At 39.0% G+C, this 288,358-nt stretch overlaps 4 protein-coding genes and 1 long non-coding RNA gene across 10 annotated transcripts in view; all 5 read right to left on the bottom strand.

The window, feature by feature from the left end:
• Positions 1-11,864: 11,864 nt before the first annotated feature.
• On the bottom strand, positions 11,865-15,262 carry LOC147172047 (fucolectin-like). 5 transcript variants are annotated; one of them, XM_086079085.1, is made up of 6 exons: positions 14,371-15,262; positions 14,230-14,262; positions 13,880-14,166; positions 13,381-13,442; positions 12,722-13,001; positions 11,865-12,234 (listed from the first exon to the last, which is right to left on the bottom strand). In XM_086079085.1, exons 3-6 carry the CDS (start codon positions 13,993-13,995, stop codon positions 12,069-12,071), a joined length of 624 nt encoding a protein of 207 aa, XP_085935211.1. In that variant the 5' UTR covers positions 13,996-14,166; positions 14,230-14,262; positions 14,371-15,262; the 3' UTR covers positions 11,865-12,068. The 5 variants fall into 5 exon arrangements, with proteins under 5 accessions (XP_085935211.1, XP_085935210.1, XP_085935209.1 ...); XM_086079084.1 differs by having other exon boundaries at positions 13,880-14,262; XM_086079083.1 differs by having other exon boundaries at positions 14,230-15,262.
• Positions 15,263-15,408: 146 nt separating this feature from the next.
• Positions 15,409-18,060, bottom strand: LOC147172048 (fucolectin-like). Its single transcript, XM_086079088.1, has 4 exons — positions 17,929-18,060; positions 17,576-17,640; positions 16,887-17,166; positions 15,409-16,281 (listed from the first exon to the last, which is right to left on the bottom strand). Exons 2-4 carry the CDS (start codon positions 17,637-17,639, stop codon positions 16,104-16,106), a joined length of 522 nt encoding a protein of 173 aa, XP_085935214.1. The 5' UTR covers position 17,640; positions 17,929-18,060; the 3' UTR covers positions 15,409-16,103.
• A 42,913-nt stretch (positions 18,061-60,973) lies between these two features.
• On the bottom strand, positions 60,974-173,863 carry LOC147172049 (uncharacterized). Of its 2 annotated transcripts, none has more exons than XR_015095402.1 (5): positions 173,717-173,863; positions 172,155-172,428; positions 129,080-129,151; positions 108,361-108,486; positions 60,974-62,129 (listed from the first exon to the last, which is right to left on the bottom strand). It is a non-coding gene; the product is annotated as an uncharacterized LOC147172049 (long non-coding RNA). The 2 variants fall into 2 exon arrangements; XR_015095401.1 differs by lacking the exon at positions 60,974-62,129 and adding an exon at positions 76,985-77,842 and having other exon boundaries at positions 173,717-173,858.
• Positions 173,864-180,823: 6,960 nt separating this feature from the next.
• sox4b (SRY-box transcription factor 4b) lies at positions 180,824-184,952 on the bottom strand. The gene has a single exon (XM_086078443.1). It carries the CDS (start codon positions 184,511-184,513, stop codon positions 183,275-183,277), a length of 1,239 nt encoding a protein of 412 aa, XP_085934569.1. The 5' UTR covers positions 184,514-184,952; the 3' UTR covers positions 180,824-183,274.
• Positions 184,953-269,831: 84,879 nt separating this feature from the next.
• The window catches only part of cdkal1 (CDK5 regulatory subunit associated protein 1-like 1), a 225,274-nt gene continuing 206,747 nt past the window's right edge, over positions 269,832-288,358 (bottom strand). Inside the window, exons 13-15 of the mRNA XM_086079570.1 lie at positions 285,668-285,751; positions 281,601-281,765; positions 269,832-270,217 (exon numbers count right to left, since the gene is read on the bottom strand). Coding sequence (XP_085935696.1) covers positions 270,059-270,217; positions 281,601-281,765; positions 285,668-285,751 — 408 coding nt within the window. The 3' untranslated portion in view covers positions 269,832-270,058. The remainder of the gene's footprint in view (positions 270,218-281,600; positions 281,766-285,667; positions 285,752-288,358) is intronic.

Raw genomic sequence — 288,358 nt, forward strand, 5'->3', positions numbered from 1 at the left:
ATGTTAATAATACATTAGCCAAATATATAACATATAAAAGTCAAATTTTTCCTGAATATATATCAACATTTTATTTTCTACTGTGGTTGTATTCTAGAATAAAGTTATTATCATTATCATCAGATCAACATCTTATACTGAAAGCCCATCAAGTTTGTGCACCATAAATATTAAACAAATATTCTGACACAGAGACTTACGCATTGAAATGTTGAAAAACTGTCCTAGTCAATTCTTGAGCTTTTATATTATGTCAAATGGTATAAAAAAAAAGCTTAGAAAAGGAAAAGCTTAGTTACAGCTGAACAAATTCTTCCCACATATTCTGTTCTTACATAACATGTCACTTGTGTTTGATAGACACAAATCCCCGTAAAGAATGAATTATCTCTACATAGCTCTAGAGAGTCAAGAAAAGTTTTTCTGTTTTACATAAGCCTACATTTTTGTATTTCACACGGAAAAAAACTTTTGTATGGAAAATGCAGGTCAATGCAGTGCTTACATCCTAGCTTGAATCGTCTTCCAGGCATCATCTAGGAAACTAATATACTGTACTAACACACAAGCAGTGGTCTAGTGGGGATTTGAAGATTTGTTGTTCAACTTGATGTACCTCATGACCTTACTGGTAAATAGCATTTGCCTGTACCACAAGGAAACTCAATAAAACTCCAAACCCAATGATTTGGTCTCGAGAGAAGCGTTGAGACAGAACGAAGGGAGGGAGGCGAGAGGAAGAGAGACAAAAAAAGTGCTCTAAAAACATAGTCCAAGAAATAAATAAGGAAGCAGATGGGGGAGAACAAGATATTGAAATTGAGGGAGACGGAGGCAACGGATAAGCCAGGGAAGAGAGAGATCAAAGACAAATAGTGAAGCAGCTGAGACAAGGAGAGATACATTGAACGGAGGAAAGGGAAAGCCGTTGGTAGCAAAGTAATTCAGTGCTGGAGGGAGAAGTTGTGTTCCGTTTCTGCTCTTGGCCTCACCAGCTGTAATGAGCCTCACATTACATGGAGGCCTCGACCCTGACATGTGCGAAAGGCATTGCTGCTCGGGCTGGCAAAGCAGGAGACGGCACTCATAGAATCAGCTCATCATTAAAATATTTTGCCCTCAGCCAGAATCAGTGAAAAAAGAAATTGGGTACTGTGCTTTTTCAGAAAGAAAAACAATGAATGAATAAGACAAAGAGAATCTATGAACATTTTAAATTAGGAAATTGGCATTTCTTTATTTGAAATTCAAGCATTTTAATAACATGAATTATTAGAAAATTTAAAACTTTTATGAACTTAAAGTACATCATTTATTTAGGTTACAGTATATATATTGTATTTTAGTACAGTTAGATCAAATCAGTGCAATTGTTATATATAACATACTTTAAGAACCATAAGTCCAATCGCAATCAGATCTTCTTACTACAGTCTTTCTACAGCTAATCAGATTGTCTCTATCTTAGATTTGTTCTTCTCAAGATTTTGCGATTTTTGTTTATGTCACAACTTAATGTCATTATTCCATTGTTATATACTGTAGCTATTCAAATTAGGTGAAGTTTGGCAATTTTTTTGTTTTTTATATATATATATATATATATATATATATATATATATATATATATATATATATATATACATATATATTTTTTTGCACCTGTGAATGTCATTTGGCTCTGCTCTTTCACTCCTGCAACAAACCGATAGGGTTAGACCATCAAGCAATACTCCGCTTCCAGTGGGAACTGATTTTCACAAATTCTCACATACACAGCAAGTGTTTTTTTTTTTCTCCAAAATATGAAACAGAGCTAAAACACAAGGGAAATATGGAACACAATTCCAATAAGCACAAAATGCAGTCTTGTTGCTTGCATGCATGTTCAATAATAGAGTACATTGATGTATGATGTTTCTTAAAAATGATGAATGTTTGCCTGTTAAATGAAGAGTGAAAAGCTACATAATGCTTCTCTTTTTCATTGGTATTGTTACCAAAGCCAGTTTTAACCCCACCATTACAATTCCATCCCTCTACAATATAATGTGCCACTTGAGTCACTTGAGTAGTTGTGTTGTATTGATGCTGCTTGCAAATTCCTTTGAAAAGTCTGAAGATATGCTCTTATTTGTTGTTGACTAGACTTCCACCTTATAACTATAGTATAGGTACCTTGAGATTACAAGTAAACGGAGACAGTGGAAAATTGAGACATCACATATTGTTTTGTTATAAAAGAAAGAAAACGCCTGCAAATATTACATACAATTCCACTCTTGTTGAGAACACAGAAGCAGTTTCTGCACTACACCCCAAAATACACTAGTATATATTTAATGAAAGAGGTTAAGTTAATCCTCGCCCCAGGCCATGCCACAAGTTACAAAACCAAAATGAATTGTCTTTCTCATTTATTACAATAAGAATCTGAAAACTGATGTTGCCAGAAGACAAACACACATGCACATCCATTGGAAGACCTGCACAACCTTCTGCACTCAGGCTTGTTAAGACTCTATCTCGTGAGAGAGGGTGAGAGCCCTTTAGCCATACTTGTAGGGCTTATTTCCATTCCAGTACACATCAACACACCAAAAATATTCTCATGCTGCACATGGCACAGACATACACATGGTCACACATTAGGGGAAGTGAATCTTCAATCACCTGTTGATTGCAATGGGACATTGACTTCTTTTTGACCTTGCAAGTACCAGGAAGTAGAGCTTGTCAACCTCTCGGAAATGTGTGCTTGAGATCCAAGTGTGTTTTGGTTTCGGTGTAATATGTTACACTTCATCTCTGTGTGACATTGTGTGTGTGTTTGTCTGATACCATGGCTGTATACTGCATTGAGCGGACACCTGCTGCTGTGGTAACTAGGGCATCAGTGTGCAGAGGAAGGCTTCATAAATATATATTAGAATCAGAGCTGGTATTAAACTTTGAAATATATCGGTGAACGTTCTTGCTAGGTCAGTGTGATTTGGTACAATCTGTCCTATTTCACCTGTTTGCCTTTTTATTTGTTTCATTACACCTGTCTGATATATATATATATATATATATAGTAACTGGATGATGTAAGAAATAATGATCTAAAGAGAGGACTATTTACTGGAATGCAGTTTTGTCAGTACCATATTAATTTTACCAACTAATATCAGAAAGTGACATTGCAACAATACCTCATGCTTAAGACAATATATGGACTTCCAAAAGTTGATATATAGCTTTACCTTAGGGGGAATTCATCTTGCCTGACAGACCTTGGAGCTACAGAAAGACATAACATCCTATCAGACATTACCATTCCCCTGTAATTAGAAATATAATGAAATGGTTGACTGCGCATTACATCAGGGGCACGATATATGGATAGGATTCTAATTGATCCGAGACAGCATTGTGGGGCAATTCATTTTCTATCTCAAGTTGTCTATTAGATTCCTTTGGAGTTATAGATGTGCAATGTTTTATCTGTGCGTGTGTGTGTGTAATTGTGCCTGAGTGATGAGTGAAATATCCAATGTTTTTCATTTATTTTTAAGTGATGCTCTTAGGGCTCTATATTCATAGACAGCGTAGCTGTGGTTGAGCATAAAAACTGGCACATCTTGAGTTTCACTAGTAATGTACATGTGAGTTGTTTTGAATGAATATCCTGTTTAGTTGTTATACTTGAATATCAATTATTTACAGATGCGTCAAAACCCTATGATTTAGAGTAGCCTACCAATATCACAAAACCAAAGTAAAAACAACAACAACAACAACAATAAACTCTGTTGACATACAGCACAATCTTTAACAGTCCAAATGACATAGATGAAACTATCTTTTCACTTTACGGTTTGAGGACAAGTCAAAGTCAAACCAATAGCTCATTCCATGTGTGGGTGCCTCGATTCATTTTCTTTCGACTTCCAATTTAGAGAGGTTAAAAAAAGAAAAAAAGTAAACCCCATGGCAGTAACCTCTGCTGTAGGGCCATGAATAATGGAGACTATTAGTTGCAAGATACTGGAAAGTGTCATTTCTGCCACAGGATGTTTAATTTAGACACAGGATTGAATGAGACAGCATGTGAAAATGTTTTACTAATGTCGAAAAATATATATCTCCTTTTGATTGTGAAATGTGCTGCAGCAGGTCACAAACATTCATTTTGATTGGCTGTTATCACTCTGATTAGCAACATGACAACCTCTGGCAACAAAAGTGAAACTGCCCAGGGTCAGTATTTTGTGTGGCCGCCATTATTTTCCAGCACTTTGCATTTTGACAGATTTTCACTTTTCATGTCACGATTTTAATATATTTTTCAATGGAAAATTCATCCAACATATGGAGCCGTGTACAAAAGACTCTTTATTTAATGTCACTGTGGTGACGTGATCTACTACAGTCAGGGTTATTTAGTGACAAAGCTTTCTACATCAGAAAAGCCAAATAACAAGTGTTTCCATATACAGTACTATATAAATCATACCGTTTCTAGTCCATCAAAACGTTTACAACTTTACATGCCTGGAAGGTTAGCTGTGAAAGACAAAATATTAAGTTCCTAGTAGAAAAAATATCTGCATCCCCTGCCCTTCTCTGTATGCAACAGTTTACGGCAAAAAACAAATCAATCACAATTAATTATGTGCAAAAATTGCTTTAAACTACTCATATGAATCATTAGGTGCAGCCTAAACCTTGTATCCTTTATTTTTCTGCTTCTCCTTGTGGCTCCTTCTCACTTCATCAATAGACACCCATTTGGGGGAAATTCACACTTCATTAATTAATTCATCACCTAAAAGCTGAGTATTGATTTTTTAGTAATGGCTTTACAAATCTGTCATGCACAGAGCAGCAGCACAATTAAAAATAATTCCTATTTGCAATACATCATCTTTAAGAGGGTTAAAAGTCACCAGGTCAACATGGAGGTAAGGTTATAATAGCAACAAACAGGCTGTAATAGTCACCGGTCATTACAGACACCAAAGGACGGCTTTTACGATTGTTTATTTATTTATTTTTTTTACTGCAGTAATATCAACCAAAGTGAGCCCTAATGGATGTTGATGAAGGACAAAAGGGAAAAGTCACAATAAGCAAGTGATGGAATGTTGCAAGGCTACTGATTAAAATGATGTGACACCAAGTTCATGTTGTCCAAACACCTGTATTACGAAAACTAGTTTCTTTCGTCATATTTGTGCAATTGTAATGGTGTTATTTTGGTACTGGAGTGATTCCACTTGTTCAGAGGTAATGGCTCAACAGCGCCCCCTCTTGCATGCGGCGGGTATACCTAGCCAGTTCAACTGTGTCATTGCTGAGCTGAATTGGGAGCGCTGTGCAAGCTGCTTAGCCAATAATGTTAATCAACAAAGTTAGGCACTTACTTCTCTCATTGCTTCCCGTCATAGACGACGCCCACCTTTCGACGAGTGCACAATGACGCAAACCTTCGAATAAATACACGGTCTGAGCACCGACTGAAGCACGTTTACATCCGTCAATCAGGGTGAGTAAAGACGGTCCTTCATTCCGTGAATTTTTGTGAGGCTTCACCAGGGTTGTTATCGTTGTGGAATTTTCATTTTAATTAGTTTTTATTTCGTTTTGAGTTTAGTTTTTTAAATTTAGTTAGTTTTAATTAGTTTTTAGGGTGGTTCTGTTGCTTAGAGTTTCAGTATTAGTAAAAAAAAAAAAAGTGTATTACTTATGCGCAATATTTAATAAACGCAGTGGTAAAATTAAACAAATTTCTTACCTAACATTGCATTTCGGCTGAGTTAAATGAAAAAGCAGGCGAGCCGGGCCATTGGAGCCGAAAGGCAAGCACGCAAAATTGTCGCCTAGCAGCAACGTCATCTGAAGGTGCTTTTCTATTGGCTGCTGCTAGATGACATCACTCCTGTGTAACACACTTTCAAACATCCTTCTTCTGGTTAAAATCGAAATAAATATATTGAAAATCACATTTAAAAACATCCCCGAATGCTCATGCATTAAATTAATTACCAAAGACAAAAACAAAGGACATTTTCGCTATGATTAGATTTAGTTTTAGTTAGTTTTGTAAGCATAAAATTCATTTTCAGTTGGTTTCCGTTTTTTTCTTAAACATTTTAATTTTAATTTTATTTTGTTAATGAAATAGCTTTTTTTTTATTTTAGTTTTATGATAGTTTTCGTTAACTAAGATAACCTTGGGCCTCACGTCATAAAGCATTCGCCAACTATGCGGAAAATGGACCGGCCATTCAGGAAAATCCCGAAATTCATGAGGGCCAGTCCACTCCTGAATATCGTCTGAAATTCTAATTGAGAGTAAAGGAGAATATAATATAAATTGGGAGCATCAAGTAAAATGATGTAAATAAATAATATTTTTGCATTATGTTCATTCTTCCACATGAAAAACCTGGCGTGGTCACACAGTTTTACTCTTTGTATAATTTATCAAGAGGTGATGGTAGATATACAGCTACATAGGCTCACATTGGAAACAATGTCTTGTCCAGTTACTGTTAAGCGGCTCGCGCCGAAAAGGGCTAAGATTAATGATACTGCTGTTTGGTCTATATGAGGTATACATTAAAACCAAACGGCATGCATGTATGTGAGGCAATTAAGAGATGGAGAGCTGGTCAGAGGAAGTATAAATTAAAAGGGATGGTCAGAGGGTAGCCTACATATGATGGAACGGGAAACAGTCCAAACCGTTGAAAAGACCAAGGAAGCAGCAATGCAAGGAGGAGGAATTAGATGAAATACATTAAGAATATCACCATGAAGGGGGGGGGGGGGGTCATTGGACAGCAGAAGAGCTCCCTGAAAGCACTAAATAAATCTGTACATGGAAGCCACAATGCATATATTAGTATCATAGTGACCATTGTCTTGGGTTTACTATAAATTAATGGCCTTTACAAAGAATGGTTCACACAAAAGACAATAAAGTACAAGCATCAGGGGAGGCATTTATCTTGCATAATGGCAAAAAAACATTACAGCTATTGCCATTAAAGAAATACACATGCACACACATAGCCGAGTACAGAATGCAGTTAATTTTAAAATACATTAATAGAAGCCCAAACGAAGTAAAATTGCACAATAGCGTTGTATATTTTTTGCTAACCTTACGTTTACAAAACATTCCAACTCCAAGCACATTAGGATCATGGCGGAAATCAATACACTTTACCATTTCGATGACTTGAGATTGTATCTTCAACCAAAACAGTCCATTTGTGATTGATTAAATGACCCGGAAAAAAATATGAATATAGAATATTCACAGACATTTTAACGACTATTGTAAAATACATATTAAACCCCTTGCTTCACACTTGATCAAAAAGTAAATCCAAAGTCAACAAATTGAGCTTCAATTTTGAAGAAAATGTCCAATCTTAAAAGCTGACTGAATGAGACAACGATCCAAACACACTGACATGTTGCCGTCATTACAGTATGAAATGACCCCCTGGGCTATACTATCACTGCCTGGCATTCCCAATTACTAAACAAAGGCGAGTTGTGATATCACAAATGTGAATTTATAGTGCCTGTTGTTAGAAAGTAATGTGGCATAAAGGTCATGCGGGTGCACTATAAGTATGTATTAGGGAATTGATGAACTGAATTACAGCAAACTGCACATTGAATGTTTGGTGTAGAGTAGGCGGATCTTAACAAGCACACCAGTCGTCATAAAATCTGAATTAGAAAAGATTAGAGAAATTCTAGAATGATATAGCAACAATTGCACAAACTGATCATGTGTACTTTTGGGCAGCAGAGGAAAGAATGCAAAAGTGAACGAATCACAGTAATAACTGAAGATGAACAGCTTCTCTTTTCTCGTGCTTTCCGCTCCTCCAAATATGTATTGATTGCCATGCATATTTATGTCTTCTATTCTCGTTGGTCCGCAATGTTTTCACGGGAGATAGCCCTGCTCCATTGCGCCGAATTAAGTTCACTGAAAATGCAAAGTCTCTCCACCAACTCCTCTGATGAAATAGCAATTTCCCACTTTACGTTGTTGCTTTTATGTCTTGGGTGGGAGGAAGTGGTGGGCGGATTGATCCAAATATCGATACTAGTCAATTTCAATATGCGATCAAATCTAGCGAGATTAGATCAATACAGTAGTTTCATTTTGGTCCCTGCGTGCACTGCTTCAGTTTTGTCAAACCAGGCGGCAACCAGATCACCGAAATTGCCAATTCGGTCTCAGTGCCAAGCAGGCATACTTTGCTCCTCCTCCCCACTCTTGTGTTTCAATGTTGTGTATCACGTGACTTAGAAGTCCTAGGCTATCTTATCTACCAGCACAAACACAAAAGGCATGCATCCACAGGGCGGCAAAACAGTGGCTATATCTTTAGGAAAGCCATAAATGCGGAAAAAGGATGTAAGGAACTGCTCAGTTTTTCTTTTGTTTAGTTGTTTACACCTTATTTATTATATTTTTACCTTTTTTTTTTAATTATTTAGATTTTCAAGAAATTAATTGAAGGGAAACAATATTTTATTTTTTTGTGTTGGATTCCCGGAACACACATTGTACTTGAAAATAATTGGTTTTAAATGTTTGTTGTAGTGTGACAATCTTGAACAACTTTTTGAAGTTTAAAAAAAAAAAATGCAAGAAGTATAATGAAGGACGTTTTTTTTATATTTAATTTTGTACAGTAGTCTCTAAACCAGTGGTGGGCAAACTCGGTCCTCGAGGGCCGGAGTTTCCCTTCTCCAACACAGCTGGTATATGATCAGCAAGCTTTGCATAAGCCTTATAACGATCCTGTTGATTGGAATCAGCTTGTGTTAGAAGAGAGAAACCTCCCAAAAATGCAGGACTCCGGCTCTTGAGGACCGAGTTTGCCCACACCTGCTCCAAGCTGTACCTGAACAAATATTTTGTTTTAATTTGTTTTCTGATGATCTTTGTTTATTTAAGGAAAAAAAAATCCAGACTATTCTGTTGCAATATATATAGGGACATATATATATATATACACACACATAGTATTCCCGGAACTCACATTGTACTTTTGGTTTAAAATGTTTTATAGTATTAGTGGTGGAATGACAATCTTAAACAACTTTTTGAAGTAAAAAAAAAAAAAGTAAAGAAGTGCAATGAAGGATGTTTTTCTTTTTATAATCTAAATGGTACCAGAATTATTTTTTTTTTTTTTCCTGACGATCACTTTGTTTAAGAAAAAAAATCTAGACTATTGTGATGCAAAAGAGAAACAGTTTTGTTGTTGTTTTATTGTTAATAGGGATACAATTAAAGTATTTTCAATTTTTTTTATGGGTGCTAATTCTGTCATGGCAATAAAAAAGTAAACATTACGAAAATGTGATTTAAGGTAGCAAATAATTGTGATTTAGTAATTCAATTATCTAGCTACCTTAATTATTCAATAATTTAGCGAGACTGGCACATCATTTACTTGGTATAGGTAAACTTTGGCTGTTAGCTCACGAGTCGTTAGTCATAGAAGTTGGCTATGAGATAATACAAACAAGAAAAGGCACTGTTGTGCAAATTAAACGTTAAAAACTGTCATAGGACATGTCACAATTTACCACATCAATGTCATGTGTGATACAACAGGACCTATTTGTTGTGACAGCGCTTTTCTAGACACTCACGCTTTACAATGGAATGGATACATTATTCATGCACTCACACGTTCACACTGTGGTGGCGGTAGGGATGGGAATTGATAAGATTTCGATTCTGCTGAACGATTTTTTTTGGGGGGGGAAAAGTTGAATAAACAAAGATTTGCATCCACTTTTTAATGCTTACGTGTATCTATAAACAAGAGACATTACAAACCAAAACGTTTTAAAAGGTCCACATTTGAGGACTCAATGGGGTACCCAGAAAAAAAAAAAGAAGGGAAGGAAAGAAAAAATATTTGAAAATAAACATAATTTTTTTTTTAATCATCTTCTGTAGAAATTTACAAAATACAACCTATATTATTTTGTGATAATGTCCAACTCCAGTAGCATTTCAACACTCAGATGAACTGAGCACTCAAAAACTTCTCCCTGCTTCAGCCATTAAAACAGACGCAGCCAGTTGACTGTTGTATGACTCAGAATGTGTGGAAGTAGCGAGTATTGCTTTTAAGTCATAGTTCGCTCTGTACGTCTTTGCACGTTTTACAACCTTGAATGAACCCTTATTGAAAATATAACACTCGTGGGCAGCTGCGTTTACCTTCGCAAGCCGGTTGTAGACACCGCCGTCGTTTAGTGAGATACGGGCTTTGACTTAAGAAACGGCAAGCTGCCTCTAATATACAGTAGTTACTACAGGTACCTGGAGTGTTGAACTTGATAGGAGAAAATGCTTGTATTGCTGGCGGCGGTTGCTGCTGGGTTGAACCCTCCTGGACCCTGGAGCGCTCACAAACACGTCAGACGGTAATCGCATGCTGTGTGTACAAATGCTTTGGCATAGTGGTATTGTTTCCTCCTTTAGACGAAATATCCAATTTGCAAACATACTTTTGTTCTGTTAGCTTTTCTTGGAAGATGTCAAACTTTCGAGCGTGGCGCACTGTTTGTTGCTCGACCCGCACGGAAATGTTGCGCGCGTGGTGACGTCCTCGTCCCACACGGAACCGATAAAGGGAATCGTTAGCAAAAACGGAAACTCAGACACAATCTGCTTCTTCCTCAGGTCATTGAATCGGTGGAGGCTGGTGTCTGTGGATCTCACTCTGCTTCGTCTGTCCTTCCTTTGGTCTCTTAAAGTCTCCCTGATTTGTTGGAATTTAGATGTTTCTTGGGTTGGTGAAGGACTCTGGTTGGTGGCCCGGTGGGTGGTGTCTGGTCGGTGCTAGATTTCACTTTATTTGGTCCTTCCTCGGGTCTCCTGACGGCGGTGTTCGGTTCAGGTGAACGGTATGGGATTTTTTTTTTTATAGGTTTTTGGTGAACTAACGAATACACACACAAAATAAAAAAATAATTTAAAAAAACGGAAAACGATGACAAGAAATTGAAACACCACCAAACATTCGCACCTTCCAAGCACCAGTATGATTAGCAGTGGAGGCAGTGTGTGTGAAGTGCCTTGCACAACAGCCGATCTTCTGGTTACTGAATGACCGTCTTTACATCCTGCACCACATTTATTGCAGATAGCACAGGTAATCTCAATGAAGTTTATATATATATGTTTCCTTAAACTTGCCTATAGACATTGTAGCCTATATAGTGAGTCTTTTTAAGTCACTGCTAAATAGTCTTCCAAGAAAAACTGAAGCCACACTTGTTCAATGATCCTATGTTGTAATGACTCTTCTGTATCAGTTAAATACAACATATATTTTTTTCAACCTGACATTGAGTACAGCCATAACTTTATTTAATGTCAATAGAAATGTTTGAGTAAAGCGCTCTCATGGGGATGAAGACAAGAACCGAGTCCTCTAAGTGACTCTTCATCTGCCTGCTGTCAGGCTTGACCTTGCACTGATGGCTCGCCATGTGTATACATGTCCTATTTAGTGACTGTCTAAAATGTCTCCATATGCAGATGTTTCAACCGAATACAATCTCCCCATGCTCTAAATTTATTTTGCCTTAGGCCAGACCATTTTTCAATAGGTTAAACAAAACTGCATTTAGAGCATTTTTGTTTTATGCAATTTTGCCTTTTTCCTGTCAGGAGGGTGATTAAATAGAGGTGGAGCATGAACTCTGGTGGAAAAGTTTCCCTTTGTGTCTCATCACCTTACTCTCTAACAACCAAGATATTTTGCATTAACAATAATTTAATGGAAAGATTGGAAGCTAGACAATTTTTTTTAGATACAGCGTGTACTTTATTAACCAATGCAGGGGGACCTCTGACTGAGAGCCCTTAATGAAGAAAATACAGAGAGAAAAAGTCACAAATATGGTGAAGCAATTGGACTAAGTAGCTTCATTATAAATTAATAAGTGTGGAAGATCTTGTTGGTTGACCAATTACCTGCATGGCATAAACTGAAAGTAGTTTACATTCTCTTGACTCATTTGCAATCATAATTAGTGGCCCCTTTCCCTTGTACTTCCACTTCACACAGTGTCAGGTGTTCTTTCCTTTTAGGGATCACAATGTTGATGTAGCGGCCTTTCATTCCATTGCACCCAAATGATTTGGTGTGGCCAGCTGGGATTGATGAGATCACAGTACATCTTAAAATGGAATACAAATAAATTAAAGGTTAGCAGTGCAGAACAAGAGTATACAAACATGGATACTATATAAACCCATGCCCAGTGAAAGTCTAGCACAAATAAGCAACTGGCCATGGGTGGAGTTTTCTTCCTTGTTGTAGTATTTTGCTAGACTAGCGGAGACGGAGGGAATGCAGCAGACTCAAGGCCAATTAAAACTGCTCCCCTCATTAAAGTTAATTTCAGTAGGTCCACAAGAGTCTTGATCAATATCAAAAGCCTCATGTTACTCCACCCAAGCCAAAATGTAGACCTGCTTTTAGTCAATTTTTCAGATGACATGTTTGCAATAGAAAATGCCGGAATGCCTACGGCGGTGTAGCGCGGACTACTACATTTACAAACATGCTAAATTAGACTTGCCCTGGCACAAGTTACTTTTTTTTTCCAGGCACCCATCTACAAAAACAGGGCCCATTAGGAGTACATGCATTAGCACACTTACGTGGGATTTGCATTGCCATTGTCACGGAGGGAGTTTCCAATGCGGATCTCAGCTCCATTAAGCCTCTTATGACAACAATCTCTTCGGTTTGTAATAGTGACAATGTCTATTTCGTATATTTTCTGGAGGTCCAGTCGCCACCATGGTTTCATTTGTTTCTTGGTGTGAGTACAAGATTTTTGTGCCCAATTGCTTGCACGATTTCCATCAATGGCTCTTTGGGGACTGCCATTCCTAAACCTGGAGGACTGGGAGGCTTTTCCCTTCATGGCAAGGTTACCTGCACAGAGAAACTGGTTAATTTCCTTATGGGATGAATCAAATTAATAGTCAGTGATATATCTACATTTGAATATCCTTAAAGCCTTAAGTGCAAGAGTACAATTTGGAATTCAACCAGTGCTTGGAAAAAGCCAACTGTCTTTCAGAAAAAGAAAAGAAAAAAACTCTCAAAATGTCAGCTTTTTAACAGAAGGACTGCAGCAGTCACCCCATTGTTTGTACCAAGTCAGATATTAGTAAAAGTTGGAGAACTAAAAGCCCGGAACAAATAATAGCGAACCAAACAGATATAAGCCCAAGACAGACAAGGGTGATCATCTGTTGCCATCCTAATTGCCAATAGGAAAGCCAAGATCTATACAGAGAGACAAACTTGCCTTTCGAACCGCTTGCCTCTTCGGTCATAGCCAACAAGGTTAGAAGAGCCAAAACGAGCATCCTATGGAAATGAGTCAACAAGTTATGTATGCAAAGCCTGCTTGTCATAGTCGAACAGTTATTAATTGGTTTCATTACTCCCCAATTATGAATAATTAAAATGTGTGTTTACAATTTAATGATAGACTTTCTCTGTGAATCAGTCTTTCCAAGTTGCAATATATTGACATGTCGTGCAGGGTTGAGGACCCAAGTGCAGAGACGCGGGCAAAGCAAGGCAGGTGTGCTCATGAAAATGTATATTGAAAGCAAGTCACTTTGAAATCCCCTAGAAATTAACAAAAGTCCAAAACAGATGGGGGGTAAAAAAGAACAAACACTACACTTACTTGTGGTACATGGCGCCAAGGACACACTAGCAAACACATATGCTTAATCTAGGACTGAACAGAAACAGGGAACTAAATACAAGCAAACTAACGAGTGAACGAGATTCACCTGGATAAGACACAAGTGGCTGAGGGAGCTGATTGGTGGACCCAAGGGACAGAGGCTGGCGAGAACAGGAGGACACTAAACAATAACAAGACAGACATGAACCAGAAGAATAACATTAAACGAAACAAAATGTAAACCTAAACAACATGGACCATGGACCGTCATCCTTCTATTTAAATGAAATAAAGTATATTCATAGATATATCCAATATTATCCACTCACCCCCATCCAAAATCACTCTCCCAGGCTGCCCAGGATCGCTGGTATCCAAAAACTGAAGTATGATCTGGATAGTAATTTCATAGATTTGGATTTCTTGTGTTCAGACATGAAAGAAAATATGTCTTACCTTGCTAATAGTTTTGCCTGTCAACACTCAAGCCTAGAGATATCAATAGGTAGATAAGGAGCCAAACTAAATGTTACTGTTGTGCAGAATATAATAATTTCTGGAGCAAAAAAAAAAAAAGTGTGATTTTGCAGAACTTACCGGCTATTGTGCCTCATCCGAGCATGACAGCTCACAAATCCTTCTGGTGTGTTGTAACAACACACTCAGGTTCTCTCCAATGGCATTAACGGTTAAGACAGTTCCAGTGACAAGCTACAGGGACTAAGATGGACCATTTAGAAAGAAAAAAGAATCCAGAAAGGACCTCTTCAGAAACTAAAATGAATTTGGCATATAAAATGCATGCAATAGGAGAAAAATCCTTTGGATCCAAAAATCTAATTAGGATCTTCTGAAATGTTTTCAAATCATGACTAAAGACATTTTGTCATTACATTACTTTAGAATATATATTTTTTCTTATGAACAATAATAACTGTTTGAATGATAACGATTGTCATGCAGTACTGTACCTTATCCTTACTTGACCTATTTCTGACAACCCCCATCCCCACAGCCCGAGTCTATTTGTTTCCTTCTCCCATCATTCTCCCGCAGCCGCTCAATCGTTGCACTACGTTTACATTTGTCACCTGCTCTCCCTCACCATGCTTTCACCCATTACTCTCTCCCATCTGCCCACCAGGAGGTCAAGTACATCGGCCATTGTCTAAAAACATGTGGAAAGAATTATTTGGCTTTGGTTTTTTTTTTGTGGTAGCTACTCCTTAAATGGTACCTAAAAATATTTTTTGTTTTCATTTGTTTTCCGACGACCACTTTGTACACTTTCTGGCTTTTTCCTGTCAGGTCTTCAGAAGGGTGATTAAATGTTAGGTGGAACATGAAGCACTAATGGCCGGAGGAAAGATTTCCCTTGGTGTCTCATCGCCTCACTCTGTGTATAAAAAATGAGACAAGTGATTGAAAGACACATTGACCAAAATCCATATAACATGCACCAAAAGCAGTATAGGCTGTGAAGCCTCACAAGTAGCCTTTTAAATATGTTTGTGCTATAAAGGTACGGACAGTGCTCAATTCCAATAGAACACTGAAATAATGTATATTTAGCTAATTTTGCATAATAATGAATTACAATAATTTAATGAAAAGATTAGAAGCAAGAACCAGTAAGCAATAAGACTTTTGATTTATTAGTTACGAAGTGCATACTTTATTAACCAATACAGCAGGAAAAAAAATCACATAAAAGTGAAAGTGGGGTAGGAGGACTTTCTTCCACTGACCCCTCTCTGTCAGAGCACCAATGACTGAAAGCCTTTGATTTTGGACTGATAGATAATGTGTCACATTTGATGGAGGAAATACCCAGAGAAAAAGCCAGAAATATGGATGTGCTGCTTTAATACAGTGAAGCAATTGCACTGAGTAGCTTCATTAAAAATGAGTAGGTGAGGAAGATTTTGTAGCTTGATCAATTACCCGGTTGGCACAAATTGAAAGCAGAAAGCATAACGTGGTATATGTTGACCTCCCCTATCCCCATCCCCGAAAGAAGTTTGACATTATACATACTTATATACTTATTTAGTAATTTTAAGCAGAATAAATATGTAGTTGAATATGACAAGTGAACTGAGCAACAAAACATTAGCCAAGATTACCAAATGAACTGCCTCCTGTCTGCGATTGGCTTAGCTATTAGCTTTACTTTATGACTGCAGGTCATTGGTAGTATAGTACTATACTTTAAGTTGTCTTGGTCCACCTAAAGATGACCTAAGGCTTAAAAATAAACAAAAAGATGATTTATGCATGATAAGAAATTTAACTCCAAATAAGGATTTGGCTTTTGGAACGCTCTTGACTTAACTGCATTCATCATCATTGGAATCCTCATCGGCCTCGTCCCCTTGTACTTCCACTTCACACAGTGTCAGGTATTCTTCTCTTCCAGGAATCACAATGTTGACATAGCGGCCTTCCATTCCATTGCACGCAAAGGATTTGGATTGGCCAGCCTGGATTGATGCAATTACAGTACATCTAAAGGAAACAACATAAGAAAAAAAAAGTTAGCAGTGGAGTACTGGAGTATAAAAACATTATAGGTCCTATTTCCGTGTCTGGCGCAAGTTTAGTGGAGTGGAGTTTGCTTCCTTTTGGTAGTATTTTTGCTGGAGCAAATAGAGGGTGTTTGATCTTTATGTGCTGTTGTGGGAGGGAACGCAGCCGACTCCTGGCCAAACAAAACGTCTCCCCTCATTTGATTTAAATTCAGTAGAGAGAGGTCTACAGAGCGGAAGGACTTGCTGTAGTCCATGCAGTAGATCGTAAAGAGGAGACCATAAGCTCTGCCTACGCCTCGATCAAAACCAAAATCACATTGCGCCACCTAAGCCAAAATGTCAACCTTCTCATAGTCTAAAATCTGGTCTACTTTTGGTTGCCAAATTACCAGATGAGATGTGTTTGCAATAGAAAATGCCGGAATGCCTCCCGATGTGTCGTGCCGTCTAATAAATTTACAAACATGCTAAACTACACTTGCCCTAACACAAAATTAAGATATGTCCATTTTTTCATAGAGCACTTGGGCACCTGTCTACAAAAACAGGGCCTATTATGAGTTTGTCCATTACCACACTTACCTGGTATTAGAATTGCCATTGTCATCAAGGGAGTCTCCAATGCGGATCTCAGCTCCATTAATCCGGTTATGACAACAATCTCTTCTGTTTGTAATAGTGACAGTGTTTATTTTGTACATTTTTTGGAGATCCAGTCGCCACCATGGTTTCATTTGTTTGTTTGTGTGAGTACAAGATTTCTGTGTCCATACGCTCGCACGATTTCCATCAACGGCCCTTTGGGGACTGGTATTCCCATAATTAGAGGATTGGTAGGCTTTTCCATTCAGGGCAATGTTACCTGCACAGAAACAAATGTTTTATTTTTTTGTGGGGAATCAAATTCATGTTCAATGAAATATCAACGTTTGAACATTCTTAAAGCCTAAAGTGCAAGAGTGCAGTTTGGAATTCAACCAGTGTTTGGAAAAAGAAAACTGTTTAACAATCACACAAAATGTCGGCTTTTGAACATACAAGACACCAAAAGAAGGGCACCTGCAGCAATCACCCCATTGTATGTAGCGACTCGAGTAAGATATTCGTAAAAGTTGGAGAGCTGGAAAGTCCGGAATGAAAAATAGGGAACCCAACAGAGTAAGCCCAAGACATACAAGGGTGGAGATCATTTGTTGCTATCCTATTTGCTAATAGGCTTAAAAAAATTAAAATATTTAAAAAAATAAATAAATAAAGGAGAGAAGACTTACCTTTCAAACTGCTTGCCTCTTTTGTTATAGCCAACAAGGTGAGAATCACGGCTAAAATAATCATCCTATGGAAATTAGTCAACAAGTTATGTATCCATATAAACTTCAATTACCGGTACATGAGTGTTGCTTCTGTAGCGTAGCCTGCTTGTCGTAGCCAAATATATATCATAGTTATTCATTTATATTTCAATATTCCCTAAATAATAATAATTGAAATATTATCCGTGATTACAATTTAATAATATACTTTCTCTGTGAATCAGTCTAGGTTAAGTCACAATGTTATCCTCCTACTGGTATTTAAAACAAATAAAGTAAAGCAACTTTATAGCTCTGGATGATTGACCTACCTGAAGATCTCAGTTGATTTGAAAGGTATAACCTGTTGGTGTCGCGTTAGAGAACACTTATTTTATACTCTTGAGCGACGTATGTATGATTGTCCTGTTTTGTCAGAGAATGTCCTGGTCAAATAACGACTGTTGGTTTTGTTCTGCTCGTCTAGCTTGGTTGTTATGATAATTGCAATGGAATCTCTGTGAGCCTGTGTACAATACTTACATGCTAAGCTTGTTTTCATTCTCAAGTCAGCAAAATACTGTCTTTTAAAGTGCACATATTAAAACTCAAACACTATTATTTCCAAGCCTCTTTTAAGATGACTCCCACCAACTAACAAACTTACTGAATAGATGCCTACATCTATATATTTATATTTTAAATTTATATTGACTCTGGCAATAAAATAATGAAAATAGTATTAAATTGCACATACAGTACATTAATTATAATGTTAGAGCAATAACTATACCATTTATTATTTATCATGTGTGGCTTCACTTACCAGTATGTAATTGATCATTCTTTCTTAGAAAACTACCAAATCTGGCACACTCATGAAGTTTGAAGACTCAATATATCATTTTATAAATGTAGGTTATTTGTGTTTATACTGTACGTGATAAGTAAAATGTTGTCAACTCCCTCCTGATATGTTTAATGTATTTTGGATTTATGACACAGGGCGTGATTGCTTTATTCAACGATTGCATTTATTTAATTTATGTTAAAATGGGATTTGCATTTATTTAAATTCAGATTTTTGTTGTTTTGAATATTATAGTATTGTTGCATTGTGCCTGCCCAAAATTGACACTGTGACTAGCCCTTTGGCTCATTGTAAAATATGTTTGCGGCCCATTATGATTTATATTTGAGTATCCGAGTATCCTGATAATCGTTTAGCATGGCCTCACTAATTGATTATTTGACCATTTTTAAACTAAACGTGATGAATGATGCCCCCCCCCCCCCCCCCCCAACATTGTTTAATATGTCAGTATGCAGCTTTTGGTGTGAATGACTGAACTGAAATCATGGGCATGTCCAGCTGCACCTGACATGCTATTTTGTCAGTTTATCACACCTCATTCAACACAAATATCTATTCAGATCTCTATTGCCCTTTGCAAATATCCAGTGATAATAAAAGTATTTGAGTTGATGCTGCAGCTAATCACACCTGTCACACATCTATGAAGCATTCCAAAATATATTTGCTGTCCTTTTTAAACAGGTTACCTCCCTTGACTGCCAAAGGATCTGTCTACCTATCTATTTATAAGAGCCTGGACTCGTACACCAAATGTGCATTTGCATATTCGTTTACCATTTAACCAGCCAATCCCAAATCCATTTAAATGGATCACTAATTGTACTTTTGCCAAAAAAGTCATAGTCCAAAAAACATCCAATTGGATCATAAGGGGTAAATGGAAAGGACTAATATAGTGCTTTGTTTACACCATAGCCTGATATTCACTTTTTTAAAACATCAGAATGTACATATGCTGCTGACGCACTTACACAGCCGTCTCAACCTATAGAAAGGTTTTCATTAAATCTTAAAATAACTTTAACTTCCAGGATCCCTCAACTGGCTTACGGCAAAACCCTGGGTGCTTTTTAACTTCTTTTTTTTTAATCCACTCGTGTCGTGTCTGTTTTAGCATAGGTGATGACAGTTATCAGCACCGATAATCGGCCCAGCCAATAATCGCTCTATCCCTAACCGTAATTTCTCGAGAATAACACACACTCCAACATTATACGCTCACCCCCTTCCAAAATCACCCTGCGTAATCATGTATTATTGTACTTGTATATGCTCCCCAGGATTGCTGCTATCTATGGTCAAAAATGGAAGTATTATCTGGATAGTAATTTCATTGACTGGGATTTCTTATGTTTTGACATAAAGAAAGAGAACTTCTCTTACCTTGCTAATAGTTTCGACTGGCAAAACTACAGCCCAAAAAATATTATAAAAGGTAAAGACATTTGAACTAAAGACATTTTATCATTACAAGTTTGAAAAATATGACTTTAGGTTGAGGATTTTTTTTTCTCATAAACAATTATTACTTATTTGAATGCAAACAACTGCTATACAGTACAGTACAGTAATACACTACCTTATCCTTACTTGACCTATTTCTGACAACCCCCCGTCCCACAGCCCGTGTATTTGTTTCCTTCTCCCATCATTCTCCTGCAGCCGCTCAATCCTTGCACAACGTTTACATTTGTCACCTGCTCTCCCTCACCATGCTTTCACCCTTCACTCTCTCCCATCTGCCCGCCAGGGGGTCAAGTACAGCAGCCTTTGTCTAAAATCACGTGGAAGGAATTAATTGGCTCAAGCGTTAGGCTCTTTTCACTCAGCTGCTTCTGTGCGGCTGTCACCTGGCTCTTGCGCTCGTCATCTCGTCTCATTCCTCCTCATTTCCCCTTGTTCTTCACAGACTTCTTTTTCTTTCACCTCACATACTCTTTATGTGCCGTGGCACCCCTTTTGTAAGATCAAGCCCCCTGTTGCAACTGAAGAGCGATCGCCTTATGTCTAACGAGAGGGGATGAGGTGTGCTGTTGTCGCTGAAGTGAGAAAAACAGTTGACAACTTTCATTTGAAAGGACATGAACAGAAATTCAACATTTTTAACAATTTTGGATAGATGGGTGAAAAGCTACATTTGTCACAGACTGACAAAAGCGAACCATTCCTAACCCCCTCATACACATCCATGTACTTGCCAACTGCAAAATGAAAAGGGGGAATCATGTAGAGGAAGGCTGATATAAAATAATCTCATTCCACTTCTTGATCCTCTTTTTATCCCTTCCGCATCAAACCATCCAACCAACGCTCATCTCTGCGCTCACACCTCAGAATTTCAATGCATTAATAAAAACCTCTAATTTCACTTCATCCAGTTCTCTATTTCCTCTTACCCCAATTACCAGCCACCCCTGTTAATATTGCCCCACCCGGGTCCCCCCCCCCTCCATAGAAAAAAGCATGAATCAGGCTAGAAATTAATTGTATTCAAAGGGAGGCCTTGTGCCTGGCGTACTCCATGTTTCCATGACAACTGGCTCGGGATCTATAAAGATTAGAAAGAAGGGGTAAATAGAGCTGGAAGGGATGGTGGGGGGTTCACCCCAAAAGAGGATAAGCATAATTACAGTGAGATAGAGAGCCAGTCGAGAGCGACCAAGTCTGTAAGCATGTGTCCCAGCCAGAAAGCCTGTGAATAAAGTCTGGCAAAAAAAAAGATCTCTGTGTATGTATGTAAAAATGAGTGCAAAAAGAATTGTTTTCATAATAATAATAACTATTATGCCATTTTGGCATAAAATGAAGGGGAAAAATCTAATGCCTTTCCATTTCATGTGAATTCAGTAAACATGCTTTATTTTTCTCCATTCTTGCATTGTAGCATTTTTATATTTAGTCTAGTAGGAATAAACAAGCAACAAGATCATTTCTTCTTGACTTGGCATGTATTTATCATGGTGAAGTGAATTTGCAGATGAGTGAAAACAACATATGGCTGGATGTGAGCACCAGCTCAAAGAAAATTGTATTTTCCACTGTTAATATGAATACTGTATGCTGTATATGTGCATGTTGCACCAAAAGCTAGTCATATGCATTCATCCAAGCTGTTTCGTTTAACTGTTTAGGAACATACTCGTGTGAAGATATACTCATCATTCTCTCATTCTCTTCTGCAGTTGTACCTGAAGCTTTTGTATCATACAAGTTCTGAAGCTATGGGTTGCCACACTTTTTAGTTGTAATATAATTTACCCCTTTGTGAATATGATACGGTCAAAATGATAAATACATGTTATGGTTTCATTTCTACCATTTGTACTGGCTTCAAGGTTGGAGCAGGCGCCTCGGGCCCTAATTCCAAACCATGTTTGATGGATGAATGAACAGACAGATGGACGGGGGGGGGGGGGGGGGGGGGGGGGGGGGGGGGGGGGGATCGATGGACCGATAAACGAATTGGCAGACAGATGGACGGATGAACAAATGGATGGCTGGATAACTGGCTGTGTGAATGGATGGATGGAAAGACATTTTTACACATGGGTGTCTGTCTCCATTCCTGTCATGTCCAAGGATGATTTTTCACCCATGTGTGTAAGTGTGTTTGTGTAGCCATGTGTGTATGCATACAGTATATAGTCAGCATTTGTTTATTGTGCACATGTATGCACGTCAACCATACAGAAGGAGTTAAGATGACAGTTTGTCTGGGAGGAATGTGCAAATTAGGTTATATATATATATATATATAGTCAGGTTTGAGTTCTTCTTGAATCTTTTCCAACTCCATGCTCTGTGTTATCATATTTTAAGCCATTATTAAGATTTAAAAAGGCAACTCTTTGTTTTGACATGGTAGAGTTGATGAAATAGAGGGCCCTATTGTCATGACCAGCTCAAGTGTGGTGCAAAATGCAGCCTAACTGCGCGCATCGGTGTTGTTTTCTATCTTTTGGCATTTTCATAGCCCATCTACGGTTCGAAATGGCCATTTAAGGCCAATGCAGAACTGAACACAGCCAACTTGATTCACAGGCAATTCTTTGACTGATGTTTCTACGACATGTCAAGTGAATGGCGGAGCATTCACGCATGATATGCGCACTCAATGCTTCCCCACACACAAAATGGGGCCCCACGCAGATGGTGCTTTACGCACTGTGCGTACAGGGAGCGGCGACCGTGTATTATGTATTGTATACAAAAATCTACATATACTATATATTATTTTTATGTCCGGGGCTATACATGTAAATAATAATAAGTGTAAGAATGTGTCATAAATTACAGGATAGTGGTTTGCAGTAAAGCTACTGAGTGCAATCATTGAATTAGTAGTTGACGGACAGCCCTTTTCACATCATAAAATGGATTAAATTGATATCCCACTAAACTATTGAAAATCAGTTGTTGAGCAAAGCTAATGCATCTTAGTCAAAGAAAGCTTGGCATACAGTCAGTGAATCATCCCTCATCTATGCAATTACTTGAACAAATGATTGCTTCTCAACTGCATTACCATTTTTCTCTTCTCTCTTCTCTCTTCTATTTCCTTCTCTACTTCCCCTTTTTACTTCACACTATATATTCAAACATATTTAGGCTTAAAGCACAATTATCAATCCTCGACTAATTCCACCCTCTATGGCCATACCTGACATTTGGATGAACCTCCATCTTTGTGCATTTAACAAGGCAGTGGCAGGTTTTGCAATGTAATGGCATTAAGTAGCCTACTGATAGCTTTTTCTTGGGCCGGGTACATACATAAAGAAAAAAAGGCTGTTTTTTATCGCCATTTTGACCAAGGACTCAAATGCCCAGAAAACCTATGACTAATAAGTAGGGGTGTGCCCAAAAATCGATTCTCAAAAGAATCACGATTCTCATTTAGTAAGATTCAGAATTGATTTTAAATGTCCCAAAATCGATTTTATCTAAATTATTTTATACTGCCTTGCCCTTGTTTGTGTGTGCTTTTATTGGGAGTGTTGTTCATGTTGTACACGATTTGGCCACTTAGGGGCAGTGTGGTTCCAGGCGTTCTGATACACTTAAGTTGTAGCCACATTAGAGAGTAGAAGGAAAAATCTATCAAGTTATGCCAATAAAAGTTTTTTTTTTTTTAGTTGCTTCTCTAAACGTTTTGTATGAATAGCCATTCTTTTGAGTGATAAAAGTGCCGCGAGTAGCACACTAATTAGCATTAGTGAGTCAGACTACAGTAGATCATGATGATTCTTTGTAATCTATAAATTAAAGCAGAAATCATTGCCAATGAAATTATTTTGAAAAAAAATCGCTCTGAATTGAAAATCGATTCTGAATCGAATCGCAGGCCCAAAAATCGGAATCAAACCTAATGGTGAGACAGTCAAAGATCCCCACCTCTACTAATAAGATGTTCTTATTAGTACATATTTTGGTCTGAGTTGTGCTAAGAGTGGATTTAACCCAATAATACAGTCAGAAATAGATTGGGGCTGACATTCTTAAATATTAAATGGCTGATCAGCCATGCAATCCAGCGCTGCTAGATAGCAAAAAAATTGGATAGCAAACAAGGGGACTGGAAGTCCACGTACAAGTCAACGGCATCAAATACACTGATGGCCAAACAGAAATAGGCTGCATAGGCATAACACACAAAAAAGGATGTGCTACCTTGGTTACACTATCGAGCCCTTTAACAACACTAAATTATCTCCTCTCTTAAATCTGAGAGATATTTTTTCCTTTATTTCAGCAAAATGCTAGCTCTCTAGCGGTCATAGCCTCCAAGTGGTTGGCTTGCTAGCACCCGGAAGGCAGTCTTCGCTTTCACACAAAGATAAAACGTCCTGTTCTGGGGTTGCCTGTGCATTTCCTCTCTTTCTTCTCATTATCCCCCTTTTATGTAAGTTTCTACTGGAAACTATTGATTTTAGAAAAGTTAAATTGTAAGGGGGGACTCAAACCCACTGGGAGGTAGTGAATTATGCTGCCTCGGCTCTCGTATCTCCGCTATGGGCTACCGGAAGTCAATACTAATACTACTTTTAAATGTAATAGATGAAACAAATTGCTAACATTTATATAAAGATTTTTATATTCTTGACAGAGGCATCTTAAGCTGGTTTAAATAATTTGAATGATGTACTAGGGCCCCAAGCTCAGGGGTGCTACTGGGCTTTTATAAATACCTGCAGATAAGTTTCTTTTATGTTTTGTATCAGTCATAAAAAAGAAAAATCAATTCTGCTATGAAGTTCAATGAATAGGTTGCTTTAATGACATTTAAACACTTACACTACCACCCATACACATGCAGCATATGTGTAGAAGTATAGAGTGGCGGTCCCTTTAGGAAGCATTTGTATGAGGGCCCAGAATTTGGTACAGTGCCCCTGATGACAGACATGCAACAGCAATTCTGAAAAAATACCTGTATATTAAACACATCTAATTTGGCACAGTGAGCGTGTGTGCATGTGTCGGTCGCTGGGGTAAGGGATTTTGTTTTAGGGTGCAATTTACGAGAGGTACTGATTCTCAACTGATAACAGTGGCAATGGCCGTCAGCCAGAGGCCTGAAAGCTTCTGCTGAATAAAAACACTACTGTGCATGTGCCTGCATGTGAGCAGGAATCTATAGTAACTAGCACCAGAGGGAGACATTGCAGTACCTTTTTTATTCAATACTTGACTGCATTTCAAGAAAGAGACAGAATCTAGTTCAGTTGATAGTTCACTGTAGCCTCAGCCCAGGGATCGGCTGTCCTTTATGTGTGCGGGGCTGGGGGGTAGGTGATGTCAACCAGTGACAGGTAATTTGGTCTCAGCCATGTCCTCCGGGACCAGCAGCACACATACACTTTGCAAACACATACACTTATTTTTTTTTTTCTCACTGATGTACAGTCCAAGAGTGGGTTGACAGCAACCACCCAGGCATGTTAGCAAGGTTTATTGGTACAATTAATATCACTATAGATTTGGGAGAATAACATACACTATACAAGTAATGTATTGCAAGTCCTAGCCACCTTTCACTTGTTTTAGCAATTCCACAGCATAATAACAATTTGATTGATTGATTTGTGTTTTTCAGTTTATTTGTCCGATTGTTAGTTGCAACTGAAACATTAAAATCCTGAGTTTGTAGGTATTGCCATGTTTATTCATTAGAGTAGACATTTGAAGTAATGCCATAATAATTTGATACGGAATGGAAAAATGCCCATTTCTGTACCTGTTCCTTTTATCAATCCGAAATGCAATGTGTTTTACTTTGTAAAAATTACTGATTTGGGGAAAGGTCATTAATGGGGACGGCGGCAACCAGGACACTTTCGAGTTTCCAGATGAACTTATCCAGAAGTGTATCAACTGTCTTTACATTCACCGTTGGTGACACAACCATGATTTTCATAAACTTAGTGCTGGTGTACTCATTTATCCATTAGAAGCTTACAGTTAATGTCACCTGCACACTTTTGAAGGACTGGCCAAGAGTCCCATTCATTTTAGTGTCCACCCCTGATACTCTGTATCCCCTTGTGAGCAATATGTTGTCAACATCCTATCTGGCCTGGTCAGTGCTGCTCTGGCCTCTCTGGACTTACTAACTGCCTAGTTTATGTCTGTCTGTCTATCTTCTATGTGGATACATGTTGCTTGGCGTGCTTGTCAAGCAATTATTTTCCTTGCCAAATGACCTATAACCTCTCATCTCCTGTCGCATCAATCCCAAATGTGCTGTAGTTATGTCACTTAAGTTTGATACGGTCACCTCTGCTTCTGCCTGACTCCACCTGACTGGTGGTGTTTTTTTTTTGCTTTTTCCATGAATAACAAAAACATTTGTGTATGTTCAATGTTTGCAATACCGTATATATATATATATATATATATATATATGGGGGGGGGGGGGGGGTTAAGTTACATTTCATCAGATGATTGTGTGCCTGAGATAAGAGACTCACAGATATTTTGTTATTCCCTTTATTTTGATTCTTGCATGGGCCTAACTATCAGCATCTGAATTTGCATTTCAAGCTTTGTTCAATGACGGGTTTGTGATTGTGATTTGTCCCTTTGTGAAGTAATAAACCATGATGCCTAGGCTTTTTTTTTTTTTTACCTTTCTGTATTACACCTCCCAATTATCTTTCCCAGGCCATGACCTCTCACCCTCTAGAGAAGAGAGATGGAGGAGTGGCCCTGTGGAGAGTAATTCTCCCTGTGTGGTGCAAGCAATAGCTAGCAAACACACACACACAGAAAATAATACTGTTCACGCCCATTATCTTCCTCCAACCAATGTATCTCACCCATCACTCAGCAGAGTTAACGGTTTGAGGTTTGACATTACACAGTGCAAATTCACACACACCACATGGACCTACCTTTGCACACTAATGAGTTCACAGGAGGCAAATGTTGAACCTCCTGTGGTTAGACGATACCAGGAATGTTAAGCAGGGGTGAAATAGTGGGTATGTACAGCTTTCTGACAGTTTGGGCTTTGATGATGTAACAGCATAATACTTTTAGCTATTTAAACGTATGCATTACACACTCAACAGCCATGGTATTGGGTCCATCTGCAGCATCTAATGAGAGCTGCCGAAGAGCTGCATTACAAATTCTCAGCTGGCAATGTAGACATGTATTTAGTTACTTTACTGATTACTTGCTTTCAAAATTAACTAAGTTTGATGACAAGTTATTTTATTTGTTACAATTAGCAAATACCAACAACAATGCTTAAGATAAAAATGACAGCCGGTTTTGCTGGCATTATGGCATAATTTGAAGAGTAACTGTAGTCTGGTTACTTATTTGGCAAAAGTAACATGTTATATAGTTGTTGCTCTAAAATGTGCTCATTTTAGAGTAACGCGTTACCAACATCACTGGTCTACAGCAGTGTTTCCTGTTTTCCATGTCACCCTTCTTCAACACAGGTGAGGACCGTTATCAGACTTCTCCAGAGCTTGCTGATGAGCTGATCATTGGCCTCACCTGTGTTGCAATAGTGAGACATGAAAAACAGGCTGGATAGTGTTCCCCAAGGACCAGGGTTGAGAAACACTGGTCTACAGTATACAAATTAATTTGAAACCTGAACAATACATTCACAAGGTGTGAAAATAAATGGAAATATAGCATTGATTTGCTTTGCTTTCCTTTAGTTCCTATAAAAGTTTCCAGTTGTAGTATGTCTGTATGATTTAAATTTTTTGTCCATTTATCCTAAGGAACACTTAGAAGGTCGGGTATGATTTGTATTGGACCTCAGACAGGGCCTGGTTAGCTCACAATCTCTTTTATTAGCTCATACCAAAGTGGTTTGACTGGGTTGAGGTCAGGGTTAGCTCACATTTTACCGCTAACCAAATTCATCAAGTTATAAACCTTGCTTTATGCAGTCATGCAGAAACAGAAATTGCCCTTCCTCAAATGGTTGGCTCAAACTCTGAAGTATAGAATTGTCTGAAAGGTCTCAAATATGAATATTTTAAACATATACACAGTGAAATATATACACATTTTACATTATTTTCCTTCCCTTTAAGCACTTTTACTTCTTTTTTTTTCATTTGACAGCGGGGAATGGCACGCTTGAACATTTGTCGAGAGATGTTTCAGTAGCATCCACACAAAGACGAGACAAGCACTACTTACATTACCACATTATTCAACCTACTTTCCCTTCCTCTTCATCTCATCCTCTCAGTTTCCCTTCTTCTGCTATTCCACACACATCCTCAATTCCCTTGGTGGTAGCTGAGGCGCTTACTGATATGCTTCAAGGGAGACCAAGAGGTAGTGAGATGGCAAGACAGGGAGCGAGCGGTAGGGTGAGGCAGTGATATGCAATCTTGGCACCAGCGTGCATGGTTTTCTCTCTTTGCCCCCCACACCCACCAGCCCACATTTGTTCTCTTTTCTCTCACTACCAAACAGTCTGCCTTACTGTTAAGTGTGCTGTGCTTTAGGCATATCAAAATGCAACTTGCTGATGCGTGACTAATGTTAGGACACACAATATACAGCCACAAACTGTTTGATCATAGTCCTATTTAACAATGGCAATGTTCACGGCATGTAAAAAATGTGATAGAAATTGGAAGGTGGGGGGCTGAGGGTGTTTGGGTTTCTCTGTCTTCATGGACCGTTAGCCATTGTGCTAAATCTCATAAAATTGGAAGATGCATCCAGCAAATTAACCGCTCCATGATAGTTGTTATCTACGAATAGTTGTTGAACTTTATAGGTGAAGAGTTTAAGCTTATACTGTACATGATCCGAAATTTGACTGGAAGCCAGCGGCAAGTTTTGGTTCGACTGATAACCCTGGCAGCTAAGTTCTGCACATATTGCAGTGTGTCCACTGCTCTGCCTGAGATTCCAAATAGCAGCCCATTGCAAAAGCCCAGGTGGAAAATAAGAACTGAGTGGGTGAGCGTCTCAGCCACAGTAAAGGCCGGAGTCGGGAGATTATTATTTTTTCCTAATGGAAGAAGGCAAATCGAACAGTAGATTTTATGTGGGATTCGTAAGAGACAGTAAATTCTGGATGACCCTCAGGTTGCAAAACTCAAGAGATGGGGATCTACGTAGAGGATTAAATCCTCCACCCTCTGACGCAGGGCTTTTGGGAGCCACAACAGGGAGTTCTGTTAATTAATTTATTTTATTTATTTATTTATATTATTTTTTGCTGTTGAGTTTGAGTGGTTTGGCGGTCATCCAAGTCTTTATTATGGAGGTGGAGCCTCTCTTTCCAGTGGTGTTCCACAATCTTTGGGCTCATCCTTTTTGCACACCTACTGTACATGCTTCCTCTAACAAATGTTATCAGCAATTTTTAAAGTATCTCATGCCACTTGCATGCAGATGACATTCAGATGGACTTCTCTTCAACCCTGATAATTCTCTTGAGATAAGTGTACTGCATAATAGCTTGACTGCAATTAAAAGCTGGCAATTGTTGCCCCAGAAAGCTGTATATTCCATTGACACTAACAGGTGGCAAATTTAATGATTCCCCACAATAATAAGTAAACCGATTAATATCATATGCAACATTTTATTTCAATAAGGCTCTGTCTGTGTTTACATTCTCAAATGATCACTTCGACAACATTTGTAGAAAACAACGTCCCATCACCGGTGAGATTTTTTTTTTAACATGCCCAAGCTACTCATGTGGTCCTTGGAGGTGACCACAGTGACCCTTGTACTATATATATAGTTTTATGACTAATGAATTTGCAAAAACAACAACAATACAGTGAACTTTTGTGAACCCTGATAAGTTCACCCATTTATGAGTGAGGAATAAAGTACCATAACAAAATGTTGGTGGGTAAAAATGTATGAATGCATTACAGATGAATGGAATAGCAGGAGCTTTTGCTGTATGTAAAGTACTGCATGTTTTTTTTTTCTCAGTAGGATGATAATGCACAAAGAAATGGATATGATGTTGAGATATAATCACATATTTTAGACTACAGAGTTATATAATATTTGGAAGGGAACCAAAATACTTTTCTGTATGATTTTGTTTATTGTTCATGACAACAATGCGCTTGATTACAAACCTATCTCAAAGGCCAGCTTGTGTGGAATTGTTAATGTTTTGAAAATCTTATTCAGAAAATATAGCTGTGCTGAACACATCCTTTGTAAGACTTGCACCTCTAATGCTCCTCTGGGGGAATATCTAGATCAGACATTTTACAAGTCAGTCAACCCATATGTGAATACAAGGTGAAAATGTTCCTCCCACATGGCGCACAGCAGCAATGACAGGTTAAGTAGCCACAAAGGATTCAATTATATGCAGCTCTTGCCCAGCAGATAGATGGCTGTCTTTGCCCAATCTGGAGGCAAAGGAACGGGCTATTCATCATTCGCATGCATGTGTGCGAAGAAAAGAAATGCAAATCCTTTGGCTTCTTCTGTAAATAAATTTATATTAACACTATAATTTGAATATATAAAATGTGGTAGATTGTAAAAAAATAAATAATAATTTTTGTAAATGTGACATTTCTTTTAAGTATTTTAGCTGACATTTTAGACATTGCACATTAGTATTCAGAACCAATAAAGGGATTATGGGGCCAATACTCATTTTATCTTAGTTGTGTAAAGGCTGAAGAGCATTGTTATTCTGCAGCCCCCCCCCCCCCCCCCGCAAAAAAATCGTCCCACATTTTTGTCTTTCTCATCCACAATTTAAATGATTCAAACTTCAAAAATGTTCCCAACATTTTAGGAAACCTTGGGTACTACTATTTGTTTTACCTCCAAATATTCCGTTTTCCTACAATTTCACAATTTTCACACACACACACACGCAAAATGTACCCACAGTAGATCATAATGTACTATTGGACAGGTTGGAAACTTGGGTTGGATGAAATGGAACCGTCCTGTATGTTTCAGGTCCTACTAGTGCAGTTTATTCTTAACCTTGTTGGCGGTATGTTAAAATGCACAAATGACAAACGTAATACTGTAAATACCAATTGTTATATTCTCCCTTATATTGTCTTCAATTTATCAACCAATTTCTATGCCCATGTTCTCTGAAGTTCACTCTTTTCCGCCATCTTCATTTTTGTCTCACCATGTCACTCTTTCTATTCATATCTTTAGTTGTGTTGCCAGGTCTTGGTGGTTGATGGTTCCCTCCCTCCACATGGCCTATGATCATTTATTGATGACAGGAGAAGAGAGGGAGGCCTTTCCCAGCTGCTTCTGCCTGGCACCCCTCTTGGTACAAGCACACAAACACAGCCACAGTGTTTCCATCACCTCAGAGAACATATTGGCTGGCATTCATATCCTGAAGACTTCCTCAGACGTGGTATGACACATTGTGGATTGTTGTGAGCTGCAGAGTATTGCACGTACAAATGCAGGTAGAAAAAATCTAGTGGTAGACCATCAACAAAGCCAGCTTGACTCTCATGTATCACTGTATGTTGTTTTGCAATATTTCACTAGCATCTCTGCTGTCAGGTGCGATTCTATGCTGCACTTTTGCACCCGTTTCCTCCATCTGCCACTCTACCTGCCTCCAGCACTATTTCACTTCCTGCTGTGGTGCTACTGACTCTGTCAAACAGGAAAGACACCTGTGTGGAGGGTAGGGGAAGTTGACGCTTGGAGGAAGTGTGTGAAATGTATGAAAATTATGTATGTGGAGAGCGAAGAACAAAGTATTCAAGTTTCTTAATTTTTTATTCAGTTTTTTTCTTTGAAACTTTTCTTTTTCTATCCAAGCAAGTTGATGCACACCTGGAGGAAAGGATGTTCAAATGAGAAAAGTGCTTAGGGAAGGTGCTGCGATGCAATCTTTAACCCATCTTTAGCATAGGTTGCTTTTGACACAACTTTTTCGAAAGTGAATTAAATATGTTCGCATAATTCTTAATGCTGTGTAAAGTTCTGATGGTAACTTTCACGAATTTTATGGTAAATGGTACTTCATTTATACAGCCCTTTTCCACCTTACAAGTAGTGGTTTGCCAAACTGCAAATTTTAGTATCGATCCATGCATAAAAGAGACAAACTGAAACTAAACTGCTAGATCGATATTATACATAATGACTTGATATCGATAATAACAAATTGGCATGGATCCACCCACCACTACGTACAAGGTCCTCAAAGTGCTTTACATTTGACTACTCACTCACCTACTAATGATGCAGCATCAGGAGCAACTGGTTGTTCAGTATCTTACTCAAGGATACTTCGACGTGGTCACAACAGCATGGGATCGAACCCACAACCTTTGTGTTGTGAGATGACCACTCTACCACCGAGCCACGTCGCCCCGATTCTATTATCTTTACTGCTTGCTATACTAATAATAACAACCAGAAGACTGCACATTCCCAGTTGAACTATTTACAGGATGCCAGGGAGATCGAGTACACAGCTGTGGAGCCGTTTCTGCTGGATGCGGAAGAAGGTCTCATTTGTCCTAAACGGTTTATATTTTTGTACTGGAGGTAGGTGGCTAGGTTTAGTCCATGTGACGATGGCCTTAACTGATTTAAACTATATATGTGTGCCAAAGTAAAGATAGATAGGATGATGCCAATCCAGGACAGGTCACAGCAACACAACAGCCTAGCTCAAGTCACCTATGTAATTATTAAGAGGTAGAATCTAACAATCCCCCTGTTTGAGTGACCTGAAGCTTGAGCGTTTGACAAAGATTTACTGTCTCTCTCCCCCTGTTGAACTAGCCTGCTCCTGTCAGAACGTTGAAATTGGTGCCGTGACCCGGATAGGTCACAGCGACACAAAGGCCTAGCTCAATTTACCAATCTAATTATTGAGAGGCCTAATCTAACACCAGCAATATTTAAAGTATTCAAAAATACTTTTAATACGTTTGCTTTTTAATCCTCTCCTGAGCCATGAAGATGAAGCTGTTTTCAAATAGCACTGAAATGTTGGAGAACAAAACAACAAGGTGAGTTAAATGCACCTTTTAATAGTTTTGCTGTTTAATGTGGTAAAGGTCTCACATATGTACTCGCCTTCACCCTTGGGTCAGAAGGATTTCACTGCTCGTCTCTTATAACCAAAACTTAAGTTTTATTGTAAGAAGAGCAGGTATGGAGCATAGGGAGGTGAGCAGTATCTCAGTACATGTCCCGGTGATATAAAGGCCGGTGTAAACACACATGTCCTTCCTGTAACTGTGTCATAAATAGCCTGAACCATGCACGTTGCCGCTTTGAAGTTACACATGGGATACAGCTGTGATATACAGCTGGCTTCTGCTGGGCTACCCCAAGAGATGCATGAAAACGCACACACAAACACATGAATACATTCCCTCATATATCACATACACAGACACACACAACAGCAACCTCTCTATTACCCCTCAGGTGCTGTTAGTGCTAACACACAAAGTTACACACCAGAAGGGTCATCCTACCTCTGCAGTCTGGAGATACATTGAATAAGGAGGGTGTGCGTGTACGTGTGTAAGTCTCATTCACAATGTCTGCAAATGCACCTGTAGGTGGCATCACTATCACGGGTGAAGGAATTCCTGGGTGTCAGTCATGTGGAATTACAACAGGATTTGCTTTGTGATCATTCACCCAAAATATGAGTAGACAAAAAGCTAGAATTATTAATTTAGAGTGAGAGATATTTTAGGCAATCTACAGGGCTACCTAAACCCAAAAATGAGCCGAAATATAATTATTAAAGACAATCAGCTTTAGTAAAAGCTCTCTTTTGACACCCGGGTTACATTCCAAGGTAATTGAAGCTCTTTATTGAACTACAATTATTTGTGAATGCTGCACACGCACGAGAATATTAGAGACTGAAGACAGGTTGACAGCACAGAAGTCTGTTTGTGGTTTAATCCCCTCATAGGTCACGGCGAGTCATGGTGGGGCACAGTCTATATGAAACAGGAGAATTTCACGTCACAAATTCATCTTTACAAGATTCCCACAGGCAGACACGCATTTACGCATTTACAGCACTATATTATATGGACAAATTACCTGACAGGACAAATTTACATTTCTTGGATGTCTTGAAAAAAACCTACATCATTCTGTTTTTAGACCATAGAAACCAAATAAATAATTTATTGACTTGACTGCTCCAACATGATGTTTTGCTTCAAGTCAAAAAATTGATCTAATGGTCATCAAGTTGAATTCCCACCTGCCTGGGAGGGGCACTGTTTAAATGGTTTGTGTATAAGCAGTCACACATTAATAGAATGTCTCATGAGAACTAACTGTATTTGAAGTTTTCAATTGCAAGATGATCTGCAGTATTTATTTTATCACTATAGTATGATAATAGTAAGTATAGTTTTCTGTATAATAACTAAAACCCCCAAAAAACTGCTGTATTACTGTTGATCATTTGTTCATCAATCAGCCAACAGGAGGCGCTATTGCTCACGAGATGAGCAAACGCAGCATGCAAGCACGTGCCATTGTGAGGTCTGACTGCAGTTTGTTAAATGTCACACGAAAACCTGGGATCACTTGCAGCACAGGTGGCATCATGCGTTACATTCTGTGCTTTCTCATTCCTGATAATGTATCGCCAGACACAGTTTAGAATAGCATTCCAGGTGAGGGGTGCATTTGCAGCAGTTTCCACAAAACATACACAACCTTGTGGAACCACTTGTTTGTTAAATTCACCTACGAACTGATGAGATTATTTATTGTCAAGAAGTCTAAAAGACTTTCTTAGGTTTAATGTTTCAATGTGTTTTTACAGTCGGTGTGTGTGAGTGCCTGCGTGTGTGTTTGAGCGCTAGCTCATCTGTTACAACTCGGGCTTTGTAGCCGGAGGATCACTGTTGAAGTCCGTCTGAAGACAAATATAAAAATAGCATCTACCGTTTCCTGGCTACTGCCAAGGTTCCCTTGAGCCAGGTAGTTTTCCGCGCTACAATCACTCTGACATCTCTTCTTGCTATCCTGCATGCCATCCTGGTTCTCTGTGTATTATGAAACACACAAATATACAGCAAAGTGTGAGTTGAATATGCCCTTAAGGGATTATACTCACTATCAGCATCTTCAATTTAATTAAATGAATTTAAGAAGAAAAAGTACAACCTGTGGGAATCAGATCATCATCTTTCATGTAAATTTGCAACCCCACTAATCCCACATCTATCTCCTTTGTCTGCCTTCTTCATAAAATTGTCTTTAAACAACAAAGTCTTTGAGGGACATTGCCCATTTCTAATGCTAAGCCTGCACGTGTCTACCAAAAGGACACAACTTGTGTACGTGTAGAAATAAATGACTAGTAGGCTTAGTAGCCACAAGCCCAATTATTGATTTCTAAAATGCAAAAGTGGATTTTACATTGAGGAAACAAAAATTGTGTAATGTGTTTTTAATAAATGTATGCCGAGCTAATCTGAAGATTTGCTAACATAATACTTAAGTGAGTTTTTTTTTTTTTTTTTACATACATCTGCGATACTTAGCAATAGCAATATTTACGATATTGTACACTGGCTTTATCCCTCCTGAGTATCCAGGTTGAAATTCAAGGTTAAAACAAACTTATCTACCTGATAATGCAATTTGATGATTTGATTACAATTTTGAGGCCCCAGCTGTTTAGATGCATGTTCTATAAATGATTGCTTTAAGGGCATTGTGTGACAGAGCTTAGACGTGAGAGGACGCCGGTGCATTTTTGGCTGCCGCTTAGGAGAAACTAGTTTGAACTCGATTACTCACTGAATCCGGTGGTTTCTGATCCTGCCTCGTGATCTCGACTGTACCTTTTCCTGGTCGCCCACCTTCCACCTGTCAAGATTCATTCTGCCGTGACCACCTTTGAGCTAGCTCCTGGGGTTGGGGATGCTCCGACCTCACAGTTTTCTGCTCGAGCGGCGGACTGCAACTTGGTTACTGGCTGACCTTTAGTCCAGTGCAATCTTCCAGTGTTGTGACTATTCTTTGTGGCTCTGCTAGCATATCTGCGACTGCTGCCATCTGTGGCTCTGACCAACACAAAATCACTCAACAATAAAATCCTGCTCATGAGTCACTTCATCATGGAGAATAAATGGGATCTTCTCTGACTCACTGAAACTTGGCATAAACCCATCGACTACATCACACCCCACCGGGATGACAACCCCAGGCCGAGGCATCAAAGGCATGCACCACACTAACTCCATCCCACCTGTTTCCTCATTTGAACATCTAGCATTTAGACTTCCCAGTTCCAGATCACTCACCGCTGCCATCATCTATCATCCTGCCCAAAACTGTTCATCACTTCTTTGTGATTTCATTTACATTGTAACTCAGCTCTCCTCCATCTTCCCATCATCCTAGTCCTTGGAGATTTCAGCCACATGCACATGGTGTGGTTCTGCCAATGACTGTAGTGAAGGGTGCTGGGTTACACACGTATGTGTTGTTTTAAGTGAATTCACGTTTCTATAGTAAGAACGGTATCGTTTATGGTGTTTTTGGGACCAGTCGGAAAGTTAAGGGTTCCAGTGTTCCCGATCACTATTAACCTTGCAGTAATTTATTTATCTGGGACATAGTCACAAGACTGTGAAACTACTATTGAGTTTGCGATGACGGTTTAGGCTAAACTAATGCAGTCACAAGTGCATCTTTGAATGATTTTTGTAAGTGACCAGACTTTCCAACATTTTGTGATAAGACACTTATTATTGGTCTCTTTTAATTGGCCCATAGGAAAAGAGGGCAAGCAAGGAGAAAATGGATTGTCTCATCCTGAATAAAAGTACAACTAAGATGAATGAAAATAAATGAATGTGTCTTAATTTGGTAGAATTTCCCATTCAAATATACTTACAGCCTCATGGAGTGTGTATACAGAGAAACAAATGTGCTTAATAAGTCATGCTTAGTAAAAAAAAAATAATAATCTAATGAAAAAAAAATATATATTACTGTAGTTTAAAATAATAATAAAATTAATAATAATAATTAATTAATAATAATAATATTATTATTTTTTTATCAAATGAGCTTGAGAAGCAGATTTTTTTTCCAATTCAGACACCCAATTTCAGTACGCTACAACCAACCAATTTATAAAATAATGTGTAATTTCAGTGTAAGGGTCATTTCATTGCATATTCAAGTACACTTGAAAGTACATTTAGGTTTAAAGTACCATAGAAGCATCAATCTGTGACACCAAAATTGAGATTTGTGGCTTTAGTCTATGAACAAAACACTGTTCGTTCTCTGCAAATACGTCCACACAAAAACACCAATATGCATGTAAGCTAACACTCATACTGATGCCCAGTCACAACTGCTGAACCACCACCGGTTCCAAACACAATCTGTACACAAACATAGTGCTTTACTCACAAGGTTTGCATAGTTAAATCAATCTGATTTGCTACCATTGTGAGAGGAAATTAGCATAACAAGGATGGGATCAAATGAGGTAGTTACAACTGGGATCATAAATTGCAGACGGAGCGAACGTGCCGCCGCAAATGGATTGTAGTTCACATTAGTATTCGTGAAAAGAAGGTGTCATAGTGTTTTGGGGGTTATTTATCTCACATTTATGTATCCCACTGCGTGCCTCATTTTCTCTGCATAGTATGATAGCATAAGGGCCATGAGAAATAGTTGGGAAGGATTCAAAAGGGTCAAAATGTTGGCGGTATTTTTACGACATCTCAGTATTTAAAAGCCACACTACAAATAAATAAGCGAACATTGAGGTTCACGTTTCACGCTTTACCTGTCCGTTCATAAATGTTAACAAACTAGGAGTAATGTTGAAGAGAGTGCCAGTCATAAAATAAAATAAGCTTTATCAATCAAATTCACCAAAGTTATGTTAGAATAACAGTGCTAAAACTCGGATGTGGTTCCAGCAGGCATAAAGTTTAGTCTACTTTCAGCTGTCGAATTGTCAGGTGTGCTGGACGAATGTCAAAAGAGACTCCTTCGGTACGCTGGAACACCCAGAGCGCATCAAGGCTTGTGCTGGAACCATCATATGCCAGTTCTTACATTCAAGCTCAGCTGTTCTGTTTACAAATATAAAGCCTAAAGAGCCTAAATGACAGAAAACAGCCACTGACCACATTGATGCCCCTGTACTCTCACCAAACCCAGTGCCGGTACGCTGCAATTGCACAACATGGGTGGATGGATGGATGGATGCATGGATGGATGCATGGATGGATGGATGGATGGATGGATGGATGGATGGTCTCATAAATAATAGAAGGTCAGTAGCATCCAAATAATGCCCTGAAATTTGATTTACCAGGACTTTTTACAAAGATTGATACTCACAACTGCAGATAGAGAGCAGATGTCCAAATGGATCACACATGGAGGAGAACTCAGCAAAAAAAAAAAAACTTTTCTCATGATCACAGCTTTCACTTTCACAGCTTTCATTCTATGTCTAGGCCAGATGGTTTCACACAATACTTGAACCTATTTCCTTCAGGGATATACAACAGTTATGACCACAGTCATGGCAACAAACCACACAGTGTAATTACAGAGCAATGTTGGGTTAGAAGCATTGCCTATAATCACTTTATATTCTTCTTCCTCTAAGTGAGTCCATCTTTTATGTTGTGTAATTATCGCTAAAGATGAAGTGTGATTTTGGTCACTCTTCTGTTAAGTCGAATTTGTATCAAGATGCAGTAGCAATGTAATACACATTGCCACATCTTAAACACAAATGTTTTATGCTGTGTGTAGTGATGGGAAAATGAAGCTTCATGAAGCTTCATGAAGCACTTGCAATGTATTTTTTTTATCCTGTAGATGGTGCTGTTGGTTTATATATAAAAGCTAGTGCAATAGAAATTGTTCAAATTTCCACTGTATATTTAACCCAAGAGTGCCATCTAGAGGAGTACAAAAAAATCACAAGTGTTTCATGAAGCTACATTTGTCCATCACTAACTTAATGATATCTAATAGAAATATTGTTTTTGCCAATGATTCTGATTATGTGCCACATTTCCAAGTACTCTTCTACATTGTCTGGCAAAGATAACATTATATTAGATGCATGTCATAAAAAATACAATTACACATCAACTATTTTATGAGTTAACCAATATTTTTAATTGCGTTTACAACATCCGAACTTTATAGAATTTGGTGTTTGTATTTTTATTTTTTTTTGTAAGTTATATGATTTTCTGGACACTCAACTGGATACTTTATATTGTGTCTACCTGCCATAAGCGGTAGTTACAATACACCCAAAACACATTCACATTCTCAGCTATACAGAGGTTCCAATATAAGAGAATTATTCCATGTTGATAACTTGCATAATGACTGTTTCAATATCAAAAGGTTAATGCCATATTCCTGGATGACATTTTGCTTGCTAAATATTCACCATCCTGGATTTAGAGAGCTTAACCATCTATATGAATATGAGGTTATTGAAAAATGCATTGCATCCTCCAGTCAGAAACCAGATATTAACTAATAAAAAAAAAACTCTGAGTCAAAACAGAAACTTTAGTTTTAATCAAAAAAGCCTTCATTACGTATTCCTCTCCATGGCTGATGGTTATGTTTCTCCAAATGTAATTAAACTTGCGCCTGTGAGGATAAAAAAATAAGCTTGTTAATACGTCCTGGGTGTAATGAAAAAATAAAAAAATAAATAAAGACAAAGAATAAAGTACACACAAGCACTGCCTCCCATTTATTACTTCAGAAGTAATATTCTATCTAATAAGCCTGAGATGCGAGAACGTATAGCAGCCTATTACTATAAAAAAACACCTGACAACTGCAGCTCGGATTGAGGATAAAGAAAACTCAGTAGCAAGAATTTGACTGAGAAAATAACTTATTGATCAACCAATGTCAATTGTGACTGCTGTTAAGCATTTCAGTCATTTCTGTTTGTGTTCTTTGACAAAAAGAAACCATGAGTGACGAGTTTGGCATTTATGTGCTATTGATTCTAAACTGAACGCGAGTCAATGGTGTAACTTTTGTTTTATAAGTTAAAATAATGAATTATTAAAATAAAAAAAAACATTAAAAAAAATTGACGGGCTCTCAAAATGTCTGTGTTGTTTACAGATAAGCAGTGCACTCATGTTTGCCTGTAATGTTCAAGACATGATTAATCTTAATCATTTTCACACAATCAAAAGAATTTGTAACATTCAATTAATTGACTAAACAATTAATAAGCCTCTTCTCGTCAGATGTTGTCATGAAGTGCATACTACACCGAGAGCAAGGAATGTGCAGTAATTAAAAAAGCAAAGTGATTCAAGTTTTACATTTCATATCAAAAATAAAATTCCCTACTTTACGAAATAAACTCATTTGTCTCACCAGTGTAATCCCATAGCAATCATTTAATGAGAAAAATAAATAAATAAAATCATAATATTTGTGACTATTGCCGCTTCAGTTACATTGGAGGATTTAAATCATCCGATTTTGAGCCAGTTTTCAATTATTCAGCCCATGAGTTCATAACCTCTGTATATAAATGGAATGATTTTATTTAAAGGGTTTACAAAGTTCATTCAAGTGATAATCCTCAATTGAAGTTTAAATGGAGGATACAAATATCTATAAAGGAATTCAAACATCATCACAAAAAACCCGGATGATTAAATAAACACAAATGTAAATTAAACACTGTGGCACTGCACAGAAATACAACTATTTGTTTATGAGGGTGCATTTAGTAAAATATGGCAAACATCACACACACACAAACGCGCACGCACACACACACACACACACGCTGACACTAACACGCTGGTGATACTCTTTTGAAACATGGGTTTCTGAGGATAAAGGCAAAAAAGAAAGCAGGGATGCAACCTCTTCAGCAGCCTGGAGTATTTATTGTGAGTAACTGTGAGGTCTGCTACAGAGAGACGGAATATAGTAGCGGCCATCGTAGTAATTGCCTGCGTGTTTGTGTATGGAACGGGAAGAAAAATGTGTGTGAAAGTGTGTGTGTTGCCTTCACCACCTCTAGACTGATGAGCTCATTACTTTTGCTCCCAGAACCCCCTACAGTCTCTGGAACCGCAACACACAGAGGAGCTCCCCATGTGAGCTTGCCGGTGAGTGTGCGTGTGTGTGTGTGTGTCAGCATGGCCTTTACTTTGGAGTTGTGCCTCTGAACTATTTACTGTATAAGCAAAAGGCCTCGACAGAGATGTGAGAGAAAAGCGAGCGAGTGAAATGTGATGTCATCAAAAGTGATAGGTGAAGGGAGATGAGTAAGCTGTTTGCATACATGTGAGGATCATCAAAATAAAAGAATGTATCATAATAACTGCAGAAATGACTTTTCACAGATGAAAGCTTTTATAATATTGTCACTTTGATTAAATTAATCCATCCATCCATTGTTTTAACCACTTAGTCCTCACAAGGGTCGCGGTGGTTCTGGAGCCTATCCCAGCTGGCTTCGGGCAGTAGGCGGGGTACACCCATGAACTGGTTGCCAGCCAATCGCAGGATTAATTAATATGTCCTGAAAAAAGGTAGACTGGGGGGGGACACAACTTTTACTGTATTTATAGCATCAGAAACTGTATAACGACATTTTATCCAGCAATTTTACATACTACACAAACTTACTCAGACGTGACCGTCTCTGTGAAATCTCATCAACTCATTACCGTTACGTATGATTGTATTACAGAATTCTTCATCTGAAAACAATACCTTTATTTCCTTATTAAATATTCCGGTAACCCTAAACCTCGAAATTCACCCCTTAGCCCTAACCTTTGACTAAAGCCTGACACTCCATTGATTTCCATGATACCTGTTTAGATTCATTTGAGGATTCTTCTTAATGAAAAAATTATATGTTTTCTTTGTACTTACTTCCTACATTTATTCTTCTTATATAAATGTAAAAAGAGAAGTATATTTCCCCCCAAATGTTTTGGTTAAATTCCGACTTGCATGAATTTATTGATAGTCGACTGGTATTCATTTTCAGCATTGGTTCTCAGCCCCGGTCCTCGAGTACCCCCATTCAGCTTTTTTTCCCATGTTTCCCCAGCCAACACAGCTGAGGATCGTTATCAGGCTTCATGCGGAGCTTGCTGATTAGTTGATCGTTTGAAACACCTGTGTTGCTTGTGGGAGACATGGAAAACAGGCTGGATAGGGGTACTTGAGGACCGCGGTTCAAAACCTCTGATTTACAGTATTGTCCATATTGTCAGAGGAGTGCTTTGATGGTCCGGTCTAGTACTGCTGTTTCAGGAACACACTCTTTGAATATTATTTTATTAATTGTGAACAGACACATAGACCGGGAACGTCAAAATCAGAAAGACTTTTTTTAAACTTCTTCATGAGGAAGCAGTGGAGAACCAAGTAAGTGATCATGATTGGCTAATTCACTTAAAGCTAAACAGAGGTAGAGTTGGGTGGGTGGTTTTGACACAAATGGGATCAGTGATTATTTCACAATGCACAAAACCACATTCCAGTCGAAACTAGTGAGTTGTGCAGACTAGACTAGCAAGCTCAGTAAAATCTGCAAAGCAGCTTTCTTACCTAAAAATGCATACCGATACATTACCTTGAAGGAAAGAATATACTGTACAGTATATGTCAAATGTACATTATGCCTTGGACTAAATTGTTTCCCTATATCAGGGTTGTCAGTTGTCATTAACGCCAAAGGAGACGGAAACAGTGCCACATAACCAAAACAAATAAAGTTACATTTTTCAGCCCCACACAGTGGGAGCTACATATACTATGAGTCGACCTCATTCAAAGCACTAACTTACTGGCACAAAGTGGAAAAGTGTGCTGTGGTCTGATGAGTCCAATTTATTTTTTGATGAACATTGTGTCCTTTAAGCCAAAGAGGAAAAGGACCATTCTGATTGCTGTCAGTGCAAAGTTCAAAAGCCAGCATCTGTGATGGTATTCCAGGGTGTTAGTGCCCATGTCATGGGTGACTTGCACATCTGTGAAGGCACCATTAATGCTGAAAGGTACATGCAGGGTTTGGAGCAACATATGCCGCCATCCAAGTAGTGTATTTTTCAAGGACGCCCCTGCTTATTTCAGCAGCCACTTGGTAGAGCACGGAGCTTCAAAATAAAAGAATGTGAGTACGAGACTGGCATGCCAGCAGTCCAGACCTGTCTCCCATTGAAAATGTGTGGCATACTATGAAGCGGGTTTCTACTTTCCTTGATTACGTTCAAGAAGGAATAATTAGTAACTAATTCAATTCCTTTCTGGGAAAATAAATTATTGGTAGTTAGTACAATTAATTAAATGTTTAAATTAATTTGTCTAACACTAGTGACAGTAAAGTGATTTGTTGACATACAGTGGTTGATTGTTAGGTTATGGCAGTGGATTAAAATTGCAGAGAATATCATACAGCAGGCAGCCTGATGTATAAGGTTGATTTTCAAATCAGAGCACAGAACCATATAATTTGAAATAAAAACATGTGTTTTTAGATTAGAGAGGTATACATATGCAGGTAGATACACCAACATCAAATCCAATCCCTATCATTTTGATCATTACTACAAAAAAATCATATATGGCACTATTGTTCTAAATATAAGCAGTTATTTGTATAGGGTTGAGATAGACATCATATGGCAAAATCTTACTGCTTGATAAGAAAAGACACTCAACCAGCTGTGCTCTCATATAGTTTCATCAAGTTTGTGTTTGTCTGCATTTGGGAAAGAGTTGGACAGAGTGGCTCGCTGAGAAACACGTTGAAAGATTTGATAGGTGAAGTAAAAAAACATTTTAAATATGTATTCAAAAATGATGTGGTGACAATGTCCAGGCTTTGTTTTTTTCTTTTTTCTTTTTTCTTTCTTTCTTTCGTTCTTTCTTTCTTTCTTTCTTTCTTTCTTTCTTTCTTTCTTTCTTTCTTTCTTTCTTTCTTTCTTTATTTATTTGGGGGTGGGAGGTGAGGTGGCTATGAAAGTAGAAATTTGTGTACATGTCTTTCTCTAGTGAGCTACAAGCCCCATTTATAAGATTCAGATCAGTTGTGTTGCACTGGAGTTTAAAGAGTTTGAAAAGTAGAGGAAAATAAAGAAAGATACCATCTAAACTAAAAACAAACCAGACACTGAAATGACCACAAGGCATGGTGATTATCGGGTTGCTTAATGCTCTGAGTAATAAAATACCGTAATTAGGAGTTATTGTGATTTCTAAAAGGTATTTTTTATTTTATTTTATTTATTTTTTTACTTTTTGTGTTTTTGCCTTCTTCTTCAGGGTTCACTTAATGGGGAAAATGGGAGGCCAGAGGGGGTAGGAAGAATGTAATAATGATTGGTTTAAAGTTCAATTCTAACCATTGTGACGGTCACCTTATGTAATGCTTACCAGACTAGTTAGTTGCTTAAATAGAATTTCAATGTTAACAAAAACTAACTTGAAAACAGCTGAGAAAAAGGAAGGCTTTCACTAGATGTTTCTTAACTGTATATTCAAATGACACTCTTATTCCATATTAAAATATGCAATTATGAAATTGGAGAAGAAAAAAAGAGAAGATGAAAAAAATGCATATCAAAAAATTGCGATTTTTGGATTATTTCCCGTTTCATGCAATATAAATAACAAAGTTGTCTGCAAAGGATAGTCTGTTTAAGCAGTGGTATTATTGCTTGAAAATGTGCGATGAGATGCATGAAATGATATGATATTATATAAAACACAAAAAGTAAACCTGCTCCACTTCTTTGTCTTTATCCTTCAAATGATTTATCAGCATTTTCTTGAGAGCAGTGGGGATTCTTAAGAAGTGAAATGTGCCATTTTGCGAAAAGAATGAGAAAACGCAAATATTTTAGAAATACCCTTTCCCGTACACACTAGCCTTTTTGCTTTTTGCTAGTTTGACAGAAGTGTATAAAGTGTTGTGTTGGTTGTAGCTCGGTCATGACTATTAAACCACTTCGGACCGTATTTTCGTACCCATCGCAAGTCTACCGCAATGCGCTTCGGTGTAGTTTTCATTCTTATTAAATTTTCGTAGACGGACACACTTAAAAACCTGCGGTTTGTGCCGTTGTGCGAGTGAACACAGCCGACTTGCTTACCGGCCAATGGCCCATTATTATTATTCTCTTTAAAATTAGCATTTCAGCGGCAGAAGCAGAATTAGATCGAAGTGAGCAATGCGCGTTCATATGGAACTGCAAGCAGACCCCACGGATGGATGGTAAAATATACATATATATATAAATATGTGTATATATATTCCATCATCAACGTTTAATGGAATATAACTTTTGATTACTCAGATACAATATGATAAGCAGTTGGGAAGGTGTATTCACTGAGAACCTGCATTTTAACTAAATGAAAAAAATATGTCATGCGAAATTCTAAAATGGAATTGGATTAGACTGATTTATGATTTGCGGGAAATCAACTGTCTGTAAAAGAGGAGTGCGGAGATTGAGGGAAAACAAATGGTAGAATTAATAATAGGCTGAGGTAGCAGAGACAAAAATGAAATGTGAAATGGAGGCTTGATTGGGAGGTGATAAGATGACAATGAGACTCAGAGGAAGAAAATATATATGACATGCACTGACAACGGACACACACACACACACACACACACCCACACACACACACCCCCACACACACACACACACACCCCCCCACACACACACACACACACACACACACACACACACACACACACACACACATTCGCTTACAAACAATTTAACTATATAACACACACTCCTAACTTATTCCACACCATATGCTTGTCCTATTTGCTTATGCTCTCACATGCAAGCAATGCGGCGGCTATAATTTAACAATAATTTGTGCCTGCTGTTTCATACGTCTGCATCCTATTGCTATCCATATGGCCATGCGGCGTGGCATTCCGTTTTCATACAGTGTTGCGTGTATTTCCAGCATCTCCATCAGATAACATTCAGGACAATCACACATGATATTGGACTGACGCTCGCTTTCTCTCATAGCACTGTTCTTTTCTGATTACCATCAGAGGCAATACGGAGCACTGCAATTCACTTGCAAATTTTGCATGTATAAGATTGTATTATTCCTTTTATTGGCAACTGAAAACATTTCTAATATAAGGACAACAACAGGGGGCATGAATAAGAAGGCACTGCTGTGAATGCCGTGTTTAATAATATAATTTTAGTATCCATTGCAACAAAGGACCACATTCTGTGCTGCATGTATTGCTTTGAAGAGGAAGAGATCATGTGAAAAATAAATACTGGTACAATATGTGTGTGGCTATTTTCTGTCATGAACTGTGCCAATATGGCAACAAAATGCTGTAGTAGAATTGTCTTACTTATTCTTATTATTGTCATTGCATTGTATAGAGACAGATGGTTACAAATGCAGCAAAAGGGCCAATATTGTATAAAACTAGACTAAGTGCAATTTCTGCAGAAATTGCGTGGGAATGCTGGAAGCTGAATGCTAATAGCGGAATGCTAAGCTGAATGCTTATAAAGGAAATGGAAAGATAAATTATGTGATTTTTATTTATTTATTGTAGTTAAATGACAAATAAAAAAGAAAACTTGAGCCGCAATCTGTCAAGCGGGTTTAAACCCAGATTCTCTGTGGTGGGTTGCAAAACTAACCACTGAGCTAACTTGACTAATTTAAAGTCATGGCTAATAGCGTATTTATTTTGAAAAGTGTCATCTGATGCTAAAAGCTAACATGCATTTAGTTGTCTGTTATGTAAATTCAGTTTGATTTACATAACTGAGTACTAAAATAAGCCTCAGCGCTAACATTGTAGCATTGAGTGGCAGGAATTGTCCAGATAGACACATGCAACAACACAGAGGTAGTGATGAAAATTGCCTTCAGGCTGCGCTGTAGGAGTGAACAACAGAGGAAGCCTCCATTTTTAAGATCATCAGCGGGCTCACACACACACACTCCCATGTACAGTAGTGAAAAACACTCATTGATTTTCTACACATGAACACAGCGCCACAGGTGGTCTGACACAAGTGTTTTATTGTGCATGAATGAGGCTCAAATATCACTATGTTGCATCAGCCTGCATGCCAAATGTCTTTTTTCCTTTTTTTTTGAAGCCACTCATGAAACAATAGTTCGCAGCTGGAATGAAAAAAAAAAAAGCATACTTAATTATTTGAGTTGTGTATGGTTGTTCTAACGGTTTTCCACCTGTTAAGGCCCTCAATTCACGTCACACATGGTCACAACGGTGACTCTACCACTGAGCCATGCCGCCCTAAGTTACTCCCCACAACGTAGCCAAAATTTCACCCAAAAATTGTTACACGCTATGCACCTGACATCTTTTGGCAAACAAGAATATTTATTTGTAGTAAATAAATAAATAACAAAGGCACCCTGGCTGGGAATGACTGATCTATAGTGATTGTCACACAGTATGTACCTGTAAACACAATTAGTTGTAAACAATTTCTGACTAATGTTGCATCAGACTTCATATTTCCTGTCGCAATAATTACAAAACTGAAAGACTTTTAAGTCTTACACGAAGTGTGAATTCGGCTGCTTGGTCTTATTTTGAGGCGCACACACATAACACAACCATGCACTCGCTGCTGTCAGGCCTGCTTTTGTCAACGAACGATTATTGTCTTTAATCGGGGGAAAGTGAATGTTTGGAGGAGATTGTGACAGTTTCATGAACACAGACACGGAATTATGCTCGACACAGCTACTATTTTTAGTTATCTTGAAGGTGTCTTCAAACAGAATATTTGTGATTGTTTGAATTCCTTTTATTCTTATCATGTCTTTTATCTCCACTCTCTGAATACACTCAACTGAGCACTCTATTTAGTCTGTTTTTGCTCTACTTTAGCTGTTCAATTCTATTGTATTCTGACCCAGTTGTTATTTGCTATGTTTTGAGTGTCTCATTATCAGGTGCAGGTAAGTGTCAGTTATGGCTCTGGTGTCAGTGGTTGAGGTCAAGTGATACCTCTCTTTACGTCTGATCTCATTTATTGCACATTTTCTCTGTTGGCTTCACGGCTGGCACACTCAAGCACATCCCATGAGAAGATTAATCAGATTAATCACATCTTAAAATTTTGATTAATCCATTAATTAAAAAGGCTTTTTATCAACATTTTTTGCCCACCAAATTTAAAGAGCAATTCTTTCTGTGTCATTTCTTTCGACATAATGACATCTTCAACATTTTTTAATCCACTGCACACGCTCATCCTCCTATTTTTATAATCAGTTAATTACATGCATAATAATAAAAAAAAAATAGTTGCAACCCTTTTGTTAAATGCAGTGGCTCAGTTATAAGCCTGAATTTTCAGGGGAAAAAAATACATTTTCATACAAATCTTACAGTGTACATGTACAAGTTTACTGATTAGTATTGTCTACATTTGAGTTTTAAAAAATCACAATAATCAATTTATAGATTCATATCTGTATCGAATCGAATCGTGACCTATGAATCGTGATACAAATCGAATTTACAATTTACACCCCGAATATATATAAATATATACATATATATATATATATATATATATATATATATATATAAGACTAAAAAAATAATGTCTGTCAAGCCCTAATAGGTTCCATGAAATCATTCTAGTGACACAGGGACAAGAAAAACACAAAACACATGACTTCCCACATGTGTCACCAGTTGCAATCAATGGAGAAACATAAATCTCAAGTGGTGTCAAAATAAGTGATGAATGAATAGATTCCTTTGATCATATTAGTACGATAGTACAATAGTTCCCCTCTAGCTTATTCTCTGCCAAGAGGGTTATGTTATCATCACTATTTGATTGTTACCGTACTAAACTTTACCGGATTACATAAAAAAAATACTTACACAATCTATTCATAAGCCAAATAACAACCATTAACTTGTGGTGCAAAATCATTTTGTTTTATCGCTTTGTTGACTTTCAAGAGCGATTCAAATTTAAAGTACACTATCAGGATTATTCAGCCGTTTGTATTTGTACTTATTTTGCTGCCTCGTTCTGTCAACAGCACGCGCCTCCGCCACCACCAGTAAGAGCAGCAGCAGTTGTTTCTTTTTTGTCAGCACTGTATCTGTCTGGCTCTAAATGAGCAGACAGGCAGAGACAGGGAGAAGTTGTTGTGCTTGCAGTCTGACACTCTTCAGCTCATAAATTCCTGTCAACAGCGTGTATGGATCCTCCCTCCCTAATCTTCTGTCCCTCCACTGCTGAAGGAGTGGAGGAACCCAATGACCTTATTGTCTCACACAGGCGAAGGTTTCGGTGTGTGACACAGAAACCAAAAAACATGTGGGAGGTATCTGCCTTCATCTAGATTTTCACCTCCCTCTGTCTATGTCCCTGCTGTCCTCCCTTTCTGTCTTTCACTCCCTCAGGCAGTGTTTTGCAGCGCACAGTCATCACTGACAAGCACTTCCTGTGGTTGGAGGTAAACACCTGAGTAATGAGGCTAACCCGCACCTAAAACAGAAAGCAAGGCCATCAGGTCAAACATGCAAAATTAGGGCACGTAGTCATGCGTTACACAAGCACATACAAATAGAAATCAGAAATGGGCTTGAATACACATGGACCGAAAACAGTACGTCTGCGAAGCTAATAATGAGCCACCATGGCCATGTCAGCCAGGACCCAAAAAATCCAGACATACTAAAGGCTACGCTGCATTAAATTGAGGTGAGGGGGAACGAACCCAAGTCAAGCGTCTTGTATTCCCTTGCCATCGCTAATAGTTTATTCTACAAAAGTAGTAACAACACTCATTTCAAGTAGTGACTGCGAGAAAGAGAACCGATTTGCTAACAAAGTTACTTTTTGTTAAAGTAAAAAAAGCTCTTTATGATATACGCACCAGTCCACTAGTGTAAACACGGCTGTTCGGCGGCTGATTAATAAAAGGCTAAACGCAAATCCACTATGTATTTTTCTGTACCCGTACTAGCAGCACAAACACCATAATAAGAGTAACAACAATGCTTTAATATGATGAGGTCACTATGGTCATGCTTATGAATGATATGAGCAACACAAAAACTGGGGTATTTTGTAGATATAACAATAAATGTGAAGCCATATTTTTATGGAACTATATTAGCAGCGCCCTCCTTAAATTCGCCAACCTGCCGCATTTAAGAGATAGATAGATTTAAGGAGGGCATGTTATGTTGGCATAACATAACAAGGCCCCACAGAATAAATATAAAGTCCATGAGTAACTCACTCACCATAACGCTAAATTAAGAGCCGCTCGCCGCAGAGCCCATCATGCATGAGAATCACCTGTAGCTGTAAATCCATGCAATTTTTTTTTCTTCTTGGTCATAAGCTCCTGTGTTGTCTCATCACTGGGCCTTTTCTCCGTTGCAAAGAAACTTTCCAAACACATTAGTTTTTTACTCATTTTGCTAACTTGTCGATTAGCATCAGTGCTACGCGACTGACATAATGACCATCTTGACATGCGTCAAGAGTCTGTGGAGAATCCGGTCACTTTTCAAAATAAAATATTTTTAAGCCTTGGCTAATCAATTAACCGGAAGTATAGTACTTTATTTATTCTTTCGACTATATGGCCCGGTCCAAAGGTACCGGTCCGCAGCCCGGTGGTTGGGGACCACTGGTCTACACGCCTCGTCCCATGACAACAACATGAAAAGCAATTTTTTGGGGGTGGAGATCCTCCACTGATGGAGCTGCAGTGCAAAATCCATATTCATATCTTTCATAAGAGAGATGAGAGGGTATCTTTAAGGCAAGTGAGATCTTTCTAAAAAATAACAATAATAATAAAATAAACAGAACATTGTCATGGAATCGTATTCTTTGCGCTGTAAGATCCATATACTTGATTGCATTTTTTTCCTGTAACAACATAATTGTATCTTTCCTCCACCTCAAAACATTGTTTTTGTGAATCAGCAAGAATGTTCCATGTCAAGAGTAGAAGTGATTCACTCAAGCTTGAATCATATTTTAAACTCTGAAGGTATAATAACTGTCAATACAATCAGTCATCGAAGTGCTATATTAACTCTTTTTATATATTTTTCCATTTCTGTGATCTAATGCACCATACTTCATGTTTTTCGCTTGCAGCTGACTGTGGCTTGCACATGTGCATTATGTAAATGGCTGACAGTGAAAAATGTGTCCAATTCCCATTTTAATTTCCAATAAAAAGCAAGGCTTTCTCAATATTTATGGGCTCTATTAAGGCGAACAGGAGAGACGGGTTTAAGCATGAAAGCATATTCCTTATCACAATTAAAAAGTGCTTTGACATTTCTGCAAACCTTTGAAGTAAGATTAATACTAATATTGGGCTCAAACAGCTGAAAGTGAGTTGGCTTTCTTTGTCTTTTTTCCGGTATTTTTTTATCCTGACAGATTTTCCATTTGGAACAGTTTTTTTTTTCACCTTTAACCCAAAAATTACTTTTAGATAGAAAAAAAAAAGACTACGACTAAGAATATGAATGATGGAAGATGAAAGAACAGTAGTTTGACAGAAAAGTAGTTTGATATAAAATGTCTTTTCTTAAAGCATTTAAAGTGTTGAGTGACAGAAACTCATCTGCAAAAAGAACAATTATCGCAATAAGTACACCGAAATGCCCTAATCGTGAGCATTTGAAACAAGACTGCAACTTTGCATCGAATCAATCTAGTCACCATGTGAGCGATTTCTAATTAGAGCAGAGGAGAGTGAGATAGCTCCACCTCAAGCACAAAAAGAAGACGACAGAGAGGAAGGCCGAGGTGACAAGGTTAAAAAAAATCCTCTCTGGCTCACCTGAAAGTGCAGAGAGCATTAAGACGGGAAAAATACAAAGGCCCAAGCGTCTGCTTAAGATTTACATGCTGTGAATTATTCATGTAATCAGCTGGAGAAGGCGAAGGCAGATAACAGTAGGGAACAGATAAGAGAAACACGTCACAAATACAAAGACCAAGAGGTTGAAGCATACGTATAAACACAGACACAGACTGAATATCTATAGAATGATAACAATGGTCCTGCCTTGACCGTATGACCTTTGTGACTGCCACTGCCTGTAACTTTTACATAATGACCCCTATTCATGTCTTGGAATAAATGCACCTATTATTATGAAGCTGCTTCAGCAGGTTTTTTTTTTTTATAGTGTTAAGTGTTGAATGACAAAAGAAAAAAAAATCTAACCTTCAACTTGAAGTTGGAGAAAAATATGGTTGACAAGCACAATAGGCTAGTAAAACGTCAATCACAATAGTTAAAGAACACCGTTCGACTTCCATTTTGTTTGAATCTAGAATTTCATCAGATCTCAGTTACAGTCACAGTTCTGAGATTGAGGGTTCGAATCTGGGCTTTCTGTGTCAAATTTGCATGTACTACCCATGCTTGTGTGTTTTTTTTTCTCTCATCAGGGGTCAACCAACATGGGCCTGTTGGTCAAAACATGCGTGCAAGATGCCGCATCGTCCAATCATCTCAAAGTATTTTACAGAATGTCCCGCTTTTCCCGAGCAAATCACCGTGGAGCAGTTCCCAGATTGATATTGTGGAGAAACCACATGGTCTACACATGGTAATTCAGCAAAGTGGGAACTTACATTTGTGTCCATGTGTTGGCCTGCGAGGCCTCAAACTGCATCAAAGGCACCCAAGCAATAAATACAGAAGGGCGTTCACAGCAACAGTGGCAATAAAACAAAAATCCCCAACTCCTGTCAAGAGTTCATGTTGTGTCTTACTGCGCCGAGTGGGGGTGAAAGTAGGATGATGAAGGATAAGGAAAAAAACGAGTAGAGGAAATACAGAAAACAACTACCAGATGTAACATGTGAAGAAAGGGCAAACCTGTCAACTCTTTATGTGCAGGAAAAAAAGGCCCATCCAAATGTGTCTCTCCACCACATTTTTAGCAGGAATGCCCACATTTCAAAATCAATTGTCAATGGATGCTAAAGCGTGTAATATAGTTTATTATTGGTGAGGTCATAGCAGGCTTTAAAGTTAGTGTTCTCAAGTTTTTCCACATCAAACTCACGCAAACATCCATTTTTCGAACTAGCTTAACCCATTCCAACCCAAAAATGTATAAATAAGTTTTTTAATACTTTGTCCTTCACTCCCAAAAATGTATTCATACGTTGTTGTTGTTTTTTCATACAGAAAGCTTTGATGCAGCCTCTAAACTGCAGAAAACAAGTGAAGCAATGGTAGTTTTTACAAAAACGGCCAGCAGATGGCAGCAGAGTATAAGAGATCAGTCAGGGTCATGTTGCAACAAGCTCTTTTTCCCAGTGTTTGCAACAGATTTGTGAATAATGATGAAACTTAGCTATATTCTAATGCTAATTGCTACGAAACGGAAGCAGATAGAAAGAGAGAAGAGACTCTAATCTTTCTTTTGGTGGGTTCCATGTTTTTATAGCAATAAAACACAATATTCAAAATCCAGTAAAATAGCCGGGGTTGCTTCAGTGAAAATGTCTGAGCGTGAATTTAATGTCTTTCCCAACTGTCCCCACAAAGTCAGAAGCCCAGACGCTGGCATCGGGCAGAAACGTTATACCTCCAAAATTGCATTTTTGTTCAACCATTAACATTGCATCATCAAAGAGAGCAAGCCATTTTTAAACACTTAAGATTGGTCAATAATTTGTAAAAAAACAACAACTAAATTATAATAACAATGAAAACACCCATGTGTGGAGTGATCAATAGTATAGATTAAAAATAAATAAATACATATATATATATATATATATATATATATATATATATGAAATTTACCAAATTGTGACTTATGAGGTTTACAATATTGTATATCACGTACTATATCTGTGTTTGTTTGTTTGTTTGTTTGATCCAAATGTGCTGTCATGATCCTGGAAGTCTTCTCTGTGGATGTAAAATGAATGATGAGAAAAATTTAGTTGATTGACAGGTGGCAAGGCAGGCCACTGAGTATGAGCATGAACCGAAAATCATGTTTAAAAAAATAACTAAAGTAGAGTGATGATAAGGGTAAAATCGACTTTAGGACTAACTGACAGTTACCACTGAGCCATTAGAGCAAATTAATTGGCTGGCTGTCACTTCATTTGACTTTAATTACATGGGAAATGATTTAAAAGCATGCTAATTGACATATGACAGCACTCTTGTGGTATTACTGACTGCACAAATCTCTTCCACTTTTGTGGGCTTACAATAAATTGAATGGTCACCAATAGCATCGTGCAATTTAGAAACACAAAACAACAACATGAGGGACAGGTGAAAAGAGGGGGATGGGTTGGATGTCGGAGAAAAATTCATTCATAGAATGTGATCTTAGGTCTGGCTTTCCAGCCGCAGACTACGCTGTTATAGAATGCACAGAAATAAAGATGAATAAAGTGAAGGGCCTGATAGATACTGTTACATTTTAGTCAACACAACATCCCCAGATGCAGTGAAGTGGTTGCTTTATTGTTAACCAGTCAAAAAACATTACAGACAACCAGCAACATGAAAGAAAAATCACATGTATTCATAAAACCCCCACACATTTAAAAGACAATGTATGTTGTTGTGCGTGTGCATGAAAGAGTGATAAGGAAACATTCCAGCCAGATGGGAAGCAAGTCCTGACTAATCCACAGACCATAACAGTTGAGTTTTCATGACCTCAACTCCATGCTGTTAAACATGCACGCACTCTGCAGAAGAGTCACACACGCGATCTTCTTCAAATGGCAGGTCGTAGTCTTGGAAAAGGTCTCATGCAGACTTAAGGTCAATTGCTATTCAATAAACAAAAGTATGGTAGGCCTATGTATTTTTTTCTCAAATAGTCCACTGACACAGACTGTGTTCAGTTACATTCAGTTCTGTTATGTGACCATAACAAGCCAACTAAAATTTGTTTATCGGAAAGAATGATGACGCAATAAAAGTGTGAAAAGTTGACAGGGTTTTCAAATATGAATCGATGGACCAGTAAAGTCCCGCCCCCGTCTGATATTGGCTGCTGATGCTGGTCATTTGCAAAGATTGACGACATGTGCGTGGCTGAGCTCAATTGAGAAAAGAACGAATCGCTTTAGGAAGTTGTCCGTTAAACGGTTCATTCTTTTGACCGAAACCGTCCCGAACGACACAGCACAGACAGACCCATACATGCAAAACCAATATACGTTGGGAAAGGGAAATTACCAAATCAAAATATTTTGAGGTTCGGACCTTGGCCCCTAAGAAAGCCGTTGCAACCGAACCCCTCCAAAGTTTAATTGAAGCTCCCTGCCAACCTTCAAAAATGCAACAGTGCTTGCAATTGGATGATCCATATTTGTATTATATAAGCGCTCCTCTCAAAGCACTTACGCATCCAATTACTGTATATTGTTGATTCATGATACATTCTTGAAGATTTTGTATTATAAATTCATGAGCTATGAACTCAGGCCCTTTAAATGTTGATACCGCTTTAATATTGATAGATGTAGTGAATATTTGATTGTTTGTTTATAATTAATGAAGCACTTAATGGTGTGGGGAAAAAAATGTGCTTATAACGCTCACAAATGAGTATTTTATGAGAGTTATTTTTGTTATCTAGTATTTATGTTGTGACACTGTGGTTCAGATCAGGAGCTGTCAGCTGACAAAATAACCTGTCATACAGACTAGATTCATTAAAAGTTCAGCAAATGATGTGACAAAGTGAGTGCAAACTGCTGTTCAATAATTAAAGAGTTCATTGGATGTTCTCTATGATGTGAGGAGGAACAGTCGCTGTCAAATGTTAATTTGCATCTGATAGGATGTGGCTCTACATGTAAACAGGTGGGCGTCGCGTCAACCATTTTATTTATATCGCACAATCAGTGACGTGCGTTGAGGCTCATGGCTGGTAGGGCAGTGATATCACAGGCATATTTACTACTTTATGAGGCAAGAAGAGCGGAATCTTCGCCATTAAATTAGCAGCCAGACATTAAAGACCCTGGAAAGTCATTTTCTTGATTTGTTTCTAAAAACATTAAATATGTTTGGAGAAGAGTGCTGAAAACGTGCAAAGACTGAGAACAATTTAATACTAACTATTGAGAGATGGATAGATTTTGTTTTGTTTTTCTCTGTTACTCTGCATAGTAGCTCTTAAGAGTAAGATTGAAAAAAAGTTGTGTTTCATTGTATTTTACTCGAATACTGAACATTGATATTGACATGTTTTACTACTTGTCACTATCTACAGTATCTGCCCATTATAATCAGTTTGTATCTTAAAGTGGCAGATAAGAACAGGGTCACAAATAAGTTCAATGTGGTAACTAGCGCCTACCGCTCAATGAGGAAAACAGAAAGGACATGCAAGCTAAGAGAAGGACTTTTGAACATACAAATTCATTTAGATCTAAATATGCCTCAGTTCAAATTTAAACACAGGAAAAAAATACAGTAAATACATGACCTTATTTTGTTTGAATGATTAGGTATTTGTTTGCCCAGTTTTACAATGTACAGGGGTTACAGTGGATTCGTCAGTCATTTTTCTTTTACATATAGGGCTTACCTACTAAATTACCATAGGAAAAAAAGTCTTACATCATTAGGTTTATTTGTATTTTTTTTTTTTGTTGGTATGTTTTATCTGAGGCAAAAATATTTTGAATCATGTACACAATCTTTGTTCATACAAGTGGATTAACTAAAGATCTACCATGCCCTGAATTCACAAACATTGCATTATCATCAGAAATATAATGGAACAAAATATATAACATACAGATATGATCAATACACTAAACATAAATACATACAACACACAATACTTGGTTTTGCTCATTAGCAGTTCTGGGTCAATGGGATATCTATAAAAACTTGAATCTAGCAGCGACCACTGGTGTCTAAAAAAATACTTAAAATGTTAAAATGTTTGTAGGTAAATAAAATCAATGGATTGAAGTCATATTACACAATTAATGTAAAATGTGTCTTATTGAGTAGAGTAAAATGATATAAAAGACATTAAAGATGAAACTAAGCCAGCATCTGGAAAACATTACAGAACCTTACAGTTAGGCATATGGTTCCTTCAGCATACAGGAAATGGCTTATTTCTCCTGAACAGACCTGCCTGAACCAAGGAAGTGGCTAACCACATGAAACTAACGCGAACCCGTATGTTTACTTGCTGACATTTGCACAGGTGAGAGATCAACACAGCGCAGCCTTGTTTAGTTCCTTCTACTGAGTAGTAAAAAATGTTTGGATAAGTCATGAATTTATGTCGTTCATAGATTTGAGACGCACATGGGCTCAAGTTTTAATTCACACATGAAAAGCAAAATGCCTACTCTTACATAGTTTGGAGTTGTTTTTAATGGGCAGGGCATCCTGTGTCGCGTCAGCAAAGAGTCCCAATTAAACCCACTTAAATCTGTTCTTTGCATCAACAGCGTGCTGTAGGTACATTTCTTGCATGCATCTTAATGTAACATTAAATTACTATGCATGCACTCAGACTACATTGAATGGCTGGATTAGTAACTTCTAAGGCTGGCTTTTTGAGGAATTATATTTATTTGTGTTTGCATATCTTCAACCGTGTTCTCCTTTTGTAAGCAATAACTCAAATTTTTGGGTTCATTAGCTTGACTAGGTTATTTGTCTTGATTTTTAATTTTTTTTTTTATTTTGAGTACATTTGCTGCATTAATGGCCTTGAAAAAACATGCCTCTAAAGGATCTGAACTCATTACTTTTTTTTTTTGTATCTAAGTCATCCGTATTTAAAAAGAAAAAGAAAGAAAAGAAAAGGAAAGATGCCACTTAACATGTTTTTGCTAAGAATACTATAATCAACCCTGTATACTGTAGTTTACAAAAGAAAAGATAATCACTGAGTGATTCATTCACCCATGAATCCGTCCTTTAGGCCAGTATTTCCTAACCATTACGGAGCCACGTTATTTTCAGTATTACACAAAAATGAGTCACTCCTCACATTTTCGTATATTTTATCATGTCTTTTCATCATATACGGAGGTTGTCTTTGAAAAATAGAAATATGAGTGAACATTGCTGCAGAGGTTGAAAGGGGAGTGAGCCGGTCAAACCATGGCACACATTGCATCAAATTGCCCTGCGTGGCTGTTGTTTCAGAAGGAAGCCTGTTCAAAGTAACCTGGCAATAGCCAGAGTGTTATTGTGTTTCACTGAAGGGGAGTTCTCCACAATATCAAACAAGGACTGCTCACAGTGATTTGCTCGGGAAAGGTGGGAACATTCTTTACAAGACTTTGAGCTGATTGGACGTTGCGGCATCTTGTACACGTTTGTTTTGACCAATCACGGCCACGGATGAAAATGTCGTCTTCGTTCTCGTCGAAGGGGGGAAAAAAGAACGGACATCTTTACCAGCTAAAAATGCATGAAGCGCCTCTCGCTGTTCAACATTCAACAAAGAAACGGTGAGTATTTCTGCAAGAACAGAATTAATTGCATTGCGTGTTAGGTTTGATTGTTGCCTCCGGCGTCCGTGCTTCCTGGTTTCGTCACAGCTCCATATCACTCCCCAAACACAATGACACTCTGTGATTGGTCCGGACAACCAGTGGTTCGGATCGGTGCAAATCAACGGGCTCGATACAAGACGTAGTCTCTGGAGTTTGTGAACTCACATATACCGCGAGAATTTATTTTGCAAGCAATGTTAGTTCTAAAGGTGTTGCACACAAAATGTCAGCAAACAGTTTGTAGACAAGCATACTTAGGACAGGGATTACTGGAACCATGTCCTGTGGTCTGATGAGACCAAGATAGTCATTTGGCGGTGCTGTGGAGGATGCAGAGCAGCTGGCACAAGATCGCCAGCATTGGAAAAAAATGGTTCATATGGTCAGCTCAACGCACAGGGTCGGGATTCCCCGAGCCTCACTGGAGCACTAATGAATGAATGACAATGTGTGTAAGGTTTTCAGTCACAGACTTTTTTCCCCTCTCGAATGGCTCATTGCATCAATGCGACACATTTTTAGTCGCACTCGTAAGAAATTTGCTCTCACGTGCAACAAAATTGGCCACACTGGACACATAAACCACAGAGCAGTATCTGACAATAACATAGCGGCTAGACATTCAGTTTTGTCACACAGTATGGAGTGTGTAGATTAGCATAAGAGATAAGAATAATAAGGTGACATTAGAAAGAGGAGAGGAGACACACTTTACTAACAGGCAAAATTAATCTTAAGCCAATCTTATATATTTATTAAAATGTATTTAGCTTCCATTGCAAACCTGCTTTCTTTTCTGACTGACTGCCCTGTTTCTTCAGAGAGTCAAATTTCATAGAGCTTGAGCAAAAATGGAAAGAGGTGAGAGGGATTGAGAGGGGAAAAACAGTGGTAATAACCCTACTTTCCCTCAATTGGTTTTGATTTCAGGATAGAAGAGTGTGTCAGAAAAAACAGCAGGTGCTCCCTTGTCTGGATTCCATGCCAGATTTTTGAATATAGAGACAGAAAGAAAGCTGTTACCAAGTGAGCAAAAAAGAGATACAGACAGTGAAGCACAACCCATGCACATAAAAGCACGTGAACTTACACAAAGAAACACACGGAGCAAATGGGATTCTCAGGACAAGTCGGGAGAGTGTTACCAATGAATTTAAATCGCTTTGGGTTTAGCAAGCAGCTCAATCACATAGAACCTGTAAAAGAAAAATGCAATTGCAGCACATTTTCTTGACCACGACTGTTCTTCGTCAGTCAACAAACCTGGCACCAGAAAGCAAGTCGAGACCCTGGAAATGAGACAGCCAGGGACAGAGAGAATTATGGGTAAATACGGAACTGCATGCCGCTCACACTACATACAATAAACACAGCCACCTGATTGCCGCCGGTGTCCGTATTCACACATGAAGAGCATTTCAATTTTAAATTCTTCTTCCAAACATATCAGCCATCGCCCATCTGTGTCAGCCTGCCATGCTCTGACAATAACACCAGCACAATTAATGGAAATCTGTCAGGATGGGCCAATTTACTCCTAATTTCCTTCTTGCTACTCACGTGTGTGTGTGTGCATGTGTGTTTCATAATAAGAGGGGTGTCGTTTTATTTGCAAAAAGCATCTCCATTTCAATAAGGATGTCCCAATTGGCCCATTTTGAAGTGCATTCCAATTTGGAGAGTACAATTTCGGTAGCTTGATTTGAATACAGCTTCACATCAAAATGGGCATACTGAGTAAGAAAGTGCCCTTTTCCTACATGCACCGCATTGTTTTGCGTTTTGCAAAGTGTACATTCAAAGGCTGATGATGAGACTAATAGCTACCAAAAAAGGTCTATTCAGATTGAATAAAAGCAGCCTGTGTCATGATCTGTAGTATGTTATTTAAAGTTTTTATTTATTTAACATGATGCAGGTTGAGTGAATGGTAGATCCGCCTCACTGTTATGAGGATGTGCGTTTAATCCAGGCTCTAGCCCTTCTGTGTGGATTTTTTTTTTCTCACACTGTGCTCCCTCCCTCCCACATTCCCAAAACATACATGTTAGGTTAAAGTTAGTATCTCACCGAGTGTTTGCCAACGTAGCGAATGTTAGTTTTTCATGAGGGTTCCTTAAATGTTGCAAACGGTTGCAAATTGCAAACAGGTTTTCTTGTTGTGGCAAAAATTTTGAGCATGTTTAAAATTGAGTGGATGTTTTTTCATAAATGTGTGCTTTTCATTATAAAAAAAGTTAAATCTGAACAATCATTACTTCTTACCAATGAAGACACAGTAGTTGGGGAAACAGAGTCTTTATTTACAACAATACAAAGTAACAACAGAGAGCAGGGCTGGATTGAGATGACTTCGAAGAAAGCACTTGACGGAGAAACCTTGACTAAGAACCTTGTGTGGGCTGGATGCAGAACTAAAAAAGTACAAAGTTACCACAGCGAGAAGGGCTGGACTAAAGCTTGCATGGAAGAAACATCAACGTGCTGAGAGAACTTTGAGGTAATGACAAAAGTGTCATTCAGTAGCTCTCGCTAGGGCAATTCACAATTCTATATACAGGGAATCCTCGAGTTATGTCGTACGCGAACTTTATCGTTTCTACTTTACGGCACCCATGCCTCCTCCGTAGCGCAAATGTTTTTTTTTAAATAACTGTACAAAGTATTTTGATGAAAATATCGACTCTAACGGTGAACTTAAGTCGAAATTCGGGTTACATCGAACGGAACTTGTCCATAACTCGAGGACTCCCTGTACTGTATATGACAGAATAAAGGCCTAAATGATCAAATAAGAGTGACTAGAAAAAATAAAAGTGACTAATACCGGACTTTAGCAACTGAATAGCAAATGACAACTTCACCATAAGGGACATAGTAACTGCATAGCAATTGATAACATAAGCATCACAACACAATGAGCCAACCCAAAACACAGTCATCACAAGTATAATTGGACAAAAAAAAAGCTGTTCTTAAGAAGTAATACTTGTAGCAATAGCAGACTTAACATGTTCATCTTTTTTTTCCACATAAAAAGGGGACTGATGCATATAGTGTTTGAGATTACATGAAGTATATGGGATGAAATTGACATTTATAACATATTTAATGCTATTGTAAAGAGGCTGTACTATTCCTCTGTGCACCTTCCCTCATTATCAAGGCATTTACAATGACTCAAATTAAAACACCCATTAATCCGTCAGTGTAATCCTTCTACTGCACGGAGCAGCCTATTCAGCCCCAGTGTGGATTAGAGAACACTGAGACCCCGTGTTGGTGGTCACTGGTGTATAACACCTCATAAAGATAATGCTGTGTGTATGTGGGTTTCTGCGTACGCATGTGTGTGCGCGTCGGTTTCCTGCTGCGCTGGTGGTCAGCATTGTAGCATTTTATAGTACAAAAATAAGAGAGAGTGTGTGTGCGTGTGCGCGTGCGTGTGTTTGTGTGTGTCTATGTGGATAATGTGCTTCTTTTCTTCCTTTGTGGTTACCTGGTGAAGGGGAAAATCCCTGTGAGGTGGTCTTCTCACAATGTGGATCGCAGAGAAGGCAACCTATAATAGAGGAAACAGTGAATTAATAAAATAAGACCTTTGAGTGGAACACTATTCAGAGTTAAAGCGTTTTGAGTTGGACAGAGGGGTGGATCTCATTATATAAAAGGCCACACCTTACATAAAGTGACATACTTTTCCTAGTACTCTTATTTTTGTTCCGAGATGAGCTCCCGTTCACCTCCTGTCATGGTCTCCATGGCCTTTTTTTTTCCCAAAGCATAATTTTTGTTCTTTAGCCTTTACTTGATAGGACAGCTGAAGACTGTTTGATGCAGAGATGCTGCCAAACTAAATCCATAAGCACAAGATACGACTTTCACACAGAACTATACTATAATATTGCCTCAGATGTGTGTATGTTTAAACACGGAATCAGACTAATGTGTTTGATCATCGCAACGTCCTGGTGTGATGTATGACAGCAATTCTAAAGGCGACTTTATTTAGATCCCCTTCAGTGTCAGTTCCATTTTACAAAGACACAGAAAAATTCAGTCCTAACAGGCAGTGTAAAATTAGTCGCTGTCCGATGAAACCCTAACCTCTGATGTTGAACACAATCTTAATTTTACTATAATCAAAATGCGAATGATCTCAGCTTTCCAATGTTGTGTCACCCATTGCGCTATGCTACTCATTACATCATTATTGCCCTTTTCATTATTGCCACAGATATAAATAAATATATATGGCCTTTTGAGCTGCATGCGATAGACCAAACAGATGCCAATATTTTGGGGGTCATGAGCTCTGCAGTAGCAATTATTTGGAATAAATATCAATATAGCTACTGTATGCATCAGGTATTTCTGTTGCCTCTAAAAATGTGGTCCTCAATTTAAAAAAATTGAAATTATGACCCATAGCATGTTATGAATGTTTATGTGTATGCGTGAACATCGATAAAGGCATCTGAAATATGTATACTGCATTCATGAATGGATTTTTGTAGCCATTAAAATGGGCTTCACTGGTCCATAGTGGACCAAGAAAATATTATTCCATTCCACTGTGATTTTATAGAAGCATAAAACTGAATGTTGAATTTTGATGGTCTGCTCCACAGAAGCCACAAAGTCAAGTTTGTTTAGAAATGAACTTTATGAATATACTTTTACTATGCAATGGTTGTCTGTCAAAGAGACACTTTCACTCAGCAGATAATAAACAGGACAAAAATATAATCCTGGTCTTTGGTCAATGGGAAAATTAATTGGCAATTGCATTTTATCAGCTAAATAAAACTAATTGCTATCTGATTACCTATGCACAAAAGTACTTGGGTGAGAGGTACTGTTTTGATTACCGTTGGTTGATAAGGTCTTTATTTCCTTTTCTCCCCATTTGAGTCTCTTAAATCAATATATAACCCTTCCCAATGCCCACAGAATAGTAACACCTGTCTAATCTGAGTGTATGTTTTTTTTAAGCCTGATTTTATGTAATAAGGACTAACAAAAACTTTTCGTATTTTAACTTGAATCTTAATAATAGCACAAGGCAATTATCAAACTGTAGTTTTGCTCCCTTGAGCCCCTACAGATAAGAAGTGTAATTGAACTGTCAATTTGAAGATTTGACAAGCTATTAGGAAATCCTTTTTTAGTATGTGTGCCATGATCATCTTTCAATAAGCACAAGCGGCTAACTGTGTGTGTCATTCTCCGCAGCAGTTTACTGGAATCCTTAACCGGCTTTCTGTTTCCAGAAAATCTTGCAGTATTAATGCTGGACTGCTGTGCCATGGTCATGCTGTAAAAAACATGGGTGGGCACCGATAAAGTGTCAGGTACTGCGCTGAACAAAAATCTTGTAATCCCCCAAACCCTTTGCTATTCATTATTATTTCACAGGGCAGTCATCCCAAATACATAATGCCCTCCTACCCTTCTGGGCTCAGTCTGCCAAGCTCCAACTCTGGGTTTGATGTCCCTCCAACATCCACTAGGCTATGATTATTTCATTATTTTTATCAGAACACATTAATTATTCAATCTTTGCAATAACGGATTCGACCCCCCCCCCCCATCAAAATGCCGTATGTCACCATTCACCTTTAAAAGTAAAAATGAATAGAAAATCTTGCCTGAATAAAATATACTTAATGTCTTGGATAACTGATGGAAGGGGCTTAGAGAAAATGGTAAATCCTTATGATTGCTAGATTTTCTACGGTCAGCTGCAAGTGGTCTTATTAATAGTTGTTTGGGAAAAACAGTAACTCAGCTACAAAGCGGTAGACCACATAGTCACAGAGTCCTTGAATGCAGAACACATGGTGCGTAAAAGTCGCCAACGCTCTGCTGACTCAAGAAATACAGCGTTCCAAACCTCCTCTGGCATTAACACCACCAGGAAAACTGTGCACCAGGACCTTCATAGTTATGGCTAAGAAGCTGCAAGCAAATCTTTCATCTTACGTCACCAAGCAAAATACTAAGACGGAATTGTGTCAAGCATTGAGACATGACCCTATAAACTAACGTAAAGGTTCATGGAGGTGCGACAATAAAAATCTTAAAGCTTCAGAACAAACCAAGACATTCTGGACATTCGTACACATCTAATGTTGTGGGAACTATTTGGGGAAGACACTTTTCTATTCCAGTGCGGCTGTGCCTCAGTGCACAAAACAAGCCCTATCAAAGCACGATTGAGGAATGGTTCTGTTGAGCCAAGATTACTCGTTCAACATGAGTGATCGCTGTCCTCACAAATGCCCCCTTGGATGAAAGGACTTACAAGTAATTGACAGGTTTTTGTCAATGAAGTACAAACCCCAATTACAAAGTACAATGAAGTTGGAACATTGTGTAATATGTAAAAACAGAATAGAATGATTGGCAAATCCTTTTCAACCTTTATTAAATTTAATATACTACAAAGACAAGATGTTTCATGTTTAAACTGAAGAACTATCGTTTTTGTAGTGTTTTTGTGCAACACGTTCCCAAAAATCTGGGACAGCGGCATGTTTACATTTTAAAACATTTTAGAAACCTCAATAAGCAATAAGGATATTCAAATTATTTCCTATTCTTGCTAGATGTACAACTTCAGCTACTCAACAGTCCAAGTTCTCTACTTCTTAATGCAGCATTTTCAATGAGAGACAGGTCTGGACTGCTGGCAGGCCAGTCTAATACTTGCACATGTTTACTATGAAGCCACGCTGTTGTAACATATGCAGAATGTGGCTTGACATATCCTTGCTGAAATAAGCAGGGACATCCGTGGAAAAAGACATTGCTTGGATGGCAGCATATGTTGCTCCAAAACCTCTTTCAGCAGTAGCCTAATGATATCTTCACAGATGTGCAAAATACCTATGCCATCGTGACACTAACACACCCTCACCCCATCACATTTTTTTTTAACATTACACTGATAACTGTCCAAATAAAATTTTTCCTCTTTGGCCATGATTTCCCAAAACAATTTGAAATGCGGACTCATCAGACCACAGCTCACTTTTCCACTTTATATGAGTCCATCTCAGATAAGCTCCGGCACAAAGAAGCCAGTAGCATTTCTGGATGTTGTTAATAAATGGCTTTCACGATAAAACGTCTTTACCCATCTCAAAATGGGAAACAGACTTGTCTATAGCTCCGGAATCTGTCTTTTGGATTCAAGTTTGTGAAAATGTTTTTAAAATGACAAAACACACAAATTTACAACTTATCCAATATAAAATTATTCACAGAACATACATTACTCAATATATGATGAAGAAAATGGGACTCTCAGACTCCGACATTTGTCTCCAGTGTTTACAAAACACTACAGACACTTATTTTCATGCTTTATGGTTATGTACTCCGGTTATGTGTTTCTGGACTAAAGTCTTAGAAAAACTTTCCGCTGTCTTGGACTGTAGGATACCGTTCTCTCCAAACTTGTGTTTGCTAGGTGACTTAACAACAATTGACTTACCACATAAACAATTTCAATCTATACTTGTAGCCCTTACTATCGCAAAAAAAACAATTCTTGTTAACTGGAAAAATAAACAAACTTTGAATATCGACCAATGGTCTAACCTCCTCATAAATCATATTTTAATGGAAAAAATATCTGCCTCAAATAAAAACCAAATGTCAAAATTTAAAGAAACATGGTCTACGTATATAGAATTTTTTAACCTAAACTTGGATTTTAATTCTGCCTGTTAGCGAGAGCCACAGCAGCGTTATAACTGGCATTGATGTTTCTGTATTAGGCAATTTGTAACTAATGGTTGTGTTTCCATAGTCAGGAACCCGGCTGCTGCCAGCGGGATCGAGCGGATTCACCTCCGATGGGCACCAGGGGTTGATATTCGGATTCACGGCATGCCAGTGGGTTAATTCTGTGGGTGCTGTCCCCCCTGGCGGGGAGTGGGCGGGTCTGCCCCTCTGTTGGCTGCTGGGTGGCGGCTGCGTCTTGGCCGTTCCCTGGGTCTCTTGGGGGGTGCTGCGTTGCGGGGCTTTCCCTGGTGTCGGGGGCGGCGCCGTTCCGGCGCGGTCCGTCGCTCTGGGCCCGGCGACGCGGTTCGGGGCCTGTGGGCCGCCGGGGTGCCCGGTGGTTCCCTCTCCCCTCCCCCTTCCTCCCCTTTGCTGCCTCTCCCTCCTCGCCTCTCCCCGCCCGTCCTCCGCCTCCCTGTCCCCTCTCCCTCGTCGCCCTTCCTCCTCCTCTCCCCCTCTCCTTGCGTCCCTGCCGCTGCCCCCTGCCCTTCTTGTCGTCCCCTTCCCTCCTCCCTTCCCCTTCCCCGGTACGCCTTCCCTCCCCTCCCCTGGGCCGGGGGCTCCATCCATGGCCCGGGTCTCGGTGCTATGGGGGCCGGCGGGGGTGGCTGGGGTTTGGTGTCGTGCCCGCCCCGCTCCGGTGGGCGTCCTGACACCTCGGGCGGGACCCAGTATCCGGGGGGCGAGCCCTATCGCCCCGCCGGACGGGTCCCATATGCCCGCCGGGGTCCTGGTGGGGTGGGTGGGGGCTTGGTGGGCCGGTGCGCCTCCTGCCCCCGCCCGGTTGGGGGGGGCCCCGCTGGTCACACCTCTTAACTCACTACACTAGGTTTGCACAATACACTTTTATAGACATATAGGGCACATAACACACTTTGGGGGGTGGGGTAGGGTGGAAACACCGTCTTCACCCTACAACTCCCCTCCAATTTTAATACACCACACAACTTGTGGGTGGGGGGGGGGCTTGTGGGGGTGCCATCGGTTGGGGGCCGCAGTATAGAGCAGTGCTGCGGTCCCCTGTCCGTGTCGCCACCCCCCAACCCCCCCCCCCCCCCCGCCCTATCTATTTTTTTTAATGCACCACATACACTCAGCAACATGCTTGGGTGGCGGGTGGATCGGAGCGTGGGAATATCATTTCCATCGGCTCCGGTTCACCTGCTCCTAATTTTAATGCACCACACACACACACTTGTATATACACTGGGTGGGGTCACATTCACGGTTTAGGGGTAGAGTTCGCCAGTCCGCGAGCTGGCGGACTCAGTAACAGGGGTTCATTTTCACAAAGAACGCTGGGGTGACGACCGGGGCCTTCCCCCGCTGGGCCTGGGGTTCGGGGATGTCGGCCGCCCTCCGGTGCCCTCATCTCCCCCTTCTGCCCCCGGTGTTCCGTCCTTCCACACGGCGGGGGGTGGGGTGGGCGCGGCTGCCCTCTCCGCTCCGCTGTCCGGACCCTCTTCGGCGCCGGTGCCTGGGTGCGGGTGGTCCCCGGGGGCTGGGGGTCGGGGGTTGGGGGGCTGCCGGTTGGTCGGGGTGGGGTCGGGGGGGGGCGGCTTTGTTGGGGGGGGGGGCCGGTGGTGGGGGTTGCGGGTGGGGGGGTGCTGGGGGTGGGGGGTGTCTGGGGGATTGGGGGCATGGGGGCGGCTGGGGCTGGGTTGGGGTGGGTGGCGGGGGTGGATGGGGGGCGGGGGGTTGTGGGGGGGGCGGGGTTGGGGGCCGGTGGGGTGCCTGGTGGGCCTGCAGTGCCCCGTCCTGCTGCGTTGGGCCGGGGGCGCGGGCCGTGTTGGGGCGGGGGGCGCTCCTGCTCCTGGGTTTGCTCTCCGGCCGGTGGCCCTGGTGGGGCCCGGGGGTCGTCCTTTGGCGCTGCCGCGGCCTGGGGGGCCCTGAGGTGTTGCGCTTGCTCTGTTCCGGCGGGGGTCGACGGCTCCCCTCTTTGGTGGAGATTTTCATGCATGCCAGATCCACCACACCAGCATCTACCGAAACGCAGACACAATCTGTTTCCTCCTCAGGTTATTGAATCGGTGGAGGCTGGTGTCTCGGATCTCACGCGGCTTCGTCTGTCCTTCCTTCCTTTTCTCGGTCTCTCCGTTGGTCTCTTGAGGCCTCCCTGATTTTATGTTTTTTGGATTTGTTGGGGTCTGGATGTTTCTTGGGCTGGGGAGGAGTTCTGGTGGGGGGTGTCTGGTCGGTGCTGGATTTCACCTTCCTTGGTTTTCTTCGGTCCCCTCGGGTCTCCTGGTGTTCGATTTAGGTGAACGGTATGAGATTTTTTTTTCTAATAGGTTTTCTGGTGAGCTAACAAATACACACACGCACGCACGCACGCACGCACGCACGCACACACGCACATACACATACTCACCCACACACACAAAAAAAAAAAATGTATGTATGTATGTATGTATATATGTATATATGTATGTATATATGTGTATATATATATATATATATATATATATTAAAAAAAAAAAAAAAAAAAAAAAGAGCAATGATGATGACATTTCCGAATGAACAATACTGAGCTCTTAAGAAAAAAAAAGAAAAAAAAAAAATAAATAAATGGCTTTCACTTTTAGAAATTCTATAATGACCAGAATATCATTGTATACAGTGCAGCCCTCCACCAAGGCAGAGCTGTTAACAAAAGTAAAACAAGAATCATAGTGATGAATTTTTGTTCCATTTGTTTGTTAGTAAGCAGGCTGCTCCCAAGTTCATGGAGAATGACAAACAGAAAATGGGTGCAATTATGATTCTTGGTGGTGGAAGATTCAGTGATGCAGTAGTGATTCAAATTGTAAAATATATTTCTGTATACATGCACCGTCCAGGTTGAACTGGTTTTGGTGTTTGAGTAGTGATGCAAAACTTTAAGTATGCCAATCCATTGGCATTCTGAATCCTTTAATTATTTAGCTGACCTAGGCCTCTCATTAACTCTTACCTACACAAAAACATTACTTTATCCTTTTTCCTCACACCTCCAATTGGTTTTCTACATCTCTCCTCACTCACTCCCTCGACATTTGTCTCCCTACATCCTCATTTCTGCTAATGAGTCCACTTAAATCCATGCCAAAACACAAATAGGAAAAAAAGGAAATAAGCACAGCTCTCGCTAGATGCTCTGTTTGTTCAAGGATTCATCATGTGAGCTGTTTTCAATAAATAATTGATGCAACGCTGACTTTTGTCTGCAGTCGAGACTTCAGGACATGAATTATGCATTGTTATTCCTGGATAGGGCAATGCAGGGACAGTGTGTCTCAGCATGCGTGTGTGTGTCTGAATGTGTATCCATGGTTCACACACTAACTATAATTTGTAAGACTTAAGAGTCAAAGCGCCAACATGGACTGAGCTCACTTGTAATCACGCATCTAACAACATTGTTTTGTTTGTTTTGTGTAAATACCATCACGGTTCAGGTTTAACATTTTGGAAAGATCAAAATGCATGAAATGAAAATTTAATCAAATGTGACAAACTGCTTTGTTGGAAGTAATAATAACACTTTTTTATCACCATTATAGTATTTACGGATTATTATTTTTTTCTTCCTGTGTATGTGGTAGGTTTTTTCTTTGCAGTATTTTTCTATTTGATCGGTACTCTTTCCCTCCTTCCCTTCTTTTTCTGCTCTGCAATCATTACAACAACAAAGGAAGCTACATTACCACAAACAGTGAAAAGGTTCCACCTGCGATGCTAAAATGTTTTCATCTGCTTCTTGACTGCTGCTGCAAGGGAACACAAGGGGGTAAGGGCAAAAATTGATTGAAAATCAGAAAAAAAATGGGAATAATTACAAAGAGGAGAAGGGCTTGCATCCACCCGCGACAGCAATCATCGGTGATCTCTGCTGTCATTTCACTCTTCTGTAAATAATTCATCAAAAGAAACAAAAGCGAAACAAATATGCAAATAAATGGGGGAAAAAAAGGCCAGTAACATCAACCCGCTGCCACGTGGGAAGAGAAACAGTGGATTGTTACCATTGCATGTTATGACTGTGAGGAATTTGAATTCATCTTGTTTCATCTACTTTGACAGTACTGAAGTCACATACATAGTGTGTGTGTGTGGGGGGGGGGGGGGGGTGCGTGTGCGTGCGTGTGTGTGTGTGTTGGAGTTTGATTGAGGAGGGAAATAGGTGGGGGGTGGGATTAAGTACAAGGGTATGGAAGGATTTGGGGAGGGGGAAGGAAAGGCAGGGAAGAGGGGCTAGTCAACATTGGAGGCAAGAAGAAAGGGATTTGGGAGTGGAAGGGAGGAAAGGAGGGAGGGACGCTTTTGAGGGTGTATTCGTCAGTACTGTGAAAGGTAGCCATCAAGAGCTTTGATGAAAAGTGCAGGCCTTCTAAAGCTTACAGTGACAGCATATGATTTGGTCAAAGAATGAAGCTTTTCAAAGGTAGACATTCTCATTCCCATTCATCTCTCTCTTGGCTTGAATATAATTTTTTGGGCTGAGCTTTGGCAAAATTTGAAATGGCTTTGACAGATTGGCTGCATGCAGTATTGTCCCTGTGACTTACAGACAGTAGGTCGTCTGTCAATATAGAGATCAGGAAATGAACGGATTACATGTAATGTTTAAGCAAATGGTCTTAAATCAAGGTCTATTCAGAAAGCCACATTCTTATTAGGCAAATGACACAGGTCATATAATTTGATATGCAGAAAAAGAAACCTCATTATCTTTGCCCTTGATGCAGAAACGGTGGCAGAAGACAAATGCAGTACTTTAAAAGTTAAGAAAAAAATGAGCTGGCTTTGCAACAAAAGGAAAATGCGGGTCCAAGGGTGACAACATTTGAGAGTTACTGGTAGGCGCACAATTATGAGCAACTGACACTGGAGGGTCCACTTTACTACTGAATCAGGCCGCACATCCCCCTTTCACTTTGAAGACAAGCAAAGATGAGCCTAAACACAAGAGCAGATCACCGTTACTACCTTTTAACTCATTCACTCCCAGCCCTTTTCACTGAAGCAATCCCAATCGCTCCCGGCTGCTTTACTGGATTCTGATTTTGCAAAGTCCACAGAATATTCTGTTCTATTGCAATAAAAACATTGAACTTACCAAAAGAAAGATTAGAGTCTCTTAATTCATCAGGAAAAATAAGTATATTTGTATCTGTTTCCGTTTTGCAGTGTTTATCATTCGAATATAATAGCTAAGTTTCATCATTATTCACAAACCTGTTGAAAACACTGCCAAAAAGGAATTGTTGAAACATGGCCCTGGCTGATCTCCTATACTGTGCTGCCACCTGCTGGCCATTTTTTGTAATAACTACCATTGCTTTAAGCGACCTCTTCATGTCAGAAGCTGTATCAAAGCCTTCTGTATGCTCTAGCATAAAAAAAAAAATTGGGAGTGAAGGACAACATATCAAAAACGTATTTATACGTTTTTTTGGGGGTTTGAATTAGTTTAATAAACAAAGTGTTGGCAACTGTGAACAAAGAATCAAATGTAATTTATCTTATTAAACTATAAATTATACTGATTACATGCTCAAATATTTCATAAAACACAAAATATACACATACAACATGCAGTGATGCCTGTAAAATGATGGATACTTCAACATCAACCTATTACAGTCGCCATTGGATTGAATACATTATTACGGTACCTTCACTTTGGTCAGAATGTTAAGTCAATAAAATTTAAATCACACTTTTCCACTCCTAGCATGTTATTCGTTGAGGTGAGTGTTAAATAATTTCACTTCCTTTTCCACAAACTATGACAGCCGGCATTTCACTGTCATCAGTACAGCTCTCTCATGAATGTTGTATATGGTTCTTATATTTTGCAACACCTGAGCAAATGACTGCTGGTGGGCCAATGTTTCTGACATCATTTTCTTGGAGTGATGCTTGAGGCTTATTAGCAGCCTTGCTTACAGCAATGTGGACAAGCTTTCAGAGGCAACACTCATTAAAATGAAGGGTCATGGTCCACTGTCCCAGGTCAACGGTAACACGCCTGTCAGATCATGCACACACACATTTTTGTCTTACTATCTTAGTGGGGACATCCCATTGACATAATGCATTTCCTAGTGGCTAGCCCCTTATCCTAACCTTAACCATCCATCCATCCATCCATTTTCTTAACCGCTTGTCCTCACAAAGGTCGCGGGGGGCGCTGGAGCCTATCCCAGCTGGCTTCGGGCAGTAGGCGGGGTACACAGAGACACAACTATCCACACTCACAAACACACCTATGGACAATTTGGAGTGTTTAATTAACTTGCCATGCATGTCTCTGGAATGTGGGAGGAAACCGGAGTACCCGGAGAAAACCCACGCAACGACGGGGAGGACATACAAACTCCACCCAGGAAGGCCGAAGCCCCGACTCGATTTCACGTCCTCTGCACTGGGAGGCGGACATGCTAACCAGTCAGCCACCGTGCCGCCCTCTAACCTTAACCATCACAACTGATTGGCTAAACCTAACCCTTACCTTAACCCCAACCAAAATCAAATTCAACCAAGTCTTGACTTTCAAAAAGAGGTCTGGATTTTTGTCCCCACAAGAAACAGTCGGTCCCTACAATGATAGTTAAACTGGGAATATGAGCCTCATAATGTAGCAAAAACACACACATCACAAAATGCATTATGTTTTTTTTAATCATTATTATTATTATTATTATTCACGACACTGCACAAGCTGAACCATGTGAAGTAAACCTATACATGCCTTCAAGGCTTTTACCTGATAATGGTCTAGAGTCGTCCTTCTCATACTTACACACATATACATAGATAATAGAGTCTAATTTAGGTTCCCCATATCTACAGAGTCCTCCAGAGGACTAGACCTCATCAGGAATATATTGGTGACCTACATACTAGGAACATGCAGTCACACCAGTGCATGCTCGAAGCTGTCGGGCAGACTTAGACAGTGTTGTGCGTCATTTGTATAATATCTACATAAAGACAGATGCACATTCCGTTTGCAAGTACAACTCAAATGGCCACAGACAGACAGACCTTTAATCATAATCACATGCCGTATACAACCAATCACTCAGGAAATCATACACATACGGATATGAGTCACAAATATACAGAGGATAAGATTTACAAATTTACACCACAAAATAGAGGATGTAAAGTGACACAAGTTAATTGTGTAAAAGTTGTAAACCACATCAAAAGCCCTATTTTCATGCCCAGCACAGGTCTAGTCAGCACTAGTGTAGTCTTAACTGTGCACATTGGGAGGAGCTTTCTTTCTTTTGTCATTTTCGTAGAAAGAAACAAGATGACATCCACCATATCAGCGGAGACAAGAATCGGTGTGACTGCCCCTGGATTGTCAGGTGTGCCTGGGGCGTGTAACAGCAAAAAACTTCAATCTGTCACATTACAAAAAAATTGTAAACTAGACTTGCCTTTGCATAAAAATGAAGATGCACCCATTTCCAAACCAAGCGCACGTGCGTGTCTATGAAAATAGAGCCTGAAGTGCCAGTACCATGTCACATTGCTGTTGGTTGCCTTATTTGTGCCTGCCAAAATAGTAGCACAAAAAGAACGTACAGTAAAATACATTATTGCTTGCTCTGAGCCAAACACAAAAATGGCCTGTCACTTAGAATGTTTACACCAGGACTAACATCATGTTGCCACAGCCCTAAGCTTTTTAAAGCGGTCACCTGACCGAAAGAAAGAGCTAGATGACATTTGCTGTAGGTATTGAATCAGTAGATGGTAAGATAGTCTAAGATGACTCCATAGGACAGCAGGGAAGGGACTTAATGCGTTGTTTACTGTTGAGCCCTGTTTAGAAGGCAGCTCTTGCAGACAGCATAGGATGGTAGTGTGTAGGATGACTCTGGTGGTGAGGAAGACAAAGACGGCAAAGGCAGAGCAGAGGACGAAATGGTGGAAGCTGAAAAAGGAAGAGTGTTGTATGACTTTCAGGAAGGATTTGAGACAGGCTCTGGATAGTCAGGAGGTTCTTCCAGATGACTGGACAACTACAGCAAATGTGATCAGGGAGACAGGTAGGACAGTCCGTGGAGTGTCATCTGGAAGGAAAGGGGATACGTGTTCAAGTGGTGCAGGACATGTACGAGGATTGTAAGACAGTGGTGAGCTGTGCTGTAGGTGTGACGGAGGAGCTCAAAGTGGAAGTGGGACTACATCAGGGATCAGCTCTGAGCCCCTTCTTGTTCACTATGGTAATGGACAGGATGACAGACAAGGTTAGGCAGGAATCTTCATGGACTATGATGCCTGCTGATGATATTGTGATCTGTAGTGAGAGCAGAGAACAGGTGGAGGAGAAGCTGGTAGCATGGAGGTTTGCTCTGGAAGGGAGGGGAATGAAGGTTAGCCGTAGCAAGACGGAGTCTGTGTGTGAGAATTGGAGGGACCCAAGTGGAAGAGTGAGGTTACAGGGAGAAGAGACCAAGAAAGTGGAGGAGTTTAAGTATTTAGGGTCAACAATCTAGAGCAATGGAGAGTGTGGAAAATAAGTGAAGAAGCGTGTGCAGGCAGGCTGGAACGGGTGGAGAAAAGTGTCAGGTGTGATGTGTGATAGAGTTTCAGCTAAAATGAAAGGAAAGGTTTTAAAAACTGGTGAGACCAGCGATGTTGTTTGGTCTGGAGACAGTGCCACTGAGGAAAAGACAGGAGGCAGAGCTGGATGGGGCAGAGATGAAGATGCTGAGGTTCTCTTTGGGAGTGACCAGGATGGATAGAATCAGGAATGAGTACATCTGAGGGACAGCACATGTTAGAGGCTTTGGAGATCAAGTCAGAGAGGCCAGACTGAGATGGTTTGGACATGTCCAGAGGAGAGATAGTCAGTATATTGGCAGAAGGATGCTGAGTGTCCAAACGCCAGGCAGGAGGTCTAGAGGAAGACCTAAGAGGAGGTTTATGGATGTAGTTAAAGAGGACATGAAGGTAGTTGGTGTGAGAGCAGAGGATGCAGAGGACAGGGTTAAACGGAGGCAACTGATTCACTGTGGCGACCCCTGAAGGGAAAAGCCGAAAGGAAAAGAAGATGATTGCTATAAAACAAAAGAAAGAGTCTCTTCTTTCTTCAGGAAAAAAAATGTATATTTGCATCTGTTTCCATTTTGCAGCAATTAACATTAGAATAAAGCTAAGTTTCGTGATTATTCACATTCTCGTTGAAAACACTGGCAAAAAAAGAGCTTGTTGGAACATGGCCCTGGCTGATCTCTTATACTCTGCTGCCACCTGTTGCCTGTTTTTTGTAATAACTAACATTGCTCTAAGCCACCTCTTCATGTCAGAAGCTGCATCAAAGCCTTCTGTATGCTCTTGATAATAAAAACTTCTTTATTTTTAAACCCGTAAAAATACGTTTTGGGGAGTGAACGACAAAGAATTAAAAAACATATTTACACATTTTTGGGTTTGAATGAGTTTTAAATGCACGATAAGCACTTCAACTAAAGCCTGGATGAAGCTGTGGCAAAGGTGTCTCAGCCAGATGGTTCTCTTCAACGAGACAGAAAGGTGGCGATGCCACGCCCGTATCTGCATTTCTGGCCAGCTGATCCTTACACAGATGTGGATTTAGCGCGCTTTTTAAGTGGAGCACTTCTCAAGAATTATCAACCCGGGGAAATGTGGCTGTCCCATCCCAATACTCCAAATGATGTGTGCATTATAGCTCCTAGTTGAGAAGAGCCAAGTGTTCTTGAAGACGATCAATACCTGCAAGACCAGGCACAATGACCCAAGTACGGGGTTCAGCCTCGTTGTGCGCCCATGCAAAGTCTCCAGAGTGACTTACATCCACCAGGCTGGAACCAGCCTCATCCCTAGGGGCCCCATAGTAGAGGAAAAAAACATGGTCGAGGAGAACAAATGAACAATAGGGGATACAAATCACCACAGTGATCCACTTCTGATCAAATGGTCACTTTGTTATAATTTACCTTTGTGATGAGCACAGCTTCCACTGGTGCACTCTGTGGAGGTGCAGGCATTGGAGCACTGGTTGTAAATCGAACCCGCACCATCCGCACAAAGGACAGCAGCATGTACCACTTTCCCACCAAATATTTTTTTACGTTAAAAACACTTGTCAATTATTATCCGGCTATGCCTTGATGCAATTTGCTACCATTTCAGGTGGCAATTTTGGGGTATCCTGAATTATAGAGTGGTGTCATATGTTTTGAAAAGAACATACCAAACTTCAATAGATTGGAAGCTAACCTTATTAAGGAAAGAATGTCAAATGTAATTCCTGGTCTTATGTATGGCAAAAAGAAATTAATTATCTAGGCATGTGACCCGAACAGGCCTGCCTACAGTGTCTGGGTCATAAATCAGACAACCGATAGTAAAGAGCCACCTGGTCTTTTTTAACTGTCCAGTGCAAAGTCGCAAATCATATCCTCTTTTAAATGAAGCTTCACAGAAAATAAGTATAACATACCTCCCACATACTATCCCATATAGTTTAAAATAACCCCCACCAACCTCAGGCGGGGAACTTTCGGAAACACTGTTTCAAGATGGTTTTAAGGATGAGACAGGATAGTTTCAATATTTTATTAAAATTTAAAATCAGGGAAATTCACTTGTGCCAGCATGCAAGAACAAAGCAGTAAAAAGAAAATAAGAATAAATCGAATATAAGATGAATAAATAAATTAATGGAAAATACACAAGTGAAAAATATTGCAATATTTATAATACAGTGAATACACAACAAATTTAATAAACTACTATCACCAATGTTGTGGCATTATATTTACAATTTTAATACGCAGAACTTTCTGACTATAGAGCACAACTGAATATAAGATGCACCCACTAAATTTTAAAAAGTAAAATATTTTGTACCTAAGCCACTTTGAACTACAAGCCTTGTCGTAATATGGGACATACCCAGAAAGACTTTCTAAACTTTGGATTAACACACGATTAAATCGCCCTTCAAAAGACGTTTGCTTTTTGCACTTATGTATTATACAGTCTCCTGATTTGATTTGAAATGGGACACCCCTTAAATTAAGAAAATTAAGAGCCTTACTTCACGTGAACATGTACAACCGAGGGTGGGTGAAAATACTGGCACCTAAAAATCCATAAACTAATTGCATCATTGTTTAAACCGCAGAGTTGAAAGTGTGTGGGAAAAAAATAAAGTTGTGGCTTATAGTCCAGAAAATATGGTACTTTTTTGTATTTTTATTGGAAAACAATGTGTAGAAATTTACATTGCCTTAATGCACCTTAATATTTTATTATGCTCTTAAAGTAAAAAGTATAACTCAATAAAATAATATTGCCTTGCAACAATGCTGCTGTTGTACAATGTAACAGCTATTAGTATCAGGACCAGGAAGTCATAAATACTGTAGTCTGTCTCCACAGTCTGTTAGGGAATGAGATGGATGGTCCACAACTGTTGTCAATTACATCCTCCAAATTGGTGGTGCTTTTCTGTGGAGAGAGGACAACGTCAGAGTTACAAAAACAATAATTTCCCCATATTGTATAAGGGAAAAGCAGAAGAGGCACTTTTTGTATTGTTCTATTATAAACATTTTGTTGGCATGAGAGAGCTCCAGTCACAATTCATAATTTTTTGGACCTGTCTGCTTTGCGGCAGACACCAATCTACATCATTTAAGAAACAGGAACACAAGCACATTAACTGATCCCTTAAATTGTATATGTAGGATAAGAAATCACTACAAAAGTATGACCACAAAGCTTTCAAGTTATTCTCGACTGTATGTTCTTGAAAGCAAATGCGAAAGCTTTGTTTGCTGAACTTGCTTCCTGAGTTTCACAGGACACACACTCACTCTGCCTCCTGATGCCTTGAGGCAAAACTGACAGAAGAAAAATCATTGGCACACCTGCAACGAGTCATCCAGTTGGCTTGCAAAAAGAATAAATACATAGGTTATACCTACTAGAACTTGTCTTGACAAATTCTGAATTGGTGGCTGTTTTGTGGAAAACACTACTTCACTTTTATATTTTTATGCAGGATCGTGAGTGGTCGGCGGCAACAATGAATACACAGAGACTGATATGCTTTGCTAGAATAACTGTGCCTTTTATTCCCCGCAAACAGCAATACACACTTTTATACTGTGCTAGAATAATCGTACGTTTTATTTCCCGCAGACAGTAATCAACGCCTGTGCTTTGCGAGAATGATTGTTCCTTTTATTCCCCACAAACAGCAATAATTACAACTTGCTTTGCTAGAATAATGGTGTCTTTTATTCCCCACAAACAGCAATCAATACACTACAACGTTAAGCAGCATAATATGATCATCATCAGCGCTTACCTTGACACTAGACCGGAGAGCCTACGGTCCGGGTGAAGCGAGCTGCAAAACGGCTGGGCAATCGTACGTGTTCCACAGCTGACTCCGCCCGGGCCGTGTGCCGCTCCGTCTTTTATACGTTAACAAAAAGTTGTGAGCGTGAGAAACCGGGCTGTCCAAGCCCTCTCCCAGACACTCTTGAAAACATGTTTGCGAAGCAGGGAAGACTGTAGTATAAAAAAGGTATTCACTCCCAGGGTGATTCCGCCCTTTATTTACAAATTGTTGGGCACCTGGATTCGTACAACAGTTCAGGACAACAACATATCCTTATATAAGAGGTTACATGAGGACATATCAAACCATGGTTATTTTCCCTTCAGTGGCCAACGTACAATCGTCCCATTTAGGATGAATCTCACTGACTTGACAGAAACATGAGAGGAGCAGCTTTCTTGGAAATGTGCAAGTCAGTCATTTTTGATGGGCTACGGTGAGTGTTCAACACTCAGTCTCAGGCGACAAGTGAACTCAATCACAGGTCGAATGCGACTTCTGAGTCACTTCCCACATTGGTTACTAACATGGAGATGTTGGTGTCTCGTCTGGAATAATTCATCGCCAATTTGGCCAACTAATACTTCATTGAGAGCTACGGGAAAAGACTCAAGTCTGAGCAAAATTATTGTTGGCGTGTTTCTAAAGCAACCATTATTTTGGGCTATTCTTCCAGGTGTTGATGCTGTAACGAGGCTGTCTCCATGGCAATGAGACGATATGTTTTATCATATCATATGATCATACAACGCAAACGCAACCCCATTATCACCGCCTTTGAATTGGCTCTCCGCAACAGCTTACCTCCCCCAAGTGACAGCCCAGGTGTCCTGTTACTGTGCTCGCCTTGAAAAAGGCTGCAACTGCTGTACAGTGTGTCAGGGCTGTGACGTAAAATCATTAAAATGATTTGTTCATAGATCCATTCACCAAATTGCTCAGTGCTCCATCATTCAGTTCATGATTCAGCTCTGAGTTTTCGCTCCGCGACACGTTCACTTACTGAGGGACAATTCACTCACGGACCATAGTACCCACTCAGTATTTAGAATGTTAGTATTTACTTTATCATTAGCTATCTGCATCATTATTTTAAAGATATTTTAAATCATCATGCCTACCCTACACATTCCCATTAACTAATTGTGCCGCCTGTCCTACTTATATGCTCATGAGTCTCACTCACTCTTCTGTCTCTCGTATTCTTATCACTTAATGTGCAGTCTGTTAAGATAATGGGTTCAAGTCTTTGTTTTCATGTGGGTTGACTCAGCATTAGCCGTTAGCTTGGAGAAATGGATGCCAGTGAAAGTGTATCCCCACAAAAAGGAAAGCATTAGATTGACCCAGGGCAGAATTATTCCCTGAGTGATATGTTGTTCATTCTCAGTGAAGTAAATCACTAAAAGGGCAGAATCAATAGGCGTGGTCGTTGACTGAGGGTTACATGTCGTTCATTTGAAGTGAATGAGTCACATTCGCTCAGGTGTCAACAATCCCTCCCATGCACACAAGCTGGCTGCGTCATTCGCAGTTTCAATACCGGCAGCAGAGCAACTGAACAGAGAAAGGGTCAAATCAGTTCATGAAGTGAATTTATTCAGTAAGTTCAATCAAAATATTTTTTCATATAAATGAATCATTCATGAACTAATAAACAACACGAAAACAGAGCCCTGGAGAGTTTTTATTGTGCCAAAATGTCAATAAGGAATTTTATCGATTATCACTGATTATAATAAAAAATGCAACCATTTGTTTTAATTATATGTGGGTAGTCAATGATTTATTTTGGTAAGTTTTAGATACCAGGGAGGAATCAAACATCTACGTTACCTCTTAACCACCATGCGTTGGACAATGATATATAGTAGTGTGAATGTCAATGCTAGATATTAATACAGAAAAGCATACATGAGAGTTTAAAGGAACAATTTGATAATTCCCTTGAATAGAGACAAGAACTTTAAAAAAAATCACATAAGTAGAAATGTTATGACTAACAGGCTGAAAGATCCTAACCCTACGACACAAAAGCAATGAGTGATAGTTTCATGAAAATGATCCAAAAGTGAAATAAAGTCACATGTAATGTGAGAAAGATTTTTTTTTTTCATACATTCAGCATATGCTGCAAAAGAGCTGAGCCACTCTTATATAAACCAGAATGAAACATTCATAAGAAAGCCATCGTGTCACACTCAACCCACCGGGATGGTACATGAATGATCCATATGGTGGTTTGGCAACTATCAGAAACTCGTCTACAGCAAATGGGGCCACTCTGACATGTCCAAGAGACACTGCAATGTGATATGCAAGTGGGCAGCAAACGCAACATTTTTTTTATTGGTATGAATAAAACAATGTCACAAAGCCAGAGCAACCAAGGTTTGATTCAAACCGGGTGGAGAAGTGTGAGAGGGTGAAGGACAGAAAGGAAGCTGGCGCCATGCACATAATGCATTCCTCAACCCCTTCACAACAAAGTGCTTGACCCCCAACCCTTGCCCTGAGCTGGACCTTAGGCCAGTTGGAACCTTAACCCTTTCAACCTCATAACGCAAGTTTACTGAAGTGTGCACATTCACAAAGTCTTTAGCCCACAGGCATTTAGTGTACACACAAGTATAACCATGTGGTTATCTGTGTCTAAGTGTGTATCTGAGATCATAAGAAAGAAGCTGTGCTGCGAGAAGCTGTGGCCCCAAAACCACCACCCCTACCGCCATAAAGAAATGAGGACTTAATAAGCTGTGGGCTTCTGTTGTGGTCTCTTCAACTCTCTTGTGCCCTTTTTCAGCTCCTGCTTCTCACTCTATCTCACTTTCTTGGTCCAATGATCTGTTACAACTCCCCCCACTTGCCTGAATCTGCTTCCCTCTTTATCCATCACAGTTTCTCTCACCGATATCCATCCCCATTTATTTTACCCTCAATGCTCAAATACTAAACTTAGACATCAGGTTAACTCTAAATATGCTAATTCAGGAAGCTATAACATATTAAAGTTGATGTATTTTGCGTTTCTGCCCTTTTGATTTACTGGTGGTGTGGGATACTGCTAATTTTGATATAAATCCGATACCAAGTAAATACAGGGCCAGTATTATCGATACTGATATCGATATTGATACTTTAAAAAAATTATAGTATATATTTATGTATCTTAATTAAGGTCATCATCAAAGGTATCATCAAATTGCTTAATCACAATAAATGTTATACCTTTAAGTGTTTTTGTTTCCTTTTTAAACAAACGACAAAATTAGGACAAAGTTAGTTGATAAATAGAAATTACTTTATCAATGTTTTTTTTCAAGCCACTTTGTCTATTCCCATACATAAATGTATACTGTTTACATATTTTCCACATGATTTTAGATCAAACTTTTGATCAAGTTTGATGGCCAAACTTTTCAAAAAAAATAAATCTAAAAAAGTCAAAGAGATCAAAGAGAACTACTGTGGATCTATTTGTCATGTGTTGGTTTATGTCCTCCAGGAGTAGTTTGGATAATTGAATGAGAACCTCCTGGAAGATAAACCACACTGCTGTGTGATCATGCCATGGAAGACTTGGTTGAGATTTCAGACCTTTCTTGTGGTCACTTTGGTCTTTGGAGCAATTCTTCCTAATTATTTTTCCAGCACCCCTCCATGAGTAAACCCCCTTTATCCTTCTCACTCTAATCCATTTTTCCTTTGTTGAAGTGCGTAACTTTAATGGTTCGAGTGTGATATGAGCAAAAACTAAAACGTATGTCCTTTGCTTGCAAGTTTCTAACCCCCTCCCCTTTCTTCTCTACCTTCTTGTCTCAAAGTCAGAGAAGAAGAAAATATCACAACTTGATGTTTTAATCTTAGTTAGTTAACACAAAGAAAGCCAGATCACGACTATAGCATAATAATGCCATTGTCACAAACATTTACACCTTTCTACATTGAACTGCGCACGCATACTGTTGCACTTAAACACACATGGATTTTGTGCCTTCGTAATGACGCCGAACCCACAACGAGAGTCTCCTTAGCCTGTTTCCTCAACATCAAACTCCCACTGAGTGCCTCTTAGTCAATTAAAAACAGTCAAGTCTGGATTCTGACTTCAACTCTTTTGAGTTGTGCATGCCTTTGGAAAACTTCAAGACGTCTTTTGCCAGAGCCCTTCCTGCTCATTCTGGTAATGGATGGGTGACCTTTGACCTCTGAATACATTCTATGACTGCCTCTGGGCTCGCTGTCTTTTTATTTTCACCATCTTAATTTTTTCTCTATTTCCTGTCTATCCATCTCGCTCTCAATTTCTCTTCCCTAATGAGATGGTGACTGTCTTTCCCTGTGGGGAGAGAGGTCAATGCCCCTGACATACACACACACAAAATGCAAACATGCATACACACGCAGACATACACATTTTCATGCAGATAAAAGGACAAGCCCCTATTGCTACCCTTTACACACACACACACGTACGCACATACACCAACACACATACTGACCCAGAAATCCCATCTCTATTATGCAGAACATCAGTTAACTGATGGCGGAGCTGATTATGCAGCTACCCTCCACTAGCCCACAACTCCCACGTGGATAGCTTCCTTTAAAATCCTGATCCCAAATGTCTTTTTAGCATATCAATAGAGAATGATATATCTGGAAACAGTAGGACTTATACGCAATCAGTTTTCCACAACTTTCTCATCGGATTATGTCAAAGAAAGAGGCCATATCAAACTAGGCAAAATTAGACAAACATTTCTCCAAAGAATACCATATCAAGATACCCACCATGATTTGTTTTTCTGTGTATTAGCACACAGTCTATAAATATTTTACATTGCACATGTAGATATGTTTTTTTTCCTAAATGATAATGAGTAAAGTGTGCTTGTATAGTTACAAATATTTTTTTATTATATTTGCAGTTTTATTTACCTTCACCACTGTTATTCTTGTTGTTGAGGAGATATCTATACTGTAATAAATGATGGGGTTTTATTTATACAAATGCATTTTGATAATAGTATAAAATAATATATATTTTTTATAACTAAGGATAAGGGAAGTAGTATGTATACATCCATCCACCCATTTTCTTAACTGCTTAGTCCTCACAAGGGTTGCGAATGGAGCTGGAGCCTATCCCAGCTGGCTTTGGGCAGTAGGCGGGGTACGACCTGAACTGTTTGCCAACCAATCGCAGGGCACACACAGACAAACACCCATCCACACTCACAATCGCACCTAAGGACAATTTGGAGCAATTCACCTGCCATGCATGTCTTTGGAATGTGGGAGGAAACCGGAGTACCCGGAGAAAACCCACGCAAGCACGGGAAGAACATGCAAACTCCACCCAGGAAGGCCGAAGCCCGGACTCGTCACCGTGCCGCCAGTATGTATACATAAAATAAAAAATACATTAATATAATTTAATATTGTATTTTTGGGACTATACTAGTCACACCTGTTCTCATACACTTAACAAAAATATAAATGCAACACTTTTGTTTTTGCTCCCATTTTTCATGAAATGAACTCAAAGATCTAAAACTTTTTCCACATAACAATAGCACCATTTCTCTCAAATATTGTGCCATATCTGGGGCCGAGTCAGACATCCCTCCAATAAAACAAGACTGCACCTTTCAGAGTGCCCTTTTATTGTGGGCAGTCTAAGGCACACCTGTGGACTAATCATGGTGTCTAAACAGCATCTTGATATGGCACACCTGTGAGGTGGGATGGATTATCATGGCAAAGGAGAAGTGTGCACTAGCACAGATTTAGACAGGTTTGTGAACAATATTTGAGAGAAATTGTGATATTGCGTATTTGGAAAAAGTTTTAGATCTTTGAGTTCATCATAAAAAAAATGAAAGCAAAAACAAAAGTGTTGCATTTATATTTTTGTTGAGTATAGTTTGGCTAGTTCTGCGATTTATACTCTGTGCAACTAGCTCAGGATTATTGCATTACCGCCGGTGGCTGCCTTTTTTTTTACCATGATAAAGGAAGTGGCGGAACTGCACCAAAAGTATTTGACAAGCGGCAAAAGAAAGTCGAAGAAGAAAATGGAAGAAGTAGTACTCGTGGCAACTCAAGTCGTGGAGCTCTATTTTTTTTTTGTCTCGGTTCTTGTCAAATAAATTACCCACAAAAAATGTGACGTTTACTCCAGAGCGACTTTTCATAATTATTGTTCTAAAGTGTACTGTGGCCTCTGTCTGCATCTTGTCAGCGTACTTGCAAACTCCACACAGAAAGGCCGAGATTCAAACCCAGGACCTCTCGACTATGAGGCTGACATGCTAACCACTACTAACCATGCTACCTGCTGCTTCAGTCCTAGTAAAGCTAATTACAGAAACTTTGTGGGATGGGAGTAGACAATGGGGCTTGTATTTGAGGTGTGTCAGTTATACAGTATATTTATGTGTATGGCAATTTAATTGTGGCTGACTATTTCACGAAATATATATACAGTATATAGCATTGCATTCTGGTCAGATTTGTCACTTGAGGATGTATCATTGTGGAAGAAGCTTTGTACAAGACTGTTAAGTGGCTTTAAACCTACAAAGCTTATGGAAAAGTATTTGTAAGAAATAATTTAAGTACTGTCCCAGATTTCGTAGTATTATAAAGATTATATTATGCCTGTCGTCAAGCAATTTTGGACACATGGAGGTTCATATTTAAAAGAAATTTAAGCTTCCATGTTCAATGGAATGGTTTCCGCATGCTTTTTAAGTGGTTAAGTCAACTTTTAAAGTGCATATGTAAAATGGGAAAACAAAACTTAGCATTGTGGGAAGGATGATTGGCACTTTTGCAGTGCAGCAGTGTGAAATGGTGACCTCCGCAAAGATTGCTTATTTGGCACATAAGCAAAATAAGGTGCATGTTTGTGCATGCTAATGTGCTTATGTATTCCTCTGCATATGATTCCGAGTGCGTGTGTACGCATGTGAACTCGTCTGCTTGCTAATAAGCAGCTAAGAATGCTCTTGCGTTCATTGATAATGCCATGCATTGCATTTCTGTATGTATTAGCTGGGTAATTGAAAGGCCATCTGTGGCCTACTGGGGAGGTTTAGTAAAGGGTAAACTATGAAGCTCATTATTTTTAGGAGAGGTATGCTCCCCACTGGCCAAAACAAATTAGTTTGTGTCCAGTTTAACCTTCACAAAAACTTAATTACTGTAGGTAGGCTGTTTACATGCACATTATTCAGACATGTTATTTTGGAAGTAGAGCAAACCCACAAACCTGATTCAACTCATTTTTATCGTAGTTATAAATACCACACGTTTACAACTGGTTTACACTTTGTTTGTGATGTACCTGTACACTAAGTTTTGTAAAGTTGTAGGTGTTGTGTGGGTACGTCAATCAGATGATTGCAAAGACATTATAACTGAATGCCTAAGCCTCATATAAAATAAAATAAGTTGACTTGTGAGATGGTAATATGTCCAACAGAAAAACCCTAAAACCGTGTCCAATATCCTTCAAAAGAAATGAAATCAATAACACGCTTACGACTGTGTGAGCTTGTGTGTCTGCTAGGTCCATAAATTTGAAAAGAGACATGAGCTGCATGTCTCAGCAGTTTCCTGTTGTAAGCTGAGCTCTGCTGCGTGTCCCTCTGGTTCTCCCGTCACTCGCCTGGTCTGCAGAGCAACGCTCGCCACGCTACTGCTTGTGAGCCAGCACATATGTGCCGGTCGTCACATGCATGCGTGTTTCCTCCTGTCTCCTGTCACCAGCAGTCCCCTCTGCACCATTAGGACCTGTTAGGGTCAAGGGCCATTGCTACAAAGGTCAAAGTTCACCCTTCCAAAGTTGAAATGTTACGATGGTTACTGGTGGTGTGAAGTGACAATGGACAAGCGCGCAGCTGCAAACATGACATGGATTTTTTTTTTTAAGCTTTTCAATTATTTTCTATTTACTATTACATCATTGCTTAGAAGGCCCTTTTATCATTAACTCATTCAGTGCCAGTGACAGCTATAGACGTCAAAAATCCATTTTAACTGGGCTGGCAGTGAATGAGTTAAATTCAATCACTGGTCACAGATACACACACAAAATATTTTAATGATCATCAGGTTCTGAAAGATGTGTTAAAACTTTCGGCTGGGATACGGTATATATATAAAAAAAAGTAAACCCACTAGATGGAAAAAATTGAGTGAAAAGCAAATATCTTGCTTCTCTCAGAGAGGAGAAAAGGCAAAATGATGAGACAGAACAAGACTAGTTCCAAGAAAAGAAACCGGCATTTAAGAGACAAGATTGCCAGAAAGCATAGTAGAGTACATTCAGCATACTGGTGAGTTGTGTTCTAAATCATTTGCTTTTCTTGTTTTTGTGTGTGAAAATATTGTTTTACGTGAAGACCCCGTACACAAAAAATACAGTTTATTTACAGTACATGCACAGTATTTAAAAAAAAAAGTGGCATAACTGAAGCCCTTTCTTATAGTGACATTCAGTGATCCCTAGCACCATCTAGTGGTCAAAGAATAGCATTAGAAGCACGCAGGAGCATGCAAACTACGGTGGCTCAGAGAGACCACATTTTGCAAGCCTAACACCAATTCTTATTTTGCGTGAGCAAACGAGCAACTTGGCAGCCGCTATGAAGGCCGGCGAGTGACGCCAAAAGACCGAGTGAGCCAGAATTTGCTGGAGCAGCTAACAAGAGCGGCTAGCGGGAGTTAGTCGAAGCCAGAGGCTGTAGTGGCTTACAAGAGCGGCTAGCGGGAAGAGCTAGTCCAAATAAAAAGCTAGTAAAAGCCTGTGAGAGCAAAGCAGAAAGTGACAAGGTAAGCTGTGGTCGACCCATTGGGTCCGACACTCGATGCAAGCACCACCCGGGCTAACTACATTTGCGAAATTGTCCTTTGGGTACCCGTAACAGGAAGATGGTGGCGAAACATGGCAGATCTCGAAAGGTGAGACTCCAGCCTTGTAATATAGTTAGTGATTACTAGACCTACGATTATATGAAAATAATATATATGTTTATGCAATACAACATATTTTTTTTGCATACTATTGACATAAACAGTCGTTTTTTAAAATGAATGAATTATTAGTTCGCCACTAGATGGCGCTAGGGATCACTGAATGTCCCTTTAAAAATGGTCCTAAACCTCTAATGCTATTTAAGAGGGGGCGTGACATAAAAGTGTTTCCTAACAGTATTTGTTTTGAAACCAACACACTGTGGTTTGACCAACCGATCACATCGTTTTCAACATAGAGGCTTGCCAGATCATATTAAGGGTTTATGTGCTGCAGTTGCATGCAGCAAAGGGACTTTATGCGTGATAAACATCAGTGTGAGAGCTGAGTGCCTGAGAAATGACTCAGTTAAAAATAACTACTGTCAGTCTGTGTAGAAAGACTTGGAAAACAGGAACATCCAAGTTCACCCTGGATTTAAGGATAGGGGCTGTTTGGTGTACACAGATTTTTGCTGACATATGCACACTCTCACACAATTGCTCTTTGAGACACACACACACACACGCACACAAAATGCCCAAACAAATATGTCAACCAAGCACTAAGACAACATATTCACCAAGCTCCAGTAGTAAAGTTTCCCCTCCAGGTAAACTCTAAAACATAATTGCATGTCACCGTTGTAATTCGGTATTTTCTATTTTCCGTAACCTGGGAAGTCTGATTGTTTAAATACCACCATTAAGCAATGAACTGATGACTAGAAAACTTAAAGCACATTGAAATTGTACAGATGCGTGGAACTGCCATTGTGGAGTAAACATTTGCAAGTACAATCGAACATATTTACAGTAAATACTGTATGGATTTACGTATACGTGTTCATATACACGTTCGAACGTATTTGCAAGTATGTTTTAACGTATTTGCAAGCATGTTGAAATGCATAGCCCATGGCATTATGAGAACAAATGCTGATCTGAAGTCACGCACTGCAAACATAGTAATAATTCATCAAAGATATATAAGCAATAAACAATGTTCATTTACTTAATTTATGTACATTGGTATAATGAGGCCAAATGCTAAAAAAGTAAAACATTTTACTTGTAATCGTCAATATGCTGTGGCATTATAGGAAAAAATGCTAGGTTGTTAACATTTAGCCTACAACTACGTTGTATTTGAAAGTACTTTTAAACATATTTGCAAATACGTTTAATTAACATATGTGTATTTAAATATGTTCAAACGTATTTGCAAGTATACGTTCCAACGCATACCCCCGTGGCTAATGGGAATGGAAGTCATGAACTGCAAACATAATGATAAATTATTAAAGATTTTGAATAAACAAGGTTTAAACTTACTTAATTTACGAACATTGGCATAATGTAGGCCAAATGCTAAAAGAAAAAAAAAACTTTTTTTTATCGTCAATATACTGTGGTATTATAGGGAAAAATGCTATATTGTTAGCATTTAGCCTTCAAATGTATTTTTTAAACATCTTTGCAAATACGTTTAAACATGTACGTATTTAAATACGTTTAAACGTTTTGCAAGTATACATTCCAAAAATGAAAAATGCCGAACGGAAGCCATGCACTGCGGACATAAAAATAAATTGTAAAAATTATGAATAAATGATGTTTACTTACTTCATTCATGAACACAATAGTATAATGTAGTAACCTTGCTCTGCAAGATGAATTCTCGCGGTATTTGTGAGTTCACAAACTACTGAGAATACATCTTGTACCGAGCCAGTCGATTTCCACCGATTCGAACGGACCAATCACAGAGCGACATTTTGTTTGGGGCGTGATATGCAGCTGTGACGAAACCAGGAAGCGCGGATGCCAGGGGAAACAATCATGCCTAACATAGACGAATGGATGCTGCAATCAATTCTGTTCTTGCAGAATTACTCACCGTTTTCTTGAGATGCTTCATGCATTTTTAGCTGGTAAATATGTTCGTGCTTCCCCATGAAAAATAGAGGGGGGAAAAAAATCACACTAGAAATAGATGATATGATGTCTTAAATTTACATTGAAGCCCTTAGCTTCTTGTCATGACATTTTACAGTCTTTTGAACACTGATTAAAAAATGTCTGGCAGAGCACTTTAAAAGTAAGTGTCAAGTTCCCCACATGTTGTGTGACCGTAAATGCGTTTAAATAAAAACTTTGTGGACAAACCGGTTGAGACCGGTTAAATCATTACGTGGTTTGAGTCAGGATCCAGGAAATGGATATAAGTCATTGCAATGTGCTCTGAAGTGTGCTGTGCATATGTATGAATTTATCCATCCTCTCCCTAGTTGAACAGGATGTCAGAGGTCAAATAAGAGGGGTTAGAGGTTAAAGCCTGACTAAATAATTACAAGATAGTGTTTCCAGTGTCAGTCACACAAACACAAAGCTCCATGACCAACCATAGAGGTTGTTATCTTTGAGGTGTCTGGACAGTGTCTTCCTCTGTGACCCCCTTTAGCAATACACAAACATACACTTGAACGTGTTCTCCTTCCTCTCCGTCTGTGTGACGTCCACACACCCACTCCTCATGCAAACACACATAATGTCCCAGCATGAGAGCTCGTCCTTTTGACAAGCAAGCAGTCAGGAAACTGAAGGGGGGAAAGCAAGAGAGGCCCAAGCGGGAGCGGCAAGGTGGCTATATTTAGCCTGTCAGTCACAGAGGTCGAAGGTTAGCTGAAAGCCTACTGACACCTATACACTCACACAGCACATGTACACCTACACACACACGCTGCAGTGTTCATCAAAACAAGGTCAAGAGTGGAGGGCAGGCAGCTGGCAATAGGTTTACAGAGCGAAGGTGAGAGCAGACAGCTGCATAGTTTTACTGGTGTCTGCCCTTTAAATTAAAACCGGAGAAAAGTTTAAAGAGGACACGTTAAATTTTACAGCAGGGCAGAAGAGTATGATGTACTGAAAATATCATTGTCATCACCTGAAACCAAATGATTTCTTTTTATGGCCTGTTGGGGGCCTGCAGCATACATTGAGCCCTAGTTGTTGTTGTTTTTACATTGATCCTGACATTTCTCCTCTTCAAAATAAATCTTTGTCAACTACTTTTTAATTGTAGTCAGACGCTTACATACACTCATCATGGGTAGGGGCGGGAATCAAAAACCAGTTATTTTAGTTCCCAGCAACTCGTTAACTAGTAATTGCTTGCTTGCTTGATTATCCCTCTTACCTTGCAGACAAGTGATGACCTCTCAAACAACAAGTGTACTTTGGTTTGCTAACATGATGTAATGAGCACACTAAATTTAGATCATTTCTCTTCTAGCTAAATATATATTTTCCATTCACGCTCACATTCAACTGTGGGCAAATGCGAGTTTTCAGTGAACCTACCATTCATCTTTAGGGAAAGTAGGAGGAAACCATTGTACCTGGATAAAACCCTCAAATACATGGGAAGTACATGAGAAATCCGCACAGGAAGGCCGGAGCATGGTTTTGAACCCACAACCCCAGAACTGCAGGTTCAAATAGATGTGCTAATCAGTCAACCACTGTGCTGCCCAGTATCATTATTCATAAATAAAGACAAGCAATACAGAACAACATGGGTGGGCAAGGTAAGCAGAGTGGCCAGGTGGGCTAGTGGAAAGTGGAATGCATTGTCAACACAACAGGAGTGGACATTTCATCCATGGACACACACACACACAAACCCAAACACAAAAGCACAGGTGCACAGACCAACTGATAGACCTAATGATAAACATGACGCATGGTCAGCCAAACATGGACCCAAGGCCACGAGTCACATGAGCCCGCCAAGCATTCAAGTGTAAAGAAAGTGATTATTTGATTTGAGTTAGTTAGTATTAGTTACCTATCAGGATTGCTTAAAGCGCTACATGTCCAATTTTGAGGACATTTTGTGGAGGGGTGGCACGTGCATCAACAAAGAACCCCTTACATTTTATCGGGAATCTGGATAAAAGTGATGACTTTATTTTCACCATTTCTCTGGGTTTAATGTTGCAAAAACATGCAGTGGAGGATAATTGACGACTTTGAATTGTTTGTAGTGAGTTTAGGCTTCAACACACCCGCGACCCTAATGAAGATAAACAGTACAGTGCATGGATAGATGGAATTACTATGGAATTTTCCCCATCCAACAAATGCAGTTGTACGGCTTCGTTCATGGATTCACTTCTGTCTTACAGCACACACAGTGAAGTGGCTCCAGCATCAGTAAAACGCCAGCAAGGGCCAGAGAACCAGTTTGGCCTTGGCAGAGGTATGTGCTCCCGTCCAGTGAGTGACATTCAGATATTTCCTTAATGGATGAATGGGTGGATAGAAAAATATTGGTCCATGGAGGATGGTAAATATTGCAGCCACATGCAAGACCCCCGTTTAGCCTTGAAGGAGGTCCCTGCATCACTAAGTGCAATAGCTCATCAACTGTACAGAACCAACTGTGACCCACGCAGCCTCCTGTGCTCATGGTATGCCTTAACTGCAGAATTCCCACACTAGGATTGCATTTTAAAAGGCAAACTCAGCATAGTGTGGCATCTTCTTTAAGATTGACTGTGTGTAGAAAGTGACAGGAAAACTGGCCACATGGGATGAGCCTCTCATGCTTGTGGGTTTGATCATGACTAAATTTGGATGCTTTTTGAGTTCTGTCTTTAATGTTATGCTGTCTTGGTTATATACTTCTTTTAGCCACTCACAACGGCACATTCCTTGGTTTACGCTATTTCTAAATTCTTGTGGCAGAAAGGTGAATAACAACGGGAAATATGTATTTTTCCAAATTTACAATGAAAAATAATATAAAGCTGTAGTTAGGGGTAGGTTACCAAAATCTGTACTTTTTTTATACAGACCGTTTTGGGTCAGTATTACCATGTATCGATTCACGTCAAATCAAATGTTTTAGAGCCTAAACTGATCCTTGTAAGTTGTGCCTGCGAGGGAGTGGAAGTGCTTGCGATTTTCCGTTGCGGACGACATCGCCCACTCACACACACGTTCACACATGTAAAAAATACATTTCTGGCTCTTAACTACAGAGCTAATCGAACTCAACCGCTAATAAAGTATATCGTAACAATGGTACAGCCACACACTTCCCTGCATGGTTTAATTTGGCATGGGGGGCTTTAAGGTGCTGGCCAAATTAAATCCTGCTGGCAAGTGCATGGCCTTACCATCATAATAAGTTAAAAAAATCAAATGTAGCAATGTATGTACCACATCAGGTGCAATCAAGTGATTCTTATTAACTTTATACTCGTTCAAATTCTCTTCCAAACGTAAATTTTTTTAGATGGTCTGGTCCAAGTTGGGTTCAAATTCATCGCGCAGCGTGTAATGGGCCATTGTGTTGTTGAAAAATAACTGCACAAGATAAATAAAAGAAGATTAAAAAAACGACTATGAATATAAGATTGTAAGATTGTTTGTATTATACTTTCATTGTTTGTATTGTACTTTAATTATTTGAAAATTGTTAATTTTATTTATTTTACTTTTTTTTGCTCATTTCTTTTAAACTCACTAATCAATCAATGAATCAATCAATCAAACTTTATTTATATGGCACCTTTCATACATTAAAATGCGACTCAAGGTGCTGAGCAAATAAAACATCCATAGTACAACAAAAAGAAAACCCACCCCTCGCCCCAACATCCCCATGATCATAACCATAAAAACAAACAAACAAACAAAAAACGTATAATGTTGTTTTGGTATTTATCAGAGATTGTTTGTTGCAAATTAATGTTAATATTATTATTATTTTTAGATGTTATTATTAAATAAATACCAAAAAATGGCACCATTGATTCCCAGTATTGATTCCAAGATATCGGCACCGTACCAATTCAAATGTGAAGGGGACTTGTGCCTCATTATAGCGCACAATCTGGTGGACAGGGAAGCGATCGTTATCGAGATCAATTATATTTTATATAAGGCGGTGTCACGCGCACTGCAAAGCCATTCATCTTCACAAGTAATTTCACTGCATGCTTAGTTTTATGCGTGGGAGGGGGGAAGGGGGGCTGTTCTTAATACAGCAGCTGCCCCGTCACAGTTTCTAATAAAACTAGGCAGTATCCCTCCCACAGGACACACATGGAACATATTGCTCTTGTGGATTTTTTTTTTTTGTAATTTCAAATGCACATTTCACATTGCATTAGGACCCCAGTACAGCCACAGATGAACTTTTGTGTCAAAAAACAGACATTGTGATTTTCTTGCCACTTTCATGTCATTTCACTTCTTAATAACATAGTGCTATGCATAACTCTCGTCTTAAACATACGGTATATGTTTGTGTGAGTATATCAAATGTGAGCAAACAGCTTATTACAGCAATATAGAAAAAAAAATGTGAATCACAAACGTCTAAACTAAATTAGGAAAGCAATGGAAACGATATGTATACACGTTGTCGTGATGGTTTCATTCAGATAAGAATGAGACCTTTCAATAACATTTTTTCACATATTTTACATCTGGTAATGCACACTTGCTTTGCCCTAAATTATAGGACTCGAAAAGTGCAACATAGACAGATGTACCGTTTCGACGGGAGCACTTTTATCTGCCTATTCATGTTCATCTGAGCCAGACTATAATAGTGCATTATTACCATGTGGTGTGACAATCCAATCTGATGGCAGGAGAAACTCCACCCAACCTCAATGGTAGTAGAAAGATTGCACGCAAACGGCGTCTCTCTTGCTCAATCAGATGAGGGGGAAACTACACACAATGGGCCTGTTGTATTATTAGCCCCCTTAGAGGAAGCGCAGTTTGTCGGATCAGACTCCCCCCAAAAAGGAGGTCTGGGAAAATATCAGCTTCCTGACTAAGTGTTTGCCGTTTTGCCTCTCTGGCTGCTGTAATCACTTTCTAACCCTGTTTTGCTTCTCTCGCTCGCTCCCTCTCTCACCACAGATCAATCTTCTCGGGGAACACAGAGTGATTTTAGACAAGCACGCACTCATTTACACACCAATCAAACTTAGCTGGCACTGAAGCGCCGTTAAACATCACTGATTAAGAAATAAATAAAAATAAATGAAATAATAAAAAAAGGGGAAAAAAAGCTGAACCAGTATCTGATTCTCACAAAAAGCACTAGAGATCAGGGGAGTTTATGGTGTCATAAATAAATCACTGTGTGCACACACTGGAAATGGGTTAAAGATGTGAGGGGAGGCCAAGAAAAGATGATGGAGGAAGACAGCGTTTCATTTATTACCGCTTTAATATTATTAGCTCTGACATTTAATTTTCCAAAGTTTCTGCTTGGCCTCCATCGTTTAATAGGAGCAACATGTACTGAGACAATAAGAGCCTTCTCTGACTGCTGTATCTGCCTGACTCAGCACTCTCAGTCCGTCTGACCTCGACTGAACTGTTTGCCATCGGTCGACTGGTTGCTGATTTTGAGCTAAAGGTGCAGTAGTGGGTGCCAAAGACAGAACGAGACAGTCCTGACTCTGAAGGAAAAGCAATCCTCCCTTTAAATTGCTTTCTTAACTTTTCAGCAAAAGTGGTACAAACTTTTTTTTCTACAGCAATCAACTCTACTACTTTCATCATCATTAATTTAATCACCAGCTTTATTCCTGTTAATAATACAGTTATTTCATCATTAATAATATAAAAAGGTACATTGAATCTATATTTATATTTTGCCACAGAACTTGTCTACAACCCCAAACCTCAAGTCAATTATAGTGAAGACGATGCATTAAGGGCAGTGGGGACACACTTCCACCAGATGGTGCTTTCTTTATCCTTCTCATGCATATTTTACATAGAATACAGAGCAGTGATTCACTAGTGATTTTTTAATTGGGCTTTGGGGTACAAATGATTATGCTCCAAAAATTCTGCCCATCCACATGTGGCTAGGCAAACGTGTGACCCGCTCTCGTTTATTCTAGTTGCTGCATAATGTTAAATAATGTGTGTTGTCTCTTCTACTCAAACAACAAATGACAGCAAAATTGGAATCGAAAAAACACATTAGAAAGCAGTGTTGCCAGTTACTTTAAAAAGTAACTTAGTTACTTTATAGATTACTTGGTCTTAAAAGTTACTTAATTACTGATTGAGTGATTTTAAAAGTTATTTAGTTACTTTACAGATTACTTGATTTTTAAAAGTAACTAAGTTAGATTACAAGTTCCTTTATTAATTAGTTTATTAACCGACAACTCATCTTAACGCCACAGTGCCACCTGGCTCATTGGTAGAGTGGTCATCTCCCAACCGTGAGGTTGTGGATCTCTTTTATTTTAGTTGCTCTATAATGTTAAATAATTTGTGTTGTCTCTTCTACTTAAACAACAGATGACCGCAACATTGGAATAGAAAAACACATTAGAAAGCAGTGTTGTAACAGAGAGTACTAGGGGTGGGAATCTTTGAATGCCTCCCGATTCGATTCGATTCCGATTTTTGGGTCTGCGATTCGATTCAGAATCAATTTTCGAATAAGGATGATTTCCGATTCGAAATGATTTGATTGACAATGATTTTTGCTTCAATCTAAAGATGTGCAAGGAATTTTATCACTCAAAAGAATGGTCATCACGCTGGAAAAAAACCCAACTTTTATTGGAATAACTTGATCGTGACTTTTTCCTTCTGCTCTCTAATGTGGCTACAACTTAACAGTGTATTAGACCGCGTGGAACCACAGTGCCCCTCAGTGGCCAAATCAGGTACAACATGAACAGCGTTCCAAATAAATGCACATACAGACAAAGGCAAGACAGTATAAAATAATTTAAATAAAATCGATTTTGGGACATTTTAAATAAATTCTGAATCGTACTAAATGAGCGATTCTTATGAGAATTTTTTGGCACACCCCTAGAGAGTACGATAGTTTCTCTTCTGTTGTATATTTAACTAAGCCTATGTACTTGGACCACAATGATGTCAACATTGTCATGTGAACTGTCCATCTCCATTCTCAACACAAGTGATCAAGGTAGATACCACTAAGATCTGGAGTCAGGTTTCTGACCAATGTTCATGTTAGGAGCTAGTTGATCTCTTGAATAATATTATTAATAATAATCATGGTAAAATTAGGATGGTCTTAAACTTTTCCAGTCAGAAAAGTGAGATAACTTGTATGGTAATAAAATGTAAACATTACCATCATTAACCAGCTAACTGGTTTAGGTCCAAATATTGTGTATGTGAAAATCTGTAAAGGCTGATTTGTCAGACATCAAGAGGACAGATTGACAGAATAGTGAATGGGCAAGAGAAGTAAAGGCAGTTAGAGCCATGTAGCGAAGGGAATGATAGAGTTGGCACCTGCGAGCAAAGGTAGAGAGAGGAGTGATGAGTTGGGCAGTAAAGTTCAAGAAAGGCCTTGGAGCTAATCAAAAAGTGTTTTGGATCCAGTTTTTCAATTCAGCTAAAGTGATGTTTCACGAGATACTTTCTCATTGCTAAGCACCATCCTCAGTTTGAGATTGCGACTCGCTTTGAGGAAAGTACTTCTTTGTGGCCTTAGATGTGCAATTCCTGTGCAGCTGCAGCTTTTCCAAGTAAGTGGTGAAAAACAAGCTCACAAAAAGTTAGCGATGTTCAGCTTTGGGGTGAAAATTCAAGATGAACCTAAAACGCTCCATAAACTTTACAGATGAACTTCATTTGAGCTTCTTTAAACGATTGAATGCACGTCCAACTGCTTAATGTTTCAATTAAGCAAAATTTAGTATGGCAAAATTTATTACGGGTGTTCCATTAATCGACCAAAACATTTACAAGGGCGTCCATGTCTATGCCTTTCTGCGACTTTTCCAGTCTCTGTTTTTCTGTTAAAGCCTACTGATGAATCTCTAAGATCAGTGGCCACGAGAACATCCCATTTGAAGCCTCGCAATGGCGAGGTAACGTTGCAATTTTTAGGTGCCATCTTGACCTCATGATGTCAAATTGTCCCGTTAAACCAAGAAATGTATTGGTTGTACATTACATACATTATACCATATCTGCGTTGGATGATAGAGTGACGATAAGAAAATATTTGTATTTTTGTTTTGTATTTGTATTAGGAGAGGAAGTCGCTCACGAGATGCTGTGACTATCGCGAGACCTACAGCGAGACCAGAAACCCTAACATGGCGGCGCCCTGCTGCTAAGATAGAACTAGCTCTATTATACTAAACTAATCCAAATTTAACCATCATATATCTTGGCTTTTCTCTTCTCTCTTTCATCCGGCAGATCTCAAATACCACCCAACGTGGAGGACCTTGAACGTTTCATCGACGGATATTTTTACAGCTGCGCGATGGAGGATCCTTCCGTCGAGAAACCGTCGAAGAAACCTTCTTCGAAGAAGAGGAAAAACGACTCAGCGACGGACACGGACGACCTAACCACTACGGACGTTTCGGTCAGTGTGCTGGAGTCCATAAATAAAAAACTTGACGTCCTCGGCCTCATCCTCGAGGACGTCAAAGAATTAAAGGTAAGCCTGGAATTCGTCAGTCAGCAGGTAAGTGTCCTTAAACAGGAAAATGCCGAGCTACATTCTACACTCACGGCTGTTTCAGCCGAGCTGGAAACTATGAAAAAGGAGAATAAAACGCTAAAAGAAACAGTTTTAGATGTCCAATCCCGTAGTATGCGGGAGAATTTAATATTCTCAGGTATATCTGAGAATACCTCTGATAACCCAGAGGTTGAGATAAAAAAAATTATGACGACGTCATTAAAAATTCCTCAGGAGACGGTAAATAACATCTCTTTTGACCGGGTACATCGGCTTGGAGCCCGTAGAGGCAACAAACCCCGTCCTATTATTGCCAAGTTTGAGCATTTTAAACAGAAATTATTTGTTAAAAGTAAAGGACGGGAGCTTAAAGGGACCTCATTTGGAATGAATGATCAATTCCCGAGAGAGATCAATGAGCGGCGAAAGGTACTGTTTCCTATAATGAAACAAAATAGGCAGGAGGGTAAACGGACTACGATAGCCGTTGATACGTTATATATCGATGGCCAACTATTCCGGAACCCCAATTCCACTCCCTGGCTGTTCTAATTAGCATTGGTGGAACTAAACTTAGTTTGATTACTAGGTGTATACATATACTGTATATGTGGTTATAAAACCAAAAATATGAATACTTATTATGTTTAGGCTATATTATAAATATAATATTAATACACAACTATATCTAAAGTATATTTAAATTTAAAAAAAATCTCGCTTGGGTTACTGGTGTATTGTTATGTTTAATCCCCTGTTAATTTCCTTCACTTTCACCTCCCTACTCGTTTTTGCACTGTTTTATTTACTTACACGTTACCTTACACGTTACCTTACACGTTACCTTACACATTACCTTACACGTTACCTTATACGTTACCTCATATTTTATACAAACTATATAAATCACCTAACCACTTTGATTCTATCCTATAACATGCCAGTGGTGGCAAATGGCCTATACAGATATATACATAGGACTGAGTTTATATTATTTGTATGCATAAATTAGTTCTGGTTTCCTGGAATGTTTGTGGCGCTCGCTCACAGGCAAAAAGAATAAAAACTTTAGACCATCTCTTAAAATTAAAAGCAGATATTTGCCTCCTACAAGAAACCCACCTACAAAAATCAGAAGAAAAATTACTTATTGATAAAAATTTTTAGCCAAGCGTACTCTGCCCCTTATAACAGTAGACAAAGGGGAGTCTGTATACTCATACATAAGAATTTACTCTTTACTCTAAATAATACAATAACAGACCCAGAGGGCCGATACATTATTATTCAGGTGACTATATTTAATAAAATATATACATTCGGTAATTTATATGCCCCTAATAATGATGATCCGGCTTTTTTCCATGAATTTTTCTCTAAGCTGTTTGAATTAGCAGCGAACTCTACTATTATTATTGGAGGAGACTTTAACACAACCTTAAATCCATTAATAGATCGTTCTAATAAAACAACATGTATAAGGCGATCACAATCTACAAAAGTAATAGGGGAATATATGGATGACTTTGGCCTCGTCGACAGCTGGAGACTTAAAAACCCAAATAAGAAGGAATTTACCTTCTTTTCCGCTGTGCACCGGTCCTTTTCAAGAATTGATTTTTTTCTTACAAATAATTCTATTGCTGATAAAACCGTTACAAAAATACATCCTATTATTATTAGCGACCATGCACCAGTCTCCCTTTCCCTACAAGTTGATTATACCTTTAAAGCACCACCTACATGGCGTTTTAACATCTCACTACTAAACGACGCAGAATTTGACAAAATTATAAGAAAAGAATGGGCAGACTTTTTGGAAATAAATGACTCTCCAGACCTATCTCCAGCTCTTCTCTGGGAAGCTGGGAAAGCAGTAATTAGAGGTAAAATTATATCATATTCATCTTATAAAAAGAAACAGGATCAAAAATTAGAAAAAGACTTGGAAGATAAAATTAAACAACTGACGGATGAGTACGCAATAAACCTAAATAACCAAATATGGACTGACTTACAAAATACAAAAATACAGTTAGACGATATGTTAACTAAAAAGACAGAGTTTATAATACAACAATTGAGATACAACAACTTTGAATATAATAACAAATCAGGTAAATTTCTTGCAAACCAACTTCAACGTAATCGGGAAAAATCGCTTATAACGGCTATTAAAGGGACAACTGGTGAATGTACACAATCACCAGAAGAAATTAATCAAATTTTTTATAATTATTATCACAACCTATACTCAGAAACTAATAAACCTAACCCAGAGCATATTGAGGCATTCCTCAGTAGCTTAAATATACCTCAGGTAACTACTGAATATAAAGATATGTTAGATGCACCACTTACTATAAACGAGTTGTACAGTGCTCTAGATAGTATGCCAAATGGCAAAGCACCTGGCCCGGATGGTTATCCGGCTATATTTTTAAAGCACTTCTGGTCAATGCTTGCTCCACTATTCTTAAGAGTAGTAACAGAAATTAAAACTAATGGTCACATACGCCCACACATGAATACAGCAGCAATTAAACTTTTATTAAAGCCAGAAAAAGACCCCACCCTTCCATCAAGTTACCGTCCGATTTCACTAATTAACACTGATATTAAAATTATCACTAAGGCTTTTACATCTAGATTAGAAACAGTAATCCCGACAATCATTCATAGCGACCAAACAGGCTTTATTAAAGAGCGTCACTCTACTAATAATATTAGAAGGCTCTTTAACCTTATTAGTATGTCACAGCGGCATGATAAAAAGGCAGTTATTATATCATTGGATGCAGAAAAAGCTTTTGATAAAGTTAACTGGTCCTTCCTCTTTGCTGTTTTAAATAAATTTGGCTTTGGGAAGTCATTTATTCACTGGGTGTCAGTATTATATGATTCTCCTAAAGCTACTGTTACTACTAATGGGATTATATCTAAGAGTTTTACTCTACAGAGAGGCACAAGACAGGGATGCCCACTGTCGCCTTTATTATTTGCAATATTTATTGAACCGCTTGCATTAGCCATACGCCAGGAAAGAATGATTCAAGGAATTCACTCTGGGGTAACAGAACATGAAATTAATCTATATGCCGATGATATTTTACTTTATTTAGAAAAGCCTGCTATTTCGTTAGGGGAAGTATTTAACTTAATAACTAAATTCTCACAGTTATCAGACTATTCTATTAACTGGACAAAATCAACACTTCTACCTATTACAGAAAATTCATGGAACCCTGCAAGCCAGGACCCATACTACTCATTTCCTATAGGTAATTTAAAATACTTAGGCATAAAAATCTCACCTAAATTAACTGATTTAGTTAATTTAAATTTCACTCCACTTCTGGATAGCATTTATAGTGACTTGGAGCGCTGGAATAATCTTCCTATTTCTCTAATAGGACGAATAGCCACTATTAAAATGAAAGTTTTACCCAAAATAAACTATTTTTTCTCAATGATTCCATTTAAACCTACGGCTAACTGGTTCCAGTTGTTGGACTCAGCCGTTACAAAATTTTACTGGAAAAAAAAAAAGAAGCAAAGATTAGTCTATCTACTCTTCAGAAAAATAAATCCAAAGGAGGTCTAGAGGCACCAAATTTTATGCACTATTATATAGCCAACCAGCTACAATATATTATTTTATGGGCACAACCCAATAGAGATACTAACTGTTGGCTGGAACTAGAACAGAAGGATTGTAATAACCTCAGACTCCTAGATTTACTCTTTATTACAACATCGATTAAGCGACATAACTGCTTTAAAAATCCAATGATTTCCGCCACCCTGACTGCCTGGTGGAAGGCACTAGAAATGACAAAAGCCCAAGTGGAGCCCAGCGGGCTTTCTCCCCTATGGCATAACCCCGACTTTCAAATTAACAACCAATCGTTTTATTTGAATGTGTGGGAGCAGAAAGGAATTACACATCTCCACCATCTCTTCTCAGATAATATGTTTATATCATATACATCCTTGCTCCAAAAATATAAAATAAAAAACGGAAACTTTTTACATTATTTGCAAGTTAAAAGTATGATAAAGAAACAAATTCCAACACTCCAGGGTACGCTCCAACCGCCTGTTTTAGCTAAAGATATTACCAAGCTTTCTCCGACAACAACAAAAAAACTCTCAAAAATATATAAGTTACTTTCATATACTGATAAAACGTCTTTACCCATCTCAAAATGGGAAACAGACTTGTCTATAGCTCCGGAATCTGTCTTTTGGATTCAAGTTTGTGAAAACGTTTTTAAAATGACAAAACACACAAATTTACAACTTATCCAATATAAAATTATTCACAGAACATACATTACTCAATATATGATGAAGAAAATGGGACTCTCAGACTCCGACATTTGTCTCCAGTGTTTACAAAACACTACAGACACTTATTTTCATGCTTTATGGTTATGTACTCCGGTTATGTGTTTCTGGACTAAAGTCTTAGAAAAACTTTCCGCTGTCTTGGACTGTAGGATACCGTTCTCTCCAAACTTGTGTTTGCTAGGTGACTTAACAACAATTGACTTACCACATAAACAATTTCAATCTATACTTGTAGCCCTTACTATCGCAAAAAAAACAATTCTTGTTAACTGGAAAAATAAACAAACTTTGAATATCGACCAATGGTCTAACCTCCTCATAAATCATATTTTAATGGAAAAAATATCTGCCTCAAATAAAAACCAAATGTCAAAATTTAAAGAAACATGGTCTACGTATATAGAATTGTTTAACCTAAACTTGGATTTTAATTCTGCCTGTTAGCGAGAGCCACAGCAGCGTTATAACTTGCATTGATGTTTCTGTATTAGGCAATTTGTAACTAATGGTTGTGTTTCTATAGTCAGGAACCCGGCTGCTGCCAGCGGGATCGAGCGGATTCACCTCCGATGGGCACCAGGGGTTGATATTCGGATTCACGGCATGCCAGTGGGTTAATTCTGTGGGTACTGTCCCCCCTGGCTGGGCGTGGGCGGGTCTGCCCCTCTGTTGGCTGCTGGGTGGCGGCTGCGTCTTGGCCGTTCCCTGGGTCTCTTGGGGGGTGCTGCGTTGCGGGGCTTTCCCTGGTGTCGGGGGCGGCGCCGTTCCGGCGCGGTCCGTCGCTCTGGGCCCGGCGACGCGGTTCGGGGCCTGTGGGCCGCCGGGGTGCGCGGTGGTTCCCTCTCCCCTCCCCCTTCCTCCCCCTTGCGGCCTCTCCCTCCTCGCCTCTCCCCGCCCGTCCTCCGCCTCCCTGTCCCTTCTCCCTCGTCACCCTTCCTCCTCCTCTCCCCCTCTCTTTGCGTCCCTGCCGCTGCCCCCTGCCCTTCTTGTCGTCCCCTTCCCCCCTCCCTTCTCCCTCCCCGGTACGCCTTCCTTCCCCTCCCCTGGGCCGGGGGCTCCATCCATGGCCCGGGTCTCGGTGCTACGGGGGCCGTGGGGGGGGGGTGCGGGGGTTGGGGGCCGGTGGGGTGCCTGGTGGGCCTGCAGTGCCCCGTCCTGCTGCGTTGGGCCGGGGGCGCGGGCCGTGTTGGGGCGGGGGGCGCTCCTGCTCCTGGGTTTGCTCTCCGGCCGGTGGCCCTGGCGGGGCCCGGGGGTCGTCCTTTGGCGCTGCCGCGGCCTGGGGGGCCCTAAGGTGTTGCGCTTGCTCTGTTCCGGCGGGGGTCGACGGCTCCCCTCTTTGGTGGAGATTTTCATGCATGCCAGATCCACCACACCAGCATCTACCGAAACTCAGACACAATCTGTTTCCTCCTCAGGTTATTGAATCGGTGGAGGCTGGTGTCTGCGGATCTCACGCGGCTTCGTCTGTCCTTCCTTCCTTTTCTCGGTCTCTCCTTTGGTCTCTTGAGGCCTCCCTGATTTTATGTTTTTTGGATTTGTTGGGGTCTGGATGTTTCTTGGGCTGGGGAGGAGTTCTGGTGGGGGGTGTCTGGTCGGTGCTGGATTTCACCTTCCTTGGTTTTCTTTGGTCCCCTCGGGTCTCCTGGTGTTCGGTTTAGGTGAACGGTATGAGATTTTTTCTAATAGGTTTTCTGGTGAGCTAACAAATACACGCACGCACGCACGCACGCACGCACATACACATACTCACCCACACACACACACACAAAAAAAATAAAAAAAATAAAAAAATTAAAAAAAATTAAAAATAAAAGAGCAATGATGATGACATTTCCGAATGAACAATACTGAGCTCTTAAAATAAAAAAATAAAAAAAGGAAAATATTTGTATTATTCCCTTACATTTGCATTTTAATGTGCCCTTTACTAACTATTTATACTTGGTCACGAGTTCTTGTTTTTTTGTCAAGTGTTGTTCAGTTTTGTTTCATCTTATGTCTTGTTTTTGTTTCCGCATGTTCTCGTTTGCCCAGTTCCTTGTGTCAACCAATAAACTCCCTCCAGCCACTCGGGTCTTGTCCAAGTCTACATCCTTGTCTTGTCAGTTTGCTTGTATTTACTTCTCTGGTTTCTTTCAGTCTTTGCTTGTTTATTGTGCTTGTTGCTTCTATTGCTGTGCCTGTTTGCACTTAAGTAGCCTATTCATTTCATGCTCCTTGTTATATTGATTTTGGTCCCAGTATTGATTTGTTCCTTTATATCATTTTTTTTTTCATTAGGACTTTTGTCAATGTAGTATTTTCGATAATTCCATGTTCCTTGTTTTGGCTTTTTTATTTTTTAAGACTACTCAGGCTCCGCAGACTTGCCTCCCTGCTTCTCTGCTCTTGAATCCTCAACCATGCAAAACTGTGACATGATTACAATCTATCTATACATCAGCAATGGAGCTCTCTTTCATTTGACAATATATCCAACCATTTTCGGAACGACTTATTCCTCACAGGGGTGCTGGAGGCTGCCCCAGCTGGCTTCGGGAAGTAGGCGCGGCGCACCCTGAACTGGTTGCCAGCCAATCGCAGGCCACACAGAGACGAAACAATCATTCACACTCACAATCAACATCGAGGGACAATTTTAGAGTGTTCAATGAACCTGTCATGCATGTCTTTGGAGTGTGGTAGGAAACCGGAGTACCCGGAGAAAGTGCACGTAGGCATGGGGGATAACATGCAAACTCCACCCAGAAAGGCAAAAGCCAGGACTTTGACAATATATATAATTGTTAAATACACATAAAGGGATTTAAAAAAAATGACAATAGTCGTGTTAATAAGAAGGTGGCATTCATCAATGTTTGTTTGCATAGGCACACTCAAAAACATAGCTACCTATATTGGACTGTTGGGTATACTCACAGTTTTTATTAAAGTCAGCATCAAAAAAAGACCTTAAACAGCAGAATTGATCATGTGTAGATTGAGAATGCAAGTTTAAGAAAGATTTAGATGCTGCACTGATTAAATTGGTAAAATGTACTGTGTATAAAATTTTAAAAAAGTAGGGATTTGGTGGAGTTGTACAAGTATTAGATTTATAGGCCATTGTTGCAGAACAGAAAATCAGAAATATCCTTAAGTTGAACAGTGTGATACATCAAGTAATAATGATAATAGTGATTGAACGATTGTCACCGAATGCTAGGAAGACACCATGATGATCTATCGAAATAATCAACATATGCTATAAGCTATTTGACAAAATAGGGGCTGACAGCTCTGTGCCGCCGGACAGAGAGCCAGTAGGAATGACCCGTGGTTAAGTGATTTTCACAATTGAAACTCTACTCTGTATTAAATATAAAAAAAGCATCATATAAGGAAAACAAAGGGCCTTCACGTGGATATTGTGCAGCGAAGAAGCAGTGTAACGTTCATTTGAAGTTTCTCAACAGCATTAGGAAATCATGTGAAAAAAACAAAACGTTTAAAAAGTCATGTTGTCTCTCGCATGTACACGTGCATTGTGGTAAGTGTCTCCCACATGCAATGTATGTGGCACATCGGCAAAGTCATTAGACCGCACTTCCTCTCTAAGCACAAGAAAGAGACATGAGGGCTGTCTTGCATGAAACATACAGGAAACGTGTGGGTGGGTCACAGCCTTTCAGTTGCCTGTTTGGCTTTGCACACGCATGTGTCCTGCTCTCACGTTCTGCCCTTGGGGCTTGTGACCAGTCGTTTGTAATTTGCTCCTCTTTGATTGCCTTCGTTGAGTAGAAAACTGCTACAATTACAGCCCATTAAGAATGTGCGCAGGAATTGCTTGCTCTGCAGAAAGGTCAGCAGAGCATTCATTTGTGGGGTCAGCAATTTTTCTAAAGCATCTTGTCACATGTTTTGCTTCCAGATGATAATCGTTTGTTGTCAAATAAAATAAAATAATAATAAATGTCACAGTGGATGGAACTCTCAAAAAATGGAGTGGATCATAGTGCAGATGTGCATAAATGGAGTGGACTCGAAAAGTTTCACTTCTCCTTCTAGAAAGGTACAAACCGTTAGCGTAACTTCTGCTTTTTAATCATTTGACTTATTTATGTGTTCCCTCCCGATGTGTGCTACACGTGTCTTCCCTCACGGGCTTAATATTGTTTTCTATTGCCCCCCCCCCCCCCCCCCCCCAACCAGTATCAACAGCTTTGTATGCACAATCGTTTTGGATATCTACTGAAGTTCAATGACCCGAATGACAGAAGGCGGTGTGCTTTCTTGTGTTTACTAAAACATCTTAAACACAAAAGCAGATTAAACTGGACATAGCGTCTCAAAATACCTTCCCCATGGACACAAGTCACCTGTATTTTTTTTTCTCAAATACTGACATTTTGTTTCTTCACCATTCTTCTACATCTGTTCTGGGGCAATATACAGTATTTATCCATACATTCTGTACATGTATAATACTCTGAGTGACCAGATTTTCCAAATGTAAAAACTTGGACACTACAATTTTGCTTAAAAGATCTTTGTGCAGTTTGTCACTTTTTTTTTTTTTTTTTTTTACTTGTGACTGCCACCTCTGGCCCAAAGCGTAACTGCAACATCTGTGTCAAGGTCGTTCATGGTGCGAGTACGTGCACGATCTTAAAGTGACAGCCACAGTTGACAAATGAAGACATGACTTCAAATGAGGTAAGAAAAACTCTGCCCCTCCCTTCACCAAAGAAACTGTGGAGTGTGATAAACTATAAAGGGAAGATAAAAGCTGATAGGTGCAGTCACAGTAAAACATTCAGGGCTCTTCATACTCATCTGGGCATTGATGGAGCATGCATGATGTAGAATTTTTTTTAATATTATCTCTTTAAACTGCACAATGCACTTTTAAAATTACTTTAGCTAATGCTAACTGCTATCTTGGTGGACAGTTCAACTGCTGCGCTAAGCTAGTTAATGCACTCACCATTATCCAACCTTTACTCCCGGCAGCTATTGGAAGCTGGCTGTGCCGTTTACCTCGCGCCCCTCCCACATTGTAACGTTGGAAATATGCTGTCCGAAAACCTTAGTTTGCATTGGGCCTGACTAGCGACCACAGCATTAGGAGTATCAAGTATGAAATTACACAAGATAAATGTTTTGATCTGTACGTGAGACATAGTGAATTTTACAGATTTTTTTAGTTACAACTTTAAGTTTGGCGACACATACAAGGATGCTGCATCGCAATGGGTGATGTTTTTTTTTTTTGTGGGGCCTGAGGTCGCTTTAGTCCGCTCTTGCTATTTATTTTTTTTGACTTGTTGCTCAGCAAGTAGTCATACCCCAACTCCATCATTCCCCTAGTCGTAATGGTATTAAAATCCATACTAGGCACTGGTTTTACAGTTGAGGTGAGAGGATGAGCAGTGACTCATTTTCATGAGTCGGAGACATCCCTTCAAAACAGACAAAAATATACTGGTATGTACAATGTTCTGTAATTATTTTTCTTTTATAAGTATAAAATATGTTAAATTTCATCCAGTCTTGAACTTGCTTCTTGTCACATTGAACACAGTTTCATATGAAGCTGATCCAGATTTCTCATTTCCCAGCAAAGTTAAATGGAAAACAGACAAAATGGCTGTGTTTAAAGTGGGATGCCGTCACAACTCTCCCGACTACAATTATGCTGTTTTTAAAGACATTGCTAGAAGACTATCAATTTACCTTAATTCCCTTGAACATTCCAATTGTCGGTCTGGAGCCAGCCAGGATTCCTGCAGTGTTAATTAAGCATCTGTCTTGGAGAAAATTAAGGTCGTGATCCCCCGGACCTCATCACTCCTACAGTCCCTAGGAGGAGAGATGAAAAGAGACTTAATGAAGGAATAAAAAGATGATATGACTTAATGAACGGCTTAATGAGGCCTGTGTATATTTAATATGTGCTTCTTAGAGCTTAATTAGAACAATATCAGCCTTCATTGGAGATGTTCATTGTTGAAAGTTGGCTGGCGTTTCTGACATTTGCAAAAACAAAAGCTATGTCGTTTTGTAGAAAGGATCGTCCATTGTATACAATGACACAGTCTTTGTATTATTCATTTCACCACTGATTAAATCAAGAATGTACTAATTGAATAACTGTGCGACTGTATGATCTAAACCCTACGATCATCATTCAGAATCTGACACACTGAAATTGTTTAATGGACCGTAGCGAGCGAGTCATATGGTTTGTGTCACTGAAATAATTCAACTCCCCGAATGCTTCCAACGGTATTTCCTCTACTCATCATGACTCGCGCTAGTCAGAGGCTGAGGTGCGTTATGCCCAGAGGCAGTGTTAGGTAAGACAATTGAAGAATCTGACACAGTGACATCATTACCCCTCAGAGAAATGACTCAAGCATCGCAGCGTGTTGTTTCCTACACAAGGGCTCTTTGTCTGCATGTGGGAGTCATTTATTTTATGACCGTAATCCAGATTGGTGATGCCCACAGGCCCTCATTTGCGGGTCAGGATATTCAAAGGTCCCAGTTCAGTAACCACAGAGTGACCATGTGAGGGCCTCAGATGACGCAGCCAAATAATAAAACATAATGAGTCATGAAGTTGAGGGAATCCCAGTTTCCAAAATAAAGATGGACATTTTGAAAATGCCAATTAGCAGTTGTGACCAGGACATTTTTTCCAAAAAGAAAACATATCGTAAACAATATGAATGGCAACATGATTGCCGAAATGGTGCTGTTCTGCATCTGGAATCATAAAATGCAGTTTCCATGATTAGACGTCTCACTTTGCCACCTGAGCTACACAGCCAGTAAATAGTGCAGTTTGCAGCATCCTTCCCTTCTTTCTGTAGTTGAGGAATTACACTGAGGAGGAGGGGCAGCACAATACTCCAATTAAAGATAATATTTTTTAAAAAATACTCTGACACTCTTTTAACTGAGTGTTATTTGACACCAAGTGAGGTGGGAGGAGCCTATTACACTTGACTGAAACAATGTGAGATGACTCAGCAGTGCCTGTGTTTATGATTTGTTATTTGTCCTTTAATGTACATGCACTTTATTTCAGTTTTCAGTTTTAAGACATGATACATTTGTAAAATGTATTTAAATGTATTGTATGTATAGTCTTAGTTTTAATGACCTCTCTGCCAGGTCAGTCTTGTAAAAGAGATCTTGATCTCAATGGGTTTTTATCTGGTTAAATAAAGGTATTATATAAAGGTTATGTATGGAAGTGTATTGCTATCACATTAACGTGATAATTCAAACCTTTTAAAGTGATAAGTTATCACGTATTGTGATAATTAACACATTCAAATGTGATCAATTTGACCTACACATTCAGCAAAACAAAGCATTATTTTGACTTCATCAACGTTTCTGTTAAGAAAATAACCTTAAACCACTTTTTTCCCCGATTCCTCAAGTCATTTTCAATAAAGTTTGTATAAAAAATAAAAAAAAGAACAAAGTAAATCTTTCTGGTTCAGGTCACTGGCAGAGTCTTATAAATCCATCCAAATGAGGGGAGCCGCTTCAATCGGCCGGATGTCGGCTGCGTTCCATCCCACAATGGTGCAAATTAGAGTGTAAAGGGAAGTTGAATGAGATACCTAAATATATATTTAATTGGGAGCGAACTTGTGTCAGCAGAGTCCTTCCATAATAATACAATGACTGAATATACCATAATAGTCCTTCAACACAACAATCGGTACATCAAATGTAAGACGGCCATTATGAATTGATAAAAAAAAAAGTGACCTCTGTTGAACTAACACCATCAGGATAACAAATGCAGTGTAGCTGTGAACCATTGCCATCTACTGTAATCCTAAATGTGCCATCTAAAGAATACCCCCACCATATTTTGTGCTTGTATACCTAAAAAAAAGTGGATTAATTCATTATCGGCTTGTGGTGGGTTTAAAATGGCTTAACTTGGATGTGCACTAAAACCCACATACGAGCCAGGAAAATTATATGATCTCTAAAATGTATACTCTATTTTAACAGAACATGTGGTAAAACTATCTCTTCCTAAACATCCGTGCAGTCAAAACTAGTGGCGCATATAATGGAGACTGGTTGTGGCAGAAGGCTTTCATCACATTTATCTCAACACTGAATAAGTGAAAGACTTTTTTTTTCTCTCAGAGGCACATCTTCTACCTTCCATACACGCAGACACGAGCTTTTCCTGGAAACTGCTGACTGCATGCAAACATGTTTTTCCAGCACTGTGGTCATCATTTCCCACCATGCCCTTACTTTTAGGGTGGTAATCCATGCGTGCAACTCCAAAACACATCCACAATATGTTCGTCACTTTGCATGAGCACAGGCAATAACGAATGCTGCTCTTTGCTTTTAATTCAATGCCATTTGGAGGATTCCTTTGAGAAAAGGTGACAGCTCAGCCCGGCTTCCTCATTTCATTAATTTGCCCTCGCAAGTGAAAACTATTTGGGAGGTTTGCTGAGGCTTAACACGTTTGTTGCGTTTGGGGTTTTAATCTTGAGTGTTTTGAATTATTTTCCCCCTCAAATGTTGATTATTAATTTTAAAATGTGCTGCCCACGTCTGGGAATTTTGTCTGTGATCCTGAGGGCAGCCTGAAATCAAACTCTAGAGGGTTATTAAATGACTTTATGTTTTAGTGTTGATTCTTGTCGAACATTGCACAGAAATGTGGGACAACGTTGCATAAGGAAGGTCTGAACATTTATAGTCGTAGTTCATGAACCGTGTCTCTGGTTCGCTGCTGTGCAGAATCACTTTAATCCCCTCTCAAAGTTTATTTCGAGGAAGCCAGACAGCTGAGTGCTTCTGTGAAAGAGCCAAAGATTTCCACTGCTGTCATTTATTCCACTTGTGAAGACATATGTCTATCCCTTGTCAGGATTAGAGATTCGAGTCATTGTTCTGCAACATGAGAATAATGTCAGCATTCCTTCTGGCATTCTGTGACAAATTTGCAGAATTGCATTTGACAGATACTGCAAAATGACAACGGGTGACTTTGTTTTATGGTAAATGCTGCTTCACCTTACAAAGCCCTCAAAGCGCTTTGCATTAGACTACTCATTCACCTACTGATGACGCAGCATCAGGAGTAACTGGGGGTTCAGTATCTTGCTCAAGGATAGTTTGATGCGGTCACAAGGGCATGGGAACGAACCCACAACCTCTGGGTTGGGAGATGGCCACTCTACCACTGAGTCTCGCCAGCCTAAAGAAAAGTGTTTCTATATTAAATTGCACATAGGTCCGTTATAAGCAGGGAACAGAATGATGTCAACCTTCCAATTGGTCTATGACTATGTTTACATGCGGCCAATAACTCTTTGAAAACAGAAATATTGGCAATATTCAGGTTTAAACCCGGAAATATAACAAAATACAGGCATACAATGTTGTGCAAAGGGGTCACTGTAGGACAATTTAGCAGTATAATAATGCATATATTTGTGGGAGTCAAGTTGTAATTTACAATTTCAAAAAATGCATACAAATCCACAAGTTGCTTTATGTTTAAATATGAAAAGAAAAAAATATGTCACTGATGTTCAACATGAAATGCTAATGCTATCTAGTGGCAGAAAAAATACTTCAGTGTTTCACACCCCTTTTTACCGTATAGTGCATCTTTAAAAATAAAACTTTAAATAACTTTATGAATTAGTCTGAAAATACTGTATTAATGAACAAAAAGACACAACCATATTTTATTAGGTTAACATATTTTTCCATTTATTAACAAATAATAATAAATAATCCCGAATGTTTCAGAAACTGGAATTTTTACCTTAACCCAAATATTGACTGAATGTAAAGGTAGTGTATGAGGGTGTGATTATGATGATTGTCAGTGTCGTCTTGTTGTGATAAAAGCAATGATGTAATCCCCCTTCAAGATGTTGAACAGGAGGAGGTCATGACTTTGCTCTCTGCCGGAACAACCAGTTCTTGTATGAGCTCATCAGATGTATCATGTCCAACACAAACTAGTTTGCTGAGAGGAAGTATACAGTACAACAACAGTAAACATGTTTTGGGTTTGGGGTCCAATCTCTCATCATTTTCACAACAACAAAAAAATCATAAAAGATGCACTTCCCAAAAAAACACATCATCGCCATTGTTAATCCCATATAATCTTATTTGATTCCCTGTTCATATTCCAGTCAGGTTCCTCTTAAAAAATGTTTCATTGCCTTTAGTGATCTTGCCATTTTATATAACTGACTAACTACAAGGACATCATTTTATCTTGCTGTGTAACTTAAAACTCAATTAAAAAGTATTCCAAACTTTTGCTTTCAGTTAGCACTATTACGATAATATTCAATTTGTATGTCCATCCACCCATCCATTTTCTCTGCCACTTATCCACATTAGGGTCACAGTCTCATCAGTCAATCACAGCAATTTGTTTGTAGTTTCATTAAATACAGTTTAATGATCCCTACTGAGAAAAGGTCTTTGGGTTCAGCATATTTTGAAACCCTTTCATATTATGTGGTGTTTTTCTTTTTGATAAATGTTGACATGTGAATCTATTTTGAGATTTTATTAGCATGAATGCTTGACTCCAGTATCTGCTTACTTTGCCCCGAATATGTGTTATACAACATATGAAATACTGACAAGGTTAAACCCTTGACTTTCATTGGAAGGGATCGTAAGCTGTTCAAGCTGTTTCAACATTAAACAGCTGACTGTGCCAGAGTGTAAAATGATTTTGCATGGAAGAAAATCAATCTGAATCTTAAAATCAATTTCTTTGGATACATTATGGAGGAGCCCATCAATACTGGTGAGAATGTCAGCATGACCGAGGTATTGTATTAGATGCAACATATAGTAATGCTGCATGTGCATATGAAACAGGGGCAACCTCACAGTTCAAACACATTTTATAAATACGATCTTAATTAAATTTGTCAAATTTTCACAAGTTGCAAACTGCCACTTATTCCCATTAAGAAATATGGTGATTTTTATTTGTTTTACTTTTTTAGCCGCTTCGTGGAAGTATTGCAAGAATCACAACCCTTTCTCAAAATGAGCATTAATCTGAAAAGGTTTTCATTTGTATTTAAATTTTGAATTATATATATATATATATATATATATATATATATATATATATATATATATATATATATATATATATATATATATATATATATATATATATTATTTTTCACTTTTAGTCATTTATATATTTATTTAGTCATTTATTTTTTTATGTAGTATATATATTTTTTGCAGTTTTGGTTTATACTGCCAGGACGAAATGTTATTCAAATGAGGGGGCGGTCCTAAGCGTGTACTAGGTTGGACTCCGTCAAGGCAAACTGCCTTTCATTTGTCGAGTGAGCGGGTCGGCGAACAAGGAATTCTCGCCAATTTGAATGTAGACCAGGGTTATTATAGTTTTGGAATTTTTCATTTTAGTTAGTTTTTATTTCGTTTTGAGTTTTGTTTTTTAAATGTTGTTAGTTTTAATTCGTTTTCAGGGTGGTTCTGTTAGTTTTTATTAGTTTTATAGTTATTTCATAAATGCTTAGTTTTAGTTTAGTTTTAGTTAGTTTCAGTATTAGTTTTAGTTGTTTTTTTTAAGTGTGTATTACTTGTGCGCAATATTTGAAAAACACCATGGGAGCAACGTCATTTGTTGGTGCTTTTCTATTAGCTGCTGCTAGATGACGTCACTTTTGTGATACACACTTTCAAATGTCCTTATTCCGGTTAATATAAAAATAAATCATCCCCAAAGGCACATGCATTAAATTGATTACCAAAGACTAAAACGAAGAACATTTTTGCTATAATTATAGTTAGTTTTGTAAACATAAAATGTAGTTTCAGTTAGTTTTCGTTTTTTTAAAAAGCTTTTTTTTTTTTCGTTAACGAAATAGTTTTTAAATTTTAAATTTTAGTTTTTTCGTTAGTTTTAGTTAACTAAAATAACATTGATGGAGACAAGCTCCAGCAATGGACGACTATCTGATCCAATGTCACCTCGACTTGTTGTCGAGCAACTCAAGTCGCAAGTTGTGGTGACAGTGGACAAGATAGTCGTCCATTGCTGGAGTTCTCCAATGCAAGCCGGCGAAAAAAAAGGCAGTTTGCTACGGCGGAGTCCAACCCAAGACACGCTTAGGACCGCCTCGTTATTTGAATAACATTTCGTCCTGGCAGTATGGACCAAAACTGCCAGAATTAAAAATAAATAAATGACTAAATAAATGACAAAATTTTTATTTTCACTTTTAGTAATTTATTAATTTTGAATTTTGACAGTTTTGGTCCTCCTTAGTCCTTGGCATTCATCAGTACCCAAGAAGTAGGTCAAAGTTTCTAAAGGGTTAGCGACCCCTGCTCAACTAAATGTCTCAAAACTTCCATTTGTGTTCTTGTTAAAATCCTATCAATAACGTGTTCTGTTAGCAAACTTGTTTAACTACTGAAGAATCCTTTTATTCGAAGCACAAAGTGTAAATAATCATTATCAGTTCACTGGCACATGTTAGCTATTTTAATTGGTTTTGTTTTTAGCTGCCTCGCTCATTTCCTACAATTCCCTTGGTTCCACCCCAATGTGTTCAACGACATCCAACTTAACACAGGCCATGATGTAATTCTGCCTGAGGGGCTTTCCCACATCCATGGCTCAGCTGATAACACATGTGGTAGAGAATTGTAAAAACACACATGGGTGTGTAGCAGCTTCAAACTCAGAGCCCATATCGACCTTCCCTGAGAACCAAAGCGAGGAGGGGGGCGATGGCAGTGAAAAATGTTCCACTCGTTTTCAGCAACAGGCAGCTTTAAAGCTCATCTAAGCTGTGATTAAATTGGCTGAATACAACAACCCAACCCTTGTTGTTGCACGCTGGCTACAGCTGTGCTTCGCTACATTTAACCTCTTCTAAGTGTTCTCAATTGTTTTTCTTTAACTGGACTTATTAAAAGAAATACAAGTTCCACTTGAATAAATCTCCTGGATGCTTAGCCGGGCCTTTAAATGGTCAAAGACAGAATTCAATATTCTCAGAGACTGTTTGACATCAGCGTTGGCTGTGGTTGCACATTTACTGCACACTGCTGTGCAAACCAAACACCGCTCCAACAAGCCGCTGCAATGTCAGCTGCTTTCATTTAGTTGGACTGAGCAGTGAGTCAGTCAGGGCTGCTGGAGGAAAGTCTGCACATATACGGTGATGAATCACATCTGCACAACTACGTCTGGTCTTCACTGAAGCGGTTTCGATTCATATTTTTTGGCGTTGCATATAGAATTGAAACAAAGACTATTGAAAAGTAAATAAGAGGCCAATGCAGCTGCAAAAAGTGATTAAAAGCCAATGCCGTGTTTGGATATGTGTGGGAGATGAGGGAACAGCAAAATAAGCCCTTCAAGGCCACTCGACAGGATAAGCTCAACCGATAAGGACTCTGGAGAGGAAGCCGGGGTTGTTTTTGAAGGAAATGACATCATTTGGTTGGATGGAATAGTGACCTCATGTTGACAAGATAATAGCTGTGTGTGTGTGTGTGCGTGTGTGTCTTTATAGATGAAAGGTTTCTTTAAACACCATAGCTGGTTGTTAAATGTTGTCTTATTTTAATTTCAGTATGTTGACTCACATATTATGACTGGATAATGATAAAATTGAGTGTGGTGGCCTATCACATCTAGCAGATGATGTTTTTCCTTTGTACCAAAACACAGATTATATTTAATACAGAAGTAAGTAAGAGTAAATTGTGATGTGTTTTCTTTCTGTGACAATTTGTTTCCTTGTCTGTAGTGCCATGTTTACCCTATAGAGCCCTAGCCATGAAATATATGTGATTCTTTATAAATAGAGTATTTATTGGTCCTTTTGAACAAATTAGTTTTTGTTTTTTCAAAATTACAGTACAACTTTTGATTTGTGTCATATTTGATACATCCGGTCACAATGCTTTAAATTCGTACATTTATAACTGTCAAAAATATTATAATAAACAGATCTATCAAACATATTAGTATTTCCAAAAATATAAATATATAAGTATAGGTGTCTCTCCTTTCTCAATTGGGGCGATCTTGCAAGGTCGCTGAAAAAGCCATCAGATCGGTGATACTGCCCTCTAATGGATTATCCGTGCCATACATGTGTCAGATCATATACATCAGGGTTTTAATGGGGGGAAAATATTATACTCATGAAATAGAGGGCTCAAAATGTCTTGTATTTACTATGATACATTTGGCGTTGTAGGGTTAATCCCAAATTTGTCATTGAATGACATATTAGCCATATGCCATGGTCTCATGATGGCGGCCTTTTCTCACCATACAGTTGTGCTCATAAATTTACATACCGTAGAGGTAGCACAACTGTAGGTCTGTCTTTAAAATTATATGTCACTTTTTTCAAGTGCTCGTGATATCAGTACTCGGTATCGGTGACTACTCGAGAGTTCAGTACTCATACTGGTATCAATCTGAAAAAAAAATATCGAACATCTCTAGACTAGTGGTATACTTGGCTGTCTTTGGTGTACCTTTTAGGTAAATTTATCTGGGATAGACTCTAGCTCCCTGGGATACCAAACAAGATAAGCATTAAAAAATATAAAAAAGTAAATTTTAAAAAACTAGCAACAAATATCCATTAAACAAATGTGGGGAAAACATTCAACTATTTTAATTATTAAAGTTAGGTGTGAAAATTATTCATATGGTGGCCAAATTGGTGAATCTTTTAAAGGGATTACATCACGATATTTTAAGCCCTTCCACAGTTAACTATAGGCATAATTAACCTTACTTTTGACACCATGGCGATGTTTTTTTTTATTTTTTATGAAGTATTAGGTATTTTTGCTGGCTACTTTTCGAATGCGGAAGTAAAACGCCCGGTTCAATATAACCTCCCCGTGTGGCTGCCGTGCCCCCTGTCGCCCGAGCCGGCTGCTGCTGGAGCGCTGCGTTCGGGCACTCCTCTGAATGGCCATGCAAGCTATCAACTCTTCAATAAACAATGGAAACAAAACGGCTCCTTGCCGCAAGAAATCGTAGTGGAGGAGGAGGGGAGGAGAAGGAAGAAGAGAGGGCAACGAAACTGGACCTTCCTGCTTAGAGGGTGAGCGCACTAACCACTACAACATTTTTTCAGTTAGGTACAAAAGCGCAAAATTTTTACATGTAGTTTACACAAGTGTCAGCCACCATTCTGGGAATAAGCGAAGTGCGCATCTCGACTGCACGGTGCATTATGGGTAGCGGCGTGGTGCATTGTGGGTAGGGTAAGCTACCATACGGTCATTGAAAATCAATTGGATCCAATGGAATGAGCTCTGATTTCTAACATTTTAATCGCGAAAGTTGCTTTTTTATTTATTTAATGTATTTTAAACATGCATAGCATGTGGTTTACTGACTTCGGGGCTTGACTCGCAAGCTTTAAGATGTACAGTTACGCAAAGACTGACACCATTCTAATCTCCGCTATTCAAATGACTTTTCACTTCTTCTTTTTTTTCACGCATGCGCAAACATAATGCGCACTTCGCTTATTTAAGACAGCAAATTGTCATTGCAGTTTGGCACTGCAAATGTAAATTTGGACAGAATGTTTACTGATCAAGACTACTTTTATCACTATCCTGCGAGCATGGAGGCCTCAGAGAAAACTATTTAGTCGCAGGACCTAATGACGTCATAGAGTGAGCACCCGCTCGTTTTCTTGGTTCGGGAGGGGCTGGTGTTTGGGGAGTAGAATGACATAGAATTTCTCATAAAGGGGTGAATGGAGGAAAACACCACGTTGGTGATGATTTTGGTGATGAATTAGCATTTTAACATGGCGAAAAGCTCCAAAAAGTAGATTTTTCACATTACTGTCCCTTTAATTGGAACGGACACAAGAAGCAAATAGAGGTGTTGTGTTCATTTATTAAGTTCAGCCATCATTCTTTTTTAGTTACATGTTCAAAAAGAAAAAAAAAGAAAACTAAAAAAAGACTTCCTTAAAATTGTCTTTCATATTACTCATTTTGAGAATGCAAATACATGAAAATGGTTAAAAATGTACACTTAATACCTCTAAAGCAAAATTATCATAATTATTTTATACAGCAAATTTTTGGAAAATAATTTATTAAAAAAAAGAAAGATTTATAACTTTTCCATTGGATGAAAAAAGGTGAACTAATAAAAATAACAAAGTCATGAGAGTACAGCAGTCTCCCTTGTATATACTGTAACCTGATGTGTCTCTTGCAAAAGAAAATAAATACAATAACCTGCAGGTTTAGTCTACTAAGAAGCACAATTGAAAATGAGAAAAGTGGCAATTGTCTATGGATCATGAGAATTGCATGAACTGTAACTTCAACTTCACAAGCTTATTTTACTTGAAATCTTCATGGAAAAAAACACATTATATGTTTTCTTTGCACTTGAATTTAAATGAATCCAAACACGGACCATTGTGTGTTCTTGGAAAAACATGACTCCACAGGGATTTTGGATGCACAAGGTTTTCTAATAAAAATTAAAATAAGTAAATAAATACAGGCACCTATTTTCTGTTTTTGCTTTGCATCTTACATGAGGGACCGTTACAACTTCCAAAACAACTTTTTGTTGCTGTGAACTTTCTTTAAACTGCTTTGTGATGACCTCAAACTGTCCCGGGGATTAGGACAGCATGATTGAAAATACGATTTAAAAATAAAATATGCCACAAAAGGGTCTGTTGGAGCTTCCAAGAGAAGAGCTGGACTGAAGCTCAAAAACAAAGCTTTCGCTTGAGTTGAAGATCCTTAAATATATGCTGGATTATGAATTACCGTATGAAGTACAAAGTTTTATAGGAAAGAAATGTTGATCATGTTTGGTAAAACTGCCAGCATTCAGAAAGAAAATAATGATTTTATCAATTCGATTTCCAAGAATAATTTTAACAATTTCCAAAAAAGTCAGTTATACGGTAGATTGATGTTTCCCTGGCATTTATTCTTTAGTGTTGGCTAACATTACATTGAAATGGTTACTTCTGATTTTTATGGTGGGTTTTTTATTCCCCTCTCGAAGCCTAAGGCCAATTTGTATCAAAATACAATAACTGTCAGAAAAGGGTTTGCTAGATACCATCCAAACTCACTAATGGTGGCCAGCTATTTCCTGGCTAGAGCATTAGCAAATGTGGTGTATAATGACCGTGTCAGTTGAGGCTACCGGCAGGTGTGCTAACAATATGCTTTTGATTATGTTTTTCTGTATACATTTAATAAAAGTAGTTGGAAAAGCACCAGTGGCAGTTTCCATAACTGTATGTACGTACCTCCATATATTATGGATTACAATTCACATTCAATTAGCTAACGATAATGATGAGATGTGTAACCGGAGATGTGCAAACTAAGTAACTGTGGTGAAAAATAAAAATATTCAAGCTGCACAGAACTTGCAATAAATGAACCACAATATAATAAAGGGTGACTGACTGTATTACAGAATCATCCGGAAATTTTATGAAAAGTTTATTTGACATTTGAGGAATTGGGTTCAACAAAACTATACAGTTGTACACATTAATAACAACTTTGTGGTGCCAATTATATTAATGTGTGCAAAAATTGGACACAGTAAACTCAAACGGGCACTTTTAATCCAATATACTGTATAAAGCAGAAATGTATCTTATTTTAATATTCAAAACATGTTTAAAGGGCCCACCAAAGATGATCCTTCCGAGTGGTGAGGCAATGACGCAAAGGGAGTTTTTCCACACAAACAAAAATGGTTCCATCTGGCCTGATTAGCATACTACATTGCAAATGCTAACTTTTAATGATGTGATGATCTCACACACTCATTTTCACAGAATCCTTAATGAAGAATTAGCATATTAGAACAACATATTGTCTCCCACTAGCTGAGGGGGAGGTTGACGGGGCGTGGCGCAGGGGTGAGGGGGGGATGCAATGTGGTGAAATATAATTTGTTTTGTCTTGAGCTGCAAGTAATATCTATTTAGCCAAATCTAATTGGGAAAAAAATCACAGTCACTACTTATTTTGTATTTGAATATGGACATTATTGCTTTTTTTTTTTTTTTAAATACCTGATTGATGCTTTGCATCAGAAATTAAAAAATGTCATTGACAATTTATATGTAAGTCTGGGATTTTCCCTCCTTTTTGTCCATGTGTATCAATGCAAACTTGCTTTATTAGTGGATGATGAAAACAGTATTTCCCCCTATAATGTGAAATTTAGAAATCTAATCAACAAACTCCACGGAGCAATGACTGATCCGCCCCTGACACACAAACCCGCCCCTCCACATGCCAAACAAGGTTCTCTGGAGAATCTGTTGAACTAAATATGGCGCCAATAGCAGAGGAGACATTTTGAAATAAAAATGCAAATATAAACAACAAGCCTTTAATGTTACAACAAAGGACATTCCAAGGTAGCTAGTGGCTGATAGATAAATAACATTTTTAGGTGAGTAAAAAGTATTGGAGCAGATCGTTGCCAAAATACACCAACATGAATAGGAGAATATTTAATCATCATAAAAATTGCATCAAGCCAGAACAATTGTTCCCTACTGATGCTTTTCCAAATATTCACCACTTTTAGTTTTTTGTTTTGGGGTGTTGCTATGTTACATTTTCTGTTTGGCATGTAAATGAAATGTATGCTCTATAGGATTTAAGTTTAGAAATGTGCCCGACTTTATCCAAAACCTTCCACTTCTCGCCGTTTTGACTGCTTTGGGGTCATTGTTATTATGTTATGTTGTTATTATGCTGCTTATGATGGTATTGTCAGTTGCTGTGCGGTTGCTCTGTTCCTTGTGATTACATCATCAGTTGTTATGCAATTGCTCTGTTCCTTGTGATGATGTTATCAGTTGCTATGCAGTTATTGTGTCCCTGTAATATACTTTTTTTGTCTAGTCACTCTTATTTTATCACATTGGATTTTATTCGGTCAAATCGAATTGTGTATTGCTGTCAGTGAGAGTAGTACGTTAAGATCTCTTAGCCGAGGTTTCCCTCAGCACATCGAGGTTTGCTATCCCTACTCTTCCATGCAAGTTGTTCATCCATGCCTCCAACAATGCTTTGTCAATCTTAACCTTTCTTATGTCAAGACTTCTCCGTCAAGGCCATCTGAATCCAGCCCTGCTGTCTGTTGTTACTTTGTATTTTTGCATATAAAGACTCCCGTGTCTTGTCTGCATTGGGTCCTAAGTCCGCACCTCACCCGACACTCCAAACTGACCAACACCTTTTATTATTTTGGCAGTCATTTTGGTTCATCACCTTGCTGCATGACAAAGAATCTCCCAATCAGTTTGATCACATCTTTATTCAAAATGGCAGACAATTGGTTTCTGTCTGATTTAAGTTACCTTTGGGAGAATCTATGAGACGTGCGGTAAAGAAAACCTGTAGATGGATTTAAGAAAGGTAGTAGCTAGGTGGGTTTGGGTAGGTAGATTGATAAATCTCTTGATCGTTTACGTTGTATTGTCAAGTATTTAGATTCGATAGATACGTCTCTAAAGACCGACCGACAGGTCCAGTGAGCATCAAAGAATATGCAGGTCTTTTCAAGCCAGAAAGGAAAAAGCGGCAGCATCGGCGTGGACGGGGGTGCAGAGGATGATATGAAGAAGGAGCATATATATTTCACCCCCATTCACCTGCTGACATGGCCTTTCAAAGGAATCGTTCATTAAATTGTCTGAACTGTAGGCTTAGTGGGTCCAATGCTGTCAATTTAGCCGCCATATTACACTAGCTCAATTTATGCTCTTTCATCGTGGGGATTTTTCATCTCATGATGTTCTTGAGGGAAATTGGCAAAACAGATGCATGAGCAGAAAGCCTCAGAAGTCGAACCATCGGTTAAGTGATTTATGGTCTGCGTGTTTAACCTGCACACCCTGAGAAAAGCATCTAAGGAAGTTATATCTTGAAAGACAGCCTTTTATCACAAAAAAAAACCCAGTTTCATTTGTATTGTTACAGCATTTTATAGTCGTTACAGTCGTTCTTTTTGTAGCACCCAAAAGAATATATGCCATAACTCAGCTTCTTAACTTTGGCCTGCCAACATGCTACACCTCCAAACTCTATAACAACATTGAACTGAAGTTTGAGAGGCGGAGTGAAACTGAGTTGAGCTTTGCTGCAGACATCTGAGGCTCACATATGGGGATGTCAATGGGTCCTTTCAGAAGGTGATAATTTCATCTGCCAACACCTTTTATAAATCATTAACTTCAATGAAAGTTAACCAAGACAGCTTATTTTATCACATTGGAAGAGGGGAATGTTAAAAGCAGACGGCAAATGTGAGATACTAAAAGAAGGTCTACAGAGACTAAAAGCTTTCACCTTAAAGAGCACATAAATAACAGTCTCGTGTTGATTTAGGGACTTCAGAGAATGGATTTTTTTTTTGTTAGACGACCACTTCTCCCTCACACGGTGAGATGTTTGAGCCCACCCACAATCATACGCATAGCAAAAGGCTATACTTAAAAATCAATGTCAGCAGCCTTTTTACTTATTTCCTTCCAACCTCACCATGTCATATTAAACCTTCCTTCAAGCCTTATAACGTCTATACAAGATTAGCCAATAATGAGGGCAAATTATAAATAAAATAAAATAAAACGTTTTTAACAAGCTGCCAACTTGGGATCAATTTTAAATAAGATTTGCAAAAATACATATAAACAAGAATGACGTCTAAATATAAAGTGTATTCAGTAGATATTAAGAATTTTTTTATATATTTAGATCGTATCTGTAGTATCCATCAAACCAGTGTGGAAGTTTGTGAGGACTTTATTTGGCTATAAATCAACCACAGATTTGATCCTTTTGGTCGAGAAAGAAAAGTCCTAAGGAGTTAAATAAACGCAATTTGGTTCAGAGAAGGCCACAGAGTTCTGAGTGCTACACACCCTTGGAGACTTTTGTCCGCAAAGAGGTAAATGAGCATAAATATACTAAACACACACAAACGTGCAAACCTTGGCCACCCAGGACGAGAACAAGATGGAAACTTTAATTGTGTTTATAAGCCAACTCTGGATTATAGGGTAGACTGACAAGAGGGAGAGTGAGGAGTTTCAGTTGCTCAGCTGTAAATAATTAAAACACAGCCTCGTCTCGCACTTCCTGCCTCCCACAAACACGCTGGATCCTAACCCACATGCACAGGAGCCTCCATTATCTTTATTATAACTTCCCTTGACGGCGTAAAGAATATTAGCTGTTGATTTTACACTGAGGTTTTAAAGAGCAAGCACAGTATGCCAAATTTAAAGTGTTGTCTGTGTGTTTCAATGTGGTTGCTAAGCGACAAGTCTCAGATCCTTCAACAGAACTTTGATCATCGCATACCAAGGATCAAAAATGTTTTGCCGTGTCGAGCTTTCGGATAAAATTATTTGCGGAAGGAATGTGAACTGGGTTTAATGTATTTAAAACAAAATCATTTGGGAAGTAACAGCTTTAGCAATTGATTAACAATCTTTCCTATTTTCATAATCTATGTGGGACATTGTCAAATGACAATATTCCAACCACAGAGTGAATCACACCAGACCCGTCTGCAGAAGTAAATTACCGAGGGGGTTGCTGGTGGGGGCACACTTCTTTAACCTAAATCCAATGTTCTTCAGGCTGAATAGTGGCGTTGTGACAACTGCAAAAGTGGTCAGAAATATTTTCTGTCACTTAAAAGCGGCAGTTCATTCTGAAATCTAAAAGAAAAATGGGAAAAAAGTTGTAGTTCTGTTTGCATTTATTCAACTCAAAAGTTAATTTGCAACAAAACTGCTTGCCATTTCTGTTAATGTCCGAATGAATGACTCAGCCTCTTCAATCTGGGATTGGCTAGCAGTTGCCTTCATTTGCTTTTTAGATTTAGGAATGTACGACATGGACAAAATTTCATATCTCAATATTATTGCCAAACATCTCTATTCTTTGGCCTTTGACTCAGCAAGAGACTTTGCATCGTTTCAGTGTTTTATGGGGCCTCCTGTATTTTGTGTTATTTTATTGATACTTATTTGATATACTTATTCACTTCCCTATGTCTTGTCATTAATTTGTTAATATTAATTTCATTTGCCATGTTTACTTACCTGCTAATGATATTTATTATAATTCATTTTATTTCGTGTTATTTTCTTTCACTTGTCTCTACTGCAAGACTGATTTCTATTCCATGTACAACACTTTGTATGCAGAAATGGATGCTTTTAAAGTGCTTCATAAACAAAGTTGAGTTGAGATCTGTTGATAATATACAATAACGATATATGGGGTCAGTGAAAACTAAGCAAAATATCAATCCAAAAAGATGTGTAAAGTGCTTTTTTAAAATTAGAACTTAATGACAGTTATCAACAATAACAAACTTGGCAATAAAAAAAACTGAATTCAACTAACATTGTACTTCAACTGTGCTTAGTAATAAATCATTTTATGTCCCAATATAAGTTGTTGTTGTTGTGTTTGTGTGCCTGCGTGGGTCTGTTAACCACATTATTATACAATTTGTCCATGCATATGTTGTGTGGCTTGACGTGCTCACTGCTCGGTCATTGGAACAGCGGGCGCGCGCTCTGCTTGTTAACCCGGAAATCGATTTTTCGGATGCGCGTCTCCAGAGCGCGCATCTCCCCGGATCCCCCATTTCCCCGCCCCCGATCCTGATTGTCATTGGCTAGCTTTAGCTGTCAATCAAAGCCAAACTTGAAAGGAGGTATGTGATTGGCAGGCACGCCATGCTTTACTTGAAACAAAAGGCGCATTGGCGCAAGTTTATGTGACTGATAGGAAGAATAGATAGTTGGCGGACCCCCCAGTGCCCGCCCATTAGTCTCTCAAAATTCCATGTCAATAGTACCACTTTACTTATCAACTTAGGCTAGTTGTGGCTAGATAATAGTTGATGATTAAATTGACCAATTATAGTCCTTCTACCATGGGTTAAAAAAAAAAAAATCGGCAAATTAGTCGATGTTTGCTGATTTTGAGCACAAAATAAAATATATCAAAACCATGCTAGTATCAAGGATGCATGTTTTATATTGACAGCACGCACTTTACCGTTGACAAAAGTATAAAGGTAATGAAAAGTGGTCGAGAAGTTTTCATTGTACATGAATTGCCTTTGATGGGAATGTGCCACCACCAACACCGCTGAGCGAGGCTGCTATTGGACGCTGTCGTATCACAGCAGTTGAAGCACTTGTGCGTTTGTAACAATAGGGTAGCTTGCTGATGATAACTGACATGAGTAGAACGTGGGTTACAAGTGTCCTCATTAGCATTAGCGGTTGGCTTTGTTATGCCACTCGTTAAGCCATCGATAACCGCAAAGAGTTTCACAATAGGCGGGGCTTGCTGACTGGGCCTGCAGCGGACATTAGGGTTTGGTCGGTGTGTAGTATTTTCAACCATCAGTCTTGTATTTCTTTTTGTGTCCACTTTATTTAATACAGCTCAGTACAGATTGTTATAGTATTCATTCAACATGATACCAGATGTATTCTTTGTGCTTTCGTTCTTCTTTTTTTATGTATGTCATTACATGTTGGATAAAACGATGGCTTTATCAGAACAAGACAACAAACACACTTGTATTGCTAGAATTGGTCAAACGGTAGACATTCCTAAATGTTACTTGAACTAATAATGTATTTGCAAATATATTGTACCACAGATGGATTTACACTAAATCTCACAGACAGCTTACTGTATTCCAAACAAGAACTAAAAAGTTCTTATTCAAAAATATCAGGTCAATTTCCTTTTAATGGCTTAACAGTACAGCTACTGGAGCACTCGCTTGACAGAAATACAGAGGTTTGACAATTAGCACTAAAACTGTCTTGACAGGTTATGATTCACAGTTTTTATGACTTTTGGAAGAAGAGGAAATCCTCTGCATGACCATGTTATTATGTGACTTGCCGTTTGATGTCAGAACCAAGCCACATTCTCTTGCTATTGCCATTAAAAAGTCTGTCTCCTCTTGAGCCTACATAAACAGAGACTTGATGGCGTTGCTTTTCTTTTTTTTCTCTCTCTTTTTAATGAGTCGATTAATTACTTTGGAGGGAAATCGTTCTGAAATAATAGCACATGATAATGATGAGACTTGCTTTGGCTTCAAAGTTGGAGACACAAAGCTGGGTGGCTCCCATAATAGGGATTCTTGAGATCAATGAATAAATCTTGTTGCATCTAAAGTTATTTGAAAATATTTTACCTCCATAAAAGTCACAATGACAGGGACTGCAAACTTATAGCAACATCTTAGCATTACAGATGAATAAAGTGAATGAGGCAAAAAAATAGATTAATTAAAAAAATCTGACAATACATTTCCATTGTAGAAGATAAAACAAATTGACTTGGACATACAGTATGTGACTTACTCCCATTTCTGACATTCGCTACACAGTAAATTCTGTAGAGTAAATTTGACTCTATTTAGAGTAAATTTTCATCTATTTAGAGTGGGATCAAATATACTCCGTTTTAGATGAGACTAAGATTTACACTTGAATGAGAGCAAAATAAAGAATTTAAAAAAATAAAATAAAAATGACTCAACGGTTGAGGAACAAACTCACGACATTCAGCTTGGGAGACGCTTGGGAAACTGTCACACTACCACCTGACCTATGCTCCTCCTACTGTTTGATTATCTCCAAGCAAAGACATCGGTTTTGGTCTCTTGAAGTTAGCAAGATTCCAGCTGAAACGAGTGATATACTAACACGAAGCAGGATCGACTGTATCCCAAGCTGAAGGTTGTGAGTTTGTTCCTCAACCCTTGAGTGACATTTATTTTTATTTTTTTCCAATTCTTTATTTTACTCTCTTCCAAGTGTAATTATTACTCTAAAACCGAGTCTATTTGGTCCCACTCTAAATAGAGTCAAATTGACTTTACAGAATTTACTGTGTACATAAGATACTTTCATATTTGAAGTATTGAGGATAAGCGGTTCGGAAAATGGATGGATGGATGTATCGTGGTGTTTTTTAATGACATTCACAAATCTCAGGAAAAGTCCATGCCCCATGATCTACAGCCACCCTCTGAAATCAATGAATCGCGCCTCCTCTGTGTTTGTACACCAATTGTTGGTTACATACAGTGTGTGTCAGAAATCTGGACACATGAATGTGTGTAGATGAAAAGTGTGCAATCCCAGATGTAAAAAATAAATAAATAAATAAACAAACAGGAGAATATAGCCCTTAGTGAGGAAACCAATGCATTGTTGTCATACATGCATTCAACAACCTCGATTATGCACTAATTACAACACATTTTCTTCAAGTAAAGTACAGAAAATTTTACTTGCAGTGCAACTGTTGTGGTTTCGGCTTGATTATTTTAGAAGGTTCTATTTTTCCATCCAGCTGAAAGCTGACCAAGATAAAGTTCACACGTAGCAACACACAGCACAACAAACACATACACACACCAGCATCCTTGCTGTTTCCCGAATAGCCTGCCAATAGCAATGTTCTGCCTCAGCCAAGTCTTTGCACTGCTGGAGGTTAAGGGTTCAGCTCATGTCAAGCATGCATTGTACCAAGGACAAGCACACACACACACACACACACACACACACACCAACACACCAAGTGCAGAGTCCAAGAATGGTGAAAACCTTTTTCAGTGATAAACATTGGATTGGAGCATATAATTTGACCGCAGAAATATAAATCACCGACTGGCCATCTACTAAATCACAACCAGTACATTTAGTAAATTTGCAATTTGCCTCCTCCCTTCACTCATTTACTGTCACTGATGTTTCTACCTCACCTTCCCTTCAACCAAAATGATGTCGTTATTAAAAAAAAAAAAAAAAAAGGGTTTCTCTAGTCGCTCACTTCTGCATGGGAACATAGCAGCAGCAAAGATAATGAGGTAGAGGCAGCGCAAGGCAAACTGACTTTTTTTTCTTTCTCTTTTCACAGCATCATACTGTAGTCCTGAGTCTGCATCTTGTCAAATGTCAGCAAAAATTACAAGAAAGATCTGCTCCTGGGGCTGTATTACATTATTAAAAACATGAAAGTCATTGTTTTTCCTTCCCAGACTATTTGGCCAAGACAAAGTCCAATGTATTTGACATGAGGACACATGCCTATAGCAGCTATAATATTACTTCAAATGGGCTGACAGTATCTGATGTATCTTACATTTAGATTTCATAAATGCAGTCAATCATCAAATATATTGTCCTAAATGCCAAGGAAGACGATACATGTGTGCAAATAGCTTGCCTTGATTGTGGAAAAAAACAGAACATAACTGAAAACACACATTTATTTTGCTTACCATCGTCAGAGCAGTCATTGCGACACAATGTTGATATGTTGATTCGTGGCTCAGAAGAAGCGTATTATCCACCTAAAATGACAGTGAAAGAGATCATAGAGTCAGCACAAATAAAATAATAAAACACATTTTGCTTCCTTAGATGAAATATACTGAATGTTAGACTTGAGCAGAGAAAAATCCATCCTAGGTATACATGGTTTTACCCAGTGCTTTCTAGGCCTGGCAGGCCGCCGGGCTTTTCTTGCCATCCTGCCATCATTCGTCAACCACCTTCCTCTCTGTCGACGAATCAGTTTTTCTGCATGTTGTTCATCGTCCGCACCCCTCAACCCACCCATTGTTCAATATTTGTCCAGGTCAAATTGTGTTCCCAGTTCGTCCCTAATCACCAGGCTTAGCCAGTTTTCTTAGGGAAACCCTGGGTAAACAAACAAAGTCAAAAAACTAAAAAAGGCCTTTTTAATAGAATATGCCACTGCCAAGTTATATGTACTCTAAGAATGGTAGTTGCTTTTTGGAAGACAATACTGCCATGTTTAGTTCGAATTGGAACTGCAATATTCCTTCTGTAAAAAAATGAAGTTTTGAAAGACGCCAAATATACCAACTCCTTTCCAGAGTTGGTAATAGAAGCATTCAACAAACAATGATCAGACAACTTAAGATGTCTGATGACCTGATCAATGTGACTGACCCTAATCTGAGCAAATAAATGATCCAAATTGTGACTCGAAATGGTTAGACACACAGACACTATTTCCCTTGAGGATGCAATACTGACAAAACACACACGACTCTCACAAGTAAGTGCACAACTCGCGCACACAATAGGAATTAGAAGCACATCTATCTCCCCACAGCATGTCTACAGAACTTTTGTTTGAACTTTTTCAATTATCAAGCATCCAACCACTTTCTACACTGCTTATCCTGAACTGGAGTTGTATAACAGCTGCATGTGGGCCAAAGTCAGACGACACCCTTGAATCATTGCCAATCAATTACAGGGCACATATAGGCAGCAGCTCTTCACTGAGTCATTGAGTGGAAACAAATCCCAAGTCATTGAGCATTATATGCACAAATAAATAGTCCTAAACCTCAACCCACTAATCCTAACTGTCAAAATGAAGTTATCTTGCAAAATACAGCACGTATGTCATTTTGTGAAGAGTTTTTAGGTGGAAATGCAAACTACCACTAATCAAGCAAACCCAGTGCATAATCTGTTGCAGAAAACCCATCGCTATTTTACTATCTGCTATCCACAACAGCAATTATTACAATTTCAATCACCTAAATGACCTTCTACATGAAATACTCATTCTCATTCAGAACCTTTGAATTTGCTTTCAATCACCATAACCATTCATTTTGTACACAACAAAGGGGCTGTTATGTGCACACAAGGATTAGTAATTGACCACATCATCACCAATAATGACAATAATTGTCATTTTGACCTTTTCCCTGCATTATGAATTTGAGGGTTAATAATCATGATTAAAATGTGATTGTTCATTTGTGGTAATTATGTAAATGAACACTGCATACAGGAAACGCATTATGTTGGGTACTGTCAGGAACTAACAAACTGGCCTTTCACGTCAGCCATCTTGTGTCATGTGACGCTATAAACTGCTAAATAAGGCTTTAACATTTGATGATGAGTTTAAAATTGCAACCAACAAGATTGTAGATCAATGTAGAAGTACTTTCCCTTAGTGGAGACAACAAAAATACAGTAACAGCCCACTGGGATTTCTAATAAATTGACAGTAGAATACACAGAGGCATGACCCACTTAATTATTAGAACTGTCTTTGACAACACTCCTGGCCAAAACAATGGCTCTTCCTGCGGCCTCCTTATCGCCACTAAAGCTAACCTTATCTCGCAAATGGTCCCCATATAGACACATAATCACCAACTACATCAATGACACCACACTGGACAAATACGCGAAATGCACACATCAAATCACATTAATGGAGCTGCACTTGATCTTTTTTACTGCAGTCTATTTGCGGTGAATGGCACAACACATTAAAACAAGTGAGAGAACCTCTGAAATGAAAAGCTCATGTTACAGCAATCTGTCAAAGCAAGTAAAGGTTCAAAGTAAGGTCAGTCTTCCAAGGGGATTTTCTCACTATTCCGTCTCAAATTACATGGACGCGAAGAGGTAGATTTGAACAGGGTAAGGCAAAACTGCACAGACATACAGACAATATTGCTATATTCAGAAAGGGGGTGAACCAAAGATGAAGAGAGCTTGGGTACGTTTATGTCACGTCAGGTGGGGAATTTGGACCCAAACGCAGAAAGGACATGGTAGTACAAAAGAAAAACGACGGAAAAACCTTTACTAAGAAATCTTGAGTTAATGGATGCAGAGAAAATCTTCACTTAAAAACCTTGACATCCGGGCAAAAGTGTAATGCAGCAACTCTCGCTAGGGCAATTCTGTATGACACAATAAAAGCCTATAAGAATAAATAAGAGTGACTAGACAAACTAAGAGTAACTAATAAGCAACTGCATAGCAACTGACCACATTATCATCATAAGGGACATAGTAACTGAATAAGAACTAGACAATCTAACAGTGACTAATAGCATAGCAACTTACAACATTCTCATCATATGGGACATTTGCATAAAACTAGACAAACTAAGAGTGACTAATATAGGCACAAGCAACTGCATAGCAACTGACGATATTGTCATCATAAGGGACATAGTAACCACATGAGACTAGACGATCTAATTGTGACTAATAGCATAGTAACTGACATCATTCTCATCATACGGGACATAATAACGACATATGACTAGGCAATCCAATAGTGACTAATAGCATAGTAACTGATATCATTCTCACATGGGACATAGTAACTGCACAAGACTAGGCAGTCTTATAGCGACTAATAGCATAGAAATTGACAACATTCTCATCACAAGGGACATTTGCACAAAACTTGATCAACTAAGAGTGGCTAATACATCATCGTCAAACATTATCATCAAAAAGGACATAGCAACTGTATAGAAACTACAAATTAAAAATAACCCGAATAAGACTGACAAATACCTCATCATCATAAGGGACAACATAATACAAGACAATAGCAATTCAATAACCCAATGACCCAACCCAAAACACAATCATAACAGTATACCTGCAATCTAGGGTTTTGAAAAGTTTTGGGTACAGACAAGAATATGGTGCACAATTGTTGGTTATTATCAGGCGTATGAATAATCGGGGGCAGGGGAAACTATTCACAAGTAAACATTCATCAACGAAGATAAATGTGTCCAGCAGTGAATTTGTTGAAAATGGACACGTTTTTTTTTTAATGTAAATTAATTAGCAGGTTCCACTGTGTCACCCTGTTATGTCATGCACTTTATGACTGGTGCAGCTATCACCTTCCCGCCACACCCTGCAGTAGAAACACGAAACAGATGAGGGCTTACCTTCCCAAACTACACCACGGCTCTTCTCATCTAACGACAGACTTCATTATCATGTTCTGTCTTTAGTGAGTGCATCAGACAGAGCAGGTGAACAAAAGGTCAGTAGGCCACAATTAACATCAAGAAGATATCTCGCTGTACAGTGCAACCCCATCTTTCTCCTTCTTTATGTCTCTCTCGCATCCTGTTACTCTATAGCCATGGCGTCATCAGCAGAGCTCGTTTTCCTTCTTCTCTATTTGCCCTCCTCGTGTTTTGAGCACACACAAGCCAGTCAGTTCAGTCACCAACTGAAAATGACCGCAGGCATAGAGAGAGAAGGAAAAAAAGAGTATTGTTGTGAGAGAATGTCGGTATTGATAGTGGTGGGGGGGGGGGGGGGGGTTAATGAGACAGAGAAAAGAAGGTGGTGATGAGGGAGACATTGACAGACAAATAGGGAAGCAAATGAGAGCCAGAAACAGACATAGTGGGGGGGAGTTCTTCACCCAATGAACACCAGGGTTAAAAAGTCGAAGCCACCAGAAGTGTCTATTCCTCGCTACAGAAGACAACCTTGCATCAGGCTGTTCCGCCAAGGTTGAAGTGAAATGCTGTCCACTCCTGTTCTGAAAAGACGACTTTCCTGGAAGCATGACCTCAGAGCCAAAGACACATGTTGGACTTTTGAGGGATACATTTCAGAAAAGCATTTTATTAATCAGCCATTCTATTATGAGTGGGCATATGATACGGATGATGACTTTGTACAGGAATGCTTGCAGAAACAGAAACCCCGACACAACTGTGCACATCATGATGAAAAGATTTGTTGACTCCAGTTCTGACTGTCAGAGATTTTAAAATATAGAGTGCTTTGACCACATTTTCCATGATTTTTAAATAAATGTGCCAACCCAATAGGCACCGGTTTAGATTGCTTAGCAACCACCACTTGTTTAGTTATTCTTCAAGGACCTTTCTGAGGGAAAGAATTCCATTTGAAATATTTATTTGCAACAACATGACCTGTGCTGTTGTGTGCTATGCATTACCAGACTTTTATTCAAGCAGTGGCCACGGGATGCAAGACAGTGTTTTCTTAATTCCTATGCATAGCTTGGAATTATTGCAGCGTAAGGAATTGGCTCGGGTCAAATGTCCAACAAAGCATGTATAATTCAATTTTGTGCACAGAAAAAGTCAGTGTTGTAAAGCATGTCAGTGCAAGTAAAGTTACGGCTGGGAAAATGATTTCCTACTTCAGTTCTGACTCCAGATACATGACCGAAAACACCAGAATTTTAACACTCTCAAGATCAGTTATACTTCTGATGAATTCCAGGATCCCCTTCTACTTTTTAATGTGGATTGATTTCATATTTGGCACAAAGGCGTACTTCCTCGTGCATCCAATGGAGTTGTTTTTGGCATAGGGTGGATTATGACATGTTAAAATTGGGTGGTCTCCACCTTGCTGGAGAAAGGTTGGAGGACATAGGAAATAAGATGTTTTAATCAGGAGAAAAGTACCAAAGAATTAAATATACCATCCATGGATCCCAAAACTGGTACTGGTAATCCCACCAAAATTAATGAAAAGATGAGGAAAAAGAATCCTTGACCAAAAAATTGGTACGTTGAAGGAGCCGCAGGAACTTCTTGCAAGTACAGGCTGTCTAGTACATGTGACATCACAGCAATCTCCTGTGTTCTTTATATACAGTATCTGGGCTGTAATGGCAAGACAGAGGCCTCATCCCACAAAGAAAAACATCCAAGCCTGGATACATTTAGCAAAAAAACACGCTTGAAATCTCTCAATCTCAGGTGGGGAAATGTTCAATCAAGGTTGGTTAATTCATAAATGTATGTTTGGCATCAAATTAACTCATTCACTGCCATTGACGGCTATAAAACGTCATAAATTCATTTGAACTATTTCTATTAGTTCAAATGTTTTTTCCACTTTTGTTAACAAGAGTATGAAAACCTAGAATTGTTTTCATTGTACATTTAGAACAGATACAAAATTTGTGATTAATCACGAGTTAACTAATAAAGTCATGCGATTCATTACGATAAAACATTTTAATCACATGACGCCCCTAATTTTTGAATAATCTTTTCTTTTTCTTTTTTTAAATCGCATCACGCGATTAAAAATTTGTATTATAATTAATTGCATGACTTCAATAGTCACGATTAATCACAAATTTTACATCTGTTCTAAATGTACGATATTTTTTTTCTAGGTTTTCATACAAATGTTAAACTAATAAAAACTAGTCTATAGCCATCAATGGCAGTGAATGAGTTAATGGTTAGCTTGGTTACATTTGTTTTTTACAAGACCAACTCTACACTGTAATTCATCATGCTTTAAAATGTTGCTTATATTTCTCTTCCCATTTTATCAATGGATGCCAGTGGAATACACTGTGGCAGTCTACCACCATGCATTCTTGTTAATATAGCTTTGCAACATTTCTTAACACTCCAAAACAACAAATGCTGCTGCAATAGTCCTGCTCCACCTCTGTACAATTTATACTGACATGTGCATCATAGCCTTTCTGAACAAAAAAAAACAACGTATTTATCACTGTGGAATGAGGCAGTCACAGATGTACCACATGGCTTAACCGACAGTCTGGGCTGAGTGTGGTGCTTGCTGTAGCAGCAAGAGGGAGCAGCAGTACAGAGCACACAAGCTGCATTTTTGACTGCAATGATGTCATTCTTCCAGACAGTGCCAAAAAAAAAAGAACAGGTGAGGGTTGGAGCAGCAAATAGTGACCGAAACTGGGTCCTGCTCATGTTATGATGTTAAACATTTCATTGAGTCTCTTTACCATACCCAGATTCAGGTAATACTATTATGTGTTTATTTGCCATAAACAATTATTGTAAGCTTGATAAAAACAGCATATATTCAGTTCTAAAAATTCATTCATGAATGGCATTTTTTGGGGGGGAGTTTGTCACCTGAAAGTGAAAGTCAAACTCCTTATAGTCACACAGGCCAACTCATTTGACACATCTGGACATATGATTCACAATATTATCCTAACACATACAAATGTTTTGTGTTTTTCTGTGTTAAAATAAAAATATACCACTTTGCTGATAGAAACCCCGACACTGACATCAGGAAAAAATCGAAAGTGAGCGAGGATGTCTTTTGGTGAGATTTGAAAACTGTTATTTTCACTGGGATTTGTTGTGTGATGTTTCTCCAACAGGCTGCTGAGTGCTGCAGCGTGAGGATAGTCACGCTAGAGCTGCTTTGTATGAATAACATTTCATGTGCAATAAACTGTGGTTTTCTTGTCACAAAAATTGCACACCAGCACAGATGGGGAATGACTTCAACCATTGCCACAATCACACATCTGTCTGTTCATCCCGCTCATAAACACACTTGCGCCAACTCAAGTAAAAATATTGACGAAAGAGCAACACAATTTAGACATTAGTGCAAATTAAACAACAAATGTCACAGGAAGTTCATAGAAAATGATATAATGTCATGAGTGAATCATTTGACTCGTACCAGCAGGTAGTCAGTAATACCGTGTCGTCACCAGTGTGTCAGTACAGAAGGTTCGTCAATCCCGTTTCACTAACGGATGCTAACGCAAATTTTGAAACACTGACGGAATAAGCACGGACAGAAGCAATTTTCGGCCGTCAACCGAACTTTCACTTAACCGAAAAGCGAAAACGAGGGACAGTTTGGGGAGGAGGAGTAGAAATACTTTAAGGATTTATGTTTTACTTGTGTACATTTTTTTCTAAATGAATAAAAGTGTGTGCTATTATGCTTGTAAAACAGTTTTTTACTGACAGTACTAAAATAGCGGTGATGAACTGTAATTTAGCAATTACCGCAGCGTAATTAACGTAACAATGACAAAGTGACGGACTGACGAGTGACAGATTAGAAATACTGACAGGCTGGCCAATGACGACTGTTTATTGACACACCCTCCTCCTGTTCAACAGCTAAGGGGGGGTCCTCGTGCCAGTATTTAGTAAGTATTTAAGTAGTCACAGTAGTTAAAACTGCGAGATAATCTCCTTCCTAATTCCACTGTGGTTCGTAGCACTGTATGTTTTTCTTTGCTGCCATTGGCACTGTTGTCTTTCTTTGGGTCCATGGCGAAGAAAATTGTCGCGGAAAAATCAAAATGCACTCGCGAGTATGGAGCACCTCTCCTCACGATCTTAATGGAAATGAGCAGTGCATCGTCTCAACTACCACAACGTGAGCATTCGGTATTGCTCGGCTTCGCTCGGCTTCACTCGTTTACCCGTTTTCAAGGTATGTTCGGCTTAGCTTGCTTTGCTTGGGTGTTCGAACTCCAAAAATGAGTTCTAACTCCGAGGCATTTTTTTACTCCGATTTTTTGGTTGAAGTCCGAATTGTACGCGTTCCGAGACGTTCAAACCCCGAGGTTCCACTTTAATTACAAAGCTGCGTTGGAGACGTAAATTCACACACAGGGGTTAAAAATGCAGGCACTGTGACAACTACATGTAATTTAATCTTTGCTTGGATTATCAACAGGAAACTCGTCAATGACGAATCGTGATGGGTGTAGTCCATGTCAGTGGCGATACAAGAGCCATCATGATTAACCAGATGACTGACTGAGAAAAATCCAGTGTTCCTTTACTTTCTAACCTCATTTGATGTGTTGTTTCAGATCACCATAACATCAACTGAAACATGTCACCACAATAACTGCTGCTCCTGTAGGCTTTCGCAACTTGTCAGAAGGTACTTGTTGAACAAGTTGTTCAACGTCAATGTCGTATCGGGCCATCCAGATGTGCGAACAGACAGTTTTGGGACAGGAAAAAGAGGCAGAGAAACCAGGTCAACTGGTGCAGCCGGTGTGTCTGCAGGCGTCCCGAGATCAAAAGACAAGAGACCAACTGAACATCTGCACATGTCTTGACTTGTCTGAAAAGATGCAGAAATGTGTTAGAGTTGATTTGTGTCTTATCCTTAAAGTGCTTGTATAAAGGGACATCAATCATACAAAGTCCGTCCTTTGCTGTTTTTAAACATTTAAAGCAACGTACAGCTCAGGCAGTTTCACATAAAGTCACTGGTCCACACGTATGGGGCTATTACATAGAACACCTAGGTGGTGGAGTTGTCAGCTCTGACAAGCGCAATAGCAGTAAATGGACACACAGTCTTGTTATCACTGCTCTTGTTTCATCTAAGGCCATAAATCAAATATGATATATGACATTTAACTTTGTGTTGACTAATTGAAGACATGGAGGAAGACTGAATAGCAGGTGCTTCATAATTTACAATGATATCATCACAAGTGATTAAACAACATTAAGGCAAGTTACCAGAAGTTAGCATACCACACAAAAGTTCCTCACAGAAGATGACCCCTACTCCTACCTATTTTAAGCTTCCATTCATCCAAAATGAGATCAGTGTCATATAGTTGATCACTGGTCCTGGTTCACAGTTTCTATTTTAGTTTATCCGAGAAAGTTCATGCAAAAACCCAAAATATTTTGGTAAAATTCACTGTCTCTGTACTGGCTTGGCTTAGCTCATGCAGCGGTAATTTTACCCCGTCAAAATATGACGAAAGGGATTTGCTATATTTAGGCTGAACTGAGTAGCATCATTCAGTTGAAAACGGGCAGCAATATTCTTTGGGTAAGACAAGAGTGTAATATAAGGTGCGGATTTTGGACACAAAATACACAAATCTTGATAAACTGAGGGCCTTTATAGACAAAAATACAAAGGAACAACAGAGAGCAGGGCAGGATTCAGATGGACTTGAAAAAAACCTTGACTATGACCTGAGTAACCCTGAGTGGGCTGGATGCAGAGAAACCTCGATGTACTGACAAAAGTGTCACTCAATAACTCCAGCTAGGCGCATCCTGAATTCTATATGACAGAATAACGGCCTGTATGACAAATAAGAATGAAAAATACAGGACTATAGTAACTGTATAGCAACTGACAACAACAACAAAATCTCACCACAAGGGACAAATACAGGACAGGAACAAAGCAGCTGCATAGCATCTGACAACATCATCATCATCACAAGGGACAGATACAGTACAGGACCGTATAAACTACATAGTAACTGACAACACCATCACCGCAAGGGATAAATACAAGACAGGACCGTATAAAGTGCATAGCAACTGATGACATCATCACCACAAGGGACAAATACAGGACAGGACCAGAGCAACTGCATAGCAACTGACAACAACAACATCATCACCACAAGGGACACATACAGGACAGGGCCAGAGCAACTGCATAGCAACCGACAACAACATCACAAGAGACAAATACAGGAGCATAACAACGCAATGACCCTCATGAACCAACCCAAAACGCAGTCGCAACTGACCCAATCAAAACACAGTTACACCAAAGAGTAATCTATTATTTCTCTCAGCTGATCTAACTAATGAATGAGTTATTAAATGTCTCTGTACTGCAGGTAGACAGCTCCATTTGTTTATATCTCCCATATAAGTGAACTTCTCATTATTCTATCTTATATTCCATCAAAGGTGTTGTTTTCTCTTATTTCTTTGTCTCTTACTTTCTTCCCCTTGGTCTCCTATTCATTTGAATATCTTTAATATCAATACCAATCATATGTAATGCAAAAATATAAAATATATGTGCAAAATTTAAAAATAACAAGCTTTCCACCAATGAATATTTCAAGATTGTTATTTGCTTCTTATTTACGCCACTCAGAGGCTTCTGTCGCCCCAGGAATGACAACCCTTGTTGGGATTCCGTCGCATCAAGCCAGCAGATTTGAATGCTAAACCCATTAGCCGAGCATCACTCACAGTCAGAGCTGGCGATGATAAATAACCCAAGCAGAGGAATCTGATTAGGGGAGATGGAGGCAGGAGATCTGAGGGAATAAGTAACAGCAATGTTGCTGTTATCAGGCCTCAGTCAGATTGGAAATCGTATACCGAGACAACATGAAATGTTCATCTGGAATGAGTTGTGGCGGCTTGTTTCCCAAAACATGAGTTGGGACCCGAAATTGGGTCTGAGGTTTATCACTGGTGGATTGCAATTAAATAAAAACTGAATTTTGCACGCATCTGTGTGTTTAATCCTACCAATGTTGCACAGCATGCATACTGTTAAAAAGTGCATTCCAAGTGGAAGAACATGGGGACTTTTTTCATGAGTGAATCGGTCATTTTTAAAAGGCATAGGCCTACACTGCTCATTCAAATACAGTCATGTAAATCTACACTTCAATGACGTCATTAATCACTGAATCTGAATTGTCTAAAGGTCCCTCATTTTCACATCATTTAATAATTTTTCGCTGACTCCTGATCTTCACGTGTTTAAAGGACAAATTGTTGTAAACAGGTAAAGCAGCCTTCTTTAACTGAAGTCTCGATATCACTTTTCTGTAAACAATAGAGGAAGTGTCATGTTTGGCAAACATTTATTACGCAATGGACTCAAGTACTTCGCAATGTCAAGTCAATAGTCAGGTTTCCATCCGATTGTTTCGAAAATTTTAAGCAAATTTACTAAAAATGCACAAAACAGACATGTGACTTATGCCCGTTTCCATCCGTTCTTCTTTTGCGAATATTGAGACCGGATCCACCAGTAATTTAAAAGAAGAAGAAGACAACCAGGAAGTGACTGCGCCGTGCGATGACGTCGTATGAGTTTGCTTTTGTAATTCTTAATAAACTGTAGCATTTCTTTGCTGTTTTCTATCTAAAATAGCATTAATATTTGCTTTAATTAATTCCAAAAAGATTTCTATTTCGTCTTCCCCCAAACATACCTTAATGTATCATCCGACATTGCTTTGGGACTACAAACGTACGTGTGACGTAATATCCGGTCAAAATGTGCGGTCTTTCCAGCGGTTATTTGCAAAACCTGTTCCGGAAGTGTTTCCATAGCCAAAATTCACTTTTTTTCCGATACGCTTCAAAATCCACACCCTCTAAGCGTAAAAACTTTTTTGCGAATTTCTAGCATTACCATTAAATTTTATTTTCGCATTTCTTGAAATTTCAAATAAAAATGGGTAGATGGAAACCCAACTAATGTTTCTGAATTACTTTCCAGCCTTGCTAAATGTATGACATCGGGGGCAATTCACTTTTGAGTTGCACTCCTAGTTTCTTTTTTCAAATACTGTTGCACTATTTTAAAAAAAAAAGGAGTCATACGTATTGTAGACAATACATTCAAAACTTGCCAACCAGTCAAATATCAACACTTATCATATTCCTTGAGGTCAGCTTGATTTGAATTAATTACATGATCTACACCTGAATCAAAATTACACATATGACTAAGGTGACTGTGTGTAGGTAATTACAATTCCTTAATTGAATTTCAGGTGATAATGAGTGTAATAAATGGCCACTGATGAAGATGCTATTATTAGCATGACCTAATCATAGCATCTTTTAAATAAACGCCAGAGAATGTGGAGAAGCTACTTTGGATCATCATATCTCACTTGACTTTAACAAGAGCTCTATATCCTTTAGTCAAGGTGCATCTTGATTTTTGTGCAAGCCTCATTTTGCCTGTTTGAGGCGTTGGCCGACTGCTCTAACCTATGTTGGGCATTCTGCCGTATCAATGGCGTTTCCTTTGACCTGACAATTTGGTAACTGAAAGTCGTTCGAACTGTTGGAATCACGTCTAAGTTTTGATGCAGGCAGTTGTACTTGGCTGAACTCGTTCATATTTTGGAGCGAACGCAAACTAAAAATTGTGTATTTCTGCCTGACGAGTGTTTTTGTGACCAAGCTGAAATTGCTTTTGGTTGAAGATGGTCAGGTTTTGTATGACTAAGCACACGGTAAACAAGCCTTCAAATGGAGTTGGATAAAGGCGGCCGGATGTGTCATCAAAATGTACGGTAGCCTAAAGCATGATGGCAGCTCGGCAGTGTAAGAAAGAAACCGACCTGGTTTATTATTAAGCGCAAATTCAATTTAGCACCCCTAGTTCAGTGACGAGCACATCTATACCTCCTGCACAGAGACGCTAACAGGTCTCATAAGCCATCCCTGTGAAAAAACAAACACGTGCTCACATCCATTGATTGACCTTTCCCTCCAAGTGTTATTCATAAATGCAGGTTGCATTAGGAAAGGTTAACGAGCACTAGTGTCAGAAATGCTCACGTGGAATACAAACAAGAGCGGTAAAGACATGGTCACATGACATGATTTATTTTATTTCTATTACTATTTTTAGGCATACAGTAATATAAACTAGTTATAAACACAAAAGAATGACCGAACTAGCAATGACTCCATACTTTAAAAAAAAAAGAATAGAAAAGAAAAAGAAGATTGGTGGCTATTTGAATCTCTTTGTGTCTCACTCTCTCTTATACGCACACACGGACACAGACACACAGTATGTGGGTCATTTTTACGATGGTGTCAGTGTCTGGACTCAGCAGCAACATATTTGCATCAGTCATCCTAACTAGACCGTGAAGAGAGACGGATTTCCCTGCTCAGCTGTGCTCGTGAGTCAGAGAAAAAATACTCTCATAAAAGCCTGCTGGACTAAATCAAGGCCCGAGGATAACTCGGATCAGTAATGAGCCAAACTTCAGGCCTTTAGCTTTTGGCAATGCAGATTTTTTGTAAGTAGAAAGCAACGTGTCACGTGGCAAGTCATAAAAAAAAGGAAAAAAGCTGTAGTGTTGGTCAAGCATTTCCTCAGTACTGCATACAGTATGAGTCGGTATAAAAAATGAAGCACTGTAATTAAAAGAAAAATTAACTACTGTAAAATCCCGTGTAGAATACGCCACCCAAAAAGTACCCATAAAAATCTGTTCTTTCTCTTTGTGTATAATACGGTCCCTTGATTTGCTGGCATCCTTTATTATAATGGCCAACATTTTTTTTTCGAGTGTCAAGGACATTTTAATGATTTGAGTCACTCTGGGCTGAGTCCAAAAATGACAATAATTTCTTTGAATTGGCTCTCATATTTTTGACAATTAATTGATAATTAATTTGGGGATATGAAAAAGGCTTGTCATTCATTCTCCAATTAAAGTGAAACAATCTTGTTGTTTACTGCTAATATTGCCCCATTTTCTGAATTAAAAAACAACAACTGAGATTTTAGATAAATCTTCCACCATAGATTTTGATCGATGAAACAAAGGGACATCGGTAGTGATTTTGCCGACTTAAACGGCACATTTAAGTGAGCCTGGTTTGTTAAAAGGTGATCAGACTGTGGCTTCTCAGCATCAATGTGTGAAAAGTCGTTTTTGTTTATTAAACTGCCCTGGAAAAAGTAATCCGACGGCTCTCACCGTCTTGCATGCTTAGAGCTTAGCTAGCAGCTAGCCGCTAATGCTGGAGATGCTAACGCTGGAGCAAGCGCTGATTGCTGGCAACAGGCGCCTTGTAATACAATGTCAGCGTAATTAGGTATTTTTTATTTATTTTTATTTTTTTTACCATCATTAATGAACTCTTTGCACAAATCTACTATTTCCTGAACTCCGTACCACTCTTTAATTTCCTGACTTTCATGATTGGACAAACTGATTATTCCAGGTGTGTCTGGCCATTGTCGTCGTGGTTACTGAAGTCAGGCCCACCTGGATTAATCAGTTTGTCTAATCATGAAAGTCAGGAAATAAAGGAGCGGTACTGAGTTCAGGAAGTAGTGGATGATGATTCCAGGAAGAAGTTGTGTTGTTGACGTTAGTGGCAAAAGTTTGCCACCGCAACCAGAGTGACTCAAAACAACAACTTGGAAGTAAATGTGACCAAGGCACTAATGTCAGCGTATTACTGCATTTGGAAATATTTTTATTTTGAAATTGGACTCACCACTGTCTGAATGTTCCGTCATTGATAGCATAAATAGTTGTTGCAACTTTTAGCTTGACTAGTTTTGCTCACAGTGTACACACGACCAATTTTAGACATTAAGAAAATAGATGGATGAATGTAAGTACGCCTTTTTCTAAAACATCTAGGTACCATTAAATGTGTATAAAAAATTGCTTTGGGGGGGGGTTAATCCATGAATAGTACGGAGGGATGATTTTGTATTATTTTATATGGGGGGAAAATTGTGTCTCATTCAAGGGATTTTGCTGTAATCTAGTTAGGATTATTATTGTGGCTGACTGTAAAGCAATTTTAATTACAAAGTAATAATTTGAATACCGGTCATTTGAATTTTTCTGCTTGGTCCTAATATTAACATAATAAGTCTTAAGTATTTGACACCAATGAACATGTAAAGTACAAGAAAGCCCCAATTATTAATCTTGATGTCAGTTCTAATTGCATCACAAGAGGTGTGACCGGAAAAACATGCTGAGCTATGAGCTGTTTTGCAACACTTGTGATAGTATAAACCTAATTCTGCGAGGAAACCAAAAAAGGCTGCCTGTGTGCTTTAGGCTTGAATGTGAGCTCACTTGTGCTGCCAATGCAAAGAAACCAAATGCAACCTCTAATTAGGTCTGCTCATCCCAAATTTAGAAGAAGAAAAAAAAACACAAAAAACTCCATGTAAAAAGCAGCCTCGGGGCATCCCGAAACTTGAAAATTTGGCTGTGATTGCAACTGTGGGCTTAATTAATTCAATAGGCAGGATTGTCAGGTCATATAAAAATAGTTAGTGATGCTATTATGGAATTATGATGAGGCAGGAAGGTGGTTAATTAAAGCCACAGAGAGCTGTAATTGCAGCAGTCATCTTGACTCCTTTTCTCGCATTTTTGTCATTTAAAGTATGCCTTTCTTTCTTTTTACAAAGTGTACAGAAGGGCTGGATACAAACACACAGAGGGAGTGATGCAAGTCGTTATGACTCATCACCTCAGTAATACTCCCTTTCCTGCCCACAGTTTTCTCTGCCTCTGAAGTAACTCATATGAACTTGAAACTGGTGTCTGCAATATCTGTCTTTCTCCTTTTTCTTTTTTCGAGCTGGACTTGGGTCAGCTGATAGTCAGCAAGCTGGGCCTTGATCCCAAACTCCCATTCTGGTAAACTTTTAACCCCCCACACACACACACACACACACCCCCCTGTTGCTACTTTCAACTTTTCATCTCGCTCCAGTTCACAAAGAGCTTTGTTGATAAAGCCACTTTGGAGTGAGGAGATTTGACTCACCTTCTCACACTGTTTGGGGATAAGTGTTTTTGCTTTGAGGATGTTCAAATGTGTCCGATGTGTTCAATTGAAATGTGGCTATCAGATTTCAATGCAAAAGCTCTCTAATGTCAACATGAAATTGCTATATTCAGCAGCAGGCATTACACTACTGATAAATAACGTGAATGTTCATAACTGTCATTTAGACATCGTCATGGCAGGCCTCCGTTCCTCAGACACAACTTGCTCAGAACAAACTGCGAAACACACGTACACACACTTTATCAGCGATATCACTAGCTGAGCACAGAGAACACTTCCTTTGCCAAGCCAACATTCTGTTGGCAAATGTAGTGAGAGTCCCAGTCCAGTAGTAGTCTTCTGCTCACTTTGCACTTCATGCAGTCTGCCGTTATCTGTTAACTCACTCATTGGCATGAGAAGTATGCACAGACTCGGCTCAAAAACGCCCTTGATGACATGCAGGCTACACAAAGCGAGTTGAAAACTGCAGTCGGCAGGCTGAAGAATAACCAGTGGTGGACCCGGCAGGTGGTACTTTTCCTGCATCTACATCCATCTTGCCAAGTGCTGTGCAGTGCCAACCACAAGGGGGACACTAATCCAGTGTGTAAGCTTTTTTAGTCACTGCACAGAGAACACATACCAGCAGTCTTCACCGCGAGTGGAATATCACTACGTTTTCACTTGAGTTTGTGTTAAATGGAAAACAAAATCTGTCCTGTATGGCCTATTATGTACAGACATCTTCAGCAGGTCTAAATGTTTGCAATGGTAAGTGATCATTGGAACACAAAAATCCAGCCTCACCAAAATGAAAAAAACAAAGTTGTCATTGTGACAGCATGCAAACCAACAGAACCAAAAACACAACCGCAGGCCATGCACTTTTAGTTACTTTTGCATAGCGAGCTAGCGAGAGCTGTACCCACAATGACAACTGATTTAGAGAAAATGGACCCTATTCCCATGCAGTCTGACTGTGCGCATGGATGGACTTTTCTTTCTTTTGGCATTTTTGTAGATGGGTGCAGTTAGAAATGTGCATTTGCGCCTTTGTGGGACTAAGCAGAGCAGACTAGGGTCCCGGCTTCAAATCATGAAGAAGATATCCAGCACCCATAACAGTAAAAGCATTGATTGCATTTTGACTTATTGAGGCAGCACTTCATCACCAAGCTGTCGAATTACACTTGTCATGGCATGTGACTCACCAGCGGGCACCTCGGCTAACAAAAACACCCCGTCCCCCATGCCAACAACCTTTTTCAATCGGTTATCATAAATTAATGCTGATGAACACTATTAGACAAAGCTCATCTGTGAATCCAGCACTGCAGATTTGCTTATCTTTTGGCTTCATCTAAGAGTGTTCAAACTTATTTCCACACATTTTTTAACATGTTAAAACAATCTTTCAAGCAATTATATATTGTTTATATATGATAGGTTTTTTTTTTATCTTTTGTTAGTGCTTTCTGTCAAAGGTGATGAGGCAAAAATACTTTCTTTCTTTCTTTTTTTTTTTAAGAAAGCTAACTAGGTCTTAGAAGCATAAATGGTTTCCTACACTTTCTGCAGACACATTACATTAATGATCTTCAAGTAATCTATAAAACAGCCAATTTATTAGCTCTAAAAAAAAAAATGGTAGTACTGTAAGCAAGGCAAGGCAGCTTTATTTGTATAACACATTTCATACACTTGGCACAGGCACATCGAAAAGCATTTTAAAAAGCAACGACATTCAGAAACAGAGAGAAAAAAGTGTGTATATTGACACAATTAAAAACATTAATATAAGACTTTAAAAACATTTAGAAGTAAATAATTTTAAGTAGATGCCTTAAGTTACTAAAATGCAGTACTGTAAAATTGCTTAATTTATATTTTTACGGTATGGGGGGGGACAATGTTTTTAATCTGGATTTAAAAGCATTGTCACTCAGGGCTGACTTCATTTCTGTTGGTAGTTTATTCCATTTGTGTGAAGCACAACAGCTAAATGCCACTTCACCATGTTTGCTTTGAACTCAGGACTCCACTAATTGGCCCGAAGAGTAGTCCCGAGTAATTTACCTGTCAAATGTTATTTTTAGAATATGCACCTGGCCTCTAAAAATGAATGGCGGGTTGCAAATAGCCCACAGGCCGTAGTTTGGGCATCCTATATAAATCAGCCCCATTCGTGCCACTGGTCAGCAGAATTTAGAATAGCTTGGTCTATTTCCAGAAATGTGCAGATCTACGAAAATTTACTTGGTAGTGTAATGTCTAATTTGATGGGTGGTCAGGAATTCTAGAGACCCATCTATTTGCACACACTGCAAAAGCCATTGAAAAAAACAATCTATCAAGTGAACTGTCAAAAAGCATAAAAAAAATCAAAATAAAGATTAAGTATTTGCATATTTTGAGTATTAAAAACACACATTTCCCTGAAGGCAGCTTTGGCTGGGGATGAATGGCCTGCATTTTTTAAATGAAAAGTGTAAAGTGAAAAAAAAAATCATGTAATGAGTAACTATGCAGAGCAGGGAGCCTTGGGTCTTGTTTCCCCCAATTAAATTTTTCTTCTTCATCTTACGTGGTTTGAATAAACTGAAATAGAAGAAACAACAACAACAAAAAGATTGTTCTTATTACTTTGCTTGCTATTACAGATGGTTAATAGCACTGGTACGTATTTTGCCCTCAAGTCAAAGTGGAATAGAGGGCAAATGTGGAAACACATATAAGTCATATAAAGCTGCAAGTGAGGCTTTCAGTTGACCCCTTTGACCTGCACCAAAGCTAGAGTGGATGCGGGTAATAGCGCCCTGAGGCAGCGCAAATGTTTACGTGGGTTAATGGGCAAATGAGAGAAATAGGTGTGCAAGCATGTGTGTTAGAGTCTTTTTGTGTGTGCTTGCGCATATGCATGCTTTCAGACATGTGAGAAAGCGCGTTTGTGTGTGCGTGTGTAGCTGTCAGCGCTAGAAGCAACCAACCCCGAGGCTGTGACAGACGGGCTCTAAACCACGTTACCCACATACCCCAATGCCTTGCTTAATAGTGCATGAGATAAGAACGCTTGGATTTCAAAATATACACCCACTCACCCCACCCCACCCCACCCCACCCTGCGCCCCTTGAGAAAGTGTGTTTTAGACGGCTCTCAAGTTGGAGACAATGGCTCCCGTCCTGGATGGGTGGGCTGAGGAATTGAAAGTAAATTCAGCTGCATCAAAGTGCAGAATATGTATAAAATAACACTTTTTGAGGGGGGTCGCACATTCACACAACGGGCGTGTGATTGTAAATGTCTACACAGAGACAACAAAACACATGCATGCGGATAAACAAACACAGATGCAGCAGCAGATACACTGCTTACATGGACACGGACAGGCGGACTTGGAGGGATGCAAACAAGTTGGCGTTGACATTGGAAAAACAAGTACAATCTCATCCTTACTTATCCATTGGTATTCACTGGGGGGGAAAGTACCTGCTCTACTCTACATTCAAGTGAGCAAATGCAAATAAGTTGCGTACATTAAGGGACAAGAGATGTCACAGTCAGCTCCAACAACACTGGTTCATGGAAAGTGCATTTGGTAATTTGAGATGAGAAAGGTAATGCAAAACTGAAGCAAAACAAATGACTCATCATCTTCTATAGCCTAGTTGAAGACCGGAAACCTTTCAAGCAGCAAGCTCCCACAAGGATCAAATTAAATTTGTAAATTTGCTTTGCATGACAGTGAGACAGTGAGCACACCTTTACCTTTTGGTGAGCAAAAAGCGTCTTCTTCTTTTTTGACTTCCCATTTCAGTGTGTTAAAAGAAAAAAACACAAACAATAGACAAGTATGAAATTTTTGCCCAGCTAGCAGAGGCAGCATTTTATTAAATGTTTTGTTGCCTGGTGGAGAGCATAGAAAAATAATCTTTAAAAAAAATAATTCCGTTAATAATAATAATAATAATAATAATAATAATAATAATAATAATAATAATAATAACAACTGTGTCCCTGGCAAAACTGGGTATACAGTTCAGCAGCAATTTTCTCCTTTACTGAGTGATTAGAAGTAGGGTACATGTTAAATTTTGCTATGTTTGTACCGAGCATAAACAACAGCAGAAACAGTAAAGATTATATTAGGGTTAGAGAAATGGGGTTAGACAATGTTAGAAAAGATCATATTTGACTTAGTTTATGGTCAGAGAGAAGTTAGAGCCTAACCGTAAGTCAGCACACATCTGCCATAATTGAAAATGCCTCTCATTAACCCTAAATACATTCCAGCAGCTCTAGTAGGCTTTTTCTGACATTTCTTTACGTTCAAGTAGGAGTCTTAAAAGGTTTTCTACAAACACTGACTACCAATTTGAACTCTACATTTGTATACAATTGCATACACACCCTGAAGGTCACCATCCAAAAGTTGTTGTTTTTTTCCTTTTTCTTCCTGTATTCGTATTATAGGTCCCCCAATGTACTGGTATTCAAGCTGAAAAACCTTTCACAGGTAAAACTGTTTTTTATGGTTTTTGCTCAAATGCTATGTCTTGATAGCACATTTTTGGTGTTGACAAAAACATGGCAGGAATGTCTGTTACAGTGCACTGGCATATCGAGTTTGTTTTTATTTATGGCCGTTCCGTGCCTATGCTTGTTCCTCGCCACTCGGCCCAACCCATTCCGATCATGCCGTCATGATTCTTGGTATCTGAGTATGTTATTGAGGAATTGTCAAAACCACCACATTAATAAATATACATTTGTAATATTAGATATTGGATATTATATTGGAATGAAAGTACAGCTTTTTTTGGTACAGGCAAACATCTATACAATGTGACAATGTTTCTTCCCCCCCCCCCCCCCCCCTTAAAACTTTGTATAAAACACCACCTCGAATTGAAAATGGGGCCTAAGTCAGGGCTGTGCAGACTTTTTATATCCACTGTGGGCCCTTTCTGCCATGGTGTGATAGTGCAAACCACTTCATCATCATGCTTGTGCAATGAACCTTTGTCGAAAATGAGACCTATTGAACAGAGGAGAGGGAAGGAGACTGTCTTGCATACTTGAGGTCCACCAGAAAACATAAGCCACATGAACAAGGACAACATGTATTTCTTCCACATCTCAGCTATGAAAAAGGCTGACAGCCAACAGGATTAAGTGCTGTCCACAATGTAAAATATGGCCACGGTGAACCGTCAACCTTGATGGAGTAATGGATTTTTCACAAGGACATTACAAGAGGACTTTGCAGGCACTCGGATTTTGTCCAGATTCAGTTTTAGCCACACAGAGATAAAACAATGAAACCAGTAAGTTTCATCAAATTATTTATTTTCCCTCTATTTTTAAGGCCATGTAGAATATTATTAGATTCTTTAGAAGCTCCTGAGACAGATGAGTCAGCACAAAGGGACTGCATCTATTCACTCTAACAGATAGAAGTTTCTCTGAGGCAAGAATTATACAGACGCTTGTCAAAAAGTCAGAAGTTACCCTTTCAAGAGAATGCAAATTAGTACTTGAAGTTTTTTTTTGTTGACGAGTAATGTTTAATATCTGCATCTGCTAACTCTTGCTGTCACTGTCAAATTTGCATTTCTGTCTGACATCATTTCTGTCAATGTGGCGACAAGTGAACTGTTGGTGAACTTATTCAGGTGGGCCGACGTGTCTCTCTTCGTGTCTGTTTTGGCGCGGCATCATTCCTGCTTGTCATTCAGAGAATCAGACAGAAAAATGAAGTCAGAGAATGTGATAAAGCGCTACAGTGGCGGTTATGTAAGTGGGAATACATTACGGCGAAACAAACACATTCTGTTGGGTGCGCAGCTGATGTGTGCTTGCTCTGTATACGTCTCTGGCCACAGTTTATTGTGTCAGCAGCTTTCATTACAGCAAACAGATAAGAGCATCGGGGATCTAACGAAGCATCTGGCAGTGACTCGACTGAGACTACAACAAACTCAACTGGCAGCCGGAAGAGAGAAGTGTGCATCAAATACACGAAGACTCACTGATCACCCCTTTATGGCCACCTGTGCAATCTAATTAGACGGTCCAAAATGTTTGCTTTCGCAAGGTTAACAACAGCCCTCAATAAAACGCAAACTGCCATCAAGCCAACTATAAATGCCAGATAGCGGCAATATCCTAGATGAAAATGTGAACGTTCTCGTCAGTAATGTTCTGCAGTCCTGTGATACAAAGTCAAGCAAAAAGTGCCAAAGTCTCAAGGATAAGATGTTATGTCTGCCATCTGTCCATAATATGCTGTGACAGTGACGAGGCGGTCGTTGCGCCTGCTGAAGTGGCAAGGGGGATCGATACTGCTTAAGCTGATACTACTAATATAGATTGCCAAACTTTAAATATAGATACGGTTGATACTTCAGCCATTTGAGGCACTGTTTTTGCAGTATCGTCCCACGAAGGCAATCAGTACTGGAATCAATTAGCAGCAGCAATGAAAGTTACATATTGGCAGGCTAAAATTAAAAATTGCAGCTATAATCGCTTAACCCCTTTTCACGCTGCACTCCCTCAGAGAGAAATGAGAGTCGCATGGAAACACAAAATTTGCAGTTTGCTAGTTCAAACCCAAAAACGTATAAATATGTTTGTAATACTTCGTCCTTCACTCCCAATAAAAAAATGTATGCGAGAGCATACAGAAGGCTTCGATGCGGCTTCTGACCTGAAGAGGTTGCTTAAAGCAATGGTAGTTATTACCAAAAAAGCCAGCAGGTGGCAGCAGAGTATAAGAGATCAGCCAGGGTCATGTTGTAACAAGCTCTATTTTGCCGTTTTGCAAAACGGAAACAGATACAAATGTCCTTTTTTTTGCTAATGAAAGAAGAGACTTTAATATTTATTTTGGTAGGTTCCATGTTTTTATAGCAATAGAACACAATATTCTGTGGGCCTTGCAAAATCAGTCAAAATCCAGTTGCTTCAGTGAAAATGGCTAGGGGTGAATGAGTTAAGAGTGAGCCCATATTTGGAAGTGCTTATGAAGTAACCTACCAAGAAGTACAAACTGAGATTTTGCCACTTGTTAGACCGCAGCTCAACACGATGTTGCAAAAGAAAGCCCTACTGCTCATAAAAAAAAAAGAAGAGAAGGACACAAGCAGCAGAGAAAAATTAATGCTTTAATGGCAACTTGGATAGTTTAGTGCTGTTGCTCTTGAATAGGTCCGCCAAATTAATACAATATCACTACACCAACTCATCTCACGACATCGCCGCTCTCAATTGTAACATTTTCCAATTCTTCAATGCCGCTGTGTCTAAAGTCCTCTTGCTGAAGTCCTCCATTTTGTGGTCCCTTCCCCTCACCACATACACAATGAATGTGCCCTGCTAAATGCAGTGCGAAAAGGGCTTTATTTCGCTGGGCTGACCACTTATCGATCTTTGAATTAAAGACATTACAGCTGCTCACACAAGCTGCATAAAAAATATCGACCGATCCAATCCAGTCGATCAGATCGGTGTCAAGTCTATTAAAAATGACTTTTGCGTTAAAGGTGAAATATCTTCAACAAACAAGAAGAGTCCAATTGTCTTGATTCCACCTTTGCAGATTAAATATTTATCTTTAAAACTTTTGGTTGGTTTCCAACTTTTGCTTTGGATTTGTTAAATAGAGAAAATTCTGGATTTAGTGATACCACGCCAAAGTATTACAAGATCATTTCTAAATCTAGTTTTTGACAGCTATCTGGTTAACCCTGCCTGTCTGTCACAATGTGCAGGATAATGCATAATTTAGAGCATGACTCAGGCTTACTCAGCTCATTTCTCAGTGGAAGATGAATCCTTGACCTTGTCAGGAAACCAATTTGAATCCGCTATGATTCAGCATCGAAAGGTTAGGCTTCCAGAACACCAAACAACATCGCGTGTGGGCTGGACAGTGCCCATGAGTCACAACCAGTTGACATGCAAATCTAATTTTAATGAGGCATGACATAAAGAAGTAACTATGAATGTGACCTTGTGAGCCACTGCTGGAAACAAGGAAAAGAAGGGCTAATAGCTTATGCATTTTAATTTAACACATTTTGATAGGACCGAGACAGAACTAGTCCTTATTCAGCGGCATCCCAGCACATGATTTACAACAAAAGATGCCTTAGTTCTATGTTCTAGCCTCATATTACAAAGTATATAGAGAGACTTTTTTCAAAACAATAGTGTCATTGTTCCAATCGAAATACAAGTTGACTAAAACGTCCATAATAAAAGTGATTGCATGTAGCGAGAACGCACATTTACACAGCTCAAATAAACTGCTTAGTCAAAAACTGTTTTCCGTTGAATGTACGTTTCACAAATGCCCCTACTGAACCATCATGTGCTGCATATGAACCATGCAGTAATGTGTCCTGTATCCAGTTGTATTGCAGCATGCCTCTCCTCCATTATTTAGAGCTAGGCACTTACTTGGGTTTATTCATCCCATTTCCAGCCAGTCAGATTATGACTCGCACTAGACTGGAAAATCGTGTCAAGGCAGATTGTCTCATGGGATACGTTTCTTTGTCTCGGGCCTAATCTGACCCCATGATTTTAGTTTTTCTTTTTTTACATGACTTGATTTTATCTGATGATTGGAGCCATAGCAAATGTGCAAAGATTAAAAGACCAACATTGCTCGTTTTGATATTAACTACCTCAATCAAGAATGACTATTAATGGGATGTATGAATGTTTGACTAAATGGTTAACTTTGAATGTTACCAACGCCACGTTTTTCATGCCAGTGTTGTAATAAACACAGACACAACCTGCCTTGAGAAGTAGCCAATCAACGGTCTGTGCGGTACAATTCATTAGAGTTTTTGATTATACTTGAAAAGAATTGCTGACACTGACAATAAAGAGCAGAACTCTTTATGCAAAAATGTGTTGAAAGAGCAAGATATTAAAAGAGGATGAATGTAAAAGAAAGAGTGTGTAAAAGAAAACAAGTTAGGTATTCAAAGGCGAGAGAAGACCAAGTCCCGTTGGTTGAATACAAAAGTTCCACATTGTGATATGAGTGTAAAACCACATTGCAGGGTTGTCTGAATGCATTTACAAAAAATGAAAACAGTCCTTTTCGCACGGAGAATTCTGATATGGCGAGTTAGTGTTGCAATATTATTCAACAATCTATTCCCAGGTAACTTATATAAAAAAAATATCTCTAACAAAACAGAATCTGATTCAATACTATTCAACCATAAAGCCCTGTTTTCGATTAAATCTGCAGAAGGATCAGTGCCCTGACCATGGCAAACATACAACAACACAACACACACTCTTTAACGCACAACTCCAATCTGATTGCTGGATCTGAACGAGCTCACTGCAATACCAAATGAAAACAGTGTCAGCAGTCACACGACGTCGGTTAGAAATTGTATTTGTGCAACCATATCAAACTATAGCACCTGTTTTCAGATCTAATTTGAAATAGGGATTAACAAAGTAACACAAACATGATGTTAGCATCATGGTAAAAGGAGAAAAACATATTGAGAGTAATATTTTTACTTTGTGTGATATCTTATTTCTTTCTTGATTTTTGGTGTCTGGACTGCAAAAAGTAGAAATTAACAAGAAGCATTTAATGTTGCGCGTGACTCCAATCCAGGGTATATAGCGCTTCTCCCCCAAAAGTCAGCTAAAACAGGCTCCAGCTCACCTGTGCCCGTTGAGAACAAATGGTAGATGGGAAATTGATTGATTGAACAAAAATATGTAGGAAAATAGATATTGCTTTTTCCTTATTTCATCTTCTTTCCCCAATTTGTACCGAACCAGGAAAATCAATATTTGTAAATGGGAGCTTTAGCTCCTGTCAATTGAGTGTCAAGGGCAGCTTGTACTGCGCAAGTGTTGTTCCACATTCCAAACTCATAACATAATCCAGAAAAGGGAGATACAGTGTCTCCTCAGCAACTATATCAACAGCAGCTGAAGGTTGATAAAAGCTACCCCCACATGTTGGCATAGGGCAGAGGACAAGTTGACTCAGGGTGCTAACACTAGCCACCTCACCGCCCACACTTGGGAAGAAGTCAAAAGCTCACATAATGTGGCATATGTGTGCACACCCTCATAATGGGATTTGTGGATGTGTTCAGAAATAACCATCACATTCAAACTCATGCTAAATGTGAGTCATCACTAGGGATGGGTGAGTACCGATAGCAGGTATCGGTATCGTGATGATACCAAGACACATTTCCCAGAATTGGTACTCGCAACATATATCAATACTGGTATCAGGAACTAAAGGCTGAAATGGTTATTTTGCATGTATTGACCGCTACAGGGGGCTCCGGTAAGGGAACACATACGTCTTCAGTTGTACTCAACAATGTAATAAGCTCCGAAGCACAGACAGATCTTTGTATATTATATAGTTTATCGTCATTGACTATTGCACTGCTATGAAATGAATGACGAACGAAGAACGTGAAACAGGAAACGGAAATACAGAGAAGCCTTCCAAATTAAAAGCATGGATTTCGAAGCAAGATATAATTAAACATCACACACTAAACAGCTTGAGGAATTCTTAACATGGTAAATATTACTAAATTACTTGATACACTGTTGTATTGAATTATTTGCACTTCACTGTATTCCTTAAAAATAAGTTGTACAACCACAAATTTGGATAATTGGGAATTTTTTTTCCTGGCTACTGGATTATTTGTTTCGTTTTATATATATTTTTTTCTTCAGTTTATTGTGTCCTCTATGCAAAATGACTTTTATGAGCAAATTGAAAAAATAGAATTGCAATTCAAGCAATTTTACAAAAATTTGCTATTGGGATATATAGGTCTTTAAAAAAAATCTGTCATTGTTTTGGGGAAATTTTATGTATCATAAGTACTAATGGTGTCGCCACTTGGTATCAGTAGTGGTGAGTACTGAAGATTTGAGTATCAGTATCAGTATCGGTCTAAAAAAAAAGTGGTATTGAACATCCCTAGTCAGCACATGTGCCACTATTTAAAGCAGGGATCACAAACTACAGCCCTGGAGGGTTACTTGTTTTAGCACACCTGATTAGCACACCTGATTCAAATGACCAGGATCGTTATCAGGCTTCTGCAGAGCTTGCAGATGAGTTGATCATTTGAATCAGGTGTGTTAGGGAAGGAAAGGGGCCCTTGGGGACCAGAGTTGATGACCTTTGATTAAAGTGTCTCTGATAAACCCCAACTAAAGTTTTGATATTATAGTAGGTTTTTCCTGACACTTTTGTAGCCACATCTTAGGTCCTGCCAGTTTCAATGTATCCTCACAAGTTTCTTACCATTTAGGCCGTTCGTCCACACAATGGTGCGTCTGTCTGGACACCATATGTAGGATACTCCTCCAGTTCAATGACGACGCATTGTCGCAGATTGATGATGTATGAGCCAATTTTCGCGTGACTGCGCGCGAACCGTCAGTCTGTGAACAACAATGGCGAATAGCCGTGTCGTAGCCTCCTTAGCTTGCTTATGCTTTTACAGCAAAGTATTTTGGTTCTTTATTCCCACGTTCAACAAGCGGTGTTGTACTTGAAACACATTGTCACTCTTCCTGTGTTTGGCGTTTTCATGTTGTTTTGATACATGCAAAGCCATGTTTGTTCTGTAGATTGCAATAAAGTTAGAAAAAAAGTGTTCGTCTTCTTCGCTGATTCTTCTTCTACGTTTTCCCTTAACTCCCTGTGGCTGCGCTATAGCGCCACTCCAGATTTGGCATATACATTACAGCCGTTTAACGTCCTCTGCGTCTTCTTTTGGACACACAAGTCTTAAAATGGTTCTGTGTGTACGAGATTTGTTTGAGGAACAAAGCTGGCTTTGCTTCCGTCTGGACAGAGCTTTAGAGCACAAGCTATAGTCCAGAGACAGCTTCCACAGCATTAGAAAAATCTGTAAAGGTTCAAGGTGTTAATCAATAGAAGGATAATATGAAACATTATGTTAATAAAATATTTCCAAAGCATTGCATATACCATAGAAAACAGTGAAGACCGCCATCGTCATATCTGTGTGGCAAAAACACAACACACAACAGCATGGAGATGGCAGAATCCCTTTTTGGTTGTTTTTCTTAAGATGGTACTGGGACCTTCGTCAAGGTAGAAGGAAATAGGAACAGTTCTGAATACAAGTCAGTGTGAAATCTGACTGAATAGATTGTGGTGGTGCAAAATCTTGTATATAGTTGGCATTAAATTATCCTAGAGCAAGTAGTAATATTAAAATGCAAATGCATGCTGTAATACTTGTGATATTTTAAATTGTTGTGATATTTTAATTTTTTTCTAAGTATGAAAAGTATGGCCACATTTCAACAAATAACACAAATAAAATGGGTAACACAAGCCATAAAGGGAAAAAAAATGCAAGAGGATAGCATGCTGGTAGAATGGCCATGAATGAATAAATGAGTAGTAAGAATGAGATGTAAAACACAAAGGAAAGCGCACTATAAAAGCTGTCACCCATATGATTTACTGAATCACTATTAAAGTATTAAAGCACACCAGTCCTGATACCAACCACAATGCAAGCTAGTGTTCATCCTCTAATGACACATGGCTGGATCTGTTGGTGTCTATAAATCACTGCTTTATAATCTCCTAACGACCAGACAATAACAGATGTATCTGTGATGAAATCCTGGTATTTACACCATGTGCCTGTCTTTTAAGTCGGTCTATCTACATATCTAAGTCTCTGTGTTCTCATGTGACATGTAATGTATTAATGCATGATAGATATGTATGTTATATATATATATTTAAATATATATATATATATATATATATATATAGTGGGTGTGTGTGTGCGTGTGTGCGTGTGTGCGTGTGTGCGTGTGTGCGTGCGTGCGTGTGTGAGCAGCAGATTTAGCTTTGACAGAAACCTAGTCTTTAGAGGGATTAGCGATTACCCAGACAGCAGCATGCTGTGCATTTGTAGATGTAATAAGTTGACCTGTAATCGACAGACAGCAGGATGAGTCTGTCACTAATAACAATGTGTTCATATCTACTATATACTTGGACAGAGATGGGAAAAGTACTGACATTCTGTACTTGAGTAAAAGTACAATTACTTGCATAAAAAATGACTTTGGTAAAAGTAAAAGTACTCATTCAAATAATTACTCAAGTAAAAGTAAAAAAGTACAGGCTCTAAAATGTACTTCACGAGTAAAAGTAAAAAGTATTTTTATCGGATGTTTCCTCCCCATGTCATATAATTTGAAGATCATTAAATAAATAAAAAATCATCACTTAACAAACCCTTAAAACTGACTAAAGCTCTTCATGAAGCCCTTGCGACATTTTTTTTACTCCTCTAGATAGTGCCCTTGTTTTAAAGATCCATCCATCCATTCTCTTAACCGCTTGTCCTCACAAGAGTCGCGGAGTGCGCTGGAGCCTATCCCAGCTGGCTTCGGGCAGCAGGCGGGGTACGACCTGAACTGGTTGCCAGCCAATCGCAGGGCACACAGAGACAAACAACCATCTACACTCACAATCACATCTAAGGACAATTTGGAGTATTCAATTAACCTGACATGCATGTCTTTGGAATATGGGAGGAAACCGGAGTACCCGGAGAAAACCCACGCAAGCTCAGGGAGAACATGCAAACGCCACCCAGAAAGGCCAAAGCCTGGACTCGATCTCACGTCCTCTGCACTGGGAGGCGGACCTACTAACCAGTCAGTTTAAAGATGCAATGAAAATTAATTAAGTTTCCACAACTTGCCTTAATACTCAATAAATAAATTATATGCTTAATTATGTTTACGGGAAGAAACTTGTATATTTTTTGTTAAATAATTATAAGGACCACTTGTTAATTTTTATTTTATTTATTTTTTAAATTTTTAAAAAATAGTCACCACCCCCGCCAACTTTGACCCTTTCGCATCTCATTGATTGAGATAGAGCCTATCACAAGCGGGGATGTCGGGGACTGTGTGTAACGCTTCATATGATTGGCCGTCACTTTTTAATTGTTGTCATGCACGAAAAACAAAAGTAACAAGTAACGACCCTCTGTTTTGAAAATGTATTAAGTAAATAGTACAGATGCTGTTTTTAAAATGTAACGGATAAAAGTCAAAAGTATTCTAAAAAATAAATACTCAGTGAATTGCAAAGTACTGGGAAAAGCTACTTAAGTACAGTACTTCGTTATTTCCCATCTCTGTACCTGGATGAGGTTGGACAATGTGGAGAAGAAAGAGACATTTTCAGACAAATTTGTTTTGAAAACGCACCACTAGGCATGGGCCAGAATTAGATTATGATAGTAAGATAACATGACCAAAATTATCATGGTACTAAAATAAAAAAAATAAAATGTCAATTTTCAAAATATTTGAGTAAAAACAAACAAACAGCATTTTCCTTTTGAACTCCGACTCTTTATTTTATTTTTAAACAAAATATCCAATATTTGGTCAATGTTTTTAAAGGTATTTGGTAATTTGGTAAATAAAGGAAGAAAAAATGAAAGAAATAAAGTAAGATCAAAGGAAAGAACGAGTGAAAGAAAAAGAAAAACATTGCTTATTTTAATTTTTAGTAGTAAGTCACAATGTCCCATCACTGACAAGCTATTTTTTAGAACTGAAAGTGTGTGATTAGGAGTAGAGTTTGGTCCACATTATTGTATGTCGTATTCATTTCAACTGAGGGTTGGACTCCGCCAAGGTTGCCCTTGGTAAACGATGCTTTCATAACCTTTATGGACAGAATTTCTAGGAAAAGTCAAGATGTTGAGGACGTCGAGGAGTTTGGTGGCCTCAGAATCACATCTCTAATTTTTGCAAACGTTTACTGTCGGCTTCATCAAATCACAATCTCAAACTTTAACTGGAGTGGTTCGCAGCCGAGTGTGAAGCTGTTGCAGGAGGGGCTCAGATTAGAGTCGCTGTTCCTCCGCGTTGAGAAGAGCCAGATGAGGTGGCTCAGGCATCTGGTTAGGATGCTTCCTGGACGGCTCCCCGGTGAGGTGTTCTGGTCTGGACACATCCCACCGGCCCCAGGCTGGACCCAGGACACACTGGAGAGACTTTGTCTCCCGGCTGTCCTGGGAACACCTTGGGATTCCTCCGGAAGAGCTGGACAAAGTGGATGGGGAGAAGGAAGTCTGGGCTTCTCTGCTAAAACTGTTAAAACCCGCGACCCGATAATGGATAAGCAGTAATAAATGGATGGATGGAGGGTGAATCTAAATACTCATTCAAAACAGCACAGACTTCCACCAAGGATGACAATTTTTTCTTTCTTTCTGTTCCTGACACTACTTTCATGTCATTGCGAAAAATCCTAATTAATCCTGTCCTTGCCCAATATGGCTAAACGTAGAGCACTGTGATTCCATAATCACATTCAAATGTAAAATGCCAACTCCACTCAGTCACTGTGAAAGAATAACTATCAACAGACGAGAGACCGATAGAAGAAGCTCTATGTAACATTCAGTCTATCCTAATCTCGTTTTACTCATCCTTTTTTCACTTTTTATCCCATCTTCTTAGTCTCTCTCACACATTCTTCACTCTTTCCATCCTTTATTTTATGCCCACCATTAACACTCATGTTGTTCTCCCTTTCTTCATCTCCCTCAATTCCCTCCTTCAAATGCTCTGCCTGCTGAACAGTCATAGAAAAAATCATTTATCCCTGTCCCCCAGTGTGGCGATGTATTAGCATGCCAGCAGAGCATGCTATGTTATCTCGCAGCTACAGGCGCTGAGTGGTAATACTAAGCTCTGATAATTTGCAACAGGATGAGAATTAGAACTGTCCCTACAATTCGTTGTGGTGAGACTAATGCTATGTTGTACCACACTGTATAATTTACTGTACTGTAGCTTTTGAGTACAGTAGTGTCCTGCATGACTCATTGATATGCACAAAAGGGAAAATCAATAAAAATTCAGCTTGCTAGAAAAATTAAACAACGTTATTGTTGCTACTTTTTTTTCTCTCTCTTTAACCCTGGAGAACCCACAGGGTCAAATTTGGCCCCTATAAATTCTGCTACTAAAATAACAAAGACCTTTTTTTTTTTTTTTACAAATTTAACTTCAAAAGTCCAGAGTGCCACTTCTGACCCCTGCATGGGGTCATCTAGTGGATGAATATTGCACTTACACGAGCCAGAGTGGTGGTGACAAGATGGCTTGCAACATGCCAATTTTGTTAAATCAATCCTAACAAAACCATCTTCTCAGCAAACCATCAGATGGTAAAATTGTGTTTTTTTTTTTGTTAATCTATTTCATATCATGTTGCAGAATGCCTAGGAGTATGTTTTATATATATTTTTTGATAAATTAACTTTGAGCTAGTTAAAAAAAAAAAAAAAAGGGGTTAAAATTGAAAAAACATATATTTTGGTGTTCAGTGAACTTATAGCAGTCATTTAATGTATAATTCATAATTTTCCAAAGAAGAAAAGGGTTCTTGGGTTCTCCAGGGTTAAGATGCCAAATCGATACCACTGAAGAATTCAACTAACACAGTTTCAGTACTGGTGTCAATCACTGCAAAACGCATTTTGGAAGTTGATTTGAGCTTGATAAACCATAAATGTCAAAATATTGTTTTGAGTGGGGAAAACAAGCCACATGGAAGATTCCTTTCTCCATTTTGGCCCTAAGTGTTTTTTGCACAACACTCCAACATGAATAAGTCATGCTAACAATGTAGCTAAGAACGTGGCCTGTCGGCTTGTTTTACGAATGTGTATGTTCACATCAGTGAGGGGCATGACTTTGGTCAGAGATGTGAGGGAGAGGGAATGGGAGGAGGGAAGTGAGGATACATACAAATCTTGCTAGCGGTTAGCAAACGGCAAACTCCCCGTTTAACAACTTATCACACTTGTCAGATATGCACAGTCAATAAAAAAAAATTTGCAAGTATTTTCTTGAAGTAAACATGCTTAAATGGCTATTAATTAATCCTCCTTGATTTAGGATTCAGATTCAGCAAAATCCTAAACTTAGTCTAAGAAATGTATTGGTACTTAGCCTGGACAATAATTCCTATGACCTTAAGGGCCATTCTAATGCTTGCCTGTTTCATCTGGAATGTCCAATAGAACACTTTTGTTCTCCTGCAACCAATGACATAAATAATGTCATGCTCTTAAGAATATTTGACACTCTTATTAAGTTTTGATGTTCTTGTATTCAGTTATGTATGCTCGGATGCTCTGCGCCAACACAGCAATATGTGTTTTGTTTTTTGTTATCTTCAACTAAATGAAGATCTTAAATTTGTGTGATAGTGTTAAGTTATTAACATTGTTTTTCAGTTTTAAATTATATTTTAGCCGTTTATAATTTAGTTAACTCAGTATGGCTAAATGAATAGCATTTTTTTGTGTCTCACACTCCTGAGAAAATAAGGGAGTGTATGGGTCTGGTATCTGTCTCTTCCGAAGGAGACGGGCCGATGTGTGATTGTTTCTCTCTAATCTGATTTATAGCTATGGGAACTTGCTGAACTTGCAGAAGGGAGGAGAGAGGGATTTTCTTGTATTCATTTCGTTGTAACCAGGTGTGTTGTGGGCTGACCTTTTTCTGAACCCTTTTTGTGAATAAATAACGATGTGAGCTGGAGAGAGGGGGCCACATTTGAACAGAGACATCGCTTGGGTGACTTTAAATGTGCGACCAGAAGCTTCTGTTAATTAAAAACCTTTGCAAAGGAACTCCTTCAACAGAATCTCACCATTCAGTTAATTGAACACGCAAAGAGTACAATACTTAATATTGTCTACTCTAACAAATGGTGACCGCCGACGCTGAATTATAACGAATGGTCTCCTCCGTTGAACCAAACGGAAGGTGTTATTTTGACGTGGAACAAGCTGCGGCGTTCAAAGACGGGCGGAACTTCTAGGCCTAAATAAATAAAGTACGGTAAGTGGAGATCTTTATCCACGTAGAAGAAGTTTTGTCTGTCTGGTCCGCTGCAGCTGGTTTTTTCGTCTTCCAAATTATCTAAATTTTAAAAGAGATCTGTGTGAACGAGTTGTAGTTTTGATGTCGTTCTATTGTGAGTTGTGATAATTCCGACGATATTGAACTAAACACGTCGTGGAGTGGTGCATTTGAAGGTGACGTAATGCAGACTCGAAGTGATGAAGCTTTTTTGTACAGGAAGAAATAGCGGTTAATTTTTTGATTTGTTTTGTTTTTCGTCAACGCTATGAAGAATCCTTAGACCATAATATATAAAAGGGTTTGCCGGATGACGTAACAAGTCCTTCTTGGTTACTAAGGATCGCGAAGATTGTGGTACGCGCTTCTGTTTTTTAAGCAGTTTTGACCGGATTGGGGACGAGTATCATATTTGTTCATGGCTCTTATTGAAAAAGTCCTATTTACACGTAATATGTTTTTTGAAAAAGCGCCTGTTTGAAATTGAACAGAAAGGGGTCCAGGTTGATTACAGCGATGATTGGATTTTTGTATCACTGTATTTGCAATCGAGAGATTACGTGAAAGATTTTATTTGGAGTTATGGCGCTCCTACTTTTGTAGTTTTGGAGTCAGGATTTCCGTATGAATACCTTTTGTTCTACGGTTAAATTCGATGGTACGTGACATTTTATTTTGAAAATGAGCGCCTTGCAGAAATTTTGCAATGTATGGAGAACAGTTTAGCTCAGCGGGATTGGGTAACCGCTGTGTATAAACGAGAGGTCACGTAATTCTTATGTCTGTCTGTGTGTGGCCATATGTGTTAACATATTGAACTATTAATACTAAAAGTGAGACGTCACTGTATTAAAACCGAATGTATACATCAAAAACTATAAACAAAATGGAGGCGATTTCGACCCGGATACAGTATGGTTTGTCCTGAATGCGCTTCCGGTTTAGAGTCGGGACTTGTGAGTCGCCGTGAGGAAAAAAGTGTCGATATACAGTGAAAAAACGAACTATGGATCGATTGTATAAAAAGCTTTCGCTGGACAAAATGGTATGTCAGACGTTTGTATTTTCTTTGTTGGTAATGAAAAAAGGCTGAATTTGGTGCTAAAATGACTCCAGCATTGTTGGAGTAGTTTACGGGTGATGTGTTCGAAGTTAACCCGTTTACTGAAATCACCGTATGGAACTGCGGTTTAAATGCTATAAGATTTGTAGACAACGAATTGAAGGAATAACACCGTTTATTTTTTTATAATGACTGAAAAGTGTGTGCGTATGCATTTGAGTGTGTGACCTAGCTTTAAAAAAAAAAAAGGTGGGGGTTTGTAAGTGAGAAGTGTGCATATGGGGATTTTGTTTGTTTTTCTTTAATATTTTAACTAAGTTTGGTGTTGTTTTGTGTGAGATGATACTGTTGTGATAGTGGTGTTTGTTTTATTAATGGGAATATGATAAAATAGGTTTTGCGATTTATAATGTTAAGATTTCTCCCCCCCCCCTTCCCCCGTTTCTAGGTTAGAAAAAAAGGTGGGGGCTGAGCTGTGCGCTGTGAGCATAATGTGTCCTCGTAATGGGACTCTTTTTTTGTCAAAATGGTAAGAGAGGAATGATAAACAATATAAAATAAGTAATAGTATTTGACTGAGCTAATAAATCTTTACACTTTAATGATTGATGACGATGGTTAATTTGTTAACTTTCCCTTTTCGGGACAAATGAATAAAGAGTAATGATAAAATAATGGCATTTTGTTTGAGAGTTGATATAATTATGCCTACATCTTTATAGCTGTGGCTGGAAGTAAGATAGTTGAGTAAGGAGTTATGAATGTTTTTGAAATTGACATGTTGATAATGATTTTTAATATTTGTTTTTTCTCTGAGTGTGTCATTTCAGAAACTGATGTTTGAGTTCCAAGGCAGATGAGGGTTTGATGGCCTTCACTGATTACAAACTGCGAACGGGATGCGCCCCAGCTGCTGATACGTTGTATGGCTAGTAGCTATTTGAAGGGGTATTGAAAAAAAAAAAAAAGAGAAATGAATAAAGAGGCTGTGTTTTTTACGAAACATTTTTGAAAAAGCAGGGAGTGAACTGTCTTGCTATGATCCCATGTCCTCAGTCTGGCATTTTTAAAGCATTGTATCAACGAATGTGCATTTTTTGATCAGGTGAGCTCTCAGAAAGACTGTGTGTCATCGGATCCACATTGCAGACAGCGTCTGAATGGATGTGGCAGAGATCAAAGGTCTAAAGCCGCAGAGCAACAGTCTTCTCGTCCTGTGCCTAAGAAAAACATGATGTTCAAATTCCTCAATGCCCAGTGACTGTGTATACGCCTCATTCTAGTGACTTCTCCCCTATGGCTGTTTTGCATCCAGAGGAAATCTAAATGCCTGCTCTGAACATTGCTGCCACAACAGCCGCCATGCTGGCCAGGACTGAACATTGACAACAGCTGCCGTCCTGCCTTTTGCTGGGGGTCTGGACAAAGAAAGTTGGTGGTCGGAATGAGATGTGATCCATTCAGTAAAGTGCTACATGGTGATATGCAAGGCATTTTTAATGTATTGAGTGGGGAACTGTGATCTATAGCAAGATATTTCAGGAAATTGAAAACGACATATGTAAATTTGAAATGAGGGATTGAGAATTTTTTTTTTCAATCTATAGCCTACTAAATTTTTGTCTATATTTTTGGGAGAATCAGTTTCTGAATTGGTACAATGGGAATTTTATTAATATGTTATGATATGATATATTTTTATTTTCCCCGTGAGGAACTTTTTTGGACTTCGTCCAGCTGCAGCTATAGTATAAAATAAATAATAGAATAAAATGAGTAGTAACAAGTAAAAGACTAACTAAGAGTTTGATGGCTAAGTTTGATATATATATATTTTTTTTACAGCACTGTGATTTATAAATCCCAGAAATATTTTTGTGTGCTGTGTTTTTTATGAGCCCCGCTAATATGTGAAAGATTAGCAGTTTGAAGATGATTTTATCCTCAGCCCCACTAATCTATAAAAGAGGTGAGGTTGATTGGCAGTTTAAATAATTTTCGGGACTCTAGGAGAATTAGAGTAATATGGTTACCTCTATTTTTATGGCCCCAAAGTCATCATATATTAGTGTCTTAAGTTGTATCTGCTTATGTTTAGTTTTATAGTGTTTTGTAGCTCTTTTGTTTATCTCATAGCCTGATTTAGAGGGTTGAGTTATTTATGACGTCTTTTGAGTCATGAGGTCTCTATTTTGTCCTCCCTTTATCTTGACGTGTTTGAAAAAATCAGTGGATCTTTGTCAAATGAGGGAGTTTATGTTTAAGAATTTAACCAATGTAGACGAGTTAGAAAATTAAAATCAAACTTAAAAACGAAATTAAAAAGGTTGTGGGGTATCGGCCTACACTCCAATTGACAGGATGAGTTTGAAAATGATAATCCACAGTTATCAGAGGAAATCGATCGCAAAGTAAGTCTGAAGCAAGCAAGGACAATAATGCATATTCGCCGAATGAAGGTAATTATATTATATTATATCTTTTATCTCAGAATCATATTTGAAAAATGTAATGTTTGGAGCCCAGTGTTTGCAAAAGAGTATAGATAATATGAATATATGTGAGTTTTTCCCAGCATGCCAGGATTCGGCCGGTCATGGGATTCTGGGAAGAGAATAAGAGATATGAAAGGCACAGTTATGCAAATTTAGAACAAATTTAGTCATGGTAAAAAATTACCTATTATTGAACAAAACCTATTTGAAAGATAAATATTTACAAGCTCTGTCTTATATTAATGAATGAGCGAATGTCATTCAACTCAATCAAGGGCTGGGCTCTATTTTAATGTCACAAAAATAGATCTTTTCCTGTTCCAACAGCACAGGACCTACGGATCTTAATCAAATAACATTTACTAATCCCAACTAACAAAAACTATCAGGGTTTTTTCCTCCAAATAAAATTTATGTGAGTTTATGAGAAACTAAAAATGAAAAGTTTTTGCACTCAGGAGAACGGCCCCAGGGGGTTGGTGAGGAAATCTTGTGCAGTTCTCTGCACAGAGAAAATTCCACATCTGGTCTACAAGGCTTCCGGAGACGTGCCAGGCTCGGCTATCTCATCAACTGATGATCATCAATCTTATCACCTCCGACCTGGAGCCACGTCAGCTGAATCCGTGCCCGGTTCCGGAGCTGCCGTTTGAGGACATCAGTCAACGGATCAAGAGCAAGTGCCTTTTCTTGGGCAATCATTCCTTTGATCAGTCACATTTTGGGCAGAATAATCCCAGGTGACAAATCGAAGAATTTGGGTAGTCTACCCCAAATTCTTAAAGAAGAGACGAACTATTGCGACACTCTTTTCATTAAAAAAAAAAAAAAAAAAATACCTTCAAAGAACTTCATCACAAGATGGCTTCAAAGAACACATATTCGTCTGCCGATATATTGCGACACTTTTTAATGAACAACATTTTATGTTAAGCCTCACATATGCTATGCTTATTTTACTAAAAATCTTTTAAATGTATCAAATTGTTTTTTAATGTCATATGATTGCTAAATTACCTCCTCTTCTGCTAAAGGGATGTTTTAAGGATAATTATTTTTACCACACAACCATTGAAAAAAAAATGTTTTAATGTGTTGAGCTCTTATGAGCTCAAATGAGGGATTGTTAAGTTATTAACATTGTTTTTCAGTTTTAAATTATATTTTAGCCGTTTATAATTTAGTTAACTCAGTATGGCTAAATGAATAGCATTTTTTTGTGTCTCACACTCCTGAGAAAATAAGGGAGTGTATGGGTCTGGTATCTGTCTCTTCCGAAGGAGACGGGCCGATGTGTGATTGTTTCTCTCTAATCTGATTTATAGCTATGGGAACTTGCTGAACTTGCAGAAGGGAGGAGAGAGGGATTTTCTTGTATTCATTTCGTTGTAACCAGGTGTGTTGTGGGCTGACCTTTTTCTGAACCCTTTTTGTGAATAAATAACGATGTGAGCTGGAGAGAGGGGGCCACATTTGAACAGAGACATCGCTTGGGTGACTTTAAATGTGCGACCAGAAGCTTCTGTTAATTAAAAACCTTTGCAAAGGAACTCCTTCAACAGAATCTCACCATTCAGTTAATTGAACACGCAAAGAGTACAATACTTAATATTGTCTACTCTAACAATAGTAAAACCAGATAGATGATATGCTACAAAACCACTGCCCATTTTAATGAGCATTCCATCTTAGTCACACATTTAAGCTTCATAGCGGGTAGATGACACAGATTAAAGTGCTAATGCTGTCCTGTGTAACTCAGTGGATCAGCTTTACAACTCCTCTCCCACTGAGACAAGGCACAACGACACTCCCTCAAAATTGTAAACCAAAATGTCAACGTATTTGATAATGGTATCACAGATAAGCAATGTAATTAAGCTACACAAAGTGGAGCAAAAGCATTAAATGCCTCTATAAAGATTTGTTCTTTCTGCTTCAGCGAGAAGTTCAACAACTACAAATTGCGTCTAATACATATGGAAAGCAGTCAGAAAAGCATGCACCTTACAGTAGTTACAATACTCACTTCATTGCTCATTTGGTAATTTAGCAATTTAGCAAATTAATTTTATCTGCTGACATGAATATTGTCACGTGAGGTGCGAAATTAGCTGACATGACACGGAAGTTGTAAAACAGAGTCTTTATATACAAAGTAACAACAGAGAGCAGGATTAAGCCTGGAAGCAACCTCCAACACATGGAATGACTACTTGCATGGAAAAAGCTCGTATTAAGGAGTAGGGACAGGAAACCTCAACATGCTGAGAGAAAACTCAATGTACTGACAAAGTGTCACTCAGAAACTCCAACAAGGGCACAGAATAATTCTATATGATAGAATAAAGGCCTAGATGACAAAATGAGAGCCTAGACAAAAAAAGAATGACTAATACGGGACATAGAAACTGACAACATTATCTATAGTGTCATCATAAGGAACATAGCAACTGACAATATCATAATCACAAGGGACATAGCGACTGCATAGCAACTGACAATATCATCACAAGGGACATAGCAACTGACAATATCATCACAAGGGACAAATAAGGACCATAATAACACAATGACCCTATGATCGAACCCAAAACAAAGTCATAACAAATGTGTTGTATTGTATGTGGTCGCTGATGATGATGATGATGCATACACTTGACTTTAGTCTAAGCAGCTAAGTTCAGTTTCCACTCGGCCGACATAGCTCAGGTGGTAGAGTAGTTGTTTCCCAACCCGACCTTTGTGACTTTGTCAAAGTGTCCTTGGACTTGATGAATAGTAGGCGATGAGGAGACAGCGTTAAAGTACTTTGATTACCTTGAAGGTGGAAAATCGTGATGCAGTAAGTGAAAATCCATTTGCCATTTTTCCCAATTACCCAATGGTTTGCCATCCTATACGTGCCCTGCGATTCACTGGTAACTAGTCCAGGATGTAGTCCACCTTTCGCCCAAGACTCTGTACAGGATAAGCAATAGAGAAAATAGAGGGAATTGATAGTTGGATGTATTGTATGTGTGATTAAATACCAACATCAGAGTAACACAAAGCTAAGCCTAATTGTCTTCAAAAAGCTCTTTTATTTCTTCTAAACTGAACTGTGCTGATGTACTTAATAGTGAAAATTTTGCTTGATAGTAGAACCATCATCATGTACAGCTCTATAATGACATGAAACTGTACAAAACTGTAAAGCAATAAACACAAAATCATTGTTGGGCCCAGTGGACAAGAGCTACACTACAGACACACACCCTTCCTCTTTCAACACATCAACATCTTTTTTTTGAGCACACACGCAGACACACGCATGTCTCCTATCCCTGCTAAACCGTCTGCATGACTCATCAGCGCCCATACAATGCCACTGACCTATATCTGTCTCACCTGTGTGTCACCGTACCGTTGACTGACCCACATTCCACTGATCCAGCCACTTCCAGGCAGTGACCCGCACCGGATCCACACGAACAGCAGGAGGTGGATGAATGCTGCTTTCCCAGAGTGGTGAAACTCTCTCGCATTAACAACTACGGATTAATTATTGATAAACTGCAAATACATCAGTATTGTCACTCTTGCCTGCTGTCCTGCTGAGCCTGACATTTTCAATATTCCGTGTTTTTCAAACACTTTCAGGTTTTACTATTAACAGGGTTTGACTTATTTTGAAATTTGTGTGGCAATTAAGAATTAAGGAAATAATTCAAGAGATACATCAGGCCTATCTGAACATGATGTCATTTAAGACCGTGTGCTTTATTGTTCCCGCATATTAACTCATTCCCTCCCAGATATTTTCACTGAAGCAACCCCCTTTGCACCCGGCTCTTTTACTGGATTTTTACTGATTTTGCAAAGTCCACAGAATATTCTGTTCTATTGCTATTAAAACATGGAACCTACAAAAAAAAAAAAAGATTAGGGGGAAAAAAAGTATATTTGTATCTGTTTCCATTTTAACAGCAATTAGCATTAGAAGATAGCTAAGTTTCATTATTCACAAACCTGTTGAAAACACTGGTAAAAAGAGCTTGTTGCAACATGGCCCTGGCTGATCTCTTATACTTTGCTGCCACCTGCTGACCATTTTTTTATAATAACTACCATTGCTTTAAGCGACCTCTTCATGTCAGAAGCCGTATCAAAGCCTTCTGTATGCTCTAGCATTAAAAAAAAAAACATTAAATACGTATAAATGCGTTTTTGGGAGTGAAGGACAAAGCATTACAAAACATAGTTATACGTTTTGGGGTTTGAATGTGTTAAAGTGGACAAAGACAACTGAATTTTAAGTGTTTGTATAATAATACAGGTCTACAAAGTGCCTGGCCACCCAAGTGGGACATCAAACAACCACGTAAAGCTTTAGCTAACTGTCTATTTCTGAAAATGTGTCAGTGATCGAGCCTTTCTGCATTTTCACTCTACTGTTACAAAACAGAGGGACTGATTAACTTAATCACCTCCTCCAAAATTAGTGGCTCAGTCAAGGACATGGCCGCTAGGCTGGACTAAATTCCAAAGTCAAGGAACCACTTCGATGCAACGGCCGAAGCACAACTCAAATCCAAAAGGTAAGCAGCGCTGCAGTGTTGGCAGTGATTAGCATTAGCTAACAGTTTTAAATGTTCTGATAATAATGTAATGGCAATTTTAGGCTAAGTTGTTGGCGCATGAGGGACTTTACTGAACGTACTGCTGTGCTATTGGCATTCACAAATGAGTCAGTGAGTGAATGTATTGCTATTTCCATTTGCAAAGGCCTCACTGAATGGAAATGACACAATTGGACTGAAACCTCCCATGTCTAAATTTTGTCAACGTTATATTTTTTTCACAGGAATGTACTATTGATCAGTCCCCACCTGGGTTTGTTGTTATTATTATTATTATTATTATTATTATTATTATTATTATTATCATTATTATTATTATTATTATTATTACTAACCAGTCTAAAGTGTTGGAAATGGCAAAACATACCAGTTTTATTTTCCTGAGAAGTGATGTTTTGAGAATTCAAGGATTTTGCCCATTGCCAGGTGATATGTATATGTTCTTGTGCCAAACAAGTCTATTTTTTGTTTTATAGCTTAAAATACAGAACACAAAGTTAAAAAGGTGTCCATGTTTGTGTTCCTCTACAGCCAGTAATGCACAGCGGCAATGTGATGCTGCGGAACCACATGGTATGCAAAAATCAGAGTTAGGAGGTGGGGCTTGGATTCTACTACGAGCTCTCATTGGTTCTCAATGACATCATTGATAGAGGCTGCAAAAAGACTGAAAGTAGCATGAGGCTCTCGCTCTCCACTCTAACTCTCCCTTACATGCATTATTAGCACAGGTTGAAAATAATAATTGAACAACTTGAGGTATTTGCTTCTATGCTGGCCTGAATTAACCATGAACATATTGCAAATAAATTATGCTTCTTCTCACCTGGCGATCACAAATGAGTTTTGAGTCCAGCAAAGAAGTAAAAACAAAAGCTGAAATGTCATTTAACAATTATGCACACGAAGCTCCAAAAGTGCTTTTAAATAAAACAATCACATTTGTTTCATGTTGCCATAATGCAAATACAACTCATTGATATGTTTGGAAAAACAAACATGTTCATGTAGGCCGGCTGTCTGGCACTTTAAAACACAGTCACTTGTGATGATGCTTAGCTGGTCATTACGGACAATCAAACTTATCTCCAAATAAACATTGATATCCATTTGTACTGAAAGCTGTGTGTGCATTGAAGAAAGGCTCTCAGGCTGACAAAGACAATGCAATGGAAAAGTTGTAGAACAAGTATGAAGTTAGGTCACTTACTTTACCACGTAGGATCAAAATCCAATAGTTTGCCATCCTGCTGAACATTTAATCTCCAAAGTATATCCAGGTTTTTACATTTCCAAGTATGTCTTGAACGCATCCCTCAAGGGAAAGCTGCTCCGGGGGGTTTAAATCCTCAGTCTTCATATTCTCCCAAAATAAAAGTGTTCTGTCTCTTAATCCTTAAAGCTTGCTCATAGATGACTCTGGATTTCCTCCATCTGACTCCCAACATTTGAAGAACATTTAGCGGTTGGAGTGTTAGGTCCAGCTGAAATCAAGAAAGAAATGGGGGGGAATATAAATTAACACCAGCAAAAACTTTTCACTTTTAGATTTGACAATGTGTCAAAGTTCAAAATTAGGTGCTTCAAAATATATATTAAAAAAAAAATGCAGTCCTGAATTGACTAATCTAAATCTAGCATAAATAGAAATGTTAAAAACTTCTACATAAGGGATGGTGTATGGAATGTAGAGGATTCAACCACACCTATACTATTTGATAAAGGAAAGTTAAAAAAAATAAATAAATAAAAATACATACACAGTACCGTTTATGTAAAACATAATGGTGGTGAAAACAACAAAACTCGAGTAAGCGATCGTCTGTTTTGAGATCCTGAGGCATCATTCATTTTCTGTGCTCAAAAGTAAATGTAAAATTTACTTGAGGTCTAAAAATGATAATAAAATAACTTGCACTCATTGAAAATCATTTCCCGCTTTTAAAAAAGTTCTTTCCTGGTGGATTTGTGCACCTTTCTATAAGTTTTCTTTGTATAGACTGAGAACAAAGGAGCCTTTACTGTAACAAAGAAGCTGCTGAGACTTATACCTGTTGATCTGTTTCCTGTAAACAAATGTGAAGCTTTCAACAAATATACTAAGCTTAGCCTGTACTGAAACCTTAACATCTCCGTTTATTCAACATTGGTTATTAGTTCATGCAACAAGTTTCTTCTTCTTTTCTTCCTCACTTTACACCTGATTGCATTGTTCTAAATTCCCATAGTGCATTCGGTACCTCGCAGGAGAGCGAATAAAAAGAATTAGCAGACACATCAAGCTTTGTAATCATATTTGCATGAGCAAGTACTAAATACAAACAATAAAACCACTTTAACCCCCCCCCCACCCCCATCCCCTTTCACGCACACACATTCACTGTAAACTTCTGACAGGCAGCTGCTTTGTCTTGAGTCGCAACATCCCAAAGGAACAAAAAAGGCAACTAAACAAACTCAGCCTCACTCCCATTAAAGTTTACAGTCATTAATAGAATTACACATACTTTACAATGAACACGATGACGTCCCTTCAAGTAGTGTCCAAAAAGCTCGAGACAGCGCATCAGACAAAGGAAAAAGAGGGACCGCTTCTCTCTCTCTCTTTCTCTCTCTCTCCTGCTTGCCACTGTCTCTCTATGTCGCTCTACCTTTGCTGCTTTGTGCTCAAGTTTGAGCGCTGACGCACCAACAAGAGCGGCAACTTTTACTGGAAAAGAACACCCAAAATCTCACACGCACACGCAAGTATTCATCTGCGGGGCAACTTACCTGAAGGTGCTTTGCTCCGTGCGTGTGGCCGTGCGTCCTGCACGGGGGTAAAAAAAATAAAGTTTGTTAGGACACATGCAGCTTTGTGTTGTGGAGTCCCCCCCTTTGTCTACACGTGTGATAGATAGATGGGGCTCGTTTTGGCCGCGCCTAGTTCATTGCGCTCTCCAAACAAGAGTCCCGCCCTCTGCGAGTCAAACTATGCACACTTCAATATACACTCCGCTATACCAACAGTGGGCATTGTGCTCATTGGTGACCAGGAGACTTTTTGTGATTTTTTTTTAGCCACAAACTTCATATTATCTAGACTAATGACTCGTTTTGACACTGTTTCCTTCCTCTTGATAAAAAATGCACAAAAAGTCTCCTGCATTTAAACCAATGCACTTTTTGATTTGTTTTAATTTAATTCCATAGTGCATATGTTGCGTTCTACTGGAGAGGACCATTTAAAGAAATGGACGCAAGAAAGTAGTCTCATAAACGTATTTGCAAACAAAACGTTCCAACATTGGCTACTTGTAGGCAAAATACTAAAAACTTAGCATTTTTCCCATAATGCTACTGTGTATTTACTTGCGCACACAGACATAAGAAACATAAAATTACGAAAGAACAATGTTCACTTAATTTTCAAACATATTGGTATAACATATTGTTTACGCCACATTGAAAAAAAGCTATTTTCTTTATTCTGCAAAAAAAATCTTTATCTACCCAGGCATGCACATTAAAAAATAATTTACTGTTAAATAAATTCACAGTCAGTCTGAACATGTTCAATAATAATTGATCAATCTCACCACTCTGTCATGATCTGTGTTTTTGCTGACTTTTTAGATTAGATTTAGTTTTGTTACTTGTCATGTGTCATGTTTTTCTGTGTCTCTTGTACATGTCTTGTCTAGGATTGTGTTCCCTCCTGTTTTCAATTAATTTTGAGCGTCCGTCATTCGTCAACAGTCAGGACACCCTTCCGTCATCGTCAATCCGTCAATATTTCAAGCCGAACCGTCAATCCGCCATTTGTCGATTGGTCAGCAAAACGTCAATGTTCCCGTCATTTGAAGTGGGCATCTGTCAATGTTCCGTCAAGAAAAAACCCTTCCGTCAATGCTCAGTTTGTCAATTTTTCAAAGTTTATCGTCAATCGTCAACAGTGTGTGTGTCAGTAAGCCAACAAAAACAGCATTTGCTATTGAATTTGCTAAATCGTAAGCTGCTAGAATTCACTAAAATATAAGGGATATCATAAAATGCTAAATGTCGAGGCTTGGGCTCGGCATTTGGAGAAAATGAATTTAGGATGCCACCATTTGGCTTTTTTATTCTGCTCTCACTGTGGTTGGTTGAAACAGATACAATATGACGTATTCTGCCCCCCAAAAAATAACAGACATGGTGCTTATAGCAGTTTGGAAAGGAAGTGCAGTTTTCAGCAAATTTCAAACAGCATTATTGTGTATCTTGACATGTAACATTGACACAGCACAGATGAAAGTGTACAAAATGGAATGGCAAAATCCTTTTTAATTGCCATTCATCGCATTTTGTCATCAACTATTACCTGCTACTATGATTGCCTTTTGTAGTTGTATAAATCCATATCCAACAGCAACATGTCAAACGTAATAGCTACATTGATTTTTTTTTCTCCTCTCTTCTGTTTTTCTTAAGGGGATATTGAGGGTCAGATGTGAGGATACACAACATTTGTTACATCCGAAACATCTAATAAGCATCAATATGAGAGTTACATCAACAAATCTTAGATAATAATGCTCAATTTAAACTGACACAGTCCAGGAGGTAATCGTGTGCATTGGTGTGCACAACCGCCTGGTAGGCTGGGCTACATTATTTAGCCACACAAGAGAGACAAAATGGTGCGTTGTGTTATGCAGTGCAGTTCTTTATCACTGTTTACGGCAGCTACCGTGATCTACATTTAACATGAACTTGTCATTTGTCACTATTTTCCTCTGTGCTATTATTGCTGTTATTGGTTCAATTGTGCTTAAAAGTGGACATAAAATATTGTAATTTTGCAAAACACGGATCCAGTAGTGTAGATAACGCACGATCATGCAAGATTTCCGCCTCAGAAGGCTTGTTTTGAGATTGTGGTGGAACAGAATTTTTGTGTTTAGTGTTCTGTGTTTAGATTATCAGAGCACATTACAGTATACAGTGTGACTGTACTGTAAAAAAAAAAAAAATTAATTAAAAAGATTTGAAATATCCTTATGTGTTTACTGGGCGTTAAAGAAGAAAAGACAAACAAGTGAACCTGCCTGTGTCAACTGCTACTGTTACTCCTACAAAAATTCAACAGCGTACACAATACCATACATTTTTTAAAGGTCAGTGTATTTTTTTGTACACTGAGTATGTGAATTGATAAAGCAATATAACGAATACATTTTCTATATTAGATGTTTGTTTTTTAATTAATAATTTATTTTACTCATAATTTGGTAATGAATTAATTCAAGCAACAACAAAATTGAGGGGCCACCGCAGAGATGAAAAGAGCCTTGCTGAAAGAGTTGTCAAAAAGTTGTCATTTCATGTAAACCTGAAAAAGCTGAATGTCTAGTCACACATATGTGACTTGACACTGATATATTCCACGTATCCCTACATGGAGATATTTTTCTAAAATATGGGAATTTTTGAAACATTGTAAGGCTTGCAATGCAGAGAAATATCTCTTTAAAGTTTTTTTTTATCTCTTAAAAGTTATGTTTATCTCCAGCTTGCAGTGTTCAACAATACACGTCCGTGTAGAAATATTAGATGACACACACATGGTTCCGCTTTATATAAACGAGTAAATTCGTGCATCTGGCATGTACCGACGAGAACCACACTTCTGGAGCGAGTAGGAAACCGACTACAGTGTTCCCTCGCTACAACGTGGTTCACTTTTTGCGGCTTTGCTGTATTGTGGATTTTTTTTTGTTGTTGCAATTTTGCATGCATTTTTTTTTTACAGTAATATAAAGGACCAAAGAAAAGAAAGGAAAGTGAAATCCAGCACCGACCAGACACCACCCACCGGGCCACCAACCAGAGTCCTTTACCAACCCCAGAAACATCCAAATTCCAACAAATCAGGGAGACCTCAAGAGACCAAAGGAGAGACTGAGGAAAGGAAGAAGGAAGGACAGACGAAGCAGAGTGAGATCCACAGACACCAGCCTCCACCGATTCAACGACCAGAGGAAGAAGCAGATTGTGTCTGAGTTTCGATAGATGCTGGTGTGGTGGATCTGGCTTGCATGAAAATCTCCACCAAAGAGGGGAGCCGTCTACCCCTGCCAGGACAGAGTAAGCGCAACACCTCAGGGCCCCCCAGGCCACGGCAGCGCCAAGGGACAACCCCCGGGCCCCCAGGAGCAGGAGCGCCCCCCACCCCAACACGGCCCGCGCCCCCAACCCAACGCAGCAGGACGGGGCACTGCAGGCCCGCCAGGCACCCCACCGGTCCACAGCCCCCGCTCCCCCCATCCACCCCAGCCACCACCCCCAACAACACCAACAAAGCCCCCCCCCCACACACACCACCACCACCACCACACACACACACACACACACCAACCGCCAGACCCCGGGGACCCCCCGCACCCAGGCATCGGTGCCGAAGAGGGGCCAGACAGCGGAGCCTTAAAACATTTATAATAAATGTAGAACAAAGTTATTCCTCCTGCGCAGATTTCATTTATTGCGGGTATTTTTTGGAACCTAACCCCAGCGGAAAACGAGGGAACACTGTACTTTATTTAGCGTGGTGAGTGACATGAATAATATATTTTATTTATAAGTTAGAAGCGGCAATGATGTCTATTTCTGCCATGATGTCGTCCGCGCTTCGCCCCCTTACATTGGGTTATTCCAAACGCCATATATACGGAAGTCATTTTGTCAACTTGTGCATGTAAACGTGTTATTCCGATTGTTCCAGAAACCCAAATTCTGACCATAACCTGAATATTGCCTGCATGTAAATGTAGTCTGTGAAATACCTTAGCCAGGTGAAATCACATAGCCATTTACAACTATTTCCTCACAAAACGAGACACTCATTTTTTAAAGATTTGTCTCCTCTAGTACAGTGGTTCTCAACCACAAACCTCGAGTCCAGCCTGTTTTCCATGTCTCTCTCAGCCAACACAGGTGTTTCAAACGATCAGCTAATCGGCAAGCTGTGTTTGCTGAGGGAGACATGGAAAACAGGCTGGATAGGGGTACTCAAGGACTGGGGTTGAGAACCGCTTCTCTAGTACACTGTTTATTTGGGGGAAGGTATGCACTGATAGTCCTCTTCACCATTGTTTATTGTTTACAAGATTTACGTAGATTTGCATGATAATACTAAGTCCCAACTCCTTTCACGCCATGACCACACTATGTATGTGGTCATCCAACCTACCCCCGCCCCACCACACGCCAACCCCCGATCTCACACTCTTTTGGAGTTAATGTTGGTTGGCAAACCAGCTCACTTATCGTCAATAACTGGGCTAAAGTGTGGAGCGGAGGTTTGTCAGTCAAAACAAATATTTAATAATAATATATTTTTTTAAATGAGCAAATCTACTGGTCACGCTACATCTGGTGTATCATTTTGGGTGCAAAACGCAAGCATTTAGGGACAGTCTGCAGATATATGAAGAGAAGTACTGAAAATGGAGCAAAAACATCAAACGTGTAGATTCAGTCTGAAGCAAAACCTGAAATAAAATGAGAGAAATACTGATTCCACCACTGCTCCACAGCCCCCCGGGAAGAGAGCTGAGCAGATAGGCTCTCTTTACCCACCCACTAGCACAGCTCTTATCCCCCCTGCTGTGGTTTTACTGGACCACTGACTCCAGCAGCGAGCCTGTTCCGCTCCACTCTGCTGTGCCCCGGCTCATGCCTGCATCTCTCCCACTGAGGAGTCAGCTGAGCAATGCATGAGCCATGCATGAGCCTGCACACTGAACAGGCTTCATACAGCTTGGAGGAGCTTAACACCCACACAGAGGTGCCAGTGCTCTTTGGAAACGTACAAGATTATATGGCAAACTGGTGATATTATGTGCACGCATGTACATGATGATATTTCTCATCGGGGTGCTGAGGAATAAAGTATTAAACCACAGCTAACACAAAATGACTGCTGAAAGGAATATGAAAATATTTATAGTCACTGTGGAGTCAGTAATTACACCCAGCTATGCACTGTTGGGATAAAACGGATATATCAGCAAATTGGTGTGACTCTGCAAGGGCTTATACAGTTTCTTGGGGGGGACAAAAACCGTTGCAGATTCATCACTTATGCTGTGAACATAGCAGCAGTATATCTCGTACGCAGTTTGAAAACACTGCAATGCATCAGCCTTTTTTAAATTGGTGGTTGAATACATTCCTCAGCTACTGTGCAATGTCAGTTAGGTCTTGCTCCTTTGCTCATTACACATTTTGACTAATTCAAAACTTAATGATGTTGATGATGAAATGTGACAAGTGTCACAATCAAACAGGAAAGGACCATCAATGTACATAATAGCTCTATATTGACAAACTGTTCACCATTTCATATAGCCAAATTAAGCTTGTTGTATAATACACAAAAATATTACATTGACGCATGCTCAATTAAGCCACTATGCCTGATTGAAGACCATGACCAACCATCAAAAAATAATCTGCACCCCATAAATCATCACAGACATAGAGTGTCTGCTATCGCTGTGGGGATATCCTTGTACTGTCATTCATTTCATGCAATAGCATTTTAGCCATCACACAGACATGCACGCGTGCGCACACGCACACGCACTGTAGATATTCACAGACCTAGACAAGCAGACATGCTTGTCAGCGCGCTGGAGGGCCCTTGGCTGACTGCTACTAAACCAGCCCTTCCCCCACAATAAAGATCCGTCTGGGAGAGGGGGAAGGGAAATCATGAGTGTCTGAACATCAGACAGCCACCATACAACATAATGTGCTAGAATAGAATATCTTGAAATAAGAAGCAAATGTGAATCAAAATTGGCCCCGAGATAACAGATGTTGACATTTAGAATTAAACCAATAACACTTTGTAATTCTGATTTCATAATCATGCAAATAAACAGCATGCAGCATTTAAAACGAATTCAAAGATGCAATCTCAATGGCTGCACTTAATGTACTGTAAACTGTGCTTTTCATTTGTTTTGTGTGTCTTAAGGGTCTGAACTTTTTCAGGGCTGATCCACGGTGGCTCGCAGTACGTGTCACTCTTATAGGCAGATGTGACTATGCATCACATTCTCTTAATAAACAGCCATTGCATTCATTTTGAATACATTATGATGTGAATCACATTCACGTTAATAGGCAACATGAATCTCGTACTCCACTACACATTTATAAATTCAGGTTTGTGTGCCGTTGTCAATGTGAATTGACACGGGTCACCAAACCTGGTCCTATTTATGAAGTAAATATCCAAACGAGTAAATATGTGCTTCTGGTTAGGTTATTCACCTAACCCCAACCCTAACCCTTTAGCAGAACAATCATTATGAGTCATTGAAGTGATCATTACCATTTAAGTTATCCATGCTCTTAACCATTAGAGTCACACATCAAAAAAGAAGTTATTGAATTATTTTAGAGGAATTTACAGTAAATTAAAATCTGTCAACCATTTACATTTCTGAATGTACACAATATACAGTAAAGTATTGAAAATTGTAAATAAGTACAGTACTTGTGTGTAAAATCACGCTGTATCTGTAACCGCTGTCCCCTCATACTTTCATATTTTGTCAAAGCGATATGAGCGTCAGTAGTTTTATGTACTGTAATCCAGTCTGACTGCTAACTTGACCTTTATCAGCCAAATAATGTGCATTTGAATTTGGACAGAAGCATATATATGTTCAGGTTAATTTAGGTATAACATTTCTATTGGTTGTCATTGATTTGGGGTAGTTATTTTTTGAGTAGTGTATTGCTGATTCCTGTCTAAGTTTGTTTTTTTAGATTCATGTTTGTACATTTGACTGTCTAGACCAAATGTGTCAAAGGAAAAGTTCAACAATCAAGAAAGAATCACAGTTTCAGTTCCAGCTGATATTTATTTCCTTCCTTGAAAAAAGTTCTGTACACAAGTTTATATCAACAATCTGACAGGCAGTGAATGAACACAATTTAGCTGGCATGAGTTCTCCTCCCTTCCTCTGAGTCTCAAAAAAAGGTGGTTCCTTTGTTTATGGCATGATTAGAGACAATAACATGATAATTCTACACAGCATATTGCACAGGATGGATGAAAAATAAAGTTAATATACTTAAAAACGCTTTTATTTATATATATATATAAAAAGTCCTGAACTGACCACCTTAAAAGTAAGGATGTGTAAAAGATAGTCGTTCTAGACAGTGCCTGTCCTTGATAGCAACAACATACATAAACACACAATCTTTTTGCTTTATGATACAGTCAAATATACAAAGATTGAGTTTCATTTTTTCCATTTTTTTCTGAAAAACACAACAGCTAGGTAACCTGAATCCGAAATACAAATGCTATTCACCATGCCATAAACATACTAAACAATTATCTAATAGTTAGCCAACAAGTAGAAAAGATTATATATTCAAATACAATGAGAAACGCAGTACAAGTAGACGTTGCGGAACTCAAGTCAGAAATTTGAATATGCTTGATCTTGATCTTTTGTTGTTGTTTGCTGTCTAAAAAGATTGGATCCAGTGGCTGGTGGATGAGTTTGACATCAGTTCATGAAAACATCAAGAATTAAAGTCAATTTTAAAGCTACAATCTCCTCGTGTGTTGTTGTAGGCAATATGTCAGAGAGAAAGTGAAATAAGAAGGAGTGGCTGCTTCAGAGACTGACTGTTAAAACCACATGCTCCACATAATAGCTTCTGGCAATAATCAGCTCATGTGTCCTAAAGAAGCCTGTAGACTGGCACTGTAAACTGTAGAAGGTAGTCTGCCACAAAAGGCTGGTGCTGCGTTCAAGGACTATAAAAAAAAAACATTACATGGCCTGCATTGTTAAACATTATAGCTCTAAGATTACAATATGCTATTGGAGTCTTGCTAGTGATACTGTGACAAAATTAGCCAAATTAATTATCAATTACAGATCACTGACTAATCAGGATATCTGAAAACAGCCAAAAGTAGCTGAACAAAACTTTACATTGACCACCACAGTTCACTATGGCTGTTTTGCTGGTTCCCACCGCAAAGAAACTTGGGCAGGCAACAACAAATTAACAATGAGTTTTCTAACAGACCTTGAACGCAGCATGAAAGCCAGCCATCTGAGGTTTCAAAATCAGTAAACCCAAACGTAGCTGAATTACTAGATTGTTGACTCCTCCTCTATATAGATTTGTACAAAAATACACTGAGAAAATAATCAAACTGTTTCCTATATTTTAAGTGTCCAAAAGTGTGTACATTTAAATATAAAAAAGGAATCAAAGTTATGTGTTTTTTTTTAAACTCTAGCCCTTCGCCTGAGAAGAAAATGAGACAGAACAACAAATTTTGTGTGTGTGTGTGTGTGGGGGTGGGGGGGGACAAACAAAAACAGGACTTAACATGAAAAAAAGACAAAACTGCTTGGCCCAGTATATAAATACAACATCCCATATAAAATGGAATCTGAATACATGTACAAAACAAAGCTCTGGATGAAAAAAAATTTTGATGAGGATTTTAAATAAGATGATATCTGAAATGATAATTTTGGTCCTGAATAGTAAAGAACATGTGTATAAAGTTCAGCACTGATTTGTAGTTGCGTTTGAATCCTGAAGTTTGAAATATTAAAACAGCTGGTGATTATTTCAGTGTCATTTTATCCCCAAAAATAAAAAAGACAAACTGAGGTGAGGATATCTGTACATTTAAATAACCCTAATACTGTACTATTTGTAACCGCTTGACAGTCTCACATAAGATGCCAGCACAAAATAGAAACAAAGTAAGCTATCATGCTTCAACGTGGTTTTTTTTGCTTTTGAGAAATATCAAACTTGGAAAAAACAACAACCCACCTCGGTTTCATACAAAATCCCTCTGTGACCACGTCAGTAAAAACGTCGCACGGCAGTCCAAAGTTATGTACCTTTTAGTGGTGAAATTCACTTGGCAAATCGGTAAAAAGTTGTGAAATGTCCCTTTAAAAAAATCATCAGCAACAACATTGATTAAAAGAACGGCGGACCGCATTAACGTGCAAATCAATCACAGTAAAGTTGTTGGGGTCAGCCAGTTCACCGCCGAGCAGGAAAGCGAACCAGTGTTTACGTTTCTCCCCTTCTCGCTTGTTTTGCGCACCTCCACGCTCGCCTGTTCCACAGTCATCCGCGGTCCGCACATTCAATGCGTAGCCGCCCACGAAAGGGCATTTTCGGCTTTAAAGGTTGAACTTTCCAAGCACTTGCAGAGTGCAGACGAGAAGAGACGCCATGGCGCTAGTTTTGAATGGGTAGTAACTGGTCTGGTAGTTTGTGCCCACTTTGTTCTCAGTATGTGAAGACCAAGTTAGAAATAGTGGACTCCAGCCAGTCCCCGGAGATCATCTCGCTGACTTCTGGCGTGCAGTAGTCGGGGAACTCGAAGTGGGAGCCCCCAGAGCCGGACTCAAAGTTCAAATCCAAGTCCCTATCCAGCACGGAGGAGCCGAAGCTCCCCAACGACATGCTGTCAAAGTTGGGGCTCGGGTTCATGTCGAGCAAGTCGTCCTCGAACTCTTCGTCCTCCGAGGAGGAAGACGACGACGAGGAGGAGGAGGCGGAGCAGTGCGAGCCGGAGGGTGTGGGCGAGGAAGCCCGCCGACTGCTGTACGTTTGCCCGCCGTGACGCTCCGACGAGCCGCCCGGGCTTCCGCTACTGCTGCCCGGGGACTCGCTTCCCTCCTCCTTGCCGCTGGACACATCCTCGTACAGGCTGAGCGGGTCGCTGGAGTCCGCCGAGGTGCTCAGCGTCGGACTGGCCGGGACTGTGACTGACGACGCGGGGCTGACGCTTAAGCCGCCCCCGTAGACGTGGTACACCCGCCTGGCTCTCTTGCTCTCCGGTACCTGCTTGGCTGTGGACGACACCGACTTGGACTTGTAGAGGGAGTTGTGGTTGTGGTGCTCCGGTGGCTGCTCAGAGGCAAACTGTGAGGCTTTGGTGCTACTGCTGTTCCCGAAAAGTGATTTGTGGGCTTTACTGCTGGGTGATTTGTGTCCATTCTTCCTCGAAGATGAGGACGACTTAATGCTGGTGCTGTTGGAGCTACTGTTGACTTTCTCCCCCTTCTCACCGCTACTTCCCGGCTTGGAAGCGCTCGATTTTACCTTCTTCCTGGGCCGGTACTTGTAGTCGGGGTAGTCCGCCATGTGCTTGAGCCTCAGCCGCTCCGCCTGCTGGATGAAGGGAATCTTATCGCTGTCTCTGAGGAGCTTCCACCGCTTCCCCAGCCGCTTTGAGATTTCAGCGTTGTGCATATCAGGGGACTGCTCCATAATCTTCCTCCTCTCGATCTGGGACCACACCATGAACGCGTTCATGGGTCTCTTGATGTGGCCGCTCGGAGTTTTACACCACGCCGGGTTGTCGCCCAGCTTGTCCCCGGCGGTGGAGGAGGCTGTGGAGCCGGGGGAGAGAGGTGAGTCAGCGGGGTCCAGATCCATGCTCGCTCCAGTGCTCGAATCCCCGCTGAAGAAGGAGGAAAGCGCCTCCGCGGTGCTCTCTGCGTGGCTCATCTTCTGCACCATGCTTCCGTGGGCACTTAAAAGCAAACTCAGCTCTTTTGTCCCAGAGTGTGAGTTCAGTTAAAAAAAAAAAAAAAAACTCCTGTGATGTGTGGTATTAACTCAGTCCAGTTTGGCCCGATATGAAACAACTTTAACTTACAGAGCCTTTTCAGTGTCTGATCCCTCTCTTCCTTCTGTTTGGTTTAAAAAAAAAAATCAATAGAGCCGAGTGGTGCACGGCACAACACAGTCTATGCGGCCCCCAAAAGGCTCCCAAGTACAGTTATGTGTTTTTTTTCTTCTCGGCATCAGACTGTGTCCCCTCTCCTAGAGACAAAAGCCAGACATGCTGGTGAGGGAAAGGAAAAAAGGAACTTAGAGTGAATAACACGGTCCGCCCTCCATCTGTAGACTTGCAGCAGAGTTTCAAGCAGCCCTCCAGTCGCGTCTCCCTTTGCATGCATTTATCCCTTCCCGAGATACAACGGTGATAAAAAATAAGCCAATGGGAGGCTGTCGCTAGCCTGCCTCGGCGCCAAACCGACGCCCATCTCAGCCCTGATTGGTCCAAAATGGAATCTAATAATAATCAGCGCGTGCAATGAGCAGCCTCGCGTCTGACCTCATTCCAGAATACAAGAAGAAACTTCAAATTTTTTAAAGAGACACTGGTTTATGATATCGCCCCCTCCCTTCTTTTCCTACTATTACAGCAAGCCCATGTGTATGTCATTAACATATAGCTATAAGGGAAGCGAAGTATATTTTGCCATATGGAAAGTTTGAGAACAGTTTGTACCAGTGGGTAAAAGTGAATTAAAGAAATGTGCACCCCATTGAATTAACCTTTTTTCCCCTCTCTCATTCTGAACATATAACACATAAACAGAGAGTCTCTACAGGCCATACACTTCCACTGGGCCATTTTAGAGGAAGCATTTAACATCTGCTAGAAAAACAAAAACATATATTCCCAATAATGGTCATAGAGGGAAATATATGTCATAGTCACATATAGCTAACCTAATCTGTTCAATATGAGGACATGATGTACTCTATATATTGCTGTCTCTGTCTCTGTGTGTCTAGTGTGTGAACATGTTGTTCAACATCATCATGTTGAGCAACAGAGCAGTTGAGCCTCTCACAGTATAATGTCTCACACCTCAGATGATTTGGACTGATTTGAAGCCTCCCTCCCTCTCTTATTCTCTCTCTCTCTCTCTCTCTCTCTCTCTCTCTCTCTCTCTCTCTCTCTCTCTCTCTCTCTGATGGGCGGTCCTTTGTAGGAACACAACAGACCAACCCTCTGCAGGCACACACTAGTCAGAGAGAAGAGAGTGAATCTAGACGGGTGTACAATGAATGGGTGTAGAGTGCACAATCCCACACACGCACACACATCAAAATCCATACAGATTGCTCAGAAAATGTACAGTGTATGTACCAGAGAGAATTAATGCTGTGGGTAAACAATTTGCACTCTTATCCATGTTTACAGTTTTAATTGATACAAACACACATTACATTTAAATTTATGTAACTGCTGCATTGTAGTTCCAACGAATTAAGACGATAAAATGGAATTTATAAGTTTTTTTTATTAACATATTTATTTTTTATTTTTTTTTGCAGCTGCGTTACCACTGTATTTCTCACTGGAAAGAAGCTGCAAAACATGAACAAGCACATGGACAGCCGCTGACTGCCGCTAGATGGCGTCGCAGAGCCAGACTGGGCGCAGCTCTACTACTGTATGTTGCAGAAAATTTAGGCAGCAGAGAACATACCCTACCCTGCATCAAGAACATTTAGGGTGTATGTGGGGGTGGGGTTACATAACCATGACACTGGGCACATTTGTGGATTTAAAAATTTGGACAGGGATGATTTGTTGAATGTTCAGCTTTGACCCACTCTCATTTTGGGACAGTTTCATCATGACTGCGAATATGAGCATGCAATAAAAATAAATAAATAAAACAATGTAATCACCTCTGAGTTGATGTCCTTTCTCACCATCAAAGTGATATGAAAAGAGTGATGAGAGAGATTAAATGAGGTGACCACACATTCTGTTTCTAAATGAGAGTCAGAGGTGACTTAGTCCACCGGTGGGAAATTAGTATGGAAGTATAGTCACCACTGTTACTGGATGCATTTCAGTGGTTACAATTATACTCAATATGGCCTCATATCTGCAGTGCATCCAAGTAAAGCAATGGGTAATTGGGCTCCAATTTGTGTGTTCATGGAGCAGAACAGCAATGGAAATAGGAATGTTAACTCATAAGCTCACTCTGCTTCTAAATGCCATTTTAATAAGAGACTGCGGGAAAATGTAATGGTACATAAATATGTTCCATAGAAGTGCCTTGATGGAGTGCTGGCATCATCGTTGGCAGCCTTGGGAAAGGTGCACCTAATCAAGTGGCCAGCCATTGTATATACATATCGTCACTGTCCTGTGAAAAACACTTGCGTATACTATTTTTGCTCATTACAAACATCAAACATCTATCTATCTATCTATCTATCTATCTATCTATCTATCTATCTATCTATCTATCTATCTATCTATCTATCTATCTATCTATCTATCTATCTATCTATCTATCTATCTATCTATCTATCTATCTATCTATCTATCTATCTATCTATCTATCTATCTATCTATCTGAACTAACACTCAATTCAACATTTCTAACAGATGCCCTGTCTTCTGTTCTATTCTATATATTGTATCATATTTGAATGTATTCTCGCACCTGGAAGCTATACAGGGTATTTTGCATACCTCTTGCCTCATATTCAGTTTGAGCACATGTCTTTTTCTTGAGTAACAGCACCCTGTCTTTTTGTTTCCTCCACTGTGCACACATTAGTATGCCTTGCATGCAGGCACACACACACACACACATACACACGAACTGAAAGGATAAGCAGTGCTTTCAAACTTTCCTCTTGCTTTTTCGGTCACTCTCTTTTACTGCCATTGTTCTAATGTGGTGCAGCTGCCACGCGAGTTGGAGTGGGTCGCGTGCCAACCCTAATCTCAACAGGTGTTCTTTTGGAAAACTCCCACCACCCCTTACAACACCCATCTACTTCTTTGTCATCCCTCACGCACACCCTCCCAGTGGCTACCCCCCCCCTCCTCTCCCCCCCCCCCCGACTTGGGTTGTAATCATTCTTTTTCTTCAGCAAGTTCAGCAAATGGCATTTGATGGAAACTTTAAAGCTAAAACTGTGAGGTATTGTAAAACTAAAGTACACCTAACGAAACCAGTCTTCTTGAAAGTGGACTATAGTCACGGAGAGACCGGTCAGAATTTCCCTAAAATGCATGACAGTTTGTTGAGTCCTTCTTTCCAGCAAATGACTTGGTGTCAGCTTTCATTCAGCAGGTACATGCACTATATGGACAGAAGTCTTGGGGCATACGTCAACATAAAATATACATACATTCATTAATCATTTATTAGTTCCCTATTTTACTAAGATTTTTCAGATAATTATATGCTTCCAATCGGAGATGTGATCAAGTCAAACGTACAAGTTTCAACTAAGTCTGAAGTCACAAGCAATCCCAAGTCTTTTTGTATTCGACCAGTAAAGTCAAGTCACAGGTGATTTTAAATTGTAGTCCAGCTGTCCGTTATCTTTGATGAACAGATTTTGCACACTTTGCTCTTTTACATTATATTATATATTTTGTAGCCGAAAGGAAAAACTCTCTGCATCCCTCCCACTCTGGCTGACACGACGTTGTGGCTTTGATTGATTGACAGGCTTATCACCCATTCCCAGCGTGTGCTCACATACCAACATGTTACATATTAAAGCCTAAATCATTTTATATTTTATGTTTAAACAAAACATATCATATGAACGACAATCAATTCTGTCAAGTCATCATGTCTCAATTCAAGTTAAGTCTTGAACTCCCAAGTCAAGTATCAAGTCTTTTAGTAATTGCCAAGACATCACACACTCGAGACCACTTTTCTGCTTTAATAGCGACACCAACCGTGTGGTCAACTCAGTATACTTACTGTACCACATGCAGTCAGTTTCATGAAAACTTTAAATATTCCCATATTAAATAATGATAGAACAGTCTATGTAAACCAGATTACACCACACAAACTGAATGGGGATTTATTTCCGTAGAGAGAGCCTAATCTGCTTTTAACTTTTGAGAAAAGAGTGTTGATGTGTGTTTCAAATGTACAGTAAGTGAACTGTGAAGCCAGATTCCTAGGAAATCCTAGCAAGTGATAAATTGAACAGCAAAAATGATTCAGAGACAGAATATTGTTGGAGTGGTCGGTTTGTGGGAGCTTCTGTTGACGATCATAACAAGGCAGTGTGGATGGAGGGCTAAAAGTATAAAGAGAGTTACCAAGAGAAGGGGTTTTATTGTTAATGTAAATATTGAAAAGTATGGGGCCAAGTATAGAACCTTGTGGAACATCTTTGAAAAACTGTTAATGGGTCTGAGAGAAGACCCTCCACTTTTACTGACTGCATGTGACCAAGGCAGTAGCTATAAAACAAAGTGACAGAACTCTTTCAAGTATGTGGAAGGTTGAGCGGAATGATCTTCCACTCTTGCTGGAGCAATTTAGAGCAGAGTGTGAAACAGTCGGGATGAGAATCAGCACCCTCCAAATCTGCAGGCCACGGTCTTTAGTTGGAAAAGGGTGAAGTGCCCTCTACGGGGTCCGATGAGGAGATCCTTCCCCAAGTGGACAGGTTCAAGGGCTCTATTTTCATAAGCAGTTCAAGTCTGGCACGGGGAGCTGTGTAACTCTCTGTAGAGGCGGTTAGACAGAGTGTTGGTAATTTAATAGACGAATGTCAGGCGGCACATTTAAAAAAGGTGTCCGGTGGGAGGTCAAAGCTTCCGGTGTATGTTTAGAACCGCAAGCAAACCTCCATGGAAAGATGATGTGAAGTTTGCCAGGGAGAACACCGATTTGCACTGTGCAGTGGACACTTGGAGATTACCTTTCACCTCAATATAAAGAAAATGGATGGATGGATTTTAGTATGTGACAATGGCCTACAATTTACCTTTATAGGACCTCCAGTAATTAACAGCCGATGACAGCAAGATTGCATTCAGCATAAAAAAAACGACTTTCGCAACAGAAAGTTGCATTTGGTAACAGATTGTTGCAGACATCCAAGCAAATCAGGAAAACATCGTTGTCTCACAGAGTGTAGTCGGCCAGGCAACAGGTTCTGTGGCGAAACATTTACTGCTCCAACTATGCCGCATGCGGCTACAGTACGGTCCTTTATTTATTATATTTTGATTGTCATCAAAGTCAGTCCTCACAACACAGATCTTTACAACCCTCTAACAGACGGATGGCTGGTTACTGTATATATGAAATGTGTTTATTTAGTCGTATTTCTAAAGCTCTGTTTGAACAGGTGTTTTGGGCCACAGATACAGACAATGATACAGACATAAATACACATGCAAGAACACACACTCTCGGCAGTTATCTTATCCAGAAAGAGCAGCTGCAAAGTATGACCCAAGCTGAGCTGTTAATGATTGGTGTGTGTGTCTGTGTGTAAATGCGCGCGTGTGTGTGCGTGTGTGTGATCTCTTCGCTTTGCCAACTGACATGAGCTCATTATTAGTGGCCGCACTTTGATTTGTGAAGTTTAGCAAGTTGGATTTGAACATCTGCTGCGTTTCAAGGTGTTTTTTATTTGAACTACAACCACATGCACATCAAATCTACAAGAGATGATCATTAATACTAATGATAATCTGAGTATACTACTACTTTTACTCGTACGGTATTAATTATAATAATCATCATCATCTTCATCAGCGTTGCACATAAGTGGTGCATAGAATGCAAAAGTACACGTGCTCAGAAAATATTAAAAACTCACTCACCAGATTTAAGTGTGTTACTGCACATTTGCGTACCAAACATTTTGCTGTGCATAAAATGAGCCACTAGCCTGTTTTAAGAGAAGGAAGTAGCTACAGCTCAGATTTCATTAGATGAATTCATTTTAGGATGAACAATACAGTGTATTGTTTGAGCATCATCATCGCATTGTACGCAGTACCTCACCTTCAAAGATGGTACGTCTTATAAAAGTTATTATTATTTTTTTTAAACACGTATGATTCAACAGGGTGTGAAGGGTTTATACTGATGACAAAATAAATACTAGCCTTGCTCTCATTGTGGACATTAACAACACTTCACCTCTCAATTGGTATTAATGTCCTTGTGAAAGTTCTGCCTGTTACCTCTTTGCTGCAAGTGCCACCGTGGGAGAGCTGCTGTGGCACGTCACTGCAGTTACAGCAGGTGACAGTTGAGTACAGAGACAACTTCGATCTGCCATGCATGGTTGAAAGGTGTCTTGAGAAATGAGTGTGTCTGCATATACGTTGCCGCTTTAGTGTGCGTTCATGTGGTCAGCATGGCTAATTTGCATGTTCATAAGATTGTGTGCGTGTGCGTGTGTGCGTGCGCAGAGGAAATGTGAGTGAGCGAGTGAGAGGCGTGATCAGTTGTCAGTTGGCTTTGACAGGAGGCAGGAATCATACGACATGGCGTCACCTTGTCACCTCCAACCTTTACGTGTGTGTGCAGAGGTGTGTGTGTGTGTGTGTATGTCAGTGTCAGTCATACTTCTCTAGGGATTTCTCAGTACTCACCCAAAAGAAGTCTGCATGGATGACACTATGAAGGGTCCCTGGAGTGACGCTCAGGTGATGAGGCAGCAGGCCATACTTGTGTGCGTGTGCGCGTGTGTTTGCATCTTCACATCCCATGAGACTCACTTCCTCCTTGTGGGAATAGATGACTCACATGATGGTTTTGGCATAGCAAAAGTTGAGCTATGATCTGGAAAGGGAGTTGATGGTTCAGTCAGTTTATAGCGGGGTCAAACATAGAGAGTGAGGTCGTAGAGTCGCGAGTTAAAAAGAGAAAGTCATAAATACGTTGCTTCAAAGTATGTTGTATTTGTGAGTTGTATAGGACTGCACTGCATATACTGCAAAGTGTTATTAATACATAATATTTTGCTCCTGGGATTCCTCAATAAAGAAAAGTATGTGGTGAAGACCCTGTAAAGCAAAAATAAATATGTCTTGTAAATTTAACACACCGCAGAGAAGAGTATCGTTTACAGCCGTGCTGAAATGTGAATGATTAATGAAAAAAAACCAACAACAAAAAACGGCATGTTCAATAAAGCAAGGCTTCAAAATTATGAAAAATCAAGCCCTTGTCTCTACTCTCAAATGCAGTGAGTACATATACTGAAGCCACTGAAACCATTCTCTGCTTAAATGTCAACTGTCAAATAAATGCCAATAGTGTAGGTAGCAGTGTATATGTTATGATTGTGTTTTGGGTTGGGTCATGGAGTAATTGTGTTGCTATGATCCCTATTTGTCCATGATGATTATTTTTTTTAAATATATATATATATATATATATATACATATATACCTTTATTCTGTCATAGAATTGTACCTTGCCCTATCTGGAGTTTCTGAGTGACACTTGTCAAAACGTCGAGGTTTCCTATACCTACTCTTCCATGTGTACGAGGGTTGCCCATGCTTCTAGACCTGCTCTCTCAATCCAGGTTTCTCAGTCAAGGTTTCTGCGTCAAGTGTATTCCTCGAGATCATCTAAGTCCAGCCCTGCTCGCTGTTGTTACTTTGTACATTTGCATATAAAGACTCTCTGTTTCACAACTCTCGGGTCTTGACTGCATTTGGGTCCTAATTCCGCACCTCCGCATGTGACAGTATAAGCTACATACCATTTAAAAATGATGGTAGCTTATGCAATCTAAAATCACATTACTGGGGTCCCCTACAAAAATGAATAGCTACTGTGTAATATAATCATAAAATAAGCATACAAGCCAACAATTTTTTTTCTTTCTTTCAAGATTACGTTAAAATATGCCTTGAGTTCCCTAGTTCCCTTTAACAAGGCTAAGGTATTATTTTCCATCAGATTAGTAACATATCAGATGTACCCTCCATCCAGCAAAGTGACAAAGTACTTTCTCACCAATTATTGACTACAATATCCTCTTCACACCTGGCAGATTGAGGATATGTGTTTGCGCGTGCGTGCAGTGTGTGGACATCTTAACTCAGAGAAAGAGGTTTTAAAGGGGTTGCCACTTTCCCTCAGACTTTATGAAGTGATTGACATGGCATGAGTTTGATGATATCACACTGCCACGGATCACTCCAGCCATGATGTCATAAAAATGCCCATGGATCAGATACATGCATGAGTGAGAGGTTAAGAATGTGTCCCCGTCATTCGATTCTCCTCGTCGACAGAGAAATATAACAAGACATGAAATGACTGATGAACCTTGGAACAAATCAGACATCTCTGACTTGCAACATGCAATCTGTAATCACTCCGCACAAAATCCAAGCTAAATAGTTCACAATCTTTCTTTGTCTCCGCTCCTCACCAGCACTCTTACAAACCACTTTTCGGACTGAGCTGAGTGGGAGAAGTAAAGCGCCTTTCTTTGGAAATACGAAGGCCTATATTGGCAGAGGAGGGAAGAGGAAAGCTACGAGGGTGAAATAACAGGTTTGGCTGCTGTGAAAGGTTTGTCTACCCATGTTGGATGCTTCAGAATCAAGGGCAAAGCAATTTGTGTCGCACAAAGATAAAAGGCAATTGTGAAAGCATACTTCACTTGGGTACTTGAAATATTCTCGGGCATCATATACGACAAGGATGCAGGAGACGCTTATGTGTTTATTTATTCCCTGTCGGCAGCTTCCACAATCACATTTCATAATTTCATAATCATCAACCGGCATGGCCTCATCCAGATTGAAATGGAATGAAATGAAATCCAATGTATTCATCTCCCGATTCCTGAACTATAAGGAGCAGTTTGTTCCTTTAACTTTTTGTTAGCAAGATCATTAAACCAGAGTTGATAGTTACATGTGAATGTTACGTATTGGATCAGAACATTGTAACTGATCAGAAAAAAAGAATGGGGATAGTCTAGTGTCTCCGCTTTGTATGAAAATGATTCTATCGCGGTTTAATGGCAGACCAGGAAAGTGTGCTTGTGCTATCCCTTCAGTTACACAAACACTTTCTGCCAGTCTGCCAGCCCGGAGTTAGCAACAGTGTGTGCGTTTTGCCTCTCTCACTTCTCCAAGCCAGTCGCTCTGCACTGCGGCAGGCTGGGGAGGCAAACACACACTCTCACACACACATTTTCCTTCACTCCCATATTTTTGGGGAAAGGAAGCGATGAGGAGCGAGCGAAAGGCTTACAATTTTCCTGTGTTTTATTCGATTTCGGCTGCAAAAACAAGTGTCGCCACTGGCCAAGGAATCTACAAGACTCAACCTGCCAAACAAAACAAAAGAGACAAAAAGTGGGAAGCAAGAAGACAGATTGTGGATCTATATGTTGGAGAATTGGAAGCAAGCTTTTTTTTTCCTTTTCTTTTTTTTCAGGACAAGTGAGAGAAGCTGTTTTTTCACTGCCCTGCTTGGAGAACGTAACCCCTTGGCTCTGGTCAGTCTTCGCCTGTGTGTCCTCCTGCTGATAAAAACGATGGAAATCTCCCACTTTCATTCCAGGATACAGATGCAATCGGGCCTTGTGCAATATAAAAGCAATATAAATCAAACCTGGTGCATCGGTTTCCAGCTAGGCGTGCTGTCCAGCTAGCGGCACCCAGCCCAGAGAAATTGCAGCCCCAGTGGGGGAGAAGAGCTTGGTGGAATAGTGGAGAGGGAGAGAGCAGCTTCCAGACAGGATGACCTACATTCAGCACTGTCTAAGAGTTGAAGACTGCGGGGGAGGGGGGGGGGGGCATGGGGGAGAAGAGGGTATATGAGGGAGACAGTAGAAGAAAGAAGAAGGATGAGGCAGCAGGAAGAAGCAATGATGGTACACAACCAAATGCAAAGGAAAAAGAGACGATCCATAAGGAGACGCCATATTAATTGGACATAACACTTTTTTGTTTCTACACCTCATTCCAGCTGCTTTTCCATTTTTCACCACTGCTGTGCAAGCCACAATGCTCATTTTGCTTATGCTTCCTTTGAAAAAAAAAAAAAATACTTTTTCCAATATTTGTTCCACTCTTCCTCTGTCTAGACCGAACCCTAACACCCTTATCCCTATAGATTCTACCCCCCGCATCTATTTCTTTTCGTCTCTTCTTCTATCGTCGTTTATCTGACACAAACAGTATTTTTATGGTGGATTACTTTGTCTGGCTACATGCTGTTATCTAGGACAGTGTAGGGAAAGACACAGCAAGCAGCAGCTTCATCTTTCTGCCTCATTATATGAGTCAGACTGGTTAGCAGAGGTGGGCACGTCAATGAATTTTGATGGTCCGTCATTTGTCGACGGCCAGGACACCCGTCCGTCATTGTCAATCTGTTATTATTTCAAGCCAAACCAAACTGTAATTGTCAATCCGTCATCGTTATTTTAATCACACTTCTGTCATTGCTAAATTAATGTAGCTTTATTAAGTGACGCGACTTGCTCAAATTAAGTATTAAGAATGAGATTTTCTGACATTTTCTAATTCTGGAGTTCTCCTTTAGCTCCTTCTTTTTATCTTCTTCTTCTCCTCGTTCATCTCCTTCGTCTCTTAGTTTATTGGCAGATGTTGACAGTAACAGAGGCAACGCAAGATGGCTGTCCTCTCCATGCATGGCAGTCCAGCTTGTTATCCAAGCGGCAAGCTAGCAGCCCGGTTATTGACGATTATGTGATGGGCAAAATACTACTTCCGTCAATGCTTAGTCCGTCGATTTTTTCAAGTTTCCTGTCAGTCGTTATTCGTCAACAAAATGGGTGTCCGTCATTGACGGATAGACAGACCTTCATTCAATAATGACAGAATGCCTACCTCTGCTGGTTAGCTTGTCTCCATGTTTGATCTACCAGAAGGAAACATGACTGTGTGTGTCTTGAAGCCTGTGTTCACTTGACTTTTGTGCATTTGTCCCTCTTGCTCTGAGGCCTTTGCACTGGCATGCTATGGGGTTTCCCAATTGACAATGGCTTTGTTTGGTTGACTTTGTAAACAACTTGACTTCCGCATGTTTGCATAAAGACAGACATGCCCGCTTTCAGTTCTCATGCTGCCTCCTCACTTTTTCCTCCCCTTCCGTTTCCCGTGCCTTGTACCCACTTCATAATTTCTCCCCACATGCATGTCAGTCCTTCGGGAGCAGTGTTAAGGACATGAGAGTGGATTGCAGCTGAAGAGGAGGAAATGACATGGCTAATGGAAGAGGACATACAGCCACCTGTCAGGAAAAATCAAGGGTGCAGAGCGAGAGGATATGAATAATTCACGAGACAAAATTACGCTGCTTTCACCTTCTTGAATGAGATTAATCAAAAATCTACCATCATAAGTGCACATTTGTCTTTCCAGTACCCATCATTTCTGACTTTTAAAAGCATTTGCAGAGCCAAGTTTTTTTTACTCAACAGTAAAGTCCATATTTTTGTATACATGTTTGTTGAATGATATGATGCTTCAACATGTTGAATTGAAATACATCATGCATTCATCATGCCATTTCCATATGGTTTCAGTCATATGGACAGTTTATTAAATTGTCTTTCTCTTATGTATATTAGATGCAAACCTATATTTTGATTAGGGAGGGTTTGATTTCCCTGGGCTCTAAATTTTAAATGAATGCAGGGGCGCGCTAGACTTTGTTTTGGTATTTTGGCAGACACACGCAGCTTGGCTGTTGTGGACATGAACACAGCTGACTTGATTTGACACCAATAAAAGTGGCTCCTCTCATTCCCTTTAAAACTGACTTGGAGATCAAAGAAGGAGGTTAAAGCACACACAGTTTGTAGGATATTGCAAGCAGCCCTCCACACGTGGATGATGTAAAGGAAGATCACAGATCTGTAAAGTTGGCACTTTCAAACTGCCTTCCACCCTCCGTCCTCCATAGCTGTACCGCGGTCAGTGGGTGATTTTAAAAACATATGATTATCATGATAATACATTCAAAAAATGTATTCCTACAATGATTCAAGGGGTTTGATGCGCACTGTTGCCATATTTATGAATGAAATATGATGATTTTCACCACATATGTCCGTGGACTTCAATCAACCAAATTGATCAAAATTGTGTTACACTACCTGCGCCATTACTTAGAAGTGGTTCCAGCAGGCTTAAAGTTTAGTATAGTAGTATACATTTAGCCACCAAATTGTCAGGTGCGCCAGGCGTATGTCAAAGGAAATGCCGTCAGTACGCCAAAATGTCCAATATCACACAGAAAGAGAGACTCCCTGATCCCCACACATCATTAAAGTACCACTGATTGTCACACCCACCGAAGTGGGGCGAAGTTCATTCTCCGCATTTGACCCATCCCCTGAGGGAGCGGTGAGCAGCAGCAGGGGCCGCGCTCGAGAATCATTTGGTGATCTAACCCCCCAATTCCAACGCTTTAAATGCTGAGTGTCAAGCAGGGCGGCAATGGGTCCCATTTATATAGTCTTTGGTATGACCCCGGCCGGGGATTGAACCCACAACCGCACAGTCTCAGAGCAAACACTTTACCACTGGTCCACTGATCTGGTAACTGTGTTCTTAAGTGTGCCTGAATTTGCAATTGCCACTCCTTCCTATATCAGTACTATTATGTGCAATATTTAGGAATATATTTATGTTTAATCCTCCATGTTTATGCCTTAAAGGGCAGTCACTGAGTATATGTTACCAACTATGGCTGCTTAAAAAATGACTAATTGAAGTAATCTTGAAATGTTGCCATCGTAAGCATCAACATTGCTTTTACAACTCTCTAACACTCTTGGAACAATGCAATTGTCAAACCAATTTTGAAGTCATATGACGTTTAGCTGCAAGTAGAATGACACCTACAGCCATCCATTTTGTTTTATTAGTACCACCCAAAGATGCTGGCTTTTAAATGGAATCTTCTATTTGTCTGCACTGGAGTCCAAATCATGACTAACTGCCTCCATCCAGTACGACCCTGACAGATACTTGCTTGTCGTTGGTGACAGCCTTGCTTAGGTCACTCTGCTCTTTCGATATCAGCGTAATAAGTTTGACCTTTATATAAACATGCATCCAATGAACCACTATCACCCCAACCCTCCCTCACACACTCATCTTTTCATACGGTCTCCTTCCCACATAATGTGACAGGTCCTGAGGTCCATTATTTTCAAATGGCAACTACACAGAACATCTTTCGCTTTCAGCTTGCAAGTGCTGTTGTTGACGTGCTTTTTCCTGTCATTCAATATATGCCTTGACATTCTTATATGTCTTTAATTTGATTTGTGCATGTCTTGGAAATCTTGGTGAAGTTGGAGTAACTGCAGAAATCAAGTCACCTTTACAGAGACCTATCATTAAGTTTGTTCCAGTTGTCCTGAGTACATGGCAGACCATCTCACCAGTCAATTACAGTTAAACAATGTGAAGATTCTCCACGGGACTTTGTAATAGCCCATGAAAGCTTTTGCTCGCACCTTTTAAAGTAAACAGCACATATTTGTTTGTGGTGAAAGTGTAGTGTCCTTGTGAGTTTTTTTTTCTCTCTCTCTCTCTCTCTCTCTTTTTAACCTTCATTTCTCAGCTAAATTAGCTTGTTTGATTTCTCTATCATCTCTCATATCTAAAATGTTTAAAATAAAACATTTGTTCCAGTTATTTCTCCGTCTTGTGATTCTTTCCGGTAATGTATCAGATACGTCAAACTGCAGAGAGAATGAGCTGAGGTGAATTTAAATGTTGTGATTACTACAGTCCGTGCAGTCGCTTTGGCCATTAGCGACTGTGTGAAGTGACGCCTGGCGCATTAAAGTGGGCCACAGATCAGAATGCATTTAAGGTACAGTAACAAGACGAGCCATTTAAAACTAGAATTCCCATTAGCTGCTACTACGCTGGTAACTTAATTCCTGCCTTCCTTCACCGAAGTGAGCATGTCAGAAGTCTCTCAGGTGTTTTTTTTTAGCATTTATGAGAATAAGAATAATGCATCCAGTTAGGTGAAATATACGATACATGCAGCAAGTAGGCCTTTGCAGTTCTAATGTGCTTTATTTGACATAATTTCCAATTTGTACGTTTTCTGTGAGGGATTAGCTGCTGATTTGTGCATTTGACACCATATGTTTGTCCAATATATTTAAATCTTTTCCACTGTGTTTTCCCCCAGGTAATAGTTCACTTGTTATGCATTCAACATATTTTGACTACATTTTAAAAAGCAACTCAGCATGTATCATGATTACAAGATGGAGGCAAAAAATGTCTTTTCATGATTTAAAAACAAATTTGTTGGTGAGGTGAATCTTCGTTAAAGGTCACAAAATGGCATCACAATGTTTGCTCTACCTACTCTTAACATATCAACAATTTCTCTACCCGTTTCTTTGACTGTGTTCTGTGAAATGAAAAGCAGGTTTCATATTCCAATCTGGTCAAACCTGCTCCCATCCATTGACTGCACACAGTTACAGCATGTTTTGTCAACAGATACACAGAGATGAAACATGGAAATGTAGTGTACACACAAATGCATCTCACACCACTTTGAAGTGAAGCGTGTTCACCAGGCATGTAAATGATCTGTTTGTTCAGTTTAACTGATGTAACTGCTGTATGCGGGCATGCTGGAACCTTAACACGCTCCTTAGTGAGAACTTGAAAACTCTATGAATCAAAAGACAACAACAACAAAAACCCTAGTTAAGTATTTTTGTCAAATTATGTTTGTAACGGACGATTTAGTTTCAGATATGACTGTTTTATTAGGTATTAAGTTGGGGGTACTCGTGAGTACATTTTGTGGCTTATGTTCTACTTACTGGAAGCATTACTCCTAAGCTTATACAATAGATCACGCAGATTAATATGTAAGAATGCAAAAATAATCAATGTGCTGAGCAGTTTCCTTTCACTTCATTCGCACGCAGGCAAAAGGTCTATCTCTGAAAACACATTTACTGTATCTGCCTGTACTTTTGCTATAAATATGCCAAGCCCATATCCTTGTCCTCATGCCTTGTTATTGAAATGAATATGAACCGGGTGACACAACGCCACAGTGTGTCCTGAGGCCGCTGTCAGAAAATGAGCACACAAGCAGCCTGCGCACGTTATGCAAATCATGCTTTAATGATATGCTTGTTATATGATATGATCTGACTTGAAGATGCATACCAGAAGGAGGCCAAGTAACATATTCTTGTGTGTTTAATACACTGTATGTCTCACTGAATATTGTTTTGCCATGTAAACAATAAATTTTGGAATGTTCCTCATTTTTTGTGGGAGCAATTTGGAGAAGCAACAGTTCACAAAACCAGAAAACATAATTGGCTTAATGGCATGCCTAGATTAGTTTGTTGCGGAACAAGTTGAAGATATCTTTGGAATCTCTCACATTGGTAGGAACCTTATAAGGACTCAAGTGTGTTTGGTGCTTGGAACTATTGCCCCCAAACTGATTACAAGTTTACAAATTATTGTTTGGGAGTCAAAAGAAGATTCTTCTGTGTGTTGTACTTTTGAGTGGACCAGGAAGCTTTGGTGCAAAGTCTGCAGCACTAAACATATCAGACTGGAAACGATTACCAATTATAAATCAAGATTTAAAAGCTCATGGAAGGTCTTTGGATTGTGGCGGCATGACATTCGATGTTTTGAGGTCATAAACAGCACATATTGTGTCACGTGAGGTGCGGAGTTAGGATCAAATGTAGACAAGTCACGGGAGTTGGGGAAAAGAGAGTCTTTACATACACAAATACAAAGTAACAACAAGAGAACAGGGCTGACCTCAAAGAAAACACTTGATGGAGAAACATTGATCTTGATGGGGCTAGATGCAGAGAAACCTAGTTTGAGAGAGCCGGGCTGGATGCAGAATGTGTGGATGACATCTTGCATGGAGCAAAGCTTGCATGGAAGAAACTTCAAGGTGCTGAGAGAAACCTTGCCTAAGGAACCTTTTGATAAGAGACCCCGACATACTGAAAAAAAGTGTCATTCAGTAAGTATCGCTAGGGCAATGCACATTTCTATATGACAGAATAAAGGCCTCTAGGATAAAATAATATAGGCAAATAGCAGCATCTAATCACATTAACACATTATCGTCACAAGGAGCATAGCAACAGCATAAAACCTGGCAAACCAAGAGTGGCTAAAACATCATAACCATCATCAAATTAGCCAAGGGGACATAGTAACTGCATACAACCTGGCAAACTAAGAGTGGCTAAAACATCATAATCATCATCAAATTATCCAAAGGGACATAGTAACTGCATAAAACTTGGCAAACTAGGTGTGGCTAAAACATCTCGTCATAAAGGACATAACTGCATAAGCATAAAAAATCCATAACGCAACGATCAAGGCCATAGATAAGAACAATAACTCATCTTAAGGGAAATTGTAACTAGCACAATAGAAATAGCAATAGCACAATGACCCCCTGACATGGATACGAATAATAACCCATTTTAAGGGGCATAGTAACTGCATAAGTATCATACATCCACAATGAACCACCCCAATACACAATCATAACACATTTTGCTAGTTTGTGTAGCATCAAGAATGCAGTGTCACAAGACGTTAGCGCTAAGTTATGATACGGGCTGTATTTCATTTCATTTTTGTATTTATTGTGTATTTTTCCTACAAATATTTATGGTAATAAACACTTTTTTACTGTTTTAACGGCTGTTAACGATAGATTATGACTCATTCCAACGCATGCAAATTTAGGTTACTTTGCCCAAATAGGAATAGAATGCCGTAAACCAAGGACATACTGAAAATGTGCTTCTGGGTTAATAGAGGCATGAAAAATCACAAAAGCCACAATCCAATCCTTTACAGTTGGAGGTGCAAAAGTGTAATAAAATCCATATTGTCTTCTAATTTATATTCTAGAGTATAACATAGATACAAATATGGCCCAAATCTGGTTAACTCACTTCAAGTTCACACTCACAAGGTGACTTATTCTTATTTACATCCTGCAGAGTTTTTAACCACTGAAACACACAATTAGCGCATCAGTGCATTCAGTGCACACAGTCATGACCAGTGGCGCAAACAGAGACACACACACACATTTCTCCCAGACAGTCCCATATGGACTCATTAGGGGCCAGTCTATCGCCACCTGTGCACTGAACGGCCCAACGGAACAGCTCTAACACTGACAACGGACAGGAACTGTACAGGGAATTCTTTCCCGCACATGCAAACACTCACACACATTCACAGGTGTAGCCTATCATGCATACATATGGATGCGTATAAGCCTGTGTACACATATGGAAATGCAAATGAAGACAGCTGAGAGACATTGCTTGAGGCAAACTTGGAACTTCTTTCATACTTCTTATTATGTCTGCTTATGAAGATACGGCACAACAGACGGTGGAGGTTTTGGGGGGATTGGTAGCAAAGCATGGTGACAAAAATGTTGACGTCTCAGAGGTTCGATTAGTGGACATTTTTGTCCTTCCCTGGCTGACATTGGGACAAACGAACATAATGTGACTCGTCTTTACACACACTTTGTCGTTTGGTCTTAAATATTGACACTAGGGTGATCCTAAAGGGTAAAAAAATAATCACACAAAAATATTATAATAATGTAAAAATTATAATATATAAATACATAATAATGTGTAAAAAATAATAATCAATACTGGACTGTTCAATCAAACCAATGGTGCAGTCAATTATCATAAACAGAAGTGCAAAATAAATATTATTAGTAGCAATTCAACATTGTACAGATCTTGGAATATTAGATGTCTTCTTATTTTACTTCTTTAATGGATATTTTCATGAATACCCGCTTGGTTGGCCTCCAGTTGTTATAACAAATTCTGAATCCGAGCTTCGCGGTGTGAAGTGATTAAACTCAAGGCCCCTCAGGTCTGCAACTCCGTGCTTGACGATCAAAAGATTGTCATCCTTTTAATTACTTCTCTAAATGTATCTCTGTGAGTTTGCCACTCACATGTAATTGTGATGGTTAAGATTAGCAACTTAAGTATAACAAATTATCAGCAATTATTTAGGGAATGTAGGTAAGATAAAAACAATTTCAGCGCTGTTGTCTTAGTCAGATACATTCCTGTGGTTTAACCTTAACAGTTCAAGAGTAGATTCAATATAAATAAATACATTTCAAACTTGACTTTGACTCACTTTGCAGTAGTAAATATTACCGGGTTGCCAAAAGTTAAATTTCCCATTAACTTACACCAGTGTAATGGATGGAGTTTCCTTTGTTTTGGTATTTTGCTGGACTAACGCAGATAGCAGAGGGCATTTGCGCCATTGTGAGAGGGAACACAGCCGACTCCTCGCCAATCGAAGCGACTCTCCTCTCATTCCCTTTAAATTCAGTGCAGAGAGAAGCGCAAAGCGCATTTACAGTAAAAGGATGATGACACCAGCTTCTCAAAATTTGAGGAAATGTATGTTACAACTAGTGTTGTTCCGATGCCGATACTGGTATCGGCAGAGGCCCCGATACTGCATTAAAACAGTGGTATCGGTGAGTACTAACAAGTAACATGCCGATACCATTAATTCTGACGCTAAGATAGGATTTTGGATGCAGCATCTTGTGTTTTGCTCATGCACGACATTTACTGACTAAGATATCCTATTGGCCCTTGAATGCTCTGAACCAATGGCAGAACAGCTTTTTCATGTTGAGAAAAAACAACAACTTAGGTATCGGTATGGTATCTGCATCGGCCGATACTGCAAAGCTGGGTATCGGAATCGGTATCGTGGGCCAAAAAACGGTATCGGAACCACACTAGTTACAACACACCAGAAGAGAAACACAGATACAGTATGTCATGTGTAATACTAAGCAAAGACTTCCATCACGTTAGTAACCTATCAAATTCACTTCATGGTCTTCTTGGTCTTTTCAGACTCCATCACCAATGGACCCAGCCATTGCAAGCAGTGTAAACCCTATGGAGAAAGAAATCATAATTCACACGTGTGGATGTGCGTCCATGCAAACACACAATTCTGATAATAGCCTAACCTTTATGGTGGATCAGCTCCTTATGTCTCAAGATATTTCATCACACTGAAGTGAGGTGAAAGCTCTTATTTTCTCATTTCAATCTTTTCCAGCTCTTTTCGCCTCCGCTTCCTTCTTGTTTGCTTCCTGGCCTCCCTGCTTTACCCCCGCCAAACTGGCCTTTATCTGTGAACTTTGCTTGACCCTCTACCACTAATCTGCTACGCTCTGGGGAAGGCGGCATCAAAATATGGAGCTGTATAGATTGTAGGAGCTAAGGGCTAAAGTTACGCAGTGAGTGAAGGGAGATGGGTGTTGAAGGCATGACTAATGCCGGGCTCCATGACAGCCTCTGACTTGGCTCGGCTAGATTTCATCAACTCCTCGCAAAGGTGAGAGAGGCCCGGCCATTTAAAGCGCAAGCGTTCAATTAAATCTTCCTTTACTGCTAAAGTTGTAATGTTTAAAGCCCACATACAACATATGGTTTGTCATCACACTGAGGAACTGTTATCCCCTGACGGGTTGCATTACAAATATGCCAATCAAGACTTTTCTAAACAGAGCCAACGGAGTGGAAAATAACACTATTTACACAATGAGCACTCTTATTAACTATTATTTGCCTAGTCCTTTTACACATGGTTAGTTGGCAAACCTAAAGTACACAGTAAATTCTGTAGAGTAAATTTGGCTCTATTTAGAGTGGGACCAAATAGACTCAGTTTTAGAGTCAATTAGTTTTAGTAAATAAAAAATACATATTACATTACATATCTTTAACATGCAGTTTTCTGTTTATTATTATTATTTTTTTTTAGATTAAATTCACCTATTAATCAAGAAAATAGTATGTATTTATTGTAGACTTTAGACCAATCTGATCGGCTGGATCAGAATCGGACGATATTTAGCATTTTCATTTAGCATTCGGCTGTAATGTCTTAATTTTCCAATCAATCAATGACATCATTGATTGGCATATCAGCATATACATATAAGCATTATTTAAAGTCTGGGGTTTATTCGAGGTTTCGCGTCATTGTGCACTCGCCGAAAGGTGGGCTTCGTCATCGATGGGAAACGACAGAAGACGAAGTGCCCAGCTCTGCTCATTTGTGCCCGCAGAGGACATGTTGGTGACCCCAAGTACAGACATTATGACTTTTTCAATTTTGTGGAGAAAAAAATCTAATTAAATTACATTGAATTAAAATAAATAAATAAATAAATAAAAAATTAACTCTTTGACTGCCAGACGTTTTCAGAAAAGGGATGCCGTCAGTGCCAGCCGATTTAAGCATTTTGACTGATCTTTCAAGGTCCACAGAAAATGTTCTGTTTGGACTATGGAAACACACGTACTACCAAATGAAAGATTGGACTTTCATCTTTCATCAGAAAAAAAGAGTTTGTTTCTACCTTATTCCGTTCTTTAGTAATCAACAATAGAAAATGGTTAGTTTGACCCAATTTCGCCTGTTTTGGACCAAAATACGGAGAAATCAAGCTTTTAGTGAAACAATATTATTTCATGCATTCTAGTGAATTTTACACTTCTTTTTGTCCATGAATGATGCCACAAACACCTAAATAGTGCTTTACTTCTATAAAACACTACCACCAAGAATGAAAAAGTGTTTTTTGATAGCAAAATACGTTTATTTACATTCAACAGTGTAACAATTTGACAACAATTTGGCAAACTATTTACAAATGTGTGCAACTGTGGTGCTATTTACAAATATGTAGATGTTTCAATGACAGTTTTTCTTTTTGTAACACTCTCCTGCGTGCAAGGAGACGCAACAGCATTTGCACAACAGATTGCCTCTTCGCGTGCGCCACTTTCTTGCAGGCCGTTTTTTTCCGGGGAATAGCAAGTATATACTGCAGTGTGTCATCAAGTCTAATATCAGGATCATGCTACGGTTACGTTACGGTTTCGTTACGTCTCGCTTCCCCGTGTCCTTCAGTTGCTATACCGGGTGGTAGGAGATGTTCTGATCCATTTTATCCACTCCATTCATGGTGGCATCGTAGTCCAGAAACAGTGTCTTCTCCGTGATCAGACTGTACCCGCTCCTCCGATGAATATGCATTGGACTCGGGGTACTCTTCATTGTCCGATCGAATGTCCGCTTGTGCAGCTCCGCGTTTTCCGGCGTTAGCAGCGCTAGCCGGTGAGGCTTTATGACGAGAGAATAACGGCCGCGTCAATGCTTCCAACTCCGGCGTCAACCTCGGGAGTGACCATCATCATCATCATCAATGTGCATTGGTCGATGCTTTTCGACTACTCTCCATCGTCCGATCGAATGTCCGCTTGTGCAGAAGTACCCGGCCGGCTATTGTGCGCGTTTTCCGGCCTTAGCAGCGCTAGCCGCGCTAGCCGCGCTTAGCCGGTGAGGCTTACTACGTGATCGTAAACACGTCAAGGCTTCCAACTTTGGCGTCAAACTCGGAGTCATCATCATCATCATCATCAATCTGCATTGGTCGATGCCAACTCTCCATCGCCCGATCGAATGTCCACTTGTGCAGAAGTACCCGGCCGGCTATTGTGCGCGTTTTCCGGCCTTAGCAGCGCTAGCCGCGCTTAGCCGGTGAGGCTTACTACGTGATAGTAACAGTCGCGCCAAAGCTTCCAACTTTGGCGTAGAGCTCGGAGTCATCATCATCGTCGACATCAATGCGCTTTTTAGTATTGATTGATGCTTTCCGTCTTTGAAAAAAATGCTCAAGCGTGAGCTGCTTGTAACCGGTTGCTTGGTCAAGCCATTGTGGCTTGGATCAGCCATTGTCTCCTCAACACTCTAGCTCCGCCTCACGTCTTCTACTGACGCCCACGGTGGGCGGCCCATCCAACCTTGTGCAAAGAGAGTCATCGCTGCCCTCTAGGGGCCAAAACGAGTCTTTGACTAATCATATCTGCCTGATACTTTCAGCACAGCTGCCCAAGGCTTTCCTGCACCCGTTTTTGAAAAAAAAAAAAAAAAACATAGGGGACGTCTTTTAACGTCCTCGGCGCCCTTCCCTAGGTTTATGCTAAACGTTTTATAACGTTTATGGCAGTCAAAGAGTTAATCCGGACATAAAAATGTGACATGCTGCCATACAGTTGAAGAGATGATTAAAAAAAAAAACTCAACATTAAGAACTGCTTTATATGAAACAATTGTTAAATTCTTTCAATCAACAAAAGCATGTCAAAGCTTTAAATTGCGAAAAGTATTTTGCATTTGGGTAAAGTGTCCCACCAGATGCAGCAAATGATGTGGTGAAAATGTGACCGTGTTTTGGGTTGGGTCCTTGTGAATTTGTCAGTCACTATGCGATTGTTATAGTCCTGTATTTGTCCCCTGTGATGTTGTCAGTTGCTATGCAGTTGCTATGGTCCTGTATTTGTCACTCCTATTTTGTTATATTGACCTTTATTCGGTCATATAGAATTGAGCATGGCCCGAGCTGGAGTTGCTCATTGACACTTTTGTCAGTACGTCAAGGTTTCTTCATTAGGTTCTTTTTTTCTCTCGAGGCCACCTGCATCTAGTCCTTTTGTTACTTTATTTTTGTTTAAAGACACTGCTTTTCATCTTCCGTGTCCTGTCTGCTTTAGGGTACAAATTCTACACCTCACGTGACAGAATATTAACACAATCGTTTTTTATTAATATAGAGACGTGTGTAAATAAACTTAGGGTTGTGCTCCTCGAAATCTGTTAAGCGTCAAACATTTGGTGTGAATGAAAAAAACTGAGCGTTTGTTTTCATCTGTGTGGTTGTTTTGTATTGAATCATACTCATCTGTGAGGTTTGCTACATTGCCATTGGAGGGAGACCGACAATAAAAAAAGAAAATGAAAAATCTGATTGAAGGAGAGAGCAGTTTTGGGGCTATTTAGCCTTGCCAAGTGGTTGCTGCCACACCATTTTACTGAATGAAGGAGGGAATTTAACACTGCTGGACATGAGAAAACATTACTGAATCGCTCCTTTACACAACCGTGCCAATATAATATGAAAATACTTACACACCAATATTAACAGAAAAGCTTTAACTGTGTATGCATGTACATGTATATATGTATATGTGTATCGTGCTGGTACATTGCCAGTGACTCAGTCATTAGCATTCTGCCTACACGCACACAAATTGGCAGCCACCACCCCAACACACTAGCAGCAGTGAAGAACATGCACATTGTTACACGCACGCACACACACGCCATCCCATTCAATTTCACACATGTCAAGGGAGGCTCCCCACCAGGCAGTCATATTAAACCAGCTCATTATTTATGCAAGGGGAGAGATTGCCATACCCCGATTTGCCTCATAAATGTTAATATATTCATCGGGAAATTGTAGCCTTTTAATCTGCCCCACCAAAAAAAAAAAAAAACACTTTTGCTACTACACTACAGCTCTATGTTAAAAAGCACTATACAGCATTATAGTACAGTATTACATCATCTCCCGCCTTACACTTAACACTCATTTGACTCCTTTTTCTGCCTCGCAAACCATTCATCAATTCATAACTGATGGAGAAAGAAGAACCCGGTGGAGGTTTTGACCAACATTTTTGTGTTTCTTCCATGCTTGAGACATACAACTAAATAAAGTTGAAACAATATCCACAATGCTTCAGATGGTTTGATCTTCTAACTGTAATTATTTCTTTGATTAAACTATTGTTAGCCTGCTATAACGTGATTTGAATGGATATGCTCCTTATAGCACCCCCCCACCCTTCAACAATGTGTAATGAATTCTTAATGCATTCTGCATAGGTGTCAAACATTTTTTTCATAACACACAACACACACTGATATCACCTCAAATGAAACAGCTCTAGCTAGCTTGAAATTACCTTGGTTGCTAAGCAACCACGGCATCTGTGCAAAGCTCTGTCATTTCCCCAGCCAAACTAATATCCCCTAATGCCCTCAAATAAGCCCATTTTGTGTGTTTTGTACTTCATGTGTGTGAAGTTCACACAAACGGCAAAAAGAACTGAAGAAGGGATTTTATGGAAATAAAAAATTGCTTATTCTTAGTTTGTCAGCAGCGTAGATTCAAAATGTGGTTTCCCTGGCAGCAGGCCGAGTGGTGTGACCCAGGTGTCCTTCTCCCGCATCAACACACTCCAGCTCCTCCTGGGGGTGATCCCAGGCCAGATCATCCCTCCGGTGTATACTGGCTCCACCCCTTGGACACCCCAAATGTAAATCAAACCACCTCTATGGTGAGCACATGACTTGTCAACTATTTGCAAAAGCGTGTATAAACAATCTTTTATTTTATTGTATTCATTTTAATTATTATTTTGTTTTTATAACGTTGATTGACTTAAAAATAATTATTAAATTATGTTTTTATTTTTCATGTAATATATATTTTTTTTGGTTCATTTTAATTAGTATTTTGTTTTTATAACGTTGGTTGACTTAAAAAGAATTATTAAATTATGTTTTTATTATTATATATCAAATTATTTGTATTGATTTTCACCATTTATGCACAAACCTTACAAACAACATTAACAATGTACCCGCAAAACACACAGAAAACATAAGAAAAAAAGATGAAGACACAGGAACAAAATATAGATTAAAAAAACAACAACAACAATAATTACATCATTTAAAAACAAGTAGTTGCTTGACTGAAATTAAGAACAGCTTAGTTGTCCAGCTTTTGACTGAAATAGTCCAGAAATGGCCGCCAGACCTTGTAAAACCTTTGAACCGACCCTCTAGTAGAAAATTTTAATTTCTCGAGTTATAGGTGTGCCATCACATCAGCGAGCCAGCGTTGATGTGATGGACTAATGGCTGACTTCCAGTTAAATATAATGAGCCAACAAAGAGGAGAAGGCAATGGCGTCAGATTGAGCAACAGATACAGTCAGTTCGTTAGGAACTACTCCAAATATTGCTACCATAGGATTGGGGCTAAAATCATAAAAGGTCTCAAATATTGAAAGCCAGAATTGCGAGAAGGGAAATGACCAGAACATATGGCAAAGAGTGGCTGGAGCCTCGCAGCACCAAATTGGATCAATATCCGGGTAAATCTCAGCCAACCTGCTCCTCGATAAATGTAACCGATGAAGCACCTAAAACTGAAGTAACCCGAGTCTGATGCAGAAAGATGATGAATGTATTATTTTAATTGCCAAATGCCAGAAATGATCAGGGATTTCCATTCCTATATCGTTGTCGATTCCCTAATTCGGGCCAGAGATGGTGATACCATCTTTTGGATAACAGCATATAGCTTGCTCACCACACCACAAATCAAAATGTTTTCTGACGAAAGTTCGCACTTGTAAATATCTAAAAAAAAAAATGTGAGCGAGGGAAGCCAAAATCATTCACCGGCTGTTCGAAAGACATAAACAACACTTCTTTAAACAAATCCTTGAGTTGTCTTAGCCCCAGTCTAACCCATGAATTGAATGCTGCATCCATGAGCAATGGAGGAAATAGTGCATTTGATGCTATTATGTTTTTATTATTGAATTGGTATTGAATGATATTTTTTTCCGCTACAGAAAAGTTTTTGTTGTTGTTGTTTTTTTTTTTGCGTTTGTTGTGTCATTTCTGGTACGGCATTTTCGATGCACCAGCAAGGGAACGTCAACAAAATAAATACATAAATAAATAAATACTGAAAAAGAGACAAATAAAGGTTAGATGAGCTGATACGCTTTATATGCATTGTGTCATCTACTTAAGTAATGGCTTGGGTATTTTTTTTCTTTTTTTCTTTTTTTACCCTGTGAAGCTTTAAGTCATCTGGTTATATGGTGGTTATAGTGTTTTCATTAGCTGGAGAGCCGTCAGCATCTGCCATAACTATGACCTCATTCAGATTTATCACAAGGTGTTGAGTGTGGTGACAAGGTTGTCTGCCTTGTGCAGGGTGATACTTTAGCTTGTGCAAGTGCAAGCCACTCAACAGCTCTGTGTTGGTATGGTGGCAATCAAAAAGCCCTGCTAGCAGCACATGAATTAAAAGGATGTGCTCATCATTGCTGTTCAATGTAAGGTTAAATATGTAGAATAAAAACACAAATAAAAGTGTATGTAACACATTTTTTAATATAACAAAATTGCAAATCATTGAAAATTAATTTTTGTACAACATTCCTATTTTATTTAGCTACATTTGTATGAAAATGTCTGCCTTTATAAAGAAAATAATACTCTTCTATTCTTTGATACTGTTTATTATTATTATGGTTGTTTAGGGTGGTAAAGAATTGCAATGCATCATACCGTTTGTGATAAGTCTCCCCTTTAAAGTATCTTCAAAATGTACTGAAACAATAGTCACAATGATGCAAACTACAACCACAGTAATTGCTAAGAGTACAAAAACAAACTGAGCAAAATTTAAAACCACGAATGTATCGGATCTCATTTGGTATAACTAATGTTGTGACCAGGCAATGTTCACAAATGTCACATTCAACATCCTAAAGGTAAAACAAAACATTTAAACAGCGCTTTAAAAACAACAACAAAAAAGTTATCATAAAATGTGCCAGTCTCTGCTATTTGAGTTGAAAACAATTCCTATCCACTTATCAAATCAATCATTTGAAAAAGTCATTTTGGCTCTGAAATAACTCACTGATTTACGTCCAAGTTCCACATTCATTGCAAACTTTCTTGTGAGGAACAACGTTGGCCCTGACAGCATGTAACAGCCTGACCTTCTGTACTTTCCAAATATCAAAAGACTCATTTCAACACCCATTGATTCAATTTCGCACATTAATATCACACATTCTCTGGTACAATAGGCCAACATACAAACACACGCAGATGGCAGGCGCTGGGACCAGTCCAGTGTGTGTATATGTGCGCGTTTTGTGTGTATGTGTGTGTATGACTTTGGCTGTGGGAGGTTGACAGGCAGAGTCTGCGTGATTGTATGTCAAGTCCAATTTTGTCTACACCAGCCTGTGCTTGGCTTACAAGTCAAGCGAGTATAGGAAAAAGTCAAGGTTGTGAGGTGTGTGCGTGTGTGTGGTAAAGAGGGCGACACATGCAAACGTACTTGTGTTGACGTGTCAAACATCTGCATCCAAATGGAGGCACAGATAGAGAAACAGGCTTTACTTACTTGCTGGCTATTGGTGGCTCGGTGATAAGCTTCTTGAAGGCATGACAGTGAATAATAGCCACCAGCCTGCTTGCATTCGCCATCCAGGCCTCTCTGCTTTGATAAGACGGTGTTAGCCGCAACCTAGCTCTGCCTCACACTTCAAACACTTACATATTGCCCTGGAAATTGTTGAGGGCTGCGCGTCAGGCGGATAAATTAATTTCCGATCATACATCTCCTTCAATTTATTTATAGTTCAGCAGGCCAGGCGGGCAGAAGTGGAGAGAAAAGGAGCTTGAAAGAGGGACGGCTGGCAGAAAAGTCCAATGGAGTACGGTTAGGCTAAAAGTGTATATAATAATAAAAATTGCAATAAAGGATCTTAGACTGTATATAATATACTGTACATGTTGGAACCGCTATATAGGTGTTGCCTATATGATGTTCACGACTTAGACAATGAGTGGTAGTAGGCTGAGCTACATTAAGCTAACTTGGCACATTGTGTGTATTTTCACACTAAATCATGTAAATAACAGCAGGCAGTCACACTCCAGTGAAATCAAGTAAAGAGACTTTAACACTTTCGCACATTGTAATCAACGCTTGTTGTGTATTAACCATGTCCGTCTATTTTGTACTTCCCTATTGTGGAGAAAGGTGTTCTATCCAAGACCGTTTGCTGAAAAGTTGTCAGGAAGCTAAAATGTTAGCCCACTCTTATAATCAGATGTTCAATAGGATTTCCATCGCTGCAGCCATCCTGATTATTTCCGCTGGTATGTTTTGGGTCATTTTTAGTGTACTTGAGACACTAGGCGTTTTGGTCCAGGTTGTCTTTAGATTTTGCCGTACAGGGTAACCCTTACCAAAAAGTAATATACTTTAAGTACATAATATAGAGTATACTTAAGTATACCTACGTTTATTTTTCAAGTGTATGTATTCTTGTACTAAAAGTAAACTTTAAGTAAACTCCTTGGAACATTTTAGTACACTTAAAAGTATACTTAAGTATATTAATAAATATACTTTATAGTACTATATATTTAAGTACACTATTAAGTATATTTCAAAGTATACTTATGTCCACAGTTCAGTTCACAGCAAAAAATCCAGTGATGAATTGACAGGGATCAAACCAGGAAACACAGGTACTAAAGGTAGCAATCATAACCTCTAGGCTATCCAGCTAAATGACCTTTAGGGCTGTATAAATAAATGTAACCTATAATTTTGGTTCCTTAGCGAGTGCCTTCTAAGTATATACTACATCAGGGGTGCCCAAGTTTGGTCCTCGAGAGCCCCTATCCAGCCTCTTTCCCATGTTTCTCACCACTAACCCACCTGATTCATGATCAGGATCGTTGTCAGGCTTCTGCAAAGCTGGCCGATTAGCTGATTATTAGATTCAGCTGCACTGCAGGAGGGAAACATGAAAAACAGGCTGAATAGGAGCTCTCAAGGACCGGACTTGTTTACATACTACAGTATGTAAACTTTTAATATATGTTTTAGTATACTTACAAGTATACTTAACATTTACTTGGTGCAGTACAATTCCAAAAAGTACAAGAAAAGTAAACTGGAAGTATACTCTCCTAATTTTGAGTATACTTCAAGCATACTTAAATAAACTTATTTTTGGTATCCTATGTTAGCTGAGAATATTTGGGGTACCATCTTTGATTTGGAATAATCTATTCATCCATTAGCAAGTGGTGCACCTCAACGTGTGCACCACCTTTTCTTGAAGCATTCAAGCCACCGTTTCAAACATGCCTGAACAACATATAACAACATTTCTGGAATCACGGAGGCACAGGCGTTTCTGATCCGTTCTTCAAGCTTAAGGAGATCCTGAGGCCCTGTTCCATACACTATGGAGAAAAAAATCACATGGTTTGAGATTGGGTTAAGGGGGAACCCATTCCAAGGGAGCACAACAAACAAGAATGCAAAAAACTCTAATTTTTGCATCTAATATTGTCAAAATGTGTCCCAAATTAATTTTCATGACTTGCAAAATGTTTTCCAAAGATGTTGTTTCAATTTTTGGATGCATATACAGTACTGTGATATTTTTCTCCTATTGCTTAATGTGCCTTAAAAAAAGAAGCAGAAAGAAAGAAAGAAAGAAAGAAAGAAAGAAAGAAAGAAAGAAAGAAAGAAAGGAAACCAGTGCAAATGCATCTTAGTATTTAGTTAGTTCCAAAAGTGGTTAAACAAATTCTTGAATTTTTTTAACTAAAAAAAACAACAACAAAAAAGGTCTGTCTGACCACCCATCAAGTATTATATTTAGGGATGTTCTCTAACACTGTGCAGATACCATTAGTATTTATGACACACAACATAAAAAAAAAATACTATGACAGATATATAAAAAAAAAATACCTGTATATACCAATTATATCAAATTTACTTTAAAAAAAAGTGCTTATAAAAGTCTTTTTTGCATGCCATGATATACTATATAATATACAAAGATCTGTTTGCACTTCCAATTAATTCAAGTTAATTGAATTGTTGAGTACAACTGAAGACTGGTGCTCTCTTTCCGGAGCCCCCTGTGGTGGTCAATAAATGCAAAATAACCATTTCAGCCTTTAGTTCCTGACCAAAAAAACGGCTACAAGAGCGACCGATACCAGTATCAATATCTGTCCGGAGTATCAATAACTTTAAATGTGTCCTGGTATCGGCACGATACCGATACCTGGTATCGGTACTCGCCCATCCCTAGTTATATTACACAAAAAGTAGTCTTTTTTTTCCTGCTTATTCTGATTTTGTTTTAAACACAATTCTGTTAATTCACATAATACCACCCCCCCCCCCCCCCCCCCCCCAATGTAGACTGCACACATTTTTGTTAAGACACCTGGAAATAGTTTAAGACTTTGGAGGGGGGAGGGGGGGATGCATGTCTCCTTTTAAAATTCGGAAGTAACCGAGCATCTTCAAAAGTGAAAATACAACAGTGATTTGCACGCTTTTCATTTTAAGAGGACGAGTTGTCACATGTCTAGCAAAGTGCACATTCAAGTTTGCATCAGGTTGGCAGTGAAGAGATTTGCAGTTGCACTGGCAGAGACTGGAACACGCGAAGAGCGTGTAGTGCTGACAGCAAGCAGGACAGACAGTGACACATCTGTGCATTAAGGCTGCAAACTCTCACTTCCACACATGTGCTGGCACCGTGACCTTTTCAGCGCTGAATGTTCTCACCGCAGTGCAGGTGACAGCACGTGTCAGCTGACATGCCAGGGAAGCAGCACCCTATATAGGTTTAATGAATCCATTAATGAGTACCGTATTAGGGCAAACTACAGGGCTGACAGCTGCTGAAAGGAATGCATGCCGAGGAAAGAAAAGTGATGTGACTTTTAGTTTTCATTGCGACCATATTCAAAGAAAAGCAGTGAGACATAGAAACACGGTAGAAGAGACGAGAGCACAAAGGTGGAAGCAAGGTTATACATTTAACCACACGTCTCCTCACTTACGTATGGCAGCTGAAAAAGCTTCTTTGTTGCCTTCGATTCCAATAAGTGCTCACCTTTTAGAATTAGCGCCATTCATTGCTGGAATGCTAAGACTTTATGGAAAAATGAAAAGCTTTTTCACATTCAATACTGTGTATAATTGTCAAAGGCCAAATTCCTTATGTGTGTAAATAAAAGTATAGTGTTTTGAGCATAAGTAATGGGAACAAACCACAGTTGGACACTAGAAAAAGAACGAAATAGAATACTTATTATACAGAACAGTGGATCGTAACGTGAGAGGGTTTGATGAAATTTCGTCTCAGGGTTTTGTCAGAGGGCAAGACACACAGACACACTTCAATTGTCACACACGGACACATAACAGGTGGTCTTTAAGCCTATAAAGCCTGAACCATGAAATATATGAGAGAAAATTCAGATTCTTTGTAAAAATAGTATTTTTTGAAAAAAACAAAACATGTTTTTTGTTTTTTTTAATCAACTTCCACATATGACTTTTGATTTGTGTCATATTTGATACATCCGGTCACAATGCTTTAAATTCGTACATTTATAACTGTGAAAAATATAATAATAAATAAACATATCAAACATATTAGTATTCCCAGAAATCTGAAAGAATATGTCTCACTATTAATAAGTATAGTATAACTGCTGTCATGCACTATTGGGATTTGAGAACTACACCAAAGTAACTGAAAACAGCTTTTTTTGTGGGTCACAATTTTTTTTAAAGTTTGAATAGTAGAAAGTCTCAAAACAGTTTCTGTTCTTGTTCAGACAAAGGTCTACTTTGCATTTCTTACAGTAGACATAAGCAAAGTGGCCTGTGCAGAACTTGCACCTCTGTTGTGGATGATGTGGTTGATTATGTATCATCAATGATCAATTGTGTAATTTAAACATTTTATTAGTTTGGTTGATTACATGGCAAATGCAAAAATTTACAAAAAGTAGCTGTTGACTGATTCAGTATAAAATGACTTTACACACCTACTGTTTCAAATTCTATACACTTACTTTTAACACTGTTTTACTAAATGATTTAGTCAAAAATATTGAGTACTTTCACATTATATCCACCCATTAATTTCTTTTAATGTTGTCTAAGTAACATTTTTCAACTTTTTCTTACCTTAACCACTCTATATTTGACAAAGAACATCTTCAGTCAGGTGCCTCTCCTTTCTCAATTGTGGCGATCTTGCAAGGTCGAAGGAAAAGCCATAAATTGGGTGATACTGCCCTTTAATGGATTATCAGTGCAATGCACGCATCACATCATATACGTTAGAGGTTTAATGGGAAAAAAATATTATACTCATGAAATCGAGGGCTCAAAATGTCTTGTAGTTAGAATGATACGTTTGACGTTATAGGGTTAGGAACCCATTTTGCAGTGGCCAACTTTATCATCTGCAAGTGGAGATCTTCTAGCAGTTCTTTATAAACTTTACATGCAGCCGATGTCCGTTATGCTTCCGCCATGGTGCGCACGCCTCTCCTGCGTCGATGAGGGGGGCTTCAATTGGCCGGGAATCAAGTCGGCTGTGCTCAGTCCCACAAAGGCTCAATTGCAAATTCCTAACTACGAAAATGCCAAAAGAAAGAAAACTCCACCCATGCGCAGTTAGACTGCAAGCGTCCTTAATGTCAACATGCTCTGCTCTCTCATCTACATCTGATCTCCTTTTTTCTTCCATTTGAGCCCCCCCCCCCCCCATATATCCTCATCATTCACTAATCCCGTCATTTAATCCCTATTCCTATATCTTCCATGACATTGAAATGAAAAGAGAAGACAAACTGTAGAAGTTAGCAGAAATCCTCCTCCTCGTAGTTTGTCACCCGTGTTCCTTCCCTTCTCCAATCATGAGGCCCTCCTACTTTCTATCGCACTCCCATCTCATTCAGGAGGGATTTAAAAAAAAAAGAAAAAAGAGCAAGTAGATCACGGATCTTATTGATATGATTCCCTGGCTTTAATCTCACTGATGTTAAAAAGATTATCTTTGGAAAGCAGCGTGTTTGCATCTCTGTGTTATCTAACACAATCCCACTTAGCATGCATGATAGTCTGTGAAAAGATTTGATTGATATCGGAAGTGACAGGCACGCACTGGCGAACCAGATGTTGAAACAGGCAGAGGATATTTGCATACACACTCCAGGTCATGAGAAAATGATGCAGTGGCAGAGAAGGGATAGAATATAGGAGATAGGGTCAGAGTGAGTGTAATGGGAAAAGTCTATTAACAGCTATAATATAAAAGCGAAATTTTGTTTTTAAAGCTACAGTAAGAATATGAATTTGAGTTCCCTGGCATCTACTGGAAATGCAAGATTTGGTTGGTCTCAAAAGAAAGAAGTGATGACCAAGCAGTAGACTTGTGTTCACCTGGTCAGAGGTGTTGCCAGGAATTTGTGGCCTCAAGAAAAAAATGACTGTATTCGTTAGGGCCCCATCACGTTAAAGGGAAACTTGACTCATTGAGCGACTTTCAACTGTAAGAAGATAATATCTTGTCAATCATTAATGTGATGACTTTATTTTTTTTTAACTCCAGCACGCCTGCAACCCTCGTGAGGACAAGCGGTTCAGATAATGGTTGGCTGGATTATTATTATTATTATTATTATTATTATTATTATTATTGTTGCTGTCTTGATGTTATGGTGATGTAAAGGTGCCTGTTCAAAATTGTGGTTTTAAACTAGTGTTGCTCCGATACCGATACTGGTATCGGCAGAGGCCCCAATACTGCATTAAAACAGTGGTATCGGTGAGTACTAACAAGTAACACGACGATACCATTCATATCATTCTGAGGCAAATATAGGACTTTGGATGCAGCATCTTGTGTCTTGCTCATGCACGACATTCACTAATGTGTGACATGTTCACTGCATGCCGAGCTAAGATATCCGATTGGCCCTTGAATGCTCTGAACCAACGGCAGGACAGCTTTTTCATGTTGAGAAAAAAAAAGTTTGGTTTGGTATCGGCATCGGCCGATACTGCAAAGCTGGGTATCGGAATCGGTATCAAGGGTCAAAAAACAGTATCGGAACAACACAATATTAAACATAGTAATCGCGTAAAGTACTGCTTCTGCAAGTATATCCAATACCAAGGAAATAAAGTATACTGTATAAAGATATATGTATCATTATTATAAATCTACTGATAACAGTTAAAGTCAATATGTTCTTAGTGAGTAAGCGGTACTGTAATGGTTTAGGATGTTTGTATGACGCGAAAGAGAAATTAAGAACATTTGGGGAAAATTCACAGGGTTAACATCTCCTGGAAAAAAATATATTTTTTGAGCCTTCAAATATATGGTAAATGACCCTTGAAATAGTTTAAATGGATTTTGCATAAACACACTCCCTGGTGGAGGTCACACTAAAATCCAAGTACACATGACAGAATATCAAACTGGGCACAGTAAGCAAAGCCAACTGAAAGGAAGAGGTGAAACGAAACAACCATAATAAACGCGTATATTATTAATAAGAACATCATTATGGCTGCTTAACAATGCAGTGTCCATAAAAGGACACGAGTCATTAAAGCTGAGTGCTGACTGGAATGAAAAGGACAAAGTAGACCGTTAATCACCTGACGGTACGACTCCCACAGACCTAACTGACGCGCTAACTGCTGTCAGTCAATCACAGAAGTGACATTTAGAGATTATTATTCTAGTTGACTCAGTAAAGCCATAAACAGCACACAAGGCACATATGCAAGTGGCAGTGATTTGTATGAGGAGATTGCAAAAGAAGGCACGAAGCCAACTGAATAACACAGAGCAGTTGTTCTGTATAAAGCAATTTGATGGCCATGAAAATAAAAAAGACGGAATGTGGCACCTTAATCACTTTCTCACAATACCCCCACCATTCCACGCCCTTTTTCTCTTTTTGTATGCTTTCCGAGACACTTTCGTCACGATAATCCGCGGAGCGTTCTTTTAATCACATCTTCGTGGGTCTTCACTTTTTAATTAAGGTCCGTGTTTCAGCTCATTTCACTGCACATATTTAGAGAGCCGGTGGGACGCCGAGGCATTCATTAGACAGATAGTCTGACAGAACAGCACCAGGCTGCTCCTGAGCACGGATCTTAAAGACTCTGATTGGGTTTTGAACCAAGGGCACATGAAGGCGTGCACACACAATTATAGACATACAAAAAAATCCCCGCATAGAATTGTGTGTAATATATTTAGCCAATGTATGCATCATTTTTTTTCCATAACGCTACAGTAATAAATTGCATGCTAAGTTTATTTCTTTTCATTAGCCTTTAGATTAACCACACTGATTAAACAACAGAACTGAAAACACTCTCTCTCGAACAGATGGACAATATTATTGCAATGACTTTAATTACCGTACTTTTCTGACGTATTTTTCCTGAGTATAAGTGAAAAAATATGTCATAAAGAAGAGAAAACATATCGCTGGCGTTGGGCCAAAACCTTGTACGGTATAAACTCAGAGTTTGAACGTCGCAGAACTCGTACAAATCGGACTTGGACCCAAAAAAAAAAATCTGAGAAAAAAATGCCTCGGAGTTTGACCTTATTCTCAGAGTCCAAACACCCAAGCAACGCCGAACGTATCTTGAATGTGTAGCCGAGTCAAGCCGAGCGATACCGAATGCACACGTCACGGCCGTCGAAACAAGGCGCTGCTCCTCTCGAGCCAGCAAGAAGACCAGAAAGTGCTACGAACCACAGTGGATTTAAGGAAGGAGATAATCGCTCCATTTTATCTACTGTGACTACTTCTGTAAATACTATGAAATCTGAAAATATATCAAATGAAATTTGCCAAATTGTGACTTATGAGGTTTTTGGCCCGACGCCAGCGATATATAAGTCACACTGGACTATGAGTCACAGTTTTGGGGCAAATTTAGTTTACAAAAACTGAGACCAAGAACAGTAGAGCTCGGACTCACATCCAAAATCCCCCTTCCCTAAATGTATTGACGGTTAGATTCAAAACTTCCGTTTCTAACTATAGAAAAGTTTTTCTTTTTAGGTTAAAATGGCTTACCTTGATTAGAATCTTGCGTTGTGTGGCCAAAGATAGAATCCTGGTCGGTTATTGCGCCTTTTGGTACTGTATTTAGTAAATCCTTGTTGGAACGAATGCTGCATACTAAGCTAGCGCGCTAGCTGGGGCGACGGCCCCCTTTGTTTGTTACCATCAGGCGGCAGTAAACTAACAACATACGTCACTCATTAGTCGCCATGACGTCTTCTTCCATTTCTTCTGCTACTCTGTTTTATCGGTTTACAGATACTTTTGTGCATTACCGCCGCCTATTGAAACGGGGTCAATTTTCAGTTATTTATATGATTGAATGCGTTTTGCCCAAGCTCTAATTTTAATATATACAATGTGCAACTTCAAGTCCAGAAAATACGGCAATGTTCATATGTTTGTTTTTAAGTGTTTTAACCATCATCGTTACCTCCACATGCCAAATGAAAGTGTACCCACACAAACCGCACACTCATCAATGTACGTCGGTGTTGCTGCAAGCATGTACAACCGCAATATAACTTGATCTTAGACTTATTATTAGCCCCCTTGAATCATAACCAGAATTTCATATTGCTGCTTGCACATACACCTCCACACAATGCTCCATCAGTGATCATCACACACTCTTCCATTAACATCACAGCAAGCTCCTTTCCATCTCCTCCGACTGCTCTTGTTTGTCATCCTAAGCTCTGCCTTCAATCATGTTTGCCCACGCCTTTACAGCACATTGCCCATTTAATTGGATTGAGAACCCCATTTTGAATATGTAAGAGCAGGAGCTGCATAGTAATCAGTTATATTCAAATGAAGGACGGTGCTGTTAATTGACATTTCTGGGTGTGTTGAAAGGACAAAAAGTCCTCTTTTAATGGTGGGTCAGCGGTGATGGCGGCTTTGTGAGAGGTTTTGCTTTCAAATGAAAAATGTGCAATCATAATTCGCCAATAAATTATGTTATCTAGAGATGCTCTCACACTGGTAGAGATGCTGGCCTTCTTATCACAAGTCAGCATACGATCATTTGTGCAGCATACTAAAGTCTTAACTTGAAGGTAAAATGACCACATATTGTGACTTTGAGGACAAAAAGAGAAGGCAAACAAACATTATTTAAGGATACTCAGAAATGCTACAGGAGTATACCATTTATTATAATTTAGTGTGTGGGGGGGGGGGGGTGTTTCAATTGCTCGAGAAACTTCATGGTGCATTACTATCAATGGCCATCTTACCCTCACATTTTGATATTTGACAGAAGTACGAATAAGATCATAAAATGTGAAGAAAATAACTAATTTGCATGCAGTTTTAAAAGTAAAGCTATAACACTCGACACTCAGCACTCCCACAGTGCCCAATTTGAGTTGAGATTGTTCTGAAATCGTCAATTATTGACCGTCTTGGCAATACTGAATATTGACATCCCCTACAGTGGCCACATGTTAGTGTTGACTGAGTGAAGGTCAGGTCTATGGAGTCATAGTTCACAACTTAATGACATAAGAGCGTTCTTGGCTAAATAATGAAAGAGGCCCATCATAGTAATCACTGGAGAGGGGTCTAACCAGCTCACAGAGAATAGCTCTCTTCATTAAAAGACAAGGAACTCCCAAATATTCTATCATAAGTGCCTTTTGTATAGACGGTGATGACATATTGGGGGCTTGAAAACGTAAAAATTTGACGTTACCTTCCCATACACGGCCCCAAATTCCGCTCAGATCTGCGTTTACGTCACATGGATGTGCCAGTACAGGGAGTTACATCACAGCACCACCTAGCTGCCTGGCATGCATACACAATAGAATTCCACACACTTATTGCGTTATTGTATGTATGCCTATTTTGCCTGATAAACGCTCGTCTAAATGCAAAATAAAAAGTGGAGACAAGTTTTGCGTCATCATATAAACGTAGCCCAAGTGAACATATACTTCATTAAGTTTACAAGTTGAAGTTAACTAATTCTATTAACTAGTTCTATTTTTAATCATTCACGCAATCAATTATGTCATCGACTAGTCAATGTGGACTTGACTTTCATCACATTATATATCTTAAGTCATGCAACTCCTGATGTGTAGAATTGGATGAATGAATACATTGATGGATGGAGATAGATGAATAAGTACGCCCCTCCTGGTGACAAATGGAAGGAGAAGCAGCACTTAGATCTTCGCCTTGTGTTTTGAATCCAAACACTTTCAATGGTGACCAGAGCTACAACCTGTTAAGGGACCAAATGTATAGAGCGTGCATGCCGCCTATTACAATTGAACAATTTAGAAGCACAATTGAGGCCCCGCCCACACAAAAGCCCGTTTCAATGTATCCGCACAAGTTTCTTACCGTTTGGGCAGTTCGTCCACACGGCGGCACCGTTTCGGAGCTTGAAATTGATCACTTTTGGAACCAGGTTCCAGAGTGGAAAGATTTCAAAACAATGTGGAACATACGCCGTGCCGTAGTCGTTTTGTGCAACGTCCTAAGCTTTTACAGCAAAAATATTTTGCGTGATGTCGTTGTATTGGAATCACCCGTCATTGTCACTTCTCCTGTGTTCGTCTCACTGATCTGTATATACTACTGGATAGCCCATACACGCCCTTGAAGCGACAGGATGGCCATTTTACTCCTCTCATCTCGCAAGCAGACTACTGTATAAACGATACATATACGTACAGATTCAACATTTACAGCTTGTATACGAGCACTAGCCTATAGACTAGTATATGTATATATATATATATATATATATATATTTCAATACTGTAAATGTATAGGATCGTATGCCGAGAAACTTTTCTTGGGAGGAGTAATATGGCGGCCTCGCAGCTTCAAAAGTCTTGGCCTAATGGCTATTCAGATTGGTTTGTCTTCTTTGCTGATTCTTCTACGCTTTCCATTAACTCCCTGTGGCTGCGCTACAGCGCCACTCCTGACTTGGCATATACATTACAGCCGTTAAGCGTCCTCAGCGTCTTCTTTTGGACGCACGCATGTCTTGAAACGTTTCTGTGCGTACAGGATTGTTTTGAGGAACATAGCCAGCTTTGTTTCCATGCGAACAGAGCCTTTGTGTGTTGCACAAACTGTATGGATTCACTTAAGGGAGCGGAAAACTTGTGGAACAGGAAAGGAACATTTAATAGGAAGCTTCAGAGGGCTCAAATGAAACAAGAATACAGACAAGCGTTAAGCAGTTACTTACAACAAAGTGACACAGTTCAAAACCGCGCCGAGGCCTCTACTCATTGCACACACATACGCAACATGGATTGAAAGAGAAAAGGGTGATTCCATTCCTCCAAGCTGACATAAAGATCAGTGTTTCATAGCCCAGGCAACCTACTGAGCGCGCTCACTGTCAACTCCGATACTTCCCAGTGCTGCTGCTGCCTAGGGGACCAGATCACACACACATGCACACAAAACTCTCAAAGCCATAACGCGAATGACAAAGCCCTTCGATCCCCCTGTGCACGGTTGTGCGGTATTGCAAACCCATGTCAAACTGTGTGTGTGTGTGTCCATAGTGGGAGCGGGAGTGTGTATAATGCTGGCCTTCCACCTCATCGGCAAATGCCAGCAAGAAGCAGAGTGTCAGTATATGTGCAAATGCCAGTCATGATAAGAGAGAAGGCCAATTACCACCATAAGGGCTTTGGAGACAGACCACTTTGTGCCTTTTCAGAAGAGATGTGCGCACATGAAAAGCAAAAACTCAGCTTTAGGAAAGTCTTCTATCATACTCTTATGTGCATAAAACAGTTCAACCTCCCAAATCAAGCTCAAAGAGAGTTTTTTTTAAAATTAGAACTACAGTTGGTCAAAATCACGCTATGTTGTCCTTAATGTCTTTGAGAGATTCGTCTTCTATAATCCCAGACTTTCATGTCCAGACACAGACACGAGGATTGTTTGAGTTGTAAATGTATGTCAAACATCTATCATGCTTTTGTCCTGTTTTAATTAAATCAAATTCAAAAAAGTGAGAGAGAAAAAAATGCTTTAATTGGCAAATATTGAAGGACAAATTTAGCCAGTGGGAGACCAGATCGGGCCTTTACAGTTATGTAATGTTGGTTTGAACATAACTTGTTTTGGTGTCGTCATCTACTGTCAAACTAAAAAAAATAAAAAATAAAAAATAAATAAAGAGAGAGAGAATGTTCCTGTTTTTAATAGGTTGTTGTCACTAAGTGACAGACTACAATGAATGAAGTGAATTTCTATCTATCTATCTATGTTACTACGTGATAAACACTTATGTCCACTTTCTCCCCAATTTGTTTTCAATTGTTTTTCAATTTTTTTTTAAATACATTTGTTCAGTTTTGGAATGTCCACATTCAATTTCATGCCCAAAACATAACAATATTAAAAAAATGATAAAAATAGACATAAGTGTTTTTCACATAACAGCGTCAATTTTATATAATTTCAACACAATTCAGCATTTAGGATTGTCCAACTGACTACATTTGTTGACTTAAAAATTCCAAATATTTTGTTTCCATGACAGTGCACTGGCATAGTTTATGAAGTCTTCTCATTTACATATTATTTGATCCTGGAGTTTTCACAGCAATAGACAAGATGATGTCGTCATCTTAAATATGCATGTCAACCAAGTCGTACACTATGAATCACGTCGTAAGCCACATTAACTGTATACTTCCTATTGTATGTTCAATGCTTTTGGATTAAGCGGCATACACTTAAAGCCTCTCCCCTGTAGGCCTACATTTATGTATTACTTATTGGTTTGCGTAACCACGCACATAAAAACCTGGTACACACGTAAAACGGTCTTAGGGTCGCAAGCGTAATGAGCTCTGTTGTGCCCACATGGTCAGTGGGTCGCCTGTTTGGCTGAACAGACGGAAAAACACACACACACGCACGCACGCACACGCACACACAGGTCCCCCTGGAGCAGCGTACATATAGGCGACATGTTGGCACTGATTAGGGCAGACAGTTCGCCCCCTACAAATAGACAGGGCCAGACAGGATGGCGTGGTGCCAGCAGTGGCTACTAGCATTCGGCGCGCGTGTGTGCATGCGCGCGCGCGCGCGCGTCTGTGTGTGTGTGTCAACGCCGGCCCCTCCAAGAGTCCTTGCGGGAATCGTGCTCGATAGTATAAACAAACACAAGAGCAATGATGACAATAAAGATTATGTTCATATTTGCTTCCCTCTTTCAATAAAAGGGCAAATTATCAAGTCACGAGAAGCTCTCTCAGCTTCGCGTTGTACCATGTGAGAAATGCTGTGTTTGTTTCCGGGAGTGTGTGCTAGCCTCGGAGAAGGCGCACTTTTGAAGGCGCAAATGAGATTCAAGCAGCAGTCAGAAACCCACAACGGAAGCGCAAACGAGGTAAAAGAATGACATTTTGTCTTTTTAAAGCTCTTTTCTCTCACGTACGTGCGCGCGCACGCACACCTAAGTGCCTCGCAGACCCCCTGTTGTTCATTGCGCTAGCTAGTTATGCAAATGCATCTCCTCACTTGGCTTGTCAAGGCGTGGAAGTGGATTAGCATAAAGATGATTTCAAAACACTCACAGACTACACGCATGCATCCGGTTGATTTAAAATAATCATTCCTATCCTATGACTACATAAGTACACATCATAAATAACCTACATGAGGCATATGTAAAAGCAATGCTATTCTTACATATTGATCATCAACTTAAACAGCATGAGATCAATCTTATAGTTTGAACTTTGCAATAACATAAGTTTTGGTAAGGGAGGGACGGTAATGTTGGATTGTAAGCTTTACAGTTAACGTATTTAAAGCGCCTACAAAATGTGAACACAACTTGACGTATCTGTGTATCTCGGTTTTTCAGACCAAAAATATGTTAAAAGAGACTTGAGCGGTGGCAGCTCGTGAATAGATGGAGCTAACGAGACCAAAAAAAATTAATTATAACATGTAAATATTATGTGATATATATATATATATATATATATATATATATATATATATATATATACACACACACACAAAATTAATCACACTATTAATTTTGACCGCAGCTAATCCTTCATCTTGACAGCGGATGGTTACGTTAAAAGTAGCGCAGGTTACGTTTGAGCTATAAACATAACGACAAGTAAATCATTTAATAGATAGCAGCGTGGATGACATTCAGAATATTTGTTCTAGTCAAAATACTGGGGTCATTTCTTTCTCTTTTTAAATTATGAAAGTAATTAATTTATTAGAAAAAGAAGAGGGTGGGAATGTGAAAAAAAAATGTGGATGGCATCCTGATAACATTAAATGTAGAAATAATTAACACATAATAGGTGCTCTTCAAATTTGGCGGGAATTTTTTTTGATAAAAACTCTTTTTAATTGGGTAATTAATCATGATTAACCACAATTCTAAAATGGTATTAATCTGATTAAAAAAATAATAATAATTGTTTGACAGCTTTATTTTGTCCGATCAAGTGAAGCTTGTGAGAGTACAATTTTGAATGTATGGTTGCTAAATTACGTTTATGCTGACTTGGTAAATGTATTCGTATGGCAGAATCTCTATTGACGAGCTGCCACTGACTCATGTCCCAAATAAGCAAAAAAGGCCACTTCTCATCACTTTTACACGCGTTACATTCAAATGCTTTAAAGTGATGTATGTACTGTATGCATGTATCCTCTGCTGTGTGTATGTTGGCAGACTTGGCAGTTGTCACTCAACGAGCAGATTGTGTGAGCACACTTTGATCGTGCAACCGGAGAATTATCGTATTAATCCAAGGATTCGGAGTTTTCGTATCGAACAAGTACACATGGACGCTACAAAACCAGATTTGCAGTTGACAAATAACCGTCAAAAAGAAACAAGAAAGAAACATTAGTTTTAAGAGTGGATGGTGCTTTTATTTTAATTTTATTGATTTTAGCTTTATTAGTAATTTTTGGTCCGTTTTTTTAATGTAATGGAATATTTATCTAGTTCAAAAAAACAAAAAAAATCACAATGAGTATTGTAAGGTGAAGTAAACTACAATTCCCAAACGACTGCTGGACCTTCCTTCTTCTGTATGCCATACAAAAATACAACCCCAAAAGCTCATGTATGAAATTCATTGACAAAAACAAAAACGAAAGACATCGTCTATAGAATTCATTTTACAAACATAAAATGTAGTTTTAATTAGTCACCTTAAAAAACACACTCGTCTTTATTTTATTTTGTTTACGAAAATGTTTTTCACTTTTTGCTTTACTTATATAGTATTTTTCTTTACCTAAAATAACCTTGGCCGTGACGGAATGGTGCACAATTTTCCATTTTCAGTGCACATGCGCACCACTTTTGTGCACACCTGTACATTAGGCTCTTTATAAGGTATGAGGTCAAATAAAATAACAAACATATTGGAGAAACACGCCTACTGCTATAAATATACATAACACATTGTAAACGTTGAAAGTAGTTATTAAAACTCCGATCCAGTTTGCTCAAAATAAAGACAGGATGATGTGCTCAGGTTAAATGTCTTTGGAAAGACCAAGAGCAATAAAACAGAAAGCTTCCTTACGTAAAGAACATCTCGTTCTATGAAGACAACCTTTTTTTATTTGCGTAGATGGGACGTGCCAGATGGATGACAACGCGTGTGAAGGAGAGGAAGAAGAGAGGGAGGGAGGGTGGAAACGAAGAAACGAGCTTGTTTACTTCATTCCCTCCTTCCTTTAATTTGAAAATAAAACCGCGATTGTGTGCCACCATATGTTAATCTTTAGGGGACGACACCATATGCTTGGAAATTCAGTTTATCGTACAACGAGTCATCCAGCAACTTTGCAACGGCTTCTATGGAGCAGTGAAAAGTTTTACCATTCGCGCATCTTCCAAGGTGAATATTTCACCTCTTTTAATGAGTGAGCATGCAAATTAATTACAGTATGTTTTTTTTAGTGGATGCAAATTTCAAATGTTGGTACTGAACAATATTCACATGTTCAAATTAAGAGATTAAAGCAAACAGACTGAAGGTTCAAGATGCAAAAGTGTACAGTGACACCATTTGGTCATAAATCTTTGCAAATAGCCAAACTTTTTTTAAATTAGATTTAAACTCCCAAATTTGCCCACTTTTGAATGTTTGCACATTTTTCAGCAAAATAGTTCTCTTTGCTTATATACTAAAGTATAATGCTACAGGATTTAAATGTCTGCTGCAATTAGACTGCATCGTCTCTGTAATTAGAGTGATAAGTAGGGGTGGGAATCTTTGAATGTCTCACGATTCGATTCCGATTTTTGGGCCTGCGATTCAATTCAGAATCGATTTTCGATTAAGAACGATTTTTGCTTCAAATTGCTTCGATCGACAGATGTGCATGGAATTGTAATGATCTACTCCAGTCAGACTCGCTAATGCTAATTAGCGAGCTACTTGCGGCACTTCTACTCCACGCTGAAAAAAAAAAAAACTTTTATTGGACTAATTTAATTGTGACTTTTTCCTTCTACTCTCTAATGTGACTACAATTTAACAGTGTATTAGACCGCATGGAACCACACTGCCCTCAATGACCAAACCGGGTACAGGCACACACAGACAAAGGCAAGACAGTATAAAATCATTCAAATAAAATCGATTTTGGGACATTTAAAATTGATTCTGATTCGTACTAAATGAGAATCACGATTCTTATGAGAATCGATTTTTTGGCACACTGCTAGTAATAAGTAATAAAGGTAAGCTAAATGGTTTCAAATTCAAATGAACTTTATGTCATACTTCATTAACATGAGGGCTGAAACGAGTCTTTGAGTATTTTTGAGTACCTTGGTTAAAAAAAAGGGCTCAATGCATTTTTTTTTTGCCTCAGATACCCACTTATTTACACGTAGACTGTCAGGAAGTAGTAGGCAAGACAATTGCAGCAACAGTACATTGACAGTACACGCCGCCAACGAATTGACAAGGCCAGCTTCAAAATAAACCTTGTAGAGATCAGGGCCTTGAACCGACTTTTATTTTGAAGTTGTTCCTGGCAGCGTGTCGCGGCTTAACAGCTGACTTGACAACTTCGTCCTGAAATCACGTTCAATCAGCAATTAAGTGTGCTGAAAAAATATTTAATTATGGTGACATTATATTGTACGTCGCATAGTATTCAGTGGCGGCTTCAGCGTTTAGCGGCTAGCAGCGCTAGCTAGCGGCGCTTGACTGGCGTGAGCTGTCGGATTACTTTTCAATGGCAGTTTAGAAGACGTATGACTGAACACTTTGATGCTGACAGCCTGATTCAGTTGCTGTTACCGATCACTTTTGATCAAACCTGGCTTACTCAAATTTTGGTTAGTTTTAGCCGGCAAATTCGCTACTGTGGTTCTGATGTCACTTCGTCTCATAGACCAAAATGATAGAAAATGAAGACATTCAATGAAACAGAATATAAAAAGAAGAGCATTTTGAATGCTGATTGACTCCCAAAATTGCCGAGACAAGTTTCCAGTTGTCTTTTAAAATACAAATATTTTTCAATGTTGTCAAAAATTAAGTACTGATACCTATTCAGTATCTGCATCTCTCAGGCTCACGGGCTCCTGCTCCTTAACTCATTCACTGCCATTGACGGCTATAGACGTAAAAAATTCATTTGAACAATTTCTATTAGTTTAACATTTTTTTCCCACTTTTGTTAACAAGAGTATGAAAACCTCGATTTTTTTGTTTTTTAGAAATACAGATATAAAACGTGTGATTAATTGTGAGTTAACTATTGAAGTCATGCGATTAATTATAATAAAAAAAATTAATCGCCTGACACGACTTAAAGATTATTAAAAAATCAGGCGTCGGGCGATTACAATTTTTAATCGTTATTAATTGCATGACTTCACTAGTTAACTCACAATTAATCACAAATTTTGTATATTTTCTAAATGTACAATAAAAAGGTTTTCATACTCTTGTCAACAAAAGTAGAAAAAATGTTTTACTAATAGAAATAGTTCAAATGAATTTTTGATGTCTATAGTTGTCAATGGCAGTGAACGAGTTAATATGACGGTCGATGCATCAAAAAACGATTATCGTTTATCGAAGGTCTTGCATCCCTAATTACTATCTCTCAGTGTATTTTTTTTGCCAAAAATTTAATAATAATACACACAAATATACTTTCTTTGTAAATACAGTAAACCCTTGACAGTCACCTTCAGCACTAAGCAAAACATTCCATTTTGAAAAAACACTGTATATTAAAATTCAATATGCGCATCCTCTGGAAAAATCAAATGCCAGAGTTTTCAAAGTATTTTCCACGTTTATGGAAATGCCGAAGACATACACTTTGAAAGATGTGAATTTCATCAGGAGATTTCCAAATCAACTCTAGTGAGTGTGAGGGGGTTGCCCCAAAGGCCTCGCCTTGATCGAGGATGGAGGTGTACATGCACACGGCAGACGGTTTCATTCTCTCTCTCTCTCTCTCTCTCTCTCTCTCTCTCTCTCTCTCTCTCTCTCTCTCTCTCTCTCTCTCTCTCTCTCTCTCTCTCTCTCTCTCTCTCTCTCTCTCTCTCTCTCTCTCTCTCAGAGTAATAAGGTTGCTTCTTTGCACAGATGTGATAGGGGATCATGAGTATGTGGTGAAAGAGCCCCATGCCTCAACAACGCAACGCGCACGCGCACGCACACACACACAGTCTTGGCCCTGCCTGTCTGCCACGGGTGTCAGTACATGTAAAAGGTCTCAACATAAATGGGATTAATGCAGTCTCTTTCCCATCGGCAATCATTAAGCATTCTGTTTAAAGCGCAAACACACTCAAAATAAACGTACTTCCACCCTCCCCTGCTGCAGTAAATTATTCAAAGAAAAAAAAATTAAAGGAAAGGGGAAAAGAGAGAAAGTGAGACGGGGGACTCGGCGTGAGGGGAGATCCAAAAGGAGAGAGATAGATAAGAAGGCAACAGGGAAGAAGGGGTTGCTTTAGGGTTGAGAATCCTAAAAAACAAGCAGATTTGTCACTTAGGTGGGTTCGATGCTTTGTGCCTCAAGTCCAGCTTCGATCTTCTTGAAAAAAAAAAAACTCTGTCATTGTCTTGTGATAACACCAAGAGTTTTCACCACCTTTGTGCTTTTCCACTCCCTAATTGCTTTATGACTGTTTACTTCCCACTGAGAGCAATTAGGTAGGAGTTGGGGTTTTTTCCCTTTAATATTCTTTATTATTTTTCATCTCGGCTCATACAGTGGATGTGTGACTGTAGTTGTGTGATGTTGGTGGGGGAAAAAAAGTAGAATATTTGAGCAGATCAAGTTTTGAAGGGAAAAAAAATAGTGCATCTCAAAAATGCTGGCAAAATAAAATGACCTTGACTGTCCAACATAATTGGCACATTCTTACAAGGAATACGACAGAATTCACTTTATTTTATTTTGTCAACAAAAAGCAAAGCAAGCCATGACATTTCCTCACAAACTGACAAAGTGTTTTATGTGCTTTCACTCAATCTTTTTCTTTTTTTTTTAATGCTGAAAACTGTCCTTCAGGTATGATGTGATGCACACAAAAGTACTTCACATAGTACGGCAGTTGAAAAGTTCCCTTAAAAAAATAAATAATAATAATAATGGCTGCAAGATGTTTTAGTAGAAATGAAAACAAAAACTTAAAATAATGTCAAAGCAGATTATTTTGAACTCCTATGAAGTGCAGTAAACTGACAAGCTGTTTAAACTAGAGAGTGTGTAGCAACATAAAAACAAAATATCTTTGTTTTAATGAAGAAGCAGTTCTACAAAGGAAATAGCAAAGAATACTAAGCGATTACAATTAGGCTAATGATCAGAATCCACCGAGACATCGGCGTCATCGTCAAAAGGATTGGGGTTTGTATCATGGAAACTTGTACGTTAGATCATTTGAAGACTCGAAATTGTCCAGAGGTGTGAATGTGAATTGATTGGTTTGGTTTGTCGTCATATTTGTGCTCTGTAATTGACAGCATGTAACTTGCCTCATGCCAAGATGTAGCTAGCATGAGCTTCACATATATATATATATATATGATAATATTAGTGGCTAGGGCTGCCACAAACGATTATTTTGCTAGTCGACAAATCAACAACAATAGTCGCGATTAGTCGACTAATCGGAACATATCTTGTGAAAAACATTTATGTAAATTTAAAAAAAAAATTTGGGGGATCTCTGCATTCAGTTTCATCTCATAAACCTACAAATGTTAAAAATGACAAAGATGGACGTGTTTTTCACAGGACAGCGACATTATGTAAATGGGAGCATATTGCACCAAAAAGCGTCTGCTCGTTTTAAAACCATCATTAGTTTACATTTGGATTTTTTTAAAGTTTGTACAAATGAATAATGAAGACAATTAAGATGATAGTACATTGAATTTTTGCAGCTTGTACCATCATTTCTGACATGTTTATAAATTGATGGTGATATTGTGGCTTTAGAATTTTTGTTGCTGTAAATCTTTAGTGTATATTAAAATTGAACCCCAAAATATGCAGAGTAGGACTAATTCTAAAAAAACTATAATATTTCACTCTTCTTGAGGACTAAGCCCTTTTTAATGTAGGTCGAGAAGGCAGTGAAATCAGATGAGTAAAATTAGGAAAATATCCATCCATCCGTTGGCCTACCCAAACAAAACATGGTATGCACCTGAAATGAAAAAAAAAGAAGAAAGAAATCCTTTTTTAAACCCCTGTACTGGATATTTTGTGCTTTCTTGTATTGTGTTGCCGTTGCCTGATAATAATATGCTTGCCGCTTTGGTCCATTTGTTGTGGGTGTGGCTCAAGCTGCGCCCAACTCCTCAACCCCTCCCCTCTCCTCTCGTAGCGTTGCATATTTTTGACGTCATAATGCGCGCGACCTCGTGTTGACAGAAGATGCATCATGGCGACCTAGCAGTCGCCAGTGTGGGCTTGAAAACATGTTAGATAGTTAAAAACAAACAAGCTAACTCCACGTAGAAAAGTTCAAGCTGAGATTGAACTAACAAATTTGTCGTTGTGAGGCAGCCGTGCGAGGAACATGCTCCTCACGAAGCAAACTGATTGATTGTGTTGTTACAAATAGCAGCCCCTGACGAAATATATCAAATTATATTTCCTGCATTCTTATCTTGTGCGCGTCTTGTCTTTTTCCTTTCCCGTCTGCAATTCATCAAAGTGAATTAACAAGTAGATACTGTGATTAACTTCACATGTAATATGCAGCCCCACTGACTTGAAACACATGAAAGTAGATATATATTTTCCAATTAGCTGCGACTTTGCTGTGTTTAATTGCATTTCTTTTGGCGAAAAAGCGAGATAGACTGAGACTTCCAAGCGGAGATATATATTCCACTTATCTGTTCAACAGTGATTTGAGAAGCTTTGAGATGAAACAGCAAAACTGTTGAGCAATTTTCTCACCAGTAGAAGATTTCATTGCAATTCGAAGTGTGTACAGTCCCACTACTAAGAGGTGTGCGCGTGTGTGTGTGCGCGTGTGTGCACGTGGGTGCAATACACAGCAGTTGATTAGGACCGGTACAATGGACAACCTCCATTTTGTTTGAATTTCGAATTCATTCCTTCCTTCTTAAGAAATAGAAAATTTAATTAGAAACAAATCTTTTTTTTTATACTTCAAAAAATATACTTAAAAAATGCTTTAAAAGCTAACAAAAGACAACAAATAACAACACTCTTAAAATGACAGCAAAAAATTGTGTAAATATCTGCTGTTGGCAGCGTGGCCTCTTGGGGCAGTGTGGCACAGTGCATTCACACATTTACATCGATGAATTGATGTTAATGTTCTATTAGCACGTCAATAGGATTTCCCATGCACTGCTAGCGTTAGCACTGGCGATTTTTCTCAAATGAGGTATGTTGCAACCGGGGGGTCATAAATAGCTTAGAAAGCTCTAACATACATATAACATACAGTACATGTTAGTACACACACACACACACACACACACATATACATATATATATCTGTTTCTCTTTCTGTCTCTGGTCGCTCTTCTCCTTTCTCTCTCTCTCTTCCTTTTTTCTTTGCTTATTTTGTTTTCTTTGACAGTAATGCTACTGTATTTTAGCACTTTATACATTAGCCTTTTGTTTATGTGCAATTGTTGACTATTTCTCCATATTTTTCTCATTTACTGCTCTCTGTGCCTTAATTTGCCCAAGGGGACAAATAAAGTTTTTTTTTACATTTGAATGTCACACGCCTGCTGCAAGTAACACATTGTATTCAGGGTGCATTGACAACACAGGAATTTGTTGCATACACACACAATACTGTTTGGCACATTAATAGTTTTTTTTTTTTTGTATAATGTTTTTATGTTTGTAAGAAGCCAAAATTGAAATCATGATAACATTTCGATTTATCTTCCAGCTCGAAGGCACAATGGCAAAAGACTGTCACAACTTGTTCCGCTACTGTAGCTTGCCAATCAATTGATCACCTTAGCGCAGTTCTTCGACGCAATGTACTACTTTCCTATTAGACGTGGCCTCGGTGCCTAATTGTCGCATTTCAGAAAGCACACAAAAACCGCAAACAGATGTCCACAGAAACAAATGTGAATAGATGAAAATGATCATGGTAATAGTGAGCCATGAATATGCGGGAGATATCTTCTTTACTTCACAGCGTTTTTTCAGACTATTCATTTATTTATTTATTTTACTTTGCCTGAGTCCAGACTACATATTTGATCACAGTCTTGGATTCTTACTGGGATTGTGTGACAAGATATGCAAACAAGTGCTAAAAAGTTTGTCACATGCTTTCCTATTCTCACTCGATAACCATCGAAACCATCGCAAGACTCCTAAAAGTCGCCCGAAAAGAGACCCCGTACATTGAAATACAGAATGACAAGCAAGGTCTCCAGCCGCGGGCTCTGATGAAATATGGTTGACGAGATGTGGCTCTAACATCCGTACCTCCATCTTGCCCCCATCGCTCTGTCTTCTCTTTGACTTTCTCTTCATTCATAAGTAATGGTACACACCGAGACTCATCAATAACCTACAGCGCTCCTCTGTGAAAAAGCATCAGGCTCATAAATGTTATCATTACCCCCAATGTATAGCGCCAGACTGCTTCATATATCAGCCATATCTTTGTGCGGGCATATGTGATTATGTTTGTGTATGTGAGAACGAGAGAAAGATGAAGGAGAAGAAGAAAGGAAGCTGGAAGTTATTCTCATGCATATTTCACATTGGATTGTGTTCTCATAAGGCTGGTGAATGTGTACATTCCTTTCCTGGAGTAGATAATCATACAATCGCTAGCCTGAGGCATTCTCACCTTCCTGACCACATATACCATCAGATCTTCGTGTGATGACGCTCCAAAGAGTCTCACACTGATTATGTTAAGCTGGCGAGCCACGTGGCTCAACGAGACGGAACTGGACAATCCCAAGATAATTCGCTACAACAATATACTTTAACAGCAACATTGTGTCTCATTCGTTCATCACGTGAGCACCAACTTTCGTGCAGCCATTTGCGTGCGCTCCCTTGTGCTTGTGTGGGTTTATTGTGGGAAGTTAGGCTACCTCCAGCAAAATATGCATAGGAGACTTGATTAAGACTCAAAAATGTCCATAAGTGTGAATGTGAGTGGGAATGTTAGATTGCGAATACTGTAATCTGGGATGGGAAACTTAAATGGTTGTTATTAGTGCTTCTGGAAGGGGGGGGGGGGGGGCTAGATAGGATCACACACTAATAACCCAATATATGACAAAAAGGCATTTTAAATATGGGAAAAATTCCGGTGAATAGTGAAAATCTGCATGTAATTGACACCCAATAAAATACATTAGGAAAATTGGAAATATTTTTTAATTTTTATTGGGGGGGGGGGGGATACAATAATATACACACCCTCTCCAGAAAAAAAAAAAAGAAAAAAAAAGAAGAAAAGGGGGATCAGTAAATAGGTGACTCTGCGGGTGCCGAACCGTGAGTAATGTATGTTTATTGAGTAATGTATGTTTATTACTCCCCCCAAACCAAAAAAAAAAAAAAAAAAATGGCCAGCCCATGGTGACGGTTGTGGGTGGGCATGTCCAAATATACATGAGTGGTTGCCATGACAACAAGACAGCATACAGGTAAAATTATTTTAAGCTTTCATTTGAATGTTAGATAATTTTTTACAAATTTTCTGTTTGGTACAGTATTGTATATATTGCTGACATACTATAATTTAATTTAAGTTAAAAAAATCCAAGTTCTTGCTTGTATCACAAAACAAAAGGGTGAATGTCATAACAAAGGAAACTTTATTATTAGCACATACAGTAGTATGGCATTTATTTTCCTTTAGTACATAATAAACATATTAAGGTATTTTGTTTTTCATCCTTTTCTGTCTTTGGAACAAGATCGTATTTGCTGTAATGGTTGTTGGGGGGTTGGTTAGAATCTGAACGAGTTCTTTGAACAATTAATTAACAACCCACGGTTGGGTTATTAATGTATGTGGTATTTCTGTCCTATTACAAGAGCAGGACCAGAGGGCATCATGGGTCGGGATGAAAGAGGCCGATGTGCACTGCTTCCTAATTTTACAAGCAAAATGACAACGTAAGCAACATATTGAGCCGATCTTCCGTTATATACGCTATTTGTCTTGAAGCTAATAAACTTTGCTATGTTATCTTTAAAGTGCAGTTGCTTGCCTAAAACTGAATTCAAGCAAATGTTGTATTTACGAGGATAAGCAGTATAGAAAATGGATCTTCTTTTGATGTGGCACCAAATATTTACGCTGAGCTCAAATCAAGTCTTGAGAGCGCCATCAAGCTCATTCATATACATTTCAATCGGAATTGAACACAAGTCCAGTGCCAGATTTCAAAGCTGTTTTTATTTGTTCAAAACACAAGATAAGCACACGTATATTTGAAGAAATCGTCAAAATGCAGCCCGTTACCCACATCACATGGATAAACACCTTGAAGCCACCACGCCACTATAGCCAATTTAATTTCCATACGCTTATGCTAATTACCCTGAAATAATCAAGCTAATTTAGAGAGATGCAAATGTATTTGAGGTTGGGATCATTAGCAAAGAAGTCTGTGGTGTGTGTGTGTGTGTGCATGTGAGTGTGTCTGTTCGAGGAAGCCAGGTGGGTTTCATTAATGCGCCTCCGATGTGTGAGCAGAGCAAAGTAGACAACATTGATTTTGGCAGCTATATAACATTTATTTGAGTGTGTGTGTTTATAAATGTATTTTTGCTCCTTTCCCTAATGCACAGTTTTAATAAATTACTGAAATGAATATTAAATGTCTCGGTGATCCCTTCTGAAGTTTAATTGCATAGCATGAGATTATGGATTTGATCCACATAAAAATAGTAGTCAGGTTTAAACAGAGGGTAAACAATTATAAACCCAGGGAATTAAACAGGGAATGTGTTTTCACAAGACTCTAGTATAAAAGTGTACAAAAAGTCAAGCAACAGATTACGTTCAAGCTTGGATACGCTGAACTCAATTGCTGTCCGCGCATGTCAGACGAATGAACAATCATAAATCAGATTCAAATGTAACCTCTCACCTTCATGCAAGCCTTTTAATAAATAACCCAAAAATGTCAGCTTTTCGACTAATAATAGCACATTTCATTCCTCTTTTTTTTTTTTTTTTTAAATGAGAACACGCTTACAAATTAAACACAGAATACCTTTATCTTGCCACATCAAGGGAGTGTCATTAAAAGAGAAACAAACAGCACATGTGCACACTGATTGCGGCAGCGTGTTCAAACATTCCGAGAGGCGAGCACACTCTACGCCGCCCAGTGTACTGTACCTGCTCACTCCCTGGAGGCCGGGCTTCAGTGCCATTGAAGGTTGTAGCAATTAAAAACATCCTCCTCCACTTGTCACAAACATGATGAATTTATAGCACCGGAGCAGTAAGCCATGACTCTGGAGAACAACCGCCGCAATATGTCACTTTTTTTCTCTTGATGCTTTGCTTAGACATGTTAGCTGATGTATCACAAAATGATGTTTTATCTCATCGCGGCTGCTGTTTTTCCCCATCTTGAGAAGAATCACGCATGGGTCATACAGGAGAATCGTGTCCTCTTTTAGAGTGTGCCGCTCTGCATAAGACATGAGCAATCTGACTCTCATTGCGGTGACAGCGACATGTGCAAATGTGCAGATATTAAAGGAACATTAGACATTGTCTTATTGTGTGGGTGGAGGCACAAGTAATTGAAGCGGCAATACCATCCACTACTTGAAACTCATAATGAGGATTTTAAATCGCAGAAAAGTTATTTTTTTACAATTGCTGTGTAAGTGCTATACTGTATTTTATCATTACTTATTTGGTTGGGGGCGTACCAGACATCTATTAGGGGTACGGCCTTTATTATTCGGGAGGCCTTTATTTATAAATGCATCATATTAAATACAATTTAATAGAAGTGTCAAAATTAGAGTGTTAATATAAAGTTAAAAGTTATTTTACAATTGCTGTGTAAGTGCTATACAGTATTTTATCATTACTTATTTGGTTGGCGGCGTACCAGACATCTATTAGGGGTAAGGCCTTTATTATTCGAGAGGCCTTTATTTATAAATGCATCATATTAAATACAATTTAATAGGGGTGTTGAAATTAGTGTGTTAAGTTTGAGTTCATTTAAAGTTAACGCCACAAAAAATTTTTTACGCGCGATTAATGACCGCCGCTTACGTGGAAAGCCTTTAGTGGGAGAATTTCAGTCGCAACACAGCAGACACGTCCACGTCAAAATTTAGCAGTAATACATTTAATAATAATGCATATATTTGTGGAGACTGGAGTCAAGTTGTATTTGACAATTTTACAAATGTGCAGAATTTCACAAGTTACTTTGTGTTAAAGATTAAATAGCTCTTAATATGAAAAGAAAAATGCAACGTCTTACAAATGCAATTATGCCATCTAATATATATCCATCCATCCGTCCATCCATTTTTGTCAGTGCAAAATAAATAATTATTTTGTTTAGTTTTTGTCTTTTCGGGTCTAATTTAATTAAGGATTACAGATGCCTTGAAGTGCTGCGTGGTATCAGTCTTGGTGGGGGCAGATCATTTGTTCAAGTAAACAGAGCAGCTGGTCATTGAATTGTGACACAGCATACTGTATAAGAGCAGAGTTCAATATGATCTAAACCCATTTTTTCCTACTTAAAGATCTATTACAGTAATACCAAAATCTAAAGCAGAATAATATGGAATTGCTGCAGTTAACTGTCATAACGTAGTGTGGTAGATTAATGAAGATAATAACGGCTGGTCATTATTGCATGCTTAAAGATCTTCAAACCGTCTTGCTCAACATTAGAGTGAGAAGAGAGTAGATCGAATTGCTAAAGGCAACACTTGACTCCGTCTCATCTCAGTTGTTTCTTATATGTTCACGTTGCTGGCCTTTAGAGAAAAAGAAGAGTGAGGCACTTGTACAAGGGCTTCTCCAAAACTGCAGCCTTTTAAACACTCCTTTTGGGAATAACATCCTAAATTAAAAATATGTAATACATAGCTTGCGAGTATACCAAACATCTGGCTATTGTTCTGGAGAAAGCCTGTTTAACAAATTGCAGCTGCCTTCTATTCAAATTTTTGGGGATTTACACCAAAAATGCGGGTACGCACAGAGAAGCTCAAATGAGAGCATGCCGGTAATCATACATCTTGTTTAGACAACTGTACACAACTGCAAAGTTTTCCCTTTAAGCAATTACTCTAGCACGCAAACAGATGTATGCGAGCATATTGTCTCTCACGATGGAAGCTTACGACATCTTAGCACTCAACAATGCGCCGTCTTCAAGCTGAGTGCACACAACGTGTGACGAGGCACTCAGATGTGCACTGACCACATGCTTCTGCCTCTTGTGGGAAGGTGCTAATGAGAGCGCCAAGAAGTGACCATTGTCAGCTGGGAGAGCAAATGTATCGTCATAAAATCATGCTTGAACTCGTCGGGTCACCGTATGTGGCCAGTCTCCCAGATGTTAGGACATCTGATCATGGATGGACGCTATCGACAGCAGCTGTCATACAAGTTCGGCCGTGCTGCTATGAGCTTTTTTTTTTTTTTTTTACCACTTGCACCTTCTATTTGTTGCAGAGATGATTGATTCGATACTTATTAAAAAGTAACATCCTAGCCAACATCAGATCTTGTCTTTCCAGGAAGAAAAAAAAAAACAACAGCAAGGTTTTTCAGGTGTCCTTTGCATAATTGTAAGGAGAACCGCAATACTGCAATTTTGCCCCCCCAAAAAATCTAAAATTCTCACCAGGACCTATTTATAATAAAATTTAATAGCTAGTCAATCTGGTGACCGGTGTTTGTCTTATTAATATTAGCTAAATGCTATCTTTGTTGCTGGTTCAACAGCGCTAAACAAGGCAATGCACCTACCATTGCCATATTTTTTGCTTGGTCCCAGCAGCTATTGGAAGCTGGCTGTGATTTTGGAACATTGGAAATATGCCACCAGAAAAAGCAGGACGCCGGGATGGGAGCTGGCTAAAAGTGAGAGAAAACAATAGGGCTAGCAAAACCCAGCGAGACTCGGGACACAAGGTTCAAAGCTGGGACTGTTGCTTCTTAAAGGGATACTTGACTCATTAAACCATTTTCAGCAGCAAAAGGTTAATATTTTGTCCAAAATGAATTTGGTAACTACGGAAGCGTATTGCATTCACCTGGAAAAAAAAAAGTCCTGTTTTTCTGACAAATTTTTGGGGGGAGCTTTGTTTTTTTTGAGTATTTTTTTTCCGTTGTATTGATTATTTTTTTCCCCTATTTTTTTGGGGGGGGATAAAAAAAATTCTGTTTGTAAAAAAAAATGTTTCCTCTGTTTTTCTGAATAATTGTTTTTCTGTTTTTCTGAGTAATTTTCCCTGTTTTATAAAATAATAAATTTTCAGTTTTTCTGAATATTTTTTTTAAAAGAGTTTTCCCTCAGAGATTAGAGAACAAACCACAATACAGTATACACATTCATTCCTTTATTGAGAGCCAGTAAGTAAACATGACCAACTTATTGCATATGGAGGTATGCGGGAAAGTGTCTGCAACAAGTCACTTGCAGTAAAAAAAATAAATAATAATAATTACTCCGAAAAACAGAACACCAGCTCTGTTTTTCGAAATATTTTTTTTACAGGAAATAAATATTCAGTAAATCCGAAAAAAAAGTATTTAAAAAAACAGACAATTAAAAAAAATACTCAAAAAAACAAATTCCCCCCCCCCCCCCCCCAAATTTTTTTTTTCAAGTGAATGCAATATGCTTCCGTAGGTAACTTCATTATTTTTCATGAACAATTAATACATTTAAAATCTATTTTTGCCACTTGCTGTCGACTGAAGATGACATCACCTGTGCTGAGGAAACAGGTAATGACCAATCATGGCTCAGTTTGCTGACCAAACCCAGAAAACAGGTAAGACGTGATTGGTCGTTACCTATTTCCTCAGCACAGGTGACAGCAAGTGGAAAATGTGTTTTTAAAGGTATTAATTGTACATGAAAAATAAGTAAATTATCAAATTATTTCTGGACAAAATATAAACTTTTTACTGCTGAAAATGGCACAATGAGCCAAGTATCCCTTAAAAAAAAAAAAGAGAACAATCCAGAAGCACTGACCTCTATGTAAATGCCATGTTGAAAAAACACGTCAACCATGGCAGCCCTAAAACAACCAGATTTTGACAAACTCCAGACAGATTTCATCCATCTTCTCGGTTCTGCCACGGAGCAAGATTATGCTAATCTGGATTACAGTCATTCTATGTTGTAAGGGTTACTTATGGTATATTTGCATGAATAAATTGCATTTTTCTTATCATTATGACTACAGTGCAGCAACATCAAAACACTTCAAGATCAATAGTGATTTGTTAATGGCTTTTTGATAACCCCCTTCAGGTTGGAATAAGTCATTAGTCAAAAAATCTCTTCTTGAGTCTTGATGCAGCTCATTGGTAAACAATCAGAGCAAGGGAAGCCTCTTCTCTTGTTTGTTAATCACGCTCTTTCTTGTTAACAGAGCGATGAGATAATAGACCTCTAGTGTGAGTCTAATTTTGGGGGCTGTCATTCTATCTGCCTGATTGTTCAGCACGTTTAAACTTCAGGCTCTCGTGGGTTCGATTACAATGCCTCGCAGCAGATTCTTTTTGGTATGGTTGCTTTTTGGTTTGTTTCTTCTTGGTCAAAGCTCTATAACGAGTTGATCAATTTATGATTGGCTACTTTGTAATTCATTTTGCTGCTTTTCTGATGATTCAAATTCCACACGACAGTATGAATAGAATTATAATGTGTCAGTCTCTGCTCATCTAATAGTTTACAACTTTTGAAAATCTGCTTTAAATTGCTGTGAGAATTACAATTTGCAGTCAAGTCATGACCTTATACTAAATATAATGGAACATGTAAGCAGCAAACTCGTTAACTATAAGGGACTGAAGAGTCGACCTTGATTTTATTAAATACTCAAATGTTTGTTCAGGGAAAAAAATGTTACCTGAATCAAATAACCGATAGCAATTAAATGTGTGAAACATTTCATACAAAACGGATTCTGAAAAGCTCGGAACCTCTTTGACCGACCACAAGCCATTTTTGAAGGTGAGTGGAAAATGTTTAATAGAATATAATAGACAGAAGTAATCTAATCCATGGCCAAGATGTGGCAGTAGTAAAACCTAACATTTACGGACAAAAAAACAACAGTGATGACATTCTTGAAGGAACAAAAGGAGGAATCGTGAGGCGATTTGTTGTAACGTGACAAGTGGAGGTCAGTGTTTGAGGACAAGCAAGCATTTTTCTGTCTAAATTTTTACTTTTTCAATAAGTCAATACCAACTTAGTTTTAACTCTGACAACACGTGACAACTAAGTAAGGTGAAATTATTTTCATTGTAGTTAGTTTGTAATTTCGTTTTGAGTATTTCAAATTTTGCTAGTTTTTATTAGTTTTCAGATCAAGTTTGTTAGTTTTTATTAACTTTAGTTGTTAGTGTTTTTTTATGCTTGGTTTTAATTGAGTTTTTATTAGTTTTAGTACTACTGTTAGTTTTTTTTAAAGTATATTTCTTGTGTGCAGGATTAAAAAAAAACATCACTGTAAGTATTGTGTAGTAAAAACTCAGCCAAAATAATATTTTAAAAACATCCATTCACTTTCCTTTTTTCGAGCTGAGTTAAGTGGCAAAGGCTATTCAGATTTTATTTTGAAGTTTGCCGCCATTTTTGCCCTTTTATAGAGATCATATTTGAACAAACTCCTCCAACAAAACACATTCAATCGTTTTCAGACATTGTCTGTTTCGTCCAAATATGTATAAGACGAACTGCCATTGAAAGCTCTTTATTGCGTTGCACACTGTTGCCGTGGCGATGAGCTGTTTGCACAGAAAAATTATGTTGTTTTTGAGGTTCTAAACCAAGACGAATAATTGCTGATTTCGCTAAGTGCGCTAACACGAGCGCAATATTACTGCTTTGAATGTGAGTTTGAACTACTTCGAAGACATTCCGTTACTTTTCTTCACAAAGAAAAAGCAAAACCCAGAGTTAACACTTTCTTATCACGCGTGACGTTATGGACGACGTTGGACTGAAATCGCTTCGATGTACTTCATTGAGTGATTGATTTACAGCGTTTTCTATGAAAGCATTGACTTTTTGATCATTCCGTTTTATGATACGCTGGGCTTTTAGTTTCGATGAACACATTAAGAGAAAATTCACACTCACTGTTATACAATGTGTGCCTTGTAAACCACAAAGATTATCAAGCGCCACATCAAAGGTTTAGACTGCTTTCACTTTTTGCTGCAACCTACATAAATCCATAAAAAGCCAGAGGTTTATGGCGGGAGGTGTTGTACTCCATTGTTATCATTAAGGCCGTTTTAAAAAAGGAACCTTGCAAGGGCTGATAAATGTCTGTCAAACCCGCTAAGAGTGGATTTTGACTCGCATTCTCTAATATGCCATTAAACATGGAAGGTAACGAAGAGAGGAAATTCTGTTTTCCTTTTTAAATCATTTTGACGCAAGGACAAATATGCAGCCTCTGTTAAGAGGCTTTTCAGGCCTTTGAGGGTCTGAATGGCTACATGAAAACATTTGAATGTTGCAGCAGGTAATTGAAGGCGTATTGGCCTACAGCCGGCCACAGAGCCATGCCAGATGATAAATAACGCAGAAGCCTTTTCTCTTGGGATTTGATTTTTCTCCCGGGCTCTTATCATCCTCATGTTTTCATGTCAAAGGCGTGCTTTTATCTGTTTGTTTTGCAGGGTGCTTAAAGTTATTTACAGGGCCGGGGGGCATTTGGAGGGGGTGGGTGCTGCACTTGCGTGCAACCAACAACACCTAACAAGAAATGACGCAAGAAAAGGTAGAAATGTGACATCTGCGCTATGCTGCATCTCTTCCGGCACCTCTCAAAATTTGGCGCAGGCCTGCTTATCTTTGATCACGAAAAGCTGCTATTGATTCGCAGCCAAATGTTGACATAAAATGAGTCAAATGCGCCGATGACCTTTCTGAGTCCTCGCCGTGCTCAAGGAGGGCTAAGGTACAAAAGCTGGCTGAGTATGTGAAGGAAATTATTCCTCCTTGACATTTGCGGCAACTCGGCCCACTGCTTTTTAACATTCTAGTCCAGGCACCAAAGAGAAAATGTCACCTTTTTTTATTTACTTAGGGGGATTCACCAATTAAATGTGACTTTAAGACCATTGCATGATCACTCCTTCACACTGCTGTCATGACTGCACTTGAGCAAACACACACACACCTAAGCACTGGCTCTTCATCCTATCGCTGACATTTTAAATAATACTGATGCTTGACCCTGTTGAGGTAACCTTTACCACACTGGCTATTCAGAATTAATCAGTGCAGACTCTTAAACTAACTGTCGGGACCCAATGGAGCCGAAGGTAGACCTTGAAAAGTTCTGAAGACTCTTCTCAAAGCATGGAAGTGGCTTGAAGTTTGCCCATACAGTGTGTCACAAAAGTCAGTACACCCCTCCTATTTATTTAGATATCAATATATGGATTTTCCTACAGCTGGATGCCGGGTACCCGTACTTCCACCCTCCTGTCTGTGTTTTCCACAGAGATGATCAAGGCTGTCTCCACAGCAATGAGACGATATGCCTGGTGGATCTGCATGATGCACTGATATGCATACACGTACACAATAACACGCACACACAATCCTGTTTTCTTCGCTTTTGTTGGATCCAACATTTCTTACCCGTGACGTCACCTCCACCGCGGATCACTCGTGGACTGAGCTGCTGGTTCGTCCGGTTCCGTCACGCCTACCCATCCAATCCGTCCTCCTTGTCTCCTACATGTACAAATCTTGATATTTGTACAAATGTCTGTATGCTCCGCATGTGTGAGTTTTTTTTCCAGGCCTAACTACGCTCCCATTGATTGTCAAATCAAACATCATTAAATAAAGCAAACATTTCGGGGCTATAGAAGAGTTCAGGATGGACTTCTGGGAAATGCAAGAATTTGATTATAATGGATTAAACAATTAACTCATTCACTCCCAGCCTTTTTCACTGAAGCAACCCCCTTTGCTCCCAACTGTTTTACTGGATTTTGATGGATTTTGCAAGACCCGCAAAATATAGTGTTAGATAGCTATAAAAACATGGAACCTACCAAAAGAAAGAGTCTCTTCTTTCATCAAGAAAAAAAAGTATATTTCTATCTGTTTTCATTTTGCAGCAATTAGCATTAGAATATAGCTAAGTTTCATTCTTATTCACAAATCTGTTTAAAACATTGCGGAAAGCGCTTTTTGCAACATGGCCCTGTTGATCTCTTATACTCTGCTGCCACTTACTGGCCGTTTTTGTAATAACTACCATTACCATTCTCTTCAGTTCAGAGGCTGCATCAAAGCCTTCTGTATGCTCTAGCATAATTTTTATTTTATATATTTTTTAACATATAAATACGTCTTTGGGAGCATGGTAATATTTAAAATAAAAAATGTATTTATAGTTTTTTTTGGAGCAAATGAGTTAATAAAGACACACTTAAAACTGGGTTATAATTAAGATGTCATACCATAATCATGATGTGAGGAACAATGGGACATTTTGAGAACATCCTACAGACTCATCCGTGCGCCAAGTCTTTATTTCAGCATGGAATCATTACTTGATGTAAAATTGTACGATTTTTTGCAAGCAGCAGATGAAAAAGAACTGATGCAACTCGTCAAATCGAACAGGAAATGCCTCTGAAGCACAAGGGACATCCATCTTGCTCCCCAGCTTCCTTCACTCATGACACCCCCCCAATCTGCCCCCCGTCTGTAATTAGTGCTTTTTTTCTGGATCTCTCGCATGTTTTCATCAGTGTAGCGCCATGCACGGCCCGGCAGAGGCTCCTCTGTGGCTGTTAATAGTTCTCATGTCTCCCCTGGACTCTTCTTTAATTGCTCCGCTCTGCCTGCAGGGTCATTATTACTCTGATCAAGTGCAATGCAGATTTTTTTTTTCTCCCCTCATTGCTTTTCATGAATATCATTTTGAAGAAAACTGCTTTGAGGTCCCTCTGACAAATGTGATCATTTACCTCGAAATATATGAGCGTTCTTAACAAGACAATATCTGTCACATGCACAGCTTTCAAGGCTTTGAAGATCTTTATTTATTTTTTTTACTTCTTGAATTGCTTTCATCAGCAAAATGACCTTCAAGGTTTGTGCCTTTAACAGGTCAGGCAGCATAATGAAGCTTATGAAAAACACTTACTACGTGCACTTGCCTTTAGACCAACACCATCAATTAATTTCCCTATGAATAATTGTTACTTGTAACTACTTAAAGATTTCTCATATTGACAACTAGGTAGTTATGGTAAAAGTGTTACTATTAAAGCACAGCAGCACAAAGCAATTATTGACTGATGCACAGCAGGAGAAACAACCGGCTGGAAAGCTTTTATTCCCCTTTCTTTTTCAAATGCAGCAATTATGGGAGAAACGGACACTTTTGAGAAGCGATGAAAAACGGCGAACGGAAAGGCAGGCTCATTTACAGTATATAGCTCGTTTCATACACAAGGTAACTCAATGTGCTTCACATACTTAAAAGTGTAAAATTTAAAAGCATTTACACACAAAAGAGTTAAGACATTTAACCCTGGAGAACCCATGAACCCTTTTCTTCTTTGGAAAATTATGAATTATACATTAAATGACTGCTATAAGTTCACTGAACACCAAAATATATGTATTTTCAATTTGAACCCTTTTTTTTTTAACTCGCTCAGAGTTGCTAATTTATCAAAATATATATATAAAACATACTCCTAGGCATTCTGCAACATGATATGAAATAGATTAACAAAAAAAAACAAAATGTTACCATTTGATGGTTTGCTGAGAAGATGGTTTTGTTTGGATTGATTTCCAGCTCAACAAAATTGGCATGTTGCCAGCCATCTTGTCACCACCACTCTGGCTCATGTAAGTGCAATATTCATCCACTAGATGACCCCATGCAGGGGTCAGAAGTGGCACTCTGGACTTTTGAAGTTAAATTTGTAAAAAAAAAAAAAAGGTCTTTGTTATTTGAGTAGCAGAATTTATAGGTGCCAAATTTGACCCCGTGGGTTTTCCAGGGTTAAAAGAAACGAAAAGTTGCATACTAAAATTACTAAAAGAACACATCATTTTGGAAATATGTACTTAACATTTTATTTTTTTTAAACATCATATGTATGGGGAAAAGCATACTGTAGTTTTTAACCTAGATTTAAAAGAATTTGCACTTGGGACTGACTTCACTTCTGTTGGCGGCTTATTCCATTTGGATGCAGCATAACAAATAAATGCTGCTTCACCATGTTTATTTTGAATTCTGGTCTCACGTCTGCTATCCTCAGATTTATGTAATCTTTTTTAGTAGACCTAGTGCTTGCCTGAACATATAATTACACACTACACAAATGTGGTTTTGTATACTTTGCTTCAAGTCACATTGCTGCAATATGTACAGTACAGTATAGTACACAAATTGTACATTCTTCAGACCCGCACACACACATACACACATAATCAGAATTCTATATATGTATCCAGTTAATTTTCTCTAAATTACATACAAGATCTAATACTTACCCTAAACAATAGGAGTCATCACCCACTTACATTATATGAACCAAATTGGTTTGCTGATTGTGTGTGCGTGTAAATGCGGGTTATTCTAAGGTTATTGTAAATAACAAATTCAGCTTCTACCCTAAATCATGTTACCGATGTAATTATTTATCAATGGCGCCCTGCTGTGAGTGGGCGCTTGCCTCATTGGCCTCTAATAAACACAGCAAACAGATAATAGCAATTGGATTGCACAAGGAGCCTTGACCTATGCAGTGGGAGGATTTGAAATATGTACATTAACATATAATAATGAGCTGATAGCTGCTTACGGTTACAAATGGATTTTCATCCAACAATCAGTGACTCCTGGGGGGGTAGTTAAAACTGATTAGTGCTGTCAAAATTAAAGTGTCAACTCTTTGATTAATCACAAAAAAATATCACAGATTATTCACACTATTCATTTTGACCGGAGACGATCCTTCAGCTTGACAGCGGATGGTTATGGTAAAGGTAGCACAGGTTATGTCTGAGTAATAAACACACTGGGGTCATTTTTTTAATTTATTTTTTTATTATGCAAGTAATTAAAATTTGATCAAAAGAGAGGAGGATGAGAGTGTGCAGTGGATCAGAAAATGTTGACGACGTCCTCATAACATTAAATGTCAAAATAATTAACACATAACAGGTGCTCTTCGAATTTGGCGGATACAAAATGTTGTTAAGAAAGCCTTTTTAACTATGCGATTAATCATGATTAATCAAAATTCTAAAATGAGATTAATCTGATTTTAAAAATTAATTGATTAACAGATACATATTCACGGATGGGGAGTACATTCACTATACTCCATTCACAATTAGTCATTGTTAAAGTTAAGGTAAGGTTTGGGTTTCATAATTTAAATCAGGAGTTGAATGATGCTAACATTCCTGTATGTGTCGTCAAGTCAATGGTCAATTAAATATGTGAACGTGCCAGTTTGCAAGATTCTCTTAAATCATTTAATTCCCTTCTTATATATGGCTTATTCGCCGCCACAGAGGCGATGATTACTGACTGAGGATGTGTTGAGCCGGACTAGTAGCCACTTAAAGCTTGTTGCTTGCTAGCTGGCGCGGCGTAAGTAGCAATGCGCAGTTTAGGCTCCTACCCAAGCTAAACTATTACATCACTAAAGGGGAGTCAAAATGTAATTGAGTAATACAATTGTGTTTTCTGCCAAGAATGTGCAACATAAATATCGACACAGCTATCACACGTTAGCCTCTTCAGAATCTAACTTCAAATCACCCCAAAACATCAAGATTTGCACGGGGCCATGCAGGGCCTGAAGGAGCTGGCGGAGGTGGCGTTATCCCCACCATACTTGCAACTTCAAAAAGGAATGCATTCATCAAAAGTGCCTTGAGCATCTCGACGCTCTCTGCTGGTGAATTCTATGGATTTACATTGTTTGTCCTGTTTTTATGCATGTATGTTTCTATTATTAATGCAAATGCCTCGGGTGACTTCAGTCATCTCTAGATTGGTTGCTGGAGTCTCTAACGCTTCTATCCTGTCAGTGTGAAAAACAAAAACAAAACAAAAAAAAACAATACAGCTAAGTAAGAGTAAATAACTGTATTTTACTTTTAGCATTGAAAGTCAATACATCACAATTCAAACTGAATCTGCCAATCAGATCACTTCCCTCGGGTCAATCAGTAATATTGGCTTTCAAGGGGGTCAGGGTTTATTCACTTGAATTGCAGCTCATCAATAAACACAGCATATTTTACAGTCCAGCATCTTAACATGGGTGTGTTTGTATTCGGATAAAGGGGTATTCGGAATAAAAACACATTTTAATTTCACGCACCCACATACACACACACAGTTGGGTTTACATGTCTAGTGGGGACATCTTATTGACATAATGCATTTCCTAGACCCTTACCTTAACCCCAACCATCAAAAATGATTGCCTACCCCAATTCCTTACCCTAACCTCAACCATAACCCAATTCAAACATAACTCTAAAACCAAGTTTTGACCCTCAAAAAGAGGTTTGGACTCATGGGGACCACCAAAATGTCCCCACAAGGACACGTGTCCCCATGATGTGGTATAAACCCGCGCAAACACACATCTTTTGCCACAGTTTGTGATACAACACAAAAAAAAATAAAACACTCAGCATTGTGTTGATGGTAATGAATGTACGCATTGAAGAGAGGCTGCATAGGACCAACCCACAAGAGAGAACCTTGACTGGATATGCTTGCATGAAGCTCAAACAACCCAAACTGTCACCCAAAAAAAAAAAAAAACCTCAATTTGTCTGCCAAACAGATCCATTAAACAATTCTGCCAATGTTTATTTGTTACTAAACTTTGCTACTAAGCTTTGTTACAAAGCTAGAGTGATTTCTTCAATAGATTAAACAGTGCAGACAGTCGGACTCCCAGCTAAATCACAGAGATAAACAAGCATTCCTGTTTGCTCCAAGGTAAGGGTCTGTAAAGTAGCTAGACGGGCTAGCCTAAGGCCATAGCGATAACTAGCAATTGGGCAAGCTAAAATCGAGCTTTTAGCTTTGTTGTCAGATTACTTTAGCTCTAGAGGCAAGATCATCCCCCAAAAAAACATCAAAGTTATATTTCCAATTATTTAATATGATATTTTATCAGGACATAATTACCAGACCAGCAGAGGTGGGCAAAAATCCATCGTTTCATCAGCCAGTCATCACCCAAATCGGCAAGTTCTTTACGACGCGACGCCTCGTAAATATACACGGACTGAAAAGGACCATCCATGATGGACGTAAACCTGATTCGGTCTGTAGTCAGTCCGCGTAGTTTTACGACACTTTGCGTCATAAATAACTCGCTAAGTTGACCTTGATCATTGTTATTATTGTTAGCTGGGTAACTTGAGGTCCGAGAGAGTTTACGCTGGGTCTCATACCGGGAGCTCTGTGATGTTGTTTCATCGAGTTACACAAAAGTGAACACAGCATTCTAACGGGCACTTATTTGTTTTCATGCTGCACATAGCATTTCGTGTTGCGAAAGTTCGTTAAGTTAACAAGCAATCTGTCACCAGGAGCAGTGACCTTAGTATTTCAGAATAAGAGCACAATACAGGGACGTAACGATACGATATTATCACGATATGAAGACCCAGATAGGATAATTATCACCATATTGTGGGTAGGTTGGCAATATAAAAAAAGTCACAATATTGTAAAAATTTTTTTTACTCATACTTAAAAAAACACACAATATTGTGCTTTTGTACATAACAGCAATGCATATAAACAAAGGCACTTACTTGCTAATGCACGCACACATTGAGTTCCTCCAAACATTGACTCGCTTCACAAGCATATTACGTTCCCCTTCATCTGACCATTAGCGTGGATTTTAAACATAGAAGGGCCAAAACGTGCCCTGTGAAAATTTAACTGCACTAAAAAAAACTAGCCACCAGAGGGTGCTAGAACTGCACAAATGGAAATCAACCAGACTTTTTCAACAGATGTGCAGCTTTTAATATCGTGACATGACGACGGCAATATTGTGGCGGTTTTAATATCGCGGTATCACGATATCGCCGTTATCGTTACATTCCTACTTAATATATTGCATCAAAATGGAAATGACAGTTTCATTTGTATTTTTGTTGTTGTTTTACACGAGAAGGACATTTTGTTTTGAATATTAAGGTATTTATTTGGTCTAACCATCCTCTACTGAAACATATTTTGTGTTTAATATTGTAACCAGTATTATTGTAGTATTAAAAGATGTATCGAAATACAAAATACTGTTGTACAATAAGCTATTATTAAAAAAATAAAAATAAAAATTCAGATGCAGGTGTAGTGTAGTAGTAGTAGTAAAATGTTCAGTAATAAGAATGTTTCTAATTGTGCAAGCACACTCTTACTGTCTTTATTTCTGTGATAGTTTGGTGCAATTCAATAATTCACATCACATCAACAGTAGACAGACATGCACACACACGCACACACACACTCCCACACACACACGCGCACTGCATAATGTCTGCCCGAAGGATGTACAGTATAGTTTGAGCTCCAATTTTAAGCTTTCCTGGAGGAAGGAGCCAGAACAACTCCACTCAAGGTCAGCAACATTCTGATACTTTTTTAATCTACATTGGTGTGTGTGTGTGTGTGTGTGTTTGTGTGTGTGCGTGCGTTAATACCGTGGGTTTTCCTATTAGATCAATAAATGAACTGCCAACATGTATTGTATATGCCGCAATTCAATTATGTATGTTAAACTTAATGCTTGAAATGCACACATCTACTTTTTTTTTTTTTCACATGGTAATAATTTATAACCTTAGAGGCCCTGTGTACAATTTGATGTAAAAGTGTCACATGGGGAAAGTGTGAGGAGCCAAGACAAACACACACTAACGTACACACGCACACAAATAAAGGAATGGACAAACAGGCAAGGTTAGTTAGTGCATCTGCTCCTTAATTAAAATGAAAAGAGGCCCACAGATGAGCCCTGCATCCAAATGCGGCCCAAGTTGCATAAACATACATTGATTTTGTTCAGGAGAGCGTGTCACCGCAGCGTTGCAGGGAGGGTCACGATGTGAATGTTTCACGTTGCAAATAAATGGACACGACGATTCAGGCGGTGAAAAGTGAACTTTGCCGTTTGAGCCTCTCTGCCAGAGTGTGTGTTTGTGTGTGTAACTGAACCCATAGGGTCTCTCTGGGGGAACGTGTGGAAGAGCAAGTTAAACGCAGCGAGCGGGACACATATATCTAGCATGACTAACAGGATTAAATTTGACTGGGGAAGGAGACAGATAAAGAAAAAAAAAGGGAGTTCATCCAGACAGACGGGGAGGGAGGGAGGGAGGGAGGGAGGGAGGGAGGGAGGGAGGGAGGGAGGGAGGGAGACCAAGTATTGAAACAGACAAATACATAAAACTACAGTTCATTGACTTTATGAGTTTAAAATCATTTTAATGGAAAAAGACATGTCTGCACTGCAAAAACTGGTCAAAAAAAAAAAGTGATGAAATAAGCAATATATAACTTTATTTAAGCAAAATCACCTGGCAAAAGAACAGGAAAGTTTGACTTAACTTTAAGTAAATACATAATAACGAGTCTCAGCATCTTATCTCGGGGCCCTATTTCCGTAGACAGGCAGCCACCCATGCACTCGGCGTAAAAATGTGCACTATTTCATTTTCAAGTCGAGTTTGCCGTGTTCGAAAGCACGCTGCACCTTGCTGGCCGTCCTGGCGGATGGAGATGCCACATCTGACAAGTTGGTGACCAAAAGTAGCACTAGATTTTAGACTCGCTAAAACCAGAGCTAAATGCTGGCCCGGGTGATGTAATCTACATACGTACGACTGGCAGCCAATACGTATATAATAGATTGTTGTAAATGAATGAGTACAATTTCATCGAAGTTTAAATTGAAATGTTTGCGACTTGAAGGCCCTGACTGCGCACCACGTGTTCCAATACTTTTGCTCACATGAAAAAGGGGCTACGCTGTAAATCAGACACAGGTGTGAATATTTGGAAATAAAAGGTGAACTGTCGCTCTCTTGATGTAACATTTTCAATTCAGGGGAGAACTGCTCAGCTGGAGAGCGCGTATCCGTCATACTGCGTGTACGAGACGTTCTGCTTAAGAGGCCAACAAGTGAGAGGAAAGGACTTGATAAGGTGACGCTAGAAGCACTCGCTGATGTTGGAGTGAATGATTTGGAGGTCTGGTGAACGCATGCATGAATATAATCACTGCTCAATGGATTCAAAGGCAATCAAAGGGCAAAACCTCCAGCTTGTTTAGTGCATTTGAACAATTTTTCTTGGTACATTTAACTTTTTGTAATGGAATTGTGCCTTCTGGGATGAATTCAATGAACGAATGCTGTACTTCACTGGCGGCCCACAGGCGTGACCTCACTCTGAGCCCTGGGAGGAGGGGATGATAATAATAATAATAATAATAATAATAATTGGCCTTTTTTTTATTTATCTATTTAATTACTGCAAAAAAAAAATAAACTGAGGTAAATGTGGGGAAGCCCCCCCCCCCCCCCCCCCCCCAAAAAAAAACAAACAAAAACAAAACAGAGAGGGGAGGACGGAATATTAAAAAATATTGAAAACAAAAAAAGTTTAACTTGCGGGTGCCAAACTGTCAATATACCTTGACTGTAGTTTTGTTGTAATATCACCATTCACCACTAGATGGCAGACATGTCTTAATTGCACTTACACCGGGTTTTATACTGCCAGATACTACAAACTTGAGTAAGCCTAATACTTTTTTTTTTCTTTTGCGTTTTTGGAATGAGGTGCAGGACAAACACTGTCCTGCACAGAATGAGTCGATTTTTGTGAAAAATTTACAATATTACTTGTTGCACTTAAAGGTGTATTCAAGGATTTTCTCGAAAAGTAGAAGTCAAACGTCTGTTTGTCATGTTTTAAAAAGTGTGGAGGCAGAAGACCATTCTACCAGCTCTCCATCTCGTTCGGGGGAAACGCCTCTCAAATGTCGCTAATGTGCAAGCTCATCTTCACCATCGTCTTCATTAGTCTCTGCAGCCGGCCTCACTTCATAGACGGATGTCCTCTTGCGGCTCTCAACAATTTTCAAAGTATGCGGTGGGCTCGGTGGAGCTACAATGATAAATGACCGAATCCGAATGGTAACATTCGAAGTGCGCATGCGCAGAACGAGCACGCGTGACGTCGTTACGGCAGATTGATTGACAGGATCGAGAAACATTCATTAAAATAATCCAGCCGGAAGACGCAGCGACAAAAAAATTCTCGAATACACCTTTAATGATGATTTACTGTTCAGCAGTTTTGTGCCTTTTCTGCACTTGCAAAAATCTTGCAAAAATCCATCCATCTATTTATTGAAACGGCTTATCCTCAAGTGGTTATTTTGTTGTTTGTGTCAAACCCTTTGTTGGGTTAGAAAAGTGGGCCTTTTATGCATGCACTGAAATATATATTCTCAAAAAGGAAATAGATTAAGAGCACGTATTTTGTCCATATTCAAAATGTTCATACATCTGTTTAGGAAGTGTGTAGTCCTATGTGGACCCCGCACTGATGAAAAATGTTGCCCCCCCCCACCTCCAGCATTTGAGCTTCCCATCCCTGGTGTGGAAGCTGTGGAGTGAGCAGGGATCCTGCTGAGCAGCTCCCAGTTGGGAACATCAACAGCGGAAAAATATGTTCTTTGTTGGCTTTCCATGATTGAAGGTTGATAGCCTATAAACGCTGATTATTGATACAAATACTGGGGGATTATAAGGCGCGTGTATCCCCGCATGGAATCTGAATGAAGAACTGCGTAACGGAGATAGTGAAATAAGAGGAATACATCAAGATGCACTCTGGGAATGGAGAACTCGAAACCCAACGTAGACTATAAACCTCCATGAGTGCAAGTAATGCAGTTGTTGAAATTCGAGAACAATTTTGATATTACATGCCACTGCCACACTGGCTCAAAGAGCTTTATAGAGAGGAAAAAACAAAGTCTTCTCAAAAGGAGATGCATGGAGAGCAAAGGGAGAAAGCAAAAAAGAGAGATTAATGATGACAGTCGACAGCGTATGAGAGCGAGATTAGAAGTACTTTTCTTTTGCAGGCTCATCACAAACAAATAAGCCGATCGTCAGGACCCAGCCAGGCAATTAATATTTAAGGAATTAGTTTTCTTTAAAAAAAAATAAAAAGGAGGCAGTTGTGAAGGATTTCGTTTTTTTTCTTCCTTTTTGCCATATGAGGATCTATTTTGTGAGCTTAGGCTATAAACAGCTTGAAATCACTTTGACAGCCCACTCTATCTCGCACACTACACACATGCACAAACATGCACACACACATACCACGGGGGATTTTAATTTCAATCTGTGAAATTGTAATTGCCTCTCCTGTAAGAGGCAAAGGATTGCGGGGAAGCTGAGTGCAGCATCTCAATTCTTCCACTTCATTTTCCTTATCTTTACCATCTACTTAGGATTGCTTTTTTTTTCTTGATGTTGTTTTTCCATTTTTCTTATCTTTTTTTCCCCTTTTTTTGTTCACAGCTAACACTTCTTCCTGCTCTCGCACCTCCATCCTCTCATATGGGTTTGTCTCAAAGTGGCAAGGTGAGGGGCCGTGGAATTAACAGGAGCTGTCAAAGGGAAGAATGGAGGCTGGTCGGGGGAAGAAGACTGGAGAATAGAGTGAGAATGTAACGATGAAAAGAGCAGAGAAAATGTGGTAGGAAAAAAAGAAAGAAAAAAAGAATAGTCGGGGGGAAAAAACATACCACTGGGGGCAAACTGAAAACGTGATGAAAAAGTCTTCAGGGCCTTTTTTTTTGGATGCCATTATTATTTGTCTTCTTTTGTTTTATCTTAAGTGAGAGTCCTGTGGCTGCAAGGCTGCCGTGTGAATGACTTCTCAGGCGTGCACGTGATTGTTGATTTCTAACGTGTTGGAGAGCAAGCCTGTAAAACAAACTCACATTAGAACAGCCTTCAAAGCAGGAGGCCGACGACAAAGAGAGCTTTCAATCTGTTTGCAATTACTTCTTTACCATATTACCCAATCACGAGTAGCCGGCAGTAAGGTCCAGAAGTCTTTGGACAGTGGATATGACATAAAAAAATCAACATCTGCTTGGAAACGATCGCATATATAATTTACCAATTTGATTCAGATTACTTTATTGATCCCTAACAGGGCAATCCCAGTCAAAACTCATCCAAGAAAGATGAAAACAACAACTACCAACAGGGGGAGATAGAAATGAGAAGCCTGGTGGGTCTCCTTTCAGTGCAGTATTTGAAGGGGGGTATAAACAAGGGCCAAGCTCTGCCCTTTTAAATGGGGGCACAGTATGAACCTGGAAAACCCCCACCAGCATATAAACAGGCATAGAAGCCAAAAGAACTCTTGGACGTGCCTTTTCAAAGAAAGTGTATCCGCAGCCCACCTGGGCAAAATTTAGAACCATTACATGAAGATAATCTCCATAGGGGCTCAAAAGCACCTGACTAAAGTGATATACAACATTTTTGGAAGAAAATTCCTTTCCAACAAATGACTATTGAGTGATCTGTTTGGATGGTCCTGAAACTTTATTTCATGAAATAATATTGTGAATTGTGATTGAAAAATGTGTATAACGGCTAGCTTCTCACAGCATGCAAAATTTGGGGGAAATACTCCTTTTGCGCTACGATTTCATAGGTAAATTAAACAGTTGAATTTAAGTGGCCTAGTGGTGGTGTCCACCCTGAGACTGGGAGATCCGGGGTTCAATCCCTTGCCGAGTCAAAGACTATAAAAATGGGACCCATTGACATTCAACATTAAAGGATTGGAATTGGGGGGTTAGATCACCAAATGATTCCCAAACGCGGCTCCTGCTGCTGCTCACCGCTCCCTCAGGGGATGGGTCAAATGCGGAGAATGAATTTCGCCCCAACTAGGTGGGTGTGATAATAAGTGGTATTTTAACTTAATATCAGCAGATGCTAACATGCCTAGTAATAAAAGTGCAAGACTAATTGCGTGAAGCTGCTGGCTTAAACGGCGTATTGACTACACATAAAGGGGAAGAACAAATCCAGATTGTACAAACGTGTAACCTTCCGAGCCTTTGTATGATCGCAAGCACCCCCTCAGTGGAGCGAGATGAAAATTCATTACACATCTGGAACACTCTCCCGATCTGCCGTCGCCGATAGTTAAAAAAGACAAGAAAAAAAAAGCACTCCTGGCGCTTGATAGGGATCTGTAATATCCAACCTGTCCATCTTGTGCATATATCTTATTTTGTCCTTTTCATTAAAGTGAGATGTGAATTCACTTGGAGGAAATGTTGACGGATAAATGCTAGTTTCATCGCTGCTCTTCATTGTTAGTCCTTCGTGTGGCACCGCGACTATCCTGCCAAAATGGGAAGTCACGTCACGTCTGTGCTCCACTGGGTGGCAATTTTGTTTGATGTTTAGTGAATGTTGGCATGCTAATTAGTATTCTTCCTGAGGAATATCAAGACTATTTGTCGTACATTCTAAAAGCACAGTGAAATATTTGTGATTGATATTACCTCTTTCAATACATATGACGTATCAATACGTCATACGTTTTTTTTATGCTTCTGACTGAAGGATTAGGCTTGATTGCAATGTTATTTAAAATAAACGGCCAGCAGGTGGCAGCAAGTATAAGCTCAGCCAGGAGGATCTTGTTGTAGAAGAAGAGAAGCAGGAAGTGTAGATTGGGACTGGGAGTGTCGTCTGTCACTACTAGCGTGTTGGTAGAGCAACAGGGAAGAGCGGAGAGGAAGTAGAAAACAAGCGATCGGCAAAACAAAACAGTTAACCCTGCAGGGTTGATTTTTGGCGGCGATTGAGTTGCTGCATGTCAAGGAATGATGCTTCGTCCGTCGAGCAAGCGCAACGGGGTTAACGGCTCGTTTTGCCGGTCACGTCGACCGCATTCGATGTATGAATGCACCCAACCTTCCGCACCGGCATGATACGTTATTTGATAAGAATAATTTATTAGTACATTTACATGATATAATTAATAGGGAGTAGGACTAGTTAAGTTATTGTGCTTCCGACTCCTTTTGAACATGTAAATGATGACATTGATGAATTATTTTCTTTCTTCAAACTTTTATTTTAACTTCAACTTATATTTTGTAATGTGTTAATATGTTCAATAAACCAACCAGCGAACAACAACAACTTTCTGGTCTCCGGTGGTCAACATAAGAGAACAAAAACAACACTCGGTGAACACTCTGTGTACTCGTCGCTCCTCTTCTTCGATGCCTTGACAAATGCACGCAACCACACTCATAAAAAAAATACAAAAAAAAAAGACGAAAAAATACTCCAAAACGCTGACAAGGTTCTCTGAAGGAAAACAAACGGCGATGGCCACTAGGTGGTGCAATATGAGATTTCCTGGGAAATACATCAGTTGAGTCCATAGAACGCAATATTCTGTGGGCCTTGCAAGATCAGTCAAAATCCGGTAAAATGGCTGGTATTCAATGAGTTAACGTTGGCCAACTCGAACCTGCTTTGTTCTCTTAGCATTGATAGGCTAACTTGAAATTTGCTCTTCAGCAGAAATGATTATGCTTGAAAATGATTTGTTTCAAAACGATATCAGTTTCACTTGGATTAGTCATGGAAAATGACCACTTAATCACAAATACAAAGACGAAGTCCTTAAATATATATTGTAAATGAATCAGATAAGTTATTTTCCACCTTCCAAGAACCAAACCAAAAGTATTTATTGATCACTGATTTCCCCCCTCCCAAAAACAGAAGGGTTTTATTTTTTTTAGCAAAGTAGAACGCAAGCGCCTCTCGAAATCTATCACACATCCACTGACAGCATCCTCCCCTCAGTTCAAACACGACTTTCCATCGATTGGTCTTCACGAGAAAGGTTATCCGACAAGGTCATATCCAACATCAGCAGGTCACAATTGATTATCAGGCAACACAGAGGAGTGGGCGCTACTTTAAATAGCAAATGAGCTCATGTCCAAGTATTGTTTGAATTAGATTTGCCTAAGAAAAAAAACAACGGCAAGGCCACAAAATAACATTCGTTTACACAAAGCCCTTGAGATGTGCTTTGGGCGTGCGTCCGATCCTATTCTATATTGTATGTCCTATTCTATTCTTCACAACATTGTCAACGCCTTTGGAATTACACTTTTGTAATTACTGCCAGGAGTGCTAGACTTTAAGTTCCGCACGATGGGCTTAAACATTAACCACGTAGTTATGTAAAAGGGTGTTGCTTCATGTGCGGACGATTCGGCGGGAGCGCGTCACCATAGCAACCAGGCAGCCCTCAGGACTCACATGCAATGAAGTTATTACGACAACAACATCATTAAAAGTTTCAGGGCCGCCAACGGAAGACCTCTAATCAAATATTAACAAGAGGAAAACAACAGCTGCAGGTTCATTCCCACTTTTATGATACTTTTGTCTTTCGATAACCTGCTATTCCAATACGGTCCGCTCCAAAAGGTATTGGAACGGGAAGGTCAATTTCTTTGATTTTGTTGTGTGCTCAAGATATTTGAGTTTTATTTCATTTCCACCCATGTTTCAAGTGAGCAAAAGTAATGAAACAGACATCATTCAATTCACTTACTAACGGCATCGGGCCTGCCACCCATTTATTTGAAATGCTTTTCCAGGCCTTTACCGCAGCCTCTCTCAGTTCTTGTTTGTTTCTGGCGATTTCTACCTCAGGAGTTAAAATGCATGCTCTATTGAGTTAAGGTCCCGTGACCGACTTGGCCAGTTTTAGACCTTCCACTTTTCCCCCTGATGAAGTCCTCTGTTGTGTCATCTTCTAGGAAATTGTACAATAGCAGGATAACAAAACAAATTATTTCCCCAGAACATCAATTGAAACATTTATTTTCACTGAGTCTAAAAACAACTACAACTATCCGCAAACTAATAACAACCTTTAAAGGGATACTTGACTCATTAAGCCATTTTTAGCAGCAAAAAAAGATTTTGTCCAGAATTAATTTGTAACTTCATTATTTTTCATGTACAATTAATACCTTAAAATAATCATTTTTGCACTTGCTGTCGACTGAAGATGACATCACCTGTCCTGAGGAAGTATTTAATGACCAATCATGGCTCAGTTTGCCAGAAAACAGGTGAGGCATGATTGGTCGTTACCTACTTCCTCATTATAGGTGGTCATCTTCAGTCGACAAGTGGAAAAAATACGTTTTAAAGTTATTAACTGTACAAGAAAAATAATGAAGTTATCAAATAAATTCTTGACAAAATATTAACTTTTTACGGCTGAAAATTACTCCTTTAGTCAAGTATCCCTTTAAAGGGACAGTGTGGATTATTTAGTGCTATCTAGTGGGGAACTAAAACAATGCAACAGCGCTCTAGGGTAGCTCAGAGAGATTACATTTCAAAATCCAACCACCAATTACTACCAACTTTTATTTGGAGCGAGTGCGCAGGAGCAGCGAGCAAGAGTGGCTAGCAAGCGCAATTAGCGGGAGCAGCTAGCAAAAGCTAGCAAGAGACAAGCGGAGCCCAAATCACAAGGACTCAGCGACGACCACCTGCAAGCTCCAGCTGTGGAGGGTAAGCAGCAGTCAACCAATTGGGTCCGACACTAGCTGCAAGCACCACCAGAGGCTAACTACGATCTTCCCTTTCGGGTACCCATAGCAGAAAGATGGCGTCGAAACATGTCCGCCTCATCTAAGGTGCGGCGCGGTCTATGTAATATAATTAGCGATTACTAGACCTACGATTATATAAAAACATGATGTGATTTTTTTTTTTGGCATATTATTAAATAGTGTTTTTTTTTATTATAAATTATTAGTTCATCCCGAGATGGTGCTAAATAATATACACTGTCCCTTTAAATCCACATCATTGTGCATTGCTGCTTTGTCTGTTATTAAAGTGCTTTCAAGAACAATACAGCGCTTAGCTACAATACTGACGCTGGTCTTGCAGCCCGCTAGTAAATACAAATGCCTCGAAACACTCAAAGTCAAAGATGCAGAAGCCTATCAAACACAGCAAAACATAATTGGCGAGCCACCGCGACACTCAAATCTCTCCCTTGCGCACGGTAAATGCCCAGTTTGTAACATTGCAACATTGCATTGCGTGCGTGTGTAGATAAAAACCAGCAATCATCGAATGCAGGCATAAAGGTCCATCAAGCCAAAGATTGGGTTGAACTTAAGGACTCCTGCGTGCATCCACACTCACACACACATTAGGAATGGATACGCCTGCCAAGTAATTCCCCCCTCTGTTCCAGAAGGCATTGGTGTGCACTGAAGAGCCTATAGAAAAGCAAAGGCAGAGGGAGATGAGGAAAGGGGGAGGAGGGGCTGCGTGTGGATTTGTGTGTTTAGTAGGTGGGAGGTGGCGACAGAATGCAACAAAGCATGTTGGTCCCCAAAATTGCAAAAATTAATTGGTCACACTCGTGTGGGCCAGCCCGCTTCTGGCAATTTCACTGATGCCCACAGACAGTTGCTGGGAAGGAAGGCAATCAACGTGCCTTTCAGGACTTTCAACGCAACGCTTCACTGGAAACATTTTTTTTTACTTATAATCACGCTTTAGAGTGCAGCTTACATTTGCACACTTTTTCTTTTTCAAATTCTAGAAGCACACAGTTTTAAGACTACTTTCAGCTGTGTCGAGCCAGTTGGGTTAAGTAAAAAAAGAAAAGAAAAGAAAAGAAAAGTCTTCTCATCAAGGTGATGTTAGATACAATAGATTATTTCGAGATTGAGAACAGGCCCCTAGGAATACTTTTTAAAAAGGGATACTGAGCCATTTTCAGCAGTACAAAGTTAATATTTTGTCCAGAATGAATTTGGTAACTTCATTATTTTTCATGTACAATTAACTTTCACAGCCATTTTCTTGTCGCTCCCGGCAGTTTTACTGGATTTTGACTGATTTTGTAAAGCCCACAGAATATTGTGTTAAAACATGTAACCTACCAAAGTCTCTTCTTTCATCAGGAAAATAAAGTACATTTACATATGTTTCTGTTTTGCAGCAATTAGCATAAGAATATAGCTAAGTTTCATCATTATTCACAAATCTGTTTAGAACTGTGGGTAAATTAGCTTGTTTGCAACATGGCCCTTGTTAATCTCTTATACTGCCATCTGCTGGCCTTTTTTTTGTAATTACTACCATTGCTTCACCCGTTCTCTGCAGTTCCGAGGCTGCATCAAAGCCTTCTGTATGCTCTAGCATAAAAAAAAAAGTATAAATATGTTTTTGGGACACTTAAAACATTTAAAATAGAACATATTTATACGTTTTTAGGAGCAAATTAGTTAATATTGTTAAATACAAATTTTTCAACTCGCTGTCGATTGAAAATTACATCACCTGTGCTGAGGAAGTAGGTAACGACCAATCGTGGCTCAGTTTGCTGAATAAACCCAGAAAACAGGTGAGCCATGATTGGTCGTTACCTACTTCCTCAGCACAGGTGATGTCATCTTCAGTCGACAGCTAGTGGGAATTTTTTTTTTTTAAAGTTATTAATTGTACAAGAAAAATAATGACGTTATCAAAGTCATTCTGGACAAAATATTAACTTTTTACAGCTGCAAATGGCTCAATGAGCCTTTAAAAATCAAGTTTTAGTAATTTCAATGTTCGAGATGGTGGACCACAGTATTTTGCTGGCTCGTCTGCAGCACCAGTTGGCCGTTAGTGGTAACACTCTAGAGTGGTTTCGATCCTATTTGGCAGACAGTAAACCTTTGGTTGCATAGTCCCACTCTGTCCCATTGTCGTATGGTGTTCCACAGGGTTCCATTTTGGGACCACTGCTGCTTTATTGTATTTGCTGCTCTTATGTTTTTTTCTGCTTACAATCCATTTGTTAGCTAGTGAAATGCATCACAAATCCGCTACCTCTGTTAACTGTAGGTTAATTACTATAAGCTATCTACTTCACGAAGCAAACCGTCATTCAGTACTGCAGACTTTTTGAAGCAAATTAAGCAAGTGAATTTGCTGAGAGATCAAAAAGCAGATATGTGAATGTGCACAGTATACAACACAAGCATATATACAGTACACACGGGCTGCCTGAAGTCTAAAAAAACAAAACAAAAAAAACTCTCTCCCTCAAGACTTAACCCCTATGTGTACTAAGAGAAAGTGCACCCACAGTTAGTACCATGCATTAATGAGGAACATTTTTTTGTGTTTTCTAATGGATTAGTTCCAAAGAATTGTTGCTCTGAACGATGGCAACCGGAGGAGCTAAATTTAGCTTCGGCAGGAAAACATCGACATTGTAATTATGTCTCAACAGTCATAATGATTGACTGTTTCAGAAGTAAAAACTTTAACAGGGTTTGTATTGAGTGAATGACACGGTTCAGAAAAGAAAAAAGAAGTTTCCACAAAACAAACATTCGAGATCTCGTGTTGAAAACGAACGACGCTCATGAAGGATAAAAAAAACAACAATGATCACACACTGAGCCATGCAAATGTGTTGTAAATGTCATGAGATGTTCCCCAATTATAAATGCAGACAAACAGGAGCTATACAATAATCAAAGTGGTAAATGCAGGCGCTGTTGACTTATTTAGACAAATGAAAAGGTCACAGTCGAAGATGGAGGTTAATGAGCAACTTGGTAGATGCAGATCGTGTGGTTTCATTAATTATTTTGTTTTTGCCATAAAACTATATGCTTGTAAAATTAACTAGCACTTATTTAGACAAATACATTTATTGGATGCACATGGGGATTTTTTGTATGGTATGAATTTGCATATCTGCCAAGAATTGTAGCTCATTTTGATTATGGCTCCAGGAACCTAACACTGTGTTGTCATGTGTAGAGTTCCATTTTGTTACCTTAAGTTTCTTTTTTGCATCATTAAATGTTTATTTCTCATTAGATAATAATGGATTCTGAGGTACATTTTACTGCATGCTATACAAGAATATCTCTTTGTGGTGAAAAATAAAAGTGTGATAAGAGGAAACATCTAAATCACCTACATTTCTTTGAGTGGTTTTCCAAATTTATTCTAATAAACACTATTCAAGTTCTGAACATATTCCATGAACTGCATAGTAGGGGTGGGCAATTTATTTTTGCAAAGGGGCAATAGACAACATGCTAATCTCAGCTTTGTTCCAGATTTTTAATGTAATGAGAAAAATAATATTGTCTTGTTTCAATAAAATTCCACATCTATATAATGTTATAATTAGAACATAAAAAAAAAAGAAAAAATTAGGTGGTGCTACAGACCAATATTTTTTTTTTTGTACTTGCGCGTGTGTATGACAACTTTAAAATGCTCAAATGTTTTGCGCGTGCAAAGGTTGGTGAGTTTTAGTTCATGTTTAAGCCCTCAAAAATGAGAAACAGATCATTTGTTCAGAAACAATAGGGACCTCGCCCTAATTATAAGTGGTCATTTAAATCAGTGGTTACCAACTACCGGTCCGTGGACCACTTTGGACCGGGCCGCACAGTTGAACGAATAAAAAACATACTGTACTTCCGGTTAATTGATTAGCCGAGGCTTAAAAATATTTTATTTTGAAAAGTGACCGGATTCTCTCCGTTTACGATGGACTCTTGACGCATGTCAAGATGCTCATTATCTCAGTCGCGTAGCACTGATGCTAATCGACAAGTTAGCAAAATGAGTAAAAAAAATGACGTTTTTGGAAAGTTTCTTTGCAACGGATTAAAGGCCCAGTGATGAGACAACACACGAGCCTATGACCAAGAAGAAAAAGAAAGGTGCATGGATTTACAGCTACAGGTGATTCCCATGCATGATGGGCTCTGCGGCGAGCGGCTTTTAATTTAGCGTTATGGTGGATGAGTTACTCATGGACTTTATATTTGTTCTGTGGTGCCTTGTTATGTTATGCCAACATAACATGCCCTCCTTAAATCTATCTATCTCTTAAATGCGGCAAGTTGGCGAATTTAAGGAGGGCGCTACTAATATAGTTACATAAAAATGTGGCTTCACATTTATTGTTATAACTACAAAATACCCCAGTTTTTGTGACGCTCGTATCATTCATAAGCATTAGGCTACCATTGTGACCTCACCATATTAAAGCGTTGTTGTTACCCTTGTTATGTTGTTTGTTCTGCTAGTACAGGTACAAAAAAATACATAGTGGATTTGTGTTTGTTGTTGTAGCCCTTTATTAAACAGCCGCCGAACAGCCAAGCAACCCCCCCCCCCCGCCCCCCAAAAAGCTGTTGTGCCGCAAACTGCACCACTGCCGTAAAATGCACCATCCCGCCTCCTCATACATCGTTCGAGTTGCTTGGTTAATTACGCAAATAGACAAACAAAAACAAATAATTCTCAAAAAAACGACGATACACCTTCATTGGTCGGTTTTGTGAGTAAATGGGGATTAATGGAGATAAAATCATGCACCCCCTTCGCAGGAGCGGATAGCACAAAACTACCAAAAAGCAAATCAACATTAAGTGCATATTTGCAATTCGGCACTCATGAATACTTATATTGGTACCCCCAACTCCCTCTTTTTCTTTCTTCTTGCTCTTCTTTTTTTTTCTTACTTTTTTATTTATTTAGTGTTTTTGGTGGAGATTTTATCTCCATTAATACCCGTTTTCCCCGAGAACCGAACAATGAGGGTGTATCGTCGTTTTTCGGAGAATTATTTGTTTTTGTTTAAATAATCAAGAGACAACTTGAACGACATATGAGGACGAGGGCGTGTATTTTACGGCAGCGGCACAACACCGGTCCGCTAAAGTTGCGGACTTGTATGAACCGGTCCGTGGTGGAAAAAAGATTGGGGACCACTGAATTAAATGACATCTTTACATATTCAAAACTCAAACATTATATTTGCGCAAGTGCTAACTCATATTAGCTGTTTCCAGTCAGGAAAAGTCAATGATGTATATCGATGCAGTAGTGACTTATAATACACCCAACATGTACGGTCAATGAAAGTGTAGATTTGCGTACAGTATCATCAGGTCAAATCTTCTTGGCCCGCTTCCATCCACCGTGCAAAAAATACAAATATTGCTAACATTAGGAGCACTGTTTTCATTTTTGTTAAAATAGTCATACTCATGCTCGCTACCTCGCTTATAGCGACGTCCACGTGTGCAAATAAAATAACAGCGCAGTTTTCAAAGTTTTATTTTGACGTCATTGTGTCAGTCAGAAACTTTCCTTTGCATCCCCTGTTCTACAGAAAATTTGCTATCCACGTTTGAATTGGTGAATGCCATCTAATGACGCCATAACACAGGATATTAATAAAGTTTTCAACAATTTCCTTGTCATTAGCATGAGCAGCACTGACAGAAGCTCACACATTTGTTGCATCGTTTTAAGACCAAAGTTCATCTTGGCTCCAATGACAAATTGCCAACAGCTGCGGGTGAGAAAAGTCAGAAACTCTCATATTCGATGAGAAACACAAAAAAAAAACAGAAGCGAATGATGCAAAGTGAATAGCGATCTCCTCTCTCCGGGTCCCGCCTCAATATTTCATGGTAAGTGATGATGTACCAAACATAAAGGGTGTCGCGGCATCCATATTTCATTGGAGAACAATGCAGTGTAACTGACACACGCGCGGCGGAAATGTGCTTACAAAGCATCAAAAGAAGTGTCACACACTATGGATGGCTGGAAAATAATATGGGCCACCGCTGGATGGATGTAACAAGCTTCACAGCGACACGCATCATTTGATCGCCTAATACAAAGCTACGCTGCGTGTGTGTGTGTGTGTACGACACACATCATTTGATCGGCTAATATAAAGCTTTAGCGCGCCGGTCTGTGTGCGACTCGGCACACAACGTTTGCCCATATGATACAAAAGTTGTGTACGTGCCATGACACATGCGCGCGTGTTGGTGTGTGTGTGTGTGTTGAACACATGACACGCATCATTTACCGAGATAATACAAAGCGAGCGTGCGAAGGCACCAAACTGTTGCTATATCTAATAACAGGCTTTCTGAATGAAGAGGTGAAGGATCCTGTCTCTGGAAACACACACACACACACATGTACACAATCTATACTGCCTCCTGGCCTTCTGCTAAATTAAGCATCGGGGAACCTACCACATCAGAAATGCATACACACACGGACACACAAACATGCAACTGACAGGGAGGAAATCTTACAAACAACCTGGGAGAGTGTAGACACACACACACACACACACACACACACACACACACACACACACACACACACACACACACACACACACACACACACACACACACACACACACACACACACACACACACACACACACACACACACACACACACACACACACACACACACAAAACGAAACAACAAAAGAAAAGTACTGACAAGGCCTCATGCGCCGGTGCAATGCGATATAAATTGGGAGCATACATTATTGAGCGTGAGCATGTCGGGATGGCTGCACCTTAAACCGGGAAGAGATTAGAACAGCGCACAATGCGCGTACGTGCGTGTGTGCGTGAGCGAGAGCAAAAGACAGAAAAATACGGGGCTGCAGCACACACTCCGGAGACGCTTGAACGGTAATTCTATAGGACCCCGTTTAGACGGCGTAACCCTCAGAGGTATACGCGTTCTCACGAGGTTAGGAGTAAATCATGGAAAAGTTAGAGAGGATAACGTTTGATTTTCCAGCAACGGCAGTGAGAAGCAGCTCAATGCACGTGTGCACAAAAGCTTCCTAGGCACGCGTTCCAAAAATGAAAATAAAATAAAATCTCTTTTGCAAACGTGCTCAATATGTGCCATATTTCCAAAGCAGTGGGCTATATTATTTAATGAAAAGTAATCTATTATAATAATCAGAATTAAACAATTAAGAAAAGGAAGCTGTTTATAGTATTCTATTTCTCCCCCTATTATGAGTAATTGAGGAAATGAGGATTCTTGTGGCAACCTGTGAAGCTCTGTTGAACTTGGAAAATAATGGAGTCAATTTGACTATTTAGAGTGGGACAAAATAAACTCAGTTTTTGACGAATATTTACACTTGGACGAGAATAAAATATAGAATCTGAGAAAAAAAGTCACTCAAGGGTTGAGAAACGAACTCACAACTTTCTACTCCCTGAGCCATGCAGCTCCTGTTGTGTGTTAGTATATTACTCGTGTCAGCTGGAATCTTTGTAACTCCAAGAGGCCAAAAAATATGTTTTTGGTCTCCTCTTCGACATAAGTAAACAGTAGGAGCGGCATAGCTCAGGTGGTAGTGTGGCTGTCTCCCAAACTGAAGGTTGTGAGTTTTTTCCTCATCCCCTGAGTGACTTTTATTTCCCCCCCGATTCTTTATTTGACTCTTTTCCAAGTGTAAATCTTACTCTAAAACTGAGTCTATTTGGTCCCACTCTAGAGAGTCAAATTTACTCTTTAAATAGAGTCAAATTTAGTTAAATATTGACACTTTCAAAAAAAATTCTTTTGCACTTTTGTTGTCAGGGGTTGGGCTATTAATGGCTGTACATTGGCTACTTTTCACTTTTCAAGTCCAGAAGAGCACACGGTAACGTCACTTTTATGTGTTTTATCGCGGCAAGTGAAGGACAGTACTTCAGGATGGAGATGTTTTTGTACATAATGCACAAAAACTTTGATTTACCTTTATTCAAAAATCAGCAAATAACGGCCAAATGAAGTGAAATTAAAAGCAAAAAAAAAATGCAAGTCCTTTCCCCTCTTGAGTGCACAGCGCACAGAAAGAAACATGGCAGATAATTTGATGCTGCTGCTCCCATTCAAAGACGCTGTTAATGTCGCCATCCTCGGCTCCTCTTCGAGCGTACGCTAATAGATCCTCTCCACAATAAAAGCCAGTAAGGCGGCTGCCAGCGCCAGTCCGACCCCCAGCCTCTTCAATAGCTCTCGGTCCACACTGTAAGACCCAATCAACAACACAGACGAAGGCATAGAAGAAGGACCTTGGACACCATTTGCCATCTGCTCCTGTGAAGAAAACACACAAAGAGTAAAAAGCTTTTCAACATCTTCTTTGGCAACAAAAGAATGTTAATGTCTCCACAAAGACGCCGACGATCCGCTAAAAGTTTGCAGTCGCAATAAAGTTGAATTGAGGGTCAGCGTGATGACCTGCTGCAGTAACTCTCTCTACATACATCACAAGAAGATAAAGTAGTGTCGTAAAATGGCTGCTTCTAACCAGCACATACAGTAATATCGAAAACACAATATTTCCTTTACATTTCACGATCAGACATTGGAGCGCCCCGTAATGTAATAATTGACCAAAAATGTAGCAAAACACAATAATGTAATACCTTGTTATGTACATTCACAGCAAAAACTGGAGTGTTAAAATGTTGGTGTTAAATGTTCCAGAGTTGATTCCAACCCCCAAAGTGTAATTTTAACACTGCCTGATTTAAATGGCGGTCAGTGGTGGAGTTATTTGACAGAGTTGATTGATTTAGTGTGAAGCCAAATCATCAGACAGTTCAAGTCAACGTAAGCTCCGCCCACTTGATTAGACTGCTCTGCCGCAAAGACTTCTGGGAGTGCTAAATGTTACAAATGTACCTGTTATTTTTTATTTAATAATGTTATGTTCTTTTTTGTTTGTTTGTTTGTTTGTTAAACAACCATGAGTGTATTATATTTTCGGTAAAATTTTTATTACAACATCAGTCAGGATTTTTTATTATATTATTGGTGAAATTATCAAATTTTTGACCGAAGTAGGTGAAAATTGTATTACATTTTAGGTAAAGGCATTCCTGTACACAATCTATCACAGTCTAAATATTTTTGAACTTTTGAAAACTCCATTTTGATAGTTTTCTTTTGGAAAGAAAAAACAACAACAGGACCAATAATTGTTTGAACTATTGTCATTTCAGTGTTTTCTTTAACAAGCATTTCACCTTCTGTCTACCTCCATCTGTCTACCTCTCAGCGATGCCGTTTAATTTGAGAATAACTAACATGATAATGAAGCAAATCTGATACCTCGCAGATGAATGCATTCCTGTAAAAACAGCTGTTGTTTTATGAATAAATGCAGAATATAAGTGAGCGTAATTAAACCAGGAAGCTGTACGACAGCGAATGCAGTTTGGTGGTAATCAAATTATTTTCTGCGCCCGTCTGCTGAACGAGAGTTGATGTTGACAATGAGCAGTGATGGGATGTGTGGAAGATCAATGCGGGCAAGGCAAAGCAATACAACATTGATTTTTATGTTAAGTTGCTTTTGCTATCAGTTGCATCTACGCTATGTAAAACACTGTTGCTGCTACCAAGCCCAGTATGGAAAATTCAAAAGGGCCAAAATTGGAGAATGTTTTGATGTTTGCTACTGAAATGGAGAGATTTTCTTTTTAGTTTAAGCAAGGCAAGATGGCTGAGGCTTAGGCTATCGATTACTAAACAAATAGAGAATTCTACACAAGATGTGTCAATTTGAGCTTTAGACTCACTGGAGGAGAGAATGTGTGAAAATGGATTGGAATGACCTTGAGGTGGTTCCGGCACGTCTCCTTCTGACCGACTGTTGATAAAAGGCCTTATCACCACGCAGATGGATTATGCAGACGGATATTGAGCAATTGATCCGCTGCTTTCTTGAATAACCTTTCACCAACTTCACTAGGGAAAGCGTCATAAGCGGCGACTTTTTATATTTACCAAAAGTGAATTGACTTTTTCAACCATCAACTCAAAATTATCACAGCTCTTTGATGCCTCTTTAGTCTCTCTCGCCACCATTAGAAGTCCTTCATGTTTACACTAATGTTATGTAGTGTTTTATCAAACAAAAATATCAGACAATGCAAATTCAATTCAATTATTATATATATATATATATATATATATATATATATATATATATATATATATATATATATTTTTTTTTTTTTTTTAAAGGCCCAACAGTACCCATTTAATCCTATTTTTTAGTATTTAAGTATTTTTCTTTCTAGGTTTTTTTCCCACAGGATTCACAATATTGTCCCTGGGTCAATTGGACCCAGGGCATGTTTAATAAATCTGCAACACTTTCCCCCCCAACTTCACGTTAGTTTGACCCTGACATGTTCCATTGGCCATAAAGTTTTGATGATGATGATGATGATGATGATGATGATGATGATAATAATAATAATAATAATAATAATAATATATTTAAAATAATAATAAACGCAAATAAGACCATTGGGAGCTGAATTCAAATTAAGTAAAAAATAAATAAATCTATATTTTGTTTTGCCGGCATAGTATGATGTTTGCGGGTCAATATGACCCAAGCACATTTAATTAGCGCAAAGTGTGTAACACAAAAATGGGTCAATTTGACCCAGGTCATGTTAAATGAGCCAAAAGTATTGGAAACAAAACTTTTTAGAATTCATACTTATAGGGTCAATTTGACCGAGGGAATTTTAGTGATCCAAAAGCATCAGTACCATATATACACTTCAAATTGGGTCATTTTGACCCCCAACACCCAGGGAGGATTAAAGAATGAATGTGGTATGTCTTTACAAAGTCCACATAAAACCACATGAACAATCTTCCCAAGTTGTGAGTATACTGAATTTCTTGGCCAACCAACTGCACTTCTGACCTCAGAGAACCTCCAATTACGCATATGTACAGAGTGTTATAGTCGACGCCCACGCGTGTTGCATGTGCAACGCACTCCTGTCCTCCGGTCTTCTCTACAATCTACTACCACCCGCTCATTCACATCCTCTGTTGCTGCACATAATGCCGATGAGATACAATAACCGCCAACGCCTACGTGACGCATCCGTAAGTCACCTACCAGTGGCGGTAAACAACAAGGGGAAAGTCTAGCTGATACATTCAAGTTTGGTTCATGTTCAGCTCACTGCAAAGTTGGATTACCTGATGGTGAAACCAAGTATTGTGTTGCGACAAATGCTCAAAAGACAATAACATGCTTCTTGCGGGACTAGCTGATGGCTTGCTGAATACTTGTTAACATGTATGACGTTTTAGGCAACTATTAGATTTGCTGTAATGCTCATGTACAAACAGAATGCGACTTGGTGTAGCACAAGCCTTCCACCAAGGTCAGATTCAAAACATAAAAAAACCTTTGCCAATCTGGATGTTAGTAAGGCAAGGCAGCTTTATTTATATAACACCTACACTTCCATTTGTATCTTATTCCATTTGTGTGCAGCATAACAGCTAAATGCAGCTTCACCATGTTTGCTTTGAGTAAATGTGATCGTCTGCATTTTTATCCAACTTTTATTGTTGTGGTCCAAGACTTTTGCATAGCAATGTACAGTATGTAAGCACTTGTTTGTAGGGCTATGGGATTGACGTTTATTTACCACACTCTAGAAACAGTCGGGTAAACAATAACCCAACTATGGGTCAAAAATGGAGCGATTCTCTACTTGGGTCAATTTGATCCAACAACTTTGAGTCAAGAAATCGGTCTTTTAGTGTAAATCAACTCATAAATATTGGTCAGATCCTTTACTTGGGTCAAATTTTGTTGCCATTTTGTATAAAACAACCCAGAAAGTGGATCGGTCCATTCTTGATCCATAATTGGGTTACTTTCGACCTAACAGTTTTTAGAGTGCAGGATAATTTCTAAAATATTTCTTTAGATAGACTGATAGATATTGTATTCATTTCTTGAGGAAACTGTTATATTTTTATTTTATTTTATTTTTTTAATTTGCAGCTTTTGTAATTTTATAAATGTTCATTCAGTGTTGCCAAACATTTCCAACCGATTTCGCTCCTCTTTTTCCAAAAAAGTGACTTAAACAATAATAAAAACAAATAAAAACAAATAAAAACAAATAAAAACAAATAAAAACAAATAAAAACAAATAAATAAATATATATATATATATATATATATATATATATATATATATATATATATATATATATATATATATATATAAAATAAACAACAGGAGCATAATCAGTTTGACATTGTTTTGTGTATGACAAGAAAGTGCTTGCTGAGTCAATTGTGGTTCACATTGCCACACATATGGTGCCCATGTTGCAAAAGCTGTTACGAACTGATGTTTGATGATTTTCTTGGTGGGAATGATGCTGTCATTCCCCATCTGACCAAGTACAGACACTAGCTGCTAACTGAGCAAATAATTGGTGCTAAAAGGGGAGTTCTGGAAACAGTTTTAAAAAGCGTACAAGCCATTAACAAAAAAAAACAAAAACAAAAAAAAAAGAGTAAACATTTTCTGTGAAAAAAAGAGACCCTAGAAAAAGCAACAGACTGACGAAACACCATCTATCAATGGTGTCAGGCCCAAGTGTACTACTACCTTCTTCCCCATCTGTCTATTTAGCTGTCTCTCTGCAGGTGTCATTAAACACCGGGGTGCCAGGATGGAGACTGAACAGTGAAGTCTAAAATCTATTACTAGTTGGGAGGATAAGTGCAAATCTAAGTGGCAGTGGGTGCATGTCAGCGCAGTGGGAGTGGAGAGAAAAGTGTGGTGAAAAAGTGAGAGGAAGCAGAGAATGCCGCAAGAAAAGATACGCTATTGTGTGACATTTCACCACCATGTGAACATGTGCAGGTTTTTACAGCATGGAGTTGCTCTTTCTGCCCACAGAGCAACTATAAGCATCCCGAAAATCATCAAAGAGCGGACTGACACAGGTAATGAAAGACTGAAATGGTACTTTTGTCTCTCGCTACGGAAATTCTACACCAGCATCACGAGAGAAAGAAGGAACAACAATACGCAGTGGTCGCATTTCTCACATGATCCTCACCAGCTGTCAGTGTCACTCTAGACACAACTGAAGTTTTGTCTGTGAGTGTGTGTGTATGTAAAAAGATACTGGAACCGGCTCTTTAGTTAGTCAAGAGTGACCCATCAAAACCACAGGGACAATTACAACGGGCTGCGGGTCAATATATATAAAAAAAGAGGGGTCTACGAGACGAAATAAAAAAAAATTCTAAAGATGTTGTAAAGTAAATTGAGAGATTAGGTTTGAACAGAGTTGCTGAAAACATGCAAAGACTGAGAATAATGTAGTAGCGAATTGTGGCGATTATAGCGTTAGAATATTTTTCACCCCTTCAGTTTTCCGATGTTTCGTTCGTGGCTAAAACGAGCCCAATGACGCACCTTGGCATCTGGTAAAAGTCACCCCTCCACCACTACTCAATTGTGCAAATATGTGTTATTTTGTTATACCAGTAATTACATCTTACCCACTTCAACCACTACAGCAGTTAGCAAGCTAGCTATGTCTATACCCCGAAAATGCATCTTCCCTGAATGCCACAATTTACAAAACAGCAAGAGTTATGTATTCTATGTTTGTTGAAGTTACCGTAATATGTTGAAACACAAAACAATGTGGGAATATAACTAACAGGAAGTCAAATGTCCGTCATGTAGCATAAGCCACAGGCTAAATTGTGTGTGCCACCATGTTTAGTAAACAGCTAACTTTCTCTGAAGTGTCTTTTATGAGGGTTGTGTCACACACCGACATCAACACCAAGCAAGGCGGTGACGCCACAGATGAGCCCAAGGTCCGTATGTCGACCGAGAGGAGACCTGGTTAGCTTGCGAGCTAGCTGATGGCTAACGTCTCTCGTCGGGGTATGGAGATGCAGTCGCTAATGGAGGCTTTAGGCAGATCTATTTTTGAGGATCAAATATGTTAGGATGCATTGTTGACAGCAATGCGAGCCATGTTTTCAGCTCATTTAGTTAACAGCAACTGTGTAAACAAGTCAGTTGAACAGAATGTGAAAGTAATAGAAGTAGTGTGTTTTCTTCTTGCCTGGGGTGCAGAACTTACAAATTCATAACTAATCAAGAGCACATTCCTTTAAATGCAGATTAGTCATACTGCCCTCTGGTTATTGAAAAAGCAAGGCCATGCTTTCTATAGCACAAAGCACATATTTGTCCACTTGAAAAGCATCCATCTCTGGTATACTGAAATGCCATAAAATGGGAATTATGTGAAAATTAGAGGGTAACAAATGGAACAAAGAGGCTATTTGCATGACTAAATTAGTTACAAATATTACAGTACCACAACAGCATGGGGTTAGTAGAAAATACATTTTTGGTTCTAAGCAATATTTGTGAGACGTGCTATGCATGCCATCTTTTAAGGGCATCTGCTAAGATCCTAACCATCCATTTCTATACAGCTTGTCCTCATTAAGATAATGGCAGTCAATCGTAGTTGGGCAAGACGCGGGTTAAATGCCAGGCACATGAATTTAAAATCTTCAATTAACCTACATTATTTGGGAAAGTGGGAGGAAGCCGGCGTGCCGAAAAGTTCCGTAGAACATGACAACACCATGCATGCCTGGAACCTAAGACCTCTACACTGTGAGGCAAACAGCAACCACTAGTCTACCACGCTATCAAGACAATTAATGTGTGACTGATTGTGGCCAACAGATAACGTCAATAAAAAAATACAAACTTTTTGGCAGCAAGAAAAAACAAGCAGACGCTGGTCCACTTAAAAACAAAAAAAAGCTCCATTGACAATTAGCACAATCGCAAGCGAGCATACAGATGGACTACATAAAATGTTTTATGGTCGTCTCAATGAAATACAGTGAAACCCATTTGTGTAATTGAGGCCCATGCAAACACACATGTCGGGCACATGACAGCCACTATAAGACAGGAAATATAGCAGATGCTTTCGGCACTGGGGCAAAGCATGCTGACCTGAGTTACGATTACTTTCAAGACATCCTGTTTGGAGATGCACACACATATGGCTTGTTGGACAAGACTTAAAGCCTGCTTGATGCACACACAGTCAGGAACAAAAGTGTCCTATCTCCTGTTGCTCCAGCTGTAGTGTCCTTCCCAAGCGCGCACACTTGCCTTCCAATAACTTGTGGGTAAATGCTATTTGCCACTAATCTTAAGCGTCTCGTCATTTGGAGGTATGGTGTTTTTTAGTGATTGAAATGGGTGCAGTTCACATTTCGCAAGTGAAAGCTCTTAACAAGATTTTGATAAATACGTCATGCTGTAAAGCCTCCAGTATTTCCTGGTTATGGGAATTGTGGGGGGCCTGTTTTGAACCGTGTGGTACTTCTACGAGTGACATATAATAAAAAAGAATGTTGAAAAATGAGAAGTAATCAGGTATGCTAACCACTGCTAACTCGCGGATGCTATATGTTGCACACCAACAACCAGGCTTGAACCTTTAATTGCCTATGTCATGGAATCCCTACTTTAAAGACAAAAGTATAAGGGGCTGTATTTTAGAGGCTATACTGCTACTTATCTCCATTTTCAAGTAACAAGCAAATACAATGTTACCTTTCTTCTTATACACAATCACCTTGCAAAACATGCAAATTTGCCACCACATAAAATAGATTGTTTGGCGAGAAGGCGTAAAGAAATACAGGTGACTATTAAGTCTAAGAATTCAAAGAAAAAAGCTGATTACTTAATGCCTAAACATGCTTTTTCAGTTACTGATGGCTGTGTTCTGAAGTTATTTATACATATTGCTCATATTTGTTCAAAGCAAGCTGCTAGTCAGGGGCATACAAAGCTTCTAAAACAGAATGAAACTGTGTAATTCCAGTTGGCATATGTGGTTAAAATACTGAAGAGCAGACATGACTAACATTTTGATGGCATAATAATTTCTCTATTATTGTAATTTTTTTCCCTCAAAGCACAGGCCATGTAATAAAATTTGACATGCCAAATGAAATGCTTGAAATAGCTACGCCTGCTGTGTTGAAGAACAAAGTATTTGCAGTGAGCGACAACAGTCAGACAGAGGCTACCCAAAACCTTGTGACATTTCCAAGAAAACAAACGTTTAAAAATAGATTAGCAAGCTGTTACTGCGTTTAACTTTTTTTTTTTGACAACACTTGACAATGTGCCACATCAAGCAACAAACTTGTGTTATATACCAAAACTGCACTTACAAAATACAATGTGAATTCTGTTTGTGTATCTAGCAAGTATGGTATTGGGGATTGATAAAAATGACTATCATGAACTCGATGTGGAATTTCTGGAGAAATTGCGTGTGAAAGCTGAATGATAATATTTGAATGCTTGTGGAATATTGTGGAATGCTTTTTAAGGATATTGAAAGATACATTATGTGAAGGTTGTTAATGAATGATATTAAATCAAATATAACTTTATCTGAAAATAGTCTGAGTTGGGATTTGAGTCCCACTCTCCCACATACTGGTTACCTGCTCTAACTAATGAGCTAAACTGACTTGTTGTCAATCTTGAAATGTTGTGTAACGGGATTGAAGAATGTTCTGTTGAAAGTTGAATGAGTGAATGTTGTCATTTAAAATATGGAATGATATTGAAATAAATCTTAATGTCGAATTATAATGAATATTGTGGATGTTAAATAATTGGACAATGCTTATTATACGAAATTGAACTTAAAATCTGCTCTAACCGGGATACGGAACCTGGCCTGGCACGCACTAGTCATTAAGTCTAGCACTAGTCATGTAATTCGGATGTATTATGTGGGAGTTGAAATGGGACAAAAAAATAATATTGGAATAACCAATGTGTGAGAAATTGAGAATGCTTTCAGCATTCACACAATAAGCCATTTGATGAAAAGATACAAACAAACGAGAAAACTTTACAAAAAGTATAAAAAAAATAGCCCAACACTTTTATTCAGTCATTTACATTTTGTCATTGGTTACCAGGGAAAACTTCTTAACTAGCCTAGTTTTACCCCTCTTTGTATCTGTCTTCTTTTTCTGTCTTTCATACAAACTGTCAATTTGCTGCCTTGTGGAGGGACTGTTTTCTCCGCTCTCATCCATTCTCTGGGTCTCCTTGAGAAAGTCTGCTGTGAAAAGACCTGATTATTATGAGATGGCACTCGTGCTGCCTTTGCTGTCTCCTGATCTCTCCATCTACCTTGCTCTCGTTCTGTCTTGCTTCAGTTTTTGTCCCCCCCCCCCCCCTATCATTTAATTTCATCTGAGGGTGAGGACTGGTGAAGATACATTCTCATTTTTTTTCCCTTTACTGTGCTGTTGAGTGCTTTCTCTGCTATTGTGTCCCACTAAAAGACTCATTACTGTCCTTCCCCTTTCCACGGGAAAGTGCTGTTTCTGTGAATGAAGGTTTGACAGACGGCTAGGAGAGCCAGACTGAGAACAAAGAAGAGCTAACATTTCCAGCTGCTGTTGTCACGCTAAAACCTTGGTTTTTTTAGAGGAATGAAAGAGCAAAAACAACTCTTAATAATGGAATAATATCCAGCTCCTAAGATATTGAAAACGAGTCAAATATTTTTAATAATGTGGTGTCTGCTTGGCAATCTACCACCGCCGAGAACAGACATTGCATATAGTTAGTTTGAAGTGAAATAAATTAAACTCTTTGGAGAAACTATGGACTAAAATAAAGCAAGAGTTGAGCACTTTATTCAAATTAAATCTTGTTTAAGATGCCAACCACCACAGAGACTGAATGGATGCAGCCAAATAACCAGTTTTACCAGAACTGGATGGACCCAGTGTCCCACATGTCGAAGCTAATCCAACTGTATCTGAGGACCGTCTATTATCAATCAGTCATCGCTTGAGTCCCCCATACACTGAGATGTGTATGTGTGGGCGTACAGGTACTGGGGCAGGAGTGAATGATTACACTTTCACCGTCTTGCAATCTCAAAATTACAGGCTTTTGGAGAAACAGAAGGATAAAAGGGGAGCGAGCTGGTGTGATGCATCATAACTGCACGATAGTTTGCTCGATGATAGCAGCAACTGATTGGAAAGGCAGATCAACCTTCCAATGTCTTTCATCTCTATCTGCGTAAAGTAGAACAAAGTGCGACGTCTGTCATTTTGAAGCCGCTAAGAGAAATGATTGCACACCAGCCAGCGTCCATACAGATGTGCATGTGTTGAGCAAATACGTCCGGGTCCATGCTTGGACGGACACACAGACACACTTATACTATACTATACTATACTATACATATATATATATATATATATATATATATATATATATATATACATATACCTACGTAAAAAAAAGTGACAAAAAAACGCAAAGCTAGTGCACGTTCAAAGAGGGCATGTGTGGGTGAAATTAATGAGGGGGGGATGTGTTAGTGCGTGTGCTAGATGGGATATAGATTCTATGAGGCAACTTTAAAAGGTCTTTACCACTGAACTTTTCATTGCAGAGTGACATGTCGGCCGGCTTAATGTGAATCCCTTCTTACTATTCCTTATTTCGTTCTACCATCCACTTCCCTTTCACTTTCTCCCTCGACTTGTCTTGCCTTGATCGCTGCGACCCCTTTGCCTCTGTTCTCTGCCTTCCTTCTCTGGCTGTCTGGCAGTAAAAGTTGATGGAGTGTGAAATTAGAAAGTGTATCATATTCTGCTCGGTGGCTCAATGTCCTCAGCTATAAGCTACAGCAAGTCACAGTGAAAAATAACATGCACTGAAACAGATACATTAACATGGTGTTTGTGCGTGTCTGTGCAAGTCCATGTGTAAGCCTGTGTGTGTGTGTGCCAGTTTATCTAGTCATAGCTTTTTTAGATTACTTATCACTGACACATTGGATTTTCTCAGTGGGGGACACAAGTGTGTGTACACAACTCGTTTTTTATTTGCACCTCACTATCTTATAAATGCCTGAAATTGATCTATAAAAGGACAGAAGCTATCGTAACCTACTCATTACAGTATACCAAAATTTAATTGAGGCAAAAATTCTAGGCTGTTGAAGATTAGGATTTAACAAACAACCTGGGATTATTGTTAACATCTCAGATTTCATTTGCTCCAGTATGGACCCCATGGGTTGGTGAGTCAGTCTCAGGGGTTCGGCGGAGGTCAAGACACACACACAACTCAAATGATTCGTGATGTTACGCCCCACTTGCGCATCATTGGCTGCCGGAGATCATGCTACATTGCTTGACCTATCTGTAATGCAGGGAATTTGGTGTGCTCCGTAGTCAATTTGTGGCTGCTGTGATGGTACGTCGTGTGATTTCTTTATTATTGTAATCACTTCATACTAACTATGTTGAGCAAAAACAAACTGGTCGGACGAATATGTGCAATATGAGTTCACATGTATAATGTATGGTGTTCCACAGAGTTCAATTCTAGAGCCTCTGCTGTTTTCTCTCTCCATGTTCATTTTGTTGATCAGTAAACCTGTCTTAAATTTGAAAAAAAATAAATGGTTGTGGTGAATGTGCATAGGAACCTGATGGGGTTCAGTACCTCCAACAAGGTTCAGAACCACTAATCTAATGTATGTGTGTGAATGTGTTAACCTGCATCAGGCCAGACACTTCTCCTTTTTGAAGTGGAGCAGCGATGGAAGGAGTGAAAGGTTTAGTGTCTTCCACTGGTCGTCCTTTCAGGAAGTGTTTTCCTGCTTCGTAGATGTCCACTTCAATCATTTTCCCCTTGAACTCTAACCTCTTGGGAACCAGGACCTGCAGAACGGAAATTGTAATCAAACGTTCAATTGTGATCATCTTAAAAAGTCATTCTGGACAGTTTCTGCCTCTGACATTGAGGGACTATTTTATGGGCAATCAGAAAAGACATGCTTAGATATGTTTGGTAATCTTGCACTCACTCTTTCTCCACTGCACAAAAAAAAGTTGTGTTCTAACCATTACATAGCACAGCAGAAGAAGTGAAATGAAGGGTTACAGCTGGCACAATTAAGCCTGGCTCAGTGCTAATCTGTCGGTCTTTATCCAGTGGCTGGAATATGATAGGCAGAAGGAAGGAGCCCAAGGTGTCTGCCAGCTAGCGCCACACCTGCCTAATCATCACACCTGCTCCTCACCACAGAGGTTGAGCACATGGTGTGTGTTTGTGTGTGTGTGTGTGTGTGTGTGTGTGTGTGTGTGTGTGTGTGTGTGTGTGTGTGTGTGTGTGTGTGTGTGTGTGTGTGTGTGTGTGTGTGTGTGTGTGTGTGTGTGTGTGTGTGTGTGTGTGAGTGGGCGAGAGCAAGTAGGCAGCAAAGTGAGAGGGGTGAAAGAGTGGATGTAGCGGAAGGAGGAAGGCGGCATTGTGCATGTAGGTGAGGGTCATTTGAGGTCCATTAAAGAGAGATTAAATGATGAAAGAGCTTGTCCTACGTTATTGGAAACCCCCGCCGTAACCCCTCCTAACCTCCTTGCACATGCAGGCTGATGTGTCTGCCGCCTATTATAATTGTCGGGTTAGATAGCCATCTGATTGGTGTTAAAGTAAGACCGGGTGATTTGTTCGTACTCCTTTTCTGTCCTTCCCTTCCACCACCTTTCCACATCCATTTCATTGCCCCCGCCGTTACACTCACGTGACCCTTGGCGACCACTTCTTGTTCACTCTCCCCCTATTTACTCATTCGTCAGAGCTCAGCAGTCATGTAGTTTCATTTATGATCCAGCTGACAGACAGTAATCCAGAGGAACTACTTCTTACATTAATTTATAAAATGTATGATAAATAATACATCAAACAAGTAGTTAGCACATCTGCCTCACAGTTCTGGGGTCAGGGGTTCGAATTTGGGCTGTGGTCTTCTTGTGTGTACTTGTCATGTTCATTTTCTCTGTGCTTTCTCCCACATTTCCATAATCATGCTTGTTACATGTAGGTTCATTTAAGACTCTAATCCAGAGGTATGAATGTGAGTCTGAATGCTGATTTGTCTATAAGTGACTGGAAATTGGCAGGCAACCAGTCTAGGGTACAATCAACGTACCCCACTTCTTGCTCAGAGACAGTTTGGATAAGTTCCAGATCACCTAAGACCATTATGAGGACAAGCTCCATTCTAAATGGATGGATGTAAACATCAGCCCATATTAACTTTATTGACTAAATAATGGCCACACTACAGTAAAAAAATAAATAAATGTTTGTCTTAATTTATATACTGATGTCTCACAATGACAACTGTTCAAACTTTGGCATTTTGTGTAACTTCAGATGCATATTCATGGATCACAAATTTTACATCATGTTACTTCAGAGATACAGATACGAATGTCCAGCTTACGAGCATTTGGAAAGAACAAACGCTGAATAATGTCCAAAAATGTCATAAAATGCCATATTGTGTTCGTAAATTCACATTTATACGCGCATCTCACCTCTCTATAGCGCGTACAGTAACTTGGATAATTTACACATTTCTATACAAGTAAACTTTATTTAGCATGACTGACAAAGCAAAGGCTAATGATAGTGGTGGCAGTCTCTCGCTCTTTCTCCCTACCTCACCCTCTCCCTCTCTCTCCATCTCCCTCTCTCTCTCTCTCTCATGTGTGTGCTCGTGCACCCAGTTTATTCTTGCATTTGTTTTCTCTGTCAGCGTCTCAACTTGCATACAGCATTTTTTTGTTCCTTTTTATTGCGGTATACTCTATAACATTTTTATTAAAATGTATTTTTCAAATTTTACTTATAGTAGGTCCATACAGTATATGCTGCATATAATATAGTAAAATGTATTACTTTTTTTATTTATTTAATAAAATGTCATTTTAAAACTAAATTTGTCTCGACTTCCAACCAATTGGACTTTGAAAAAGCCTCTCGGAACCCATTGTGTTCGTAAGTTGAGGACTACCTGCATTGCAGAAAGGTTGAATAATTCGGAATTGGACCTAAAATTTCCCTCCCTTATTTTTCTTCATTTTGTGCTACACACCGTCAAAAGGGCATCAGACTAGTGGTAGCAAAACACAACACCAACACATTTGTCTTTTTAATAACACATTTTTTTTTTATGAATAACAACTGTTACTTGTACTGTTGTGGTTATGATATTTAACTGTGGTCAAATGTTTTAGAAAACACAGCACAGTGGTAGCTTGACTTCTGAACTTTTGAATTTGTGACCGAACTCGTACAATTTTCATTTACTCATATCAAATCAACTTTCCACATGGAAATGAACTGAAATGCCATTATTTCAACCCTAGCCTCCAATAAACCACCATTATTTTTCTTACATGCTTTTAATAAAGTAAAAAGTGCTGTACTGTAAATTACAAATACAAACCAGCAAACATAATAAAAGCAGACTTTAAAGAAATAAACTTGTTTTATACATTGTAATTTCACTGAAATTCACAAACACCCACTAGTATTTGTGTATTGATGTGCGCCTTAGGATGTGGACGAATGAGTGAAATGTTTGACTTTTGACCATTTACAACTCAGTTAGTTTAAAAAGCACCTAAAAGTGTATCAGCGACTGTAGCCCTCCTTTATTTCCTTCCTACTCACTTGAGCATCAGTGAATGCAAAAAATAAAATAAAAATAAGTAATAATAATAATAATAACAATAATGAATAAAAATAAAATAAAAACAATAAAATTAAAAATAAAAATAAAATAAAATAAAAGAACTCCAAAACATACAAGGTACACCAATGTACGTCAAGGTACCAATGTATTTAAAGGTGATACAGTATGACTTTGACATTTGGAATATACTAATTCAATCACCAGTATTTCTAATTGAAAACATGTATTTGAAAGTCATTGAAATCAAATGATTGATTTTTTTTTTTACAAGGCTCTCCCAACTACAGGAAATCCTTTGTTCTTGAAGAATCACTGCACACACATGGCACACATGCACCTGTGTGAGGTGTTAAATCACACAAAACATGCATGAAGCCAGTGAAACCTGCAACCCGAGTTCATAGCGTGCACAAGTAGGTGCAGAGGGGGCGGACAGGAGCGAGAGCGGTAGGGAGGGGGCGAGGAAGGGAGGGGAAAAATATTGCCATCCGCTGCCCTCCCCGCTAATAAAAAGCGTAACTTCAAACATGTTTCTGATGATAGTTAAAGCGCGAAGGAAATTGATTTATTTGAAGATGTTTTAAAGTTAATTTTTCACAGGTTCAGAGAGGTTCTTTGAAGCCACGTTCGATGAACAGCTGTGTGTGTTGGGTGGAATGTTCATGTCTTTAGGGCTGATGTTCGTACATTTGAAGAAAAAAAAAAAGTATTGCTGCCAAATGCTCTCATGACCACCGTAGGGTGCGGGTGCACATTTGTGAAAGTGTGTGATATTCCAGCTAACCTACTTTACTCGGAAGATGAGCTTAAGCTGGTGGCACCTTCCTGTGAGAACGCATGTGACATGCAGAGCAAAGCCCCTTATCTGATTTGTTAAATATGAAAAATTAGGAAGAACTGAATTGGTAACATGAATGAAATGTGAAATATATGCAACATGAGACAAAAATACTAATGAGTACTGAAGTGCAGCTTCTTCCAACACTTAATATATTCCACACAAAAAACATACTTAGCTTGATCAATAACACTATTCATACTTTTCATTATATTTTTTTAATTGTTAAAAAAACGTCTTACCTGCTCATAGAACTTGTTGTGGGCGACATAATATTGGGAATCAAAAGACTCTTCTGTCACCAACACATATTGCCTCTCCCCAACCTAAACACAAGCACAAAAATATAACTGCATTGAAGACTTATTGATGAAATATCAATTATAGTTATACTAAAGCAGACAGGATTACGAGTTGTTCATCTTATGTAATTACTGAAGTTGTCTTTAACATTTTTGCCATTGGTTGGATTGGTTGACCCCAACACATTTGATGTAATGTTAGTTCATTTTACACAGACGTTCAAACTTCTCTTTAACCCACACAAAATAACTTGATTACACTGTATGTGTGTGCTCGGCATGATCTCCATTCAATCAAAGTTTTGCTCCGCAGTTTTCATTGCACCTCAACATTTAATTACAAACTCAAGGCTCCTGAGCTACTTCAGTTTCGGTGCCTTGCCCAAGAACATTCTGCAGTATTCATCCCCGGCTCTTAGCAAAGATTTTATTTTTTTTAAATGGATGAAAGGAAAACGAAAAAAAAAAAGCAAGGCTTCAAATTAAATACAGAAAAGGTCCATTCAGGATATCAGCAAATCAAGGCAAAGCAAGGCCGCTTCGCTTTGCGACGCACAATTCTTTCAACTGAGCTATTATGTGTGCTTTCAAGAGCAAGAAACACAATAATGGCAATTGCAAAATATATATAAAATGATGGCATGAACATTTGAATGTACACATATTAGAGAGCATACAACAATTATTATGCAACTCTTAAGATCCACAATGATCAACTTAGTATTTTGGTTTGCCTTAAATCAACTGTGTAAGCGATCCACGTCTGTGTTCCATGACCAAAAAACTGCTTCAATTTGTCTTCTTTTGCCTTTTTAAGAGGCCCTAAGCCAGCCCAGATGTCCAAAGGCTGACATAAGGATCATATGGCAAAAACAGATGTACACTACTTGTTCTATTTGGGACGCTGGAGATGTGGAACAACGTTTTTCAGTCAGAGAAGTGAAAGAACTAATGAAATGTGGTCGATATGCCCCTTTTCCATTGTACCCCAAAACAGCCTGGTTCCACCTCGCATGGTCAAATTTCCATTATATTGTCTCTCCGAGCGGTGCAGTTACAATGGAAACGTTCCTCAGAACCTCTTCCAATCTGGTTCTAAAACTCTGGCTGAGCAAGGCCGTGACATCACTGCCATCTGACTGGCCGACAGATCTCATAAGCAATGCGGCAAGGAACTCCGTTGCACACGCACATTTCCTAGTTTTAAGCAAGTGAGACAGCCGGCTGCCTCAATGTCATAAAAATAAAGTTGGGTGACTACTAGACGTCTGTTTAGCTGCGACAGTCCCGCGTTCAACCTGTGTCCTTTTTTTTTTTCCTTTTTTTTTTTTAGTCTAGTCAGCAAGCCACTTGTTTGAGCCATTTGTATGTCAATCACTCAGTTGTCATAGTGATTCATACAACTAATCTAACTACATCTAATGGCTAACAGGCGTGTTTTCGAAATACCAGAACTAGAACCACTTCCTGATTCTATGTCTAAGAATCATGGGAAATGTAAACCTACTAGCCTAATGCTGTAGTAGCCGATCAAAGGTTGAGCTTTTCTGACGACATATTTCCAATGTTACAATGTGGGACCGGCGCGAAGTAAACGCCACAGCCAGGTTCCAATAGCTGCCGGGAAAAAAAAAGTTGGATAATGGCGAGTGCATTGATTGTTTAGCGCTGTTGAACTTTCAGCCAACATAGCATTTAGCATTAGCTAAAGAAATAACCCAACTACCGGTTACCGGATTGTTTTAGTGTAGTGTAGTGCTTTACAACAATACATAACCATTTTTAAAATTGTACATGTACCTGTGGATGAAATAAGTGAAGCTTGCGGTAAAAATTTTCACAGGCGGTGTGCATGTTAATTAAATGAGAGCAAGCCACATCTTTTAATATATTCACATTCCTCTTTAGGGTGGCCACACAGTATATATGTCAGTCAAGGAACACACAGGTTGCTACAGACATATAACATGGTCTACATTAAATCATTCAAACCCAAAAACGTGTAAATATGTTTTGTAATACTCTGTCCTTCACTCCCAAAAACAAATGTATACGTTTAAAAAAATAAATAAATGTTTTTGTATGCAAGAGCATATACATAAGGCCAAGAGGTGGCTTAAAGCAATGGCAGTTATTACAAAAAACGGTCAGCAGGGGGAAGCAGAATATAAGAGATCAGCCAGGGCCATGTTGCAACAAGCTCTTTTTGTTAAGTGTTTTCACCAGGAATGTGAATATTGATGAAACTTAGTTAAGTTCCAATGCTGATTGCTGTAAAACGGAACAAGATACACATATATTTTTTTGTCCTGATAAAAGAAGAGACTTTAATCTCTCTTTTGGTAGGTTCCATGTTTTTATAGCAATAGAACACAATATTCTATGGGCCTTGAAAAATCAGTCAAAATCCAGTAAAACAGCCAGGAGCGAAGGAGGTTGCTTCAGTGAAAATGGCTGGGCGTGAATGAGTTAAAGACAAAAATGGGGATATATTGAAAGAAGGGACTCACTTTTATTTAATTGAATTGACCCATTCATTGGATCCTTTGGACAATGTTCGACAAAGTAAAATATATTTTCAATATTTCCCTCCCCAAATATCTTAAGTTTCCAAAGCTTGGCCTGATATGA

Source organism: Leptonotus elevatus, chromosome 6 (assembly GCF_054856555.1).
Source record: "Leptonotus elevatus isolate MCC_2025b chromosome 6, RoL_Lele_1.0, whole genome shotgun sequence".
Lineage (NCBI taxonomy): Eukaryota > Metazoa > Chordata > Actinopteri > Syngnathiformes > Syngnathidae > Leptonotus > Leptonotus elevatus.

Excerpts from the sequence above, each read along its gene's own strand:
- LOC147172047 (XM_086079085.1), bottom strand. The coding sequence starts at position 13,995 with ATGTTATTCTTCTGGTTCATGTCTGTCTTGTTATTGTTTAGTGTCCTC. Across the intron at positions 13,443-13,879 it reads GCCACTTGTGTCTTATCCAG|GATGCTCGTTTTGGCTCTTC; the intron begins GTGAATCTCGTT and ends TCATTTCCATAG. Across the intron at positions 12,235-12,721 it reads AATGGCAATGCAAATCCCAC|ATGTACTGTGATCTCATCAA; the intron begins GTAAGTGTGCTA and ends TTCCATTTTAAG.
- LOC147172048 (XM_086079088.1), bottom strand. The coding sequence starts at position 17,639 with ATGATTATTTTAGCCGTGATTCTCACCTTGTTGGCTATAACAAAAGAG. Across the intron at positions 17,167-17,575 it reads AGAGGCAAGCAGTTTGAAAG|GTAACATTGCCCTGAATGGA; the intron begins GTAAGTCTTCTC and ends GTTTCTGTGCAG. Across the intron at positions 16,282-16,886 it reads AATGGCAATTCTAATACCAG|ATGTACTGTAATTGCATCAA; the intron begins GTAAGTGTGGTA and ends TGTTTCCTTTAG.
- sox4b (XM_086078443.1), bottom strand. The coding sequence starts at position 184,513 with ATGGTGCAGAAGATGAGCCACGCAGAGAGCACCGCGGAGGCGCTTTCC.